This window comes from Rousettus aegyptiacus, unplaced genomic scaffold (genome assembly GCF_014176215.1).
Source record: "Rousettus aegyptiacus isolate mRouAeg1 unplaced genomic scaffold, mRouAeg1.p scaffold_m13_p_5, whole genome shotgun sequence".
Lineage (NCBI taxonomy): Eukaryota > Metazoa > Chordata > Mammalia > Chiroptera > Pteropodidae > Rousettus > Rousettus aegyptiacus.
The window spans coordinates 23,167,572-23,397,562 of record NW_023416308.1 but is presented as its reverse complement, the minus strand read 5'-3'; the positions used below and the strand labels follow the sequence as shown (position 1 = coordinate 23,397,562).

At 42.8% G+C, this 229,991-nt stretch overlaps 9 protein-coding genes across 16 annotated transcripts; 5 read left to right on the top strand and 4 right to left on the bottom strand.

Moving 5' to 3' along the window:
* The first annotated feature begins 22,439 nt into the window (after positions 1-22,439).
* CLDN5 (claudin 5) lies at positions 22,440-25,185 on the top strand. The gene has a single exon (XM_016166913.2). It carries the CDS (start codon positions 23,882-23,884, stop codon positions 24,536-24,538), a length of 657 nt encoding a protein of 218 aa, XP_016022399.1. The 5' UTR covers positions 22,440-23,881; the 3' UTR covers positions 24,539-25,185.
* A 2,367-nt stretch (positions 25,186-27,552) lies between these two features.
* Positions 27,553-61,594, bottom strand: CDC45 (cell division cycle 45). Its single transcript, XM_016166910.2, has 19 exons — positions 61,290-61,594; positions 61,107-61,166; positions 60,241-60,333; positions 58,902-59,039; positions 57,807-57,950; positions 47,994-48,049; positions 46,894-46,942; positions 45,516-45,577; positions 44,205-44,255; positions 42,684-42,803; positions 40,940-41,071; positions 40,564-40,662; positions 39,779-39,940; positions 34,433-34,571; positions 34,268-34,351; positions 32,835-32,953; positions 31,079-31,155; positions 29,235-29,301; positions 27,553-27,683 (listed from the first exon to the last, which is right to left on the bottom strand). The coding sequence occupies exons 1-18, from the start codon at positions 61,338-61,340 to the stop codon at positions 29,237-29,239; spliced, it is 1,701 nt and encodes a 566-aa protein (XP_016022396.2). The 5' UTR covers positions 61,341-61,594; the 3' UTR covers positions 27,553-27,683; positions 29,235-29,236.
* A 484-nt stretch (positions 61,595-62,078) lies between these two features.
* UFD1 (ubiquitin recognition factor in ER associated degradation 1) lies at positions 62,079-82,684 on the top strand. Of its 2 annotated transcripts, XM_016166911.2 has the most exons (12): positions 62,079-62,211; positions 65,228-65,360; positions 65,708-65,740; positions 68,528-68,649; positions 69,584-69,714; positions 71,247-71,319; positions 75,171-75,239; positions 76,072-76,137; positions 76,418-76,465; positions 77,240-77,328; positions 78,192-78,273; positions 81,923-82,684. In XM_016166911.2, the coding sequence occupies exons 1-12, from the start codon at positions 62,209-62,211 to the stop codon at positions 81,995-81,997; spliced, it is 924 nt and encodes a 307-aa protein (XP_016022397.1). In that variant the 5' UTR covers positions 62,079-62,208; the 3' UTR covers positions 81,998-82,684. The 2 variants fall into 2 exon arrangements, with proteins under 2 accessions (XP_016022397.1, XP_016022398.1); XM_016166912.2 differs by lacking the exon at positions 65,228-65,360 and having other exon boundaries at positions 62,087-62,211.
* A 330-nt stretch (positions 82,685-83,014) lies between these two features.
* CUNH22orf39 (chromosome unknown C22orf39 homolog) lies at positions 83,015-89,572 on the top strand. Of its 3 annotated transcripts, XR_004951032.1 has the most exons (4): positions 83,015-84,559; positions 84,706-84,873; positions 85,055-85,772; positions 87,290-87,420. XR_004951032.1 is itself a non-coding variant. In XM_016166917.2 (3 exons), exons 1-3 carry the CDS (start codon positions 84,536-84,538, stop codon positions 87,416-87,418), a joined length of 210 nt encoding a protein of 69 aa, XP_016022403.1. In that variant the 5' UTR covers positions 83,015-84,535; the 3' UTR covers positions 87,419-89,572. The 3 variants fall into 3 exon arrangements, 2 of the variants coding, with proteins under 2 accessions (XP_016022403.1, XP_016022401.2); XM_016166917.2 differs by lacking the exon at positions 85,055-85,772 and having other exon boundaries at positions 87,401-89,572; XM_016166915.2 differs by lacking the exon at positions 85,055-85,772 and having other exon boundaries at positions 84,390-84,559; positions 87,290-89,572.
* Positions 89,573-91,590: 2,018 nt separating this feature from the next.
* MRPL40 (mitochondrial ribosomal protein L40) lies at positions 91,591-94,603 on the bottom strand. The gene is made up of 4 exons (XM_016166914.2): positions 94,435-94,603; positions 93,983-94,066; positions 92,905-93,063; positions 91,591-92,014 (listed from the first exon to the last, which is right to left on the bottom strand). Exons 1-4 carry the CDS (start codon positions 94,485-94,487, stop codon positions 91,690-91,692), a joined length of 621 nt encoding a protein of 206 aa, XP_016022400.2. The 5' UTR covers positions 94,488-94,603; the 3' UTR covers positions 91,591-91,689.
* Positions 94,604-95,353: 750 nt separating this feature from the next.
* On the top strand, positions 95,354-171,039 carry LOC107521844 (protein HIRA). Of its 4 annotated transcripts, none has more exons than XM_016166903.2 (25): positions 95,354-95,633; positions 112,229-112,291; positions 113,985-114,095; positions 115,328-115,418; positions 116,709-116,803; positions 123,435-123,530; positions 124,722-124,882; positions 127,091-127,258; positions 129,087-129,200; positions 131,177-131,247; positions 131,920-132,025; positions 134,061-134,276; positions 135,672-135,757; positions 140,034-140,231; positions 142,127-142,288; positions 149,986-150,193; positions 150,578-150,682; positions 152,370-152,518; positions 153,543-153,704; positions 154,322-154,380; positions 154,800-154,905; positions 156,232-156,354; positions 156,810-156,973; positions 159,009-159,097; positions 170,150-171,039. In XM_016166903.2, the coding sequence occupies exons 1-25, from the start codon at positions 95,597-95,599 to the stop codon at positions 170,264-170,266; spliced, it is 3,057 nt and encodes a 1,018-aa protein (XP_016022389.1). In that variant the 5' UTR covers positions 95,354-95,596; the 3' UTR covers positions 170,267-171,039. The 4 variants fall into 4 exon arrangements, with proteins under 4 accessions (XP_016022389.1, XP_016022392.1, XP_036077385.1 ...); XM_016166906.2 differs by lacking the exons at positions 95,354-95,633; positions 112,229-112,291 and adding exons at positions 114,171-114,304; positions 117,058-117,126 and having other exon boundaries at positions 113,983-114,095; XM_036221492.1 differs by lacking the exons at positions 95,354-95,633; positions 112,229-112,291 and adding an exon at positions 114,171-114,304 and having other exon boundaries at positions 113,983-114,095.
* Positions 171,040-194,832: 23,793 nt separating this feature from the next.
* Positions 194,833-199,605, bottom strand: LOC107521838 (putative olfactory receptor 10D4). Its single transcript, XM_016166899.2, is given in 5 exon segments — positions 194,833-195,227; positions 197,868-198,095; positions 198,098-198,731; positions 198,733-198,817; positions 199,589-199,605. Coding segments are annotated over 5 exon segments (1,359 nt in total).
* Positions 199,606-208,408: 8,803 nt separating this feature from the next.
* LOC107521837 (olfactory receptor 148-like) lies at positions 208,409-209,341 on the bottom strand. Its single transcript, XM_016166898.2, has one exon. It carries the CDS (start codon positions 209,339-209,341, stop codon positions 208,409-208,411), a length of 933 nt encoding a protein of 310 aa, XP_016022384.2.
* Positions 209,342-218,113: 8,772 nt separating this feature from the next.
* Positions 218,114-227,821, top strand: LOC118602852 (von Willebrand factor A domain-containing protein 5A-like). 2 transcript variants are annotated; one of them, XM_036221000.1, is made up of 12 exons: positions 218,160-218,176; positions 219,299-219,346; positions 219,752-219,871; positions 220,581-220,638; positions 220,747-220,949; positions 221,249-221,471; positions 221,590-221,765; positions 222,058-222,172; positions 225,941-226,110; positions 226,360-226,448; positions 226,632-226,776; positions 227,193-227,821. In XM_036221000.1, the coding sequence occupies exons 4-12, from the start codon at positions 220,596-220,598 to the stop codon at positions 227,286-227,288; spliced, it is 1,260 nt and encodes a 419-aa protein (XP_036076893.1). In that variant the 5' UTR covers positions 218,160-218,176; positions 219,299-219,346; positions 219,752-219,871; positions 220,581-220,595; the 3' UTR covers positions 227,289-227,821. The 2 variants fall into 2 exon arrangements, with proteins under 2 accessions (XP_036076892.1, XP_036076893.1); XM_036220999.1 differs by lacking the exon at positions 219,752-219,871 and having other exon boundaries at positions 218,114-218,176.
* The last annotated feature ends 2,170 nt before the right edge of the window (positions 227,822-229,991 follow it).

Here is a 229,991-nt window from a genome sequence, read left to right as displayed (position 1 = left end):
TGTGGGTAGTTTTCATCTGCCTCTCCTACGTGTTGCCTGGCAGTGCTCACTAGAGCCGGACCCGCTGTGTTTGGATTGCAGCTCTGTAGCTCACCAACCCTGACTGAGTGCTCTGGCAGTTACCCCAGTATCTGTGCCTCAGTTTCCTCAGCTGGAAAAAGGGGTTAGTGATCGTACTTTACATAAGTGTTGTGAAAATCAAATCAATTAAAATTAGTAGAGAATGAGGTTTGTGCCTGGCAAGCACTATATAAGGGTTTTGGTGTCGTTATTACTGTTTTTATTAGGGCTGTGTGTAACAGGATGTTTAATGGGCCTTTTCCTGTTACCCTGGAATTTATGAGTCAGGGCACAAAGATGACCCAGAGGCATTTAGTGTCCCACCCGACAGAGAGTCCCTGACATATAAGCACCCAGAGCTTATTAAAGGGCCACAAAACCAGAACTGCCAGAAAGAGTATGGGGGAATTTTGGTTGGGCAATGAGAATATTCCCTATCTTGATTGTGGTGGTAGAACTCTACACCTAAAAAGGGTGAATGTTACTTATGTATTTTATACCTCAATAAACTGGAGGAAAATTAATTTTTAAAAAGACCTCATTAAGAAAATGAAAAATAAGCTACAAACCAGGAGGAAATCAAAACACGTGTGATAAAAGACTCTTATCCCGAATACATAAAGAACTCATTCAATCCTGTAATAAAACTACAAACAGAACAGATACATCATCAAAGAAGATATACAGATGGCAAATAAGTACATGAAGGATGATCGACTGTTATCTGTCAATAGGAAAACACAAAGCCACAATGAGACACTGGTAAACCAATACTCATCTACACAAATGGCCAAAATTAAGAAGCCTGATGAGGATACAGAATTGTCATATCCTGCTGGTAAGAGTGCAAAATTGGTACAACCAATTTGGAAGCATTTTTGGTAGTTTTTTATAAAATTTTCATATACTTATCACTAAACCCAGCAATCCCACTCCTAGTTACTTACCCAACAGAAATGAAAACATGTCCATACTAGATGTATACTAAAATGTTCATAGAGGCATTATTAATAGTCAAAAACTAGAAACGGCCTGAACACCTATCAGTGACTAGGCAAACAAATTGTGATAGATTCATACAATGGAATACTCAAATACAGAAACAAATTACTGATAAATGCAACAACATGGATGAATCTGAAACTGGTTAGGCTAGGTGGAAGAAGTCAGAAAGCAAAGGCTATATATATGCTGTAAAATTCCATTGATAATGAGATTCTAAAAACGCTAAACAATTGTGACAGAAAGCAGATCAGTTGTTAAGGTTTGGGAGTTGGGGGAGAGGGCTGACTGCAAAGGATCATCAAGTGGACTCTGGTGGGGGCGGGAATGTTCGACATCATAATTGTGGTGGTGGTGTTTACAGGGCCAATCATTTGTCAAACACTGAATCGTACACTTAAGATTGGTGAACTTCATTGTAAGCAAAAGTATACCTCAATTTTTTAAAAAGCCAATTAGTGTTGGTCTGAGAGGAAACTACAAGCAGGATCCCTTTAGGTAGAGACATCTTTGCTTTCTTCAGTAATTCATCTTCCATGACTCAAGGTCAGAGAGGCAAGATCCTAAGAAGGCTATGAGGGATTGTAGATCCAGAGGCAGCCACATTCCACCCTTTCTCTTAAGTGCCCTATGCTGTAAACCCAGCTGGTGATAAGAGTGGGCAGAGTTTTACTTTGTATTTGAGATTGAACTGGCTGGACTTTGAATAACTGCTCGGCATTGGAAAGTTATGAGATCTACCCAAAACATGATTAAGGGAAGATGTGGGAAATTTGACAGAAACCAACTGAAGGCAACAATTAAAGAAAGCAATTTATACCTCTTGAAATGAGATAGTCCAATCGTTTGGTTACGTTTGCTGTTAAATTAGTATAATAAACCACCTGCAGAGCATATAATGCATTGCTCATACATAATATTGTATTTTCAACTGTATATAGGTGTTATCACAGTTAATAAAATATAGAATCACTTAAAATATTACCGAACTCATAATATACCTTTGTCATTATGTATTTTCTTGATCAGAAAATACTGAAAGTGTAACTGTTATGTGCATGGCTCCCCCAATTTTTTTTTCTGTAAAACAGAGTCCTTAGTGTTCAAGGGAGCATGCCTGTAGGAGAGTTCTCATAGTCCTTTGGGAATGAGAATGGGAGTGGATCCTGCTGAGGACTAGAGATGTCAAGCAGGAAAGAAGACCCAGGATAGTACCATGTTGTGGACATTACAAATGAATTTTCAATAAATAGGGAATTTGGGAGCCTGGCTCTACTAATTCTGAGCAGAGCCAGACCCACCATCCTACCTGTGGGCCCTAGATGGGCTGACTAATCATTGAAGCAGTCCAACTATATGCTCCGAACCTGGAAAGTGCTCAGTAAATATTTGTAGGGTGAATTACTCCAGTGTTACCAGATGGGTACTGCCATCCCCATTTTGTATATAAGGAAACAAGCTCACTAAGGTAAAGAGAATTGCACTTAGCTAGTTGGAATTAAGGTTATGATGATCTGACCTTAAATGAGAGAGCTGGATGACTTGGGCAGGCGCAATGGAAATCACATGAGCCCTTAGAAACAGCAGCAGGAAGCAGAAGAGTCAGAGGACAAATGGGAGGGAAGAGACAGAGTGGGTTTGAGAGAGCAGAAGTGTAAGAACTCTACCTGCCATTGCGGGCTTTGAGGGCACCACGAGTCACAGAATGTGGCCCCTCTGGGAACTGAGAGTGATGCCTAGTTTAGAGCCAGCAAGGAAACAGGGACCTCAGTCCTGCAACTGCGTGGAACTGAATTTTGCCAACACACTGAAGGAGTATGGAAGTGGATTCATCCCCAAGGCTTCCAGAAAAGAATGTGGCCCTGCCAACACTGATTCCTGCCTTGTGAAACCTGAAGCTCAGAACCAGTAGCACCTTTTAAATGTCCATGCTTTTTTCCAAATGTCTTGTGTCTTCAGACTCCCAAATATTATAATACAAAGGCTGTATTTGGTCATAATGACTCAAGTATTTGTTATTATTTTATTGTGGCTCCTGCAGACATGTTGATGTCTTTCTATTAATTTCATTTATATCCCTGGAGTTATAATAACATTCTATTTTATGTGCTGGAGGTTTATGGGTACTTGTTTTCAGCCTTTGCTTTAGTAGACACTGGGATTAAGTATTTGGTGTGTTGACATAAGAAATGTCCAAACCTGTAGAAAATTTTAATGAGTTTGAGCCAAACTGATAATGATTGCCAGGAAGCAAAGTCTCAGTGGATTAAGAAAATACTCCAGAAAGTGGCAGTTTTGCAGCTTATTTTATACATTAGAATCAAAGGAGGAGGTGTAAGGAGGGTTATATGAAATCCATTGGTGGTAGATTAAGAGGATGGGAGAAAGCGAAGCAGGGGAATCTCTGGGACTGGATAAAAAGTAAAATGGAGGGACACGTACTTCTTTTACATTGGTGAGTACAGGAGAGTTAATAATTCACATTTACAGCACATAGAGATGGTATGCAGGGGACAGGATAAAAATGAGGGGTTCTGTGTCTCGTGCTCTGGTGCATTGGGTTACGCTCTGGAAAACAGGGATTACTCTGACATCCCAAGGGTATGTTATCTTAGATGCAGAAAGACAATAGACGAGTTTACTTAAGGTAAGGGTTGACCTTTGTCAAGAAAGCTACAGGCCTAGGATGTGACTTCATGCCATGACCTGATTTTAGTTAGGAATTTTTGTGTTCGGACCATCCTATGTGGTTAATTATGGTCTGAGTTTGTAGAACCCACCATGTTGGCTTGCTCTGAGTTTGTCAGGCTTAGTATGTGGCCTCTTTTTATTCCATGGGTGCTTTGCTGAAACCTGTGGCTACAAAGATGACCAGTCCCATTCTCCTGGACTAACTGGAAGGACAAATAGCAAGTGGCAGAGAGTGAAGGGCCGGTTAGATCCAGACTGCCACTACCTAGCCCCAAGATGTGTTACAGTGTCCTCCTTTCAACGGTAGGTGTACTGATGGTTGAGCTTGAGGATTACAGTCTGTGATCTTGTGATCGATAATAATAAATATTGGATTGTCCTTCTTGTTCCTGGCACAGAGCTCCTATAACCCTTGTTTAGGAATTTCCTATGTGAGGAGCACACTGGAGATGTCTTTTGTTATGTTAATGAGGTCACTTTTGCATTGTACCTAAGATTGGGTCTAGTTGTCAGAAGAACCAACCATGTGATTAGAAGGTTGAAACTTTCAGTCCCACCCCCCACCTCTGGGGAGGAGAGAGGAGCTAGAGATTGAGTTCACTTGCTAATGGCTAATGATTGAATCAATCATACTTATATAATAAGGCTTCCATAGGAATCTAAAAGGACAGGCTTCAGAGAGCTTCTGGGTTTGTGAACACATGGAGATTTGGGGAGAAGGGCCTATTCAGAGAGCATGGAAGCTCTGCACCTTTTCCCTATAGCTTCCCCTGTGCATCTCTTCCATCTATCTGGCTGTTCTTAAGTTATATTCTTTTATAATAAACTGGTAATCTATTAATAAAAATGTTTCTCTGAGTTCTGTGAGCCGCTCTAGCAAATTAATCCAGTCATGGGAACCTCTGATTTACAGTCAGTCAGTCAGAAGCATAAGTGACAACCTGGACTTGCAATTGGCATCTAAATTGGGGAAAGTCTCAAGGGACTCAATCTATGGAATCTGATGCTATTTCCAGGGAGGTAGTATCAAAATTGAGTTAAATAGGAGGCCATTACCTGGTGTCACAGAACTTCTTGGTGGTGGGGAAAAAAAACACATCAAAATTGGAAGCAGAATCAGAGGGTGGAATATGCCCATCACTTGGAGTAGTGCCTGGCACATGGCAGGTGCTAGGTGAGTATGGTTGCTGTTGCTGTCATCATTACATCACTGACTGGTCAGCTTGGATAGGTTTTGTCACTGTGCTGATGACATCTAGGATATACCTATCTACCCCTTTGGCAGGTAGGTAAAGAAGCTAAAGATGAGAGGTGCCAACTTGCATCTATCTGGTAGAGAACCGAGGAAGAACAGAGCTGGTTCTTACCACTCCCAAAGCCAGATGTGAAACCAGAAGAACTTACACTGACAAAAGTGTGTAATAATTCTTTTTAAAAAGCATAGCAGTTGCTTGTGGACAGGGAGCTGGCAGGGCCCTCCAAGTGGGGTCATATCTGGTTTTGCCTGTGGGGTTCCCCTGCCTCCCAGATCCCATTTAAGAGGCCCAGAGACCAAGAGGCAAGATTGGCCTGAGTGACGAGTATGTCACCACACCTTCCTGCCCATTAGAATAAAGCAGGGATGCCCCTCCCCCTTCTTGCATCCAAAGCTTATGCAGTGCCAGACCCAGCTCACATGCTGTTTCTTCTGGAAGATTTCCTGCTACAGTGGCCATTAATGGCTTGGCGAGAAACCCACAAACGCTAACTCCTAAGTCCTTTGCTCGGCTCATCTGAGAACAGTGTCACACTAATTGAGTGTCAGAGCCCCCTCCTCCCACTGATTCCTCCCTCCTCATCCCTGCCCCCATGTGGATTCTGGGCTCCATGGAGAAAAGGAGCTTTATCGACTTTTCTGTTTCCATGCTGGCACAGGATGTTTGGGAAAGGAGAAACACCTCCACTGTGGAAAGGACAATGAGTATCTGGCATTTGCTTTGGACCAGAAGGCTTTAGGCTGCACATTCCAGATAACCTTCACCCCCAGAACATCCCTGCAAAGCCTGAGGACTGGGTGGGGGACACATCCCTCCACTGTCTCGGGGCATGGCTGTCCTCACCCATCCCTCCCCCAAAAGTAGCCATCCCCTCTTCGCTCCCCAGCACATCCTGTCAGGTGGCCCCCTTCCCAGACCTCTGAAACAGTTGGCTGGTGAATCCAACTGTGAGCTAAGCCAACTGCCCACAGCTGGCTTCCAAGCGAAATTTGAAAAGGGTACACTCCATGCCTTGATTTCTCAACTGTAGACAGTATCTCTTGGCTCCATTCTGTGAAAAATGTGACATGAGCACATTCACGTGACCTCTCTTCCTCTCAACCTCCCAACTTGTTTATTATTTTTAGTTCTTCGAATCCAGTGCTTCCAAAGAGGGCTCCCTGAGCACCTGCCTCAAATGCATATTCCCAGGCCCTTGGCAAAAATTATCAGAATTTGTGGTAGGACCTCAGAAGATGTATTTATAATTATCACCTCCAGTTAATTCTTATGTACACTACAGTTTGAGAACTATTATCCTGATGTCTCCCTTTATAACTAAATAAATCTCTTATCAGTTGGGATGCTTTTGTCTGCTCTATCAGAAACTGAACTAAGGAGTGACATCAGCAAAAATGGAGGAGTAAGGAACTCCATATTCCACCCCTCCAGAAAAGCAATGAAAACATAGGCAGAAATTGTCAGACTCAACTTTTTTTTTTTTTTTGAACTCTGTATTTTAACCAAAGGCTTGTAGCAATCTGGGGAAAATGTATTTTTAAAAAATGGCTGATTCTCTGTAAAAAATAAAGACTGAAATCTTCCAAAATTTGATAGTTTAGTTAGTAATAAAAAATTTCTAACAAAGAAAAGCTCAGGAAATGGTTTTACTGGAGAATTCTACGAAATGTTTAAAGAATTAACACCAATCCTCAAACTATTCCAAAAAATAGAAGAGGAGAGAACACTTTCTAACTCATTCTACCAAGCCAGTTACCCCAATACCAAAGACAGACAAAGAAATCATAAGAAAAATACAGATCAATGTCCTTTGTGAACGGAGATGCAAGAATCCTCAACGAAACACTGGAAAACTGAATTTAGCAGCATAGTAAAAAAGATTATTTGCCAAGACCAAATGGGACTTATCCCAGGAATTCAAGGTTGGTTTAACATACAAAAATCAATCAATATAATATACCATATTAATAGAATAAAGGAGGAAAAACACATGACCATCTCAATAGACACAAAAAACCAATTTGGCAAAGTTAAACACCTTTTCATGATAAAAACACACAACAAACTTGGAAAAGAAGGGAAAATTCTCAATCCAATAAAGGGCATCTATAAAAAGCCCACAGTTAACATTACATTTAATGGTGAAAGACTGAATACTTTCTCCCTAAGATCAAGGATGTCCATTCTCACTGCTTCTATTTAATGTTGTACTTGGTGTTCGAGGCAGGGTAATTAGACAAGAAAAAGAATCAAGGCATCCAGATTGGAAAGGAAGAAGTTAAACCATCTATTTTCAGTTGACACAATCTTGTATATAGAACACCCTAAAGAATGTACAAGTTAAAAAAAAGAAACTATTAGAGCTAATAACAAATTCAGTAAAGTTGTGGGATACAAGATAAATATACAAAATTATATACAAAATATACAAAATTAGTTACACTTCAATACACTAGCAATAAACAATCTGAAAATAAAATTAAGAAAACGAATCCATTTACAGTGCATCAAAAATAATAAAATACTTAGGGATAAATTTAACCAAATAAATGCAAGTCTCATATACTGAAAACTACAAAATGTTATTGAAAGAAAATAGAAAGATTCTGTGTTCATGCGCTGGAAGACTTAATATCAACATGTTGATGCTTCCCAAATTGATATTCAGATTCAATGTATTCCCTATTCAAAGTCTGCCTTCAAAAACATGGACAAGCTGATTCTAAAATTTATATGAGATTGAAAGGAATACAGAAGAACCACAATAGTCTTAAACAAGAAAAATGTTAGAAGAGTCACACTTTCCAGTTTCAAAACTTAATACAAAACAAAGTAATCAAAACTGTGTGGTACTGGCACAAACATAGGCATATAGTCAAATGGAACAGAATTTAAAGTCCAAAAATAAATCCATACATTTACAGTCAATTGATTTTTGACAAGGCTGCCAATACCATACAATGTAGAAAGAATAGTCTTTTCAACAAATGGTACTGGGACATCTGGGTATCCATATACCAGAGAATGAATTTGGGCTCCTATCTCATATTGTATGTCAAAGTTAACTCAAAATGAGCTAACAATGTAAGAACTAAAACTATAGTACTTTTAGAAGAAAACTTAAGTGAAAATCTGCATGATGTTAGATTAGGCAACATTTCCTTACATATGACATCAAAAGCACAAGCAACCAAAGAAAAAAAGATAAATTGGGCTTCACCAAAATTAAAAACTTTTGTGCACCAGAGGACATTAAGAATAAAGCAAAGCCAACTCACAGAATGGGAACCAATTTCAAATCATGGATATGCTAAGGGTTGAGTATCCAAAATATATAAATAATTCTTACAACTCAGCAATAAAAAGACAATTCGGTTTAAAAATGGGTAGCAAAGAATAGATAGTTTTCTAAAGAAGATATACAAATAGCCAATAAATGCATGAAAATATGCTCAACATTCTTAGTCATTAGGGAAATACAAATCAAAACCACAATGAGATATCACTTCACACCAATTAGGATGGGTAGAATTGAAAAAAATGGACAATAATAAGTGTTGTTGACAAGGATGGAGAGAAATTGGAACCCTCATAAATTACTGGTGGGAATATAAAATGATGTGGCTGCCGTGGAAAAGTTTAGCAGTTCCTCAAAAAGTTCCTTAAACATAGAGTTACCATATGACCCATTAACTCCATATCTAGGTAACTCAAGAGAAATGAAAATCTATGTCCACAAAAAAAATTTGCATACAAATGTTCATAGCAGCTTTATTCGTAATAATCAAAAAGTGGATACAACCCAAATGTCTCTCAACTGATGAACAGATAAACAAAATGTGGTATATCCATATAACAGAATGTTATTCATTCTGACACAGGCTTCAATTTGTATGAAGCTAGAAAACATTATGCTAAGTGAAAGAAGCCAGACACAAAAGGCCACATATTATATGTTTCCACTTACATGAAATGTTCAGAACAGTCAAATTCATAGAGACAGAAAGTAGATTAGTGATTGTCAGGGCTTTACTATTATTTCATGTTGTGAAAGTTTCTAATGTCTGCCTTTGTTCTCTCATTAGCTGGCTTCCATCCGAGACTTCTTGATTGGCTGCACGGCCATAATGGTGGCTGATGTGGGGTTTCCCTCATGGTAACGCTGGCCCGCTGCTCTCAGAGGCTTGGGCTCCAAGTGAGAGGGTGGCTGTGGGTTGTGGTGGTCCTGTCTAAGGCTAGATGTTCTATATGATGCATGGTGAGGGCTGCTGGTAGGTGCTGTGCCCCATATCATCTGAGCCCAGAGCACTTTGACCTATATTCTTTTAGTCTTTCTTTTTTAAAAATGCTTTTTTATTGTGAAAGATAATATTAGACATAAATATACAGCTTCACAAATTATTATAAAGCAAACATTCATGTAGTCACTCCCCAGGTATCACCTTAGAAGCTCTATATGCCATCTCTACTTACCTCTCTCTGCAGATAAAGGCTAGCCTCACTCTCGCGGTAATCATTTCTTTGTTCTTTTTTTTGTAGTTTTACCACCTGTATACATATGCATTCCTAAAAAATAGGGGTTAATTTTGCCTGCTTTTGAATTTTAAAGAAATGAAATATATATATTTTTTATCCCTTCATAGCAAATGCCACAAACTTCAGGGGCCTGTCATGAGGTTGGTGGGCACCTTGGGAACTCTCTCCTTCTATTTTAATGCCAGCTATCAGCTGGAACATCCACATGTGGTCTCTTCATCCATCTGAGCTTGCTCACTGCCTGGGCTCTAAGAGGGAGCTGCTAAAGAGGATGCGGAGCAAGCTGGTTGGCCCTTTAGGACCTATCCTGGAACTCATACAGCATAATTCCTGGTATGGTCTTGTCAGGTACCAGGACAGTGACTAGAGACCCCCACATTTTGATGGGGGAAACATCAGAATCCTAATGTAAGAAGAGCATGTGAGTGTACACCCATGTTCATAACAGCATTATTCACAATAGCTAAAATATGTAGACAATCCAAGTGTCCATCCACGGATAAATGGCTAAACAAACTGTGGTTCATCCATACATTGGAATATTATTCAACCCTGAAGAGGAGGAGGTTCTGACACATGCTATAATGTGCATGAACCTTGAGGACATTATACTCAGTGAAATAAGCCAGTCACAAAAGGCCAAATACTGTCGGATTCCACATATACGAGATCACTAGAGCAATCAAATTTATAGAGACAGAAAGTCGAATGGTGGTTCCCAGGGGCCAGGGAAATGGAGAGTTTTTATCTAATGAATATAGAGTTTTCATTTGGGAAGATGAAGAAATTCTAGAGATGGATGGTAGTGATGGTTGCACAACAATGTGAAAATTCTTAATGTTGCTGAAATTTATACCTAAAAGTGGTCAAATAGTAAATTTCATGTTATGCATTTCACCACAATTTAAAAAAATTAAATTTAAAAAAAGAAGAGAATGTGCGATAGGGGATATCTTTGGATATCTCTGCAGTTTGTGACATCTTTGGAAAATACAGTCTGGCACAGAATCATACATACACACAGTTTGGGATCTTGTGTATCTCTCCTTACCGTATCTATAAAATTCACACAAGTTGCGTGTTGTTCCACTCCGTTCATTTTCACAGCTGCATAATATTTCCCCGTGTGAATATATCCTGATATAATTACCCCAGTAGCGAAGATGGACATTTGGGTGCACCTCAGTTTGAGGCTAATAAAAAACCAAAAAACCACTGCGGATATTCCTCCTGTACGCTGTCCTCAGTGCACATGGGCACTTGTTTCTCTGCTTCACGGGACAGACACTCATTTAACTCTTTCAGATAATGGCAAACTATTTTCCGAAGTTGTTGTACTAAACACTCCTATCAGGTATGTAGAGGGCCTATTGCTTCACCTCCACCCTTACAGCTGAGGGGCACCAGGAGGCAGTTAACTCACACCCACTTGGGTTCCCTCCTGTCAGGACCTGCCTCATTCCCCACAGCTGGGTGGAGAGGGTTGGTGTTTGCAAAAGACCATGTCTGCTTCTTCCTGAGACAAAGTGGCTGCCATGGCTCAGCTGGAAGCTGCACCCCTCCTTCTCCCAGGTCCAAGGCTCCTGCCCTCCATCCTGGTTTATGCTTCTGTCTTACCCCATCTCCTTCCTCTCTTCCAAAAACTCTTCAAAGCCTCCCAAAATTTATTGCCCACTAATGACATTCTTTATTATTTTCCACAATGCCATGGGTTTATTAGCTTTCAACATCTGTACTGTTAGATGTAGTGGGACACTCTATAGTGGGAGAGAGGGGAATGCTGTAGGCGAGTTCTGTCTGTTGTTTTGAACCCTGTCCTTGGCCCAGGGTCTCTGACTTGCTCCTGCCTCTCTAGCCCTGAGCTTCATGGGTCCCCCAAGCCCAGTGGGTGGCCGGGGATGGTCCTTTCCCCCCTAGGAATGGGAATCCTCTTGACTGCTGAAAGACTACATTTTATCTTTCCTGGCGGCTAGATGTAGCCACGTGACTGTTGTGGAATAGTGACTTCTGGGAACTCTTAACTTCCCAGGCGACCTAGGCTCGTGACTTTGTTCCTGTGTGCTCTCTTCCAGGCATCACCCAGGTGCTAAAGGTGGGGGTGAGCTTTCATTGTTCTACTGTTGTGTCCCTTCCCTTTTCCTCACCTAGTTGGTGCTGTTACTGCTCTTGCCCAGGATCTCCCCTTGCTAGGAATGCCTGTTCCCACCTTCACCCTTGTGAACTGCTCATTCCTCTAAACCCACATTAGGGGAGGCTCCTCTCTACAACCTCCGAGTTGCCGAGGTAGGTGGAATTTTTCCATCTGCCCAGCCTTTCTTCACTCTGTCACTCAGTCGATGGGATCTAGGATGAGGGGAGGAGAATGCACAGTCTGAGGCAGCATCCTAGGCTTTGTGGATGTTCATTTGGCCAGCATTTGCTGTAGGGGTTGGGCCCAGCCAAGGCCAGTCATGAGACTGGCATCTTGGCTCTGCCTCTTTGGTTAAAGTGTGAAGAGAAGGGGGTGTCTGCAGAGGGTGACCAGGGGCACCTGAGGGGTGAGTTTGCACACTCCAAGCCCTGCCATTCTCCCTGGGCAAGTGAGCGAGCCAGGAGGTGCCACATTCTCCTGATTCTGGGAAGGTCTGCAGGCCAGGACAGTGTCCCCACACCTTTGGCATGGTCAGCCTGGCTTTAGATGTCCTGCTCTGAGTCACTTCTTGTTTGGGCAAAGGCTGGCCTGGGTGCCAGGTCCCTAGGGCTTGACAAAGGCAGGGCAAGCAGAGATAGGATCTGAGGACCTGCTCCTGGGAACAGTGTGGGTACCCAGCTTGTATTTACAGCTGCTTCCTGCTTTTGGCTCTCTGTCTGGCAAGCTGGGTGTGGCCACCATATGAGGAGGAGGAGGTGGGAGAGTTCTCTCCGGTGGACCCTGTGCACCAGTCCTGAGTGTACAAAACAATCACAGGGCACCGGGGACAGTAGCATGGGAACTGACAGCTGGTGACAGGGTTAAAACCTAAGGTTTTGTTGTTACAGGGGAGGAGGGCAAAGATGTTAATGTTAGAGGTTTTTACCCTTAGAAAGTGACCACAGAAGGTGTTATTTCCAAACAGGTAAAAAGGAAAAAAGGAAATAAGACCCCCAAAATTAATCCCCCTCCCAAAAAAAGACAGAAAGGAGGAGTGGGCAGGGGGAGCTTGGACATAAGCTATTACAAATAAATCTACTGTAATCACGAAAAAATGTAAAGAGACCAAATGTTCCAGATACAGGAAAAGATTGTCATACTGTAGGGGAAAAAAAATCTATCTTTCAGCAATTACAAGAGACCCTCTTACAACTTAAAGAAACACCATATTGGCGGTCGAAGGAGAGAACGATACCACGCAAAGACTAACCAGGCGTGAACTTGTGAGCTATGTTACTATCAGATGAAGCACAATTTAAGGCAGCAAAGCCTGAAACTGACTTGTTGGAAATACAAATATAAAGCCGAGATTCTGTAATAATAACGAGAGAGAGAGAGAGAGAGAGAGAGAGAGAGAGAGAGAGAGAGAGAGAGAGAGACAGCACAAATAAAAACACTAGGAAAACAAAGAATAATTAATCATAAATGTGCCAGAGAGTGAAGAGAAATATAAGAGATTATTTGTCAACTTTATGCCAAACAGATAAACTGGGTAGTTTCTTATAAAACACAATTTTCCAGAATGGAATCCAAAAGAATTCAAAAACCTTAATTGTCTTACAGTGAAAGAAATGTAATCAGTAATTTAAAAACAATCCCTCCCCCCATGTCCGAATAGCTCTATAAACAAATTCCACCTTTTGAGAAACGTATTGATCCAATCTTGTACAATTTATTTAAGAGAAGAAAAAAATAGGAAACATACTCACCTCATTTTTACGAGGCTAGTATAACCTTCATAAGCAAACTAAATAAGAACAGGACAAGAAATAAAATTACTGGAAAATCTCACTCATCAACATTGATGCAAACTGAATCCAATAATGTATGAGAAAGATAAATCATCATGGGCAAGTTGGGTTTATCCCAGAATAAAAGGTTGGTGTAACATTATAAAATTATATAATATGAATCACTGTATTAACAGATTAACAGAATAAAGGAGAAAAACCACAGTAATAGTTCAATAGATGGAGAAAAACTATCCAATGAAATTCAATTCATTCATAATACAAAATAAAAAAGAACAAAAATAGGAATAGAAGGTAATAGAGTAAAAGGCATCTTCTAAGAAATTACAGCAGACAACATAATGATGAATGATTGCTGCCAGGTCACTGTTAGGTTAGCCAAAGGAGGAACGCACAAGGCTGAAGAGGTTAAGCTAGGTTTATTGTAGTAGAGTGACCGCCAGGCTGAACCACAGATGGCGTCAGCCCCAAATGCGAGGGGACCTGAAAAATACATGGGACTTGAGATGGCCTTTTTTGGTGGGAATATTTTGGGCGGGTAAATTGGCAGGGAAGGGAGGGAAGTCCCGTGGGAAGGGAGGTAAGCACGTAGCCATTGCCAACATGGACGTTGCAAGGTCGGGTTCCCACACAAAAGGTAAGCGGGGGTCTAGTTCCCACTCTATAGGGGTAAGGGATAGGGCCCTCCTGTGCCTAAGAGTCAAGACTTCTATACAATGTGCTCCACAGGACATCCTAGCCAGTGCAGTGAAACAAGATAAGGAAACAAAAGATACAGGATTCAGAAAGAACACAAAACTCTCTCATTATTTGTAGATGATATGCTTTTCTACGTGGAAAACCCAATGGCACCTACTAAACTGTTAGAGTTAACTAAGGGTGCTGGAATGAAAGAGAAATTCATTTGCATTTCTATACATTAGCAAAAATCAGTTAGAATATTGCAATTTTAAAAAGATACTGTCTAAAATAGCAACGAAAACATAAAGAACCCTGGAATAAATCTAATAAAAGAAGCATAACCCTATCACATAGTAAAAATAATATCTGTGGCATTTCTTATGTACCATTACTACTCTAAGCACTTCCTTTTATTTCCTTTGTTTGCTTATTAGTTATACTTCTTCATTCTGTTTTTTTTTTAGTGATTGCTTTATTGTTTATAGAATAGATTTATTACTTAATGTACCATTAAATTTCTTTTAAATTTGTTGAGGGATTATTTTTTCAATTTAACAAGGGTCCATTTTTATTTATTTTTTATTTTTTTTATTGAAAATTATTGGGATGACATTGGTCAACAAAAGCCAGTAAGTTTCAAGTATATAATTTAACAGTATATCATATATATATATATACTGAGTGTGTTCAACATCCAAAGTTAGATTTTCTTCTGTCGCCAAATATTTGACCCCTTTCACTCCCATTTACCTCCTCCCTTCCCTGCTTCTATCTGGAAACCACTAATCTACTGTCCATGTCCATCAGTCTCTGTCATGTTTGTTTGCTATTTTTAGAGTTATATCCTACATGAGTGATATCATGTAGTTTTCTACCTTTCCTGTCTGACTTATTTCACTTAGCACGATTATCTCAAGATCCATCTATGTTGTCGCAGAAGGCAGTATTTCATCTTTTCTTATAGCTTAGTAATATTCCATGTATGTGTCTTTACACTTTTTGATGCTATCCTGTTAAGCACAGAAGTTTTAAATTTTCATTATATCCAATTAATCTGTTTTTTTTTTTCTTTTGACATTTGTGCTTTTGGTGTTTTATCTAAGAAGGCTTTGCTTAACCCAAGGACACAAATATTTACTCCTATGTTTTCTTCTAAGAATCCGGTATATGATCTATTTGCAGTTAAATTTTCTGAATGGTATCAGTAAGAGATCCAACTTCATTCATCTGCCCTTGCCAAAAATCAATTGACCATAAATATGAGGTTTTTTTTTTTTTTCTTGGACTCCCAATTCTATTAGTACCACGCTGTTTTGATTAGTGTAACTTTGTAGTAAGTTTTGAAATCAGTTTTGAGTATTCTTTTTCAAGATCATTTTGGTTATTTTGGATCCCTTGAATTTCAATATGAATTTTAAGGTCACTTTGTCAATTTCTTCCAAAAGGCCATCTGAGATTTTGATAGGGATTTTGTTGAATCTCTAGCTCAATTTAGGGAGCATTGCCATCTTAACAGTAGTAAGTGTTCTGATCTATCATAATATATCTTTCTATTTATTTAGGTCTTATTTAACTTCTTTCAAAAATGTTTACTGTCTACAATGTACAAGTTTCTCACTTATTATGTTAAATTCCTAAGTATTTTATTTATTCTTTTTAAGTATCTTATTCTTTTCAATATTATTATAAATGTAATTGTTTTCTTAATTTTATTTTTACATTGTTCATTGCTAGTGTATAGAAATAATTGTTTTTGTGTGTTAACCTCATACCCTTGATAAATTTGTTTAATTCTAATAAAATTATAGTAGATTATTGAGGATTTCCTGTATACAATATCATTTCATCTATAAATGGTGATAGTTTCACTTCTTCCTTTACAATCTTGGCCTTCTAATTCTTTTCTTGCCTAATTGCCCTGTTTAAAACCCCCAATGCAATTAAATAAAAGTAGTGAGTACAGACATTCTTGTCTAGTTCCTTATCTTAGGGGGAAAGTGTCCAGTCTTTCATCATTAATATGATGTTAACTGTGAGTTTTTCATAGATGCCCTTTATTAGATGGAAGAAGAGCCCTTCTATTCCTAGTTTTCTGTGTGTTTTTAACAAGAAAGGATGTTGGATTTAAGTGCTTATTCTGTGTCTATTGAGATGATCATATTGTTTTTGTTCTTGATTCTTTTGATATGGTATACTACATTAGTTGATTTTTGGATATTAAAACAATTTTACATTTCTGGAATAAATCGCATTTGGTCATGTATAGTTGTTTTAAATATGTTGTTGGATTCAGTTTGCTAATTTATTGTTGAGTATTTTTACATCTCTATTCATAAGAGTTACTGGTGGTAGTTTTCTTGTGACGTCTTTGTCTGACTTTGGATCAGGGCAATTCTGACCTCAGAGTGAGTTAGGAAGTGTTCCTCCCTCTTCTATTTTTTTGTAAGCATTTAAGACTGATCGGTGTTAGTTCTTCTTTTAACACTTGGTGAAATTTACTAGTGAAGCCATCTGGTCCTGGACTTTGTTGAAAGTTTTTTAAATGACTTACCTAATCTCTTTACTTGTTATGGATTTATTCAGATTTTCTGTTTCTTCTTAACTCGGGTTTGGTAGTTTGTGTTTCTAAGAATTTGTACATATCACCTAGATATCTACTTCGTTGGCACACAATTGTTCATAGCATTCCCTTATAATCACTTTTATTATTAACAAGGTATCATTAGTGATATCTCATCTTTCATTTCTGATTTCAGTAATTTGTCTTCTCCTTTTTAAAAAACATTTATTTAACTAAGTTTTAATTGTGTTGACTTTTCAAAGAATCAACTTTTACTTTCATTGATTTTGAGGTTTGTCGTCCAGGATATGGTCCGTCTTGGCAATAGGATCTCTGGGCACTTGAAAAGGATGTATATTCTGCTGTTGTTTTATACTCCTATCATTGTATATATTGAGGAGTGTTCTATAAATGTTGATTAGACTCTGTCATTTAATGGTGGTGTTGAGTTCTTCTATCTTCTTTCTCATCTTTTGTTTAGTTCTATCAGTTGTTGAGAAAGAAGTGTTGAAACATCAACTATATAATCGTCGGTTTTTGCTCCACTTATTTTCCAGCTCTGTTGTTTGGTGCAGACACATTTAGGACTGCTCTGTCTTTTTGGTGGGTTGACCCTTTCATCACTATGTGATATTTTTTTCTGTCCCTGGTAAATTTCTTAATGAAGTCTACTTTATCTGATATTAATATAGTAACTCCTACATTGATTTGTTTATGTAGTATATCTTTTCCTATCCTTTGGCTTTCAACCTACACATGTCATTGTATTTGAGCGAGTTTCTTTTAAGTAGCATATATTTGGGTCATGTTTTTATGTCTACTCAACCAATCTCTGTTGTTTAATTGTTGTATTTAGAGCACTTACATTTAGTGCAATTATTGATATAGTAAGACATAAGTCTGACACTTTATTTTTGTTTTCTGTTTGTTTGTTCTCTCTTTTCTTGTTTCTCTGTTTGCTTTTTCCTACCTTCCTGTGGTTTAATTGGACATCTTTTAGAATTATATTTGGATCTATAGTACGTTTAAGTGTATCTCTTTGTATAGCTTTTTAGTGATTGCTCTAGGATTACATTATATATAAGCATAACTCATCAAAGTCTACTGATGCCAGCATTTTACCATTTCAAGTGAAGTATGGAAAAGATATCTCCCTTTATGTCCCATTACCCTCCCCTATTTATGTTATAATTATCTTAAATATTTCCTCTATATATACCGAGAGCAACTTTAGGCAGTGTAATAATTTTTGTTTTAACCATCAAACATAATTTAGAAACCTCAAGAGGAGAAGGTAAGTCTATTGTACTTAGCAAGATTTTGCTTATCATGTTCTTTCTTTCTTCTTGCTGTTCAAAGAGTCCTCCTTTTATCATTTCCTTTCTGTTTAAGAAACATCTTTTAGCCATTCTTTAGAGCACATCTGCTGATGACAAATTCTCTTAGTTTGCCTTAGGAGAATATATTTATTTCCCCTTCACTTCTGAAGAATATATTCACTAGATATAGAATTCTAGGTTGACATTTTTTTTCTTCTAGCACTTAAAACAAAGTGCTATTCTTTGGTCTCCGTGGTTTCTGATGAGAAACCTTCAGCTGTTTGACTTGTTTCCCCCCATAGGTGAAATGTCCTTTTTATTCTGGCTCCTTTCAATATTTTCTTTTGTCTTTGGTTGTCAGAACTTTAATTATGATGTATCTTGGTGTGGATTTCTTTGGGTTTATCCTGTTTAGGGTTTGGGCAACGCTTTGAATCTATAGGCTCTTTCTTTTCTTTTTACTAATTTTAGGACATTTCCAGATATTATTTGAGTATTTTTTTTAACCCTATCCACTTTCTCCTCTCCTCCAATGACACGGATGTTAGATCTTTTGTTGAAATCTCATGTTTCCCAAGGTTCTCCTCTTTTTTCAGTCTACATTCTCTCTCTTGTTTATATGTGATAATTGTATTGTTCTATCTTCAAATTTACTGATTATTTCCTCTGCTCCACTCGCCATACTGAGGTTGAGGAAAACTCTAGTGTTAGTCCCATCCATCTTGGTCAGAATCAGAAGCTCTCCTTGCCATGAGGAGAGGCAGAAGAAAACTATAAGAAAATATAACTTAATTTGTATCTTCTGGATATAGGACATTTTGGTGGTTAAAAATAAAGAAAGAAACCACACGAAAACCTTAAGAGATTTACATTTTCAAAAATTTAAACTTCTATAACATCTTGAAAAAATCATTAATAGATTAAGTAGCAAATGGCAAAAAGATGTGATGTTTCTAACATATAAAGTGAGAAAAACATCAATGCTCTATGTGGGTACATAGACAATTCACCAAAGAGGAAATAAAAATGAGCTACATGAATTTGGAAAGAAAATTTAACCTCATTACTGTTCAAAGAAATGCAGATTAAAGTAGGATGCCATTTTCTACCTATCCAATTGGTAAGCTTAAGACTGAATACCCAGTGCTGGTGATAGGCAGTGAAAATTTATACTCACATAAGTGGTCACTGGTACAACCTCCTGGGTGTGAGCCAGAAATTTTACTTTGAGAAATTTGTCCTGAGAAAATCATCCAAAATGCCAAGGCTTATAAATAATGACATTCGTAGCAGCATTATTTATAATAGGAAAATGATCATTTATAAGACTATGTCTTGAGAGATGGTTGCATAACCAGAATAGTCATCATCATTAACGTTAATCCAGTGTCCACCTTGAGCCAAGAAGTGCAGTCCACTAAGCCCCTTGACAGCCCTTTGATGTCAAGCCCATTATCGTCTCCAGATTGCCCTGGTCATGCCCCGCCCCACCCTGGGAGTGACAGAAACTGATGATTCCATCCTGGCTCTGTCCAATTCCCAAGGCCATCTTCTGGGAAGTTAGAAACAACGATAATCAAGAGGATGTTTTTAACAAAGTAGGGACATGTTTACGATATGATGCTACATAAAATATGAGGATCCAGAATTACTCTTTGATTTTAGGTGAAAAGGGCATAAAATTGTTGCAAAATGCAGAGCAGGAAGGAATCTTAGAAGGCAGGAATTGGGAGAAAGGCCATGGAGGCAGTGCAGGCATGAGGGATGGGGACGCAGCAAGGGCACTGTTATTTCACAGAACCATGGCTAGCTTCCCCCAGGCTCCTGGATGGGAGGTTGCACCACACAGAGACCACCATCTGGTGAAGTCCATGAAGGCACAGGGGTCTATAGGATCCTGGGGCTCTGTCAACCAGAGCTCCCTGCCCCCACCTCCCTACTTACTGGGGAAGGTAAAGCCACAGTGCCCTCCAATTCTGACAAACAGCCAGTGGTGCCCACTCTCAGGGACCAGACTGAAGTTAGATGAGCTGCAAAGGTCAAGAAAGCCAGGAAAGATGTCTTGGAAACCTGGAGGGAGCTCAGGAATGGCAGCAGAGGACCCAGGATCAGAGATGGCCTCCCTTCCAAACTTGCAGCCTTCAACATGGAGGGTTTTGCAACCAATGGTGAAACTAAGGCAAGGAGAGACCAAATCACTAGTCTGAATTGTGAATTCACTGGCTGTTTGTCAAAGCCTGTTCTGCATATCAGTGCAGGTGGCGCCCCTCCCACCCAGGGCACCGCATGCCCCCAGAGCAGGGCCAGGTGACACTGAGGACCCGAGCAGCCTCTTGGAGTACTGGCTTGTTCCAAGAAACATTTGCTGCATTGGAGGAAGACATCCTTAACTGTTTCAAAGCTGAAAGAAGAAATATTGTTTTCCACTTCCCCTGAAATAAAATTCCTTAACTAGAAGCTTCCCAAAACCCAATCCCCTGGAATCTGGAGCCTAAATTTAAATTGTCTTTGGAAGGTCACCGGATCACCTTTATGCAAGGTCAGCCAGCAGTTGCTCAAGATAACTGCTTTTCTGCTGACTCAGGCCTTTCTCTCACACAATTAATGAGATCTTGCTGCACTTCCCCTGGGAAAGAGAACAATGGCTGTAGATGAGCAGGTGGCCTTGGCTGGCATGCTGGGCAGTGAGCCCTTCTTCAGAGATCAGGGATTAACATCCCTACCCAGCCCCAGATCCCCTGGTGGGGCTTGCAGGCCCACCATGTGACACTGGTCACATGGGCCTCTGTCTGCCCCTCAGGCACTTTGCCCCTTTCTACCTTTGGGCTCTTGCATGAACTTCTTCTCTCGATCTTGGCTGAACTGTCGGTTTCTCAGAGAGGCCATCACTCTGTGCCACACTACCATCTCTTTCCCCCAGGCTATGGCACACCTGAAATGGCCCTACCCAGTTACTGGTGGAGAGCAGGAGCTCCCTGGGTTGTGCTCCATCAGAGACAGCGGATGGTCAGGAGACCCTTCTGAGTGGAAGGAAGGGTGGGTTGTCTTCATGCTCTTCCTGGGTGTGGGCTGGGCCTTTCTTTGGTAGCTCTGGTTCCACTGTGGGCTGGGACCACAACATATACAGTAATGTCGAGGTAGCAATCAGATTGTCCGAGGTGGAGCTTGACAACCTTCTAGCAGTTCTCCCAGATATGGTGGGATCACTGGGGGCAATATGGGGTAGCAGGCTGGGGTTAGGTCCCAGGCTGCAGGTAGGTCCTGGGCTGGGCCCAAAGTGATGAAGAAAGAGAAGCAGGTAGGCAGGTGAAAGGGGTGATCTTCATGCAGCTGTAGCTCCAAGCTGGCTGGAGGAGCAGCAGGCAGAATTCCACCCGGGACAGATGCATGAAGATGGCTGCTGTGTTGAGGCTTGTTCCTGGATACTGGTGGGGAAAACCAACAAGTGCAGACAGAAGGTTCTAGCTTAGACCTCTAGGAGCAAGGCTGGGGTATGGGGGCAGAAAGGCCTCTGAGAGGAAGTGACTTCAGCAACACAATGCAGCAGATGAGCCGGCTCCAAGCCGAAGCACATGCACTGCAGGTGGAAGAGGGCACGGATGAGAGACAGACCAGCCTGAGGGACCAGAGCTGGGCAAGTCTGGGTGGTTTATGGTGTGCTGCTGGACTGGCCAGGCCCAATGCAGCCAGGAACAAGTAATCCTAGGCCACTCCCAGGTGTCGGCACTTTGTTCATAGGCAGCGAGAGCCATGGAGGGTTTTAGGCAGAATGTGAACCAGGGGAGGAGCTTGCCAGGATGGCCCAGGTGCCCTGAGGAGAACAGCCCAAATGGGCAAAGATGGGGCATAGATGGCCGAGGAAGCCACGGTAGTGATCCTGGGAAGACAGAAGTGTGGTGCTGAGCAAGGTCCCTGGACTCGGGTTGGAGGGAGCAGGATTGAGAGAGTGGCTAGGTGGTATGACTGGGCCCCCTGGAGTGGATGGCGGAGGCAATGTCCAGGAGGGTCTTCAGGGTGGGGGGACGGGGGAGAGGCCCACAGGTCTGCAGCCAGTAAGGTGGTAGCTGGGAGGAGGAAGTGGTCCTTGATGGAGGGAGGTGAGATGGGGGAAAGGAAGGGAGTCGAGCTTCCCTCCACACCCCATCCTCACCCACAGGGCCCAGCAAACTTCTCTCAGGCCTCTCCCCATGCTGAGGCAACAGGGTATTGGCCTTATCTCAGAGCCACCTGAGGAGGAAGGAACCAGGGCTCAGGAGGGTCAGATTTATCGAAGCTTCCAGGCTGTGGCTGGCCTTCTCTGTAGAGGGCCCTGTCTATCACAGCCAAGCACCTTGGACCAGAGGAAAGCATGGGAGTCCCAGTGGCTACAGCCCAGGACAGAGTAGACTTTGCTGAAAACAAAGGAGCCACGGAGTGTAGGGGTGAGGGTACAAGAAAGGAGCTGGTGCCCCCATGGGGTTGTGGGCTGCAGGGACTACCGACCCCACCTGAGCCTCAGGGGGGCCCAGTATCCATCCCAGTGGGCCTTTTGAGAAACGGCTGGGCCATTGTGCAGAAGAATGCCCGGAAATCCCGTGCCTCCCTCCTCCAACAAGGATGGGGGCTCTTCCTCCCAGCCAGGAAACTCCAAGTTGGCTTCCGGAGGGTGGCCTGGGGGCTGGAGTGCCAGGAGGACCACTGCTACTGGTGGGAAGACAGAGTACAGACTCTTCTGTCCCTTACTGTGCCTCTCCTGTCTGAGGGCCAGGTAGGCCTGGAGCCTGGTGCGTCGGGCTGCTCCTTAAAGTACAGCCCGTGTGCTGTGTCATTGGGGAGCAGTAGGGACTTCCTGAAGTGATATCGCCTGAGCAGGATCAACTCTGCCTCTGCCTCCCAGGATGGGGGATGGGCAGCATCTCAGGAAGAGGACTGGCCTTTGGGAAGGTTCGGAGGTCTAGGAAGTCCCTGAGGCAGGGGCAGAGTTGGGGGCTCTCCCAGGGCCGTGGAAAGTTCCCTATGCTGCTTGCTTTGTGCTGGGGCCTTAGGCCCCAGGGAAGCAGTGCTTGGATGCCGGTGGCTCTGGGCAGAGCCTTGGACGAGGCTGGAGGCCAGCCTGACCTGCATAGTCCTGCCTAGACTCTCCTCCGCCTGTGGACTCAGGGCTCAGGGGCACCGCGCAGTAAGGGTGCTGAGTAGGGGTCTGGGTCGGGCTTGGACTACAGGGCGAGCTTCCTGGAGGAATAGACCAAGATATGTTTGGCTAACCCAGGAGAAGGGGCCACGAGAGCAACCCACCCCCACCCTTGCCCCAGGATCCCGCAGACCTTGGCCAGGAAACGGTGGAGCTGGCCCCGGGGTTAGGGACCATCAGGCTTGTTTGGGGAACTTGCAGGGGAAGTTGGGGATCATGCAGCTCCTAAAATGGCGAGGCAGGGACACACAGGGAGGTGGAACGCGCCGGCCGCGACTAGAGCAACGGTGGGTGGGGGGTTTAGGGGCGATGGAGGCGGCGCGGGGAGCTGTACTAGCGGTCTCCGCTAACCCACGCGCAGTTGTTTCCCAAACGCCGGCTGCCAGAGGTTGCCATGATTGGCGGCGAGCCGCTGGCCCGCCCGCGGATTGGCTGCTTGGGGCCGGGGGGCCGGGCCGAGGGGTAGAGTCCGCCCCCCGAACCTTCAAATAAGAAGCCCCCCGGAGGCGCTGGCAGACCCAGGGGTGTGCTGCAGACTGCTGGGCTAGTGGACCGAGGGCGGTGAGCCGGGCGTGCTGGTTCCAGAGTCCGTGCAGGGCATCGACTAGCTCATCCAAGGTATCGCCGCCCCCGACCCCTCACCCCCCGGTCCCCGGGCCTTCGGGCGTGCGTCTCACCTCCAGCCATGGGGTCGGCGGCTCTGGAGATCCTCGGCCTGGTGCTGTGCCTGGTGGGATGGGTGGGCCTGATCCTGGCTTGCGGGCTGCCTATGTGGCAGGTGACCGCCTTCTTGGACCACAACATCGTGACGGCGCAGACCACCTGGAAAGGGCTGTGGATGTCGTGTGTGGTGCAGAGCACGGGGCACATGCAATGCAAGGTGTACGACTCAGTGCTGGCGCTGAGCACCGAGGTGCAGGCGGCGCGGGCGCTCACCGTGGGCGCCGTACTGCTGGCGCTGGTCGCCCTCTTCGTGACCCTGGCCGGAGCGCAGTGCACGACTTGCGTGGCCCCCGGTCCTGGCAAGGCGCGCGTGGCTCTCACGGGCGGCGCACTCTACTCGCTCTGCGGGCTGCTGGCACTCGTGCCGCTCTGTTGGTTCGCCAACATCGTGGTCCGCGAGTTTTACGACCCGACCGTGCCCATGTCGCAGAAATACGAGCTGGGCGCGGCGCTGTACATAGGCTGGGCGGCCTCGGCGCTGCTCATGTGCGGCGGCGGCCTCGTGTGCTGCGGTGCCTGGGTCTGTGCTGGCCGCCCGGACCTCAGCTTCCCCGTCAAGTATTCAGCGCCTCGGCGGCCCGCGGCCGGCGCCGACTATGACAAGAAGAACTACGTCTGAAGGCGCCCGGCACCGCGAGGCCACTTGCGCCAGTTGCGCCCCAGAGCCGGACTGGCCAGGGAGGCCCGCACGGACAGATGCCTGCTTTGGGCCGCGCCACGCACAAGCTCCGTGGAATGCCCAGCTCTGCGCCAGCACGCATGCCACCGACGGGCCCCTGCCGGTGCCTGAAGCCTGTCCACTCCGATTGCCACTCGCCGGGCCCTGCCCTGAACAGGCGACACGCACTTAGGAGGACTCGCTCGGTTCTGTTCTCTGTGCGCAGTGCTGGCTCCGACGTGCGAGGGGCGCGGGTTCCTTGGTTGTGTGGGCACTGGACTAAAGATGACACTTCTCTCGTCCTCGAAGTCTTGGAAGCCGCCATACTTTCCAGCGGCTCCTGCTAAATCCAGAGGGGCAGACGGTGGGCTCGGAACCTTCAGCTGGGTTGCCTGAAGGATGTGTGCAGCTGGCCTTAACCCCATCAGCGAGGTCTGAGCCCAGGGGGACCAAAAGACTTGGCCTGGACCTACCTCCTTTACCCCAGCAGCTCTCCAAGGGAGGCTTAAGGACACACTCGGATCCTGAGTGTGGGGCTGGGGCTCTGCCCTCCTTCATATCTTGGGGGAGGGGTAAAAATTTGCTTAGTAAATGGTTTGAATACCCTCCCATCTGTGTCCTGTTCTCTGTCCAGTCACGCCTATGCCTAGCAGCCCCCATTCATCCACTCGCCAAAGGCCTCCTGTTTGAAAGGCTCCTGTGGGTGCTCTCCCACAGCTGGCTTCTTGGGTCCTCCCTGCCACTTGATCATTTTTCCTGCTAGGTGGGAAACAGCCACAGCTCACAAAATCCCAGGAAAGTGAGCCCTGTAGTCAGAAGAGCCTCTGAGTCATAGGAGGAAAGGGGGAGGGAGACCCCAGCAGAGGATGCAGGTTGGACCCACCCCCTCCCAAGACAGTGTATGGGGGCTTGGAATACAGGAAGTGCTGAGGGTAGGCTGCTAGGCTGCTGGGCTCCACAGGCTAGGTATTTTCCACCTGCCTCCTTGGCTCACCTATCTCTAGGTCTTATCAAACAGCTATAGATCTGTACGTCATGAACTGGGCCCTTTCTGACAGTGAAGTGGGAACAGGGGCGATTCCAGGATGTGTGCTGGATTCCAGCAGAGCTAGGTCCACAAGCATGTTGCCATGGAGAGGCCTCAGAGCCAGTTGTCTGGAGAGTGCCTGGGCTTGGCTCCAGCCTGTCCTGGCTCTTCTGTCAATCTTTGGGGTGACTTGGTGTAGGTCCTGTACCCACTGTACTGGCCTGGCAGCCACCTCAGACTTGTGCTAACCCTTTAGTACCTGTGCTAGCACCTGCGGGGAGCACCCTGTGACCTTCCTCCTGGGTGAGACGCCTGGGAGCTATGTTGTCCCTGGCCAGGCACCTGAGGGAAGGCAGAGCAAATCAGAGCTGTTGCAGCCACCTAAGAGCTTATTACTTCCAACCCTGTTCTAGGTATTTTGAATGCATTTTTACCTTTTTCCCAAAGGCCAGGGCAGAAAGCAGTGGATGGGAGCAGGAGAGATGTAGGGAGGCACTTCAAGCCCAGCTAGCAGAAAGGCTTGGCACTCTCACCAACCTTGGCCTCGGGAGCCCTATCCAGAAATGCCTGGGCCACATCCAGTGGCAAGGAGTCTCCCAGGCTTGGCCAGGTTCCTGGAGGGAGGGGGGTGAGTGTGGGGTAGGGGTTGAGAACCCCAGGACATGGGCTCAGAGGGAATCTGGGGGGTAGTAGCAGAACCAGTTGAATGGGACTTCCAGGGAGGCTGAAACATCTGGTGGCCTGAGAGCCCAACAATGGGATGAGCCTATGGCACAGAGGTTCTCAGTAGCCCCCCATGGCAACCCTGCCTGGCCTGTGCAGAAAGGACTAAGAATAGTCCCTAAGTGCAGGAGTATGTGATCCTGGTTTTTGCATTGCTGCTCCTGGCTGCTGGGGCCAGCTAGTGCTGGATACAGGGCGTTTGGCCAGGAACGCAGGATGCATCCCACATAAGCCCAGAACTCTCTGACTCCTTCAGGCCCCATGGATCAGCTAGGATTCTGAATGGTAGCTGTTTAGCCCTAGCTTTTGTAAACAGATAGGGTGGGCAGCTTGAGGACCCTGGGGAGCCAGGCTGCTGCTGCCTGACCCATGCCAGGAAAAGCAGGGGTAGACTCCACTGCCAGAGATCAAGAGAGAAGAGCTGGCTACCAATATAGCTGACCCCACGGTGCCCACTACCCCTTCCCAAGGACCTGAGACCTGGCCCTACCCACTGTATCCTCTTTCTGGGTTTTACCCCCACCAACTTAAAGCCTGTTAAACCACTATGCTCCCTCCTGCCCACAGCCCCAGGTGGCCATGTTCCTCTGGTCTGTCTGCTTCCCTGGTACCCATGCTCCAGGTGGTGGCCACAGACAGCCTCTGCCACTTGTGAGAATAGCTCCTCCACAAAGGGCAGGAATGGATTGGAACAGGGTGCATTCTTGCCTCTAGATCATGCTCTGGGCCAGCTGACGGCTCGCATGAGAACTCTCACTGCTCTGAAGACTTTGGAGATCATCAAGGTCCCGTCCAGCTCAGACCTTCTGTGATCAAGACACAGGTGAAATTGACCTTGGGGGCACAGTGTCTCCTACCCCGCTCTTCTTGGCTTGGGACCTTGCCCAGTAACCTGGCGGTACCTGCTGTGTGCCTGTGGGGCTGGGGGTGCTTAGACAGGTAGATGCTGAAGGGTGAGATGACAGCTGTGGAGGGCACAGTCTGGTGAGGGCACCGTCTAGAGGGTGATCTTGAGATGCTGCCAGAGCCAGGCAGGTAGGAGGAAGTGGTGGGAGGGCAGACAAAGCCAGGTCCTGGCTGGTATTGCCAGGCAGTAGTCAGTGCAGATGCTATGCATGGGTTCAGGTGCTCAGGGGCCAGGATCAAGTCTGCTCTGGACCCAGAGAAGACTCAGGGTACAACCAAGCACTAACCCTGTAAAAAGAGCAAAGATTGGGGCACCCAATCTAAAATAAGCATTTTATTCCATTAAAAATCACTGTCTCTGAATCTAAAAAACTATGTCTATAACTTACAAACTAAATAAAAGGCGGTTAATATAAATAAGGAGAAGGTCATTTCTGAAGAAATAAAACTCTGTAAAAGAAAAAAAGAAAAAAAAATAAATTTCAAGCAATTCTGATGTCTCCCCAGAGTAAACATACCATCTGGGCCTCTGATATGCTGGGCTTGCTTCTGAGTAGCCTCCACCACTCACAGGGAGAGGGCCATCTCAGAGCCACCAAAGCACCTGCCATCCTCACTGTATCCCACTGGCCAGGTCCAGGCTGTTGTCCACTTAAGAACCCTCTAAGGCTTCATGCTTGCCCAGCCTCAGCTCCATGGTGATGCTCCCCTCGCCTGGAGAATCTCCTCCTAACCTCCCCCCGCCCCCCGGAAACTGCTCCTCTCCCTTCCCAGGTGGCCCACCCTGCACCGTTTTGGTGGCAGGATACACTGCAGTGCTCGCATCATCACTGAACAGGCTGCAGGGGAGGGGCTGCCCAAGAGCTCCACTTGTAACCTTTGATTTGGGTCATAAACTTATACCTCTTCCCCCACCTTAAGGCCCTGTGCTGAGGTTTAGCACTTGTTGTCCAAGGGGTGTCAGTCCCCTTCCAGATGAGGAAATAGGCACAGCCTGCTGAGGTACCCAGAAGACCTCACTGAAGACCCAAGAGTCTAACCCCAGAAGCCCTCCCCAACAGGGGTCAGTGGGCCCCAGCCCAACCTGAGGGTCTGTGGGGGTCCCTGAAGCCCCCTATGCTGTTCTTAGGAGAGCCTACTGGGCTCCAGCGGGGTAAGGGAGCCTGCCCTCACAGCTTCCAGCTCACCATGGATGGTGGAACAGGAGGATCTGGGCTGGCATGAGGGTACCCCCTACACTGGAGCCTTGACAGGCCCATCTGCCACAGAAGTGGCCTCAGACCAGGCTCAGGGAGATGCAGGGCTGGGTGTGGGCATTCCTTGTGTGGAACGCCCTGTGCTGAGAAGTGGTCACTAGACACCGAGCAGGCCCCCTAACCTGGTCAGCTGTTGCCTGTCTATTGAGCAGCCCCTCAAGAGTTGCCATGTTGGACAGTGCAGAGTGGTGTCCAGTGTCAAAGAGGACTGTCAGTTATAGCACGCTGGTGCAGGCCCGGGTAGAGCAGACATTTTATAATTCCCAGCTGAGTAGCTGCCAACAGCTTTGCTTTCTCCAAAGTCAAGCATACTAGAGCCTGGATAGACGTCCCTGTGGGCTCCAGCCCAGGGCCTGACTAGAGGCTATGAGAGGGGACGAGGCTCCAGGTGGCCCCCTAGGGGTGCCCTTGATACCAGCAGTGCCAGGAGGCCTGTGTGTCCCTCACTGATGCCCAGCTCATGGTGTAGCTGGGAAGGAGAGGGCAAGTGCCAGCTGTTTTTGAAGGGGTCCCAGGAGCTTAATGTAATTAAGCTCTCTCAAAAATGCCCCATTGTGGCACTGCCGCCAGCTCAGGGACAGACATCCTTGGGAAAAATGTGTTGGCCCCAAATCTCTTCAGGAGCCTCATTCTGGTCCGAGACCCAAGTAAAAGCCTGGCCTGGGGAGGAAAAAAGCAGGGCACCGGGAGGGATTTCAGCACAGGCTCTGCAGCAGGGCCACCCTTGCCCTGCCCCCACACTAACCCTCAGGACAGGAGGGAAATAAGCCCATCCAAAAACTTGCTCCGATCCTCCGCTTTCAGTTCAATTACTGCAATAATGAAAGAAAAACATCTTGTGAGATGGGAGGAGTAGGGATGGGAGTGAAGAAGTGAGAAAAACAAGTCAGGGCACATTAACTCCCTCTTCCCAACCATCCAAGGCTGGAACCCTCCAGCACATTCCAAAATGGGCTTGGCTACTTGATGGCCTGGAAAATTCTGGGCTAAGAGGTTATACTTCTCCATCTCTCTGTATTTAATTCTCAGAAACTGTCAACTGCCCTACTCGTAAGGCTGGGGCTATGGTCTGTGGAAAGGCCTCTCTAGGCAGCCAGGGGACCAGCAGTGACAGGCAACAGAGGGTACACAGGGGATATGACGACTCAGACCACTGCAGTCCTAGACAGACAGGACTTCCCACCCTGCTGGATACAGAGTGCTACCCCACAGGGGGTTATAGAGGCCCTGAGGTCAGGCAGGAGGCCAGTCTTCAGTCCTGCTCTGGCCAGCCCCTCAGCTTCAGTGTCCTCTTCTGTAGAAGGGGGACGCAAAACAAACTGCCTCATCTCTAGGGGGGCCATCAAGCTCAGACAAGCATATGGGCTCTCATTAGATGGCAAAACTAAGCTAGCCTGGTCCTGTGAGCTGTCTGTGCCAGGGGTCATAGCACCTGGAGCCCTGGGCCTGGCTTGCCTAGGCAGTGTTGGCCACAGCTCCCTCTGCCTCCTGCCCATCTTCTCCACTTGCAGGGGAGGCCTAGCAGCTCCCAGCCCACAAACCCTCCCTGTGTGGAGGAGCTGGGACATCCTGCAGGCCAGCCAGTGCCAACCTCTCCCTGAGAAGGTGACTATTTAGAGATGGGGCTTTTAAAAAGGTGATTAAGTTAAATGAGGCAGTAACGGTAGGCCCTAAACCAATCTGAATGGAAGAGATCTGGACACAGAGGGACAACCATGTGAAGACACAGTGGGAACATGACCATCTACAGGCCAAGGAGAGAGGCCTTAAAAGAAATTGACCCTGTAGACTCCTTGATCTGACTTCTAGCCTCCAGAATGGTGAGAAATAAATTTGTTTAAACCCCCCAGTCTGTGATATGTGTTAATGGCAACTCGAGCAGACCAATACAAGGGTGAAGTCTCAACATGTCTGTTTTACTTTAAATCTGTCAGTAAGAATTAAAAGCAAATATGGCCAAATATAAGCATGTTCCATGCTGGTGGCTGGAGAAACTGTGGGGTGGGGTGGGGGGTGCTGGCTCACCTGCAGGTGTGGTTCCCCCAAAGCCACCACCTGGGCAGGGCTCTTCTATTCTTTGGGCTGGAGACAGTACCTGAGCCGTCATGCAGGACCATGTGGCAGCCTCAGGTGGGACCCCTCACAACAAAACAGACAAGAGCTGCTGGCCTACAGTGGTGGCCAGCATAGCCAGGAAGGTGGTACTCTTGGGTTGTCACAGACCCTGCTGTTTCTACAACCTACAAAAAGGGCAGGTAACCCTGATAGATGAGGCTGGGCCCTTGACGCCCTAGTGGCTAGTCCACTAGGCTCATTGGTGAAGTGGTTCTCAAGGGATGGATTGCAAGGCCAGAGCTAGGCCTATGGCTCCCTGGACAATACCTGTTCCCTCTCTGAGGGACAACTCTGGGAGCCTGTCAGGGCCCAGACAAAAGGTGCAGGGCCCGAGGCATGCCTAGAGCAGCCAGGCCCAGGGCGGGTTCCAGGAAATGATGAGGGTTGCTGGCGGGGTACCTTTGATGATGCCAGCTTCCCTGATTCCAAGGCCAGTGCTGATTTTGAAGGGACCTTAATGCAGCAGACTCTTACCTGAGAGGTCGAAATAATTGTGTAGTGTCCGGGAGTTGGTGCCCTCTGCTGCCTTCTCAAATGCCCGCCCAAAAAAGCTGTGGACATATAACAGGCACACTGGGGGCCCGGCCACTATGACAGACCCGTCCCATGTCCCCAGGACAAACACTGGAGTTGGCTCAGACTCTACCCCAGCTACTGCTTCTACCTGTCAGCACTTACACTCCTCCTGGGCCACTGTCCTCTGAGGCCTCAGCACCACTCACTGGACAGTCACTGCCTCTTATTGCTGCCCCTCACCTGTACCTGGCTGAGCCCTTCTCAGCCCTTGAGGCATGAACGTCCTTCTGTATCCCCAGGGCTTCATGCCCAGAGCCCCGACTGCAGCCTCCCTCAGGCTTGGCACCATGCTGGCAGCTGTGGCAAGTGAGAGGCAGAGGCTCGGTGGGAGCCGCGCTGGGACAGGAGTCTCAGATGAGACCAGGTCACACACAGCAGGATAGGACTGGGAGGAGGCTGCAGGGCCAGGCTGTGGCATGTGACTGGAATTCAGCCCAGCAAGGACAGGAGGCAGGAGCACAGGGTAGTAGAGAGACAAGCTAGAGTAAACCCCCTGCAGGATCAAGGCCACGGCAGGTAAGGGCTAGCAGTGGAAGGGCGTGTGCTTCAAGCCTCCATGGCAACTCTCACATGAGACTGATTAGAGCTAACCAGAATGGTTACGCATATGACAGCTGGGGTGAGGATGCAGGTGACTGTGGTGACCCAAAGGGGAAGTGCTCGCTGGCCACCTTGGAAACCCAGGCCAGAAGTCCATGGCCAGCTCTGACTTGCATGGCCACAAATTGAAGACCCATGGCAGAGTTTTGGAGAGCAGCCTCGTAACACAGAAGCACTTGTCTTAAAAAGGTCCTTGTTTCTCCCAACTTGATAATAAATGGCCTTTGCAGATGCAGAAGGAGGTCAAAGCTCATGACTGCGGAGCTAGCATTGATCTGGATCCAGGACCAGTGTCCTCCATGGCAGAGGCCAACAAAGGCTAATTGGGAAAAATGAGGGGTACAGGGCATTGGATGGTCCTCAGGCCCCCAAGCTGTCCCACCAGAAAGCTGGGTGGCAGTGTCCTGCTGCCTGCTGTAATTCGGCATCTGTTCAAGGTCGCCTTATGGGACCTGATGGGGAGCACTGGACCCAGGGCACTAATTGAACCCTGGAGGCAGGCATCCAAGGATGGTGATAGGCAGCCCCTGGGATTAGTCACCAGATTCTCCAGCTGTGTGGAGCATGGAGGGGCAACAGGGAGCCCCTAGTGCTCTGCCTGCTGGCTGACACCAAGTCTGCATGGAGTGGGCAGGAGGAAAGCCAAACCTGCTGTGCCTGCTGGCTGACACCAAGTCTGCACGGAGTGGGCAGGAGGAAAGCCAAACCTGCTGTAGGAGGAGGGCAAGAATGGAGCATCAAAGATGCAGCGAAGGGCCAGAAAGATGTTTAGAAGATGGTAGGAGAAGCTTCTCAGAAGTGCAAGATGAGCCTGTGCATTCTCCAACCCACTGGCATATTATTAATATCAGAGAGCTGGAAACAGCCCAAAAGTACAAAAGGAAGTGGCTAACCTGCTGCCCGTGGACTAAAGCCCTCACACCCCTGCCTCGCGTTAGAAGAGGCTGTCCTTGGTGTAGCCTTGAGGGCAGATCCCACCCGACTCAGCAGGGCTCATGGGCCAATGATACCAATACACCCCCCAAACTCCCAGGACGCACGGAACCTGGCTCACTTCTTTTTGTCTGAGCTGTCAGTCTCTGGGGGGACGCCCACCACAGTTACTGTGCCCTGCTCCACATTCAGCGGGGCGGCCATCACCAAAGGCAGCAGCTTGCAGCGCCGATTCTTTGTCTGTGGAGGCAAAACACTCCCTCGGTCATGGCCCTGTAGAATGAGTGCAGCCCTCAGCACCCAGGAATGGGATAACACCCACTGTTCACCTCCAAAAGCTCCTGGGGCTCCATTTCATCAGAAGAGAAGCTTAAGCCTGTGCAAGCCCCAACGAGGCCACCCCAACTTCCTTTCATGGCCCCACTGCCCCTTAGCTGGTCCCTCCCTTGCGTCCTTTAGGTTCTGAGGCCCTCCCACCTGAGCCCTTCTCCCTCATCCTGCTTCGTCTTGTCCACAGTGTGTGCCACCACCTGAAAATGTATGTACGCATTCCTTGTCTGTCCCTCTTGCCAGTGTGTGCTTTCTTGACATGGAGACTCGAGTGTTGCCCTCACTGCTATGCCCACAGCACCCACACATCACAACGAAGGTGACCAACTATCCAGGACTAAAGGGATGGTTGGTCACCCTGCAACAGCAGAGCCTGGTGGGTAGTGATGCTTAATACACATTTAATAAATAAATGGACCTATGAAGTAGGTATTCATTCACCTGTTCTACAGATGGGGAAACTGAGGCTCAGAGGTCAAATAATTGACCTTGTCTCACACGGCTGGTAAATGAGGAGGCTGAGATTTAAATCCAGCCTAGGTGACTTCAGAACTCATGTTTTGTCCCTATTATACCTTTTATTATTACTTGACTATCTTCATATAACACTCAGATAATTATTTTATTGGTCAGTTCAGTAGCATGAGATAATGTCAACCCCCTATTCCACATTTTGTCTAAAGTAGCCTCCAGTGTAAACTCTCACTCTGGAAGCAAAGTTAAGACTTTGCTGAAATGTGTGAGATCAGCCTTTCCTCACTAAACTGGAGCTGATGTTATTGGGGTGGGGATCCTGCCCAAATGCCAGCTGAGTTGAGGGGGTGTTCCGGACCAAGGCAAAGAAGGGTGTTAGGCCACAGGAAAGACAGAACCACATGCAGAAAAGGGAGCCAACCCAGGAAACAAACTTTTCTGGGAAGTGAGTCTGCTCCAACCAACATCTTCCCCTGATTTGTGACAGCAAAACATGACTCCCAGGCCCACATACTCTGTCTATGTGGCCCCTCCCTACTCATTCTAGTGACCAGGATGGTGAGTGAGCTTGCAGGAACTGGGAGATTCCTAAGAGTCAGCTGAGGAAAACACAGCTCAGAAAAAGGGAAAGGTTTTCCCAGACTCTGCAGCTGGTGAACAGTCACTGGCATCCCAAGACTAGCTTCTAGTGCCCAGTCTAAGTGCTGTTTTAAGCATCTGCCTTCTGGCACCCACCCACCAGCTCCTCACCGAACACACAAAGGACTTGAGTAGGTGTCTGCTGAGCAGGCTTAGGGATGCTGGCTTAGAGAACAGCATGACGTCTGGAGTGCCCTGTGAGGAGGAGACAGATGGTTAGATGGTGCCACCAGCAGGTGTGGTCCAGTGCCTGCCCATAGTCCTAGGAAGCCTGACCTCCATGAGGGAGCAGTAGAGGAAAGGCCCCTGGGAGATGACGAGGTTGGTGCAGAGGCAGCTGGCGATGGTCTGCTGTGTAGCTCGCAGCTGCTTCTTGGCGAGCTCCAGGCCAAGATACAGCTTGTCCAGGTTACTCCTATAACACAGTAAACACACAGCTTCAGCACAGAGTCAAAGAGAATGCTTGGTTTCTAGGTCAGGAAGGGGTGTGGGGGTGATAGTTTTTTCTCAACCTCCCTTTCATGTGAAAGGAAGGAATAAAAATGTATAAACCCATAACAATGGACATGAGAGGTGGGAAGGGGTGCTGGTGTCATAAGGCGGGGGACTAAAAGCCATCAAAGGGGGAAGATCCTGCCCAGCAGACCCTGGAAGATGCCTGGAGGGTTCTGACAGAGGAGAGGCCTGGGTAAGGGATGGAGGAAGAACAGAAACCCCAGCACCTGACAGATGGATTTTTACCATAACCCTGCAAAAAGGAGGGTTCCTCTCTGAGTCCATTAAAATGAACCCTTGTGGAGAAGTGAGGTCCTCAAGTGAAGCCTCTGCACCTAGAAGTCGATGGTCTCCAAGTGTCACATTAGCTCCCTACCCATCAAGATGAAGCAACGCCTTCTGGCTCGCTGGCTGTACCCAGAGGCCCAAGACTCCATAACCCTCCTCTTGAATATGAAAGACTACCAGACATTTGAGAAACACCTGGGGCCTGGAAAATGATCCTGGAGGACACAGAGGTAACTTGGAGAACACTAGAAAACTTAAAATAAACTCTAGTTAATCTTCAGAGAGAGTTGGGTAACTAATACATTTGTGAATCAAGGACAGGATGAAATGAAAAAGGAACCATCACAAACTAGGAAGTGTTTGTGGAAAGTAAAATGATTGCAAAAAATAAAAAATTCACTTTCAAAGACAACAGTATAAAGTCAATAAAAGCTTCCTTAACATTAATAACAAGGCAAATATATAGAAATATAAAGGAAAAATAAGAGACAGAGCTTTGTTCTAGGAAGTCTGGAAAGAAAATAAAAAAAAAAAAACAACAACAGATGTATATATGTGAGTGGGTGGGGTAGTAAAGAAATAGCACAAAAGCATTCCCAAGCTTAAAGATGCATTAGCCTCGGATTGAAAGGGCTCACCAGAGGACCCATTATAATATATGAAACAAGATTTACCCTGGATATATCACTATAAAAAGCTAGAATGTTGAGAATTAAATAAAAGATTGTGAAACTTCCTCAGGTGGGGTGGGGATGCATTTACAAGGAAACAGACTTCAATGGCTCAGACTTCTCATTTGCACCACTGGCTGCTGGAAGACTGGGGAGCAATGGAATCCACATTCAACAGGAAATTTACTTCAAACTTGAATTCTATACGAGCTAAACCAGCAATTAGACGAGGGTAAAATAGATATTGTTAGATATGCAAGAACTCAGAAAGTTCTGAGTATGTCACACGTGCCCTTTCTTTAAAAGTTACTTGAGAATTGTGTTCTGGCAAACTGAGTTAAAAAAAAAAAAAAAGATGAGAATCCCAAGAAATGCTGGCCCTAAACCAGGGTGCAGTTAAGGTGGTCTATGGTGGCCTAGGGAGCTGCAAGTCCAAGCTGGAGTCAAAAGATAGAGAGCTCCAGGCTCTCATGGAAAAAAGGGACTCAGGGAATACCCGCTGGAAGGAGCTGAGAAAAAACTTCGTGTGATAAAAGGAGGCACTTAAGAGCTCCAGGCAAAGCAAAGAACTATACCAAAATATAACGTAATCACTGCTTATTATTGACTCTGGAATATTTTATTAGCACAATGAAGTTAACACTATTCATTGATTTTCCTCTTTTAGAATCGACCTATAGCCAAAGCTGAGAAGACTCACATTCTCTAATCCACAATTAAGTGTTATCAACCTTGAAAATGTAAAATCAGAGATTTCAGAAACTGGGAGGTATGGGGAAGAAAAGCAGGGATGTTATCATTCTCTTACTAAGTAGGGAGACAGGAGACACTGGTAGTAGAAGACGTAAGTATATTGAAGTTATAAAGGAGCTAAAAATAGTGGCAAACTGTAACACAAAAGTGGCACAAAAGTGGGAAGATGTTTTTTGTCATAGCAGGAAGTCAGTAGACAATGTCTAAAACTGGTGCGTCAACCCTGGGACGAAGGCCGCAGCAGTTGGTAGCACAGTTTTTGACTTTCCCCATATTTCCAGATAAAAATAGAGCAACTTAACTGCAAAACCAAAAACCCAGGATCCACATTTACAACACAACAAGGAAATGAGGGAACACCACAAATCCCCAAATATAAGCAGGTAGGAATAGATGACCAACTGGCCACAAGACTGGTGTACTGTCAGCATCAGTATGGGAGGGAGCAGAGATGCAGGAACACATAAGAATGATGAAAACTCCATGCAAATGGGGAATGCTGGCCAAAACTGAGAGGAGTTTTGCCTTATTCAAGAGCTGGTGAGCGCAAAGTCCAAGGGACCAGAATAAAGTAAAAGGGGCAGTGGTAAAGTGCAAGGGGTGTGGGAAAGACTGGGAGGCCAGGGCAGTCAACCCCTAGGAGGCCCACCCAATGGGCCAGAAATCCTTTCCACACTGAGCCCCTCACTGAGAATGACATAAAAATTGAGCAAGATAGAGACAATATAGCAAAGGAAAGAGAAGGTACTGATGAAAACACTCTGGGATTTAGTGGAGGTTCTAGCCAGGGCAATCAGGCAAGATAATGGAATATAAGGCAGTTAGACTGGGAAGGGAGAAGTAAAACTAGTCTATTTGCAGGTGAAATAATTTCGTATATGAAAAAAACCCTAAAGAATCTACTAAAAAACTACTGGAACTAATAAATCAGGTAAGCAATATTGTAGGATACAAGATCAATATACAAAAATTGTGTTTCTCTGTAGTAGTAATGAGCAAATAAGAAATAAAAAAGTCCATTTATAATTGCATCAAAAAGAATAAAATATATAGGAATAAGTTTAACATGTAAGAAGTACAAAGTTATTCTCTGATAACTACAAAACATTGTTGAAAGAAATTAAAGAGGATCTAAATAAATGAAAAACCATCCACGTTCATAGAATAGAAGACTTAATATTGTTAAAATAGCAATGCTCCTCAAATTGATCTACAGATTCAGTACAATCTGACTTCTTTGCAGAAATGACAAGCTGATCCTAAAATTCACGGAAATCCAAGGAACCCAGAATAGCCACCACTTGCTATAAAGCTATAATAATGAAAACTGTGGTACTGCTGGAAATATAGACATATGGATTTGATAGACTAGAATTGAGAGTCTAGAAATAAATTTCCACATTTACAGTCAACTGATTTTCAATATGTGTGCCAAAATAATTCAATGGGGGAAAGAAGTCTTTTCAACAAATGATGTTAGAACAATTGGATGTCACATGTGAAAAAAGTTGGACCCCTTCCTTTCACCGGACACAAAAATTAGCTTTAAATAAAATTACATACCTAATGTAAAGGCCAAAATTATAAAACTCTTAAAGGAAGCATAGGTGTAAATCTTTATAACCTTGGATTAGGCAATGGTTTCTTTGATATGACACCAAAAGCACAAGAAACAAAAGAAAAATTAGATAATTTGGACTTCATCAAAATTAAAAACTTTTGTGCTTCAAAGAGGAACATCAAGAAATTGAAAAGGCAAACCACAGAATGAGAGAAAATATTTGCAAACCATGTATCTGATAATGAAAGATTTCTTACAATTCAAAGACCAACCAATTTGAAAATGGACAAAAGACTTGAATAGACAATTCTCCAAACAAGATATACAATAGCTAATAAGCATACGAAAAGCTGTTCAACATCATTAGCTATCAAGGAAATGCAGATCAAAGCCACAATGAGATACAACTTCATACCCACTAGGATGGCCGTAATAAAAAAGACAGACAAGAACAAGTGCTGATGAAGATGTTGAGAAATTCAAACTCATATCTCAAACACTGTTGGTAAGAGTGTAAAATGGTGTAGCTGTTTTGGAAAACAGCCTGGCAGTTATTCAAAAGGTTAAACGGAATTACCACGTGACTGAACAATTCCATTTGCAGACATATACCCAGGAGAAATGAAAACATATGTCCACACAACTTATCTGTATATGTTTATGGTAGTGATATTCACAATAGTCAAAAGGCACTTACCCACATGTCCACCAACTGATGAATTAATATCCCTGTAATAGAATATTATTTGCAAAAAAGCAAAGAAATTCTGACATGTGGTACAAAATGGATGAAACTTGAAAACATTATTCTAAGTGAAAAAAGCCAGTACATAAAGAACAACATACTGTCTGATTCCATTGATATGAAATGTCCACAGTAGCAAATCTATGGAGACAGGAAGTAGATTAGTGGTTGCCCAAGGCTGGAAGAGATGGGGGATTTGGCGGGTGATGGCTAAGGGGAGCAGGGTTTCTTTCTGGGACAATGAAAATGTTCTAAAATTAGACAGTGATGATGCTTGCACAACTTTGTATACTAAAAGCCATTAAATTGTACACTTTATGGGTGAATTATGTGATGTATATGATGTATATATTACAGCTCGGTAAAGTTGTTTTTAAAAAGTATATTAGAAACTGGACCAGGAAACCCAAGAAAGCAGACCCCTACATTTTTTAACACTAAACAAAAGCAACAGTGGCAGCTCTCTGAACTTAGAAAAGCTGTCTGAAACATGCCTCCTCCTAAAAAGCTGAGGTAACTAAATACACAAAGAAAAAAATGAGCAACAATGAGTATTTAAGTCAAATCCTCTTAAAGTTACTACTAGAAAAAAGAGAATAAGGAGCAGAATAGCATCCCTATTGACAATGGAAGTACACTAGAAAGACATGTCCCCAAATGATCAAAACTGTAATGTTTTATTTCAAATCGAACTAAAAGGCATTAAAATATAATATAAGACATCTTGGGAAGTGAGATAAGAAAAACTTAGAAATAAGAGAAAAATGAAGCACAAAAAATGGAAATGAAAAATGACTAAACTAAAAGAAATATAAGAATGAATAAACACCACAAATAATGCCTTAAGAGGTGAAAGAGAAGAAAAATTTAAAAATAAAAAAAAAAAACAAACCGAAAAAGATTCGAGAAAGTGACATATAATGAGGATGGGAAGGAAACACGTTGCACGTACCCTCCCACCTGCCTGGCTCTGGTGCACTGTGATTTCAATTCAAACTTGAGCAGTTTCTGCAGGATGCTGTCAGCTCTATACCTTGGAGGTCCCCGAGACCTGCCTCCTTGGGCAGTGTGAAGCTGAGGGCAGTGGAGGCCACAGTTACAACTATTACCTGGAAAGACTGTCCAGAGCCTGGATGAAGTTATTTGTCCCTGAGCTGTCCTTCTCAGGGCTCTCCATCAGTGACATGGTGGCAAAGACGACATCACTGGCCAGGAACTTATGCTTGAAGCCAAAATGAATGCTGAAAGTCTGTACGCGCATGTCCTTCATCCTACAATGGGAGAAAGACACACGGCTGTCACCCTACGTGTGCATGGAAGTGTCAAGTTGTGAGTGAACCAGGCCAGGTGAGCAGATGTGCTGCTGTTCCCCTCTCCCCTGCCAATGTTGCAGTATAGCCATTCTGGCCAGAGGCTGGAGGGGGTCAGAAGGCCTGACATAACAGTCCTGTAGCCTGGGACACTGAGAGCCTTATCCAAAGCTGCTCAGCTGACTGGGAGCAGAGCAAAAACTTTTGGGCCAGGTGGTGGTATGTGGTTGTTTCTCATGCCCCAGGATGCCGGGGTAGCCAGGGACAGGTCCCCCAGTGGGCTTAGAGAACCTGGGTGGGCAGAGTTTGCCTGGACCTGGTGCCAGTAGGCTCTTCCCAGGCCCATTCCGTGCGGCCAGTGAGGGACCTCACCTCAAACATTTGCACCTCAGCCCCAGGATGTAAGGATTCTAGATCTTTTGGGTACTTTAGGAAATCTTATCTTTAACTCAAAGAGAACTCAGAACTTTGGGAAAGGCTCAACAGGTCATGTTCGTTTGTGCATTTTTTTTTTTTTTGCATTACTTTAGAAATGTGGTTAGAGCTAAAGCTTTAACAAATCTTAAATAGGAAAATGTGTTTACCCAAATTTATTCGCAGACTCTTCAATCATCTCCCGCAAATTCTCCTTTAAGGAGATATCCATGGACTGAAACTTCTGCTTCACTTGCTTTAAGGGGAGGCTGGAAAGACAGTAAGCACTAGTCACAGGAGGGATCTGGCTTCAAACTGAGATTGCTGAAACACTAACGGGTTAGAGAGAACTCTTGCAGGGTCCTAGTGTCCCACAAGCGACTTCTCAGTCTAGGCCTTCAGAGAACATTATGGAAACTCAGTGAGTAACTTATGACTGAAATAAGCAGCAGTCGAAATGAAGATGAAGTCAGTCACAATGAAGGGGAAGGGCTTTTCCCTTGGGGATTGCGGGGTGGGAGACTCTGGGCAAAGGCAGTTACTCACCCCATGTCTGCAAGGAACTCCTGGAGCCTCTTCTGCCCATGCACAGACCAGAGTTTGAACCTGGCCGCAGTGTAGCACGTGTTGCACAGGCTGTCATGGAGGGACCAGTGCTGGTAGAGCACCAGGCGGAGGCTAGGGCTGCAGTCAAGGAGGTTGAGGCTGCATGGTGACCTGGGACCCCACCTACCAGTGATTCTCCAGCAGATAGCTTGCTCTACTCACCAAGGCACAACCAGTTACCACATGGGTAAAATGGAGCTCATTGTCCTTCCTAGCTTAACTTGACCCATGTAGATTGTGAGGTGGTGGGCACAGACAGGGAAACTGAGGAAGAAGGAATTATGAGAGTCTAGGGTCATAGAGAGCTCTTGCAGCCACACGGGACTTGGGAGGCCTGACAGGGTATCACCATCCCAGGCTGTGATCCCAACCGCTCCCTGTGTCCTCCACCTGACTGCCCTCCCTCCCACCCGTCTGCCAGGACACCCTCAGCAAAGGCCCCATCCTCAACTCACCCTTTTTCTTGAATACAGCCCTCACTGCTCATGGGGCCAAGAGTGAGGCTGTGTGCAAGGACATTCTGATCTGCACAGGCCTCTGGAGGGTCTCAGGCAGGATGCCAGGAGCTGGCCCTGACAACAAACCTGGCCCCTGGCTGGCCTCCGGGCACATGGCAGCCTGTCTTATCACAGACCCTTTGGACAGTTAAGCTTCAGAGCCACCGTAGTCTTTGTACGCACCCCAAGCAAGCCCTGGTTCCTGGATGTCACATGTCAGGACCTGGCTCCTACACACTGTGGCTCCTCTCCCAGGAGTTTAGCTGCCCTGTGCCCAGCATCTCTTTCAAGATTTGTCGCAGACACCTCTCACACAACCTGTCCAAACTCATGTTTACTTATCTCCAGCCACCCCAGCACAGGGACAGGATGGCACTATCCCTTCCATTGCTCTAGTCAATGCCTAAGCAGCAATCTCAGCCAAGCCTCACATTCATTGCCATGGTATGGCCCAAGCCACTCTGCTGTCTCCTTGCCTCCAATCAGCAGGCTAGAGAGAGACTTTTTAAACACCAAAAACTGAACCAGGTCATCACTCTGGGCTCACAGGACACACTGCTGTGGCTTAACTCCTAAGCCCTGCCCATTTCTCCAGCCCCTTCCTTGAACTTACCTCAGGGCCTTGGCATGGCCATAGCCTCTGCCTAGACTGCTCTCCCTCCCACAGAGCACAGCTGAATGTCAGCTGGAGGTGTGGCCTCTCCAAGGCCTTTCCTAAGCACTGTGGTCCCATGGTTACTACATCAACACCCCACATTCTTCTCTTGAAATGCCACATTCCATAATCACATGCTGGCTCACTATCATGACTTGAAAGGAGTCTGAAAATGTCACTAAACTGCCTGTATCACACAGGCAGTCCCACATGCCCTCACCTGCATGCACCTAGCACCAGGCCTACAATGAGCAAAACATAGATGTGCTTCTAAAAACAGCTGAGGTAACTAGTAGCCGAAGCCGCACAGATGAGGTGGGTCAGCGTCTGCTCTCCAGTACCCAGTGCTTTGTCCTGACCAGAAGCACATTGGGTCCCTCTTCCTAGAGACTCTTGTCCTGTTTGCTGCCTGTACTAGGAACATTGTATGTAGCTGGCAAGCATACCACCCACAGAGGATGTGGGCTGGGACCTGCAGAGGTGACAGCTTGCCACCGAGCAAAGTATCAGAGGGCCTGAGACGCAAGGATACTCATACTCGAAGGAGATGCGCATGCAGTCCACAGAGAGGGCATTCTCCTCGTCCTCATCCCGGTGGTTGTGCCGGGACACGTGGCGTTGCAGGATGCCGACGTCGGTCACATACTTCATCCTGCGAATGAAGCACTGTTGGCCTGGGTGGGCTACCTCCTCTCCTCACATGAAGCCTGCTACGGCTTCCTGCAGGGATCCCTCACAGGTCCGCCATGCGGGCTGTTCCTTCCAAGACTAAGGAAGCTCTGCTGCCTGCGTGTAGAAACCAAGCATGGCGGGGCAGGGAGGCGAAGGGCTGGGAACTGACCTCACTTGCCTTCCCCTGTACTCTCTTCTGGGTGTCAGCTGCCCTGCTGTTACCTTGTTGAGGCCTTCTGAGAGTTGGCTCTGTGGGAGGCCATGGCCCCACCTACAGGCCAAGGTCAAGTGGACAGACTCGGTAGGTGACAGCGATCCACAGCAGAGTGTGTGGACCTGGCACAGTAAGTACTCCCAAGGATAGCAGGAAAGGGTAGACCCCAGTCCAGGTCTACCTACAGGTGACTACTGAGCAGGATGGTGACAGGCAGTGGGGCCTCACCTGAGGGGAGGCCACAGGCCAGGGATAGTGTCTGGTGCTGCACACACCCCATGCTACCCTTAACAGTTAAGGGGAAAGAGGCCCAGTAGGGTGGCAGGCTAGGCTATGGAGACAGATACAGGAAGTACCCTAGGCCTATGTGACTTAGGATCCTCTTGCTCCCTGGGCCATACTGAAGGACTTGGACAGTTAGGTAGGGAAGGCGGGAAATAGGGGAAACGGGGACCTTTGCAAACTGCACAAGGCAGTGCCAGGTGGTAGGCTCAGGTCCCCTGGGAAAGGGTTAGTACTTTGGGGCCCAGGGCCCTGTTAATTCCCTTGGAGTCCCCTCCAAGAGGCCATCAGAGTGGGGATGAGAGAGGGTACTGGCACCCTGTCCCTCCCTGGCAATGGTGCGGTGAATGGGCAGCCCTTAGGATCATCTAACTCCAATGGCAAACACCAAAGCCTGCCCACTGAGGGGCACAAAAGGATTTGCTCCATGGCAATCCTCACTGCAACCCTCTCCAGCCTCCCCCTTACCTTGGAGATAAAAACCACCTTCCCTGGCAGACTCTGGGGGTTGTCACCACTTCCTCCTGTCCCCATGTTTGCTGTGTATGGGACATACCTCTGAACTCGGACCTGCCCACAGCACAGGCAACAAACCGGTACCCAGAGCACGGAGACTGCACTCCCTTCTCTCATCACTGGCTCCACCTGCTGGGCTCCCTGAGGGTGGACAAAATGTCCACACAAGGCCATGCGCTATTCTGCCACTTTCTAATACTAAGCTCTTCCTCAGTGACAAGGACCCAGGCCCAATGCCAGCTCCTCCTCAGGGGATTCTACAGTGACACTGCCACCCATCTCCCTACTGCAAACTCTGGCTGTGGCTGGGCTATGCACATTGTTGCAGCACAGGCCAACCTCAGACAACCCAAGGGAGCACGTCCTTACTGGGTGATCTTGTCTTGCACCCACTGGTCTGTTAGTCCAACGATGGCCCACCTGGAAGGAGAGGAGAGGGCAACAGTGCAGTGAATGGGTGGGTAGGTGGCACTCACAGGAGTGTCTTGTCATTGTGGCTAGACCTTTGGACAGGCAGTCCCCCTTGGGGTGGAGAGGTGACGGGGACAACTTGGGGCTCCTGGTACAATATCACCCCTGCAGGGGCTTTTGTTATACAAGGAAGAAGATCTAGGACAAGAACGGCAGGGCGCTGCTCTCTGAATCCTGGCTGGCCCACCACTCTCTGCTCTTGTCCTGCAGTGCAGGACTGTAGCAGATGCCTGTGCTTAGGCGCTGGGGACCCCTGGTGCCTCATTCTGCCTCTCTGAGCCCTTGGCATCCACCCCCTCTCTGTGATATGCTTGCAGAATAGCAGACTCTTGTCACATTCATCTAATGTAAATTGGTAGGACATAGAGTTAATAGTATTTAGGGCCTTTAATACCATTCAAGGTTCTGTCTCCAAGCTCATATTTTATGGATGCGATAATAGAGATCCAGGCTAGTCTAATGTCCCTCAGGTCATGGCCGACCCATGGCAGAAGGGACCAGGACTCTAGGTGTGTGCCCTCTGCAGGTCCCAGGCAGCATCTTTCAAGATGTCCCTCCAGGCCCACAGCCAAGAACAGCTGGATCCCCAGATGAATGCAGAGTGAGGCCAAGGAGGCCCTGGGGGCAGGAAGCAGGGCACCTGAGTACCCACCGCATCTCCCAGTGTAGCTAGCATGCTCCTACTTCAGAGGGACCACTTCAGAAAATACCACCCAGGGTCTCATCTTTCACTGATTCTACCTCCTTCCGACTTTTCTACAAGTATGCAGAGAACTCCTGATTGAAGTAAACTTAGAGGCAGGCAGGATGATTTTTTCCCTACATCTGATTTCACCATGGGTCAGGGCTGCAAAGATGCCTAGCACGGGCTGTCTTGTTCAAATCTCATGCTTTTTCTGTTACCTGAATTTCTGGGGCAGCAGGGGTGGTAGGGTGGGGGAGGAGCTGTGCACGGGCCTAATCCTCCAACCCTCACACTCACCATGCTCCCTCTCACCTAGGAGTTGCTATCTCAAGAGCCTCACACTTAGGAAGAAAACCAGGGCCATGTACATTCCGAGGAAGGGGCCACATCCAATGTTCCCAGTGGGGACAAGGTAAGTGTGCATGATGATTTTTTCCTTCAGAACTTGTCCTCAATGCACAAGGACAGAGTTGCTAGGAGAAAGAAGACATGTGTGACACTGACTTTGACTGGGGACTACATACCACAGCATGTCGTTTAGATCCTTGGACATCATCCATGCCAAGTCAAATATCACCATGGCCGACTGCAAGAAAAGGAGAAGCCTGAGGCCGGAGGCAGCTATGCTCATGCAATGGGCATACACTAGGGCTGAGCAACACAGACCTGAGCTGCCCAAGGCCTAGTTGAACCACTGTAGATTGAGAGTCTGGCCAGGGTATATGGGTAGATGAGGGAAGAAGACAGAGTAACTCAAACAACTTGAACTGTCTCCTCTACTAACTCAAATCATCACTATACATGCACTTCATCATGCAGCAAAGGAGGGGAACTGGATATAGTGCTGTACTGGGGCCTTTCCACATCTCATTGAGACTCTGGTGATACCCAAGGGAGGCAATGAAGTTGGGAGGAGAGGGATCCCATCATGTGCATGACCCTGCATCCTCATGTTCTTCCTGGAGGCCTTGCACACATTTCTGGGAAGGCTGGTGAGGCAGGGCCTTGGTGCCAGTTACTTGGATGCTAAAAAGGGAGAGGACCTCAGGACCCCTGGTGAGGAAGGTCTTTCTAACAAGACTGCCCAGGGACAGAAGGATCTAGCTCCCTGTGAGCAGAGTCTGGGTTTTGGTAGGAGATGACGAAAAAGGATCAGTGTCTGACCAGAAGATGCTAAAGTCTCTTCAGCTTTCTTCTAGGGAGAGGAGTTCTAAGGCAACCATCTCGTATCCGGAGGGTGCCGGGTATCTGCTGCCTGGCCCATACCTTCTCAGAGCGAGCATTACCCACCTGCCCACTGCTCAGAATTTTCCATTGACCAGGGCAGAGCAGAGAGGGCAAAAGGGTGATCTTTCAAAGGATAAGAGAACCTTGACATAAAAGAGACACTGGAAATATGGTGCTTGGAGTTCAAGGCCCCAGGATCGAATACAGTATGTTTTACCAGAAACTTATTTTCCAGGGGTCCTTTAGGCCCTGAGTTCTAATCACCATTACCAAAGCCAACACAGGTTTTCTATACAAAATTTTGTTCTGTAACACAAACACACTGACGGGCCTTTATAAATCTATAGTTTTAGCTTCTTGAATAGAGACTAATACAGAATTGTTCTGTATTTTTGATGAACAAAAATAACTTTTGCTGTCCTTTGGGCATATATTGGGTGTGAGGGGTCACCTAACTACTGCCTCTGAAATGAAGACTGTTCTCTTCCTTTTACGGAGGAGTTTAAGGCTCAGAAAGGCTGCACCACTTGGCCAAGGTCACACAGAGGGAAGCTCTGGGCTCAGATTCAAAGCAGACTTTCGTGGCTCTAAAACCTATGCTCATGCCTCCTCATGTTTCAGAATACTGACCCCCGAGTTTGAACCTTGTGGTGAATTCCACCTCTCTGTACTTACCGAGGTCCCATGATATTCATATTGCTCATAGTCAAAGAGGATGTCTCTTCTGTAACAACACAAAATGCAGGTCTTCAACAGGAAGCAGCTCATTTGGAAAGCCAAACATTTGGAAATATGCTAAAACTTGACAGTTTGAGCTCACTCAAAAAAATGCAAATGGAGTCATGGTAGTCTTTGTTTTCACTTATCAACTCTCTCTCTGGAGTGTATATGCACAAGGTTGGGAAAGGAGTAATACTGACACAAACTGCTTGTGGCCATGGAAGATAGATAATGGCAGTCCCAGAACCATGCTTCTGAGAAATTATCCCAAGACAATAATGTGAAGAAACAAGCAAGACCAAACTTGCTATATGCACAAGACTGTTCACTGTAGCCTTGTTTGTCATGGCAAAATTCTGAAGTAACCTATAGTTCAAAAAGAAGGGGCATGGCCAATTAAGTACTATGCAGTTATAAAGCCTGTTTAGATCTAAAAGGGCTATATTAAGTAGAATAATGCAACATTGTTTGTGTATTTTAATGATGTTAAATATATGTAAGTATAGATAACCCAGTAATATCAATACAAAGTCAGAATCTCTTCCTATTAGTGCAGCTAGATTATTATATTCATTTTTCTTTCCTTAACAGTTCCTGAAATGGTTTTACATTATCCTTCCACAAGGGGGCAGCCGAGCATACGCCCTCCTGGGAACAGCAGGGGCCAGCAGCAGGATGTTGAAGGACTAGATGCAGCAAGGAATTCCCAACTCAGGGGCCTTGCTGCATGTTCACCTCAAGCTAAAATAACCTTTCCAGTATTTTTATTTTAGAGTACTTCAACTTTTAAATTTGCAATATGAAGAAATATTATGGATAACTTAGTTTCCTTTTTATAATTTTTTCCTATGAGAAACTTTATAGTTATCTCGTTTGGAAGAATTTGTAAATAAAAGTATCTACAACTGGAAAACTATAAAGAATCAAGGACTGTCACCCTTAACAGATGGCGTGTATTTGGGAGATCTTTTGGCCTGGTTCTGTCACTGACGTGACCAGGAACACTACGGAAAAGACCTGGAGTTTTCCAGTGCAGCAACCACGTGCTCACTCACCTCCGGGCCTCCCACTCTCTTCGCTCTCTCCTCTTCATGGTTTGCGCCACTATCTCCTGATTCAGTGACAAAGAAAACAAAAGACTGAACGAATGAGCCAGGAATTTATCCCCATAGCCCGAGAATGTTCTGATTTGGCAGGAGCCACTGGACTCAGACCCCTTAAGGAAAACATGAGTCATTCCCATTCCCCAAGCAGTCTGCTCCTGTAGAAGGGAGGAGATGAGGCAGAGGTGGCTAGGGCCCTTCTGGCCCATTAGCACTGAGGACACTGTGGAAAGGAACAAATGCTTCCCCAGCGCCTGCTCAGGCTGCGCTCTGTCTGCCCCAGCTTTCCATCACTCCTACCACCATGTGATCTGGGATAAGCCCACAGCTACCTCATACTGGCTTCCCACCAGGTTAATAAGAGCTAATGTTTCTTATGTCCTACCATGTGTTAAAGACTATTTTAATTTTACAGACACAATCTCACTTAGCTCTCACAACAAAGGTATGAGATGGTGTAGCAGTTTTAAAAATCCATGGTCCTGAGACTTCTGCATCCAGAAAGATGTGGTAAATGTATTTTTTTCCTATACTATATGTCCACTTCCTATACCTAAAAATGCTGACATTATATATAAAACAAACAAAATAAGACTTCAAAAGGTGGGGAGGAAGGTCAATCAGCTAGGGACCCCAGGACCTGAGGAATGACACAGCGATAAGTTCCCTGGGTTTTATTCTTGGCTCTATATCCGAGACTTGGAGCTGAAGAAGCTGGCAACCTGCTAACACCAATAGATACAGAAAAAAAAATCCCCAGAAGCCAAAGGACCTGTAAGGAGCAGCTTCAAAAGACAAAAAACTTTTAGATAATAACTACTCTACTCTAGCCAACACCATCAAAAACACTGTGGCCTTACCCCAACTCACCCCAGCAAAGGCTGAGGGGGAGCCTAGACACTCACCATTCGAACACCTCCCTCTTACCTGTAACACCTCCTCCACCTGCTACCTATAACATTTCCCAACACCTCCACTGGAGTGTCAGAGGAGGCCAAGGAGGCAGCCTGGACCTTCCTTGCCCAGGGATAACATGGGACCACTCTTCTCAGGGGTTAATGGAAGTCAAGTGGGGAACCTAAACTTTTACTTCCACTTAGCTATAAGGGGCCACGCCACCCACCTCCTTCTTTGCCAGAGTGGCGTCAGAGAAAGTAGGTAAAACAGAAGGTCTAAAAAAAACTCAAAGTCTCATAATGTAATACAAACACATCCAAGTTTCATTTGAAAAATCACTGATCATACGAAGAACCAGGAAATCCCAAATTGAATACAAAAAAGAAAACCCACAGGTGCCAATACTAAGATGATAAAGATGTCTGAATTACCTAACAAAGATTTTAAAGTGGCCATCATAAAAATGGTTCAACAAGCAATTATAAGCGCACTTGAAACAAATGAAAAAAGAAACCTCAGCCAGAAAGAATCAAAAAGAAATTTACAATTGAAAAATACAACAACTGAACAGAGGGACAGAAGAAAGAACCAACAGTTGAACTAGCAGAAATGATAATAGAAATTACCCAGTCTGAGCGACAGAGAGAAATGAGATGGGGGGAAAGCCTCAGGGACATGTGGGACTACAACAAAAAAACCGTTCATGTCACTGGTATCCTGGGTGGAGAGGAAAAAGAGAGTAGGATGAAAATATACTTAAAGACATAATGGCTGAAAATTAATAATGATGGAAAATTTGGCAAGAGACATACACCTGCAGACTCAAGAAGCTGACTGAAATCTAATAGGATCAACCCGAAGAAATCAATACCAATACATATCATAACAAAACTTCTGTACATAAAGCCAAACCCCCCCAAAAAACAAAACTAAAAAACAAACAAATGAACAAAAACCAGAAAATGACATTTTACCTATTGGGAAAAAACAATTTCAATGGCAGCAGATTTGCCAGAAACCATGGAGGCCGGAGAAAGTGGCACAACATTTTAAAAATACTGAATGAAAACAACTATTGACCCTGAATCCTAAACCCAGTGAAAATATCTTTCAGGAATGAAGGGAAAAATCAAGGAATTCTCAGAAAAAGAAAAACTAAGAGAATTTATTATCAGTAGATTCCCTCTTAAAAAATGATTAAAGGATGTTCTGTAAAAAGAGATGACAAAAGAAAATGACAAAAAATAAACTTTGGAACATCAGGAGGGAAGAAAGAACATAATAAGTAAATATTAGGTAGACACACTAGAGTTTCCTTATTCTCTTGAGTTATAATTATGTTTGATAGTTGAAGCAAAAAACATGACTGTATGACTAAATGTATGTGGAGAAAATATTTAAGACAATTATATTGCAAATAGAGGAGAATAAGGGACATAAAGGAAGGTGGAGTTTCTACATTTAGCTCAAACTGGTAAAATGACAATACCAGTAGACTATGATGAGTTATGAATATATAACATATTTCCTGAAGCAACCATTAAAAAAATTGTATAAGCAGATAACACTCACAAATACTACAGGTAAATTGAAACAGAATTCTAAAAAAGAGAAAAGGAAAACAGAAAGGAAAAACATTACAGGAAATAGAAAATAAAATGTCAGACTTAAGTTCTAACATATCAATAATTAAAATAAATATAAATTAAAATAAGATCCAATTCTATGCTGTTTAAAGAAACTAAGTACAAACATAATGATATAGGAAGGTTAAAAGTAAAAGGATGAGAAAAGATATAGTATGCAAACATTAATCAAGAAAAACGGAATATAAATTGCTGCAGCCACTATGGAAAACAGTAGGGAGTTTTCTCAAAAAATTAAAATTAGAATTAGCATTTGATCCAGCAATTCCACTTCTGGGTATTTATCTGAAGGACATGAAAACACTAGCTAGAAAAGATATCTGCACTCCCATGTTCACTGCAGTATTATTTATAATAGCCAAGACATAGAAACAACCTAAATGTTCATCCATGGATGGATGGATAAAGAAAATGTGGTATGTACTACAAACAATAGAAAATTATTCAGCCTAAAAGAAGGAAATCTTGCTATTTGTGACAAAATGGATGAACCTTGAAGGCATTATGCTAAGTGAAATAAGTCAGAGAAAGACAAATACTGTATGATCTTACTTATTATGGAATCTCATTTTTTTAAAAAATTGAACTAATATATAGAGAACAGATTGGTGGTTGTCAGAGGTGGTGGGTAAGCAAAATAGGTAATTGGGGGCGGGGGGTAAGTGAAGGTGGCCAAAAGGTACAAACTTCCAGTTATAAAATAAATAAGTCCTGGGGATGTGATGTACAGCATGGCGACTATAATTAATAATACTGTGTTGTTTATTTGAAAGTTAAGAGAGCATATCTTAAAAGTTCTAATTTTAAGAAAAATATTTATAACTATGTGTGGTGATGGATATTAACTAGTCATTGTGGTAATCATTTTACAATATATACAAATATCAAATTGTTATGTTGTACATCTGAAACTAACATGTTATGTGTCAAGTATACCTAAAAAAAAAAAAAACGGAAAACAGGAGTGGCAATATTATGAGATAAAGCAGACTTTAGGGCAAAGAAAATTACCAAGAGATATAAATAATGAGAAAAAGGTCAATCCACCAAGAGAACACAGTAATCGTGTGTGCACCAAACAATGGAACTATAAAATATGTGAAGCAAAAACTTATAGAACTGAAAGGAGAAAAAAACAAACCTAGAATCATAGTTGAGACATCAACATCCCTATCTTCAGAATTGATAGACTAGCCAGACAGGAAAACAGTGAGGATATAGATGAACTCAACAATATCATCAACCAACAGTAACAAATTGACATTTATTTAACACTCTACCTAATAACAGCAGAACATATTCTTTTCAAGTGCTCACAGAACATATATCAAGATAGATTATATTTCAGTCCATAAAACAAATATCAACAAATTTAAAAGAACTAAAATTACATAGTGTATTCTCTAACCAATGGAGTCAAACTAGAAATTGATAATCAAAAGATAACAGGAAAATCTCCAAACACTTGAAAACTAACCAGCACAGTTTGAAATAACCCATAGATCAAGGAGGAAGTCAAGGGAAATTAAAAAAAAAAAAAAACATTAAAGGGAATAAAAGTGCAAATGAATATATCAATGCATGAGACACAGCTAAAGAAGGGCTTACAGGGAAATTTATAGTATTAAATACACCCAATAGGAAAGAGGAAAAGCCTCAAATCAACAATCTGTGTTCCTACCTCAAGAAGTAGAAGAGCAAAATAAATCTTAGCAAGAAGAAGAAAGGAAATACTACAGAGGAAGGGAACACAGGTATTACCTTGATGGCAAAACCAGGCAGATATTTCAGAAAAGAAAAATAGACCAGTATCCCTCATGAATATAAATGGAAAAATCTTTAACAAAACAGAAGCAATAGAATTTAGCAATTTATAAAAAGAATTATACACCATGACCAAATGAAGTTTATTCCTCAGATGTAAGGCTGATTCAATATTTTAAGGAATCAATCAATATTATGTACCATGTTAATAGGCTAAAGAAGAAAAACCACATTATCCTATCAATTAATTCAGAAAAAGCATTAGAAAAAATTTAATACTCATTAATGATAAAACTCAGGAAAGAAAGAGAGGGGAACTTCCTCAATTTGATAAAGAGAAATCTACAAAACCCCCACAGCCTAACATACTTAATAGTGGATACTTTCCCTCTATGATCAGGAACAAGGCAAAGATGTCCACTCTCACCACTCTAATTCGACATAGTGTCAGGAAGTTCTAGCCAGTGCAGTGTCTAAATCAGGAAATAAAAGGCATTGAGATCAGAAAGGAAGAATTAAACCTCTCATTTGCAGACGACAGAATTGTCCATGTAGCAGATCTCGAGGAATCTACAGAAAAACCCTGAGAGCTAATAACTGAGTTTGGCAAGGTCACAGGATACAAGAAAAACATACATTAAGTCAATTGTGTATCTATATAGTAGCAATGTACACATTGAATCCAAAATTAAAATACAGTATCATTTATAATCACTTCAAAAAAAATAAAACACTTAGGTGACTGGCAAAACAAGTATAGGACTTGAATGCTGAAAAGTGCACAATGTTGATGAAAAAATCAAAGAGGTAAATAAATAGAGAGACACACCCTGTTCATGGATTATAAGACTCAACATAATAAAGACGTTATTTGCCCCAAATTGTGTTATGGTTCATGTAATTCCTATCAAAATCTCAGCACGATATTTTGTAGATGTAGAGAAGATCATGCTAAAAATTATGTAGAAAGGAAAAGGACGTAGACCAGCTAACATAATTTTGAAAAAAATAACTAAAGGCTTACTATATGACTACAACAATTAAGACTATGTGGTATTGGCAGAGGGGTAGATACACAGATCAACAGAATAAAGACTCTATAAATAGATCCACACAAACATGCTATACTGATTTTTGACAAAGGTGCAAAAGCAATTCAATGGAGAAAGGATAGCCTTTCAACAAGTAATCTTGGAGCTATTGGACATCTGGAGGCAAATGAACATTGACCTAAACCTTACACCTTAAACAAAAATTAACTAAAAATGGACAACAGACTCAAATGAAAAACATAAAACTATAAAACTTTTAACATTTGTTCTACATAAGACTCCATTAAGAGTGAGAGAAAATATTTGTAAACCACAGGTCTGACAAAGGACTAGTATCTAGAATACATAAAATTTAACATTAAAAAAAGAAACAAGCCAGTTAGAAACTGAGTGAAATGCACAGAGGCATTTCACCCAAGAGTATATACAGATGGCAAATAAGCACACCATTAGCCATCAGAGAAATGAAAATTAAAATCATAATGAGATATTGCTACTACCTCCCAGAGCAGCTAAAATTAAAAAAGTGACATCATCAAATGCTATACAGATTGTGGAGAAACTGGATCACTCAGATTGTTGGTCAGAATATAAAATGGTACTAGAGAAGTATTTAGCAGTTTTTTAAAAAACTAAACATGCAACTACCATATAACCCAGCAAATGCACTCTTGAGCATTCATCCCAGAGAAATAAAGATATGTGTTTAAAAAAAAAAAAACGAAACAAAAAACAACCCTGTTCACAAATGTTTATAGCAGCTTTATTCATAATAGCCAGAAACTGAAAACAGGCCAGATGCCCTTAAGTGGGTGAATAGCTTAACAAACTGGTCAATCCATACCATGGAATTCTACTCAATAACAGGGAACCAACAAATGATACGCCCAAAAAACCTAAATGAATCTCCAGAATATTAGGCTGAGTGAAAAAAAGCCAATTCTCAAAGGTCACATACTATATTATCCCACTTATATAACATTCTTGAAATGACAAAATTATAGAAATGGAGAAGAGATTGGTGGTTGTGAGGGGCTAAGGAGAGGGTGTGGGCATGGCCATAAAAGGGCCATGGCAGGGATCCTCCTGGTGATAGAAACATCCTGTATTTTGACTATGTCAATGGCAATGATCTGGTTGTGATATTGTATAATTTTGCAGTGGTACCATTGGCAGAAATTGAGCAAAGTACATAAGTGACCTAATTTTTTACGTTAATCTATAATGACCTCAACATAAGTTAAAAAAAAAAAAAAAAAAAGGCATGGTTCCGATGAGGAAACAGGCCAGATGGCGGTGACAAAACTACTACGCTCTCTATTTTTTTTGGGGGGGGGGCAATGTTCTCTATTATGATGTGGTGGTGGTCCCATGACTTTATACGTTTGTCAAATCTCACTGAATTATACATTTGGTGAATTTTATTGTATAGAAATTACACCTCAAAAAGGTTGATTAACAAAACCCCCAAGACCCAAGAATTCTTTGACTTTCCCTGCAGTGCACAGTGGAGTCCTGTCCCCTTTCCTTGTGACTGTGGGATACTGTGGGACTATGAGGCAAGTTAGGAGGGCCATACAGCGGCTGCCTTGTTGGCTGGAATATTTGTGCTGGGAGCCTGAGCACCATGCTGTGAGGAAGCCACTTATAATGGAGGGGCCCCTGCATGCACTTGTGTTGGCAGTACTGGCTTGGGACTATCCAACATGTCTAGGTTCCTGACATGAGAGCCCTCAACCCTTCCCAGTATTATAGCCCAAGAGAAACTAGTCCTTGCAGGGCTCTGCCCAAATTCTTGATCCAGGGAATCCATATGCATAGAAAATGGTTATTTAAGATATAAGTTTTGGGGTCATTTGTTAAACACTAGTAGTAACCACAACAGACAAGTACAATTATATCCTCATTTTACAGAAGCACAGAGAGGTTAAGTCACTTGCCTAAGATTATATAGCTAATAATAGCAGATCCGAATTTTGAACCCAGGTGACTAAGCCAGGATATAACATCACCTGTAGATTAAGTGCAATTATGTTCGTTTGATATAAGAATCTCATCCTTGTGGGGCCCATCTTTAAAAGACAGACAAAAATTTTTCTTGACCCCATGTTTTCTTCTCTGCTCTCTTATATAGTAAAACTCTTTTAAAAAGTTTATAGCCTATCTCCAAACCTTTTGGTGTGCACCCTTAATAAAAACATTTCTGAGAACATACCTCTAATTCATGTATGTTTATTTATAAATCATGCACAGATTTTAATTACGATGTATTCTCAGAAATGCTACATCTTATCAAAGTCAAATCTCTAGGCCTAACTTACAGATTACAAAAACTGCAGGGAAATAGCAAGTAAAATTACTCCATGAAGAGACAAGCAGTAGGAAACTGGAGTGGCCTCTAGTGTTATTCAAAAAACAAAATGGAAAAAAACTGCCAACCTTGATTGGATGATGGTTTAGAAACCAAAATAGCTGTAAAATTTATTTTGGGGACAACTGAAAAAATCTGAATATGAGCCGAATATTAGATGATATTAAGACATTATTAATTTCTTACATATGATAATAGTATTGTGTTGGTGGGGAGAATGTCCTTATTCTTAGCACATGCATTTGAAAGAATTTATGGGGTCATATCATAGTGTCTGCAATTTATCACCAAATGATCTCACACACTAAAAAGCATATATAAAGTAAATGTGGCAAAATGTGAACAATTGTTGAATCTAGATGGAAAGCATATGGGTACTCATTGCACTATCCTTTCAACCATTGTAGATGCTTGAAAATTTCTCAAGTCAGCAGGAAACTTACATACACATATATATAGTATTATATGAAACATTTGCAAACCCAGATTCTAAATAGATGTGGTAAGGTAAGCATGTAAACAGAAGCTCTACCATGATCTGACATCTCTTCAAGAACTCTGCCTTTCTCCTCATTGCCAAACTTGCTGGTTAGTTCTCGTCTGCCCATTTCTCACATGCTGCTGGCTGCGCCCCCTTGAAACCATCCTCTTCCCTCAGACTCCTTGCTCCTGTGGATGCTCTGTTCTAAATGTCTCTCTGGCTCCTTCTCTTCCAATTCAGGTTTCTGGTCAAGTGTCCATAGCCTTTTTCATAAACCAAAAGCTTGCCTGTCTAGCCCCTTACCTTGCTGATTTTTTCCTCATAATATGTATTTCACCCTGAAACCATCCTCTAATCATGCTCATTTACATGTTACTTATCTGTCTCCTCTACTGGAAAGGAAGTTTCAGGAAGGTAAGATTTTGTTCTCCCCCTGGTACTATAGAGCTTGATTAGCACCTGGCACATAGTAAGTGAAAAAGACTTGCTTATTAGAGTAGAGAATTCCAAGACTCTTATCTCCAGAATATAAATGTTTCCAGGGAAAATCTCACCAGATACTGATATTGGGGATCCTGGCAGTTCATCAACTGAAAAGAATGCTATAAAAAAAAGCATTCAGAGAAACCAAAGATTAGAAGATAAAGACCTAAAGTCTTGCAGAAAGTAGAACCAACAGACAAGAGAAAAGAAAATCTCAGCGTGGCTCTGAGAGGTCACCATCAGACCACCTGAAACTCTAGAAAATAAGTGGGCAAAGAGGAAGGCGGCAACGAGAGCAATTCCTAGCTTTGCAAGATATGCCCCCCAGGTGGACAGTGTCCCAAATATGATTCAAAAGGGCCCTGCTAGAACACAGTATTGGGAGATGTCAGGCCAAGGATGAAGGGAAGCACCTGAAACATTCTAGAAGCAAATTCTAGCTTGCACACAAAGGATCGGGAGCCAGAAGGCATCAGCTTCAACACTGAACACTAGAATAAAACACGGCCCTTGTGTTGGAGAACAACTGCCTCCCACCTGGAATTCTACATCTCGCAGAAGGCACCAGCATTGGCCAGGCTCCAGATCTGGTAAATGGCTCAGATCCAAGACTCATAAGGCACAAATCACTCATGTCTTTGCACACAGATGCTTCCTCTGGAGTGACCATCTGGGACTGAGCTTGGCCATGAACCACAGACCCATACTGCTCCTCCATGGTGACTGCACAGAGAGCAACTCTAGAGAGAAGTGGGAAAGGGAATGACTTATGCTAGTTAGTGTTTCTCCATATTGCTTTTTATAAATGTTTGCTACCTGGGCACAGAGCTAAGCCCTCATAAGTTTCATTTCATCTGATGGGGTTCTACTGTAGAGTTAAGGATGTTGTGGCTCAGAGAAGTTCAGTAATCTGCCTGGGTCCACACAGTCAGGAGATAGATAGCAGAGCCCAGGCGCAGCACCCATAACTGCTACCTCTCAGCTATCCCTGAGCCTGGTAGGCTCTGGACTAATCTCTGACCTCTGGGAGTGACAAGTTCCTTACGACTTTGGTGAGAGGCCCAAACTCACCTCTTCTAACCGTGTGCGCTTCTCAGAAGGCTCTGACCCGTCCCCTGTATTTCCTGAATGCTCTTCATCTTCCTCTTCGTCTCTAAATATGTCATCATAGGCAGGAACTTCAAGGTCATCATCTTGTTTAATGAGCAGTTTGATCTAAAATTAAAACAAAGTACAACCAAGTCTCTCCTCTCTTTGACAGATAATTATCCATCACATGTTTTTCTCAAGGATCTTATTCCCTAATTGGTTGACTAATAAGTTTTCTGTACATGAAAATAGCTACCTGTTTGAGAAGATCAGACTTCTCAAGCATTTTAAAATTTTCATTTCAATTCAGTGAGGCACTGAAGTTGCACCACACTGTATGCAGAAATTATAAAATTTGAAAGCTATCTGCAGTTACTTAAGTCTGGGAAAAATCTCCCTCTTATGTCACATACCAAACCAAACAAATGAACACCCCACAACTTGGCCTTTAACAGAGAACATGAAGGTGTGTAACCCTGAAGTGAGTCAAACTCCTGTCTCTGAAAGTAGTTTTGGGCAGGCTGATTTCTCTTGGAGAAGCATTTTACATGATAATTTTGGGGCTGACACTTGTTAACATGGGTGGGAGATCAACTCAGAGAGAGCTTAGGTGGTTGGCTACTCTGCACCAGGCTCCATGCTCACTGCTCAGGGGTTCTAAGGGTAAGCACGACAGAGCAATTTTAGGTGAACAGTGGCTTTTCACACTGCTGTCTTGCTGGTCTTCATGCTACCCCTCAAATGAATGGGGTTCTGAGGACCCTTGATGCTCAGTGGGGCTGGGCTGGGCCTGAGCTCTTGAGGGGACAGTTGGTACAGGGTTCTTGTCCCTACACCTCCCAGGTAAAGCAAATTCCACAAATGCTGTCTAAGCACCTCCAAGGGTTAGCTACCATGTTTCTCTCATCAAAGATGGACAAGATCAGGTTCTTGTCCTCAGGCTGCTCCAACTTCTACAGGGGGGTGGATACATGCCTTGTTAAGGACACCAGTTACAATGTTGTCCCTGGCATAAAAAGGAATAGACAGATCTACAGGAGAACTCAGGGGAGGCATGGACTCTAAAGCCCTAGTTACCTGGGTGTCGTTATACACATTCACGACATTGACTGGTCTATGGGTGTCACACACAAAAAATATGGCATCTTCATCAGGTTGAAGGATATCCAATAGGTCTATGTTAGCTCCACAGTTTATGAGGATAAAATAATGGAACTGAAAAAAGAAGAGAGATATTGTGAAGTGCATCGAGGAGGCTCCTTTACTTTCAGCACACTAAGCCTCTGAGTCCTTCTGAAACAAATCAAACCCCAGACACGTATAAGGCCTTGAGGGCTAGGGGCTCCAACTATGGCCACAGTTGGCCTGTGTTAAGTGCTTTAACATACTCCATATACTATTTCACTTCCAGGTGATGTAGGTCCTATGGCTGTCCCCACCTCACCAAAGAGCATGCAGAAGTTCACTATGCTGGAGTCTCATGTAAAGGGTTAAGAAGCTGATAAGGAGCAGACCAAGATTTCAAATGTGTAATGGGGCCTCTCCAGATCTCAATCGCTCTACTGTGATAAACTACCACTCCATGCTAGTACCATTCCACAGGTTTAAAATATTAGCAAGTCTTGGGGAGCCCATACTTAACGGATATCTAAATATTAGGTCTTTTATTATATCCCAGCACTATAGAAAATCGTTCCTTATAAAAACAAAATGGGCAGAGGTCCTTCCTGTGACAGGAGCTCCAAGTGAGGATTAATCTCTGCCAGACAGTGCTAGATATGACCAAGGACTCCAAGGACCCTCTTCCATACTCCAGACCCTCCCTGTGGGGTCTAAGATGTCTCAGCTGTCATGATGGTCTTAAATTACAAAGGGAGAAAATATTTTTCTGGATTCTAAGTTGGAAACATTTTCTTGTAGAGACAGTGTAAAATAGTAGTCTAAAACAGCAGTCCCTAACCTTTTTGGCATTAGGGATCAGTGTTCTTAAGAGAATCTAATGCCTGATGATCTGAGGTGGAATTGAGGTGGTGATGCTAACACTGGGGAGTGGCTGCAAATACAGATGCAGCTTCACTTGCTCCCCGGCTGCTCACCTCCTGCTGTGCCATCTGGTTTCTAACAGGCCATGGACCAATACCAGTCCACAGCTCAGGGGCTGGGGACCCTGGGTCTAAAATAATTTTAACGATGCCATATCTAAAACTAACTGCCAAATCCCAAGCATCCTACAATGAAATGTCTGCAATACAAGTTCAAAGTTATCTTTTTGTTGTTGTTGTTGTTGACGAGGGTAGGTTTCCTAGACATATTGTAAATTTTTCTCTTCTGTATTGCCTAATACAGTTGATACTTAAATAAGAAATTTCAATTGAATAAAAAAAAGCCTAATTATTCTAAAATACATCTTGCATACCTGCTCTTTATGTTCAAGAAATGCAGTTTCGAGTTCTTGCCACCCAGAAACTGGAACCAGCGTATACTGTACGTGGTCACACTGGAACAGTGCCTAGAGAGAGATTATTTTTAAAGCCTATCATACTTAGAATGTCTTCAGTTTATCTTGAAATGCATTTAAACAACAGGTAATAAAATAAGGTTAGTAAAATGTTAATGGGAGAAACTAGATGATGGGGATATGAGTTGTTTACTGTAATATTCTGTAAACTTTGCTGAACTTTTGAAAATTGCCAAAGGAAAACATTGGGAGAAAAGCTGATCTGATTTCTAGGTCTTCTGAGAAGTAGTTTCTAAACCAAGAAGAGCCTAACCAAAGCTCATGTAAACATCCATTGCACCATATTCAAAACCAAACCAATGATCTTCCATAATAGACTAAGGAACCCTATATTTACTTATTGTTTATGGCACCACTATGCTCTCAGTTGTCACAGATTCCTCTATCTCAAAACCCACATTTGAGAAGCCACTGCAGGTCTACAGGTCTCTCAAAAGCAGCCATTTTTTTGCCTAGTTACTGCAAAAATACTAACTGGTCTCCCTAACTTTTCCCTAATCCTTCTCAAACCCACCCAATACTGTCCTGCCAGGGAGGCGACCTCTCAGAGTCCCCTCTCCCAGCTTTCAATTGTTGTTGCTCTAGTCCCGACCCAGGGTGAGCTTTCACCCAAGAAGGGGTTCCTTGCCTTGCTCTTCACCTCCTGCACTGCTCCCTACCTCACCTTGTTCCCTCCAGACTCAAAGCCCTCACCTTTCGACCGGACCCACTCTGCACCTCCATCTCTCGCCCGGCCTCACCTTCCCTGAATCCTTAGTGCTCACCTGTAGGATCTTGCAGGCGCACAGAGCGTCCACGTCCAAGGCCACCAAGAGAAGGACCCTCTGTCCGGGAAAGAGAGGGAGAGCTGAGAGCAGCGCCTCGAACCCAGGCCCCTCCCACCATCCCGCGGCCGCTCTTTACCCTTTCCCCACCACAAGGACTCGGGGGCCAAGAATTGGGGTCACCTGGTTCTGGACCACCTCGTAGAACTCTTTGCGGAAATCCGACACGAACATGACCACTGCAGCGCGACACCCAGAGCTAGCGCTGACACATCAAGAGCCCCGGCGGCGGTCAAGACTCCCGCCAACTCAGCTCTCTTCCGATTGGTCCACGGGCCAACCAATAGCTACTTAGTTCCCAGCCGTTCCTTCTTTATGATTGGCTAATATTACGGCGTCAGTAGCGCTCCGCTATTGAAGGCTGAAAATTTCTGGCCTGTCCCAGAAGAGCGTCATCAATAGGCAAAACGTTTGCCCACTTCAACTCTGACTTCCATTTAACCAGAAACTCCACGCTCGGTAGACATCTTTACTTTGGGCAGAGAAGTTTATTATGCCCCTCCACTGGAATTACAGGAAAAAGAAATCATCTTACCTTAAATTAAATATACTTATGTATTGAACGAAGGCGTCGGTTTACGATTTCAATAGGTTCTCGGTCTAGTTCGAAGGCCCCTGTGTAGCTTACTTCCGCCCGAGTCTTCCGCCCGCAGTAAAGGTTAGAAAGTCTACGTGCATTCTGGGTAGTGTAGTCAGTAAGAAGAATGGGTCCTATTAAATTCGTCCAGAGGGGGGTTACTATCAAATTATAACTTAAAATAATTTAAAAAATTATTCTAGAGCGAACAACAAGTTCGAAAGGGCATGTTACTGTTTATTCCAGGGAAACTTTAGACCCTGGCGCCTTTGCCTGGCTTTTTCTCTTTTGTAGCTTAGCCCGGCCCAGGGCATCTCCCCCTAGGTCTAAATTCTGGCACTTCCGGTGAGCCTTCCTGGGCATCCGAGCTGAGGCAGCGGCGGCGGCTGTGAGGAGAGCAGCTTTGCGGGCTCCAGTTGTAACATTTGCTGGACGAAGAGGTTTCTGCGAGGCAGAGTTGCCATCATGGTGAGCGCGGCCGGGCAGGGGCTGGGAGCTGGAGCTGGGGCTGGGGCCGGGGGCCGAGGCCGGGACCTGGCGGAGCCGACATGACGGTTGCGGAGATGCCGAGTCACCGGGGCCTGAGTCCCGTCTGCTCGTTTGGGTGCATCCGTCAAGACACAGACCCTTGACTACGAACAGCCTCTGCTCATCTCCTATTTCGGGGCACTGTTCGCATTTTCTCTCAGTTGAACTTGAGCTCCTTACATGTTTGTGTCCACCACGGGTCTCGCGAGTGGTAGACTAGTAACAGGTTTCTGTAGATAACAAATTAATTGAAAGGTTGTTGGGGGTGAGGAGAAGAATCGGGGGCTTCCCAGGAAGAATACATGAGGGACACCCCTGTGGGCGGAACACCCCGCTCTTTCCTCATTTCCTTGAGCTCAGTATCTCCTAGACGTGCCTGGGTGTGATTGAGATCATACCTTCGGCTATTTAAGCTATTCTGTAACGATAACAGTAGTAGCAAATATTTGCTGGCGCTTTCCCCGTTGCACAGTTTTTCTTTAACACCTACAGTCTCTCATTACACCTTATCACATTTAATCCCTACAATACCCTTGGAAGCAAGGATGATTATTACCATTTTAACCATAAGAAAAGGTTTAAAAGAGAGTTTACTCTAGGTCACAAAAGTGGGGAGTGGACATTTAAAACCAAATCTGTCTTTATGCAAAGCTCGGTCTCATTACCACTGTAATCAATGCCTCAATGTCACCTGTTTATTTTAGAAAAAGCAAGGCATAATTACTAGATTTTAATCTGTGTATCAGTGTTGAGTCATATTTCTGTTCTCAAATGTATCTAACAGATAGATCTAGATACCCGATATTTGCTAGGTGATATGCTAGGCATTGGGATTATAAAGGAAAGTAAGATTTGGGGTGAAGAGCATTGTGGAGGGGCAGAAAGGTTCAAGAATGAATTGAAGATAGATTAGTATAAGTGTTAAGTACATTGCACATTTTCCTCTTTCATATTGCAAAAATAAGAAATGGCTTAGATGGGGTAGTGTAGTGAGAGGCACTTAGAGGCGGCTCCCACTCCTCTCCTTTGTCTTCTTTCATCCAGAAACACGGTTTCATTTGTTATGCTTCTGGCCATGATTTTGTTGAAGAGTTCTGCTGGTTAAAAGAAGAGAGGCAAAGGTTTGCAGACTACTGTGTTAGAACACAGAGAGTGAAGAACCATTTGAGATTTTAAGCAGGAGCCTGGTGTGTTTGCGTTTTAGGAAGATGGCTAAATCAGCGTGCTAATATTGGATTTGCTAATTAACTACCTTATCAGTAGATGGGTTTTCCCCTACTTAATGTATATTTGGAATCAAGTCAAGAAATATTTGTCCGTCTTGAGGTTTTAAAACTAGTAAAAAAAAAACAAACAAAAACGCACAACATAAATTTACTGTCCGAACCATTCTTAAGTATACAAAAATGTTCACTATTATGTAATGGGTCTCCAGAACTTTTCCTCTTGCATAACTGAAACTCTATACTCATTAAATATCTCCCCATTTCCCCATCCCCCTAGCCCATAGCAACCAACATTCTGTTTACTTTTTTGTCTCTATGTGTTTGACTACTTTAGGGCCCTCATTAAGTGGAATCATATAGTATTTGTCTTTTTGTGATTGGCTTATTTCATTTAGCATAATGTCCTCTAGCTTTCATCTGTGTTATAGCATGTGTCAGAATTTCCTTCTTTTTTAGGGCCGAACAATATTTTATTGTATGTATATACTACATTTTCCTTTCATCCGTCACTGGACATTAGGTTGTTTCTACCTCTTGGCTATTGTGAATATTACTGCTGTGAACATGGGTGCACAAATATCTCAAGACCCCATTTCAGTTCTTTTGGAATATACCTTGTTGGGTGATTTTATATTCTGATATTTTATATTTGAAACATCAAATAATTGCAATACTTTGAGAGGACCCTAGATTGCTGTGCTAACATGTTTTCTAAGCCTCACGGTAATGCGTAGTTTAAGAGCTGGAATCTTACCTTCTTGATGGCACCATGTCTTGGCTTTCCTAATTAGTGGGAGTCGGGAGTACCATAGTGTAGCACAACATGAGGGCACGTTGCAGGGGAACCAGACCTGACCCTGAGCAGAGCAGGGAAGGTTCCTGGAGAAAGGAAAGTATAGTTATGGAAGCCAGGTGAAGGGGTGCAAATATTGGGTGCCTGCTCTTCCAGTTGTCTAGAATGCTCTTCTGTGTTTTCGCTTGGCTCCCTTTCCTGGCATTCAGATCTCTTGAGAGAGCCCCTTACCCACTCACTTAAAACAAGCATGCCCAGGAGCTCTGTGTCCCTTAACCTCTCTTGCCCTCAGAGCACTTGTCACCTGCTCACATGTAGGTATTTTCTTTTGCTTGTTTCCTTGTCTTGAAAGTCAGCTCTGCCAGGGCAGAATTTGTACCTGCTTTGTTAGTGAATAGATATCACCGGAGTATTGTTTCCCTACTGCTTAGCTCAGGTCCTGGCATTTGGTGGGTGCTCAATAAATAGCTGTTTTTTAATTCATGATAAGAGGAAAAGTGTACCAGGCAGAGGAACCAGCCCAGGGTGCGGGGTGGCAGGTGTAGGAGATTGTGGGGCTATCAGGAACCAGTCCCTGAAGTGTGTGTGAGGTCTGGCCTGGATTGCACTGGGGTGTGTGTGTGTAGGGGAGGGCTAAAAGAGGTTAAGAACAGGCTTGATGTGCTTGTTATTTTAGTAAGATCGCACCATCTAAAAATAGTGGAAACTGGATCAGAGAGACAGACCATGCAAGGCAGAAAGGGTAGAAACAGACTTGAGATTCACTGTGCTACCAGGAAGTACTCCAGGCTGACTGCTCTGGTCCATCAGTATTTCGGTGCATCTTGTTCTTTGAGGAAGTTTAGCAGCATTAACTACCTTGACTGGTTTTGGCTTTTGATGAGAAGAAATGTACCTTTGTTCTGTTCTAACTCTGACATCTCTTTCTTTCTTCTAGTTCTCTTTCAACATGTTCGACCACCCGATTCCCCGGGTCTTCCAGAATCGCTTCTCTACGCAGTATCGCTGCTTCTCCGTGTCCATGCTCGCAGGGCCTAATGACAGGTCAGATGTGGAGAAAGGCGGGAAGAGTATGTGCTTGTTTTTATTTTGAATAGTAACCTTTCCTGCCCTCAGCCTGCAGTGTTTGTAGTCTCCCAACAGTCTTTATTTTACATGTGTAACAGAAGATACTTACAGTGAAACTGTTGCTTGCCCCAGATTTGCTAAGGGGGAGAGGAGTCCAAATTGTGATTAGATTTATGGCTAGTAGCCATTCAGCAAGTAAAGTTCTTTATGAAAGATTATTATTAAATTCTGACTACCCCACAAGTATTATTTAATGCTTTTTAAAGATATAGCAGAAACTGCATTTTGGTTTTTGTTTTGTCCTTTAAATTTTTATTTTCTTAATATTTCTTAAACGTTCTTTCCACAGTTATTATGCCACCCTCAGCCCTCGATCAACTTAGTAAGTATTTTCTACATGACTCGAGAACTGAGGTAATATAAATGTGGATGCCAATCTGGTTGGGAATTGTTCTTGGAGGGTGCCTGCTGTGCTGGGAGAGCTGGGGCCTCAGGTGCCCTGTGGAAAGGTAGCCCCTGGTGGCAGCTGTCCAGGTTGGGGGCCAGTGAGTATTTAGCTCCAGGTCCCTCTTTTGTGAAGAGGATCTCCTCTGCATACACCGCCCTCCCTTCCCCATCTCTGATCCTGTGAGGACTAAAGGAAGGTCCGAGCATCAGTGCTTATCACACTGGCAGGGCAGCTCATGCTGTTGGTCAGGTTCACTAGTTTTTTTCTTGGAGAACAGTGGTAGGCTTCCAAGAGGGTGCTGTACAGCCGGGCGCTCATCTCCTCCCCAAGCCTCTTTCCTCAACCCCAGTCCCTCATTTTTGTCTGCTCTGCTTCAGTGTATCTGCAGCATGTCATAAACTTGAGTCCTCTGCCCCAGAAGCTGTTTCTCTCACCAGCTCCCGCCTCTTACCAGGAGTGAGAAAGGCAATGGTTTGTGAGAGCAGCCACACTTTTCCTCTTTTCCCAATCCCTCATCCCATGAGAGCAACGGGAGACCTCATGCCCTGGCTTTGCTCTACCTGGACACTGAAAACCCTGACCACAGGTGCAGTCATTGCCTTTTCAGTGGTGTTCCTGAATTCCTCCCATCTGAAGCAGGCTACATGGAGGCCACCAGCAGGAGGGTCCACACTTGGTGTTCAGTACACGTGGAGCAGCACAGTGGAGAAGGGGTGCTAGCTTTGGTGTTGCTCTGGCTTGGTTCTAGGCTAGACTGGGCTTCTCTGAACTTCAGTTACCTCATCTTTAAACTGGAACACACAGCACCTGTCCATCAGAGCTGCTGTGTGGCCGGAGTACTTCCTCTGAGGTTTTGCCTTGTGTTTTATAAACAGCCCAAACTCATGTGACACCAGTCAGAAGGGATAAGGTGGCCTTTAGCCAGCAGGGCTTTACTGATGCCAATAGCAGCAGTGGCCACAGCCAGTGGAGGCCTTTAATTCTCGTCTCAGCTCAGCCAGTTGGGGGATAGAGCCATGGGGTTCACTTCCCTCAGGCAGGTTCCTGTCATCACAGTGGTGGGGTCAAGGCCCCCAGAGAGCCTGCCTTTCCATTTGAACTTACCCCAGGAGCTAAGCATTAAGAGTGATCCTTGGCACAATTGTCTGAGAAGAGTCAGAGATTGGGACAGTGGAGTTTAGACCAGTGTTGTTTAAACCTTTTAAGTGGGAAAAACTGCCCAAATGAAATCTTACAGGAGTCCTAATTTATAAAAGGTTCCTGCTCAGGCTGGAGGAGGTGAGGGGATGCAAAGGGCTTGGGAGCCCCAAAGCACTTCTCTAAATCACATAGTGCAGTTTGAAAACCAACAGACTGGGGAACATGAGTTTCTTCTAACCACAAGAATCTCAGACCTCTGGCTGGAGCCTAATCCTGTTCACTCTGACTTCAGTTCCTTTCCACAGGTCTATAGCTGGGAGGCTTCCTGGGGCTGGAAGGCTGGTGTTTGGGCCCTTGGCCACCTACTGCCAGCATTCAAGTCACCTTTATGATGCGAGAATACCTATGCCCACCACTGCCTCTGTGGTGATGAGCCACTTCCAGAGGCTCTCCTGCTCTATTTGTGGCTTCATGCCCAAGCATTCACCAGAATGTTTAGGAAGATTCCAAATGGAGTCTGCCATACCTCCTGCTGCTGAATGGAACTTCTGTTTGCCTAAACCATTAGGCTAAAGTGGACTTCGGTGGTTAAACCCCAGACCTGGGCCAGCAGCCTGGGTTGAATCCCAGCATTGCCACTTATGGGCTTTGCGAGGCTAGTCATGTTGCTGAACCTGTGTGCCTTAGTTTCCCATAGCTAAAAAGGTTTATGACAGTACTTACCTCACTGTTCTGGGAAGACTAAGTGAGGGCCTGGCATGTGACAAACACCATTACTACATCAGTTAGTCCTTATCTGCTTCATGTCACTAGCCTCTCCTTTCTGTGCCCTCTGCACTCCTGGGTTAGCATGCCATCAGTCCTGGTTACTTGTCTGGCTCTCTATGCGGCCTTAACCTTAGAGAGGACGTACTGTGTCATGACCCCGCTGAGAGCCCACACTGTTGACTGATCTCACCCTGTGTAATGTCTGCCCCAGCATCCCCTCCAGACTGCTTCCATATTCTGTCCCTGTGTCCCAGTCTCACCTAATTGCGAGCCATTCCTGAATTGGCTGGTGTCCCCTTCCCTCCATTCCTTTGTTTAGGCTGCTTCCTCTTCCTGGCCTCCCCACCGTGACTCACCTGGAGGAAGTCCTCCAAGAGCCCTGCCTCTTCCTGCCCTGCCCCTCCTACTGTATCACGGCATCTAGGTGCATGTGTTTTCTTTCTTACCTTTCAAACTAGAAATCTGGAAGGTGAGGATGTTGTCCAGCACATGATTGGCACTTAAATATTTGAAAATAATGAGTAAACAAGCCACTTAAAAATGGGAATTTCAGAAAATCATAAGCGTAAGTTGTTGCTGTGTATCTGAGTTGCCAAACATTTCTGAGTTCTGGGCCAAGTGCGGTGCTCTCACAGGGAGTGTGGGGTTCTGGTGGGTAGGCAGACACTAAAGGACTAAGCACCACATTCGGTCCGATTGCCTGCTCGGAGGGTCAAGGCTTTGTGGAGTCATGGTAGGTGCTGGGGAGCACATTGGGGAACAGGGTTTCTCTCCCCTGTAGAATCCCTGCCTCATAGCCTCTCTCAATTTTAGGCCGACTCAACATTACCTACCCCATGCTGTTCAAACTGACCAATAAGAACTCAGACCGCATGACGCATTGTGGCGTTCTGGAATTTGTGGCTGATGAGGGTATCTGCTACCTCCCACACTGGGTGAGTGGGGCCATCCTGGTCCCTGGAGAGTCTGTGGGCCTGTCTTGGGGGCAGTCCTGTCCCCAAGTCAGAGTGAGGGAGGGCATTCGGAACAGTGCATCCTATGCTGAGGGCAGACTTTTCTTTGATGGTTAACCGCTCAACTGGTAGCCTAGACACCACTGCCATGCTATTTACCTGTGATCTCCTGGGTCAAGCTTTTTAAAGATAATGAAGCAGGAATATTTTTGAAATAGTTCAAGTATAGAATTTCAGATTGTTACACATTTTGCTCTCATTTTTCATAGTTTCTCCCCAATTTTGTTGTAATGGGTGTCTGTTTACACACTTGACTATAACTGAGTCTTTCCCTTTAAAGCACTCAACTTTGTTGCTATGGGAATGAAGGCTCTCTAGAGCACTTAGGCTTTCCACAGAGATACCCCCCTCATGGTCTCTCTATGGAGATGAAAGAAAAGGTGGTGATACTGTACATCAAAGATTCTCACTCCAACTGCAGACTTGGAGTTTGGGTGGCCACTTGTCCAGGTTCTCAGACTACTTTGGACCAGAAACTAATTGAATCCCTTTTGCTGAGACGCGTCACATCCCCTGGGATGCTTCTTTGGGTAGTATGGAGCTGCCAGCCCACTTCTTGGTCTTCTAGCTCTTGGCAAGAATAGGTGGTTGCCTAGGGTTCCCTAGCTGCTGCTGCTGAGGTGACCACCAGCGTGTCTGTGAGGACACACATTCTATTAGCTGATTGGCGGGCTCCCTACCACCCGGAGCTCCGAGGCTTCTTCACGGTAAGTCAGCCTAGAATAGGTTGTGGGCCTTTCAGACCAGGGTCTCAAGGAAAAGGCCATCTGAATGTCAGACTTTGGCCTGCTCAGTGGGTCGGTGGCAGTCCTGGCCACTTGATTTCCAAGATCCTCATGTAGCCTTCTTCCTTTAGATGATGCAGAATTTGCTGTTGGAAGAAGGGGGACTTGTTCAGGTGGAGAGTGTCAACCTTCAAGTGGCTACGTACTCCAAATTTCAGCCTCAGAGCCCTGACTTCCTGGATATCACCAACCCCAAAGCAGTGTATCCTTTTGAAATAAGAAAGGTTCTTCTGGACAAAAGAGGGGTATGCTTGCAGATAAACAGGGAGTGCTTTGTTTAACATGTGCCTACGTCAGGGAGCATACATTTATCGTGATTGGGGTTGTGATTTGAGAACAATGGTGTTCAGCCAGCACATCTGCCATGGCTCCTGGACCTGGGCCTGGACAAGTGCACTGGGCACTCAGAGGATTTCTTTTGGATACTCTCTGGACACTTCTTCCTGGGCAAAGTGGAACCCTTCCTTCTGGTGGACTGTGCAAATAGCACAAAGCCCAGTGTATTCTAGTAGAAGGGCCAGCCGGTCTGCTCTTCAGCCCCGACCCTTTGTAGGCCACTGGTGCCCATGAACTTGTCACTCACCCTCCCCTTTTACCCAGGCTGAAATACTTTTCACTCTGAACCAATGGGGAACATTGACTTAGTATGTTGTCTTTCTTTCAACGAGAGGGAAACAAAGGTTTTAGATTCCAGTGATTTTTTTTTTTCATCTCTGAACATAAGCTAGACATGTGTGTTTATAATTTAAGGAGTCACCAGTTTAGGTGAGGGGGTGTGCTGTGTGTGGACTATCAGAGATCTCTAACTTGGAGGCCCCAGTTTAGCTCGTTGAGATTATGCTATGGAATGGTCACTCTTTCACCTATTTTAAAAAATGCATGCTCGAAAAAGAGAGTAAAAGAAGAGCTGCCTCCACCTACCTCACCTGCATACTCTCTCCAGGCAGGAGCCCAGGAGCATGCTGCTGCTGGCCATGTCCTGGATGTGGGTGAGCCATGTTGAGCCCCCCACTCACTGTGTGTGGACGAGTGTGAGTCCTGGACGTGCAGGGGTGTTGGGCTCTCTGCTCATAGCAGTTCATGATGGAGGCTTCCTGTCCTGCAGGCAGGACAGTGTCTTGTGGCAAGATCTGGTTACCTTGTCCTTCAGAGCTTTGCTTGGAGGTGCATGTCTGGCTGTCAGTGCTTAGGAGTGGGGCCTACCTCTGAATGTAGTCCCCTCATGATTTTTCTTGGACCTTTACACGTGTTGCGATACAGACTTATTGGTTGCTTTCACAGGATGTAACTATCTAGTTAACTTGTTAGTATACAGAGAAAGGGCATTACTTTTCATCAGCTAAGAGTCAATCTGATGCTGCTTAGTCTGGCTGACATTGTGGATTAAGGCTGTTTTAGCATAGATGGAGAATGTGTGGGGTGCACAGAGCAGCAATGGGGTGCCATTTCTGCCTTCAGATCAAGTGGGTTGGGTCTGACACTCAGGGATCCCCAGACTATTCAATGGCAGGGCAGCCCTGTAGTATGGCATTTCACATGAGGAATGAAGATAGCATCCCACCTTTTCACAAAGCTGCTGTTATCCTGGAAGGCTGTGTGACCAAGAGAAGCGAACTTGGACAGCCTGGCTCTTTTGTCCAGTTAGACTCTAAGATCTTCTCTGAGATGTGCCATGTCACAGTGGTGGATTCTGGAGCCACAATTTATGTTTGTGCCTTGACAACGTGTCTGCAGATTAGAAAATGCACTGAGAAACTTTGCCTGTCTGACCACTGGGGATGTGATTGCCATCAACTACAATGAGAAGGTGAGTGTCTCAGCCATGGGGCCAGCAGGGCTTGGGAGCCCAGCTCGGTGCAGGTCACACCTAAGGAGGCAGTGCCATTCTGGTGTTTGAATGAGAGTTCTTTTTAAGTAGTGTGTGCCTGGCTTTTGTCAACTAATTGCTGCCTACTGTTTGCTTTTTAGAGCCCTATACTAATCATTTAGCAACTCAATGTTTTGATAACTGATAACTTACAGGTAAATGAGTTGAGCATTGTTGTGGTTATTAATCACACGTCTGTGTACCATGCTGGTGAGTCTGCTGATTGTGTCTTAGTTAGAAAGGTCTTCATTGCACCTATAATCTGAGCTAAGCCCTTTGCTGGGCTATGGGAACACAGAAACGAACCAATCTGGGTCCTTATCCTTGTGAGTCCCTTCCGTGGAAGCAGATAGGCCCTTCTAGAGCTGGCCCTGCGGTGCACTCCCAGTGCTGTGGAGCACCCGAGAGCAGAGCCTGGCTCCTCCTAGTGATAATGCTGCCTGATGTCACCTCTCCTTATGGGAACCCACATCATCTTCCTCCCATTTTCTTTAATTTTGGTTTTTCCTTAATCTTTTTGGCTTGGTTGTCTTGACACATATCTTTCAGGTCTGAACATCACTTAGGTTCATTCATGATTCCATGCTTCTTAAGTGTCTGGGTGTATACAATTTAACTATAAAGTAAAATACCGTATCTTGTCCTTTATTTCTTATTCATTTCATGTATATTGACAGATGAGTTCCCACAAAATTCAGGATAGCATCCACTTCCTCATTATCATGGCAACACATCTGAGGGAATATGTAATAGTTGCCAATCCTATTGATAGGCCATCCTAATACAGGCATGGAGCACAGGGATGTGGGTTTCCCTCGGCCATCCTAATACAGGCATGGAGCACAGGGATGTGGGTTTCCCTCATCCACTGTGATGGTAACCATGATTGACCCTTATGGACCCTCACAGGGTTGACCACCTATTTCCCAGGAGTGACCACAGCCCTGGCTTGCTGAGGCCAGCTCTTAGCTTCTTCACACACTCTTCCATTTCCTCAGGGGGCCCTCATAGCCATGAACAGGAGTCTGTTGGTTCAGCCAATACCCTTCCTCCAGGACCAAGAGGACAGTGATTCCCTCAGTGTCAGTGTAAGGATCCAGTATGTTCTCCAGTAATTTCCCTTTTTTTGAGGCATCCGATATTGAGAATTCTTACTTTTCCATATTTTGGAGTTTGAATCATATTTTTCTATAAAACTAAGAAATAATCTTGTCCCCTTTAGATTTGTGGAGAACATTTTAGGTATTGTTTATCTTAACTGAACACTTTAAGCTTTCATAATTAACTATAGGCAGGCTTAATGTTTTTGTTCTTAATATTAAGGTAATGATGCTACATATAACTCAAATTGATATTTTTGCATGGAAAGGGAAGGTGAGTTACATAGAGTACATAGAATTGAAACATATGTTTGGACTTCTGTTATTTTAAATATGGAAAGACTAGATACTCTACAGGGCCCTTCTGATAAAACGCAATTAAATCAAGTTAAGACCTAGGTTATTAATGCATGGGTGGGCTCACAGGACATATAGGAAGTTTTTCAAGATTTTCTTAGCAGGGTTGTCTTGATGGCAAATAGCCATATCAGTGCTATAGAGATCTGAATCGAAGACTTTCACATTAAACTGGAACTCTTTAAGAGGCCAGAATATACCCTGTTGCCTTCATCCCAGGAGGAAGAACCCAAATTCTATCTGGGAAAAGTACCCCCAGTTTAGTTAAGCCCTTGGGATTGCTATATATTGAATAAGAACTCATAATACAACCACCAGATATGCAAAGCAGAGACAACAAAATCAAATTTAGACCCTTTAGGAAATCCATACTGGGACTTTCAGGTACAAATATAAAATAATTAAGTATAAAATGTTCAAAGAAGTTATAAAGTGAAACCATAAAATTTAGCAAGCAACAAAAGACTATAAAAAAAGCCAGGGCAATTTGAAAAACAGAGTTAAACAACCTCTGACAAAAAATTAATGAAATGAAAGCTAATCAGGAGAAATGATTTGGAATTCTGCACCAAGGCGAGGTGATGGAACATATTAGAGATTGAGGTTTTGGAGGTACGAAGAAAGTCAGATGTGCTCCATGAAAATCCCAGCAGGAGAGAATGGAGGAGTGGCAATATTGTGAAGAGATAATAGGTGAAATTGTTTTACAAATGGCCATCAACCCATAGTTACAGGGAATATAACATATCTCAAGTAGGGTAGGTTACAGATACCAAATACCAGGTATAAAGAGGTGAGCAGAGAGAAAATACAATACTTTCAGAAGAATAGCTAACTGAGGGCCTTTGAATAGCAACCATTATAGCCCAAAATAGCAGAATGTCTTTACAGGATGAGAAAAAGTAACTGTCATCAAACCTTTGAATAATGAGGACAAAATAAAAATATTTTTAAATAAACAAAATCTGAGACTTTATTTACTAGTAGAACTTTAAAAGCATGTACTTTAGGAATAGGCATCATCCTAGAAAGATTAGGGTACCAGAAGAAATGGAAAACAAGTAAACAGGCAAATATGAAGTAAATTATGATAAATATTTTCATATAAAGCAGTTTTATTTAATATGTGAGGCTTCAAAGATGTCATCTGAAATACTGGAAAAGAATAAGTCTAGAGAGCTATTTAGAATTAAAGTATTCTCTGTAATTCAATAAAGTTAAGTCAATAAAAATAACTGAAAACTCTGCATGCATGTTTCAAAACAGTTGAAAATTACTGTTTTAGATACAGCATTACAATACATAAAGCTAAAAAAAAGTCACAAAAGTATTTATCCTAACTACATGCAACATATTCTAGTATTTCTGTTGTGCTATCTTCCAGTGTTTTTCTTTTCTAGTTCTGGTTGCAACATATTGGTTTTATGACACACTAAGTAGTTGTGACCTGCAGTTTGAAAACACTACTGTAGAGGAACGTGAACATGTGCCTTCAGAGACAGAGCCGAATGTTCATGGCAGCATTGTTAGTGATAGCGAAACCATTAGAGACAGCTCAGATGTTGGTTGGAGAAATCATGGCACATCCACACAGTGACATATATATTCATTTTTATTTATCTTCTATTAGATAATGGAGAAACTTTAAAAAAATAGACTAGGCACATTGAGCCTGCTCACTTTACTTTGGTGACCTTCCTCCTAATGTTTAGGTTTTTTAAATGGTGGGAGACTATCTGGACTGTTCATGATAAAAACAAGACATGCTAGGTAAAAAGAAAGAATACAAAGTGACGTTGAAAAAAGTAGATTGAGTCACTTAGTTCCTATCTGAGCATTGTTAATGTATGTTTTTACATACATGAGATCATCTTAGACATATAGCAATGTAACTGGTTTTTTAACTTCTTTTTCTCTTCCCGACATTGTATTCCACAGTGACTGTAATTCATATATGAATATTCATTTACTAATTTATTGAAAGGCATTTGGGGTATATACTATTATTAGCAATGCTGGAGTGAGCATACTTGGAATAAACTCCTAGAAGTATAGTTTCTGGGGTAAAGGCTATGTGTGTCTTTTGCAGTTTGATCCACAACTGCCTTGTCTGATTTGAACCACTTCTGGGGAACAGCCCCTGTTGAAGGATAGGCAAGTGTCAAGGAAGTTCATCCCCATAGCCTCATTGTCAGCAAGACGTTTGGCTGTGGAGGGTGTTGTGGAGGTGAACGATGTGTCTGTAGGAGCAGGGTAGGGAGCCGTAGTAATATAACAGTGATAGCCTGCAGTGCTGCTATAAAACCATCCAACTGATCTGTGTTCTTCCCACAGATCTATGAACTGCGGGTGATGGAAACCAAACCTGACAAGGCTGTGTCCATCATCGAGTGTGACATGAACGTGAGTGACTTTGCTGCTTACAATACATTTGGGCCTGGGAAAGATGGCCATTTGGTAGTCCCTGTAGGCCATTGCCTCAGGAGGATGTCACTTCACACAGCCCCTGGGACTGTGTGAGGGAGAGAGGAGGAAAATGCTGCTAGAACATCATGAGGAGGCCCATGACCTTGTGATCCATCTCTGGGCCAGTGCGGGTGGCAGAGTTGCTGCCAGTTCTGAGATGTTTAAATCCATCAGCATCTCAGACCTGCCAAGGAGAGAAACTTCTTAAAAGTTAAGAAGCCTCAATTAAAAAAAAAAAAAATAAGCTAAGGCAGTTTTTTCAACTCCTGGGTAGAAGGGAACTATTGGGTTAAACACCATTGGGTTCCATTTTTATAACATTCTTGAAATGACAAAACTTAAGAAGGGGAGGACAGAATAGTGGTTGCCAGGGGCTGTGGGTAGTGGAGCAAGTCACTGGCAGAGAGGTGAGTGTGGATGTAGAAGGACAATGTGAGGAATCTTGTGGTGTTGGAGCTGTTTGGTATCTCAACTGGGCATGGATCCACAGACCTACACTAGTGATAGAGTTTTGAGAACTTAAACACACAAATGAGTTTGTGTGAACTGAGGAATTCTGAACAGTAAAAATGTCAGTGTCCTGGTGGTGATACTATACGATAATTTCATAAAATGTTACCATTGGGAAAACTGGGCAAAGTGTACTGGGCATCTTTCTATGTTACTTCTTACAACTGCATAGGACTCTATGGTTATCTCAAAAACAAAAGCTAAGGAAGCCTAAGTGCTGCTGTATCTCACAATTTTACTTTTCATCTTGGAAACACAGGTGGACTTTGATGCCCCACTGGGCTACAAAGAACCTGAAAGACAAGTTCAGCATGAGGAGTCAACTGTAAGTTGTTTCCCCAGTGTCCCTCACCTGATCCACTAGATGCCCTCTGTGGTAACAGTCTTTAAGAGTGTGTCCTGGGCCTGTCCTGACAACTTGCCCATGTTTGGCCTCTCTGCTGGTACCAGTGCAGCCACATTCCCTGCTCTTCTAGCCCTGCTCTTGGAGGTCAGTGTATCCCAGCTATTTGGGTGCAGGGATAGGAATAGAAATGAGGGGCCCAAAGGAAAAGTTGCGGTGTCCCTGCTGAAAAGCTCATCTCCTGTTTTTCTGTTCCTGTCAGGAAGGTGAAACTGACCACAGTGGCTACGCTGGAGAGCTGGGCTTCCGTGTGAGTACCAGGCCATATGTTTTACTTCTGTGCTCCTGCCATGCCATCTGCTCCCTCCAGCCACTCTGTAACACTCCATGGACCTCAGCAATGGGCCTCTGGGAATCTGTGCACACACTTATCTGCCACTTTGTTAGTTCCAGAGCACTTAATATCCACTTTTTCTTTGAATCCTAACAGTTCTGTAAGACAGCCACAACTTTTTTTTTTTCTTTTTAAAATTCTAATCTACCAAAAAGTTAAAATAGTACAATGGACACACAAATAATCTTCACTAGAGTCACCAAATGTGATCATGTTTGCTTTATCTCTGAGAACATGTCCCCTCTTTTTTTTGGCCTGCACTGTTTGACCCTTCAGCGCTGCCATCAGCCAGGCTTCCTGGTAAAAAGGTGGAGGCGGCTAGTGTGAGGGCACTGGGGTGCTGGGGGACAGTGGAGGTGGCAGGACTGGAAAGCTAAGCTGTGGAACAGTAGTGACAGAGGCCTTAGCCTACACACAGGGCCCCAAACTTGGTGGCCCTGCATAGGCCAGGGGTAGACTTTTCAACCTGTCATTGGCTACTGGCTGCCCTTGGGCTAGGAGGCTCGCTTCAGCTCATAGCAGCCCTGAGGGGCTGGGTGGAAAAATCTCGGCTGCCCACACTTTAGCAGCTGGGTGGACTGGGTAACACCTCCCAGCACATATCTGTACAGCAGTCAGCAAAGGGCATGCATGTGCTCGCTTTGGCTCTTGGGACTCAGTGCACATACACTCTCTTTTTTGCGTATCTAGGCCTTCTCTGGCTCCGGGAATAGACTGGATGGGAAGAAGAAAGGTGTAGAGCCAAGTCCCTCCCCAATCAAGCCTGGAGATATTAAAAGGTGGGTCTGACCTGGCTCTCCTCCAGCCGGATGCTTTATCATTGTCCAAAGAGTGTCTGTAGTAGGTAGGCAGGCTCACTCCAGCTCTGGAGACAATACCTGGATCAAGGGAGCTTGTGGGATGGATGAATGCTCCCACTGCCTGCTCTCCTCGGGGGACTGGAGTGTGGTGAGGGGGTCAGTGTTTCCCAGCAGAAGTGTTTTCAGTGTCTTCCACACATCCAGGACTACTGCAGTCTAGCTTCTACCTGACCCTGAGTGGCACCTGATCAGACCTAGCTCTTATTTAAAACCTTTCTGGTTACCATCTAGTAATCTATTTTCCTGTTTTGTGACTTCATCAAGTCACAGTGTCTCAACTTCCCTCAAACAGGATGCAGGAGCTGATCACTGGTCCAGGAACTCAGAGCAGATTCACTGCTGTGGTGGCTGTCACAGTGGTGGCAGGGATGAGATATGCCACCTGTCTAAGTGTTAGAGTGGAAAAAGAATGCCGAAAACAGGGCATCTACCTACTCTGAAGGGGTGAAATAGATTTAGTGCAAGTGTACCTCTTCCAGGGTAATCTGTGAGGCTGGACAATAGAGATGGTGAGGGCCTCCCAAGCCTCCAGGTGACCCCTCATCGCAGCCCAGGCCTCCAGTCTGCAGGCCTCTGTCCCAGTTGCCTGGTTCCCTCCTGGAGGGATGCTGGGGAGCACCAAAGGGCTGGCCCAAAGCCAGGGTGGGCTGTAGCTGCATACCTCAAAATGAGAGTCACCAAGTAGATACTTATCTCTTTGGCTTGCCTTTCTCTTGATTGTCAAAAGTGAATTTTAGTCACTTTCTCCTGGAACGAGCATCTCTCCTCTTCTGTCTTTACAGAGGAATTCCCAATTACGAATTTAAACTTGGTAAGATCACTTTCATCAGAAATTCACGTCCACTGGTCAAAAAGGTTGAAGAGGTAAGTATATTTCATGTATAATTAGAAATTTTATTTTCTTGTGTGACTGAGGGAATTCTTTCCATTCTGAATCAGGGTGTTTCTGTCATGTTTTTCTGCATTCCTGGGGCCCTCCTCCCCCTGGTGGTCCAATTGTCTTATTGAAGCTCTGTGCAGGCTGTTGAAGGGGTGTGTGCAGGCTGCAGCTCTGGCATCATGTGGTGGTGATCAACATAATACCAGCTCACAGAGCCCTTGCCAGGTGTCAGGCCCCATGCTGAGTGCCTTATACTTAATTATTTAATTCCCAGGACAGTCCCGTTAGGTGGCTGCTGTGAGCATGAAGGTCTGTGAAGGTCAGAGTACCAAGGGCCCAGAGGCAGAGCCCCTGACAGCTGCATGGTCACCTCAGTGCCACCACACTCCAGAAATGGCATCCACTGAGACCTGAGGAGAACGGCTTCCCTTGGCCCTGGAGTTCTCATGTGACAGGAAGGGAAGGGAAGGGTGGGAGGTGTTGACAAAGAAGTTCTACCTCCTGGGCACTTCTTCCAGGTGCTAGAAACTGGCTCTGAAAACCTAGCACGCCCTTCTGCAGATTGCTTATCCCAGCCAGCAGCTGTGGTTGTGTGTGCTGTGTATTTCTAGAACACCAACACTTTAGACCGACCACTTTCCTAGTTCCTTTTTTCACAGATTCGGTCTCTTAGGGGTAGCAGAGGGCAGATGTGCCCTGAGCCCATTCTGGGTAGGCTGCCAGATAGGACCAGTTACTGGCCAGTTTCTGGCTGTGGGGCCTTCACAGGCCTCTTCTGACCACTGAACTCCTCCTCTGTAGCTTTTGGGTGGTTGGGAATAGATACCATTATGCTATCTGCACACCCTGGCCTCACTCACAGCCTCTCCTAGCCTTAATGTTCTAAACACAGTGTTGGGGACCTTCTAGGCTCTGAGGAACAAATGTGGTCCTTGATCAGACCTCACCCTTTGAGTCCTCCCTGAGGTCCCCTTTCCAGGCACTTGGCAGTTGCAGGCTGGTCTTGCTGACCCAGGCCTAGAGGCCTCAGCAGGGGCTCCCCTCTGGGCTGACTTGTGACCCTACTGTTGGAGATATAGGAAAGGGAAGGTGAGGCTGGCAGGCACAGCTGGAGCTGTTTTATCTGTGAATATTTAAGAAGAAATGTATGATTGAAGATGGGTTGAAGGCACATACTTAGCTCTACTTGATCCTGAAACCCCACTAAAGCTGTAGTACAAGGTGATAAGGTAATAAAGGTGGTGAAGAGGAAAGGTGGCAACTGCAACAAAACTTTGGCAGCCCCGGAGCAGGAGGACAAGTGGTAACTAACCTAATAGACTAGGAAAAGCTGCATCCTGAGTGGGCCATGGGGAAGCCCAGAGGCAGCTTGGTTTAGGTGGTTGAGCTCTCAAAGGGCACTTCTGGAAATGGGCTAAAGAGAGTATGTGTCACAAAGCAGTTAGAACTGCAGCACCACCTTCCCCTCATCCTACTGGGGCTGTGCCTCCCTTACCCCAGGAAAAGGCATCATGGAACGTCCTGAGTTTGGGGTCATTAGCACAGTGGATAGCAGGACCAAAGTGCAAGATGGAATGAGTGACAGTTGGCATCCTGCTTGGCTCTTAGACACTGGTAGCTGGGCTTGCTTGTTGCAGTTGGAGGAACTTTCTCTGGATATTCTGACGAGCCCAGGGAAGATCCCAGCCAGCTTAGCCCAGAGTGAAGATCATGGTCAGAAAGTTTCCATTGCCAACATCGAAATCATCAGAGTTCTGAAAAGAGCTTAGAGAAAGCAGAGAGGCAGAAACCATCAGGGAAATGATTGTTCCAGATCAAACACGAATTTGCAGGTTGGAAGGCCCACTGAGTGTCCAGCATGGTGAATGAAAATAGTCCCACATTGAGGCAAAGAAAATATCCTAAAGCCTCTAGAACGAGGAAAGAGGTTCTATTACAGATCAAGAATGGCACAAGAAACTAGGAAATAGTGGAGCCAGGTCTTCAAAATTCTGAGAGGAAACTCTTTCAAAAATTTCATACCCAACTCTTAGGGGATTAACTGTGCCCTTGTCTCCTCCACCCCCCAACTCCTTTGTTGAAGCCCTAATTTCCAGTACCTCAAAAAGTGACTGTATTTAGAGATAAGGCCTTTACAGAGGTGACTTAAGTGAAAACAAGGCCGTTAGGGTTGGGCCTCTGATCCAATCTGACTTGTTCCCTGGTAAAAGAAGAGGAAGTTGGATGTACAGAGGAAAGACCATGTGAGGGCACAGCAAGAAGGCAACCATCTACAAGCCAAGGAAAAAGGCTTCAAGAGAAACTAAACCTGTCAACACCTTGATCTAAGACATAGAGCTTACAGAACAGTGAGAAAACATACCTTGTTTAAGTCCACCAGTCTGTGGTACTTTGTTATGGCAGCCTGAGAGTAACTTAACACCAACCACCCTGTCAGTGAAACATGAAAGTAGAAACAAGGTACTTTTGGATATGTGAGATCTCACAAAAACATAGCCCTCATCCTCCTTTTATCAAGAAGCTACTGGAGGATGTACCCTACTAAAATGAAAGAATAAGGTAGAAATAAAGCCTTAGATCCAGGAAGTGGCTGTCCCCATGGCCATGTTCAGCACCAAGAGAATGGCCAGTCCAGGAAGGGCAGCTTGAAAGCCCCAGAGACACCTTCCTCAAGCAGACAATAGTTGGCAATGTGATTAATGTGGATTGCCCGCTGTGATTAAATTTATGTGGAAGAGAGAAGGCAGACAGATAGCCGGACAAACAAGGCTCTGCAGGAAAGGAAGACTGGATGGCTCAGCTGTGACTCACACTTACATGGTTGCCACCACGTAAACCCTGTACAGGCTCCACCAAGAGGTACAGCAACTACATCAGGTGAGGGCCAGGTATAGGGGTGTATGTGTGTATGGGAGGTCAGAATCCTCTTCTATAGATAAACCTTGGACTGACTTAGCAACATAAGCACATGAAAGATACCTGCTGTTTTTGAGGGTTCAGAAAAAATAATCATCTTTCTTCTGGTGGGAGAATAGTTCTTGGAATGTTTCTGAGAGTTGGTGAGAGCCTTGAAAATATGTGCATCCTTTTACTGATGAATTCAACTTCTAGGAAAAATCAGAGCCATATGCAAACACAGTAAGTTGATCACCACAGCAATTTAAAATACTGCAAACCTGGAAGTAACATCTGATGGTAGAAGACTGCCTCTCCCATGTGATGGAAGTATATGTAGCCTTTAGAATGTACTAGATGAGAAATTCATTGAGAATTAAGTATGAAAATAGTTTATATGAGCATATACAAAAAGTGATTGGAAATGTTATTTTGGGGCAGTGGAGTTATAGGTAATTTTTTTGAGGGGGTGTTTTTATATTTTTTATATTGAAAATGTGATACTTCTCCAAAAGGATATACATTTAACCTGAGAATAAAGGCTATGGTAGACACATGGTTGTGATTGGTTGTTTTCAATTAATTGATTATGATTTGTATTTATATTTTAAACACATTTCTTATTATGAATAATGTGGAAGTAAGGAAATGGGTGTATAGTACATAAATTAACAGAATAAGCCTTTTTTATAAACCTCCAAGAAATTTCTGAAAATAGTATTTTATCTTCACACCTAGGATGAAGCTGGAGGAAGATTCATCGCTTTCTCTGGAGAAGGACAGTCATTGCGTAAAAAGGGAAGAAAGCCATAAGTTGGGACATTTTGCTGATTGAAAAATAAAATGATCCATTGCAACACATGGCTTTTAGTTACTGGCATTGATGGGGGTGAGACTATTGCAGATGCTCTGTTACTTTAGGTTTATATAGAGTTAGTTACCTAAGAATTACCAAATTTGACTTGGAGGTGGAACAGCAGGACTTTATGGTTGTGTACTTGATTTGGGTAAAGAGAAAGCTGTCACCGAGGTCCTTTAGGTAGCCTTTTTGCCATTTTTGGCTTTCAGTCCTTGGGGACACTCCCACTCTCTTAGTGGAAGCAAATTGCCTCAGTTCCTGATAAAAACCAATGGAGGGGACTGAACTGTTCTAACTTGTGTTCTTTCTTTTTTCAATTACCTTTTCTTTTTGTGGGTCTATAGCTTAGATATTGCCTTTGGCCTAGAAAAAGTTGTTTAAATAGATATGTGCTCTATAAAGAGTGGTTATTCCATTACTCTGGCAGCAATTTAAGTATTTGAAGATGGACGTTTCTATTTTTGCATGTTGATTTTTTTCAAGAGAATCATTCCTTAGAAGGAAAACCTGATCTGAATGCATTTCCACTTTTATTTTGATTTCATTTGGAAATAACTGGCTCTTTAATCTGTTCTTTGGTAAAATAACTTCATGGTGAAGCACAAATGTGAATATTAGAATAAATAAAAGCTAAAGATTCAGTACTTTTTTCCTTCCCTTCTCTGTACTCTCAGTTTAATGTATTAAATAATCCAAGGCTCTGCTGGCCTGTCTTTATTTTTTATTGGTCTCAGGTCTTCACTTTCTATAAAGTGAGATCTTTTGATATGTTAATCCGATTTTAATCTCTTTTCCTCCTTGAAAATAATTCTAAATCAAGAATTTCAAATAAAAACAGGGACTGACTAAAACCTGGATTGCGTCTAAATGTTTGATTAGATGCCAACATGGATTGATGGTTGGGGAACTGACCAGGAATTGGAGGAAAGCCTGTTTGCCCCTCATCCCATCCTGCTGTTATAAAAAAGCTCCTCTTGGGGAGCTTCTGGAGAATGTTGAAAGAAACGAGGCTTCCTGATCCCTTGGGTGGGGACGGTCAGGCTCAGCAGGGTCTCTCCTGTATCAGGTCTCCTACTTGTAGGCAGAGGGGTCCTTCTCTGGACAGGGTTTCTCCCAACATTCCGAAAAGGAGAGGATGCACCCCTCGAGACAAATAGCCCCAGCATCTACCCATGTGTCCTCAGAGAATGGTCACTGAAGATTGTCATGATGACTGGGGCTGGGCCCTGTGACCCAAAACAACACCACTGCCAGTATGGTTTCAGAATATATGAAGCACTGTTGTGACCTATCTGACCCTCCACTTAAGAAGTTTTGGTTTCACGAGTAGAGGTGGAAGCCCTTGGTGGGTAGGCCGTCTCCACTGGCAGAATCACATCAGCTGACACTCATTTTATTCATAATGAATGTTACAGTAAGAAGCTGGCCCTGAGTTTTTGTCTTTCCTAAGCAACACCTACTGTATATGAAATGAAACCACTCCTGGTCCTTTGCTGGAGGCACACTCCTCTGCTTACGCAAGAGGTGGTCTCTGTTGGTGGGTCTTCTGGTGACACAGTTGGGTCACCTGGAGCAAAAGTCCTGGTCCTTACTGCAGTAGCCTGGCCTACAGATTTGCTGCTTGCTACACAGTGTCTTCTCCAAGCTTGGTCAGCCAACTTGGCAGGACCCCTAATAAAACTGCAGCTTTCTGGCCCACCTGTAGGGAGTCTGACCCAGTCTCATTCTTACAGAAGTCCCAGCAACCCCTTGTAAGGGGGCTCCCCAGCGTATGATTAGGTTAGAAGTTGGAGACCGTTGCATTGGTATTGCAGGGCTTTCTGCCTCAAAACGTCCACTTCTGATCAGACATACGAGCGGCCCATGGACATGTAACTCATTCCACTTATAGCCTCCATGCCTTTGACCAGTCTGCTACTGTGCTCAAAATGCCCTTTTAGCCTCCACTTCCAGCCTGGGTTCCCTCAGGATGCCATCCCGCGTCCTAGACACCCCACTGCCAACACACGTAACGCCCAGCCAACCCCAGTTATTTTGTAAGATCACTTCCGCCCCCGAGTGCACTGTAGTGCTTCGCTGCACAGTTACTGCTCAATATGTGCTTAAAATGAACCCAATCTTTGAGATGAAAATAACAGCTACTGGGAAGAACTGGCCTGAACCAGTTTCAGAACAGCCAACTTAATGTGGCCCTGCAGCCTGGGATGCCCGCCGCACACCGGGGAGTCACGCTTGCTGTCAGCACTGTAGCGGAACTGGCTCTGCGCAGAGCTTTCCTACCTTCCCCGCACGTCCTCAGCCTTGCTGGACTCCGCCGCTTCGCGCGAGCCCCACCCCCAGCTGTTATTGGCTGCCCCACCCGGACGTCCTGTTTGTTGGTGGGTCCCAAGGAGGTGGGCGAGTATTTAAGTCGTCAGATGCCGAAATGACGATTTCTTTACGTAGTCTTCATTGGCCAGCGGGCTGAGGAGGGGTTCGGCAGTCTCTCTGATATGGCTGACGGCAGCGGCTGGAGGGTAAGTGTATTGAAAGTCAGGGACCTGTGGGGGCCTCTTCGGACTGGGTGACGGGCTTAACTTAGCCCATTTCCGGGGAGGGGGTAGATGGGGCTCCGGGGCGGGCAGCGCAGCGGCCTCCGGCTTAGGTGCGCCTTTCGCCGCAGCCGCCGCGCCCCTGCGAGGCCTACCGTGCGGAGTGGAAGCTCTGCCGCAGTGCCGGACACTTTCTGCACCACTACTACGTCCACGGTGAGCGGCCGGCCTGCGAGCAGTGGCGGCGCGACCTGGACAGCTGTCGTGAGTGGGAAGAGCACCGGAGCGCCGAGGCCCAGGTGTGCTTGGGAAGCCGGGGTGGCGCTGTGCCTGCCGCGGTGCATTGCTGGGGCGTCCAAGTGCACAGGCCTCCCTTCCCCACATTCCAGGCCCCGGGACTCTAGAGTTGCACTGCCGGCGCCCTACCTCTTTTTGTGCTTCCTTTCTTTCGAGAAATACCTAAAATTATTATATTAACAGGGCTTTCAGACACTGAAAGACAAAGCAAGGAGGGGAGTGGAGTGGTTTGGAAAGAGGAGAGGCCCCCTAACAGTGTTAGGGTCGTCAGCTGGCCTACACAGGTGATATTGCTGAGTCCTGAAAAACCAGGAGCCAGCCTTAGCAGATTTCACCCAGCCTCGGGATTACGACTGAAGAACGAGGGCCAGGTGCTGGAGCAGAAGAGTGGGGCAATAGAGGGGTAGGAGATGAGGCTGGAAGAGGTACAGGGACCTGGTGGGCCTTTAGAAAGGGTTTAGATTCTAGCCTAAATGTGTGCTGGGAAGCAAGATTTAATTTATGACTATAAAAGGTCTGTCTGGCTGCTAGGATGAGAGAATACATTATGGAGGGACCCAGAGACCAGTAGTAGGGAGGTGGTTCTGGTTGTCGATTTATTCAGCACTCTTGGGGATACAGGAATGATGAGAACAGAGCCCCTGTTCTAGCATCTACATTCTAGAGTATAGTGGTGCCTTTGAGCTGTAGTGGGTCATGAGTTGGAGAGAAGCTGTGAGGGTGCTGTGCTCATAGGGAGTGAATGGGGAAGAGGAGCCTGCAGGACTGATAGGTGGCTGTGTCAGTGTTGTTATTATTGAAACAGACAAACTGATGTGGAAACCAAGCTTCTGTATAAAAAAAAGTGATGCCAAGTCCATAAAAAGTGGAATTCCAAAAAAGTGGGCTTGTAGCCTATACGGTAAGAGATTAATAACCTTAATGTATGTATGAGCTTATATATATCAATAAGAAAAACGGGGTTAATTTCAGAATAGAAAAGTTGGCAAAGGGCTTGAAGAAGGTATTAATTCAAAATAAAACCAAATGACAATAAGAGGTTTCTGCCTAGCTGAATGTCAGGAGTGTTGATAGGGGTTTGGAGAGTCAGAGGTCCTTGTGAAGTGTTAGTGGAGTGTCAGGTATACTTTTTGTCTAAATATCACATGCATCCCTTTTGACCCCAAGTTTTACTTCTGGAAGTTTATCCTAGGTAAGTAATTGGGAACACAGCACAGTTAAAAGTTCAAAATGTCCATTTTTTTGTGTCACTGGTATAGGGCAAAAACTGAAAGTGTTCTAAATTCCGTTGGTAGACATTTGACCAAATAACTCAGTCCGCAAAGTGGAGTACTACACTAAAAACAATAGATAGTAATGTATTCTAGGATGGAAAGGTACCTACAGTATATTGCTCTATGATAAAAGCAGGAAGTATACATTAACCAGTAGATTATTCCATCTTTAGGGAAATGTGATAGCTCTAAAATTTGGGCCTAAAATTGTGTTGGGAAGCTATTAACTTTGCCTCAGGGAGAGGTCTGGGAGTCTCATTTTCTACTTTGCATTTCTGATCACTTTTTAAATAAGAACAAAATCATCTGAGGCAATAGAGTTTAAGCAAAGACAAATAGACGGATAAGGTGAAATTAATAGGTCCAAAGTGGCCAGCGTAGTGTCTGGCATTTATCAAGCACCCATCATCGTTGTGATATACTGCCCTGTATTTGTTTTGAGGGGAGAGTGGCAGAAGCCTGTGGGTTGAGTGGCACCTGTTGTCTGGACTCCTCCTCACCTGTCCAGGGCTCCCTGGGCATGTGTCTCTTGCCTTTTTTCTCTCACTCTGGCCACTCTCTCAGACTCTTGTCTCTCCTTCCAGCTCAGCCTGCAGCTGGTCTCAGCAGGTAATCTGATTAGGTCAGCCAAAGGTATCAAGCTCTGAGGCCCAAGAGTTACTGGGACAAATCCACAATAAGTGGGCCCATTTTTCAAATTTTCTCAAATTATGGTGATTTACACAATAGAGTTGACCCTTGAACAATATAGGTTTGAATTGCATGGGCCCACTTATTGTGGATTTTTAAGTGGAGCTGAGCAGTTCAAATCTGTGCTGTTCACAGGTCAACTGTATTTTCAATCTGCAGTTGGGAATCTATGCAGAGGGCCGGCTCTAGTTATTTGTAATTTTCAACTGCACAACTGGTTGGGGCCCCTAATCCCCATGTTGTTCAAGGGTCAATTGTAGTTTTTACCAGTAGCTTGGGAGAAAGAATGATCTAGATCTGCGTGTACTAATATGGGACAATCGCCAAAGTGTATTAGGTGGAAGCAGAGTTTTGGAGCGGTATGTATCATACACTGTATTTGGGAGTATGCTGAGTGGGAGAGAGGTATAAGAGCCATATGAGGTGGGAAGTGACCAGGGTCTCCTTTACACAGCGGTCCCTCTGTGAGAGCGAGCGTGCGAGAGTCCAGGCTTCACGAAAGCACTCCCTGGTGTGGACTCTAAGGCAGAGCGCCCCTGCAGACTGGCATCTCCCTCTGCCACAGGAGGAGAAAGACGAGTGACAAGTGCCCCCGCATGGCTTCTTCTGGTCTGTTTCAAGTGAGGCTGTTGCATGACCCTAAGGACTGTGACTGGCCCACACATTCTAGGAGCTTCTGCTGCCTGGCTTGGAACATGGAGCCCGACATATCGACCTCTACTTGCACACCCCTCACCTGCATTCAGGGTGCCCCACTGCTTCTGTGCTCTGGAAGACAATTTCACCCACTGCACAGCTTCCTGGAAGCCAAGCACCATTGCACAGTGCTATGAGCAGCAAAGTCATGCTCCTCACTGGGGACAACAGCACAGGAAATGGCCGTCCTGAGGTCTGGAATTCCCAGGTAAACTCTCGGGTGGTAACCCTGACTGGTGTGGACATGTAGAGGGGTCAGAATGAAGTAGTTAAATGGTTTGCTGCTATGAACATCTGTCTGGCTCTGGCGTAGTGATTGATGACCATGCATTACCAGCCACTGGTGCTCACACGTGGCTGTGGCCCACTTGCTCAGTCCCTCTGCAGATATAGGCAAGGCGGACCTCTGGACCAGCACGCTGCACTTACTAGGCTCACAGTAGGCGAGATTCCGGTCTTTAAGAAATGCACACAGCTACAGAACACACCACCTTGTATAAAAAGGGTTCATGGACACTTAAGAAACCCAAGCCCATGACTCATGGAATTTTGATCTCCTTTTCTTAAAATTTATCCTGATCATTTTCAGAAAATGTGGAATATGTCAAAGCCATTTTACATTTTAGATTCCAAATAGAAGCTGAAAATTAAATCCACAGTTTAATTGTTGAAATTGTTAGATATTGCATCTGACATCTGTTGTGCTTAAGAGTGTTAGAATTTTGTATGCTTATACTGGTGTAGCTGTTTTAAAAATATATGTATATAAACCAACAAAAACTCGTTCTCGAAGAGGTCTTATTATTACTCAAAATGATTTAGCATCTTGTGGCTTCATAGCAGGCCCCATTGTATGGTGCTATATAAACCAACAAGAACTCTAGTTCTCGAAGAGGTCTTATTATTACTCAAAATGATTTAGCATCATGTGGCTTCCTAGCAGGCCCCATTGTATGGTGCTAAGGGCCAGACTGGCTACGTGCCCAGCACCCTCCCCACTCTGTTCCTGGGTAGCAGGACCCATTGGGTCTTAGTACGTCTCTTATGACTGGGCCCCAACCTGGTTACAGGCAGTGGGTCAGACATCTTTTAACTTATTTTGGGCAGCAAAATAATGCATCACTTCAGGAAGGCATACATTAAAGAATAAAATGTCCCCTCATATGCATTTTCTCCTGTGTGCCCCAAGAGTCCCTGTGATTGCGGGTATATCTATGAGTTGTGGGGGGAACACACAGGACCCCCCGACCCTTTCCCAGTGTATATCTGAGTGGTGGTGGGGGTGCAGAGGACCCTGGGAGTAGAAGCAAGTATAAAGAAGAACCAGGGTACCCGTATCCCAGCAGGTAGCCTTGATGTGTCTGGCTGTATGCTTTCACGAGCATTTCTGGCCAAGGAAGAAAGAGGGAAGAATTCTACAAGCCTCTTCTTCATTCTGAAACATGGAAGGGATATTTGAATTTTGTGATTTGCAGGTGATGCCTGAAATTGCAGTAGCTTCCTTGACTTCCTAGGGTGGGCAGGAAAAGCCTGGGAGCAGCAACCAACACTGCACTCCTGAGGGGCTCACTGCATGGGAGCCACACTCCCCGTCATCAGCAGGGCTGAGGGCTGCCTGAGCTGAATGCTGTGTTAGGAGGTTCTATTCCTTCGTGGCTACTCAATGAGTCCCAAATTGACAGATAACCATTGCTCAGGACAGAATGTTCCTGCATCTGCTCCTGTGTTCACCCCTTCACAACATCTGAGCACCTGCTACATGCTGGGCAGAGTGTGAGAGTTTGGGATCACAGCCTTGAAATGGACAAGTTACCTTCAAACAGTTGCAGTTGTAGTTTAGGGGACTGACAAGTATTCTATGTTATGATCTAGTACATACAGAACACATTGTGGAGTTTTTGTTTTAAATCTAAGCAGTCACTCTATCTTAACTGGGTACAAAAGGGTCAATAACTTGGATTTAAAAAATAAAAATGACAAGAACATGACTTTGGTTATTTCAAAAGCAAAAGACTATAATAAAACAAGCTTCATAAAACAATCCTTGTCTATAGTGTATGTGATACACTGACATGTTCAGTGCCATTGAAAATAAACTTGTACAGTCAGCAAATTGGATGAAACTTGAGGAAATTATACTGAGTTAAAATTTTTAAAGGCTATATGTGGAATGGTTCCATTGATGTAACAATGGGGAACTGATGTAATTATAGAAATGGAGACTGGTTACAGGTGCCAGGGTTATGCATGGGAGGAGTAGGTGTGGTTATTAAGGGGTGGTGATAGTATCTTGCCTGTGGTGATTCCAGAGGGCTATGTGTATGATAAAATTGTGTAGCGCACACATAGATGAGTGCAGACAAAACAGGACATCTGAATATGCATGATAAAATTGTGTAGCGCACACATAGATGAGTGCAGACAAAACAGGACATCTGAATATGCTGTGGGCTGTACCGGTATCAGTCTCTGGGTACTGACACAACTATGGTGTGTAAGATGTTAACACTGGGAGATGCGCACAGCACCTCCCTGCACATTTTTTTGCAACCTTCTTCGAATCTATAATTCAAAATAAAAAGTTAAAACTGCTGGTCCTGACCCACTGAATTGATTATAAAACCTACTATTTCAAATGCACTACCACCAAGCACCTGCAATGGGCAGGGAGGTGGGGAAGGCCTCAGTCTGAGGCTGGGCCTGGAGGAGGAACCTCAAACTATGCAAGGCAGAGGAGTGTGTGTGTGTTTGGGGGTGGGGAGGGGATTGTGCACACAGGCCATGAGCAACAACTGCCATGTGTTGATGAGGGCTGTAAGCTATGATCAAGGGTCTGGACATGATTTTTGGGTGGTGGGTAGCCAAACTTGCATCCTACAGAGACCTCTGGCTGCTGACAAGAAGGATCTGGGGTGAGAGTGCCCAATGTAGACAGAGAAGTTGGCTGCTACATGGAATGGGCACAAGACAACAAAGGTTTGGACCTTTGCACTGAGTTCATAAAAAGCAGCTGGATTCAGCATTTATTTCTAAGTACAGCCAAAGGACTGAGATTTCTTAGGAAATGCTTTTATGCAGTAATAATAAATTTGTTTTTAAACCATAAGTGAACTACATATTAAGACAATTTAACTTCTTATTCAAAAGAAATGTTTCCCTCATCTGTACTAACGTAGTGAAGAACCCAAAACTTTTCTGGGGTGATGATGTAAGTCACGAGGAGCAATGGGTTTATTCAATTACACTGGACCTTCACTGTCATAGGTTGAATTATTTCCCCACATTCCTGTGTTGAAGCTATAACCCCTGTATCTGTGACTATATTTGGAGATAGGGTCCTTAGAGAAGTTAAAGTGAGGTCATTGGGGTGTCCTTATAAAAAGAGATCAGGACAGAGGCACAGAGGGATAATATGTGAGGACACAGTGAAAGGGTGGTCATCTGTAGGCTGAGAGGCCTTCAGAGAAACCAACTCTGCTTTTACCTTGATCTTGGGAATTCTAGCTTCCAGAACTGTGAGAAATAAATGTCTTTCAACTATGCAGTCTGTGGCATTTTGTTCTGGCAGCCCAGCACATTAATACAGTCACCATTCCAGAGTAACAACACTTGAATAAAAGAGTTCTTATCCCCAGGTGTCACCCTCCTCCTAGGCAACATAGCAACTTTGCTAATTAGTGTGTCTCTGGCTTGCTCCACTCTCTTCAGCCTCCCTCCCCAGCTTAAAACAAAGTTGGCCCTGCCCAAAATGTGAGGAAGTGCATGTTCTCCATCTGCCTCACCCAGGAAGGGCCTGCCTCTTCTCTGCCCACTTGTGCAGACAACACACAACACACAGCCTGCACCATCCTTCACCTCTACTCCTTGGGGTCACTTTTTGCCTCCTGCTGGTGGCATCTGCCCCACACAACTGGAATCTCCCTTTTTACTGGTGGTGGGGGGAAGAATGGGAAACATCTTGGTAATCTTCCCAGGACCTGACAAGGAAGGACAGCATCTCTCTCCCACATCCATCCTCAGGTGAATTAATTTGGACTCTAACATAAGATAGAGAGACACTTGATTAAACTTAACATTTATTTACAGCGTGCTTAATTCTGTGACAAGAAGGCTTGAGCCCTGGTTGTTCTGGATCTCAAAGGCAGTGTGTTTAGACATCTACCTCTTGAACTCCACCTGTGTGTACACCTTGGTGATGTCGTGGTACCTGCCTTCAGGGGGCTGGTAGCTGGAGATTGGTGGCGTGTAATCTGGCCCTTCTCTCTCAAAGGGGAACAGACTTGGGTCCCGCTTGATGGCCTCTGCATGGAGCTCCGGGGATATGAGTTGCAGCTCCTGAAGAGCTTCCTGCTGGGCCTCAAGCATGGACTTGATAGCATCCCTTTCCATCTTATGCTCTTGCTGCTTGTACAGGGACCACTTCTTCAGAAGCAAAGCTCTCCGCTCACTCTCTTCAAAGGAGAGCTCTACCTGAGGCCGCTGTCTGGGAACACAAATTCAGGTGTGAAGCTGGGGAGCACTGACATTGCTGACTAGGGAGTCTGGGTGACTGCATATGGCCCAAGCATCCTTACTGCTAGACACAGATGGAACTCAGGAAAGCAAGTCAAAGTTTGGGACAAATTAAGGAATGGAATGTTAAATGTGGTGGCAGCTGCAATTGATGCTGGAAACCGGTGCTATCTGTTTTACATGGAGACAAGAGAGTGACACTGAGGAGACCATGGTGGCACTTCCTCTCCCCCAGGTAGACACTGCCTTTGGTGAGAGATGATTGTGGAGAAAAGTGAAATGGTATAATGAATGGACACCAAAATCCCAGGGAGTCAAGCTTATATGAGCCCTGGAGTACCAAAAAAGCATCTATTGTGTACCACTTGTATGGCGAGGTGCTACTTTATAAATGGCACACACTTTTTATAAGAAGACAAAAACCCTGCCAACCCTGCACACAACACATCTCAACTATGAGCATCTTCATTATAAAGCAAGAGGCTTAGGGTTTTCTATTACCAGGATGGGTAAGGAATGCAGACCCAAGGCCCAAATCATCAGTCACAGCTAAGACTTCTCATGAAAAAGAACAACAGTGTGAACTTTTGAGCAATGCTGCTACAAACTCAGTCAAGCTTCTGCCCTGGCTTATCAAACAATTCAGAGTTTCTTTCCCACATTAAGCCATTCAAGAGCATCACCCAGGACTTCTTTCTCCAATTCCCATGAGACATGATCAAGGAGAAAAGGACTCAAACCAAGGCCAAGTCAGTCCAAGGCTATTGACCCCTTCTAATCACTGGCATGAACTGCAGGGAAAATACCTGATGGTGATGAAACTCTTTTGCCCTGAGGATCTTAACCCTAGAGGACTCTTACCTCACTTTATCCAAGAATTTCACAGGTGTAATAAAATCTTCAATAGGAATTAGCTCCTGGCTAGCCTTTTCCAGTCGCCGGATCCTCTTTTTCAAACGGTCCTTTGCTGCTTGGTCTTTTTTAGGATCTATCTTCTTTTTCTTTCGCAGAGGTTCTGCTCTATAGGATAAAACAAACATTAAACATTTTCTTCTTCAGTCTCACAAACATGCTGAGAGACATGGCACTGAAGTGCCCCAAACTTGTAGTGAGCTCTTCACTGTGGAAAGAACTGTGCATGGTCCTGACCTTATAGGCAGAGTGTGGCAGGGAGATGGCCTCTACCCCAGGATCCCTGTGAGAACTGTGTGGGTACTGTCAATACGGGAAGGGGTGGAAAAGCTTCATGGGGCATAAATTAAGGGGAAGTGCTCATTGTTAGTGCTGGAATTCAGGTGTGCCTTGGGACTGCACTGAAAAGTGAAAATACCAAACTGATGAATTAGCTCATTGCATCTTAAATAGATTCGTGATTTATAAAAATGATTTGAGTAAGACTAAGAGAGACAACATAATAAAAGTGACATGCCCCTACTTTTTGGGATTTCTTAACAAATTTCCCTATGCTAGAGCATTAATGAAAGTCTGATTTACTCTCAGGACATCTGTGGTGATAATTAACTATTAAGAATAATCAAATCCTCTAGCATTAAGACCAAGTTTCGTGAATAAAGTCCTGAGAAAGCAGAGTTCTGGTTCTCACACCTCCTCTCACCTCTCCAGGGTGTCAGAAATGGAAGGCCCATGGATAAACAGAAGTTCATGCTTTGTCTTTTAAAAAACACAGGAATCCATTCAAGGTTAATTAAGTTTTACTTAAATTTCTTTTACATTTAATTTTTTGTCTTGTTATATACAACAGTATTCCATACAGAGAATATTTGAAAAGTCAGAAAAACATCTGCCTAAATTTTACTGAGAAACTTTGTAGGCTATTAATTTTGCAAACCAAATAGCGAAGTCTTGCTTTGTTCTGTTCATGTCCACATCTATCTCCCACGACACCCCCCCATAGAAGCAGACGCACATATGAGTTTACCTCATAGGAATGAGTTCCCAGAAAGAGAACAATGAAGCTCGCTGGTGGGTGTCTCTAATTTGTGTCTGCCAAGTTCCCAGAAGCCTGAAAGAGATAAGAGTATGCATAAATATCTGATTCTCCCCCATTAAACAGGAAAAGAAAACAATTTTACAATGCCCTCAAAACCTGCGAGGCAGTGCTAGATGTAACTCCTAGATGTGACAGCAAGGTCAATGTGGGAGGCTTTTCAAAATCCCCCATCAAGCCAGAGAGCACTTGGGCATGGTTCCTGTTCGACAAAGTCTTTGGGTTCTCATCCACAGGAAAAGACGAGATCAGCGGCTTATTCCTTAGATATCTTTGAACCCGGGCGACCGAAGTGGGAGCGCAGGCGAGGCCCGGGCCTGCTGGCACGGAGTCCCCCGCGCGCTCGCCCGGCACCCCGAGACGCGTCCGAAGACCGCACTCACCAGCACTGCGAGCGCACAGCGCGCGCGGTAGCTCCCAGCACCGCGGCGGCCATGGGCTGTAAGGCTCTCGACCGCGGTTTCCAAGGGCACGGCTCTGCGGTTCGGCCCGCGGTGCCTCGCGCCGCGGTCCGGCAGTCTCGTCGCTCCGCACGCCCGCGTTCCGGCCACGGAGGGGCTGGCGCACGTGTGGCCCCGCCCCTACGTAGTCCCGCCCCACACTTCCCGACAGCGCGCCGGCACGCCCAGAGCGCAGTTGTAGATTCTCCTTTCTGTCTTCGCCCGGCTTCGAAAGCTCTTCAATGCAGCCCGCATGTTCCCGCCAGTCGCTCCCCTAGCTTGTGGGCCTTGTGCTTCTGCAAGGGCTAAAGACCCCGCAGTGCAGCCAGAGTGGCCGAGGGGGCGTCCCTATATTCCTCCAGGTCTAAGTGTTCAAGTCTGAAAACGGCCCCGATCTTTCAATAAACGCGTCCACTTCGGCCTCCCCCACGACTCTCCCCGAGGCTGGCTCATCCGCCTGCAGTCCTTCAAGCCCAGAAACGAGGTCACCCTCAGGTGACTGCACTCGGGCGCCAGCACGTGGCCTGGCGCTCACGCGATGCCCAGTAAACGTGTGTCGATGAATGACAGATGCTAGTTAATTAGTTGGACTCGAAACCGGCGAGGTAGAGCTGGAGAGAGGCCTTCCATTCTACCTCGACCCTGTCTGCCAACACCGGCCTGGGCTACAACTCGAGGACCTGCTCGCCCGCCGTGGTCCCAGCTGGACCTCTTTCATCTGCGGCTTCCTCGCGGCCGGACCCGAGGCAAAGCCGCCCTTCCCTGCCCCTGCTCAGGAGGGGCCCGGGCGGCCCCGTCCGCGCGGGGAGAGGTTTCCCGCCGGGGCGATTTGGCAGGTGCGCGCCGTGACTTCCGGCGTTGCCCGGGAGCCGCCGGAGGAGGAGCAGCGCAGGGGATGCGGCTGTGGCGGTGGCGGTGGCGGCCGAGCTCGGAGGGCGGCTGTGGCAGCGGCCTGGGGCGCGGGCCTGCGATGGCGTGGCGGCACTGAGGGCGCGGGGCGGGCGGCGGCCGGAGGGCGGGCGGCGCGGGAGGAAGCGGCGGCGGTGGCTCCATGGCCCGGGCGCGCTGAGGGACTCGGCTCTCGGCTCAGCCCGGCGGCCGAACAATGAAGCTCCTGAAGCCGACCTGGGTCAACCACAATGGTGAGTGAGCGCAGGGATCAGGGGGAGGCTCAGTAGGAAGCCAGGTCGGGGTCTGGAGTTGGGTCGGAACCGCGCGCAGGCCCTGCCCGCCTCGCTCTCGACGCTCGGTGCCCAGTGCCAGAGCCGCGGGACCGGAGGGAACGGACTTTGTCCTCGGCGCGGGGAGACCGGCGAACCTGGGCACGTGCTCTTCCTGTCCGTAGCGAGGTACGCCTCCACCCTCAGTACTTGGGCAGAGCCCTTGGCCACCCACCCGTGGTTCGTGGAAGCGCCGCGGCCTGCCTCCGGGGAGCGGCCCTTGGGCACCAGCCAGCTCCTGCCACTCGTCTGCATCAGCCAGGATGTGCTCAGATGGTCCAGTGTGTAACCGGGGTGCCATCCCCCTTGTGGCCTTTCAGTGGCGGGGTGAAGACCTGAAATTTTCACGTTTCTGCTGTGCTGTAGTGGCAGTTACTGCCACTGTTGAGACCATGACCTGGTGACAATGCCCTCACTTGGGGGACTGTGACTCGGGGCTGAGTGAGGTCCCGCAGCCGAAAGAACCACGTTTATGCTGAGCTGGGACATCAGGATGACTTGGGTTGGTGCGCATAAGGCACAGATGTGTTCTAGGAAGAGGGGCTTCCTTAGCTCCGTGGCAGTGGCCCCAAAGCACACCCTGGGTGAAGACTCTTCCAGTCCTCAGGTTAAGAACAGACTGGTATATAGAAGTCTGTGGCCACCAGCAGTTTTGTCATAGTTCTACCTTGTTGGCACAACTGCTGCAGGAATTAGTGCTAGCTTCCCAGAGGTGGGAGAGAGAGCGCCCATTTTCTTCCTGACAGCAGTGAAGCCCAGGGAACGCTCCTCCGGCATAAGTCCTGTAGCTCTTATTCCAGCCAGCCTGTCTACTGATAGGCAAACGGTCACCCTGCTTCTGTCATGTTCCTCATTTCTACTTTGCAGTGGAACTAGAAGGAGCTATAGTTTTCTTTTAGAGGGAGTACATGATTTTGCCTTTTTTATACGTGTAACTTTTCAGTTTGAACCTGATCCCAGGTTGCTCTTTACTACTACAGCTGAACCGAACTGAATGTCTGTCTATGTTCTTCGGGTCAGAAATGCTCTCCCTTTCCATCTTCTTGTGTGACATCTTTCTAATTTTTCCGGGCCCAGGTGAGGTCACCTTTTCCTTTTTTTTACCATTCCTCCTGAGTTACTCCACTAGATGTGCTCTGTCCCTGCGGGTGTACTTTCTGTATGCCCCTAGGGCAGAGGCTGCCTCATGTACCTCGACACTCAGTAGTGCCTTTGACATAAAGGGTGTATGATAAATGTTGACTAAAACAGATAAGAAAGCTGAGGTTTCTGTAATTTATGAAGACACCATTGGGTTTACTGTGCCCGAAAGCAAAAGCTGTGAACTTTAGTTTCATTTCTCCTGTGTTGATCTCCAAGAGCATTTCCTGATATGCAGATCTTTCCCTGGAGAACTGGGCAATTATTCAGTAATTATAAATTATGGTGCTTATGAATCAGGAAAGGAAAATTTTCATTATAAATTAGTTTGCTGTGTAAGTGAAGATCTAAAAGAATTTTTATTTTAAAATAAAAATTTTGCTTAGATTAGTTTGTATAGTCAGTCTGTCCTTCTCTAGTCTCTGATCTACTTTCTGGCATATGATTTCTAACTTTGTGATAAGTTCCTTTGTAGGGCTGAAGTTTTGTTCTGTGTTAAGGATAAGAGACTTAAGCAATTTATCTAGGTACAAAACAAGTGAGAGTCTACAACCAGGCCGGCAGCCAGATGTCCTAGCCTGGCAGAGTGGACAGAGAAGTAGGCCCTAGCCTTTTGTAGCTGCATCCTCTCCACAGTTCTAGGATGGAATGTGATGAGGTCTGCTCTGCCTTCTTCACAGTACAATTGTGATGTTTATTTGGGAAGGTGGACACAAAAGTGCTCCCAAGACTATCAAGTGCTTTAGAAATCTAAGAGATAATAATAAGAAGAATCGATACTTTGGCCAAATTTAGCTTATTTTAAACTTCTTCTCTGATAAATTTCCTTTTTTAAAAAAAATCTTCTGAAAACATCTTATCAAGTGTTCAGAAGAACTGTCAGGGTAAATTACCACCAACCTGAAGGACGTGAAAATGGTCTGGATCACTGTTGAGCTGTCCTTGAAAAACTGATGAATAGTGAGAGCTGCCAGGGGTGGAGGATGCTTAGCCATAGGCTAGAGTGGTGGGTAGTGGCCAGTAGTATACTTCTTACTTGGGATTAAAACCCAAAAAGACCATGGTGCTTTGGGGAGTGCATCATTGCACTTTCTGGCTTCCTGATTCTGTCTGCATTCATGTCTCCTGACTTGTTATGTGGCTTGAACAAACTTTTTCTGGTAGTTGAGAATCCAGAGAGGGAAGGAGCAGAGAGACCAGCAATTTCCTCATGGTGTTGGGATCTTTTCAGGCAGTGTGGAAAGGGCAGCTAGAAAAGGACTGGTGTAAGGCAAAGTGAGAAGTATATGTTGGGGTGTAGGCATACTTTCAGTCTTTATTATCCTGGCCTATAATAATGATAAGACCTTTCCCCTAAGATAAGGTTTCTCAGCCTCAGCGCTGTTGATATTTTGGGCCATATAATTGTGTGTGGTGGGACCATCTTGTGTGTGGTGGGATATTAGCATCCTCGGCCTCTATCCGTCAGGTATTAGTGGCCCCCTACCACGCCTCCTCTCCACACAAACAGTTGTGACAACTAAAAATGTCTCCAGACATTGCCCATGTCTCCTGGATGCCAGAATCACCCTTGGTTGAGAGCACTGCTCTATGGTGATCAGTAAGTTAATAAATCTTGACATTGTCCTAGCAGAGTGAAATGAGCCTTGAGCATGGAATCAGACTGGAATCAAGATGCCATCATTTATTAGCTGTAAATTCTTGGGCTTGTGACTGCTGGGCCTTGGCAAAGTTGAATAAATATAAAGATTCACCTCTATCATTTCACCTTGTACCCAGATATAAAAGATTGTCTTAAAATAAGGTATATAGTAAAAGCTAATAATATTTATAATTTATATAGAAGTTATGTGCCAGGCACTGTTCACACTTGTGTTTTACTCTGTATTCTTAGATACAGCATTCTTTATGTATTTAATTTTATTTTAAGCTTGGCCAAAATAAGTTTCATTTCTGAGTTAGATTATGACCATGTATTGGTCAGAAAGTGAAAGGGATAGGATTTTTGATTGTAGAAAAATGTAGTTTGTATTTGTATCTTTGGAAAATTTCATTAAGATTCATGGTTCTTTTAGCCCCTGGGCCTTTGTTCCTAAGAGTTTTTTCTGGAGTTCTCATGCCTGGGCAGACAGTGTTCATCCTCAGCTCTTCAGTGAAGCCCATTCTAACCAGAAGAAACAGAATGGAAAGAACTCTCATCTGCCTTTGGCTTCTGGCTCACATTTTGACAACAGTGTTGAAAAGGTGTTTGGAAAATTTTTAATACTGGGATAGTTTGTCAGTTAATCACATTGCTTTATGAGGTATATTTTCTCTCCTGTCCTGTGATTGCATTACTTTTTCCCCCAACCTGTCTCATTCCAGAAAGGACTTTAAGATATCCTACTGAGACATATACTACCTCTGGATAAAAATAAATAAGTCTGCTTGAAGGGAAAATGCAAGCAGGATGGTACAATAGTGAAGTCAGGACTGAATGTGGAAAAGCCCTGCACAGCTGCTGGAGGGGCACTTGCAGACCTGTCTCTGAGAATAGTCTGGGAGGGATCCTAATGGTGACATTTTATGATTGCAGTGGTTGTTAAGGTAAATTTTGCAGTTGGCTCTAGATTAGGCATTCTCAAACAGGCCAATGTCTGGAGTTGGTTTTTACAACTGAGGGGTGTGGGCACTATTGGTGTCTACTGGGGAGAGGACAGGACTGCTGCCGGACACCCTACGGCACATAGGACATTCCCCCACAACAAAGAGTTGTTTGATCCAAAATGTCAGTAGTGCTGAGGTTGAGAAATCCTGCTGTAGATAAGAACAGCTTTATTGTTATTTGTCTCATCATTCTAACTAGATTGTAAGTTTCTTGGAGGACAAGAATTTTGCATTTTATTATGGAGTCAGTCCTTTTCTTGAGTCTCTGTGCTCTCTGCTTTACCAAATATGTGTCATGGAAGTTTCATCTCTTTTCTTGATCTGTCAAATGAAGCCAACAACACCTGCCTGACCTGCTACCTGTTAAAGGTCAGGGAATGTGAGCTCTTCACATTATCTCTCACTGACTTATGCCTGAAGACAGTAACCAAGGTACATCTAAAGAGGATTCAGAAGAAAATTGGGTGGGATTTTTGCCTTGGATAATATACATGTGCATATATGCACCAAACATTGAATGCTTTTAGAGAAAAGCTCTGGGGGTACATAAAGCTATCCCTGTGTATGGAATGCTGTGCAGTAGGTAGGAGAGAGGGACCTACAGACCACATTTTAGAGTGCAGGGCAGAAGGAAACCAGAGCTACATGAGTGAGCTCCTATGGCCCCAAGGTTGAGCATCTGGTTTGTGGTGTGCCCTTGGGTTGAGCCATGACCACAGGAGGATTATGATAGTGGAAAAGGCCTAACTACTGTAGGTGCATCAGGAGCAAAGGCCCAGGGAGGATTGAGAGCATTTAAGAGAAAACAGAGCATTTTAGGGCATGACTGAGCAGGTTAAGGGGGAGAATGGGAATGGGAGACTGAGCCTGAGCGCCTTGTTAGAAGCTTTGACTTCCTTTTAGGATTTTGGGGGAGGGTCACATTGAGGTTTCTGAGGAGGCTGGGTATAACATCCAACCTGTGTCTCCAGAATGTCCCTGGGGTGTTAAGAGGCAGTTTCCCTGGGTCTTGGTAAGAGATGATGAGTGAGACAGGGAGGTCAGTGGCGGGGTGGGGGGGGGGCGGGGAAGGTAAGAAGAAGTGGGGTAGGCACTGGAAACAGGGCGGAGGTGGGTTACTGTGTGTAGATTTGGGTCACTCTCTGAGTTTCTTTAGTATGCTAGAGAAAGAGTAAAGATGAGGGCTAGGAAATGAGGTTTTCTTAAACATTTGTTTTTATCTAAGAAGTGCTTGAAAAGATGTTTGTTTTCACTTTATGAGCAGAATCGTAGTTTATTGCTGGGCAGCATCTGATTTTGACCACTAAGGAGACCTGCTGCCATTGCAGTGATCTTGGGTCCTTTTGGTGACCTGGAAGAAGGGTCTCTGCCTTGACCCCTCCTTTTCCCCAGAGGTTGCTAGGCTATATCCTTCAAGGGCTTACTTTTGGTGACCAAAAATTGATGCAAGCACATTTTATCATCATGCCAAGATGAGCAAGCATCAATACCTAGAGAGGTGAGTGGGGCCATTGGCAATGTCCACATTATTAAACAGCAGAAAGGGAGCATCACAGATACTGTGGGTTGCCTGCTTCCTATTTCTTTCTAGCAGAATCCCTTTTTCCCCCTCCCCAGGTCTACCCTCCTCTGCAGGCCAAGCTACAAGGGTTGAGTCTTGATAGCCCAGCCCTAAGCTGGTATCTGAGTGAGTGCCAGGGATTTATTGGGGAACAGCCATTTGATGCTATTCTAGCCAATAAATCTGGGAGACCATGTCTGCTGGGGGCTTCTAGGGAATTGGGTAAGAAGGGATGCATTAGAGACCTTTTTCTCTTCTGCAAGACTTCACTAGGTCTGCATATGGCAGCCAGCCTGTGGCCATGAGGATGAGGCGTATACCGAGGATGACTGGAGGGGAAGATGGAAGGATGTGGCTCCTGAAGCTGCTAAATTATTGCAGCCTAAAGCTGACCCATGTCAGGACTTGTTACCATTGCCTGCTGACTTACACAGGGGAGGGGTAGATACCTGACTAAAATTGGGGTTCTGCTAGAGACCTCCTCACTGAAAGTAAGCTCTCAAAGGACAGAGGGTCTGTCTTTGCTCATGCTCTACTCCCAAAGCCTTTGACACACACTGCATTAGGCACTTAGTACATGTCAAATGAGCATTGAATGTTGGAGGAAGGTTGATTGAAGGTGGCTGGTGGATTGGCAGCCCACAGTGTCTGCTACTCTTGGCTGGTAGAGTTGATTTGCTTCAACAAACTTCCTATTCATCCTGGTTAGCTTTTCTAATAGATGAGACTTTCTAGTGGAATCCGCTGGGGATTCCAATGATGAGGGGAAGCATTCTGCCCAAGTGCTTACCCAAGAAGCCTATTTATATAATTGTGTCTTAGAGCTTTCCATTTTAGATAGGGAAGTAGATGAAATAAAACAGATAGCAAATGGTTTAGAACACCCCTGGAAAAAAGAAACCTTTTAGGTCAAAACTTATTGCTCTTAAAGCAATACCTGCCTTGATGCATTAACTAGCCTAGGACAGGCCAAGTCATAGGGAAGCTGCCTATGGTGAGGGACAGATGGAAGAGGCAGCAAGCCTCATTTGAGGGACAGAAATAGACCTTTGTAGGTGCAGGCTCCTGGACTGCTGTATATTCCAGCAGAAGGGCCCCACACCTAGAGGCACTCAATAAATTTATCCATTCAACCAGTAATGAGTGCCAGTTGCATCCTGGGAGTCAGCAGCTTGCTGGGATCTGTTTAGGAGCAAGCAATATGTGATGTATTCTAGGCAGTGAGGCTGGGAGGGGTATCTGCTAGGCGTCCTGTATAAGCAGAAAAGGAGACATAGGAGGGGAGTTTACTGGGGAGACATACAGCAGACATCATACACATGAGCAGTTACCTAGAGCACTAGGCCCGTGAGTGTGGGGAGAAACAGAGATGAAGGGTCCTGGAGAAGGGGTGTGTGTGTGGGGGGGGCGGTGTGTGTGTGTGAGGTGGGTGGGAGAATTTTAAATAGGTGCTTTGGGAAAGCCTGAATGAGAAGGTTAAGTGTGAGCAGAGACTCTGTCACAGGAAGACTCTGAGTTGGAGAATTTTGCATGCAGGAGAATTATTGGGGAGTGCTCTTGGGATCCCCAGCTGCAGGGGAGTGACGGAAACCAGACTGGACAGGAAGAAGTTAAGCTATATGCAAGTGGAATAAAAGCTGCAGCCAACTCTGTGGGGGTCTCTGGAAATGGGATAGCCCTTCAGAGCTGTCCCGAATTGGGGTGAGGGACCCAGGCCTTTATTGTGCCATGTCCACAGTAATTAGGTGTAGGCTGTCCTGGGAAGGGGGCCTGACCTTGGTTGAAACAGTTCTCCCCCTGAGGGCAGGTCCCATCTGGAGAAGAATTCAGCTGGGAGCTCCCACAGCTGGGGGATTGTGCTTCATTCCTGGAGGGAGGGGACCTGGACAGGTTACCCGTGGCATCTACCCATAGCAGACCTGATGGAGGTGAGGAGGACAGCCACCTGAGGGAAGAACATTCCAAGCAGAAAGAACAGCGAGGACTTGTCTGGTGGATGTGAGGAATAGCAAGGATGTCTTATGATAGGAGTGAGACTGGAGCAACACAAGGGCAAGAGAACCAAATGGTGAGGCCAGAGAGAGAACAGTGGACTGACTGGGAGGACCTGATAGGCTGCTAGGAGTCTTTGAGTCTCAGTGCGATGGGAACAGAGGAGTAACGTGGTCTGACTTGGGTCTTAGAGAGCTTCTTGGCTCTGCCTGGGGACTAGGCTGGGCGTTGGGGCAAGGGAGACCCATTAAAAGGCTGTCACAATGATCTAGGCAAGAAATGACCATGATTTGGACCAGGTTGGTGATGAAGGTGATGGTGCTGGTGAGAAATGGTTGGATTCTGAGTGTGTGTGTGTGTGTGTGTGTGTGTGTGTGTGTGTGTGTGTAGTATACACATTCATTACTTTTTAAGTATAACTTGCATAGAAAGTGCACACACTTTAAGTGTACACTTTGATGAATTTTGACAAATACACTCTGTAACCTATTTCTCATTCAAGATATGGAACATTGCGCCTCCCTGGAAAGTTTGAATTACAGATATATTGTGAAGGTAGAGTTGCCAGGGTAGAATGTGAGATACGAGATAAAAGAGGGCTGAAGGGTGACTCCCATGCAAAGGGCAGAGTTGCTGTCCACTGTGATCAGAAAGAAGCAGATGGAGAAAGAGCCTGAATTCTATTCGACAGGTGGGCCAAGTGAGGCCACTACACAGGGCCTTCTCCAAGCACCTGTTTGATGAGAAGCCTCTCTGCCTTTTCTCTTTTGAGAACACTAGTACTCCATTCTAGAGCTATTATTAAGGAAAAGAACAAATACCTTTTATTTTTGGCTGGTGATAATTGCCATATATAATTATACTAGGATACTTCTTATGGTGTATGTGTGGATATGGATAATTAAGTATATTGTGATTTGATATTTTTAATTTGTAAAATTAAAATTATTTTTTACTATTTGAATAGTAATACCTATTCAATTTAGGAAAAATTAGAAAATGTTAAAAAGAAAACACATTGTTAAAACTTGTCTTTCAGAGCATTTGGAAAAAAAATAACTGAGTGACTTGGTGCTTTTTAAAAAGACGTGTTATTTAGCATACATAATACATAAAAGTATCTGAATTTTTTAAGCCCCTAGCCCAATCTCTGATACCATAGCAATTCCAGTGTTTTTATTTTGTAGCTTCCTTTCAGACCTTGGATTGCACCTATAACTGGAATAGTTAAGATGTTGCTGTGCATTTTCCATTTAATATTGTAGGGTTTTGTTTTGTTTTTTAAATTGAGGTGTAATTGACATATAATAATAGTTATGTTAGTTTCAGGTATATAACACAATGATTCAATATTTGTATGTATTGTGAAATGATCACCACAGTGTCTAGTTCACATCTGTCACCAAACATAGTTACAGAATTTTTTTTTTCTGGTGATGAGAATGTTTAAGATTTACTCTCTAAGCAACTTGCAACATGCAACATAGTATTAACTATAGTATTATTTTCTTAACTGTGGTTATTGTTAAGATTCTCCCCACACTCCACCCCATGAGAATATTATTCTTAATTGCTCTTAATTTTCTAATGGAACTGTTTGGAACAGATGATTATATTTATAGAAATCCATTTTTGCAGATAACGTCTAAGGAAGGTCTCTGTTCTGCAAAATTAGAGGCAAAAAAAGTATGAAGAAACAGACTGTTACCAAACTTTCTTGATTGTATGTTGGCAAATGCTGCAGGAGAAGTGATTAAGGTCTATAAATGATATACTCTCACTTTCTTCTGCTTTAGTTTGTGGAGGGAAAAACAGTTGCATGATTGCTACAGTTTCCTGTACTATGTTTTGAACCTCTCAAGACATCTAACACCTTTTAGATGTCATTGTGGTCTTGCTTACTTAAGACTGGAGAAGTTTTTGTGGTTGAAAGGAGTAGTGATAATAGCAGCAGATGGCTCTGTGAGGTGATTGATGACATCTGTGTCCCTACCTCAGGAGATGAGCCTACCTTTCAAAGAATGGGATGTTAGTGACACTGTGAAGGTATATTTGAATTTCAGGCCTCTGCCATGGGCTTTCTCAAACCATTAACAACAGTAACAAATCCCCAGATCACCCAACCCCCAGTCCCTGGCAACTACCATTCTACTTTGTCTCTATGAATTTGACTACTTTAGAGATCCCATATAAGTAGAATCATACCATATTTGTGCTTTTGTGACTGCCTTATGTCAATTAGCATAATGTCTTAAAGAATCATCCATATTAGGGCATATGTCAGAATTTATTTTACTTTTTAAGGCTGATTAATATGCCATTGTATGGATATAACACAAGTTTCTTTTTCATTTATCCATGAATGGACACTTGGGTTGCTCCCACACCTTAGTTATTCTGAATAATGCTGCTATGAATGTGGGTGTACAAATATCTTTTTGAGACCCTCCTTTCAATTCTTTTGGATACATACATGGAAGTGGAATTGCTAGGTCATAGGTAATTCTATTTTTGATTTTTTGAGGAACCACCGTACTGTTTTCCACAGTGGCTGTGCTATTTTATGTACCTACTAGCAATAGATTAGTGTTCCAGTTTCTCTGCATCCCACCAGTACTTATTATTTATTTATTTTGATTATACCTATCCTAATGGGTGTGAGGTGATATCTCAATCTGGTTTTGACTTGCATTTCCTTGCTAGTTAATGATTTCGAGCATGTTTTCATATGTTTATTGGACATTTGTGTATTTTCTTTGGAGAAATATCTATTCAAGTCCTTTGCAGATTTTTTAAATTGAATTTTTTTTTTGTCATTGAGTTTCAGGAGTTCTCTATATATTCGGGACATTAATCCTGTATCAGATATGTGATCTGCTAATATTTTCTCCTGTTCTTTGGTTTGCCTTTTTATTCTGTTTTAGTATCCTTCGAAGGACAGAAGTTCTTAATTTTTAAGAAGTCTGGTTCATCCATTTTTTCTCTTAATGCCTCTGCCTTTGGTATCATATCTAAGGAATCTTTGCAAAATCCAATATTGCGAAGCATTTTGCTGTGTTTTCTTCTACAAGTTTTATAGTGTTAGGTTTTACATTGATCCATTTTGAGTTAATTTTTATATATGGTGTTAGGTAAGGTCCAGCTCTATTCCTCTGCATGTGGATATTGTTTTCCCAGCACCTTTGTTGAAGTAACTATCCTGATGGTCTTGTTAACTTTTGTGAAAATCACATGACCACATATGCAAGGGTTTATTTCTGGGCTTTGTGTTCTACTGAATTGGTCTGTATGACTGTCTTCATGTTAGGAACACACTAATTACTCTAGCTGTGTAGGAAGTTTTGAAATCAGGAAGTGTAAGACCTCCAGTTTTATTTTTTTTTTCAAGATTCTTTTGGCTCTCTGGGGTCCCTTGAGATTCTATATGAATTTTAGGACAGGTTTTTCAATTTCTGCAATCAGTATCATTGTAGTTTTGATAGGGATTATATTAAATCTGTAGAGCTTTGGGTATTACTAACATCTTAACTATATTCAATCTTCCATTTCATGAACACAGGATGTCTTTTCTAAGTAATTTTTCTTATTGATTCTATTTTAAGTGGAATTGTTTTTTTAATTTCTTTTATGGATTTTTCACTGTTAATGTGTAGGCTTCCATTCCAGTGGGACTTGTTCACAGATGTTCCAGTCCGATCTGCCCAGAGAGCTATCGAGTATAAAGGCTCGGAGATAAGAGCCCAAACCAAAGGTCCTCAGGTCATTGAGATGGTCTGCTACTCTCGTTTGCCCTTTCGCTTCTTCTCTCTAGCCAGTACTCTCTACTCAGAGTTTAACTTCTACACTTGGGCCTCCTCTGGGAATCTTACCCCTAATGTAAGGGAGGATTACACCTGACCATGCCCCATCAAAACCCAGCTTCAGTAACTTTCTCTTTATTCTTGCCAGATGGAGAGCATTTATACTGTAGTCATCAGATTGGAAACCCCCGTACAGGAGACAGTGGCCAAGTGTAATGGCTCTGTGGAGAGAGTCACAGTGGAGTACTATGTGTGAACTAAGGTGGGGTCCAGGAGGGTATCTGGGAGGGGTGACCTGGAGACAGAGGCCCAAGGGAAATGGGCTGTCATGGGTGTGCAGGGAGAGTGCACTGGCCATGGTCATTCAGAGGATATATGAGACTGCCTGGTGGCTCTAGGGGACAGGGAGTGTGTTAGTTTATCTTTTGTGTCTGTCTTTCTACAAAGAAAGGTCAAATGCTGGAGGAAGTTGGGAGCTTATCTTTGTATTATGCCATGCCACAGGAAAAGTTCTCTAATTGGTCAAGCCATAAGGTCCTTTTCCTCAGCTCTACCTCAAAGATCCCTTTAGAAAAAGAGTTCTGTTCCTGCTGAGGGGATGTGGGCCACTGTTTTCCTTAGGATCGAAAGGTATAGTGCTGTAAGAAGGTAAGGAGCCAGCCACCATGCCGGTAGCTTTGTGTAGGTCCACTACTATATTTCATTTAATCTATGGCACATCACTAGGAAAGTTACATTGTGGCGGTTATACACCAGTTACATCTTCCACCAAGGTGTATCCTGATCTCAGAAATGTTTACATGTGAAATGCATGCATCTTAGAAGCAATGTGACACAGTATCTTAATCTGTTTGATAAGGTGCTCCTCAGGGTGAATTTTGCAGATAAAGAACCTGGCGTTTAGAGAGATTAATACTTTACTCAAGGCTGCATAGCAGGGCTGAGGATTCAACAGCCCAGGGGCATTTAATGCTAAAACTCAGGCCTGTTCCCAGTCCTCATCTCTGCCTTTCCCTGGAGCCTGGAGCCTCACACTCACTTCAGTTTAAAAATTCCCTTCCAGCCTTAACAGCTAAACATGTCCCATGTAGCTGTGTGGAACCAAAATGTAAATCTAACCTTGGCATCCCTTTGCTTTGGAGGTAGCCATAGAGAAAGGGCTGCACTCCTTAGTGGTGCCTTGTCCCTTGCCCTGGCCTTCCTGTCTGTCCAGCCTCCTCTCTCCCATTTGTGACCTGAGCTCTACTCTAAAGCTGCATGCCAGGCTCATTCTTGAGTCCATCTCTGTCCCTTCTGCCTGAAATTTTCCTCCCCCATCCTTCTGGCTGACTCCTCCTCCTCTGTAGAAAGCTCCATCCCAGGTTGAGTTACGTGGCTTTTTTTTTTTTTTTTTTTTTACCTGTGCAGACAGTTGTCCTTCTGCCAGTGAGGTTCATATTACTGTCTGCATTCTGGAGCTTCCTGAGGGCAGGGCTAAGCTTTCTATCTTTATTTTCTCATTAGCCCAATATCAGGCTCACAGTAGATATCCACAAAGGTGGATGATTGAGAAAATGTCTTGTTGATGCTGTGAGTGGCAAGGACTTGGGCTGTAATTGGTGCTTGTGCAGCTAACTAAGCTTTTCCTCCCAGCCCGACTCAAATGTATGTGCTTTTGGGGAGTCAGGCTGGCATCTGACTTGCAGGTGAGTGATTTTAATTTGCTTCTCGAGGGGACATATAATACATTGTCTCACAGACTTAAGGAATCAGGGCCAGGTAGATGGTCCTTCCTGATGTTTTACTCTACTAATGCTGAGTCAGCTAGAACTTTTTTGGTTAAATTGACAAATGCCCAGCTCAGGTTGGCTTAAACAGAAAAGTGAATTAATTGGCATTTTGGGTTATCTCTTGTTTAACAAACTACCCCCAAAACTTGCTAAAAACAATAACCGTTTTATTATTTGTTTGTAATTCTTCAACTTGGCAGGGCTCAGCAGGGATAGCTCATTTCAGCTCCACTGGAATCTGCTGGAAGGGCTCAAGCAGCTTAGGGCTAGAACAGCCCACCTTGGGTCCTGTTTTGGGTCCTTGATTCTCACTGTTATCTGGATTCTTTGATTTTCTCCATGTGGCCAGCTTGGACCTCTTTTCAGCATGGTGGTCTCAGGATAGTTGGACTTTTTATATGGAAACTGGCTTTCTCCAGAGGGCCAATGTTGAACTGCTGGACCTTTTTTAGGCTTAAGCCTGGAATTGGAACAGTATTGCTTCAGTCAAAATGGGTCTGTTAAAATGGGTCACAGGGCTAGCCTAAGTTCAAGAGAAGGGAAGCACATGGTTTCATGGGACTGAGGTGTCCAGGGTGATGCTTAGCATAGCAAGTCCAGGGGCCCAGACCAGGTTATCAGGACCCAGTGCATGTGTGTGCATGCTCTCTTATTCTGTCTCTTGCTTCCTTATATGCTTTCCATCTGTGGGCTTTGCATCAGTTTCCTCTAGGCAGTATGATCCTGACATAGCAGCTCCAGGCATACCTCCTCCTAGCTTCACCTGGAAGGGCAGCACACCACAGTATTTAATGCCTTGGACTCTGGAACCAGATACCTGGGCTCTACCAAGCAGCTGTGTGGCCTCAGGCAACTTTTCTTAACCTCTCTGTGTGCTTCAGTTTTCCCCTCATGGTAAAATGAGAACTTCAGAAGTGTTTATCTCAGAGGGCCACATGAGATTTAGAGAGTGTTCTGGGCTTCCTGTAGGGTTTGAGAGCCATGTTAGATGCTCAAGAGCATGTCATGGGCTGGGAAGGAGAGGGTCTGGCCACGGAAAGGGAGAGCTCCAAAGCACATACCTCAGCATGTCTCTGGCTCTCCTGGATGGTATGACTGGCTAGCTCCTCCATGGGCTCGCCTGCTGTAGCTGGCCCAGGAGGCCTCAAGTGGAGACAGCAATGCTGATGGGGTCAAGGCTCCCCCACGGCTGTCCTCATTATACTTGTAGATATCTGCTTTGTTGAATTTCGCGGTGTTCTTAGTGGTGCTAATTGGTCACTGTCCTCTGGTATCTGGCAGGACTCCAAGGCTCAGTCTTAGCAGTAGGTGCCATGGTCTCGCCGTTCCTTACAGCCTTTGGAGCAATGCTGTCTATATAGCTTGAGGCTGGGCCCACAGCCCCAGTTGTCCTTTCTTGTTTCTTGAGGCTGTCCTTATGGCTAGATGGGCAAGAAACCTACCTTTTCCCAACTGTGTCCTTCCCAGACCCCCAGCCTGTGGGAAAGTGTGGCACATTCTCAGTGGCAGCATGTGGGACTATACCTTATCACATATGGAGCCACCAGGCCCAGGAAGAGCTTGGGCATGCCAGCATGGGCCTGAACGCACAGGCAAGGGAGCACTACTTGGAGCATTTCCAGTTCTCACCTATGTTCTCAGGACCTACCTTCTTTTAGACCACTGTATAGTTTTCTGGAGTTTTTTTTCTGAAAGATTAAGGTACCAGTGATTAGAGTCTGCCCTGTCCATGCTATGGGAGAAGAATAACTTGAAGGCTCTTTCCTCAGGCCTCTGTGAGAGCACTCCACTGCTGCGTCTGGTTCCTTCAGAGCTATATAGGGTGCTGAGCTGTGTTGAGGCTTGTCCTGTGAACACTTGGAATGAAAGCTCAGAGTGGATGAGGGCTGAATTTCCTATGTCTGTGACACCTTTGAGCACACTGCAGCACCCCAGGAAGGCAGTCAGCCACTGCTTGGTTGAGCTTGACCTGTCACTAAAGAACTCTGGCTCTTGGGTGTGGACTTGGAAGTGACTGAGGGGCTTGGAGACCAGGCTGGAGTTGCCAGCAAGGCAGGGGCCTCTTGGGGTAGCCTTTGTTGTTTTGGAATTCAGTGAGTACTGGAGATGAAATAACATATGGTATGATTTTCAAGCTTTCCTAGATTTCTGCTTGCTCCCTGAGACAAAATAGAGTGTTTGCATTTGGCTCACCTGCTTGCTAATGGTCTTGCACAGCAGTTTCCCTGACCACCATGTAATGACCAATAAAAAGGGGAGTGCATTTCTCCTTGTCTTATGGAAGCTCATGCTTGATTTGATTGTAAGAGTGTGGCTCTCCAGAAGAAGTCGAGGGGAGCTCGGTGCCATCTTGGTCTCATAGTGGCCATTGCCTTTTGAGTACCAGCATTTGATTTTCCACATTTAGATGGGAGCCCTGGGAAGACTTTCAGCTCTTAAGCAGCCACTGCTCACCCCATACCCTGCCCGCATATGCTACAATGCGGTTTTGGAGCTGTTAACTCTCAGAGTGTCCATGCTACCTCTTCTTGAGTGACAGAGATAGAACATCCTTGACTAAGAAACTCCTTAGCAACAGCCCCTTGTCTGTATCAGGAATTGCTGATGCTCAGTTTATTGTCCATGCATCTAATTTGTCACTAAACAAATATTACTGAGCTACCATTCACCAGGCCCATGTTAGAAGCTGAGGATGTGGTGATGAATGTGATAGTGATTGATGTGCCACTCCGAGCCTGGAAGCAGACCAGGGAGCTGGACAAATTCTCTCTGGGCACAGGCCCCAGGATTACTTCCACAGTCTGATGGATTTCGGTACCTTCACTAGTCTGGTCCATCCAGCTAGCCATCTAGCTTCATGGGCTCCTGGTATGGGCTGGGGCCTTTACTGAGTGAGCCTTGTGGAGATTCTCAAGAGCTAGTAGCCACAGCCTTTTCTTCTGGAAGGACTGAACATCCAGTTAAACATAGGACACATATTGTGGAGGATGGTCAGCAAAAGGAGATGCCGAGAAGGCTGACTCTTCATGGACTTTGATGCAGCATAAATGTATGGGGCACTTTTTGGAAGCAGAAGTGTGACGAGGGAAGCACTGTGTTGCAGCCAGCCAATGGCCCTACCTAGCTCTCAGATAGCCAGGCAGAAACGCCAGGGCATGCTCCCTGTGCCTGGGCTGCCAGCCAAGTACAGATCTGTGGGATAGGGAGATGGCTAGAGGTGTAGCCCCTGTGACTCAGACTGTTGTCATGAATAGCTTGTAGACTTTACAAATATACATCCCCAGGAGGTCTTAGGTTCTTGTCCAGCGGACTTCTGTATGAATGCTCAGGTGACCTGTGGGCTCAGTCATTTTAGTGACAATGCTTTGTCTCACTTTTAGACTTTCCGCTATTTAATGTCACTTGGAGAGTCTTCCAGAAGTTTAGACTTTAAAAGTTAGATTACTCCACCCTTACAGGTAATTTATTGGTAGCATATTGTTTTTTCCTGGGATCAATAATTAGAGATATTACTTGAATAACCAATATTTTAAAAGTTTGAATCTGTTGCTATTCTTTAATTATAAAACCCAAGACATGTTGTGTATTTTTTGTTGTTGTTGTTTCTAGGCAAGCCAATTTTTTCAGTTGATATTCACCCTGACGGGACCAAGTTCGCAACTGGAGGACAAGGTATGTTCATGGAGTAACAGAAGGAAATACTCACAGCCCTGCCACCTTGCTCTGCTTCTGTTGGTTGCCCATTGAACTGTAGAGAGAATATTTGCTCGTTTTCAGTATGAATATGGCTCAGTTTAAGCCTAAACAGGCTACATCATAATTTTTTTTGGCTCAAGTAGGCTCTCAATAGATAATTTTCTAATTTTTATTTATTGAGTTAATATTAAAATCAATTTACATGCCCAAACTCAAGCTTATTGAGCATGGGGAGTGCCAGGCAGTCCCGTGGACAGAGCCTCAACCCTAGAGGCCAGGGGGTCTGGGTCCTTGTCTCTGGCAGCATTTTCTCATCTGAAAAGGGAGAGAAGATGGTTAACCCATGGAGTAAGTTGTGTAGTTTTTAGATCCATGTTCTAGGTTCAAAGGAATTAGCTGAGTTAGAGGGCAAGTAGAGATATGCATACTTATTTGAAAATATGGTCCATGGTATCATCACTGTGCTTCATCCAGTGCCTGCTGCAGTATTACAGTAACATACCTCTGTTTGGAAAGACAAAATCATATTTGAGGCGAGGACACCAAGATGTATATATAATCACACAAGGTAGCATTCCTCCAGAGCCCAGTTCCTCGCAGCTTCACCCCAGATCAGGGTCTCCCTGTTGCTGAAGTCTTCCTGGGCAGCACCTGGAGAGTACCACTTTGAGTTCTGGATTCTTAGGCCAGATGCTGCAGGACAGGTTATCTGTGGACTTCCTGCTGCAGGGGCATGTAGGGAAACCTTGATCTTCCAGCGTGCTTCAGGCCACACCCGAGAGGTGCCTATAGGCATCACCTTGGACTGCTGGATTTAACTGGGAGACAGGATTTTCTCCTCATCCACAAGAAGACTCTAAGTAGACTTTAAGAAAGCTAATTAGGAAATATTTTTACATATTGGCCAAAAGGCAATTGCAAGTGTACCCTATGGTAATTTTTTACATGTCCATTTCCAGGCGTTTATTAGTTTTTGCCCCTCTATAACAGGAAGTTAAATGAGGGGCTGGACTTTTGTTAGTTATCAGTAATGGAAATATTAGAAAGAGAAATCATTACTAAAATGCGTAGATAAATTTTTTAGCCCAGTACTACATCAGTTTATGACCACAGGAACCCTAAATACCCTTTTTCGGCTATCTCCCATCTGTATATGATGGCAAAGGGCAGGTAAAAAAGTAATGAACCTTTGGGTCTCAAAGCATTCATTCACTTGTGGGAGTAGTCGTGGACTCTAGGCAGCACCAGGAAAGGGAAGGAGGGACTATGCTATTCTTGTTTGCTAGTGTGCCCATGCATAGATAGGAAAGGGTGCTGGGAAAGCTTTTCTAGCCTCTTCATTTCCAGATGAGGAGTCTGGGTCCTTGGCAGGAATAAGGACCTTCTAGGGGCCCCTGGTGGATTTGTGTTAGAGGCCAGACCAGAATTTGATTTCCTCCTGATTCTAGTCCAGTGTTCTTTTCATGAAGTCATGTTGGCCTCAGCATACTACTAAATCAACACTCTTTTTCGTCCTCATCAGCAGTTGTTTTTCTTTATCTTTTTTGTAACATATTAGTAATTCAAATTCAGCCTCGTCCAGTGATATATGAAAGCTAAAATAGGACTGTGTCTCATAGTTAATAGTCTACTCCTTGCACATTGAGTTATTTTTGCTCCTTCATTCCAGGACAGGATTCTGGGAAGGTTGTGATCTGGAATATGTCTCCAGTCCTCCAGGAGGATGACGAGAAGGATGAAAATATTCCCAAGATGCTTTGCCAGATGGACAATCACTTAGGTATTACAGAGTGGCCCTTTGCAGGCTTTGCGTGTTGGCAGAGTGCCCAAGGTTAGCACATGTGTTTGTAATTAGAAAGATAAGGCCCCGTGCGGCGGTAACTCCCCTCGGCCTGCTGTCTGAAGGCACAGATGTTGGCTGCACACCTGGGTGAGTTATTCAGCAGAAGACTCGGCCCGCCCACAGAACCATCTTTGGACAGTCTGCAGGTACCTCTGGTGATTTCCTGCTCATGAGTCGTTACTGCCTGATTCCATGGGGCTTTGGGGCCAGCGACCTGGAAGCAGTAGGGTTCTGGGGAAGGGTGCGTAAAAGACAACTCACCAAATATCTTAGATTACCATTATGTCACTCTAAAGCCCTCTTCCAGGACCCTTTTGGCCACTGGACAGTGTTGTGATTTCCTTTCCTGCATTAGTGCCTTAGTTTCTTGCCCCTGAGCATTAGAGTGACTGTACCTGGCTCTGGTTTCCAACCTAGCTGCCTTCCCTCAGATGCTCCATTAACAGTTAATGTCCCCTTCCTTTGCCCTGTGTTCTTATTCTCCCAACATGCTCCTCAGCATCCTCCAACCTGGAGCGCAAGTCACTCACAGGCTTTGTGTGTGCCACAACTTGGATAGTGTCCCTCATATTGCAGGGTTCCCAATGGCCCAGCTATGAGTGTTCCTAGAGGCTCTAGCCTATCGGGCCAGCGAGAATTTCTTTTGGTTTCAGTTATGAGTGCAGGATCGATCAACTTGCAGTACAACTAGTTTGGAAAATCCTAATTTAAAAGGGCTGACAGATATTGAGGAAGTCAGAGTTTCATGCTCTAACAAGCTGTCTCCTGAAAGTTTTGGAAAAGGCATCTTGGCCGTTTAGCACATATCTTCATTTCAAGTATTATCCCTACTCAGAAAGAAATCTCATTATTAGACAGCCCTTTTGAAATAAGGAGATTTAGGTATTTATCAGTTTTCATGGAAATAAGCCTCTTCCTACTGACAATTTCATACAGCATTAACACTTCTCAACTTATATAGCTTTTCCCCTTCCATATTCTGTTCTGATAAATTGTTACTACAGCACAAGTAGGTTAGTACCTGAACTGAATCGTTCTTCTGGGGCTCTCACACAGTAGATGCCTTGAATAGATTAGATAGATTTTATAAACCCTTTACATCTTGCCAGACTCTGCATAAAGCAAATGGACTATTGGATTTTCATCATCCTATTTTTTTTTCTTCCCAGCATGTGTGAACTGTGTGCGGTGGTCAAACAGTGGGATGTATTTAGCTTCTGGGGGAGATGACAAACTGATTATGGTGTGGAAGCGGGCTACGTAAGCATCATTTTCCTTTCTTCACATTTATTTTTAGAAGCTTTTTTGCTGGTGTTTATCATAGTCACTTTCCCTACTCTGGCACTGAAGTCCCCAGAGTCCTGACTTCATAAGGAGCAGGAAGCACATGTAGGCCATGAGCAGCTGGGGCCTGACCAGGGAGTTAGCAGGCCACTCACCTGCCTGGTAACCTGCTCAGCTGCCCCTACCAGCACTGCAGGGTTTCCACTTGAAAAGGAAGGGCAGATAGATCCCTTCCAATGCTGACATTGGGAGCTTCGTTTGTTTTATTCTTCAAATGAAATTTTCCAGCGTACTAAGTGGTTAAAAGTCAAGGCGCTTTGATGGAATCTGGGGCAGGGGATTCAGAGGCCTCCCTTGAAAGCCTGTATTCTGTACCAACAATGCACTAATCATCTCCTGGAAACTTTTTCTTTACTCCTAGGCAGTCTCTCAGCATAGGTTATGGGACTCTTCCATAATCAGCTTCCCAGCTGACTCTGGGGCCAGTCAAACTGGGGTCTCAGACCTACCCCACTGCTCAGCCAGAGTGGCCCTATGGCCATGGCTTTAGGAGTAGAGACAAGCTCTCTCTGTGGGTTTGTGAAGAGTTCTTCTGGAGTGAAGGCTGTTAACAAAGGCTCTGCACATCATTGGTGTCAGCGCTACCTCCATAGGAGCCCATGTGATGGCTTGAGTGGCAGTAGTAGTACCCATGGTTGGAGTGCTTTCTCAGGTGTTAAGGCAGGGGCATTTAATTCATTATAAGAGGGCTTAACAAATACTATTGATTTTGCTGCTTTAGCAAAACAAATAACTTATTTAGTATGTTATATGGAAAACTGAAAAAATACGAAAGAAAAAAAGTCACAATTCCACCACCTAAAGAAAGCCATGGTTAATATTTTGGTATTTTTCACGTGTGTCCTTCTGATCCACTTTTCATGCATTGTTAATATCTGTGTTACTTGTAATTTTTTCATCACATAGTGGTATCTTATTGTATATGCTATCCGGTGGTCTGCTTCTTTCACTTAATTATAGATTGTGAACATTTTCCCATGCAGTAGATAGTCTTTTACCATAATCATTATGATGGCTATATAGTATTTCATCAAGCGTATGGATTGTAATTTACTTAGTCAACTCTTGTTCAACAATTTGTTGCTTTCTAGCCATTGTCTGTTTTTGCTTTGTTTTGTCTGCCATGATAAGCTGTGCCGCAGTGAGCATATCTGTGCAGTGCCCAGAACATTCCTGGAGTGCCTTTCTGATTGCATTTTCACACAGGTACATCGGCCCCAGCACCGTGTTCGGCTCCAGTGGTAAGCTTGCCAATGTGGAGCAGTGGCGATGTGTCTCCATCCTCCGGAGTCACTCAGGCGGTGAGTGGGACTGCCTGTTGGGGTGGGTGGCCCCAGCAGCTGTCTGAGACCAGCAGCAGCACTTCCATGGCCCCTGTGGACCTTTTGGTCCTTATAGTAGCCCTGTGTCTGGGTCATCCCTCCCCATCACCATCAGTCACACCCTACCTGTCCCTTAAGGTCTGTGCAGTTACCATCCCCACTGCCTGCCTCCAGCTGCATTCAGTGTCCCCACTCCTGCCCTCATGGGGTATATGTTTATATCTTTAATGTAGAACTCCCCACGTTCTGCTGTTTATCCTGGTGAACTGAATCACTACCTTCATCAGTGGATCACTAAGTCCGTAAGCACACTTTATTTATTCCACAGAAACCAGCACACAGGGGCCCAGTGAAAAGTTTTTACTTGACCTTGGGTATATTTTCAAAGTGTTGTAAATAGAATCGGAATGGAAGAAGACACATTTTACAGATTTGGACTGCAGAGGAGGAAGGTCAGTCAGCTGATAGTCTAAAGCCTTGTGCTGTATGTTTGATTTGGTGCCAGGGGTAACAGAGAAAAGCCTGTGGTCTAGCCCGGGAATGGCCTGAAGGGTTTCCCAGAGAGGGAGACAGCAGAAGTGAGAAAGGCTTGGTGTGAATGGTGAGTTGGTAGCATTTCACCATTATTGGATCTTCACATACAAGGCAGGGAGCAGCATGTAGTTGGACTGTGTGTACAGGGACTAGGTCATAGAATGCTCATGCTTCCTGCTAATGAGGCTTCCCTTTATCATAGAAGAGACAGGGCACCATTAAAAGCTTTGAAGCACAAGAGGGAGATCATTCTGACAGCTATGGGGAAAAGAAATTTGTTTCAGTGATTCAGATGCAAACTTCAAAGGCCTGAACTAGGCCTGTGATAATTGTCATAGAGAGAAGGAGACTGATTTGGGGAATTTCTTTGGGTAGAGCAAGGAGAAAGATGAGGGAGATTTTTGGCTGGATGCCTGGATAGCTGGTAGTGTCCTCTACTGAGACAATAAGGGCAGTAGGCTTATGGGGATGGGCTCTGATTCAGTGTAGGATATTTGAAGGGGTTGGCGAGAGGCTGTCAAGATGCTTGGAATTGAGCCTCGAGCTCTAGGAAAAGATGGGGGAGGACTGAGCAGTTTGGAAGGCATCAGCTGTAATCCATTGGCAGTATACTCAGCAAATACTCTGCAGAGACCGAGGTGAACAAACCCACGTCTTGGTGACCAGATTGATTCCACTCTTGTGAAGGCTGACAGAGCAGCATTGTGTTAATGTTGATAATAGTAAAAATGTGTAATGCACTCTTGCTTATTTACAGCTGTGATTCTAGTTGGGCTTCTGGAACTTTGGTGTGGTGTTTGTGAGGGTGTTCAAGCATGGGTAGAGCCTCAATTGAGACTTTTATGGGACGCGTCACATGAGGTTCAGTCTGAGCCACAATCTTGACTTCTCTCCTGGCTCACCACCCCAGGGCTCTCCTTTACTAGGAAGGTAGATTTGCCCACCTTCAACTGGGGTACCTGCTACTTCTTATTCAATGGTCCTAGCAGCAGGTATGGGTGGAAACTTTAAGAAGAAAAAATTAGTGAAAAAAGCAGAAATAAATGAATAGAAAGTACTGGGTCTTTGAAAACAAACTTCAAAAAATATATGCTTGGCATATTTAATCAGGGAGTAGAAAAGAAAACCTAGATGAAATTAGAAGTGAAAGGTCTAGAAAAACATTTAACGAGAGGAAGAATATCCTCAAAGAATACAAAATGTAATGTCTACAGTATTAAACTAAAAACAATGAAATATTAGAAGAAATACAATTTTAGGGAAAACTGAACAGAGTAGTAACCGTTGAAGAAGATGGAAACTACCTTCAGAAATGGTTCCTGATCCTAAATTATTTTTTTATGTATTGTTTTGAACTTTTAAGAAACATTATTCTGGAACATAGAAATATTTATTCTTTAAAGGAAGCTATAATGCTGTTTCCAAACCTAATAAAAAGAACAACGAAATGAAAGCATAGAAAAATATGAATAGAGAAGTCAGAAACAAAATACTAACGAAATTGATATCATTTGAAAACAGTAATTCATTTTGACTAAATATGCTTTATGATGGAAGAATTTTGTATAAAGGAAATCTGATTTATAGATTAAGTTATAATGAGTCATTTTAGGAATTATGAAAGGAGTATGAGATAATTTAGCATCAATTCCTATTAAAAATGCTTTCTAAAAAATGGCCATAGAAAGTTATTTCCTTAAAATGATAGAGTCCCTTTGTCTTTTTCAAACCAATGGCAAATATTACAGTTCAGAGTTGAGTCGTTTCGTTGAGCAAAGATAGGATGGGTGCCAACATTTAATTTGTTACTTTGGAATTTCTGTAGGACAATTGAACAGAAATCAGAAGAAGGTAGACATACTGGAAAATAAAACAAAAATGAAATAATATGAGAATAGCATTGTTACATATCAAGAAAACCCAAAAGAATAAAACTCTTAGAACTTATAAATCATTGAAAAAACACTTATGACTAATAAAAATGAGTCATTGAATTTGCCACATATAAGAAAATTGTAAATTATTTATTTTTCCCTAGTAATGGCCTGTTAGAATATCTAATGGTAATAGGAGGGCTCTTTTATAATAGTATCAAAAATTGTAAATACTCAGGAATAATCTTACCAAGAAATGTATGAGATTGCTGACTTAAACCACAAACCTTTCTTGAGAGATAAAAAAGGACCACTCCATAGATGGAAAAACTAAGGACATTTTTTCCCCAAAGTAACATTTATTTTTCATTTAAAAAATATTGAGCACCTGTGTGTTTCAGGTGCCGGTCTACCTTCAGAGTTTACATTGTTATAAGTAAGAGACAGATAATAAACTAGTCATGTAAGAAAGTAGAAGATAAGTGTCAGGGAGCAAAATGAGATGGGGTGCCATTTCACCTAGAGTTCTCAAGGAGGACTTCACTGAGAAGGTGACATCCAAGGGGAGAGACCAGTGGAGGTGAAGGACAATTGTGCGGTTCTTCCAAAGAGCTTTCCAGCAGGGGGAATAGCCCTGGAATGTAGACGTGTGCTTGGTGTTTTTAGGGAAACACAAGCAAGAACTAGGGCAGAGGGAGTGAAAGGTGAAGGGACCAGAGGTTATGGTTAGGGCTGTTCTCTGAGATGGGAAGATTTGGCAGGGTTTTGAACAGAGGAGTAGAAAGGCCTATGACAGCTGTATGGAGTCCTTATTTTAGGAGACTAAAAGGCATTACTGGGGAGACCAGTGAGAAGGCTGCTGATACTCTAGGTAAGAGACATGGCAGTTTGGACCTGGGTAGTAATGGTGGAAGTCAGGAGAAGGTTAGGTGCAGATTTCCTGGTAGATGGGATGTGGGGTGTGAGATACACAGAGGAATTAAGATGGACTGGGATGTAGCCTGAATAATGGAAAAGATGCAGTTGCCATCACTGGAGATGGGGGGTGTGTGGGTGGGACAGAAATGTTTGCTAGGGAAAATGTTTAGGAGTTGGTTTTTGGGTGTATTAAGTTTGCTCAGTGTAAGTGGACCTGCTGCATTGGCATCTTGATATGTGCATCTTGAGTACAGGGGAGAAGTGTAGGTGGAAACAGAGGCAAAGTATAGAGCCTGGGGTTTGGGGAGATGAAAGAACCAGCAAAAGAGGCTGAGATGGAGAGGCCAGTTAAGATAGTGGAGAGAGCCTTTGAAGGAGAAGGGAGTGAGCAGTGTATCACATGTTGCCTAAGACCAGGTAAGGACTGAGGATTGACCATTGGACTTGACAGCATGGAGGCCCCTGGAGGGCTTGGCAAGTGTAGTTCATGTTGATGTAGCTAGGTGAAAGCCTAATTTGAGGGTGCTCAAGAAAGACCAGGGGGCGAATAGAACTAGATTGAACTCGGCTGTGTTTTGTCATGCACCTGTGAAGACACAGGAGAAGAGCAGAGGGGATGGTGGACTCTAAGCGAGATATGGAGTCAGACAGTGGAAGGCCTGTAGCATCAGTGGATTATAGCAACTAAAAGAACCATAGGAGTTGAGAGTGAGCTGGAAGTACCAAGTTGATGGTAAGAGAGGGTTGGAATTGAGACCAGGGAGGATCTCTGGACATGACTGTGGGAATGAATGGCTGAGGTAGTGGTGGGGGCCAAGATCATTAAAAGAAGAGGAGGAATTTAAGATTCTAAGAGCCTTAGGTGTTAGAAAAATCATCCTCTTGGAATCACCAAGAATGATGATGGGAATGTTGTTGATAGGAACAATAATGACTAGAAACTTAAATCTTCAGATGCAGGGAAGGTCTTACATTTGTGAAGATCTGCAGTGAGAGAAAGGGGATGATATAGTTTGAAGCAGAAGCTGCAAAACTGGGGTTTTGGGAGAAAATTAAGTCATGTGTGGATTTACTGCAGAACTCAGCAGTTACTCAAAAGGGCATCTGGAAGGATAAGTAAGGTTATGGAAGAAATCATTCAAAGCTACAGTGTTCGTCACGTCACAAGCTTCTGGCCAAAACTAATGATATTGAAGTAGGCTACAGTGTACGTAGGAGCTTGATATATCATGAGGGTGGCATTGCTTATCAATAATGGAGAGAGAGAATTATTCTCCATTGTAATAGAGTAACCATTAGCAGTTTATGGGTGAGGGGAAAGTAATTTAGAGCCTCACTAAATATAGCATACACCAAAATAAATTCCAGATATTAAAGAGAGGAGCATTCTAAATAATTAAAGCAGGAGAAAACAGAATTGAATATCAAACCTTTAGCAGAAGGAATATTTTTCAAGGTTAACAGGCAATAGATGTCATGAAGGAGAATAACAGACTACTACATAAACCTTCTACAATAGGAAGGTAAACTGATGGAATTTGCAGCTAATGCCTATAGTATCAGTACCCCATGGAAATTGCTATGAAAATCATGTCTCCTTTCTGGATTCCAAGCTGACTACTTCTCTGTTCTAGGACTTAGGTACCACAGTGAAATCATGAGGTTTCTATCCTCCTGGACTCTAAGCTCCTAGAGGAGGTCCTCAGTCTTTGTATTTGTTAGATCCACTGCACAGAGTAGAGTAGAGTCATTCAAGGATAAGACAACTCTAGAAAAACAAATGCAGAAAATCTTCACTTTCACTGCTAATCAAAGTAAAATTTAAAATATAACAATATACTTAATAGATTTAAAGGGAAAGATCATAATCCTCAAGCTAATATGGGAGTTTGGAAATGGACATTCTGTGTGTAGAAGTGTGAAGTTAGAGGTTTTTAAAAAGCCATCTGCAGTGTTAAGAGACTCCACACTTTAGGAACATGTTCAGGTCTCCTGCCCAGAATCCCATTTGGGGATATCAGTCTCAAAAAAAAAAAAAAAAACACACAAAAAAAACCCCAAAAAACAATTCAGGATGTCGGGAATGACATATACAGATGTGCTCATTAGCATGGAAAACTGGAACCCAGTTAGAGTTCTGTTTATTAGGTCTGTAGCAAATGTTCTCAGTGACATAGAATACAGAACAATCGCAAGAAGCCCTGAAAATCACATAGACTGTTAGAATACTAAATGCAGCATACCAGTTCATATACAGTGTGAAATGCAAAGTCCAGTCAATGTGGAAAAAATTTTTCAAGCTGTCACCGAAGATTTTTTAAAAACTAGAAAAAAAGTGCAACTGAAATTTTGACTATTTTACTTATGCCTCTTTTTAAAAGTCCTACAAGGGAAGGACTAGATAGCTGTTAACTTGCTGCTGTGTTTCTGATTCTTCATCTCGCCAGCCATTCTTCTGTACATGTAGCACTACATCAGGCAGTGAGGTTAGAAAAATGAGTAAGACCGTGCCCGCCACACCTCCATGGCAAGATGGGCATCGTCACCATCATGGTTGACCCTTATTGATGCCTTGGCGTGTGCCTGGCACTGTTCTATGGTAATTTCTCACTAAATCCTCACAGTAACCGTCTGAGGATAGGTAGTTTTTTTAATCTTCATTTTACAGATGTGAAAACTGAGTTACAAAGAAATGAGCATGATTAATTTTGTTTGGTGGCTATGCAGGGAAGGCACGCTCCTGTCAGCATCTTGGAAGTGAGATCCAGTTTATGAAGAAAAGAATCTGAAGAGACTTTGCATTCATTCAGTTAGTCAGTAGCTGTCGAGCTCTGACTGTGTGACAGGCATTCTGTGAAGTGCTAGACCCACAGTGCCCAAAGGGCTGTATGAGGAAGGCCCAGTTAGGGAGAAATAAGCTTAGCAGGGTTGAGGAACGAGCCCCAGGCCGTAGGCTCAGTAGGTGTCAGAGCTAGGCTTCTAATACATGAGTGTAATGCCACAGGTGCCAGTCTCTCAGCTGTGCCCTTAGTTGCTTGTCTGTAAAAGGAGTGGGGCGGGATCAGTTTGATGCTTCAAATTTTATGACCAATTGAAAAACCTTAGTGGGGAAGTTTTTCAGATTGGCTTTAAAAAACAGTCTAGTTATGATGGTCCCAGGTCAGGTATCCTCAGACACCAGGGACTGCTGGCCCAGCTGGCAGACAAGTGTGGTGCTGAGTGTGCCCCCCTTACTAAATCTGCATGCCAGGTAAGAGACTCACTGCCAGCCCTCTGTCTTCCAGATGTAATGGATGTAGCGTGGTCTCCCCATGACGCCTGGCTGGCCTCGTGCAGCGTGGATAATACTGTCGTCATCTGGAATGCAGTCAAGTTTCCAGGTCTGAGCCTCTGACTGGGTGGCAGCAGAAATGGGCCACTCATCAGTGGGGTGGGCTCTGTCTCCTTCAGCTAGTGGCAGGCTATGTCTCACAGAGGACAGGGATTCATGTGTGTTATCAGTAACTCAGTTCTTTTTTCTTCATCAATTACATTTGTTTGAGTTTTTGAAAGAGGTTTATATTAAAGAAAAATAGTAACTGAGTGCTAACATGAATGTGCCACAGATTCTGTAGGTGGTACATTGACAACTGGCATTGGAGACCATGCCCAGCTTGTGCTCAGCTCACCTGGTTACCCCCACCTGTGCCATACCTTCAGTGCACCTGGGTGCCCTCACACATGTGCCCTCAAGGGCAGCCCTCCCACTGCTGGGCTCTGGCTTCAGCTCAGTTGCCATTTCCTCTGTGACGCCCTTGAGCAGATGTAAGCTGAAAAATCCAGTTTTGTAAAAGATTAATTTTTCTTAGTAATGTGTTTAAAGTCATGACAGATGGCATAACCTGGCATAGCATTGCAATTTATAACTAGTGAGATGCTGTCATGTTCCTGTTCGATATCTGGAGTATGTTTTCCTCATGCACTAAAAAGGATCATCCATGGACTTGATCGAAGTCATTTTCTCTAAGCTACTAGCATTTGTGGGGATACTCAGCCTGGCCACGGAGAAGTAAATTTGGAGGTTGGGGTGACATTTAGATTGCAGATCTCTAGGAGATACTGTCTCATACACCTTTGTCCTCAGTGATGATTTAACAGAGAACTCACTCAGTGCAGTGCCCAGTCCCCTGAACTGCCAGGGAGGTTTACATCAAAAATGCCAGTGTCACAGCCCAGGTGGAGTAGGCTTCTGTCCAGAAAGAAAAACCATGGGCAAGACTACTGGCTATAGATAAGATAATGGGATAGAATTTGGCTCCTTCCAGGGTACAAGCAGCCTCAACCCACAAGTGCTGTCTATGAATGAAGGGAAATCCTGGGTGTAGTCATTTCTTCAGGTCGCTTTTGCCTTGGTGATGACCAGATTTGGGAGTTCTGCTTGTGCCAGGGGTGGTGGCTGGCCAAGATGGACTCCTGAAATCCCTACTCTTGGCTAGTCATTCTATAGCCCATAGATCGTGGCCCATGTTTCCATGTAGAGTCATCATTTTCCCCTAGGTTACACCTTTCCAATCTCCTGTTTTTCTTCGCAGAAATTCTAGCTACTCTGAGAGGTCATTCTGGTTTGGTAAAGGGATTGACTTGGGACCCTGTTGGTAAATATATTGCGTCTCAAGCTGATGACCGCAGCCTGAAGGTGTGGAGGACTCTGGACTGGCAGTTGGAGACCAGCATCACCAAACCTTTTGATGAGGTATGGGGACAGCCCAGAGAGCTCGATGCAGCAGCCTTCCTCACTTCTGTGCATAGAAGAGGAACTGGCTAGGGTCTGGACCTTGTGGGTGAATGCAGAGTCCAGGGACCAGAGCAGACTACTCAGGGTTCTCTAGGGTGAGCACTCTAGTCTGAAGAGTCAATTGATGAAAATCTTATATCTGTCAGATGCTATCAAACGTCCAACTTTGAAGTGAAAAGGATTTATAAGTTTTAAAGCTTAAGAGAACCTTAGGGATGTCCCCATAACATTGTGCCACATAGCTGGCTGCCATAGACATGATGAAACTTTTTCTCACATGTGACATTCACATTGCATTGCTATCTTGTATTTTTCCTGACTGTGCTGTGGCTTTGCTTACTGAATTCTTCTCTGCAGGATAGATGACTTTTTTGGTTACAGTTAACAAGTATGGTTTGCAAAATATCTGGAGGTGAGACTGTAGTGGCTTGTGCAGTATTTTACTATCTCTTTTTTAATTTAAGTTCTCATTTTATATGGAATCAGAGCTTAAGCTCGCCATTGTTCATTAGACAGTTTTTAAGTGCCTACTACCTGTAAGGCATTACTGGGTACAGGAAATAAAAGTGGATGGAGGTGGAGTTCTCTCCCTTGAAGCTTAGAGCCTGGTGGGAAAGACAGACATTCGAGTTTGTCATGAGCATGGTAATGGTGGTGTTCAGAGTGTGCAGAAACAGCCTAGGGCATGGGGCATGATCTCATCAGGGAAGGCTTCTCAGAGGAAAGGACACGAGCATAGTTTTACAGGGAGAATAGATGTTGGCCCACGGGACAGGGCTAACTGTGGGAGAAAAGTGGAAATATGTATTCAATTCTCCCTAAACCAGCAACAGCTCCTGGATTGGGCACATTAATACCAGTATTTACCTTACTTAGTTCTGCCCTCCTTGGCGACAGCCTTGTATAAGGGATATGGGCCTCCACACCTACTGGAGCTCTGCAGAGCTCCAGCTGCAGGCAGCAGGTAGGGTCCTGGGAGTGGCTGTGGGAGATGGAACAGGAGTGTTTGAAGTCCCAGTGGGAACTGACAGCACTCTTCAACCTCTGGGTTGGGCCTGCCCTGCCTGGGTCTGTGGCCTGGCAGAAGTTGAACCAGGGGTGTCACTACCCCCTGCCTTGTCCTGCCCTCCTCTGAGACTGTAAGGCCAAGGTCTTAATCCCTAAGTCTTTAGGGCTGCCCTGGACTGACCTTGAGCTTCCAGGTCAGGGAACCTCTTCTCTGCTTCACCAGGCTTGAGAGAACAGGTGGTGGTTTGTGGTCACTGGCTGCATCACAGAGACAGGCTCCTATGGGTCAATAAAGCTCTTTCTCCACTGCAGTGAGTGCTCTACAGACCTCATATATTCAGGTTAACAGGTGCTGGGCAGAAGAAAGGGGTCAGTGGTCAGAAATGGCCCACACAGAGTTGACAGTTAAAAGAGGTATCCATCCTACAGATCCCTTCAGGGCCCACACTGCTGTGCTGTGCTCAGCTCCTGTGGGATGTTGTAGCTCTCAATCTCATCTGAAAGAGCCTTTTTTATTGGATCATCTGGAGAGACTGGAGTTAGAGCTGTCGATGTAGCCAGAAGCTTGGATACACGCTCCACCATCATACTTTAATTGTAATTCAGAGTTCAACTTTATTCTTTTTATTTTTGAAATATAAAGCTCTTTTTAAAGTTTAACTGACATAAAATATTTTGATTTACAACATAGTGATTTGACACTTATATACCTTAAGTGATCACCATGAGAAGTCTAGTAACTATCAGTCACTATACAAAGTTATTGTGATATCAGCTGTATTCTCTATGTTGTACATTACATTTCTGTGACATATATAAATTTGTACCTCTTAATCCCCTTTACCTTTTTTGCCCATCCCCCCACTGTCTACCCTCTGGCAACTGTCAGTTTGTTCTTTGTATCTATGAGTCTCCTTTGTTTTGTTTGTTCATTTGTCTAGTATTTTTAGATTCTACATATAAGTGAGATCACACAATATTTGTCTTGCTTTTTCTGACTTATTTCACTTAGTGTAATACCCTCTAGGTTTATCTATGTTGTCAAAAATGGCAAGATTTTTATATTCTCTTATGGCTGAATCAGCTTTATTCTTGAGGCCAGAATTTTGGTCACAAGATTGGTCTTGAACCCCTTTCAAGTACAGATGCTTCTTTCAGTGTGGAGGGACAACCCATGTGTTACGGCTCAGCTGGTCACCTGATGGGCATTACCTGGTATCTGCCCATGCCATGAACAACTCCGGCCCCACTGCCCAGATCATTGAACGAGAGGGCTGGAAGACCAACATGGACTTCGTTGGGCACCGAAAAGCTGTAACTGTTGTGGTGAGTGTACTCAGCCTCAGGCTGGCTGACTGTGGGCCTGGCCCCGAGTAGTATCTTCAGGGCCTGGGCAGTGCTGTGCTCCCTAAGGCTGGGTCATGCGTGTGACTGAGGTGGTTGGTTCTGAGATCCAACACATGTCACCTTCTTTTTTCATTTTAAATACTTATGTTTCAGTGTTTAAACAACTAAATTTATAAAATAGAATTACATACTCATGTGTTTTATTGGCAAACTTTAACATGATATGAACATCACCAAAATTAGTCTTTGGTTAGGAACACTGTGGCTTTGCTCTATTTACGCATTCAGGTCTGCTCATGGGTGCTCAGGCATGGTGGTCCTCACAAGTGCCCCACTCACCGAGTTCTGTGGGACACAGTGCAGTTTGTGCGGCTACTGAGCACAGGTGCTTGTTGTGGCGCCCTGGCAGTGGCCAGCTATAGCTACGAGGCTGTGCTAGGGATGGATCACTTGCCTGAGTCTGGAGCTGCCTTTACATGGCAGGGAGAAGAGTACCAGAAGATGTGAGTTTCTATTTCTCAGTCTTGAGAGAGTATTGGCCACTCCTTTTATGCTTCTGAATGACTTAAATTGAAGAGTATCTTGAAGAGTACCCAAGGCAAGCAGCATGTGAGAACCTAGATTTCCTCTGCACTGGGTAACCACAACAAAGTCAGTAGACTGATGGGCTGAGGCTGGTAAAAGTGCAGGATCTGGCCCCTGATCTCAGTTTTTTTATTTATCAAAATGGGCTCATCCTTCCTATTGTTTAAATTGATAATAAATACTGTATACTGTGGTTTAAATTTATATAAATAAAATATTGTTTCTTTAATTTTTCTTGTATTGGAGTCCATGTAAGATTTTGTTTGAAATCAAGACCATTTTGCTAAAATGTTTGAAAGTCACGCTCTGTAGTTAGCAGTGCTTCCACATGACTCTCTCAAGTGATCCTAACAGCTACTGTAAGAGTGGCCCTATGAGATGGTGGTGCTGAGGCATAAAGTATATTCACTTGCAGCCAACCCAGTTGTGGAGACTCAAGCCCAGGGTACATGCTTTTGGTTCCATGTTCTCCAGTCTCTGTGCACCCTTGGCCATTCCTGTCTGCCCTCTGGGATTAGAACCCCTCTGGGCCACCTGACACCCTTCCTCCTCAGTTCTCCTGGCCTGGGGATTTCAACTCTGAGTCTAGAACTCCAATCCTTTTCAATCCAGGAAGGCAGCAGGGAGCTCAGCATGTGTTTCCAGCCTTTCCAGCAGTGAAGCTCAGGTTACCCTGGGGTAGTCCCCAGGCTGACTTTAATCTGATGTAGTTATTTTCCCTGTTCGTGAGATCACGCAGGAATGATCAGTCTCTACAAGATGGTTTCGACTGTGAGCAAGAAAATACAGGGGGAGGAAAGGGATACTAGAGCGCCCTCTCTCAAGACCTTGTCCCTAAAACCCAAGTCCTAGATCTGGCCCTGCCCAGGTCAGTAGGGCTTCAGAGTACCAGTTCTTGTAGCTCCCCTGCCATCAACCTGGCCATAGGCTCAGAATTGGAGAGTTGGTAGAGCCAGTTTTAAATCTTCATCTCACCACTTACTCATTTGTTGACTCAGTGCAGGTTTGTGTCCTCTGAGCCTCCATTTAATCCTCAGCAAAATGCCTCCTGGGTAGGTGTGAAGATGAAATTAAACTTGCTGAGTGCCTGGAGCTGGGAGGATAGGATGTCTGTATGGGGCTCCCACCTGTAGTCTAGGATTGTGGTATGTTTATAATCCTTGGCACGGGGTATATGCTTGATACTTGATCAATTATTTTAGCATTTGTTATTTGGCTTTAGAAATTCAACCCCAAAATCTTCAAAAAGAAGCAGAAGAATGGGAGTTCTGCGAAGCCCAGCTGCCCATACTGCTGCTGTGCTGTTGGTAGCAAGGACCGTTCTCTCTCTGTCTGGGTGAGCCCCCCATCATGAGCTTTGCTGCTCCTGCAGGAGAATAGGAGATGGGTCTGGTGAAGGAGGCGGAGCGTGGAGACCTGGAAGATGAGGGAACCCTGCTTTTGGCATGCCTAGCGTGTGCCTCCACCCTGCACCTGGAGTCAGGCCCTCCCATCACCCTGGAAGGAAGCACTGAAGCCTGGGCTTGGGCCCAGCTAGGAGAGACTGCACTGACTTCCAGCCAGAGCAGCTCTTGTGTCCAACTCTTGTGTACCCTTGGTGGTCAGTGCCATAGTTGGCATGTTATGTTTGCTTCGTTTAAAAAAACCCTGTATCGACATAAAGCCTACATAAAGTATATTCACTTGAAAGCGTACAACTCAATGCACTGTTGTACAAGTTTACATGTGTAACCACTGCCCCAGAATGTTCCCTGTCCCTGCCCATTCAAGACCCCACCCTCAAACCCCCTAGCCAAGGCAGCCACTCTAATGATGTCTGTCACAATGAGTTTTGCCCGTCCTTAAACTTCATATAAATGGAGTTGTACAGTGCTTACTTTTTTGTCTTGCATTGCTTTCACTCAGCATAATGTTGATATCTGTGTATCTTATTATGTTCGTTGTTTATTCCTTATTAATTTCCTCATAAACAGTGGATTTAAAATTGTAGGTTTGAAAGTTATCCTCTGGCTGCATTTATTATGGTCGTTTGTCACAGAGAAATCAACTACTGTGCACACTGTGATTTTTTTCAGGCCTAGTATTCATGTACCATTTATTCCAGAACCTGAACCCTACTGCCACCATAGGCAGTTCCAGGAATGTTCTTCCTGGGCTCCTCTTGGCCTGGGGCTCCATTCATGGTACTTTGATTAAAACATCACAAGGTCTAAATTGCTGAGGGGTCTATAAACACATTTTGGGGAGGAGGGGCAAGGCTGTTTTGTTTTGTTTTCTGGAAGTGGAATTATGGTAGGGGCAAGATTCTTCTCATGAATTCCAGGTAGCTCAGATTCTAGATCTTTCTTCCCAACTAGGATGGTCACAGCAACTCCTTCTCTGCAAGAGCAGTCCTAGCCGCCCAGAAGCTTCTGCGGCACCTGGTGGGAGCCCTGCAGAAGGGTATTCCCACCCAGCCGGATGCCCTGTGGCCCCAGGACCTGTCAGCAGGGAGGTCAGACACTAGTGTATGAGAGACGGCTCTTGCAAACTGTGGGAATGTGGAGATAGTACATGGCCCAACATTAGAGTGACTAGATAATGAATATGCACATGGTGAATGTTATGCAGTCATCAAATACAGGTGTTTAGAAGATGTTTAATGACATGCTTGTTTATTAAATGAGAAAGCAGGCAGAACTATGTGTCTTAAAGAATGAAGTATTTGTGTAAGGCCAGAAGACAACTCATTAAAATGTTAATAGTGGTTAGCTTTGGGTGGGGATTAGGGCAATGTAAATTGTTTTAATGTGTTTCTAGACTATCTGCACACACTGTAGAATGAGCCTGTGTGGCATATGTAGCCGCTTATACCTAGTCTTATGTAAATGTGTACCAGACTTTCTTAGGCCCAGAGAAGATGTGCCGGGTTCTCTTTGCATCTGTTTTCCTGTCCTAGGAGTTGCCTTTGCTGCCTCATCCCCTGCCCAGGCCTTGGCATGCCATTCCCCCTGTTCATTAGACCTCCTTTGTTCAGGTCATGGCCTTTCCAGAAGCCCCTCTTCCATTATTGGTTGTCTCTATAAAGCCATCTCCCCTGCCAGACCACAATGAAACTTTCTGAGGGGCCCACTCTAATTTGCTTATTTTGGGAAGGCTTTGGTTTCCACAGTTTGGGATCTTGGTGGTTGCTGTTTGAATAGAGTTAAATATACCCTGTGTGTCAGCAAAATTCCGATCAAGTCTTTTATGACTGGTAGTGTTAACTGAGCTAAGTGAACAAAAAGTAGTTTTCATTCATTTCATTAACCTTTGCTGCTTCTTTCCTTCTAGCTCACGTGTCTGAAAAGGCCTTTGGTTGTCATCCATGAGCTGTTTGACAAATCTATCATGGATATTTCTTGGTAAGATGGATTCTTGTAATGATGCACAGGCTAGGAAAAAGAGGCTACATGTTGGAAAATGAGGTCCCTGGATGTGATTAGGGTCATGTAGCCAGGGACCAGCCCCCCATGAGGTGTCGCCACTGGAGCAGATCCCCAGGGTGCCGTTTGCACTTGATTCAGGAAAGGGCAGCTTGGTCCTGCTGTTGGGAGAATGTCTGCTGCTGTGCTCCTTGCTCCATTGGGATTTGGCCCTGCAAAATGCCTTCTCAGACAAACTGGTATTTAGGAAAAGGAGAGAGCTGTGATCCTGGTTCCACTTCACTCTCTGTCATTTCATGAACCAGGTAAGCATAGGTATGGAGACACATTCTGCCTCTCAGTGACCTCATTTAGATGTGTACTCCTTTACATGAAAAAAAAAATGGTTTCAAAAATAAGATAAATAAAAATGAAATTCTTAAAAAACATATGATAAGAGATACTGTGTACATGTGCTTAGAACTAAAGGGTGCTGGAACCTTCTGGGACACAGTTGTCTCCCCCATCCCCTCCCCTTCCAGGCCACAGAAGGGAACCAGGAGTTCTAGGCCTCTACCTAGAGCCTTCCCCTGCCATCCTCCTGGGTTCACTGAGGCATGGGTGAGCACTGCAGGCACTTGCTCCCAGGCTGCTGATGGCCATTTCTTTCAGGACTCTGAATGGGCTGGGCATCCTGGTGTGCTCCATGGATGGATCTGTGGCATTCCTAGATTTCTCCCAGGATGAGCTTGGAGACCCCCTGAGCGAGGAGGAGAAGGTAGGAGACAATATACTGCCAGCTAGCAGCCCGTGTGCTGTGTGCGCATTGTCTAGAGCTACAGAAATGGCCATGATACCTCTGAGAGGTTGTCCCTTCAACTGGACCCTCTTCTTATGACATTTACAGATACATTGTTTCTTAATGTATTATTGGGTATTTGTCCTTTATAGATTGCAATCCTTGTCTTTACAAAATATTTAAAAATGAGTCTCTGTTCATAGCAGAAATCAGTTCTGGAATTAATAAAACAACTCTGGGCATCTTCTGAGCTGATAATTAGCCACACACTAGGAGGTTTCTGGGAGACAACAGGAGTACTCCCAAGGGTCCCTGCTTACATCACTTTCCCCTTTGTCTTGTACTGATGGTTGCCACGGAGTAGCAACTTAATAGTAACATTGGTTGTTTTTCAGCACATACTGTATGCCAGACTCTGGGCTGTGTGTTTGCATATATTATTTCAATTACACAAAATCTTTCATCGCAAGGCTTACCTGTTTCACCAATGGGGTAACTAAGCCTCGGAAAATAATATGGCCTTTTGCCAGGATCCTGTATGATCTTTAAGAACAAGAATAGAAGCCTGACCCAGGGCCTGCTGCCTTTAGGCCAGACTTCTATTTTTTGCCCAGGATAGTGTGGTCTATGTGCCCTTCCTCAAGAGCTTCAGGAAAGGCTCTGCTTTACCTACCATAGACTTAGGACCAGTGTTTCTACAAATGGGCCTTTGCCAGCACTTAGTGGAATATGTTCATTTGTCTGAAAGGAGCCCTTTGAAAGCTCAGAACAGGTGGGCAGCTCACCATTTAGCGATTCAATTGCTGGTAGAGGCTCCCTCTTAAGCTACTGTGTGGACCTCCTACTATGATATAAACCCCTCGGGGTTAGGGGTCTGCTTTCTCCTTAGCACCTAGAGCAGGGCCTGGCACCCTGGCGGTTTCTTGTCAATGAAAGGATGAATGTCTCAGTGGCCTTAGGTCTTTTTCCACCTTGTCACCGTCATCAGGTTACCTGACATCACTGTGTACTCCCCTCCCCCTTGAAGAGCCACAATGGTAGCTTATGTAATAACCTATCTAGCTTACCATTTCCCAGATGACAGGCAGGGACCCCATGTTCAAGGATCACTAGCTAGACATCAGCCAAACTCTGAATTCTACCTAGAGATTTCAGGGGAGATGGGACAGGAGCCAAGGTGGTAGGGGAGGGAAGTTTCTGGCCACATACAGGCTCTGCAGGAGCGGGTCCCAAAGTGCCGCCTCCCCTCTCAGCATCCTTTATTTGAGGCAGATGTCCTACTGACCTCCCTGTTGGTCATAGTACATCCTTATGTGAATCTTTTCCTCATCATAGCAGTCATTCCGCTGCGCTGGGGACACCATCCCATCCCTCTTGAGGTCCTGTTCGGTGTGTTGTAGCATGAGACTAATGAGACTGGGGAGAATGAAGGGAGGCTCTACTCACAAGGATCATGACATATTGGGAGACAGTGAGGGTAGAGAGGGATTTCCCCAGGTCTGCTATGACAGGCCTTCCCTTGTTCTCAGACACTGTTAGCAGCCCCATGCTGACCTCCAACCACATGCCGATGGCTGTAGACAAGATCTGCAGCCTCTGGTTTTAGTATCTGATTCTCAAAGAGTGTGTGGGATCTTTAGAGTGATCTAGAGCTTTATGTTAGTAATTTGAGTGTCTTCTTCAATTCAACAAACGTTTTCCATTTGTTCTGCATCAGAAATGGAGTAGGTGTTTTCTTGTTGACTATTCATTCACTTTCATCCCCAGCTATAGGTACACTGGAGGCTATAAACATCTAGGGAAGGTACAAGACTGCTCCAGAGTCATCTAATCAGCTTATAGGCAGAATAGGGTGAAAGGCAATGCAGAGATAGATCTGGTGCTCTGGGTCCCCTGCCCAGGGCCCTTTTTGCTTTCAGAACCAGAACCAACCCACAGCTCACCCACTGGTGGGCAGTATTTACCACCTGTCTGTTCATAGCTGTTTTATTATACTTTTCTCTGTTTCCTCTAGAGCCGCATTCACCAGTCCACTTATGGCAAGAGCTTGGCTATCATGACTGAGGCCCAGCTCTCCACAGCTGTCATCGAGAACCCTGAAATGCTCAAGTACCAGCGAAGGCAGCAACAGCAACAGCTGGACCAGAAGAGTGCCACGCCCAGAGAGACAGGATCAGCAGCCTCAGTTGCTGGTGTTGTCAATGGGGAGAGTCTGGAAGACATCAGGAAGGTGAGGGCTTGGCCAGATTTCGTGGGCACAGGAGATCAGGCAATCTGGATGGGGCACAGGCATGAGTAGTGTGGAGATGGGTGTGTGCTAGGCCTAGCTCAGGGCCCAGAGGTAAGCCAGCTTGGGCCCACTTGGCCCATTACCTTCAGCTGCATGAGGGGGTAATGGGGCCTAAGGCACCTTTATCAAAGGCCTTCATGACCCACGGTGCTGTAGAAGAGGTCATCTCTTATGGGAACTTGACCTTTCTTGGAAATTCTATATACAACAGGTCCTCGAATAGTGTCATTTGGTTCAACGTGTTTTGTTACAACACTGATGAGAAAAAAATTTCGATTCCTGGCTGGGGTCGCTGTGTAGACTCTACACTTCCTCCCCATGTCTGTATGGGTTTTCTCTGACTACTCCACTTTCCTCCTACATCCCAAAGATGCCCATGTTAGGTTTCCAGTCTGAGGTGGGTGTACTGTGAGCTGCCAGAAAGGCTCTAGCCACCTGTGACCCTGAACTGGGATAAATGGGTTAGGAAATAATCATCTTATTTGTTTTTATTAATCTGTTTAAAATGTATGTATAGCTCACATTTATTTCAATGTTTAATATTAGAAGCATTTGGGGTCTTTATTTAGAAGTTTGGTGGTGTTTTTGTGACCAGAAATATGCCATTGGCACTTAACTTTTATTTATACCAATTAGCCTATGGTAAAATTGGTTTCCTTATACGTTGTTTCCCTTAAAGTTGCAGTTTCCAAGAACCTATCAGTGACATTAAGTGAGGATTTATTGTACTGAAAACATTGGGTTTCAGGCACTACCCTTAGGAGACATCTGTGGGCTCCCCCTTCTTCTTCTGGAAGTTCATGTCTCACTTGTGGGTAGGAGGTGGAGATGGCGTAGGAACAAAGCAGGAAATGTTATAATTACCCAGGGAGCTTAAACCATCTCCAGGAGTTTGTGCAGGGTGATGAACCTCCCAAAGATACTCAGACATAATGTGTAATTGGGAACCCTTGGTTATAAACCTTCTGTGGAAGAGTTTGCAAACCACAGCATAGAGACAAGGGTGTAGGCTGAAGGGTACAGGTATCATCCATTAGTTCCCTTGTTGAGCACCATGGTTGCTCATTGCTTTGGGAACCTGGCCCAGGCCTGCAGTGCTGGTGGTAGAGAAGGTACCAGAGCTGGTTCAGCTGGGAGCTTTCAGTCTTTTCTGCTTTACTGTGCAGGAAGTGGAGCACGCATCCTGATAAAACTATTTGTTCTTTGATTAGGTGGCTTAGTTTAGTTTGATTAGAAAGCCTGTTAGAAGGGGAAGTTAGAATACATTTCCTTTTTTTATATTTGGAGGTAGTTGGCAGGAACTTTTCCATTCATTTGTGTCACTTACTTTGCCAGAATCTTCTGAAGAAACAAGTTGAGACTCGGACAGCAGACGGTCGGAGAAGAATTACACCTCTCTGCATAGCACAGCTGGACACCGGGTACTCGTTCATTCACCGAGCTCTCTGTGGCCTTATCTGGGAGGTCTTTCTCTCGCCTTTTGCCAGTTAGCATTTTCATTATCAGGGTCTTCACAGCCTCTTGGGCTAATCGGACCCTTAGACTCTGGAAGTAAAGGAGTTGAGCCCAGCTTACCACCAACCTCAAAGCTTAGTGCTACCCACAGAGCCCTTATGCACACTTGATTTGTTCCTCTTTTAACCCTTTTGTAGCCTTTTTCTGGTTGTGAAAGGAATATGTATACACCTTGTTGAAAATAATAGAAGCCCAAAGGAAGACATAAACATTACCCATAATCTAGCCTCTCAGATATAATCACTGTTAACATTCTGGTATCTGTATCTCCATTCTTTTTTTCCCACTTGTTCCTGTATCTTGACCTTGCACCCATTTTAATAAATAGTCCTCTGAAGCTTTGGCTTGCTGATTGTCCAGGTTCCCAGCCTGTGAATGTACCATGATTTACTTAGCCATCCCCTTAACTGTGGCCTTGTAGTTTGTGTCCAATGTTTTATGGTTATAAATGAATCTCTGAGCATGCCTGTTGACTGTTTCCTCAGTCTACTTCTTAGAAGTAGAATTTCTGAGTGGAGAGTGGGGCTCTGAGGCATATTTCCCTGAGGGGGCAGAGACGAGGGAAATGGACTGAGTCACCATTTGCTATTGTCTTAGTGTCTGTAGTCAAGTTTGCTTTTGTGTGGGTCATTCTCCCCAAAACAGTGTATATTTAGTCAAAGGATGATAAGGCCCTGTGTGAATGAAATAGATGCATGCTGTTGAAGTGATTCATTCACTCTGGGTTATACATTCGTTCAGCCAATCTGTTCAGGCACCACACGCAGTAGTCCTCTGCACTTGCAATTGCTCATCCATGAGCTATTTCAAATCTTCCTAGAAGTCTGAATAAACCTTCATTCATGATATGCTGATTGACCTCTTCTTGGTAGGTGTTCAGATGCTGAGGCCCTGGAGGGCAGAAACCTGACTGGGTAGAACCAGAACCAGTTTCCTGACTTTTCCCAGAGACTGATTTTCCTTTGATCAATCATTTTTCCCACTGTGAACCTATAGGGGGTAATGCCACCTGCCTACCTTTTATTAAGACCAAGTGAGATCAAGTATGTGACTGTGCTTTGAACATTGCTGGGCTTGTGGGAGTAGAGTTGTAGAAGGTGGTGGAGGTGGTGATAGTGGCACTTTTGTGCTGTAGATCCCTCCAGGCCTCACCTGGTAAGGAGGCAGGTAGTAGATGGCTTCCTGCCTGGACTTGATCCAACTTTTTGCCATAGGGCACATATTTCTGGCACTAGAACTTGATTCTTTTGGTCTTAAAGGCTTTTTTGCCCTCCTGATACAGTCATGTTGAAATAAGTAGCGATGGAATAGGTGATTATTAGCTTAGCTAATCAAGAAAGCAAAGAAAAAGCACAAATACTTAAAGTAGAAATAAGTGGGAAATAATCATAGATAAAGAATAAATCAAAAGGATGAAAGACTGCTTTGTTGAACTCTATACAAATAAAATGGAAAGTGGATGATTTTTGAGGAAAATAAAATTACCAAAATGAAGAAAATCCATACAGATGAATTATTATAGAAGAAATAGAGGACATTGTCACAGTTAATTTGCCAAAACCTATCAGACTAAAAAGGCTTCATGGCAAAATTCTAACAGACTTTTAAGGAATAGGTCATTCTAATACTATTGAAAATATTCTAGTGTGAAAGCTTACAAAACCTTTTTTTTAAACACAAGATTTAGATCAAAACGTGACCGAGGTTGAACATAATAAATTCCCGACGACTCTCATTTCCAAATGTCAGTGCGGAATCAAAAATAAAATAGTAACAAGCAACCATACAGTGTGTTAAAATGCCAATGCATATAATCAGGTAAGGTTTATTTCAGGAAAGCAAGGGGGTTCCAATTTTGGAAACTTAGTTTACTTCTACATGCCAATAGATCAAAAAAAAATTATATGATCATCTCATCTGTATAGATACTTGAAAGGCATTTTTATTCAACATCATTCTGATTTAAAGCGTATTTAAGCGGGAATAGATAGGTGCTTTACTTGATAAACTATCTTATTTCAAATTACATTAAAAAACTAAATAAATGTCTATTCTTGTCACTATAATTTGACATTATTCTAGGATCCCTAGCTCATAAAGTTAGTCTAGGGAAAGAATAAAACTTCAGAAAGAATAAAACTGGAAAGGAGTTGGTAAAATGTATTATCATTTAAAGATGATATGATCTAAAAGAGAACGAACTGGATAAACTGTCATAGACAATCAAAGAAGACAATAAAGTGACTGGATACAACCAATGTAATGAGATCAAATAGCACCAACTTCTTTTAGAAGATTATAAAGGAAGAAATCACTTTTACAAATGCAATACCTAGAATGTAACAAGAAATGTAGATCTTTATGAAGAAAAGAATTTCAATCCTATGAGAGACCTAAAAGGAAATTCGAAGAAATTACAGGAAGTGCATACCATTTATTAGCTAGGATGATGCAACATCATGGAGATGACAGATCTCTCCCAACCTGTAAACGTTACATGAGCCAATACAAATAACTATAGGAGTTTTCAGAATCAAACAAGCTGATTCTGAAGTTTTATGGAAAAATAAATAGAAATAGTTGAAATATTTCTGAAAAAGAAGATTCATCAGGGAAGACTAGCCCCACTATAAATTAAAACTTATAAGGTAAAAGAATTAAAACAGGTGCTCACACATGAATAGAACATTGGGATACAATTGAAAACCCCCAAATAGGCTAACTATGGGAATTTTAAAGGTAATATTTTACATCCATGATGAATCATTACCTAATTCAATAAGTGACAGTCAAGACTATTTGTTGATACTCTAGAAACAAAATTGGAGCCCTACCTCAAAACTTAAAATTCTTAACAGTTCAGAGGTTTTTCAGAGAACAATCTAAACAGCTCAGAGATCTCTTTTTAATTTTAATTTTTTTGTTTAAAGTTTTAAAATATTCTATAGAAGAATATTTTCATAATCTCAGAGGTTAAGAAGTCTTTTCTACAAATGACACAAAATTTAGACCACATAAAAATAACACTTTTTTGTGTCTGTGAGGAAAATTACATGATAAAGAGTCAAAACACTACATCCTGGGGAAAATGTTTCCTGTTCATATAAGAAATTCTTTTAATATGTAAATAGTCTTAAAATCAATAACAAAGACCAATAACCAAATAGAACAGCAGATGAAGGATATGAATAAACAGTTAATTAAAAAAAAGGAAATCAGATGTTTCTATATGAAAAAAGATCAAGCTTACATCAAAAAACTGCAAATTAAAAATGTAGTAAGTCCAATTTTCATCTATTATATTGTCAAATAACATGAAATTTGGTAAAATTAATGACATGTGATGTAATAGACTCATACACAGGTTGTAATTTAAACCTTTAAGGGGGACAATTTAGAACTATTTATCAAAAATCATCAATGAGCATTTCATTTGCTGCTACAATTCCACTTCTACGAATTTATCCCAGATAATATATGCATTTACCCATGTAATATCCCATGTAACAGGTTTAATGACAATTATAATAATAGGCAGCTATTATGTGTTCCAAGTGTTTGCTACACTAACAACTTTCGACCTGACAGCGACCTCATGGGGAAGGTCCTCTCTGTTTTGCAGATAGGAACCTACAGCATAGTGGTTGAATCACCCAAGGTCTCAGAGCTTGTACTTGGCCGAGGAGTGAGACTTGGCTGGTTTGGGGCCCCTAGGCCCTCAGCCTTAACACTGAAGTATCTTGCCTCCTGTTGCATCAGTGTCTGTGACTAAAAAGGTTGATTGTTCCTCAATAGAGTCTGGTTAGGTAAATTATGGTACATCCATACAGCCTTTAATGAAAGGGGGGCCTACTCTGTCTTGCATTTCATTAGGTCTGAGACACATATTTATACATTTTAACACCTTTAAGATCAGGGTGCATCTTATAACCAGTGGCATCTGACAATTATATTTGGTAACGATTTTTTCTTAGTGGTACATAAAGTACCAGTTTACTTTAGATTCAATTAAACATGGTATATGAAGTGATTTTAATTTTCTTTTTACTTTTCTGTAAGTTTATAAATTTTCTTCCATGAAAATACATTACCTTTGGACCCAGAGAAGTGTTACCTAGAATGTATAAAGCACTTGATGTGGTATCTGATTTCCGCGGCTGACTTTGTTCTTCTTGACAACAGGGACTTCTCCACGGCGTTCTTTAACAGCATCCCACTCTCAGGCTCCCTGGCAGGCACCATGCTCTCCTCCCATAGCAGTCCACAGCTACTTCCCTTGGACTCCAGTACCCACAATTCCTTTGGCGTCTTGAAGCCTTCCACAGAGCCCGTGGGAGCCGCTGGCCCCAGGCCTGCGGGTGATTCTGTCAGTAAGGACAGGTGAGTAGGCACCAAGGCTTGCTTCTGTCCCTGGGAAGTTCAGGTTTGCACATAGTTCCAGGGACACTTCATGGCCTCTTCTATTAAAAAGAAAAGAGAAGTTGCAGAAGAGGATTTGCTTAGAAGGGAGTCCTTGTTCAAGAGAGTCTCTGTTGCACAGGACTGTGAGGACATGTCCTGGAGGAAGATGCAACCTAGGGATTGGGCTGCTAAGGGTGAGAACCATCCAAGGACACATCACTTGCCTCAGGGTCAGCCCCCACCTTCCAGCAGGTCTACACTAGAGGTGACTTAGGCTTCCACTGTACTGTTGGGAGCATCGCCACACCAGTCATCTCAGGCAGGGTGCTTATGTGCTGGGGCAGACTCCCCTCACACTCTCAGAATTAATTGCTCAGGGAGCCCATGTCTTCCCCAACTATTATCTAGAAATCGACTTAGAAGTTAGAAAGAACCAGAGGAGCATGAATAAGAGCCAGAAGCCATTTACTCAGCAAACACTTGCCCAGCACATGTTCTGGGGGCCCAGAAGTCTGTAAGGGGTTGATTGGTGGGGTCCTTGTCCCACTGGTGGAGAAAGAGGCAGACATAGCATTGCAGGGATGGCTCTTGGAGTCCCCTGGGTAGAAATGGCTAGCCATTCAAAGGGGGTTGGTGGGCAGGTCTAAGGACATCTTCTCAGAGGATGCTCTACTCAGGGCCCATATAGGCCAACCAGGGGAAGGGAATAGAGACAGCAGCAAAAGCAGAACCCCAAGCCCCTGTGGAGCGTCAGTAAAGGGGAAGAAAGCTGGGCTTCTGTGCTGAGCCAGGTACCCTGGGCTTCTCCCTAGAGTAGAGACACAGAAGGTTCTGAACTTTAGATCATTCCAGCAGGCATAATGCCCAAATGTGGCTGCCACCCTAGCACACACAACTGTTATTGTTAGAGTGATTTTCCTTGATGGGGACCAAGTCGCATGTTATTGCAGTATCTTACTTCTGGGCTCTGGTGTCATGACTATAAAGGCATGCACCAAGCATCAGGTGTCACACATCCGATGGAAATGTGATAATGGATGGGAAGAGGCAGAGGTAGAGCAGCTAGACCAGTTAGGAAGCAAAGCATCCGGGGAGGAAGGATGTCTAGGGAAGGACAAGAAGCTCCAGATCTGTGAAATGTTTCAACAATTGGCCCTGCCATATCCCTGGAGAAGAGGAGAGGGTTATCCAGGTTGCTTGCCAGGAGTCTGGTGTGGGGTCCATGCAGGCGGATATGATCAGTAAAAGGCTTAGTGGCTTCAGGACCCAGCATGCGGGAGGCACTTGGACACTAGGGGAAGCTATTAGGCTTATTCCTGGGTTCTCCTTTCTCTGTGCAGTAGAAGGCAAAGGCTATGGGGTGAGTACTTGAAGTAAGGTGTAAAGAATTCTTGAAGGAGAATGTCACAGTGAGGTGGGAGGGGCCATCTGAGCGGGGGGACGAAGACCAGAAATAGTGGCTTTGAGACCCCAGGTGAGGCTTTTTTTTTTTTTTTTTTGTCAGACCCACTGTTGAAGTGGGAAAAGCTGGTTGGAGTGGTTTGGGGTGCTATATTCAAGTTGTAGAGATAGGGCCACATGGTGAGAAAAAAGGGTTGTAAGAACCACTTTCTAGGCCCCATGCTACCCCTGGAAGTTCTTAGAATATGAGTGCAATTTACTTATGAACTTCTTAGATAGTCAAACTTTAAGAATCTTAACACATGAAAAAATATTAAAGAAATAGGAATAGTAGATTATATCTTGAAATTATTTTTATAGAAGTTTGATATTTGTGCCTCTTTCACTTGGCTCCAAGTAATGCAAATCCCGGACTCCCAAATCCTCAATGAGTTGTGCTTAACATGCTTTGTCATCTTCTTCCCCCACCCCAGCGTGAACGCTACCTCGATTCCTGCTGCATCATCCCCCTCTGTGTTAACAACCCCATCCAAGATCGAACCCATGAAAGCGTTTGACTCCCGGTTCACAGAGCGGTCCAAAGCCACACCAGGTGCTTCTACCTTGACCAGTGCGACTCCGACAGCTGTAGAAAGGTATGTGGTAGTGTGTAGGGCTCAGAGAGACTGGGAAGGATGAAGTCTCGGGCCAGCAGTGTAGCATCTATTCTTCCACCGATCAGCTTGCCCTCCCAGGGGGAGCAGACTCTAGTCTCTCTGTACTGGGAGCTCCTGGCTCCAAGGAGAAAGAAGCCGCTGATTCAAGTGGGAAAGTGCCTAGAAGGAGCCATAGGAGAGGACAGAGCAGACACAAGGACAACAAGGGCAACAGCATGATGGCTGGTCAGTGTGGAAGATGCGTTGAGAATAATGTTGTTTGGTTGGAGCCCAGAGTTTTCCCAGAAAAGGAGCAGGGGATTGGTTGGAGAGATGGAAGGCTCTGATACTGTTGCACCATGGCTGAATTCTTGCAAGCCCTCTGCTACTTGTCCATTCTCTGCACCTCCTTTAGCATACAGTGGCCAAGTCATGTGGGGTGTAGTTCTTTATATCTTAGAGTTGCAGAAGTCCTCCCAAGGTGGCCAGAGCTAGTGTATTATTAGTCTCTGCCACTTGCACTAAGCTTCTCTGCCTCCTGGGGGAGTGTGCTACAGAATGGAGGTCACTGCATAGCCCAGTGAGGTGGGGGCTGGGAGAGTCAGAGGTGGATTGGGCCACCTTCCTCCACAAGGGCCTATGGCTTAACTGCTGTCCTCAGTGTTGCATCCCACCTTGAGGTGACTAGTGCTCAGCAGCCCTGGGCAGACACACCCTGGCCTGTGCCACCATCAGCCCAATGTAGGGACGTTGGTCACAGACTTTTGCAATAGCCATACAGCTAAGCCGGTGGCCAGTGAAGGGAGCATTTGTGTTGAGACCTCTCCTAGCAGTAGATGGTGTCTTGGCACTAAAGCCGAAGTATGCCGTCCCCAAGGTTTCACTAATGATCTTGAAACTACTTGTCTGTTTAGGATTTGTTCTCTTTGGAGAACAGGCCTTGGAAACTAGCACAGGAGGACTGTCCCTTTAAGTCAGCTGCTATAGCTGTGACTTTGGTGTGAGACCTTGTATTCTACTCTATAGTATGATTATGCTTATTTCAGTATACAGATATTCTGTGTGATCTCTTTAGCAGTTTCTGTGTCCAGCAATAGGGAAGATCTGAAAACCTTACTGTTGCTAAACACTTTGAAATGCTGGATGAACTGTAACACACATCCTTAAAACACATGAGTAGTTTACAAGAAAATAAAGGAAGTCCCCAGGAGCCCAAATCTGAGAGTGAACAAATCAACCAGAGCAATGGGCAGATAGATCCACACTATGCATTGGGCTGGGTGGGCTGACATGATGACTAAAGACCTTGAGTTATAATGGTACACGGATTGAACAGAGGGCATTGGGCCTGAGCCATGTAGGGCAGTGGTCCTTTGGCACCAGAGACCAGTACTTCAGTGAGAATCCAGTGCTTGATCTGAGGTGGAGCTGAGGCGACGATGCTAGTCCTGGGGAGTGGCTGTAAATACAGATGAAGCTTTACTTGCTCGCCCACCGCTCACCTCCTATTGTGTGGCCTGGTTCCTAACAGGCCACAGACTGGTACCATTCCACAGCCCGTAGGTTGGGGTCCCCTGATATAAGAGGTTGAGACTAAGACATTAGCGTTAAGCCAAACTGCTTGAAAAGTTCACCTCCAGTAAAAGGGGGAACTAGAAAAAACCTGACTGGCAGCATGATACCATTGCTAAGACATGTCTTAGCCTGTCCTTGGTTAGGAAAACAGTCTTCCCCTGAGACTATATAGCCACAAGCCTGCCCTCTTGTGGACTGGGGATCAGTTTAAGACAGCCTGTGTCCTATAGAAATCACCAAGCCATGAAATGAACATCTAATTAACATCTAGAGGGATTTGGCAAAGTAAATGCAAATCAGCCTGCCAGGGACATTTCCCTGACTCCAGGGGCTACAGCTTTCTCACGGAGAAGCACAGCCCGAGATGGACTCAATCCAAAGTAACAAAACATGTGAAGAAATAGTGGGTTATGCACAAATGTCAGGAGACATTAGGAACAGGAGGTTTAGACCTCTATAAACGTCTGATCGTAGAATTGTCAGATGAAATGAATATGTTTAAAGTTAACGACATGAAAGATATAGCAGAAGATGTGAGGAAAGATTAATATACTTTCTTCTATACAAAAATTAACTCAAAATGGGTCAAAGAACTAAATGTAACCTAAATTTTAAAAACTCTTAGAATAAAACATAGATATAAATTGATGTGACTATGGATTTGGCAACTGTTTCTTTAATTTGATATCTAAAGCACAAGCAACTAAAGAAAAAATAGATTAGCCTTCATCAAAATTTAAGACTTTTGCTCTTTAAAGAGCTTTATTAACAGTGAGCAGACCACCTACGAAATGCAAGAAAATATTTGCAGGTCACATCTGATAAAGACCTAGGATCCAATTGTAAAGAACTCTTACAACTCAACAGTAAAAAGACTAATAACCCAATTTAAAAATGAGCAAAGGATTTGCATAGAAATTTCTCCAAAGAAGATATGCAGCGACCGATAAGCACTCAACATCGTTAGCTGTCAGAGAAATGCAAATCAAAACCTCAATGAGATACCCACTAGGATGGCTAAATTTAAATAGGCAGATAATAAGTGTTGATGAGGATGGAACAGTATCAGAAACCCTCACAGAAAGCTGGTGGGATTTTAAAATGGTTTAGCTTCTTTATAAGACAATCTGGAAGTTCCTCAACTTGTTAAATAGAGTTACCATATGACCCAGCAACTCCACACGTAGGTATGTACCCAAGAGAATTGAAAACATGTTCATGAAAAAAAATCGTATACAAATGTTCATATCAATATTACTTGTAATAGCCAAAAAGTGGGGACAATCTAAATGTTTATTAAGTGACGAATGGATTTTTAAAAGGTGGTATATCCATTCAGTATATTATTTGGCAATAAGAAGAAATGGAGTACTTATATGTGCTACAAAAGGGACAAACCATGAAAACATTATGCTAAGTCAAAGAAGCCAGTCACAAAGAGCCACATATTGTATGATTCCATTTATAGTGTTTAAAATAGGCAAATCCATAGAGATGGAGAGTAGATTAGTTGTTGTGGGGGGCTGGGGGGAAGGGAGGATGGCTACAATTTCTTTTTGGGAATATGAAAAATGCTGTGGCATTAGATAGTCATAATTGCATAACCTTATGAACACACAAAAAACTTCTGAGTTCTGTACTTTAAAATGGTGACTTTTATGGTACCAGCATTCCTTGTCTTTTTGCATTTCGCAGATAGTGCATTTTTTAAAATTTTTTTATTTTTACAAATTGAAGGTAAACCCTCATTCACTAGCAAAAAGATTATGTATGACTCACTGAAAGCTCTCAGATGATGGTTAGCAGTTTTGAGAAATAAGGTTATTTTTTAATTAAGTTGTATACATTGTTTTTTTCAGACATAATGCTATTACATACTTAATCGACTACAGTGTAGTGTAAACATAACTTATATGCACCAAGAAACCAAACATTCCAGTGACTCACTTTATCATGATATTTACTACGGTGGTCTGAAACTGAGCCCACAATATCTCCAATGTATGCTTGTATGTGAATTATAACTCAAAATATATATATATATATATATATATATATATATATATATGTATGTATGTATGTATTTGGAATAAAACGCTGTCAGAAAAGACCAGATAGATTTGGAAATTAACCAAAAAATACTTTTAGAAAAGAAAAATAATAATCATTTTAGTTAGAAAGTCAGTGGAAATATCTGACAGCAGATGAGATCCAGATGAAGAGAACATTTGATCTGAGGAACTGCCCTCAATTTCTCAGAACTGCAGAGGTGAACAGGTGGAGCCTAAGGAGAAGAGGCTAGAGATAGGAGGGCAGAGGCAGGAGTCCGCACGCACCTGGCAGGAGTTCCCCAAAGAGTATATGTTGTGGGGCAGTTGTCAAGAGGGAGTGCTGATGTTTTACAGACCTAACCCATATTGAAACCTCAGTCTTGGAAATGGAGTGAGTTCTAAACAGAATAAATAAAACTAAATCTCCATCTTAGAGAAACCATAGAGTGCTATAGACAGAAATTCCTTCTGTTCATTGAGGAAGCCTCCTGTTTGCCTTGTGGGTTTCCATGGCCCTTGTTGCATCATATCCTATCACTCAGGGAGGGCAAACCCTAATTTGAGAAGTGCAGAGGATATCCCTTGAATTGGCTATGAGAAGACAGAGTTTTAACTACGTGACCTGGGCCCTGATGCTGCCAGGGTTTGTCCCTCAGTAGCTCTGTCTTCAAGGTTTTACAAGACCTTTCAGCCACACATACAACTCTAGTAAGGAGACCATCAAGTTTTGCCATTTTTGGATTACTTGAAAGTGGCAATAAGTGAGCAATGACTTAGGGCTGAGCTTTCTGCTTCCAAGGCAGCAGGATGTTTGGTGAGATTCCAAGAGCCTGGTGCTAAATTCTAAGAGGAAGTTATGGTTGGATCCTCATATGAGGAAAATGGAATAAAGTAAACTGCAGCATCTTTAATAAAGTCTTTTTATAGAAACTACATCTTTTTTGATATGGCTGTTTCTTGCATTGATTCTCAGTAAAAGCCATGAGGAACCCTTTGAAACACCTATCAATGGAGGTTTTCCATTGGGGCAGTGTCACGTGGTTAGGAGCAGTGCTTAGAGCCATATACACTGCATTTGAGTACCAGCGCCCTGCTTTGTGGTAGAGTGATTTTGAGCAAGACATAGTCTTTCTGAGTCCATCTCCTCCCAGGCTGAATGGCTCTCCCAGGAGCCCTTTACTCTTAGGAGATGTGTCTTGAGAACTGAAGATAGGCCGCCATGTCCTGGTTCTGTTTTCATAGTGAGCATCACATGTCGGCTCCTGTTATTATTCCTTTGCTGTACCTTAGGTTTCATTTTTGGTTTTGTGTATTTATGGGCTTGGACAAATGTAATAAGCTATGATCATCCAATACATTGTTGTTGTTTCATTGACCTAAAAATCCTCTGTTCTCTACCTGTTCATCCTTCCCTCTCCTTGATTCCTGGTAGCTGCTGATCTTTTTACTGTTTCCATATTTTTTTCTTTTTCAGAATATCATATAGTTGGAACCATCTCTTTTAATTTATCTGTGTCTTTAAACTGAGTTTTTTATAGACAACATATAATTGGGTCTTCTTTTTCATCCTTTTTGTCAGTTTCTGTTTTTTAACTCTGTGATCCCCAACCTTTTTGGCACCAGGGTCAAGTGCTCCTATGAGAATCTAATGCCTGATGATCTGAGGTAGAGCTGAGGGGTTGACGCTGGCGCTGGGGAGTGGTTGCAAATACAGATGAAGCTTTGCTTGCTTGCCTGCCGCTCATCTCCTGTTGTGTGGCCTAGTTCCAGCAGGCCACGGACCAGTACTGGTCCACAGCCCAGAAGTTGAGGACCCTTGTTTTAACGGGTATATTTAGAACATTCACATTGAAAATGATTATTGATATAGTTAGATTAATATCTACCATATTTTTTTAACTGTTTCTAGTCATTGAACTTGTTCTGTTTCTTTTTTTAAATCTCTTATTCTTCTGCTGTTTCTGATTAATTTATACATGATTCCATTTCCTCTTCTCTCCCACATTATCTCTTAACATTATCTAAGAATATCTTGCAATAAGCATTTATAACTAAATACACTTTGAAATAACATTTACCACTTAAGGGACCTTACAACGGAGTATTTCCAATTTTTCCTTTCTATGGCTCAACATTGCTATCATTTACATATTTCACTTATTAATAAGCTATGATCATCCAATACATTGTTGTTGTTTCTAGTTTGAACAAAAGTTATCTCTTATTTAAGAATTTTAATTACGAATAATAAAAAGTTGTATGTTCATTTATTCCTTCTCTGATATTCTTCTTTCCTTCATGCAGATCTGAGTTTCTAACCTGTATCATTTTACTTCTCTCTGAAGGACTTCTTTTAACATTTTTTGCAAAGTGGATCTGCTGGCAAAAAACTCCCTCTAGCATTTTTTTGTTTGGTTTGTCTGAGAAAGACTTCATTTCTTTTTTTTTACTTTTGGAGTACAGTTTCAGTGGATAGTGAATTCAAGGTTATTGTTTTCTTTTTAAACTTTTTAAATATTTCACTTGTTTTTTTACTTGAATGCTTTCTGAAAAGAAACCCGATGTTATTCTTTTTCTTGACCTTTGTAGGTAAGGTGTTCATTTTCCTCTGGCTTCTTTCAAGATTTTCTTTTGTCTTTGGTTTTTTGCAGTTGGAGTATATATGTATATGTATAGAGTTGGGGGTAGTTATACTGTTTGGTGTTCTTTGAGCAGCTCAGATCTGTGGCTTGATATCTTTCATTAATTTGAAAAAGTCTCAACTATTATCATTATATTGTTATCCTCAGCTATTATCAATATTATTAAATTTTTATGCTTATATTACTTATCTGTTTTTGTATGTTGTCCAGCTTTTTCTATAGATACCCTTAGCACTATAACATAGTTATTTAAAATCTTAGCTTAATAATTCCAAAATCTCTGCCATGTCCAATTGTTTCTGATGCTTGCTTCCTTTCTTAAGACTGTGTTTCATTTGTTTTCTGTTTGATTTTGTTTTTCCTTTTATCATGCCTTATAATTTTCTGTTTAAAATTGGACATGATATACTGAGTAATAGGAACTAAGGTAAAAAAGGCTTTTAGTATGATGTTTTGTTTATCTGCGTAAGAGTTAGGCTGTGTTTACTGCTTCCTGTAGCCGTAGGGGTCAGAGGCTTCAATTTCCTCCAGTGTCCTTGTTTTTGTTCCTCTGTCGTCTTTGGGTTTCCCTTGAAACTCCTTGTTAAGTAGAGACTGTATCTTGCAACTCTTTTATTTGTAATCTGCTATTATACTGGAGCCCTGTCAATTTGGGAGTGAAGTATTGGAGAGGAGAAGCAGTCTGTTTTCTCATGATTAAAATTCTTATTTTTTTTGGACTAGAGTCCCTGGGCAATAACCTTCAGAAGAGTTTCTTAGTGTATATGCCTGTGTAAGACTAGGTTAGAGTTGGTTAATTGCCCTTCACCCAGGTCACGTAATCTAGTAAAGTAGTGTCCTTGAGGGGCAGGCTTTTGTTAAGGAGAACGAAACTCTGGTTGTGTTTCAAAATAGTTAATTTCCCCCATCCCGCAGTCCAAAGCACACAAGGGGTGCACTCCATCCCTGATCGTCACCCATGAGAACTTGGTGGAACTCCAGGAGGTAAAACTTAACAAACCCCAGGAGTTTTAACTTACAAGCCAGCCCAAATTTGGCCTCCAACAATGTACCAGTTACCATAATTTTTAAATCTTCCTGCTGGTTAGGACTCCAGGGGCCTCTGTTTCAGGTGAGCTGTGGTGTTTTGTTTTGTTTTGTTTTGTTTTGGTCTTCTGTTTCTCCAGTTTTTTTCAGGGTGGCAGTTTACCCTATAATTTCATTTCTCTGATAGATCTACAAAGAGTTGTTGATTTTCAGTTTTTCAGTTTTCCTCTTATTTTGAGGATGAGATTGATGAGTTCTAAGCTCTTTGGATGTTAGAGCAGAAACCAGAAGTCCTCTCCTACTTTTTTAATGTATCGACTTTTGGAAATGAGTATAGATTTTACTGATTATTATAAATTAATAGTCATATGGAAAAAAGCCATGGATGTCTGTGTTTGTGCAGGTTGAAAGAACAAAACCTTGTTGTGAAAGAGCTGAGGCCCCGGGACCTTCTAGAGAGCAGCAGTGACAGTGATGAGAAGCTCCCTGTGGCCAAGCCCTCCTCATTCTCCAAGCGAAAACTGGAGCTCGAGGTAGAGACAGTGGAGAAGAAGAAGAAAGGGCGGCCCCGGAAGGACTCCCGGCTCTTGCCCATGTCTCTTTCTGTCCAGGTAAGGCCTCTCCCAACCTACCTGTTGAGCTCTGTGCTGGAGTGTGTTTGTGTCCAACTGGGAGAAGGGAGGCCCTGCATGCCGCAGTGTCCTTCATCAGTGTAGAGACAGCTGGCTTAGACATACATTCCCTTGAGTTAGCATGGAGGCCACGATCTTCCTCAGATCTGCCCTTGATCCACCCCGAGTCCCTGAGCAGCTTTTTGGTATCAGCTGCCTCATCTGTAAAGTGGGATCACTAGAGCGTTCGTCTGCACAGTTGGCCTTGAAGAGTGGGTGGAAATGCTTAGGGAATAGGTCCACCTCACTTCTAGGTGACTCACCTTTACCTGACACTGCCCTACAGTGCTGGGGAGGGGCTCAGGGACATTTCTGCTTTTGTAGTCCCCAGCTGCTCTGACTGCAGAGAAGGACACCGTGTGTTTGTCTATACCAGCGCCTGCACTGAAGCTGCCCATGCCGGGCCCCCAGAGAGCATTCACCCTCCAGGTGAGCAGGCCTCCTGCCTCTCCCTCACAGCTATGGACCTTCGTGCATGCTCTTTCTCTCTCCATTTCCCCCCTCCCAGTGTAAACCCTGAATTGTCCTTGATAAGGCTGCTTTCCAATAGCTCTCTTTTACCTTCTAGGGGAAGTTGTAGTTGATCAGGGCAACCATCAGTAGTATTAGCTAGATAGCTTGCCTCTTCTCAAGGAGCCCCCTTGTGCCTACCATGCCCCGTCCCCGCCATGCCTCTTTTCTCCTCTGTGGGTTTGTTCTCACAGTCCTTGCTGCCATCTTCTGGATGCCCAGCTCCTTCACGACTTGTCTCAGGTGTCCCTTCTCATGGAAGCCTCTTTGGGCTTCATACTTGGCCCTGGACAGTCTTGGGCTCAGTGCCCATTGGACTCTGTGGTATTTTGACCAGCCCTCTAGCCCTGTTCACTTCTCAGGATCCGGCAGGAAGCCGTCATCAGGGCTGTCTGAGCTCTCAGAGTGGAAGCTTGTAACCAAGTGCTTGTTCAAAACACAGTTTTATTATTCTAGAACAAAAAACCCGTTATAACCAGAGCTCCAATAGTCACTCAATGCAGCACCCATGCCAGACCTTTGCACATGCCATCACCTCACGCCCTTTGTACCTCAACTCAGGTGCATATTGTTGGGAAGCCTTTTAGGACCCCAAATTAGGTCACTTCAAACTGGCTGCATACTCCCGCAACCCAGGCTTGTCTTTATGGAATGCCTGAGAGCAGGTGTCAGTCTTTCCTGCTACAGGTGCTTCTGGGTCTGAGGGAGGAACCCACATGATTTGTTCTTGTTGCTGATGTGAGTGGAGGCAGGGTGCACAACCCCTGCTTCCAAACTTCTTCAGCTTCCCCTGAGGGCTTCACTGCTGAGTGCTGCATGGGGCCTTTATTGTTTTCTGAAAGCTTGGCTCCTGGCTGTATATGGCTCTCTGCCCTGGCTCACCCACTCACGTGGCCACATAAATGCAAACTTTAGCCATTCTGCCTAGTTTTCCATACAGAAAATCTGTCAGTCATCTCCCTGGACACAAGAGGTAAGGCTGAGCCCAAGTAGAGCCAAGCACTAAACTAGGCACATGTTCTTCTGGGAACTCTCCCATGAGGTTGGTCTCAGATAAGCAGACTGAGGCTCACTACCAAGGGAACTAAAGAGGACTTTGGGTTTTCTAGACTTTTCTTCCAGGTACCAGCATAGACTCTGTTATTGCTAAGCACTTTGAAGACCATCAGCTAGGAGGCAGGAGACCCAGTGTCTTACTTCTAGCTCTGTCCCCAGCTGGCTGTGGTTCTCCTTTGCAGTGTGCTCTTAGACAAGTTAGTCACATGCTTTCTCTCCACGCTCCCTTGTGAGAGGCGGGGTGAGGTTAGGAGTCTTTATCTCTAACACCAATTTTCTGCTCTGCTGCATGGATGACAAAGCACAAACCAGCTCCCAGCATTCTCCCTGTCCTGGCAGGCTGTACATCCAGCCCCCTTGTCTCCCACCCTGTTACTATACCTACTGCCACCCTTTTTTTGGCCAGCCTGCTCTGACTATCTCTTGTGTCTTCTTCCTGCCTCAGAGCCCAGGGCCTCAGGCCACTAAGCATCTCCCCTGTCCCATGATCCAAGTCTGTTGGGCCTGCTATTGTCTGAAAAGAACGTTGTGTTTGCTTTCCTCCATGCAGGTGAGCTCTGACCCCTCCATGTACATTGAGGTGGAGAATGAAGTGACAACCGTAGGGGGAGTGAAGCTGAGCCGCTTGAAATGTAACAGGGAAGGGAAGGAGTGGGAGACGGTGCTCACCAGCCGGATCCTCACTGCCGCTGGTAGCTGGTAAGGGTGAGGGTCTTTGCCTGGCTCAGCTATTCATGTAAAGCAGGCACCGTGTGCTGAACTGTGTGGCCCTGTTGCTGTCTGAGGAGATGTACTACTCCCACGTGCTAGCTCCCATAGAGGCCTGCACCAGGCCTTGCTTCATGCTGAGGATATGCATTTGCCATCTCAGTCCCTGCAGTACCCAGTGAAGTTGGTGTCATCGCGTGGTACAGGTGGGGAAACAGAGTCCTAGAGACTCACCTAAGCCAAGATTTCTACCTAGGTGTTCTGATTTCCTTGTCTGGACAGATTCCTGAAGTCTCAGGTTCCAAGCTAATCTCTGCCTGGCTCTGATTTGGGCTAGTTCTTTCACTGGACCCCAGATTATAATCCAAGGAGGTCAGGATAGATTTTTGACAGTCCTGAGTCCTCAGCCCAGTCTTTTTGAGATTCAGCACTTTGAGAGGATACCTTAATTCAGTGTTAGTCATCCAATGTCTTCCGAATGGCTTCTTGGCTACGATCCTTTGATGCTGTCTGTGTATGCACCTCTTCCTCCCTAGCTGGAAAGGCCTTCTGAACACACAGCTGGTGTACTCTATTAGAGACACACTCCATCATTCTCACACCTCTCCTGGCCTATCTTGCGAGAGGCCTTTTCAGGACTAGTCTGGCTAGTTGTAGCCAAGAAACTATTGAGTGGGCACTGTATGGTCTCATATGACGAGTGAGGTGTGCTTCCTGGGTCACTGTGAGTGTAGTGATCCTCTGAAGCACCCACCCCCTCAGCATTAGGGTTAGCTCACAAAAGCTTGGGCAGCCCTAGTTGGGGAGGAGAACATAGTCTCTAATGAGAGGTCTCAGGTTCCATCACCCCTCCTGCCCTGCTCTAGTCCTCATGGCAGGCCCTCCCCCGGCCTCTCCCTCTACTGTACCTGCTCTGACTCAGGCCTAGGCAGAGGAAAGGCTTTGCATCTTGGGGCTGCTGCCTCCGCCACAGCACCTGATCATCATGACACCTACCTCTTCTCTGCCTTCTCAGTGATGTGGTGTGTGTCGCCTGTGAAAAGAGGATGCTGTCAGTGTTTTCTACCTGTGGTCGCCGCCTCCTCCCTCCTATCCTCCTGCCGTCCCCAATCTCCACATTGCACTGTACAGGCTCATACGTCATGGCGCTCACTGCTGCAGCTACACTATCTGTCTGGTAAGAGACAGACTTGGGATGAGGTAGGCTCCAGGCAGGGCAGGATGGGGCTGTGCAGGTTCCCCTTCACTGCAAGGACAAGGAAGGCAGTATAGGAAGCCACCGGAAGACCCCTTGGAACCTTGACACGGGGGTCTTAACAGTAGAAGAGACCCTGAGCAGTCAGACACTGCTTATGATGGTCACCCTGTGTATGTGTATGGTAGTGGAGGTGTTGGGGGGTAGCAACGGAAGTGGGACCGGCCGCCTACCCCTGCTGCCATCCTTATAGGAGCAAACCACATGACAGATCACAATGCCTAATTGCATGTGCCAGGGTCCTTATATAGAGTTCATCAGAAATGGGCTATCAGCTGCTATAATATTGCCACACTTCTCCCAAAGTTGGTGTGGCATTGGTACGAGCCCCACAGCTCTGTTGCTTGAACTCTCTGTTATAGACTTATGTGGGGGAGTAAAGTGGCACATGGGGAGCAGAAGCCGCTTGTAGCCCAGAGCCCCTCTCAGGGGAGGCTAGGGGTGGTAGTATACCAGGAATCATGGAGCAGAGGTCTGAGTGCCAAGGCACATTCTGATGCTCAGACTGGAGAGTAAACCATTCCCTATCTCCCTCCTAGGGATGTTCACAGACAGGTGGTTGTGGTAAAAGAAGAGTCTCTACACTCCATCTTGGCAGGTAACTGGCAGTGGGCTGCCCCTGGTCCCCTGGTGGGGGGTAGGGGGGTGGGAGGAGTAGGGCAGCTCGAGTCCCAGGTCTGACATGGAAGGGCCCCTCTCAGCCTAGACAGAGAGCCAAAGCCAGGCTTTGGGCCTAGAGCAATGTATTCAGTGTGGCAGAGTTGAAGTTATGTTGCAAGGATATACCCTCTCTGGGGCTTATTTGAATGGGTTCTTGAGAGGTGACAAAGAACTCGATGAGTGGCAGTGAGAATAGCATGTGCAGAGCAGAGCAGCAACTCCCTGGTTGCTGAGTCAGCCTTAAGGTGCCTGTTGCTGGGACTGTGGGAGCCATGGTTCACATTTCTCCTTTGGTGCATGCTGAAGCACTTGCTGATCAAAATACATATGGAACCCATTTTCTTGGTGTCTCCCCAGGAAGTGATATGACAGTGTCGCAGATCTTGCTGACACAGCATGGAATCCCAGTGATGAACCTGTCCAATGGGAAGGCCTACTGCTTTAATCCGTCACTTTCTACATGGTAAGCAAGCCACCCCCTGGCCCAGGCCCCCTGAGAGAGTATCCCTCTAAGCTGGAGCCCAGAGCAGCGAACAAAGGCTCCTGGTCCTAGTGGTCAGGCCTGCCTGGCATAGCTTCCCCTGAGAGCTGGGCCTTGGAATAGACGCCACAGTAACAGCCTTGGTAGGCTCTGTCTGCTGGAGGAGATGGAGCTCAAATACACCCGCACAGATTCCACTGTCCTTGTGAGAAGCTGGTGGCCCACAGCCTCTCTCCCCTCAGAGCTTGTGCACAGGGGTGCTTTCCTTTGTCTGCATTGTTCTCTGTGGTCATTTTATTGGGAATAGGCATTTGAAATTTTTTATGGTTGTAAATATATATTGCCAGCCTGACCTCCTTAACTGTCATTAGTGTAAAGTGAGCCAACTCCACAGTGGCTTTGCCAGAACTTGTTAAGTTTGCAGCTTAAGAGCAGTCAAGTAGCACTTCCAGCTGACTTTGTAAATTAGGTTGAATGGTTACCAAGTATGCCCATTTTGGAACTTGGAGCCCTTTTCTGTAAAATCTCTTTATCCATCAGAAACCCTAACCCAGACAGGTAAACTGAGTACATTTTGTACCAGCCTCTCCAAGATTCTTCTGCCTGCACCTTTGGTCCTTTAGACCCAAGCTAGCAACCTCTAGCACTTTCATTCAGAGTTGCCAGGCACAAATTTATCCCACACTGAGATCTTGTTCTTGAGTTCAAGAAATTTTTTTAAACTCAAAAACTCCCAACTGCCTGCTTTTCCACATTGCAAAATGTGTATTATGTGATTACTGTAATAATGGAAATAGGCCAGCTATTTAAGAAGGGAAATGTTGACCCTTTGTATTTTGAACACATTCACAAAGGCAGCTGGCTGTTTTAAACGTGTATGAAGAATGTTTTCTTCACAAAGATGTGAAGGGTCTGGAGAAGATGAGCTGACTGCCTACAATGTTGTGGAAACACAGGAAGGCTAGAGCCCTGGCATTCCTGGTAGCTTCCAAGGACTAGGCCATGTGGGTCCTCGGGCAGGCGAGCATTTTGAGCACACTTCACAAATAGGCCCCATGGCCCCAGGCACCAAGACCACAGGGCAGAAGTATTCATGGTGAGAGCCCTGCCAGTGACCTTCACTGTCGTTAATGTTCCCTTGTTATGAAACCTGTCCATGAGGGGCCTGTGGTGAGAAGGCAGTGACACTCAGTCTTTGCTGGTATTCTCACAACAGGTTACATGGCACTTGCTCTTCACCTTGCCGCCAGCCTCCTCTGGTGGACCTCCTGGTTTACCTGAGCTCAGCTCCTGCCTTTGCCTCCCCAGGAACCTGGTTTCTGACAAGCAGGACTCGCTGGCCCAGTGTGCGGACTTCAGGAGCAGCCTGCCTCCCCAGGATGCCATGCTGTGCTCGGGACCCTTAGCCATAATCCAGGGCCGTGCCTCCACGTAGGTGACCCAAGTGCTGGGAGAGGTGGCTGGGTTGTGCAAGTACAGTCCCACCCAGGCCAGCTCTCTGATTGCTATCCCTTGTGCACAGGCAAGCTGTGGGTTCCAAGAGTTGAAGGTCCACATTAGATAGCAAGCCCTGTTACTTCAGGGCCCAGATGGCAGTCTGAGGTGCATTGGGTCATGGACACTCATGTTGGGCAGTATTCTGGTGGCCTTCTGGGCCTCTGGTCTGTAACCTCAGGGGCCTAAATGGCAGGTGCAGGATGGGGTATACTTGGGGTGCCAGAGTGTCCAGGAGTCCACAGCTGGGACCTGGGGATGGGTGGCCCAGTGTGGAGTCTGGCATCTGTCCCCCTACTGACTCCTTGCTGATGCCCTGGGGTGCATGGTGGGAGCCTCCTGCACGATGCAGTGCCTGCTGCCTCATAATTGTACGCTGCTGGTCTCTGCAGTTCAGGGAGACAGGCAGCCCGGCTTTTCTCCGTGCCTCATGTGGTGCAGCAGGAAACCACCTTGGCCTACCTAGAGAACCAGGTCGCGGCAGCACTCACCCTGCAGTCCAGCCATGAGTACCGCCATTGGCTCCTCCTCTATGCACGGTACCTCGTGAATGAAGGTAAGGTTCCTGGTGGTCTCTTCATCCTCCTGGGCCCAGCTCCATCCCTATCCCAATACATCTGTCCTGAAGCCAGTGAGTCAGGGCAGAAGTACAGTGGCATAAATCTCTGTACTCTTTCCTCTCAGTCTCTCATGGTTACCCTGGAGGCCCTGGTCTTTGGCTTCCCTTTCAGCATGGTGGACCCTCAGCCCCCCATCTCCAAGCCTGAGCTGTGACCTGGGCAGCTCAACAGGCATCCAGCTCCACTACAGGCTCTGAATCCCTGAATGGAGTATTTCTTTAAGAGCCAGAAGGATTGGCAGTGGGAGGATGTGGGGTCAGGGGATTCATGAAAAGACATTCAAATGGGATACTCAGACTTCTGCCCTCCCTCACACCCTAAGAGTATCAGTGGTCAGCAAGCTGGGCACCCCAGGGGAGGGTGTCTTCTTGTAGCATCCAGCGTACCTGCATTTCTCTTCCTTTTCTGTAGTCCCTCCTGCCCTGGAAGAGCTAGCCTGTTTTTCAGCACCTCCCCATGTCCTTTCAGCCCAGCTTTTCCTGCCAAGGCTCTTAGCACCCATGTCTTCTCCCCAGTATAACCCCCGTTGGTCAGCAGAAAGCAAAATGTGTTGCAAGAGGTGACTGTCCTATTCTCAGGGTCGCCTCTAAAGCCTCTCATCTCTCTGCTAGGCAAGCATGGAGTCTGACTTACCAGCCTTCCTCCAGCTTGAGCTTGACCTCCAGGACTGTGGCCTGGGGTCTGGTCCTCCAAGTGTTCTCCCTGTCACTACACATGTTACAGAGCAGCCTACCCCACAGCCTCTTCTGGCCTGCTTTGCTTTTGACATTTTTGTTTATGATTTAGAGAAGAAAATTTTAGAAAAGAGAGAAAAAAGCATGCCAAACCCCTACAAATATGTTGACTCTGATGCAGCTGCATGTACACACCTCTGATGGGTGACCAGTTCAAAGCCCTCCCCCTTCCCATCTGACTCCAATAATGAGTTTGATGTTTACTTTTCCCACCCAGTCTATGTGGTCACCCAGAATGTGTTGTCACTGGGATTTCTGAACACTCAGTTTTCCCAAGCCCTCACCCCTTTTCCAGGATGCTCCAGTAACTTCTGTGCCTCACACCCCATTCCGCTAAGGAACCCTTTTCTCTGGCTTCTCTCTGGTATGCTTCATTCTGGCTTTTGATCAGGACTCACCCTGATGCCCTGCATAAAATTGCTGCCTCCTGGAGCCTGCACCGTTTGTGGGACTGCTTCTGCCGCTTGCTTCTCTTTCTCTTCTCTTCCACGTCTGTTCCCATGTCCATGTACAAGTCACCTCCTCTTTCTAGCCCCTGCTTCCTCAACCATTAAAAGAAAACTTAAGTTTTAAAGGGAGACCCCACCTGTTTCTTAAATTCCTTAGATTCCAGCTTCATCCTTATTTTCTACCCTCATCTTTAGCTTCAGCTGCCCGCAGTGCCAACAGACCTCTAGACTTGCCCCGACATTTCTGGCACTCCACCTGGCTGCGCCCATAACCCTTGAAGTTGACAGTTGCTTCTCCTGTCTGCTCAGTCACCACCTCCTCAGTCTAAACTCATATCTTTGCCATCTCTTACCTCCAAAGGCTGCCTCCTGACCCTGCTGATTTCTCATACTGGCTGCTAAGACGTCTTCTCTCAAACAAATCTGACTAGTGCTCTCCCCTCCTTCTATAGTTTCCCATGTTTTCCCATCACCTCGGGGTGTTCATCCCAGAACTGGCCATGTCTCATTTTTCCCATGAGCCTTATACATAAAGGGGCCACTACATACGTTGTCAAGGGAGTGGGTCAATGAGTGAGAATCTGTCGTTATGGATCTCAGTGCCCCAAACTGAGAGACATGCAGGAAGCATTTTGCCCATCATAGGCAACAAAATAAGCATTTGTTCATTCTGTTTTGATATACACAACTTAGCATATCCTTGATTTTTTTATTTCTTTTTGTAATGTGTTCCTATTTCTGTTTTGTTTTGTTTTTGTTCTTTTTTTTTTTTTTTTTCCTGTAATTAGGGTTTGAATACCGACTCCGAGAAATATGCAAGGACTTACTGGGTCCAGTTCACTACTCCACTGGAAGCCAGTGGGAGTCAACAGTAGTGGTAGGTGCTTCTTTCATTCTTGCTGCAAGAATTCTCTCTTGAAAAGTAAAGGTGGAAATTTAAAAAGTAAGCAAAAGTCCTTTGAAATTCTTCCCCATTATACATCTCCAGCTTACCACCTTGGGTTCCAGCATCAGCAAGTGGGTTAGATTCCAGCACTGCATGATCTAGCAGGGGCTGGGCCCTTGGCATCAAGCCTAGGGAGCATACACCCACATGCCTATGCTGAGGAAAGCTGCATGCCCGGGACTGTGGATTTGGTCAGTAGTAAAGACAAAAGGTCCTTCCCCGTTCTCCTGGAGCTCACAGTCTGGTAGGGAGGCAGACTTAAGCAAGTAAGCAATTTAGTCAACAAGATGGGTTTAGACTGTGGATTGTAATAAGAAGGAAATAAGCAGAGCGATAAGACAAGTGTGCCTGGCAAAGTGTGGCCACAGAAGACCTCAGAAGGGGACTTTGAGGATAAAACCCAAGGTTAAGAATAAGCCAGTTCTGCAGAACCCTGGGGACAGTTTTTTCGGTAGAGGTGGTAGTAGGGCATGGCACATTGAGGCTGCTGTGGCTGGAATATAGTAGGTAGAAGAGACAGTGGTGTGAGAGGTGGCAAAATAGGTGAGCAGAAAGTAGATCATGGAGCTGGAATTTTAGTCTAGGCAGGGGGAGCTGTTGAAGGAGTTTGCACAGAGCTGATGTGAACTGATGTAGAAAACCAGCTGGCAGAGGTGACATGCGCTGACATAGAAAACCAGTTGGGGTTTGTTTTTTGCAACAGTCCCAGCAATAGATGAAGGCGCCTCGGATCAGCGTGATGGCTCTGAAGAGGGGAAAGGAGACAGATTCAGGATGTGTTTTGGAGGCAGAACCAAAAAGACTTGGTGTGTGGGTGGTTGAATATGAAGTAGGTAAGGAAAAGAGAATAATGTACGTGCCTTATCTCCAGATACTTTTGGCTTGCCCAGGTGGATGCTAGTACATTGAGTGAACTGGAAAAGGAGCAGATTGGTGAGAGATGGGAGAAGTTGTGTATCCAAAAGTTTTACTGCTTCATTCAATCACTGAGAAAATATTCATGTAGCAACTTCCCTGGCCAGGCACAGGACAGGCAGCAGTGGCTAAAGCAAACAGGGGCCCTTTCTTCATGGATCTTCACTCTTGTGGAGAGAGGCATATTCGAAACAAATGATCAAGTACATATAATGTGTTGGGTGAGGATAGGTGCCATAAAAAAGAATAGAAAGGAGGGGGATACTGGCAGGATGCTATTTTATATTGGATGATCAAGAAAGACCTAATTGACTGAACAGAGACCAGAAAAGGTAAGGGATGAAGCCCCACAGATGTTTGAGGGAAGAGGGAAAAGCAAGTACAAAGGTCCTGAGGTGTGTGTGTGGAGGGGTGTCTTGCAGCATAAGAGGAATAGCTGAGCAGAATGGCGATGGAAGGGTGAAAGATTGGAGGATCAGTCTCACCAGGTTCTGACGGCCTTGGTGTGTATTTGGCCTCCTCTGTTTTTTATCATAATAGATCTTAATTTGGTTGGCTAATAACATCTTAGGTTCGAAATCAGTTCCCTTAGTGCTTTAAATGTGTTGTGCCACAGACTTTTAGCATCCACTGTTGTTGCTAAAAACTTTGCCACAAATCTGATTTTCATTGCTTTGCAAGCTCTTTTGAGATCCTCTCTTGGTGTTTTGAAGTTTCATGAAGCTCTGAGTCTGTGTCTTTCATTCATTCTGTGGCTTTTCCTAGGTTCTTTTTGATTATATTCTCTTCCATTTTCCCCATCATTGAGATATAATATACTCTCTCTTTTTGGAATCTGCTGTATTATTTTTTATAGTTTCAATTCTTCCCTAAATTTTCAATTTAGTCTTTCATTTGCATGAGCATAGTTTTAATATCAGAAGCCCTTGTGGATCTGTTTTCTAGAAATGATTCTGCTGGTTCTCATTCATATTGTTTTATCTCCTCAAAGCCTGGTTATTTTCGACTGTCTACTGGACCTAGTATTGAAAAATTATTTGTAGAAATGGTTTGAGGCCTCAGTGATGTTATCTTCTTCAACATAGCACTTTTATTTGCTGCTGCTAGCTCTTTGCCCCAGCCCTGCAAGGCCTCCTCAACCCAGTTCAGGGATTGAGGTCTCCTGGGCTGCCTGAGAACTTAAATCTGGGTACTAGTTGGTATGGGGACTGGTGTACTACCTTATAATAGAGTGCTTGTCTTTTGGGTGCCAGAACAAAGGAGAGGTGATTTACTGGGGATTCCACTTTTCATGGGCCCCATGCCCCTGCTTTGGTCCCTCTATGCCCTCAAGTCTGGTAGAAGCTTCGCTCAGCCTCTCCCTCATCAGTAAATATTCCCCAGGCAAAGGTGTCTCTCACTGGATTTCTGCCTTTCCCACACCCCAGCTCAGTCCTTCATCACTAGCTGTTGGAGGTATATTTCTATTTGTCCGACTGGTCCCCATTCTCAGTGGAAAGGGTTTTCTGAATTACCTATAAGAGTAGAGCTGTTTCCCCAGTACACTTAACCTCTGGGGCAGCCTGATGGGCCATCTGCTCGGGTAGGAGACAGGGAGGCATGTGTCCAACTAACCCCTTCACCTGGCCAGGTTATGTGTGGGGCTTCACTCTGTAACCCATCTGCCACATTGGGAGCTATAGCTTGAGACATCAGCAAGAGCTCTACCTAGCAAATCTCCGTCTCAGTCTAAAGTAAGCACTCTAGGCCAGGATGGTGTAAAGGGGGAAGAGGGCACAGACAGGCCACCAGTTAGTGACCATGTACTCTCCTTTCCCACTCCTTCCTGTTGGTTGTTTTGCCATCTCTAAGCAGGACACTTCATTGGGGATTTGCTCAGGAGAGTCTGTGGCTACCTTCCCAGGGGCACCATCACTGTGGTTCCACCTGCTTTCCACCTTCTGTAGATCATCTAAAATAGCTGGTCTGCTCATGGTCCATGAGCAAACCCATGACAAAATTCGTGCAAATTGGTTTGTAGGAATTCTTTATATATTGAGGAAGTTTCTCTTTGTGATAGGAGCTGCCAGTGCACCTCAGGGGACCCGAAGATTCAAGCTTCTTTTCCTTAAATATCATGGCTCAGTGTGTGCAGGAGGGAGACAGGAAGCAGAGGGTTGGGGCACTAAGCAGCCATCCTTCAGGTGCCTGAGCTCTGTGCTTGCCACTGTCTCCCCAGCCAGGGCCTGCTCTTGGAGAAGCCTTCCTCTGCTGAGGTCCTCACTGTAGGACCTGTGACATTGACCAGAGTAGGTGATGGACTATGTTCCAGAATAGTGCCTGGATACAGTGGGAAACAATCATCTATTAATGAGTGTGCAGGGTAGGAGGGGGCACTTGGTGGCTGTTGATGTTGATACCAGTCTTCAGGCGAGAGGGCAGTTTCTCTTGCAGCTTGCCCCTGGTGCCACAGGCAGACAGAATTTTTTGCTTTGTTTATAGCAGTTTACTTCATTCTCTTTCATTTTTTAAATGAAGTTTTTCAATTTTTAATTTTAAAATTTATTTCAAATGGTAATATAGTACCATAGTTCAAAAATTAAAAAGTACGGTAATTTTGAAATAAATTTTGAAGTCAGGGAGTATGAGACCTCCACCTTTCATCTTTTTTTTTTTTAAATTCTTGTGGCTATTCAAAATCCCTTGAAATTTCATATGAATTTTAGGATGGATTTTTCTATTTCTGTGAAAAATGCCAGTAGGATTTTGATAAGGAAGTGCATGAATACTATAAATCACTTTTGATATTATTGACACCTTAACAATATTAAGTCTTCCAATCCGTGAACGTGAGATGTCTTTCCATTTATTTACGTTTTCTTAATTTCTTTCAGCAATGTTTTGTAGTTTTCGGTGTACTAGTCTTTCACCTCTTTGGCGAAGTTTATTTATAAGTATTTTATTCTTTTGGAGGCTGTAGTAAGAATTATTTTCTTAATTTACTTTTTATATTGTTCATTATTAGTTTTGGATGTTGGTTTCATATTCTGTAAACATGTTGAATTTATTAGTTCTAACAGTTTTTTGTGTGTGCATGTGGAATCTTTAGGGTTTTCTATATATAAGATCCTGTTGTTTGCAAACAGATAAGCTTACTTATTCCTTTCCCATTTAAAAGCTTTTTATTTCTTTTTCTTGCCTTATTGTTCTGGCTAGCATTTCTAGCACTATGTTGAATAAAAGTTGTGAAAGTGGTTTTTTCTGACCTTAGAGCAAAAGCTTTCAGTCTTTTAACATTGAGTATGTTAACTTTGGCCTTTATTATATTGAGATGATTTTCTTCTGTTGCTAGTTTGTTGAGTGCTTTTATAATAAAACTGTTAAATTTTGTCAAAGGCTTTTCTGAATCAACTGAGATGATCTTATGGGATTTTTTCCCCTTCATTCTGTTAATGTGGTATGTGGTTTTCTTTTCTTGTAGTGTCTTTGTCTGGCTTTGATGCCAGGGTAATGCTGGCCTCATAGAATGGATTTGGAAGTGTTTGCTTCTCTTCAAGTTTTTGAAAGAGTGTGTGGTAAATGTTTCTTTATGTAAATATTTAATAAAATTCACCAGCGAAGCAATTTGATGGGTCCTAGACTTTTCTGTGTTGGGAGGCTTTTGATTACTGATTCCATCTCCTTGATAATTATAGGTCTATTTGGATTTTCTGTTTCTTCATGATTCAGTCTTGGCATGTTGTGTGTTTCTAGGAACTTGTCCATTTTATCTAGGTTATCCAATTTGTTGACATACAATTGTTCATAGTATTCTCTAATTTATAATCCTTTTTATTTTAATGGCGTCAGTTGTAATGTCCCTGATTAATTTCTGATTGTTGTTATTTAGTCTTCTCTTTTTTTCTTAGTCCATTAGACTAAAAGTTTGTTAACTGATGATTTTTTCAGAGTTCATTTCTGGTTTTGTTTTCTCTTTTTTTTCATTCTCCATTTATTTATTTTGGCTCTAATATCTATTTCTTGCTTCTGCTTGCTTTGGGCTTAGTTTTATTTTATTTTTCTAGTTTCTTAACACAGAAGGTTGTATTTGAGATTTTTCTGTGTAGATTCTTACAGCTAGAAATTTCTTTCTAACCAGTACTTTTGCTATATTCCATAATTTTTGGTATGTTGTATTTTTATTTTCATTTGTCTCAGGATATTTTCTAATTTTCCTTGTGATTTCTTCTTTGAATCACTGGTTGTTTAACAGTGTATTGTTTAATTTCCACATATTCGTGGATTTTCCAGTTTTTCTTCTGCTATTGATTTCTAGTTTCATTCTATTTGATTGGAAAAGATGCTTTTATGATTTCAGTTTTTTAAAACTTATCGAGACTTGCTTTGTGTCCTTAAATATGGTCTGCCCTAGAAAATGTTCCATATGCACTTGAGAAAAATGTGCATTCTGCTGTTGTTGGGTGGAGTGTCTGTTAGGTCAGCTGGTTTATACAGTTTTTCAGGTCCTCTGTTTCCTTATTGATCTTTTGTCTGGTTGTTGTAAAGCCATCTATTTCTTCTTCAATTCAGACAGTGTTTGCTTCATATATTTAGGAATGCTGATGTTTAATGTATATATGTTTACATCTTGGTTAATGGACCCCTTTATCATTATGCAGTGATCCTGGTCTCTTCTAACAATTTTTGATGTAAATTAAATTTTATCTATTGTTAGTATAGTTATCTTTTCTCTAGTTTGGTTACTGTTTACCAGAGCTATCTTTTTCTATCCTTTTACTTTCAACCTATGTGTATCCTTACATCTAAATTGAGTTCTTTGTAGACAACATATAGTTGGAGTCTTTTTTCAATCCATTTTTTAATTAGGGAGTATAATCCATTTACATTTAATTTCTGATAGATAAAGACTTAATATTTCCATTTGTGTGTGTGTGTTTTATGGCTTTTTTGACCCTCATTTCCACTCTTACTATATTCCTTTATATTTTCTTTTGCATATATTCTAGATATTTTCTTTTGGTAACCATGGGGATAACAAAAACATTTTTAAGTTACAACAATTTATGTATTTTAACAATTTATTTCAAACTGATGACAATTTCATTTGCTTACACAGACGTATTATCCTTCATATCTCTATTCTGCCGTTTTGTTATTGATGTCACATATTATATCTTTACATATTGTGTAACCTTTAACATGGATGTCTTATTTCTATACTTTTGTTTTTAAATTCTGTAAAATAATTAAAAATGGTGTTACCGAACAAAATTTCATAATATGGGTTTTTGTTTTTATCTATATATTTATCTTTACCAGAGAGCTTTGTATTTTATTGCCTAGTGTGCTTTTATTTCAACTTGAAGGACCCCCTTAGCAGTTCTTGTAGGGCAGGTATAATGGTAATAAACTCCATTAGTTTTTATTTATCTGGGAATGTCTTAATTTTTCTCTCATTTTTGAAGGACAGTGTTGCTACATAACAGATGTCAGTTTTTCTCTCAGTACTTTAAATGCGTCATCTCACTGCCTTCTGGTCTTCAGTGTTTCTACTGAGAAATCCTCTTACCTTATTGCGGATCCCTTTTACATAACTAGTTACTTTTCTGCTTTCAACATTCTATTTGTCTTTAACTTTCTATAGTTTGGTTATGGTGTGTCATAGAATGGGTTCCTTTGTGTCTTTCCTACATGATGTGTTCCTTGATCTTCTTGGATTCATAGATCCACGTCTTTCCTCACATGTGAGAAGTTTGCAGTCATTATTTCTCCAAATAAACTCTCTTCTCTTTTCTTTCTCTCTCATTCTTTTTGGTCTTCTTGATGGTATCCTATAAGTCCCTTAGCCTGTTTTCATTTCATGCTATTTTTGGATTGTTTTTCAGACCCAATAATTTCAATTAACCTGACTTTATTAACTGATCCTTGCTTTCGTCTCTTCGTTGAACCCTTCTAGTGAATTTTCCTATTCAGTTTTTGTATTTTTAAGCTCTATAATGTCACTTTGGTTTGCTTTTTATAATATCTGTCTTTTTGTTGATAATCTCACCTTCTTTACATATTGCTTTCCTGATTTCATTTAGGGTGTCTATCTATATTCTCTTTTAGCATATTTAAGACAGCTGTTTTAAAATCTTTGTCACACAAGTTCCAGGCCTATGTTTATTTAGGGTCAATTACTGGAGATTTATTTCGTTCCTTTTAATGGACCATATTTTTCTGTTTCTTTGTATGCCTTGTGACCTTTTGTTGAATATTGGACATTTGGGGAAAAAAAACAGCCATCTTTCCCAGTCTTTGCAAACTATCTGTACTACTCAGCCCATTATGAAAGCTTATGGTCCTCTCAAGCCTTTTCTGGGGATGTTTCTTTCCAGGCCTTTGCATGTGCTCCCCACCCCCCCCATACATGGCTGATTTTAACGTTTTTATTTCCCTAAAAAGTCTCACTCCTGCTTCTTTCTACAACCTTAAATGTTTTCTTGTATTCTACCCATAATCTCTGTCCCCAGGCACCCCTGGGTCTGCAATTCCCCTGCAGCTCTCAACATACCACAGTACCCACCACTGCCTTTTGCAGCCTCTATCCTGAAAATTAGTTCATTTTCTCTTCTTGCCACTGTTCTCATCAGCACTCTTCATTCTTTAGGTTTTCTTAATACCTTTCAGTAAAGTTTTATGCCTTTTAGTACATAGGCCATGCACATCTTTTGTTAGATTTATTCTTAGAAATTTTATAATTGTGGCTATTCTAAATGATATATTGTTTTATTTATGTTTTCTAATTATTCACAGCTGTTGTGTGTAAATTCATTTGACTTTGGTTTTTTATTTGTCAATAGTCCTGTGTTTTCTATGTGGAGTAAACAAGTCATCTCAAATAATCATTTTATTTCTTATTTTCCAAGGCTCATGCCTTTTTGTGCATAATATTAAAATTATTAGTATTGCAAATTATATTTATGAGTTTTTTATATTAAGTTCTTCTTGCTTTATTTCAGTTGGATAAAATTGGTCAAAGTTATTTTTTTAATGCTCTGTTAGAATTGATTGCTAATGACTTATAGAGGATTTGTACACCTGATTTCATGGGTGAAATTGGCCTGGGATCTTCCATTCTCATCCTATCCTTGTCAGGTTTTAGAATTAAGGTTTCTTTGCCTCATAGAATATGTGGGGGTAATTCCTCTTTTTTGTGAGTTTGTATAAGATTGGAAAAATCTGTTTCTTGGAAGTTTCTTAAACATAAGTTTAAAAATGTAGTATACCTGATGGTTTCTTTGAGGTGAGATTTAACTCCTATTTTCTACTTCTTTCTGAGGCAGTTTAAAGAAATTATATTTTTCTAGGAATTAGTCTGTATTCTATAAATGTTCAAATTCATTGGTTGTTGGTAGTACTGACTGTATCTTTTTATCTCTTCTATATCTGCAGTTATCTCTCTTGTGTGGTCCTAACATTGATTTCTTTGACCTTCTTTTCTGTTCCTTGATTAATCTTGCTAGAGATTTGTCTTTTTTAGTGTTTTCCAAAAACTGATTTTTTTCTTTATTCATCTGTTCTATTGAATGTTTGTTTTCAATTTTTTATTATCATTTTCCTTCTGCTTTTTAAAAATGTTTTTTCTGATATCTTCCCCCTCTTCCCTACCCCAGTACCTTAGATCAGACTCTTGGGTCATTGGCGTCACTCTTTCGTATTCTCTAATATAAGCTGTTTTGTGTTTGAACGTGTTCCTATTATAAGCCCTCTGTTTGCCGCAACCCTCCAGTTTTGCAGTATTCGATGTTTTATTTCCATTCACTTGTAAATCATTTTTAATTTTCAATATACTAATAATTAACTTAATTATTTTATCCATGAGTTTTATTCAGTTGTGTTTTAGTCAGAGAACATGATCTATATCAGGTGCAGGGGCAGGTCCTGTCCCACCTCAGCGGTTGGCACATTTTTTCTATAAGGTACCAGAGAGTAAACACTTAGGGTTTTGCAAACTGACATGACCTCTGTTGCAACTACTCAACTCTGCTGTTGTAGCATACTATATAAATAATAGGCAAGTGTGGCTGCATTTGGATAAAGTTATTTATAAAAAGAGGAGGTAGGATGGATTTAGCCCCTGCCAAGCCACAATCTACACAACACCTATTATTTTGTTGAGGTTTGCTTTTAGAGCAGTTTTTCATATTACCATGTGTGCCAAAGAAGAATGTGTTTTCTAGTTGTGGGAGCCTCATTCTGAATATGTCCATTAGGTCATGTTTACTAAATGTTCGGTTAGAATTACCTGAATCTGCAGATTTTTGCCTTTCTGACTCATCACTAATTGAATGTATATTAAAATCTCCCTGTGATGGTGGTTTTGTCCCTCTCTCTTGACTTTCTCTAATGATGTTTTTGTCTGAAAGTCTTACTTTGTCTGATAATTATAAATCGCAAGCTTTCTTTTTAAAAATTTACTAATATATTGTTCTCCATCGTTAACTTTCACTATTTCTGTATCTATTATGTTTGTGTATTTCTTGTGAACATCATGGGGCTGGCTTTTTGAAATCTGATAAGCTGCTTTTTCATCACAAGTTCAAACCATTTACATTTTTTGTTTCCTTGTTTGTTTGTTTTTTTAAGACCAACATAAAGTTTAGCAAGAGGGTTGATCACATTACTTTCCATATTTCTTATAGCATCATCTCTGTGTATTTCTTCTTACTTTGAGTTTTTCCTCCAGAAAATTTTCAGGGTGAATCCTACCTGTGGCAAACCTGAGGCCTTGCAAGCCTAACAATATTTTTTTATTATACCTTCTTATATGAATGGCTATTTGGTTGAATAAAAAAGTAGATTATGAGGGTTTTTTCCCCCATTATATTAAAAATACTGCTTTATTGTGAATCTTGGTGTCTCTTTCTTTGTAGGTGATATGTTCTTGTTATTTAGAAATTTTCATAATTTTTCTCTCTTTGATATCCACAAGTTCTGTATATTTCATTCTAATGTATCTTAATATGTTTTCCCATATCTTACTTCATCAGCACTTGATGGAGGCCATTCAACTAAGGTGATTCATTTTTCTTTAATTATGAGAAATCTGTCCATATTATTTCTTCAGATATTTCCTTCTCTCCTGTGAGACTCATTATATAGATGTTGGACCCATTTGCCACCCTCCATCTGCCTTTACTTATCCTATACAGTTTCTCCTCTTAGAATTTCCTCTCTGTGTGCCTCCCTGCTCGAGCATGAGCTGCTCCTCCACCTGACCTCACTCTGACTTGGTCTTAGTAGTGTTCATTCTCCTGCTAATTCTATCTCTTTCAACCACTGTGTTGCTCAAACTTGATATCTATACTTTGTTCTTTTATGTAATTCCTTATCTTGTTGCCATACTTATTTTAACATCTTCAGCCTTCTCTTCCATTGGTCAGTATTGTTGGTTTTTGGCTTTCCCTTTGTAGCAACTGTGCTTCTCAGGGTTCTGTGCAGTGGAGACCCCGCCTGTCAGTGCATGTTACAGAAGGGCCCAGGCCAACCTTGGTGCCAGTGCATCCATGCATGGAGGAGGCATGGGCAAGAGCCAAGGGCAGAGAGCCCAAGACTGTAAAAGCAAAGTCAATCATTGTCTCCAGGTGCCTCCTCACCCTGGGCTTGACCTCAAGCCCCTGGAGAGCATTTGCATGAGGGAGCAGCCCTTCCTGGTAGCCATCCATCTGACCCTCTGCCCTGATATCCTACTTTCATCCTGCCCTGGACGGCCAAGCTACTGTGGCCACTAATCAGTGCAGTAGAAGGCCAGTGGTGACTTTTCCAGCAGACCTAGGGAACACAGAGGAGCAGAACCTACCCTCAATTTTCTCCTATATCCTTATACTGTGTCCCTTCCCCATCCTCTGCCACTCCACCCCTCACACCCCAGCTCAGCCTTTCAGCCCTCCCAGCATGCAGAGAAATTTTTCTCATCCATCGTTTCTCCAAGGGGTGCCTGGGGGTCAGATGGGTAGACACAAGGGTCTCTTTCAGGCCAGGAAAGCCCCCCACAGTCAGGGTCTCCTCACTGACACTTGTACTCAGCTGTCACTCCTGTGTCCACAGGGTCTGCGGAAGAGGGAGCTGCTGAAGGAGCTGCTGCCAGTCATCGGGCAGAACCTCCGCTTCCAGCGCCTCTTCACCGAGTGTCAGGAACAGCTCGACATCCTGAGGGACAAGTAGCCTGCTCACACCTGCCCTGGCTACAGCTAGGGCAGGGGCACACTCTCGCTGCTGATGGTGCGCAGGGCCGCCTCTCACCTCGTCAGGCTACAGTAGGACGAGGAGACACTGGCATGATGTGGGCTGTCCTGTACCAGTGCCAGCCCAGCTTCCTGGGTAGACTTCCCCTGTGTCCTGGGCTTGTCGCTGCTCCCTTGGAAGGGGGCAGCTCTGCCCACAACTCATCCCTCCCTCCAGGACTCCCGTGCGGAGCAGGGGCTGGGGCTCTGCACTGCTGCCATGGGGTCAGTGAGGCACTCCCAGGCCTGTCGTCTCCAGCACGGTCCCGAGGTGGACACTAGCCCCTGCCACTGCAGGCACTGTGCTGCTTCAGCTATGACGAATGAGCCATTTGTGAAAGAGAGAACCCTGAAACTTTAGTGTATTATGCAGTCAGTAGACTGACTCGAGACCTATGTAAAAGGAAAGGCTATTCCAATACACGGACTATTTTTGTACTAGAATTTGCTAACTTGTAATATGGAATTTTCCTTTTGGCCAATAATCAGGATTTACCTATAAGTCACTGGGACATTGGTTACTTGTAGGAAATTTAAACTCTAATTATGACAGCTACATTGAAAAATAATTGTACTGAAATTAACTTGTCTATCTTCATTTGGTTTTAATTTTTAAATGTTTGTAAAAAGAGACTTTTTTGGGGGATGGGGCAGAGGGTGGGCAATTTCTTTTGTAAGTGTAAAATAAATGAACACGCATTGGATACCAAATCATCCTGGCTTCTCCTGCCTTTTTCCTTCTAACTTCCACCTTCCTCCCCCTACTGCGGATCCCTCTCCTGAAATGGGTGATGATGGAACATTGGAGCCAGAATATGTCTTTGATGTTATCTAATTCTGCTCTGGGCCCTCCATGCAGAAATTCATTTTACTACCCCTGTCATGTAGCACCTCAGGCAGAACTTGGGGTAGCAGACAGGCTACCTTGCATGTGTCTTCTGCCAGGCCAAGTGCTGAGGTCTTTGGTTCTGGCTGTGCTGTGCCCAGGTCCCTAATCATGCTTGGGCACCAAGGGCTGTAGCTAACTTGCCAATTTAATGAAATGAAATCAGTATGTACGGACTAATGTTTTCTGAAGAATTATCTGGAAGCTAGAGTTTCTTTTTTAAGAAAACTGTTTTGGCATCTGAGTACCTTTACCCCAGGATCCTGGACCTCTTCGTCATCTCTCTGCCAGCTGTGTCAGGGAAGGGAGGCCTGGAATTGCAATCAGAAGGCTTAGATGACTCTGGCTACTGACATCTCCTCTCTGGCTACTTCTCTGCCTAGTGGCCATTCCACTGCCTGTGTCACTCAGAAGTCCGGTGGCCGGATGAGACCCAGGCACATATGGCATGCCACACACAGCCTGCATGTGGGCACGGACACCTCAAAAGCCAGGCTGCATCATGAGCTTTTCTTAAAGGAGTGAGGAGTCAGAGATGCTCTGTGGGTAAGGCAGCTCCCCTAGCAGTGAGGCATTGAGAACTTTGGAGCCACCAGATGTACAAAGCTGCAGGACTGACAGGCCTGTCTGTGGTCCAAACCAGCAAAAATCTGGCTCTCGCTTTTCAGCTGTCAAATGGAGATGAGGTTAAGAAAACTTGCATGGTTGTGAGAACTACCTGGGACCATGTAGGCAAAACCTGGTGCTTAGCAAATTCTCTGTTGAAGAAAACTTTGTCAATCAGTGTTTTTATACTATTTGGAGAGGAAAGGAAGACAAGAAACAGAAAGTTGGAGACTTCTGCTTCCAGCCTAGATGAGTAATGGACCAAATTGACCCTCTTGCCTGAAACAACCAAAGGAGCCAGTCAAAATACATGAAACAATGGTCTCAAGACACTAGGTATCAGAACACAAAGCATGGTGATCCTTGAGAGATGGAAAACAAACAAGACAAGCCCTACAACTGCACCAGCTTACTACCTGGAGAGAGTTTCCAAAGGTGGTGGGGGACCTAAGGTAAAGCCCAGCCAACTACTTGAGTTGAACAAATGAAGCTGAGAACCCAGGGAGATCAAGCTAGAATTCACAGGACAGAATACCAGAGTGGAGAAAGCTCCACGGGGAGAGAACCCTGAAGCTTGGTGGAGGGAACACCTTTGTGTATTTGTCTGAGTACTGATCAGTGTATGCGCGTGAAGAAACGACCAAGACCAGGCAAAGAACCAACTGAAAGGATTAGAGTGAAAATTGCCTAGTTATCACCCAGGGCTGGGAATAGTGTCTGTTCCTACCCAACCAGACTGGGAAAACTAATGACTCAGAGGCTTGGGGTAGAGTACTCAGGAAGTCTTGCCTCAGTATTGGAAAATAATTAGAGCACTACTCCAGATCTATTTAACGAAGAATAAAACCAAGGCCCAAAAAAATCAACTGTTCCAAGTAATTAATTACATTGCAAAGTTCAAGAGGATTTATAAGAATTCAAAAGCATGCAACATCCAACAAGAAAAAGTTCAAAATCTCTGGCCTCCAAACAAAGATTACCAGGCATACAAAGAAGTAGGAACACAATCCAAAATAAGAATAATAAATCTGACCGACTGATTGAAATTGACCCAGAATTTACAGATATCAGAATTAGCAGAGGACATTTATATGGTTATTATAACACTATTTCTTATATTCAAAAGTTAACAAGACATAGAAGACCATAATAAAAAAGTCATAATCAAACTTCTAGAAATGAAAACTATAACATGGAGATGAAAAAACTGCATGGGATAGGATTAATGGCAGATTAGACACTGCAGGAGAAAAAATTAATGAATAGCATAGCAATAAAAATACTGTAAAAACAGAACCAATCCAGAAAAAGGGAAAGAAAAGAAAATAGCACTAGTAAACCATGGAACAATATAAAGTAGCTTAATATACAAGCAACTGAAGTACTCAGGAGAGAGAAGGGGTTGACAGAAAAAAATACTTGAAGAAATGATGGCACCAAATGCCCTACCCTCTTCCAACTATCCCTGGTGCCACAGTCTGTTTTTTCCTCACCCCTACCCCTAATGCCTGCTTTCCTCTCTATCGCTGTCCACTGATGCTCCACACCTTCCCAGTACCTGTGTCTGCTAACTTCATTTGCAAGTAGACTATTGGGAATCCCAGCCCATATCTTCCTGAGCTGAGACTCCCTGCCTCTCAAAGCTCTGACCCAATCACCTTGGGTATCTGCCAGCGTCAGCCTCCAGAACATATGTGAGGAGTCAGAGCCCTAAAAATTAGGTTGGTACAGTGGGAGGTTGTATATACATGCAGCAGGTACACTCAAGAGAAAGCAAAATCCATCATCTCTTCCCATCATCTCTTCTCACATATATGGCAAATACTTTCTCCAGATTGTTCTTCATCCTTAAATTTTATTTGTGTGTTGATTTAAGTTTCTAATTTTTGTGAAATTTAATTTTTGTTCTTTTATAATTTATTTTAAGCTTAGGACATGTCACGAAAGGTAAATGGATGGCAAATAAAATACATGAAAAGATGTTCATTATCGTTAGTTATTTAGAAAATGCAAATTAAAACCACAATGATATAATAACACATATTTATTAGAATGGCTGAAATTTTTTTAAAAATATGTATGTGCACATTAAAATATATATACACAATACTGAGTTTTGGGGAAAATGTGGAGCAACTGGAACTTTTATACATTGCTACCAAGAACACAAAATATCACAGTCACTGATTAACATTTTGGTAGTCCCTTGTAAAGTTAAACACTGTAGGACCCAGGCATTCTACAACTAGGTTTTTGTTGTTGTTTTGTTTTTAAAGATACAGAACATTTCACCACTACAAGGATGTCTTATATTGCCCTTTAAAAAAAGAAAAACAGCTTTGCTGAGCTCAGTATTTCACTTTCTTGGTTAAATTTATTTTTTTGGAAGATATTATAAATTGAACAGTTTTCATTATTTCTTTTTCAGATATTTTGTTGTTAGTGTATAGAAACACAACTGACTTATATATGTCAATTTTGTATACCAAAACTTTACTTAATTTGTAGATTAGTTATAACAGCCGTTTGATGGTCTTTAGGAGTTTCTATATACAAGATTATATCACCAATGACTCTGGCTAGGACTTTCAGTACTATGTTGAATAGGAGTGGTGGATCTTGTTCCTGATCATAATGGAAAAGCTTTCAACCTTTCATCATTGAGTATGATATCATTGAGCTGTGGGCTTGTAACATATGGCATTTATTAGGGTGAGGTGTGTTCCTTCTATACCCAATCAGGGTTTTTATCATAAAGTAATGTTATATTTTGTCAAATGATTTTCTACATCTATCAAAATGATCATGAGTTTTATTATTATTCCATTAATGTGGTATAACACAATTATTGATTTGTGTATGTTGAACCATCTTTGCATCCCAGGGATAAATTCCACTTGATCATGATGGATGATCCTTTTAATACACTGTCAAATTCAGTTTGCTAATATTTTGTTAATTTTTACATTTCGTTCACCAGGGTTAATAATTTGTAATTTTCTTTTCTTGTAGTGTCCTTATCTGGCTTGGTATCAGGGTAATTCTGGCCTTGTAAAATGAATGTGAGAATGTTTTCACCTCTTCAACTCTTTGGAAGAGGTTGAGGATAGTATTAATTCTCATTTAAATGTTTGGCAGAATTCATCAGGGAATTCATCCGGTCCTGGGTTTTTCTTTGTCGAGAGATTTTTAAATTATTGACTCAATCTCCTTACCCATTATTGATCTGTTCATATTTTCTCTTTCTTCATGGTTTAGTCTTATCAGATTGTATGTTTGTAGGAATTAATCATTTCTTATAGGTTATTCAATATTTTTTGGTGTATAATTATTTATAGTAGTCTTTTATGAATCTTTGTATTTCTATGGTATCTGCTGTAATGTCTATTTTATTCGATTTTATTTGAGACTTCTCTTTCCTTACTTTAGCTAAAAGTTTGCCAATTTTATCCTTTCAAAAATCCAGCTCTTAGTTTTAGTGATTTTTCCCCCCTATTTTTAGGTCTATATTTCGTTTATTGCTGTTCCGATCTTTATTATTTCCTTACTTCTGATAATTTTGGGTTTGGTTTGTACTTCTTTATCTAGTTCCTTGAGTTATAAAGTTATGTTGTTTATTTGAGATTTTGTTTTTCTTAATGCATGCATTAATCTTTATAAACTTTCCTCTTAGAACTACTTTTGCTGCATTGCATGGTTTTGGTATGTCGTGTTTCCATTTTCATTTGTCATTTTTTAAATTTCCTTTTTGATTTATTCTCTAACCCAGTGGTTGTTAAGGAGTATGTTGTTTAATTTCCACATATTTGTGAATTTTCTAGCTTTCCTACTACTGATTTCTAGTTTCATACCATTGTGATCAGGAAAGATTCTTGTTATGATTTTAGTCAGTCTTCTTAAATTTGGTAAGACTTGTTTTGTGATCTGTTATGTGATCTAAGCTAGAGAATGTTGTGTATGTACTTGAGAAAAATGTGAGTTCTACTGCTAGTCTTCTACCTGTCTCTCCACCTAGGTGAAAATTATACTGGCAGAAACTGTCTCTTATAAGCATTTTGGAACTCTAGAATCTATTCGAATGGTTGCAGCTTCCCAAGGAAAGCTTGGTCAGTAAATTACAGCTAATTTTGATCAATTTCAGTTTTTTAGCACAGTTTTAAACTTTGCCAGCTGAAAAGACTTCCATAGGATTTAAAAATAGCCCCTTGGGTACTTTTTTCTTTTTTCTTTTCCCCCTTTTGAGAGTCTGAAATTTAAGGATTAGGATATACAAAGTCAAACGTGTACATAGGGGAATTTAGAAAGCCACCATGCATGCCCAGGGAAACATAAAGACTCAGAAAAGAGCTGAGGAGATCTCAAGTTTTCATCTCAGGCTAGTCTCCAGTATAGAGATGCCCTTTAACAATTAAAAAAGAAACCCAGTTCTGGAGAGTGGGAATAACCTAATATCCAGAGTTACCACATTATGAAATTCAAATGTCCAGTTTTCAACAACAAAGTCACAAGCATAAAAAGAAAGAGGAAAGTTTGGCCATTAAAGGAACAAAATTAATTGTTATAAACCGTCTGTGAGGAACCTCAGACATCAGACTTACCGGACAAAACTTTACAAACAACTTTATTAAGGATGCTCAAAAAGCTAAAGGAAGACACAGAAAAGGAGAGGAAAATGATTTGTAAGCAAAATAAGAATACAAATAAAGAGGTAAAAATATAAAAAAGAACCAAAAGGAATTCCAAACTAAAAAGTGAAATGAAAAATTCACTAGAAGGATTCAAAAGCAGATTTGAGCAGGCAGAAGAATCAGCGAACTTTAAAATAAGACCATTGAAATTATTGAGTCTGAGGAACAGAAAGAAATCAGGATAGAGAAAAATGAACAAATCCTAAGTGACCTGTGGGACACTGTCAAGCAATCCAACATGTGCATTTTGGGAATCACACAAGGAGAAGGGTGACAAAGGAGGAGAAAATACATGAGAAAATAACGACAGAGAGCTTACCAAATTTGGTGTACAACAAGAATCTACGAATCCAAAAAAGCTCAACAAATTCCAACTAAAATAAACACACGTGCACACACACACGAACACACCAACACACATTATAGTCAAACTATAAAAATCCAAAGATAAAGAATTTTGAAAGCATAAAGAGGGAAGCGGCTCATCACAAGAAGTGATCCTGCTTGTTGGGGGATTACCAGTCAAGATAGTCGAGTAGGATAACTCTGTGCCCACCTCCTGCCATGATCACAACAAAGTTACAACTAAATTATAGAACAGCCATCATTGAGAAACGTCTGAAAACTAGCTAAACAGAATTCCTATAACTAAGAATATAAAGAAGCCACGTTGAGGCTGCAGGTAGACCCAAACCTGGCATAAGTGGCAGCTAGTCTTGGCCCGAAATACAGTTCCAGCTAAGCAGCCAAGAGCCTAGCATAAGCGGCAGCTGGCCTCACTCACATCGTAGTGCCCTCCAAAGGATCCCAAGTGCAGTACAAGTGAAATATCTCATTTTGCAACACACCTTCTCCCAAGCACTTCCAAACCCAGCACAAGCAGCAAGCAACCACAGATCACTTTGTAGCTCCTACCAAGTGACTGCAAAGCCTGGCACAAGCAGTAGTTGACTTAGGCCTGCACTGGAACACCTCCCAAGGAGCTTCAAGCCCAACACAACCAGTGGCTAGTTTCAGACCGCACCAGAGCATGACCCAATCAGCTCCACGTAAGACACACTCAAAGGGTTGACTCAGCTGGCACCACAGCCCTGCTAAAGTGACTCCTGCTCCATAAGGTCAGCTCTTGCGCAGCAGCTTGTCTATTGTAGTCATGGCCAGCCCTCACAGCCAGTCAGCCTGAGGACCAACACCACCCGCTAACATGCCAGCAGCAATTGAGACCCAACTACAACAGGAGGGCACATACTATAGAGGGGATACCCCTAGAATACCCAGCTCAGGTGACCAGGGAGACTGCACTAACAGGCCCCACAAGACACCTTCTATATAAGACCACTCTGTCCAGACTGGAAGGCATAGAAGATTTACATAAACATAGAAACAAACACAGGTAGTCAGCCTTAATGGGGAGACAAAGAAACATATCCCAAATGAAAGAACAGGACAAATTCCAGAAGAAAACTAAACAAAATGGAAACAACCAATCTCCTAGATACAAAGTTCAAAGCACTGGTTATAAGGATGCTCAATGAATTTAAGAAAAAAGATGAACTCAGTGAGAACTTCAACAAAGACATGGGAAATTTTTAAAAAGGAGATAGAAAACAAAACAAAGAATCAGTCAGAAATGCAGACTACCATAACTTGCTTAAATATGGGACACTGAAGAATTATTCTTGAATTAATTTAGTGAGCATTATTTCCACAGTATTTACATCTCTCTTGTTGATAAAATGTACCATGTTTTATGGTGAGAAGCGGACTCTTTGAGCCTACTTCTCTCTTCTCCTCAGATGACCATGAGGACCTTACTGTCATCTTATATCATCCTCTTCCTTACAGCAGCCTGGGAAATGCATTACAATACAGAGAACTGTAGGCATCTTTCTGGCAGAAGACCTCAGGGAAATTAGGAATGATTTATTCACAGCTGCCCAGAAGACCCTCCTGAAGCCAAGTTAGACTTAGGAAGACCGTGCAGTTTGATGTGCACGTAAAACACATGAGACAAATTTTAAGGGTGAATCCCTTGATTTAGTCGAGACATTATAGAAACACAGCAAAGGACAGTGACTGCATCCCGTGGCCTAGATTCCAATCCCATTTAGAAGCTGCTTTGTTGTGATGTTATCTCCCTGATTCTTAACTTCTTTGGGACAGAGGCTGAGGAGTGACCCCAGCACTGACATATGTTGACCTGTGTTACTTGGAACCTCAACCTTGTAGAATCTTAGAGCTAATCAGAAGCTTCTAGACTCTACATGTGCCTTTCACACCAATGATTATGCCAAAGTCAGCTGCTAGATCCAACTCTAGCTGTCCTAGGCTGCGTGACCACTGGGGCTACCCTATCATGTTGGGCTGTGTGTGGGAGCTGATTAGACACTAGCACTACCAGGTATGGCCACAGATTCTGGAACTCCCTTGCTCTGTGACTAATAACCCTGCGGCTGAGTAATAAGTACAGGTCTGTGGTCCAGAGCATCAACCTAGGGATCCATGTAGGAGGCCAGAAGATTGGGCCATTCATCTCTGCACGACTTTCATCTGACAAGAGGAAATAGAAACAAACCTCCAGATACAACCACGGAGAGGAAAGAATGAGTTGATTTTGACATATGGAGTGGTAAAAAAAAATGTCTTTAGAAGGTAGACATGTGTATTATATTGTGTGAGTGGGTACATCTCCTGAGAAAACATACATACTCACACAGACTCACATTCACAGTCACAGTATACAGGCACATAAATATCTGCATATCAAAAACACACAAACCTCACCACCTAAGTATTGCCCAGGCCTTCTGTTCTCTTGACGTCTTTAGGACACAGATGGGAAACAGTGCCTGAGTCGATGACCCCAAGAGAAAATGTACAGAACAACTGCAGGAAAGGCTTGAGCTCATAATTAAGGGTCTCTTAAGTCCTGAAAATCCCAAGTTACAATGACATAGATGATAGAGGCTTTGCTCATCCCTCTTACGACCATATCAAAGTTGTGACAGAAACACAGAGCAAGCAGCAAGCAGGGTCACCTTGGGTCTAGATGAGCAAACTCTACAACTAGGGAGAGAAATAAGAAGTCACTTTGCAACAGGAGAAGGTAGGACGGGGTGAGGACACAAGGCTATTAGGTCCAGAGCAACTGAGAGGGCTAGAGGCTATGGCAGTGGCAGTCGACAGCTGTGGACGTTCTTCTTAAAGGGGCCATGTCTGCAACCGGAGTTGCGTGGTGACAGACTTTCTCGCTCTGAGCACCAGCGCTGGGTCTGCTGCTTGGGGGGCACCGGGAACTTACAAGGGGACACTTAGTTGTTGGAATGAGGGCTGGAGGCGAGGCTTTCTCCCAAGCAGAAGTGCTGGCGGTATCCCTCGTTCCTTTGTTGAGCTCTCCACACCTCCAGTGTGCAGATGGAGTGCCGCCACAGCTGAGATGTCATCAAACAGGATAACGGAGGTCGCTCCTCCCAGAGGATCCCTTGAAACTTCACCTCTCCAAACTCATGGCTCCACCTAAGCCACATTCAGTGTCCCTCGCTTGATGCTGGGACTACAGGCTTGCAGAGCTGAGCATGAGGGGGAGCCCCAGGGCACTTCCATCCTGCTCCCCACTTCCCAGGAAGCCTGAGGTCAGGTAGGTCAGGTCACCCCTGCTATCTCATCATACCCAAGGATAAGGCATCCAGTGCTAAACCTCCAGCTAAGCGATGCTCCCTTGTTGACCTGAGGAGGTGGGTAGGGCACAACTGTGTCCTGGAGGCCTCTTCACAGAGATTACAACATGAACTTCATGCCCTAAAGTTACTCCCACCGCAGCCTTTCAGGAACCGACAGCCCTCTCCTAAGATTAAGGAGGCCGTGGAGTGATGGGTCCAGCAACCTTAGAAACTCCCACAGCCTGTGTATACTCTCTAGGAAGGATGTTCTCAGGACATCCTTCATTTGCCTGCACTGATTTTTCCATCTTCTTGATCCCTTGCATGGTCATGCAATGAAGGCCACCCTACATCTCTCAGTTTGATTGCTTTTAATAAAATGTTCCCTCCCCCCACACACACACACACAAAAAAGGTAGGAAGCAATGAAGAACATGGACATTTGTTGCCTTAATCTTTCCATCCCAAGCATTCCAAGTCACTGTGTTTCTTTGGATCCTTCTTTTTTCTGAATTGCTTTCTCTGTTCCTTCTCCTGAAGCACCTCCTAGGGAATTTCTAGAAAGCAGAGGGGAAGGGAACAAATGTGCATATCCAGAGTATGTGAGGGATGCTCAGGGCAGAACCAGACCTCACAGGGCCTCTCCCTCAGGGTGGGCCTAGCCCTTCTGACTCCCAACCCAGCTCCCTGCCCAGGCCAATCAGCGGTGCTTGAGATGATGCAGTGGTGCAGGAGGGGGTCAGGAGCCAGGGTGATGCTTGCAGAGAGGATGTGGAGAACTGGAGGGAGATGTTATAGACACGTACAGTTCAAGACTTCAAGCACCTGGATGAGACCAGGCCTCTTAGGATGAGAATCATAAAAAGAGAAAAGGAATTGCTGGGGAAGAGTCATAAAGAAGAGCTAAAAAGAGCTAACAGATAAGAAGAAAAAAAATGAAAAAGACAGAAAGAGGAAATAAATCACATGGAGATGTTGCTCTCTCTGGTGGAGTCTTCAAAATCCGCACAGGATCTTTGAGTTACAAGGGCTGTCATGATGTTGGGTGGCTGTGGGAACAGAAAGTGGAGAATGATGAGTCGAGGTGAGAACTCTGGGCCCTGCTGCTCTCAGCTGGATAAATAAAGCCTGATCTTAAGACACACTCTTTCCTCCCTTCTAAGCTCCTCTCCAGGACCTCGATTGCTTCACCTCTGCAATGAAGAGTGGCTCTCAGGCCTGTCTACAGGGCCCGTCAGCCCTTGACTTCTGTAAGTGAGACCAGGAAATCATGCCTGTGTCACCTTGTTCCTCTAAGAAGGCAGGCGCAGTTTCTATGATGGACTGTGCTAATAATCTTTCACCATAGTAGACTTGAAAAATTGTGTAGTATAATGTAAAGCGAATAGGAAAAAACTAAGGCTACTAGATGGGAGGGGGTCAGGGGCTAGCATAAAAAGGCAAAGAGATTAAAAGGTACAAATGGACATGGAGATGTTGAGTGTAACATGGGGAAGATGGTTAATAATGTAATAAGTATATAAGGGGGAAAGAGGTACTAGATTTAGTGGGGTGATCACTTTGCTAGCTATGTGGATTTCTGATCACTATGCTGTACATCGGAAACTAATACATTATTGTATGCCAACTATAATTGAAAAAACAACTCATTGAACTGTACAATGTAAGTATGAGCAAATAATTTTCTAGTACATTTCAATAAAGCTGGAAAAAATTATTGTAGAAATGAATGATACTGAATAGTAAAAATCAACAATGAAAATCAATATAAAGCAAAAGCTTAAAAAAACATAAAGGATAGATAAACCTCCAGTCAGGCTACCAAGGGTAAAAAAAAAAAAAAAAAAAAACAGAGAGATGAACCTATTACTAATGTCTTAGATCACAGAGGGGTGATCTAAGGACTGCATGGACATTTAGAGGCTATTTTGGGCAACTTATGCCTTCAAATTCCATAGCTTAGATGAAATGAATCAATTCCTTGAAAGGCAGAAACTACTAAACTCAACTAAGATGGAATAAATAACCCTTGCTCATATGTATAGTAATTAAATGAACAGAATCAAGAACTAATAACCTTCCAAATAACCAAGTGGCAGACACAGATGGTTTCACTAGTGCATTCTGCCACATTCTTACAAAGCAAAACAGTTTACAGCACAACCTTGCAACTGTGTGTGCCTACGTGTTTATCCACGTGAGTTGAAGAATTATGTACCTGCAAACCCATGCACAGGAAAGTTGATGATAGATCTATTCACAATAGCACAAAACTGGAAACATCCAAGCTATCTTTTGACACATGAATGAGTAAACAAATTTCGATGAATTTATTCAATGGAATATTTTCCACAGGTTAAAAAAAATTGAAGAATATCTATGATAAATATGAAGAAATCTTGAATGTACATTACTACGTAAAAGAAGTCTGTGAGAGCTACACATTCTTCTATTTCAACAAGATAATATTCTGGGGAAAGTCAAATGATAGAGACAGTGAAAAGGTGAGTGATTTCCAGGAGCTCAGGAGAAAAGGGAGAGGGATTAACAGGAGCTTTTAAGGTCACTTAAAAATCTAATATTATAATGTAATGGTGATATATGATATTACCTATTATTGAAACGCATGACTTATATAACACCCGGGATGAACATTAATGTAAACAAAGGAATAACAATAATGTGCCAGTATTGGTTCATTAATTGTAACAAATATACCATAGTAACTTCAGATGTTAACTATAGAAGAATACTGGGGGAATATGGGAAGAGTCTCTATTTTCTGTCCAATTTGTACGTTAATCTAAAACAGCTCTAAAGCACAGTGTCTATTAAATAAACAAGTGATCTGTAAAATCTGTTTCAAGGAGAAACTATTTCAGCTAAAACGTAGCAATCGGCTAGTGCAGAAACAGCGCGAGTCACCGCTGACCATTAAATGTATATGAAATTTGATTGTAAATGCATCTTTACTACTGTAGTTGTAGTTGTTCTGACTGACTTAGGAAATTAAATGTTCCTTCTTGATACTAAAAGAAGACTACTAAAAGAAGAAGGCTTTGCATTTTTCTAGCTTTTCCTTAAATGTGGAACGAACCGAAGTGTTCATTCTTGCATCGTCTCTGTGACTGAGTTTCTACACCGCCTCCCGGGGAGGTAGGGACAGTACGCCTGGGCGAAGGGCCAGATGCTCATTTCCTACCGACTTCCTGGAACAGGCAGTAGATTTTCTAAGGACGGATCAGCCTCTGTGTTTGTCACCCTGAGACAAGCTCATGGGAAACCCATTACAATGGAGAGAGCTTTTGACTTCTCGTTGGCAGTAGATCACAGGGAAATCGATCGTTTGTTCGCATTTTAAAATTCCAGTCTCCTCTTCACCAGTAGCCTAGCAGAGCAGCAGAATCAGAGTTCCGCTTTAGGAAGCGTGTGTGTTTTGATGTGCCCTTGTAGCATGTGAAGACACTCTGTGTGGGCAGATACCCAGCTTCCTTTATTTGGATGAGAGAACACAGAAAGGCAGCACAACACAGTGACTGAGCGCATGGAGTCTGGTGCCTGGTGGCCTGGGTTCGAATCCCAGCAGAAGCCTGGGAACATCACGTAACCCTACGGAGCTCACTGCTCTGCATGGTCATAAGAAAAAACTTTAAGACCTATATACCGGTATTATGTTAAGACGCTGAGAATCAGTGAGCTCAACCTGGAGCACTCTGTGAGGTTGACACAAGGTCCCTCTTCTGTCCCTACTCCCTTTCTCCTCACTAGAGCGTCATAGAGGAGGGCTGGAACAGCTCCACCTTTAGTGGGGACCGGTACATACTTTGTGGGGTCCATGCAACATGATGATGCGGGACCCCTTATGTAAAATGTGGAGAAAACAGGGCCTTTAAAGGTAATAGAGAGCTTTTCCCTTGAAAATATTTTATTAATTAAAAAGCGTAACAGTGAGGATAAATATACATAAGTAAAAACATAAACTTGCACATCACAATCCATATGCATAGTATCATATTCTAGGTAACAAAATAAATATAATACTTTATTAATGTTATATCTGATTGATTATACAATGTTTAGAAATTAACATTCTGTAAATACATTTATTATATTATGAAAATGTATAATGTTATCAAATTAATATATAATTACTATCTGTAAAGGCAATGCCAGTCAATCTGGCAAATATAAGATCTCAAATAATTTTTAATTTTGCAGAGGATATTTCTGATGATACAACCATTATTAGCGCTTATAGAGTATGTTGTAGGCTGTGACAATATTGGGATAAATTTCTGATAATTCTTTGAAATGTACATTGTAGTATAGTAGAGATGCTAGTTCTTGGAGAACAATTTTTCTAAAACAATTTGACACTTCAGACCCATGGATTGCATGCAGAGTTTGAATCTAATTTTAAATATAAACTTAAATATTACACTTTATTCTTTCTCTGACATTTCTTGTAACTTATGGAGTTCATACCATAACCAAAGTTGGCATCTGGATTTGTGTATAATTCAAAATGCCTGCTTATTCATTCTATCACCGTATCTGTAATTATGAAGAAAACTTGATTTATAAACTGTTTCTCATGAATAATTGTCCTTCTGAATCTTCATATTAAAATGGATATTTTTGTTTGCTTATTGCAATCATCCTTATATTAGTTTTACTATTTCTGAGTCTGTGGATACTTGCTTGCTAATGCTGTAACAGTTTGCAAAACCAAAAATTCTAAAACCTCTGTACAATTCTAATAACTTCCTGATAGACTGGATTACAAAGTCTACCTGTCCACTTTTATTTTGTAAGAATTTATCTGACCAAGTTTCCTATACGAGCCCCCAGGTCCTGCCCTGGCACTCAGGCTGGACAGTTGGTATTTGTGTAGACAACACATTGACTAGGTCTAGGGACAGGCAGGCCGGCAGCCTCCCACTGCGGGTCACCACACTCCCCCATGCAGTATTCCTCCTCACACCTGAGGCTGCGGCTGCTGCTGCTGCTGCTGCTTCTGCCGCTGTCATCACCACGAACAATCTCGATTTGGGTCCCAGCCCTGCACACTTGCTTGGGACTTGTGGTCCCTGAAGTGCCCAGAGGTGCACAGACACACCAGGTAGCCAGGGCAAACCCTCCCCTGCTTGATGCCCTCTGTCTGCTGTGCCTCATGCCTCAGCCCGCAGGAACACAGACTGCTTGCTACCTCCTCTGTATCTTTTATGCTCACACACGAGACCCATTAGCCCATCACATCTGAATACAAAGCAAAAGTTCAAAGATAAAGATTAACATACAAATGAACAATTTGCACATTCATGAAGACGGCCCCACTCACCTGGCTTTCTTTCCCGGCAGCAGCAGAATGACCCTGATTTCACACACACTATCCTGCACATTCATAAGGGAGGGTGTGCCACATTCTGTTCTCATTGCACTAGTCCAGACTCAGTCTGTGTGGATGAGGGGCTGGTGGGAATCTCTCCCATCGCTGTCCCCCACAGCAGACAGCACCTGGTTCTTGGCTCCAACTCTTCTGTGTATTGTGTTCAGGGATTTCACACTGAGCAAGGGAAAACGCATGACCACAAGGTGGCAGTAACACACAACAGTCTTTATTTGAGGACCAATTTGACAGGTTTGCATGTAGGAGAATCCTTACCAGTATGAGTGAGGCCTTCCAGAAACGATAGGATGGGGTTCCCATGCAGAAGGGGAAGAGGGCAGGGAGCTCCTAAGGGAGCCGGGAATCAGTCAGGGGCTGAGGGGGCTTCTGATTTTGCATGGGGTGGGGTCTCTGGGTCAGAGGACAGAAGGGCAGCAGTGGGTTGAATGTGTTCACAGAGCCAGGGTCTGTCTCATCCAAGTCCAGGAGATGGCAGTGTAGGTTACACAGGAAGCAGAGCAGACAGGCTTTACACGGCTAGAATGTGCTTACTTCTCCTATGATACAAACATTTGGATGTGTAAGAATTTGAGTTTGATGCTGGTGATTTTTGAGCAAATGGTTCAGCCTGCTGTGTAGTAAATGACACAGGGCCAGTATTCAGGGCATCTTTGGTTCATTTACATGAACGCATTGCTCACATCTAGTCTCATAAGCACAGGGACTTAGAGCATGGGTGCTGATGAGTAACGACCTGGGTTCAAATCCCACTTAGTAGCTACAAGGGCCAGGGAAAGTCATATAGACCCTTGTCCTCAATTCTCTTCACTGTCATTCAAATGTTAATAAAGCCAACTGACAGTATTTTGTTATGAGGCTAAAAATGATCAAATGTAGGTGAATACTTAGTATAGAGGACTAGTCTCTCCTAAGTGACCATAAGTATTTAATTATGTAACATCTGGAAGAAGAAGCTACACACTGGTGGTGGTTGAATGCAGAGAGGTGCTTAGATGACTTCGGTGCAGTGGAGGATGGAAGTTTTCTCTTCATCCTTTATATGGCTGTGATGCTCTGAAGTTCATGGACACTGTCTGGTATCATCTGCTGTGTTCCCACCTCAACCACATGGGGTGGGCAGAGTAGGGACTGCATCCCATACATTATGCTTGAGAGTATTGACCTTTAGGGAGGTTAAGTGAGTTTCCCAGAATCACACCACTTGTGAGTGACATTCCCGGGGCAGGAAATGTTGACAGAGATGCCTGAACAACTGAGACTTCTAGATCATGTGCTGGACTCAAGATTCAAGAGTTACCCTCACTCGTTTTCTCAAATTCTCCCATTCCGAGGTTATAGGAAGACACAGCTGATGCTCCAGAGGATAAGAGCAGCTACCACATCATAACCTGTGTTTTTGCCTCTACCTCCAATCTCTGGTCTAAAATATGACACATTATGATTGAAATAAAGCCCCTCTGATGGTCTTTGGAAGTCTAAACATGAGATTAGCCTCACTGCCTTCAACCTCAGGTGCCCTGTGCTGAGTATTTCTGATGATCAAGTAAGCAATCCCAGTGACCACTTTTCTCCATTTTTCCCAAGGTGACTCAGACCCCAGAACATTTCAAACTAACTGCGGCATGAAGGTTCTGGGAAGAATAAGCTTCACCCTCACGTGACCTTTCCTGGATAAATAAATAGTCAATGTGAAATAACATGAAGAGGAGCCACCTGGGCCGGTGCTTTGGTAGTTCAGTGAACATAGTCTCACCCCTCCTCTCCAATGTCTCCTAACGATAGATTTGAGCAACTGTCTGTGCAACCAAACTGAGGCCTGGCACTTACTGGGCAGCGGCTGCACCAACACTGAGTGTGCACCTTCCCTACTCATTCTGTCCTCATCGAAGTTCAGTTTCTGCTCTGCTCATCCATCCTCAGACCCTGCAGGGACAGCAGACAGAGTTGCATAAACATAGCATGTCACCCCACACCCAAGACGGTCCCCGAGGGTCATGAAGGCCATCCATTCCTCCATTACCAAATATTTGTTTCATGGCTTATGATCGCAATGCTCTTAAGTGGCAAAGCCGGAACTGGATCTTAGTCTGACTCCAGAATCTGCATTCTTCAGCACTGTGCTATGTACGAACCTAATATTTTATAAAAAGTAGGGACTTCATATGAGTGTGCACTGTATATTTACACACTTCAAATAGATTCAGGAATTATGGCTGACTGCAACTAAAATTGAGATAAAGTTTTGTTGTTGAATAAAAAAAGATTCATTTGCTACCCTAGTGAAATCAACATTCATATTTCTCACTCTGACAGGGAAAATGTTTTCCAATTTTTACTTACCTGTTTGTTGCCAACTATAGGATGGCTGGCAGTATAGCCACAATGACTACAGGTCCCAGGAATTCTGAGATAGAATTTGTTAATCTGATTTGTTGACAATTCACATACATTTTATCAGAACCTACATGATGGTCAGTATTTTTAAGAGGATGGTAAATGATCTGGGAGGATAACAAAGTGATTTAAATAATTAAATACATTAGATGCTCCATTATAGTTATTTAATTAATTCCCATGGTCATTCTTTGGTGTTTCCAAACAAAGTCAGTCCTTTGGCCTCACATGAACCCATGCCATGCTTAGTGATGGTCAGTTAATAAAATGTCAATAAATTAGTTGTTTCTAATAAATATTGTAATATCTCATTGATGTGTTAGTTCTTTCTTAATAAATATAATCCTAATGTAAGCCATTTATTACTTAATTGATATATATTAATTGGAAATTAATTTCACAATATTTCTACTAATGTATAATTACTTGTATCATAAAGAAGCAGTCCTCAATCATTATATTTATTTCAGTTTGCTTGCATTAGTATTAAAAGAGCCTCTAACAAAAACATTGAAATCCTTGACAGAAAATACTCATTTTTACATTTAATAACTTGAGTATTCTGGCTGCTAGAAAAAAATTGTTAAAATATTGTTTGAAAACATTAGAGGTTTTAAGTTTCCAGGGAAATGACTGATTCACCTTTCTAATCTCACCGTACTCTGTGCTATATTGTACAAATATTTTTAATAGCTTAGTATCCCCTGTTCAAGAACATTCTAAATAAAGTATTGTAGGGAGATGACAGTTGTAAAAGGTTGATATTTCACAAGGCTTCTAAATGGAAAAAAGCACATTCAGCTACCAAGAACACAAAGCTCCCACAAGCGTATCCCATTTTCATGGTACCTGACACTGAATTTGATAATGGAACTGAACCATGGTAAAATCAAATGAAAGTTCTTTTGAAGTTTCTAAGTAAAAAGTCGAGCCTACTTTCAGATCACAGTAACCATATGACTTAATAAAATACAGACAATTTCAAAAGTTGACAAAGATTTGGAGAAATACTGGTAAGGAAACCTGAATTGGTACAATCATTTTTGGAAAACCTTAAGGCCTATAAATGAAAATGAAAGAGATGCACACTACAAGCAAATCACTCAACAGCGATCGGGGCACATGAACCAAGAAATGGAGCTGTAATTGCTCGAGGCATCACCATCTGTGACAGCCTACAAAATCCAGATGTCCACCAATATCAGAACATAGGACTTGAGATGTAGGATGGGTGGAACATCCTACAGAAAATAAAAGTAACTGAAATACTGCCCCACTCAAGAAGACAAATAAATTTTACAAAAAAATATTAGCAGGATTAACGAGACCAAGGAGTACATATTGAGTTATTTGATTGATAACAGTCCAAACTCGGAGAACACTGGACTGCAGCCATAGTAGTCACAGTGCTTACTCTTAGAAAGAAGAGGATTGGAGAGCAGCTTCTAGCTGTGGGAGATTTCATTTTATTGACCAGATTAGTGGTTACGTGGTGCTTATTTGTGGATAAATTAGTGAGCTATACATTTATATTTTACAAGTCTTCTGTAGATGTATTTTAGTTTAATAATTAAATGCTTTATTAATTGATATAACATAGAATCTGTTGGAAAATAACGAATGAGAAGAATGAGAAAATGCACTACGTCTTCTACGCCTTTTACTTCACTGTCCCCAGGTTCCCAGGCTGCTCAGAGTCTCCCGGCCAGATATAACTATCCAAGTAGACTCTGGGAATGGGTCCATTCTGGTCCATTTTGGTCCAATTGGTCCATTTTCTTTCTCATGTGGTTAAAGCATTATTAATGAATACAGTCGATAAACTTTGCATAATGTATGGATGGCTTAATCTGATATTTCTTTCAGGTGATATGGGAGGAAACTTTATGAGGCAAAGCATTATCCCATCAGAGAAAGAGCAAATGTTACACCCCATAAGCACACTGATAGACTGTCATCGAGAGACCCCTGATCTAACAAGAGTAGTCTGAGTGTCTTCTCTGTGTCTATTCTTGGGGAGTTTGTACAGAATTGGCACTATGAAATAGTGTAATTTTCCAAATGGCGAGAACATTCAAGTACAACTTGATAGAAAAACCAAACATATAAATTGACAAATAACACAAAGCTATAAAAACAGATTTATAGTTCTGTATGACAGACTGGGGAGTGGAAAAATGGAAGAGACAATACAGATATTTTGAGTCAAAAAATGATTACCCATTTGTAGTGACAGTGTTCAGAATATTGATATACATATATCGCAATAGCAACAATTTACATTCCCAACTTATAGGACTCCAAGTATGAAGCCGAGGATTTTTACCTTCTATCATATTTAAACTGTTACTCTTGGCTCACATCATGGCAGTTATGATGAGAGGCCAGACGTCCACTTCTACTGTCACTGGTCACTAGAGTATTTTCAAAATAGGATCTCATGGGGTCCAATATGTTATTACCTAAAAATTGTGTTTTTATATGTATAGGTTTATAAATTAAAAGGAGTTTTGTTTCAAAAGTGGAATACAAGTTCATTATTCTGTTTTGGAAGACAAGTTATGAGAGAGAAAATGACCTGTCCCCCTTCAGTGTGGTTGATAATAACAACTTCACAGTAAATAGGGCTAAAGCTGATGTGCCGAGAATAAATAGAAATACCAATTCTTACTGGAAATATCATTCCCACCCATTTCTACTATTCCTGAGTCACCAGACATTTCTAGAACAATCTAAAGTTTGCTTTGGATAAAATAAAAGAAACATTATTAAAAACTCAACTTTGAAAAAATCTCTCTCTTTAAATTAAAGACTAATTATATAAAATCTCTCATCATCTCTACATATGATCCTATTTTCTCTGTACATGATTTACTTACCTATCAGTTTCTATTAATTCACTAAGCAATTTCTCTGTGTGTGTCATTGCGTGGGTGATGGACAATGACAGTGCATTTATGTGGGGGTAAATGCGACAGAAGTTAGGAATGGCTTAATTTTACAAATGACATTCAAAGTACAATTTGTAAAAGAAAAAGTTCATAATTTAAAACTTACGAATAGTAAACATTTTTATTTTATGAAAGACTCTCAGGAGAACAAAGACATAAAAATAATATAGCTATAATTTCATTGGTCTGAGGCTCTTATACAAGTTGCAGATTTAAAAACAAAAAACTATTTTAATTATGTTCATAAATTTAATATTTATTACTCACATGTATATTGGGAATGAGTTTGGTCATTAGGAAAATCCCAAGGATGATCATCGGGGCAACAAAAAAGAAAATGATGGCAAAGAAGAGACGGTGTTCCCCACAGAATGTCTTCACACAGTCATTAGGAGAGAAGCCATTTTCTGCTGCATCAGCAAACTGTGATCACAGGACCTCAAGTCCAGTGATCAGTCCCCAGAAGGCCGCCTGCTAACGAAACAAGAACAAAATCAGAAATTTTGGCAAAAAATGTAAAGGTGTTTGATTATCCCTCTGCCTACTTTCTCGAACTAGATCATCAATGGTAAATGGTCACCAGAGGATTACTGAGGCAAGGGAACCTGCAGGTACATGGGGGCATAGGAGTGAGTGGCTGCCGTGCATGGTCCTCAAATGCCAATGTTTTCTTGATTCTCTAAATGGGGGGAGACAAATACACCCTCATCCAAGATGCATGAGTGTCCCTGTCTTTTAATTATACTTGTATTTACAATATCAATCACTTTGTAGAATAAACAGAACTGAGTTATATTACGTAATTTATAAAGCTGATATTAGGTATTTTTTGCAGTCCCTTTATTTTTTTGATAGTTCAAGACATTTTTCTTTTTCTCAGAAGCTGGTGAGGGTGAAGGCTTGTGTACCAGTTTTCTTGCTCAAGATATCATATTTAAGGAAAAGAGTACTGGTTAGAGGTGAGGAGTATGAGCTTCAATTGGAGGCGTACCTGGGTCTGAACCCCATGGTGACACTAAAATATTGCCTGGTTATTCATGTGCTAAAACTAGGGCCTGTGGAGCTGCCCTTTTTCACTTGAAATAAAGAAAATGAACCTTTCCCAGGTTTCATCTTAATCAGAGACTGGGGACCATCCCAGCAGGTAGATCGTCCTCCACAGAATGGACTCTGCTCTTCCCAAGTTCAGAGTAGAGACCTTCCCGCTCCTCCCAGTCTCCTGAGCTCAGGGCTGGCTGAGGAACCCAGGGATGAGGCACTGCAATGTGAGATGCTGGGTGAGGATGCAGGCCTGGGGAGAATTCCAGGCACAGAGTTGGCCTGGTACCCACACTGGGGACCTGAGCCTTTAGTTGTAAAGTCAGGGAGAGGGAGCCGGTGAAAGGGGAAATTAGGGGCCTGAGGCCAGGAAACCTCTTTATGGGTCACGAGAGGGTGGGGATGCTCCACAGCTGCTGGGAAAACCCTGAGTCTGCTGCACGGAAGGGGTGAGTGGAGAAGTTCTTACAGATGACACCACGCAGGACCATGGGGACTCCCATGTGTGAGTTTTTCTGAGCCCACAGGCACTGTGTCCGCCTCTTTCTCATACCCATCAGGGTGTGGGGTGGGCTGTGGAACATCAGGAGCAGGAACTCCCCAACATGTGCCTGTGTCACAGGGTTTCTCAACCTCGGCACTACAAACAATGGGGGTGGGGTCATTTATTGTGGAGGGGACTATTCTATGTATGTGGGACTTTTAGAAGCAGCCTTTGAGCTCCACACATCACATGCCAGGACCACCTTACTCTCTAAGTCATTACACACAAAAAACACCTCCAGACATTTGCAAATATCCCCTGGGCGAGGGGGAAATCAGCCCCGGTTTGAGACTCACTCCGTCAAAAGGATAAGTTCTGAGCTATTAGGAGGCCTTTGGCTGTGAGTCCAGTTTATGCCATTCAGCCGGATGAAGACTAGATGTGACACCTCTCTGTGCTTCTGTATTCCACCTGTCAGAAAAAACACTTACAAAAACTCACATGAGGTCAGAGAGCCTGTGACCCAGTCACATGGAATCTCCTCAACCAGAGAGTGGAGTACAATTTTGGCCAGACTACGTGTGCAGTTAATATTTAAAATTTTTACACAATCCACATGAAAATACAGTAAATCTATCTTCATGTATTTTTTAAGGAATATGTTCTAATCATGTGGCACAGAGAGGAATAAAACAGGCAAGATCTTATGCTCTTGGAGTTTACATTTTAGTGGATTTGAGACACCAGAGTGTCTGGGTGTCTTGTCCCTGCCTCTATTTGTGTCCTTGAACCTGCACTGTCCTGTAGTACAGTCCCCTCTAGCCACATGTTGGTAGGTATTTAAATTATTATTTTAAATTAAATTAAATAGTATTTAAAAAGTGTACTTCCAGTGTTACTGGCTGAACTTCAACTGCTTAATGGCCTCAGGTGCCTCATGGCCACCACAATGAGGGTGCAGATGTAGGACATGACCCTCACAGCAGGAAACTCTACAGGATCCGGCTTAGTTGGCCAATTTTGAAAACGTTGGTGCTCTACAATCTGCAAGACCCCTGTCTGTGGCAGTTTTATATGGTACCTCTCCACTCTACTGAACTCAGGTTGGTCACGTGACTTTGGCCAATGAAAGGAGCAGAGGTGCCCATACTTCCTGAGCAGGAGATGTAAGACTAGAACGTGCTTTGTCAAGTCCTCTTGTCTCTCAGCTATGAGATCAGCAGTGTTTCCAAAAGAATTTTCTCTACCAGCTTTATCCTGGGATGAAAATGAAGTGGATCAGAATCATAGCCTGTTAGGGTTGAAAATGGTATATAAATGAGAAATACACCTTTGTTATCGTAAGCCACCTAGATTTTTATGTAATTTGCTACTGCAGCCTAGCCTAGCCTAGCCTATCCTAGCCTAACTGCTATAAAAGTTAGAATTGAAAATAGAAAAACCACAGTAACACAAATAATACATATAAAATATTGTTTGATTTCAGACAGTGGACATCCAGTAGACTATTCGTGGAGGTTGCAACATGGTTTTCCATTTGATTCGCTGGTAAATACTCACTAAGTTATCACCTGTGAAACATGGCAGAGGAAAAGTAATTCTAACGAGCTTCTGACTGTAGATTATGAGATTATGAGGTGAGAAACTGACTAAGAGAGTGGATTAATTGTCACTGGGGCATCTTACAACTCACTTGTTTTAAAATATGACCTTAGAAATATATATCTTTTCACAAGCAGAAGGAAAGGCAAGAAAGAGAGTCCAGAAAGGTCAGGGACTCAGACAGCCAGACCTTAGGACCATCTGTCTACCAGGGACTTTTCTCTTGTCAGCTTGTCATCACATAAGGGCGACTCAGAAATCCCACACCTCAGTTTATTCCCTTTCCAGCTCTCTTGAGTGTACAGGAGAACAGAAACCACCCTAAACTCAGTCTTGAAATTCGGTAATTTCCACCCCATCTAGAGAGGACCACAGTCTTTTCTGCCTGTTTCCCTCCTTCTCCATCCTCCCTTCCCAAGCAAGAGTCGGGACTTCATGTCACACCAGGTCCCCTCCTGTTCTAGACCCATTCTCCGCCACGCACCTCAGGGCTGCAGTTCTCGGCTTCACCAGAAAGGGCGCTGGAGGCCCCTCGGGAACCGTGGGAGACATACTCACCTGGAAGAGTGACCTTACCTTGTCAGTAAGGAGACTTCCCTTTGCATGCCTTCCGGGTGTGCGGTGTTCTTGAAACCCCTCTCTATGAAGAATTAACGGGGGAAACACATAGAGTCGGAACTGAGGCTCGTCCTGACAATGGGTTATAGGAGCAAAGGGAGAGCGAGGCGGAGGCTCAGGCCTCTGCATCTAACAGACCAGTCTCGTCTGTTTCCTCCCTGTGTCCTTCTTCTATGCTATATGAGGGACAAATGTCTTTTCAGGACAGGTTCTAAGGTCCCATCCCACAGTTCCATCAACAGATGGAGGTACTCTGGATGTTTCCATGGTGATGTAATGCCGCTTTGAACTATGAGCTGAGGTGTGGAAATGAGGATGTGGCATAGAAACGAGGGCCTTGGTTTTTGCTCTTTGTTGCATGAGGTCCTCGGGCAAGGTGTGAGGAAGGCTGATTTCTTCCTGAGGGCTCCTGGCATCTCCTCTCCCACGAAGAGGAATCCCTGCTCTGGGACAGCAGGGGGCGCTGCAAGTCGGCTCCAGAGAGGGTGTGCAGGGTGTGCCCTCTGCTGGAAAACCAGCCTTCTGTTTGCGGTATCGTTCCCTCTGGCAAGTGCTCCCTGGGATCCCTAGGGAGTCACAGACGAGGTCAGTCCCAGCCCCTCACAGGACCAACACCAAGCAGAAGGACCAGACTCGGAGTACAAGGCAGATCTGGGACAGTCTCTCCATCCTCCCTTCCCAAGCAAGAGTCGGGACTCCACGTCACACCACGTCCCTTCCTGTTCCTGCATGAAGGAACCTCCCTCCCAGGTGGTGCAGGGAGGAATAAAAGACATCAGAGGTGCTCTGTCTGAGCTGAGAGACCCAGGAGGCAGAGCCCAGGAGCGTCTGCACCACCGCCTGGACCCCTCTCTTCCTCATCCTCCTCACTCACTACATAGGTGACTGGATCCTCTGTCTGGGAACATGGCCCCAGAAGGACACAGGGCTCTGCTCTTTCCCCCTGGAGCCCAGGCCATGTTGTTGGAACCCCAGACTCACCATTTCTGTGTCTTTCTTTTCTTTATTCCACAAAGTAAAGGAGTACCAATACAGTTCCTAGCACCACGTCTGGCCTTAAAGAATAGTAGTGACTATTGTGTTTCCCAGTTAATAGAACACTTAGAATGATAACAACCTTGTTATAATGAAAGTTATTAATTTTGGTGATGTTTATTGTAAAAAATCGAGCATTCTTTACATTTTATCCTTTAACATTCACCATGTTGAATATTTCAATTCAATTGTTGCTTATCTGGAGTAACCTTTAGTTTAATTAAGCTTGCTTGAAATTGAATTAGTGTCCGTAAGATTTCTAGCCAGAGTGACTATCTAATTAATTGTAAGGTGCAATTATAGTATCTTAAATTAGAAATTCTTATATGGCAAACAGCAGAGCACTGATGATAGGTGTCTCCTGTCACCGGAGCCCATTTAATATTTTCTAATAACTCACTCCACACTCAATGTGGTGATTACTGATTCTACTTGGAGAATTTATTTTTAACCAACTGCGTTGATAGACAGTAACTGAAAGCAAGAAAAGGAAGATAATAATCATTTTATTATGAAAAATGCAGTTTTACTTATAAAACAGCTTTTTTTTTTTGGTTTTGTTTTACTGTATTACTTAGTCTCTGCTTCTTTCTTACAAGAAAAACTAAGCAGCTGGTAGGTAAAATATAAACAGAAAGGGAAAAAGTTAGGAAAAAAGGAGGATACATTAATTATAAAAGTTTCTGTCAATACCATTTATCTATTATTATCCTTAGCATTATGGAACAGAGATTCAAGGACTCAAAATAAGTTATGTAAATTTTATTATGAGAAAATAAATATTTTTTTTCTATGAAGAGGTAAATTTATTATTGTTATCTGAATTTAAATGAAAATTCTCACATGGGCTTTCGATAATACACAGAGCTAAATCAATGTTCCATGTTTTGAAAAAAACACATGTAGAGACATACTTAAAGTTGATTTGTTATTCGTTTGTTTTTTACTATCTTTTACAAAACTAAAGTTGATTCTTTTAGGAGCTAATGAGAAATGATTCATGTTCATAGCCTTCCAGGGGTCTATTAATGCATGAAGAATATCTGGGTCCTCAAGAAATCCGTATACTTGAAAAATCTCAGAACCATACTAGACTGAACAGTTGAAAGGTATTACTTTAAATGTTACCTGTTTACTGACAGAAAATTAGAAGTTATACTCTGCAAAAAGAAAGGACATTGACTTCTGGTATTCTGTATTAAGCTGTGCTTTTCTTAATTTTTTTTCCCATTTTTCCTTCTCTCTAGATATACCTAAATGTACTTCTAACAGAGATTATAAGAAACAAAATATGTTATTTTAACTCCTTCAAAGATTTAAAGAACTGATGCAGGACAGGGCAAGTTTCCCTAAGTGACAGGGAGACCAAGCCCTGCACTGAGAGAAGAGGGTCCTTTGCCAGAGAGTGTAGAAAGAATTCAACGCACATGCCAAAGTTAGACTCAAAAGGAAAGTTTCTTAGAAAACAGGTAACAGACAGAATGTGGTCCTCTCTCAGAGGCAGAGGGTGAGAGGGATCAAGAGAAGCTTGGAAAGACAGTGAGTAGAGGAAGGCTGAGTGTTCAGGGAATTCACTTTATATATCATTCTTTAGTTCCTGCGAGTTTGTTAATCCATTTCCTTTGATATAGACATACAATGATGAAGGGAAAGGGTGTGTAACATGAAAAGGTAAAAATAAGCAGAGTGAAAGGTCTGCTGGCAGTTCCCAGCCTTTAATCCATAGGTTCTCCATGGTTTTAGCCATGGAGAAAGACTCTCCTTCACAGGTGTAGAGAATGGGCTGTTAGCAATCTCCGTAGAAATCTTTTGTTCTAAAGGTGTCCTCCTGGCCTGACTGCAGGGCTGATCAGCACAGTGCAGTCTCTGAATGTGGCTTAATTAACATTTTTAATTCTCTCACCTCTTCCTTAAATTAGGACTAAGTAGTGTTTTGTAGAATATGGTGGTCCTGGAAGAGAATCTGTGCAGCATAAGAATCAGTTCGAGTTCTGCTAAGAGATTCTGTTAATTACATTTCATTTTAAAACATAGAGAAATATGAAAACAAATACATATTTTAAAACTTACCTAGGCTCAGAGTACACTTAATTTCAACATACCTTGGAAGTTGCAGGTCCGAATTTGTCCTAAGAAATGGAGATTCAAATTTTATCCAGCTTCTCATTTACTCCCCAGAGCGAATCCTCTCTTGGGAAATACATTCCTCAGGGCTGACTTCACATCCTTATTCTTCAGGCTATAGATCAGTGGGTTCGGCATAGGGGTGACAAGATTATTCAATATCTGAATTAAAGCTCCAAGCAAGGCGCTGGGATTGGGCTGTAGGTAGATGATGATTATTGGCCCATAAGCACAAAGAATTGCAGTGATGTGTGCGCTGCAGGTAGAGAATGCTCTTTGCCCTCTGCTGAGCGAATTTTTCATATGGAGATCCCAATGCTAGTGTAGGAAACAATGATGAACAAAAAGCAAATGAGAGACCAAAGACCAACATTTGTAAAACCTACCTTCTGGGGTAGGGACGTATCTCCACAGGCTAAAGGTAAGACTGCAGGTATGTCACAGCAGTAATAGTCCACCTCGTTAGAGCCACAGTAAGGTAACTGGAAGGTGAGGGAAGTTAGGATAATTGCGTGGACACAGCCACACGTCCAGGTCCCTGTGGCCAAGATGGAGCAGACCCCATAGCTCATGATTACCGTATATCTCAAAGAATGGCATATGGCAACAAAGTGGTCATAGGCCATCGCCGTGTACAGCAAACACTCAGTGCAGCCAAGGAAATGGCAGAAGAAGAGCTGAGCAGCACAGCACTGAAAAGAGATACTATAACTGTGCCCTGAAAGATAGAACAGCATCTTGGGAACAGTTGTTGAAGAGAAACCCATGTCAAACATGGAGAGGTTTCCCAAGAAAAAATATGTAGGAGCGTGAAGTCTGGAGGAGATGATAGCTATAACGATGAGCACATTTCCCAGTCGAGCACATACATATAGTGACAAGAACAGGAAAAACAGGATGGTCTCTAGGCCTTTCTGTCTCAGGGATTCCCAGCAGAATGGATTCAGTCGCTATTGTGTGATTTCTCGTTTTTATGGATGAATCAACTCTTGGGTGTCTGTGAAGAGAAATTCACGGTTAAATTTAATATATATTGCCCCTATTTACAGTCTCACCAAGAAGACTTATATGACCAGGCTCTTATCTTCCATTCTTCAGATATACTATTAAGCTGCACTAATTCTTAATTCTATTTAGTGATTCTAAAGGGACAAATAGAGACTCAATGTCTTTCTAATGAACAAGGTATTATATTATTGTATTATATAGCAAACAAGTTTTTTTATATTCATCTAAGACAATTTGGTTACATCAACTCTCTAAAAATAATTTATGATAATATTAATAATTTATGATAATATTAGCCATACATACAAAAGATACAGAATCTTTTCTATATTGTCTCTCTAGGTATGAGGGTCAACAATGAGAAATTAGCCAAAATTAGATAGTTCTTAATAAATACGTGAATAGGACCCATATTCTCCAGGTTTTAGTACAATGAGTAACTGGTAGCCTCCACTTGAGTCTCCAAAATCTGTAATTGTCTAAAGAGATCCAAGTTAAGCAATAGCTTAATTTTATGACAGTAGAAGGCACAGAATTAGGTATTGTAGAGACTACTTTTCAATTTCTGTATTTTGAAAAATTTAATATCCTTTTCAACTTGTTTTAACCTTTCCAACACAGTAAGATCTTAAATTATAGATCAACCCATTAATCTTATTGCCTAACACACTATCTATTGCTGTATTTTGGTATGTGTGTGTGATCGTGAGAGGAGGGAGAGAGTGAGAGCCAAAATAAAGGACAAAATTTGGGCACTTACATACGAACAGGGAACATAACTGGCCGATGCTATTGAACGTTATTTCCTTTCTTTCTCCAGGAGGTAGAAGAAGCCCCCACCCCTGTACTAACTCCCCATCAGCTTGCAGTCTGCTGGTAGATATCCTGAATTCTCTTTTTCAATGATTTTCAAATAGAATGTCTCAAATCTGAATGTATTTTAATTCCCTTACAGTAATTTCCTCACCGATCCCAGTTTGCAATAATTTCCAAACATAGGATACTTTTAAATAATGTTGGTCTTCCTTGGGGTATTAATTCCCAAAGTCAGGGACCTTATTGAGCAAGGGACCAATTAACTACTTCATATAATTGGACTTTAGGAAATAGATAGAGAGAAGGAGAGAGAAAGGAGGAAACTGGTTAAAGTTCAAATCTTTTATAATTTCCTTTGTAAAATATACTTTAGTGGAATAATAAAAAATTCACTTGGCACAGATATCATACATATATGTACGTTTTTATATTTATTGCATTTTTATGTAAATGTGTTGTTTTAATAAACAAATTATGCTATTTTACTTCACTGTAGCAATAGGATTGACTTATTGCAAACACTACTAATTGGAGTAGCTCAGAGAATTAAATAAACAGATTAAAAAACCAGGTTTATGGAAGAGCAGGAACTAGGGCAGCTTCAGGGGCCTCAGCAGTAAGAATTTATGGAGCAGCCTCAGGGCGCTGCTCTAAGATGACTCAGCCTCAGCTGCCTTTGCTTCTGTGTACCTCAGCTCCGGATTCGAATCTGATTTTTTTGGCTGGGTCACAAGCCTACCTCTGTGATCAGGGTACAGGATGCGGTGGAGTGGAGATGGGCAGTTCTCCAAAGGGTAGGACAAGGGCCTGTTGCCAGAAGGACGGGGAGAGAAACAGGCTGAGAGACTAAAAATAATTTTAAGCTATCATTTGAAGTGTCTGTCTTATACTACTTGGCCTCTGTTAAAGCTTTTTAAGTGAAATGCCTTGCATGCTAAATAAATATTTTGGGTGATTACCAAATTTCTCATTGAATGAATTTATTCATTTCTTATTTAAACATACATGGATGCATTTATCCCAATGAATACCGAGTACCAATTATGACAGGCAGGACATTAATTATTTGCCAGGAGAGCAAGAAAAGTTGGGAAGTGAGTAGTTAGGCCTAGTTCCTCTGCTCAAAAAACTTAGTCCATCTAGAAGGGAAAGAGTGTTTTTCAGTCTTATTTAAACCTTATAAATCTTTGATGAAGTCTTCGACAGACAAGGAAAGTTAGGATCACAAGAACTTAAATAATATAGCCCTAATCATGAAGCTCACTCTGAATGGAACTGAAATTTGGCCCCTTCTTTAGGATTTTCAGCCAGTGTTTTAGGAGTATTTAGGTAGTTATACTATTTCAAATTTTATCTGGAATTTTTCTTTAAAAAGTAAACTTAATGTTTTTGTTGCACATCTATTATAAAAGGATGTAAAAGTTAATAATTCTACCATCCTATTTCTCCTTGATTATCTTTAATATTTTTTGAAGCATAGCTAACTTGAAAAAATAGTCCGTACGTGTAGAAAAGATCATGAATATGCTTCTGACCAGGAAGTAAAATACCATTAAATTTACCTATCTGGTAAAAATTTATTCAAGGAAGACATATGTCATAGATGCTCTTAGATGTCCAATCCGAACCTTTCAGAATCAAGACGTCATGTACTAAATTAATATCACGATCACAGTGAAAACACAAATGTCTTACATTCCCAAAAGGACAACAGTTGTCACTAATGATATCTATCACAGAACAAATAGTGATCAGATCTCAATGGGGAATACTTTAATGAGATAACTCAGGAAGTTTTCTGATTTTTGTTTATAATTTCCTCCAGAAAATGTAAAGATGTTCCAGAATCATCATATGCGACAAAAGTATAGTTGCAAGTTGTATTTTATCTACATTTTTAAAGCAAGTTTTAATTTGATTTTTTTTTTAATAATAGTAAGTTGTTATTTTAAGCCACTAAGTTTCGTGGTCATATTTTGTGTAGCAGTAGATAACTAAAACATTAATTCTTGGCCTTGAAGCTGAACCTGTAAAGGCAGCTTTCTTTCATCTTTTTTTTTTTTAAACAGCTTTTTTGAGGTATGATTGACAAATAAAAATTATATTTAAATTGTACAAGTGGATGTTTGATATACATGTACATTGTAAAATGATCACCACAATCAAGCTAACTAACATATCCATTTCCTCACGAAGCAGCTGTTTTCTTTTATTTTTCTTTCTTTCTTTCTTTCTTTTCTTTCTTTCTTTCTTTCTTTCTTTCTTTCTTTCTTTCTTTCTTTCTTTCTTTCTTTCTTCTTTCTTTTTGTGGTGGGAACATTTAAGACCCACATTTTAACAAATTTCAAGTATTCAATACACTGCTATTGACTATAGCCACTGTGCTGCAGTCAGGCAGCTTCTGTCCTACAGATACATTAAGTAGCTAGACCTTCACCTCGCATAACTAAAACTTTGCGCTCCAAGTTATGTATTAAATGTAGATTGTGTCTCAAATGTAGCGAATATTTATACTTAATGAAATATAAATTTCGAAAATGGTGATTATTTACATTTTACTCAACAAAACCATGCGCTCAGGTCTTTTATTTTCTTCAACAGGTGAGCACATGAGCGGCCAAAAATAATTTTAAGCTATTATTTGATGTATTTGTCTTATACTATTTGGCACCCGCTAAAGCTTTTTAAGTTAAATGCCTTGCATACTCAGTAAATATTTTTTTGTGATCATCCAAAAAAAGCATTTCACCTTTTAGGAAATTTAATTTATTAAAGACTAACATTTTTTTTTTCCAAAAAGGCTTGCAATGCATATACACAGTGCATATGGTCATACAGAAAACAAAATGATAAAATAGTGTACCTGATCTAGGTTCTCGATATGAGACAGAGAAAGGGTGAGAAGTTAGGAGCACCAGTGGGAGAAGAAAGCCATTCTCCCTTTCTCTTCTCATTTCAGCTTCTCTCCTGTGGCTGGGTGGGTAAATCTGGGAGCCTCTGTCCTACAGATCCTGCTGTCTCTAATTCAGCCAAAGAAGAGGAAGAGTCAACACTTGGACTCAGTTTAAGCCACATTTGCCAGTCAGCTTATAAGAGAGCCCCGTGATGGGAATCGCTGAAATTCTGGTGATCTTTTAGTTTTCAGTTTGCTGGTAAGTCCTGTTTTTACTCTTTGCGAATAGAACCCAGGAGTTGAGTAGAAGTCTAAGGTCCCAACCCCATATCCACAGTCACCCCAATGGGGCATGAAAGCAACCTCAATAAAGCAAAGTACTAGGATTGCTAGCAAACATTTGAGGTGGGTAATCATGAATTTATAGTTTTTCTAAACTGTTCAGTTTGTGATTTGTCTCTAAGAAAGATAAATAAAATAGAAGCAGGAATGGAGCAGGCAGGTGGTTTCACTGAAGACTGGGACATGACAGAGGACAGGATGTGAATAACTTGAAACTAGTTATAAAAATAGTAAAATAATCTAATCTAGTAAAGAAGCTAAGTAAAGACAAGAAAGAGTTGACAAGAGAAGAGAAAGCAATATGAACAAATTAGAGGTTTCAGTGAAATCATTTATTCATTGTACAAAAATTTGTCAGCAGTGCCGTTGATATGCCAAAATTGCTATGTTCTGGTGAGCAGGAATTCACCTTTATCTGTACCCTCGAAGAGCTTACGGTCTAGTAAAAGAAGAAAGCATTAATCAAATAATCATGCACATAAATAATAAATGTTCCATATAGTATGTACTAGAAAGAAAAGTTCAAAGAATTGAAAAGTTATAATGGGAGAATATTTGTGTCCTAAGTAGTTCACTTGCGTCTTTGTTCATGTCATTAAGGATGAACACACATCATGATATATATGGACAGATAGTATTCCTTGAAGGGTGTGAAGGACTTCTCTGAGAAAGCATTGTCCAAGTTGAGATGGGAAGAGTGAGCAAACATGCAGGCAAGAGGGCAGCAAACACTACTCCAGGCAGGAGTGAGAACACATGTAAAGGCTCTGGGAAGAAGCACTGCGCATTTAAAGAACTCAAGGAAAGAAAGGAAAATACTGTGAGATAACGCTTGAGAGACAGAAAAGTAAAAGATTACTCAGAGCTTGATTGATCACTTTAAAGATTATGTTTTATATTAGGAGTTTAAGAAACTTTAAGAAGGTTTTAAAACAGTGTTGTATTTGAATGTATGTGGGAGAGATAAAATGAGATCATTTTATCTATTGGAGGGAACAGAACACATTCAGGTAGCAAATAAAGGAGAATCTAGGACTCGAATTTGAAAACTTGGTCAGGAAAAATGGATAGAGAAAAGATAGTGACTAAGTCAGATAAATCCTCCCAGGCATGTATGTGGACTAATGCCCTACTTTAGCCAACTCTGATAACATCAGCTTAGAACTTCACTTTTCGCTTTTTAATTTTCTATACTTGAACATACGCTGAGAATCAGACTTCGATTCTAGTAATCAAGTAAGGCATCCACAGAGATATCTTCTGGAAACGCCCAGATGATTAGACCCAACAAAGGATAGTAATAATTGAGGTTGAGAATAATAGAACTCCACTCTATGGGATTAGAAGATTTTATTACATATTAGTTAAGGCATAATTTATAAACAACATAATACATACTATGTCATTGGATTTAGAAACAAATGTATAGTTTTTACTCCAAAGTAATCGCTCTGAACTTTTTTTCCCTTAAAACTTCCTGATTCAAATAATCAGCCTCACTTGATCCTATATTTGGGCATCCTATTTTTTTTTTCCTCAAAAATACCTTTTTTAAAAAAGGTATTTCAAAATCATGAAAGTAACAAATAAAAATATAAAGTAAAAATCACCCAAAATTGGATTGCTCATTTTTAAATATTTAGGTAAACACACTTTCAATCATTTTTTTAAAAAGGTATTTCAAAATCATGAAAGTAACAAATAAAAATATAAAGTAAAAATCACCCAAAATTGGATTGCTCATTTTTAAATATTTAGGTAAACACACTTTCAATCATTCATTAATACATAGATATGTTTATATGAAGACTAAAAAGGAAGATATAAAATGCTTACAATCTTTTTACTGTTTCCACCTGCTATGGGAATTCTGCTTTTGACTTTCATATTCCCTGAGCATTTGTTTTATGGAATTAGTGTATTTGGTAACGAGAGAACTGGAAAAGCTAGGATGAAAGATTATTGGTAAGGAGAAGCTAGGATGAAAGATTAATGAACAATAGAAAAGGCAGAGTGTAACGTGAAAATAAAGAGTTACAGTTGGCTAAGGGAAAAGAGGGCTTGAGCACAAGAATAAGAAATAACGTGGGATTACTCTCATACATCAGAGATACTGAAAGGAAAAAAACCTGGGGTAAGATTTTTTTAGGGTCTGTGTATAAAAGAATAAACATTTACTTTCAAAGTTTCAGCAAAATTGCTATATTGTGTATAGCTGCATGAGGATCTGAGGTGAATCCTAATTCTATACACAAACAAATTGTGTGCCTTAGGGAAAATCACCTAACATCTCTAAACCTTGTTTCACCTTCTGTAACATAATCTCAGTGTTTTTGTGTAGATAAATTTAACAAAATATAAAGCAATTGCACAGTGCTTGGTAAGAAGTAAAGACTCGATAAAAGGTAACTGTAGGCAGATGCCTTGAAGGCTACCTAGGCTACATTCTCTCTTTCCTGCCCACACCAAACTGAGGTATTCGACAATTAAACAGTGATTTGAAAGGCTTCAACAATAGTTCTAAGAAAAAGGAGAGAACTAGCAAAGTCAAAATCCACAAGGACATGTGACAACTAATAAGTAGATCTATTTTTAAATTGTAGTAAAATATACATAGTATAAAATTTACTATCAACTATTTTTAAGTGTACAGTTCAGTACTGTTAAGTATATTTCTACTGTTGTGTAACCAATCTCCAGAACTTTTTCATCTTACAAACTGAAACTCTGTATCTGTGCAACAACTACACATTTTCTGCTCCCTGGCCCCTGGCAACCACATTTTTTTTTTTTCTATTGATTTTACTCCTCCAAATACCTCATATAACTGGAATTATACAGCATTTTTGTGTGACTGGCTTATTTCACTTAACATAACGTCTTTAAGTTTCATTCATGTTATAGCTTGTGTCAGAAGTTCCTTCCTTTTTAAATCTGAATGATATTCCATGTATGTATATACCACATTTTGTTTCTTCATTCATACATTTGGATTGTTTTTACCTCCTGGCTCTTGTGAATAATGCTGCTGTTAACATGCTATGAATATGAATATATCTTCAAGACACTGCTTTCGATTCTTTTGTATACATACTCAGACGTAGAGTTGCCGGATCATGTGGTAATTGTATTTTAAATATTGGGGGGAAGCACCATACTGTTATCCATAGTGGCTGCACCATTTTACATTCCCGCCAACAGTGTATGGCGTTTCAATTTCTCCACATCCTGGCCAACACTTAGTAGTTTTTTTTTTTAAGTAATAACAATTTGAATGGGTGTGAGGTGATAACCTATTGTGAGTCTAACTTGCGTTTCCCTAATTGCGATAATAAGCATCTTTTTATATGTTTGGCCATTTGTATGTTTTCTTTGGAGTGATGTGTGCATGTGTGTGTGCACACACGTGTCTTTTAAATAAAATTCTATGTTAGGTGTTTTACTAAAGTTTTAGATGTAAGAAAGATTTAAATTGTTTTAAAGTTTTTTTTTTCTTTTCAATGCCAAGCAGTTATTACAACACTGATTTAGAAGTGGCCAAAAAAGTGGTCAGAATTCATTCTGATTTCAGCTTTCATATATCTTTAATTTTACTTGTATGTAGATACATATTTAAATTAGAGCATGTTGCTATTCTACATCCTAGTTATTTCATTCATGTTTCTCTTTGTTTGTGAATAAATATGCAATTATATCATAATTTGATCTAATTAAGTAGTATCCATCCATTCATTCATTCATTCAGTAAACTTACCCCGGTTGTTTACCATGCCACTGGGTTATGTCTTGTGAAGCAACAGTGAATAAGAAAAACAGATTGCTACTTTTATGGAACTTTTCATTGTATAGAAAATAAATCTATTGAACAATATGAGTACCAGTGTGATGAGTATCTGTTCATTAGTGTTATCCAGGCTTTACCAAAGAGATATCATAGAATGTGGGTTCTTCCACCAACATCCAGCAGTAATAGGACAATGAACTAATATTAGAGTTGCTTGGATCTGGCATGTCATCTAGGATAGGCATTCCTAAAGTGTGAGAATACAATTCTATGTGATCTTAGATTTTGCTAGTCAGGCTATGAGGGGCCATGGAAACCTCATATTGCGCTTCAAACTCTTTATCCTTGAATGCGTTTCATTTTGTCCTTTTTGCCTTGTGCCTTTTATAAGAGTAGCAATTTATTATATTTGAGATTTTTTGGTGTGTGTTTATTGGTTTCAAGTAGGACAAAGACTTATGAGTAAAAATGGAATAGAAAAAGTACAAGTTACTAAAATGTCATGAAAACTAAGGACTAGTTTGTCTGTGAGATCTCTAGTAAATGGGTACCTGTTCTTTCTACCTGGATTCTGGAGAAAATTGAGAAATGATTATCAACTCAGTATTGCTAAAAGCCAAGTTGTAAAATGAAACTTGGTAAGAGATTCAAATGGGCATAGAGATTAAACCCCACAATCCAGCCATCTTCTCTTCAAACAATCCTAGACAGAAAGGGTTTCTCGGTTCTTTTATACTAAAGAGTAATGTGGGAGATTGGTAGCTAGCTGGCACAGTAGGAAAATCATGATAGTAGGAGTTAAGAGTGCTTGGGTCTAGGCCTGGCTTTATCATAACTAGATGTGTCATAGAAGGCAATATACTTATTGTTATAGCACAGTCGCCCCATCTACAGATGGGTACAATGAACGGTGGTACACAATAAATGAAGATAATAATAAAGTCAATATGTGAACATGACTTCTGTCAGTACATATTTTGCCAGTTATTTATTAAATACTTTATATGTATTATGAGCTCTAGAAAAAGGTGATGACAATGAGTACCTTGCCAAGTAAGTCTTTTAGGGCAGTCACATCGTAGAGGGATAAAGATTAGGAACTTTGTAGTTAATTAGATCTGTTCAAGGTCTGGTTTGCTGCTTAATGTGCAAACTGGGCCCATTGCTTGAAGTCTCTAATCCTCAAAGCTCATTTTTATTTTTTGAAAATGGAAACTCTGTGGGGATGATGTAAAGATTAAATAAGGTGCTATCTGTGAAATGTTCATCATAGTGCCTGAAGTTCATACTCACTAATGTTGGTTACAACTATTCTTAACAACATGGGGAAACTGAAAGTCTATAGGCAGAAGTGGAAATAATTACATTCAAAATGGAGAAAGAAAAATGAAATAAGGGGTGATTTCACACAGAGATGGACTACTGAAGGTTGGCTCTTGGACTGACAGAGATCCTTACCATCCCCAAGCAGGCTAAACTGGCTTCCCAGTGTAGGGGTAAGATATCTGTCTAGCTGATGCTGTGCCCCTTGGATTCCTTACCCAGAATTAAGGCACTGAGAATAATATTAGTTATAGAGTTATTTATGGGGTCCCAAGAATTATAGAGAAACAAACATATAGGAAATTTTATTAGGCAAACAAAATATCATGCTTTAGAGCAAGCATTTTCTATTTAATGAGAAGATACAGGAAGATAATATTAAGAGACCATAAATTTCCAAAATCCATTACAACACTCACAATTTAGTCTAGAAAAGTAAGTACTACATTGTGGAACACTCTTTTCAGGGATTGTTTTACTTCTCTGTTTCTTAAAGAATAGATCAATGAGTTCAGCATGGGTGAGATGATATTATTTAATATTTGCATCACAGCACCAAGTAAGGTATTGGGTGTGGGTTGCACATAGATCATGATTATGGGTCCATAGGCACAGAGGATTGCAATGAGGTGGGCACTGCACATAGAGAAAGCTTTCTGCCTTCCTTTTGCTGAATGGATTCTCAAAATGGCAATCCCAATGCATATGTAAGAGACACAAACACTGAACAAAAGAATTAAAGCCAGAAAGCTAACATATGTGGAACTCACTTTCTGGGCCAGGGAGCTGTCACCACAAGCCAGGGGTAAGACAGCAGGAATGTCACAGAAGAAGTAGTTCACTTGATTGGGACCACAGTAGGTTAACTGAAAGGTGAAAGATGTCAAGATGGTGGCTTCAAGACAACCCATCAACCAGGCTGCCATGAGCAAACTGACACAGACGTTAGGGCTGATGATGAGCATGTACCTCAGTGGGTGACAGATAGCAACAAAGCGATCGAAAGCCATCACAGAATAGAGGCAGCCTTCTGTAGAACCTAGGAAATGAAAAAAGAAGAGCTGTGCAGCACACCCCTTGTAAGAAATGGCATGGCTATGGCCAGAGAGATAGAATAACATCTTGGGACAGGTTACAGATGGCAACAATATGTCAAAAATAGATAGGAGTCCCAAGAAAATATACATGGGAGTACGAAGACTAGAGGAAGAAACAACTGCTGTAAGGATGAGTAAATTGCCAAGCAGGGTGAAGATGTAAATGAATGAGAAGGTGACAAAAAGTACAGTCTCCAGTCCCTGCGTCTGAGGTATTCCCAGTAGAATAAACTCATTCAGCTCTGTGTGATTCATCATGTTCCCAGAGGGGAGGTCTGGATAGAGACAAAAGACAAGAAGGCATGAATGTGGAGAGTGATTTGTGACATACAATTACCAATACATTCATTGTCAACAATCTTTGTTTAAACATAATGATGATAAAATTAAAAATTAGAAATTCTTTCAAAGACATTTAGGGGCTACTTAAGCAAATCTATGCCTTCATATCTAGAGATATCATATTTCTTCATGAATATGGATACAAAGCAAAATGAAGCATTAACACGGTGAAATACTGGATGTGCTGAGAACAAAGATCTCAGCACTGAACAGAAGACCATAATTTAATTAATGTCTACAACCAATTATATAACAATAAATGCCCTAAAATAGACCAACCTGGAAGCCTGATCTTCTGATTCCTTTCCAGAGCATATTTATAGTTACTCAGAGATGTAATCGAATGCCCTAAATATTCACCTAAGGTCAATTTGAGCATCCACATCTCTGTTGAGAACAACGGATTGCGTACAGTTCAATAAGCATGAAGATTTGGTTTATATTAAATAGCCATATAAAGTATAGCAAAAGGAATATAGTTAATAATATTGTAATAGCCATGTATGATGTCAGACGGGTACTAGATTTATCGAGGTGATCACTTCATAAGTTCTAAACTTCTAATCTTCATGTTGTACATCTGAAACTAACATTATATTCTAATCATAATTGAAAAATAAAAATATATATATTTAAAATATTTGGATTGTATTAATGTCATACTAATAGGATATATTCCTTAGTTTATTTTCTTATTTGTCTATTTTCATTTGACTGAAAAGAAAGTGACAAATATGGACATTATCATGGGATTTTAAGTTGTTTAAATGTTAGCAGCTAAGTTGTATTATGTAGATGGTAGTTTTTAATGAAATTGTGTCATGCAGGATATTTAATCTTTGCAAACAATTGGAATTTTTGAATCTCAGTACAATGAAAATATTTCAGTTCTACAAATGTTGTTGTGTGTTTTCTGTTTTAATGTTATTTTTTATTTCATTTTAGTAAAAAATTTAATTTGAGATCTACCCTGTTAACAGATTTTTAAATTTATAATATAATATTGTTAACTTCAAGCACAGTGTTATAAGGCAGATCTCTAGAATTTATTCATCTGGCCTTGCTGACAACTTCATAGCCTTTGATGAGCAACTTTCTATTCCCCCTCATCTGCCCCTAGCAGCCACCATTCTACACTCTGCTTCTATGAGTTTGACTATTGGTTTTATTTTAAAGGAAAAAGTCGTTAACTAAACATGTTGAGAATGTGAAACTGCTGCTAGTGTGTGTTGTGGTCAGCTGTCTCTTACAATGCTTGAGTAAAAGTGTCTGTAAATTGTCCAAAAAGAAACGATATTTTCAATCCCAGTTTTTACTGATCTGTTTTACTGCAATCCAAAATAAATGAAAATTTTCCATTTCTTATAATTCCTATTTAGCTTCTCTGATCTTCTCTTATAATTAATAATTACTGATTGATAATTTTATCTTCTAAAATAATTAATACTATCTACATACATTAAAGAAATTCCAAGGAAAATGAATTTAGGTTCTATTAGACTGTAAGTTCCCTGAGAGTAAATACTATTAGTTTGTCATTGAATCAGCAGTATTTATCACAATACCTGTGAATAGTTGACATTTAAATATTTGTTAGATAAATAAAAAGTTGAAAATTAGTTTATGGATATATTTTTGACTTAAGTTCCATAAAGAGACCATGTCCATTTTTGTTTACCGCTGTTTTTATCGGTTTCCAGAAATGGTAGTACCCAATAAATGTGTTTATTTGAATAGAATTTTAGAATGTTCTGCTATGATTCCTTTTGTCTTTAAACTATTTTAAGCTTTCGTTTTTTCTACTAACCCTGGAAAGCAATGATTGTAGATTCCTTGTCTAACAAAAGAAATTTAGATATGAATCAAAATGCAGAGTAATTAGGTTAATTCTTAAACTAGGAAAGATGGAAGGAGCCTTGAACGTCTTCATAATTACTGGTAACTCATAATTGCCTCTTGCTGAGTTGGTGTGGGGAATATAAATGATAGGTAGAAGTAGAGAATTAAGAAAGGAGAATGGACCTTCTTGAAGAGAAGGAAAAGGAGAAAGTCATAATTAGTAGAAAGTTTTGGAGCAAAAATAAAAAGATGTAAAAAGGAATTAGTGTGAAAATACTTGAAATAGAAGAAAATTATTCACACAACTAAAGTTCTAGATTTAGATCATGCGTCTTAATGCATATGATAATTAAAACTAAAATAGCATTATTACAAAACATTAATACAACTTATTTACTTTGTTATTATTGTCTTACGAGATCAAGCCTCAATTAGAGATTCTATTTGTGGAGGAAAGCCAATATTCTTCATTTTTTCCCAGACTCTTCTTGTCAACTTCCATGAGGAATCCTCTGGATTTGAAGTCAGTCAGTTAGTTCTTTGTGCTGAAGTTGTTGAAGAGAGAGTTCATGGCCACTGGGTGGCCCCATACTCTGGAGTATCGACCTCTTTATGTAAGCATCCTTGTAGGTTCTGCACAATTTCAGTCAGGTTCCATCAATGGAGAGAGCTAATAAAATTCTCTCATAACTGTTATGAGGGAATTTGGATAAGGAAAGATGAGATTTTCGTACCAAGAAGATTTGTTTTAAATCTAGATTCTCGCTTACTAATTCTGAGATCGCGGTGTTTCAGTTTACTTATGCCTCTAAAATAGACATTGCATTACAGTCTAAGAATTGTTGGATAGATTAAACGGAATAATGCAGTATGAGGCATCTAATGTGATGTCTGTTATATTGCAGATGCTCAGCTACAGCTATTAACTCCCATACTCAGTGCAAGCCTAAAAACACTCTTGTAATGTACTAATTTAATACTAACAAGAGCATGGCTAATGCTAAATAACTCCTAGTTTGGGGGGAGTGTTCAGAAAACTGAGCACCCATGGTGGTCTCCTCTGAATTATGTTAAGGTACAATAATAAAACATGTGATGGAGAAGATTGAGAAGCATACCTCAGTGTCTACGTCATCCCTCACACACTACCTGTAAGCACTTGCACCTCTAAACCATTCAAAACACAGTAAAATGTGAATCATGCTAATTCATGATATTAGTGATATGCAAGGTGAAACAAGAACCATTTCTGTTAGATCCAAGGCAGTGTAAACGTTATTTTCTGTAAGATAAAAACCAAAAACAAAAAAAAAATGTATGAGAAATATCTCATAAAAATATCACCATTTCAGACTGAGAACTTATTTATCATGTTTTTTTAAAAAAATTATCCTCCTACAGTCATGCCACCCTGAAGAAGCCCAATACCGTCTGATCTCAGAAGCTAAGCAGAGTTGGGTCTAGTTAGTACTTGGATGGGAGACTGCCTAAGAAGACAAGGTGCTGTAGGTGTAAAAAATAAAAAATAAGGAGTTGTAAGTTGACAAGGTCCTTGCAATCTGTGAGGTCAACCAAGGGTTGCCTCCCTCTCACAAATAAATAATCCTTATAAGTTAAAACATTCAAGCTCCTTTCTATTTCAAGACCCACAGCCAGGTAGGTTTGTACGTATCACAGACACACATGGGACTGATAATAATAATTCAAATGGTATTTTAGGGTTGCATCCATATTAGAAATGAATACAACTCTCTTAGAAGATTCAACTAAAATTCAACTATTTGTCTAGGAAAGAGGCAACATGGCATACTAAAAAGAACTTGGATTAATGGTCCGAAGACCCATGTTCAAGTTCTGAATTTTGATGTGACTACGGGCAAGTAACTTAATATCTCTGAACCTTAGCTTCTCATCTTTAAAGAAGCAGAAAGTATACCTGCACCAGTAACCTCAACCTTAACTAATGAGTTAAAATTTAGCGTTACAACTGGAATACTTTTGAGAGTGAAACATGGCATTATTAATAATTAAGACAGGACAATAAAGGTAAAATAAGAATATTTCTGCCAAGCTTCCGAATAATTTTCTTGGTATCATGCCTCTCGTTCGTGTCCCACAAATCTGTATTTTGACATGCACCAGCATACTTTTACTCCTTGAAAATTTGTGCTGTTCCTATAATTGTACTACGTATATAGTGGGTACCCACCAAATGTTTGTTTTTGATGAATTGAGATAACTTTATCTCACAGAATTGTTGTAAAAATTAAATGTGATGATGTTCATGAAATATTTTGATACATAATAATGTGCTTTATAATGGCTCATTATTATACTTGCTATAGAAAGTCTCATGCTAAAGAATTTGGGAGGTAGTTACCTGTCTTAAGCCTGAATGAGGAAAGAAAGGGTAAAGTGAGAACAAAACAGTACTGAAGGCCAAACCTTGAGAAATACATTTTAGGAAAAGGAGAAGAAAAAGGAGCCACATAAGAAGAAATATATACATTTCAAAAGATATTTGGGAAAGAACCAGGAGAATGTCTTTTACATATCTTTGGATCACACAGATTATTATTTTCTCTATGCCATAGAAATATATTTTCTCCATGTCAGGGAATATATCCAACTAATTTTTTTAAATCCTAAAAAACTGTGGAGTGCTGGAACATGAATTAATGATTAATGAACAAAAAAGAACGAATAAATGCATTCCTACATGATGACTGATAGAGCGAATGGAGGAAAGGGCTCTCATGTCGCTGCATAGAGTGAGAAGGAATCCCTTAACTGTAATTCCTTTCAACAATCTCTGCTACCCAGGACTCCAGAGTGAGGTTAAAAGTAAAAATTGAGAAAGCAGAGGAGATACTCTGAGCACTTACATGAGAAAAAGTATGGAAAACAAAAATTTTTCCCCTCCTTTCATCTTCAATTTCTTCTATAGAGTTATGGGTTCCCCATTTCAAATGTCTCTCTGTTCCCAGTGCCTTGAAAGTGGACTTGGATTCTCTAACTGCTGACCCTAAATGGCCTTTTCATTCAGAATCACACAGAGCGAGGATGCTATGTGTCTGATGGCTGCCTCTTACCTAGAGTGATTTCCTCAGCGTTAGCAGAAATAAAAAGATCTCTTACCTTTGTAGGATTTTAAATGATCTCGCAGTCCCTCTGGAGACTTATCAATAATATATCCCAAGACTCAGAAGACCTCTGGGCATAGGGGACAATTAAATGCTGGATGTCGAGAAAGTTTAGGAGTGAGAAAATAACACACAGTAATCGAGATAACCTTTAAAGGAATAGAGACTCCAGCTTGTGGATCCCCCCTGGTCACTCTATTTTTCCGTTCCGGGTTGACATTCCATGGAACCCTTTTATTCTCTACAGATCTCAGGGATCTGGCCTACTTATCTGTCCTTTTCTCCCCAGTTTCTACCTATTCCCTTACCTTGTATGGTTGTGGAAGAAATTGTAACATAATGAAAAGAAAACATACCTTGGAGCCAGAAGGTTCTGGTGAAGAACAAGTCTACTTTTCATTAGATATAAGTTCTTGAGTAGGTAAATGGTTCTCTTTGAATCTTAATATTGTCATTTATAAAATGGAGTTATAATAGTATTTTATAGAGTGACCATGAAGATTAAATGAGATAATACTTACACATTTCCTGAAACATACTACAATTTTTTTTTTTTTAAATTAAGGTTCCAGGACAGTTAGAACAAAAATGAAGTCTTTCCTCATGTCTCAACCTTCATGATGTTAATAATTTTAGTAGCTTGGTTAAAGTGACTCCGTTTTATATATTCTCTATTCTCACGCTTTCCTTGGTGAGGACAGCCATTGTTCCTGTCTGAAATTAAAGCTGTTTGTCTTACATGAATAATACTTAGCACTGGTTTCTAATAAGAACTCAGTATATAGCAGCTAGATACATTTGTTCAGTCCATCTTATCTAGTATCTGTTCATCTGTGGTAAGTTCTGTTGGGCTTAGTTTTCATGTGATCACTCCAAACATAAAATTTGTAAGTTACCAGTGATCATGTGAAAATAACTGCTATTATTTCTAATTGCTATTACCAGTATGTCAAGTAAAAAAAGCTTACGAGACTTGTGTACATTTCTGACACTTGTTGTTTTTGAAATTTCTCTTACAATATTTACAGTGAATAGCAATCACAAGGCATAAGAGTATATACAACTGTCATCATTTATATGCATTTATTCATTAATCAAATCATTTAATGCATTTGGGTATTTATTTACTTTAAGGTTTACGAGTTTTAAGAATACATAAAGGGCTGAAGGATGATAGGAGCAATAGGAAATCTTAGACAAATTGCTATGGAAATATCAGAGGAGAAATGAGAAACAGAACATAGGACTTTAATGAAACTCCATGATGATAAAGAGAGAGAGAGAATAGCATCATACTAGAGAATAAGCAAAGGAACTTACTGAAAGCCTGTTCCAAACCAGTGTTAACTATTCCATGTAGCACAAATAGCTCTTATTTCAGGAAGGGAAATAACTCTCGGAAGAACAGGATGAAAATAAGCAGCATTCCATGATTAACACACACTGGCATAATTCAGGGTATATGTGTGACATTGGTGGGTGCTGATATGAGTTGAATACTGTTCTCATAACGTACAAATCTTTTTCCATTTTATGCAGATATGCTTTTCATATTCAAAAAGGAGAGAGTTTCCTTAAAAGTTTATTTTTTTTATTGATCATAATCAGGTATTGGTAGGATATAGATTGTGTGGCACAAAACCTATGTGACTATTATAAATCTTATCGAAATTCATTACTCTCTTACGTAAAAGTCTGTGCTAATGCAGCGGTCCTACTCCATGAAAGTCTCAGGGACTTAGGATCCTTCTATATTGTTGCTTCTTCATTCTTTGTGGTTGTCACTGTAGTCCTCATGGTTCGAAATGGCTCAGAATATATCTGGATTCCTACCAGTAAGTAGGAAGAGGGGAAAGTGGAGGGGAGGCCATGCTCTTTTCTTTGGAAGAGTGTGTCGTGGTGCTGCAAACATCATTTCTCATATCCCATGCACCAGAATTTAGTCATAAGGTTGCACCTAGCTCTAAGGGAGGCTGGGAAATGTCTTTATTCTGAATGACCACAAAGTTGGCTAAACTTGGGCTGAACTTGAGAATCAATATTGGAGGATACTTAGCAATGTTAAGCCGCAAGAACAGATTTTTGAGTGGAGATACCTAACCTAAAATAGCCTCTATCTATTCTCCATTATACTATGTGTTTTATTTTCTTTAAGCACTTTGGCTACTGGATATTTTCTTATTTATTTATTTGCTTATTTGTTTATTAAATATTTCCTCCTTTTGCAAGGTACGTTCCAGATGAGTAAACTCTTTTGTGTCTCGTTATTGCCATGATGCAATGTCTAGAACAATGCCTTGCATATAGCAGAAGCCCAATAAATAGGTGCTGACTAAAAGAATGAATTATGTGTTTCTCTTTCAAAAGTTTGACCATTGGCTTAATCAAACAGTTTATATGAAAAGAGTGAAGTTATTCATTGTATATAAACAAAATATTAATAAACAGATAAATAAAATACATTTGCATTTTTAATACTATAAAGTTTTGTTTAATTGTATATACTGTGCCAGGTTCAGAGACTTTTCATATAATTGCCCTTGTAATAACCAGCATCACGCATATGTTTCCTGATTCAATTCTTTCCAACCAAGCTGCCATGTCTGGGTTGTGGCAGGCTTCTAGTTCTCGCCTCTTTAGTCCAGGTGGGTCAAACGATGAACTCTGCCCACTTTTCCACCTTCTCCCTGTTATTGCCTAGATACTTCAGCCAACAGAAAAAAGTTGCAACCACAAGAAACAATACCAGACGTGATTTCTACGAAGATAAAAGGATTATTCCTTTTCACAGTTAGTTTGGTACATGTAAAAAACGTGGTCTTAGGGCCTAATACTGATAAAACAGAATTTGTGCTTAAGCTGCACTTTATTATATATGAATATGTGTGTATGTGTGTGGGTGTGATGATAAATATATGTCATCAAACCCACATCTATTAATAGCCACTGGATTTTTAAAAACAACCCAGGGAGATAGTCATTATCCCTATTTTAGAGATAAGAGAACAAATTCAAAGAGAATAAATGTGCCACAATAAATATACTGCAGAGACCAAAATCAAGCTGAGTCTTCAATACATATATTCCTTCTCCTATACAGATTCTCAACAGCAATACGGCTCTTTCTTTAAGCCTCAGATTTGATAGGTCATTTTAAAATAGAAAAGACATAGGGAACTTCATCACTTCCAGTGTCCCTTAGCCAGGAAAATGAGCACAGAGATTCTCAGTTACTAACATGTTACCCGCCAAGACTTGATTTAAGATCCTGATGAAAAACTCATAAATGACCCAGGACTGGAAGACTTGAGCCCAGTGTGCATTTTCCTGGCTCCTAATCCCCCCCTCTCCCTCCTCCCATGCAGTAAGGAGGATACAATCTTGGGACAAAAGACTCTGCTTAGAGATGAGAAGTCCCTGATATAAAGCCCATAAAGTTCAGGTCCTAGCCCACAGAATTATTAACAAGGCCTTGGTAAGTAAGTCTATTATAGAAATATATAGTTTTTGATATCGTCGTTGATGTTACTATTACAGCATTTTCACTCAAAAAAAAAAAAAAAAAAAAGAAACACAAAAAACAAAACCCTTCCCTTTGACCCAGAGAAAAGCGAATGTTAGAATATTTACTTAGGAATTTCCCGTCGATCCCTTACTATGTAGTCGCTACTTTATAACCGGTCCCTAGAAGGGGCGGGTCTTCCAGGAAATTTTGACTGCAGTTGTTTTCTCCTGGCTGTGCCTCAGAAGCTCTGGACTGCAGGAGGAGGTAGGTGACCACGCAGCCCGCGCGCTGGGGCTGGATCCCCGAGGGCTAAGACCCGCCCTTTCTAATTCCCTTTCTCCGTCTCTAAATCTGTTGGGGCTTTTTTCTTTCTTTCTTTCTTTTCTTTCCTTTTCTTTCTTTTTCTTTTTCTTTTTCTTTTTCTTTTCTTTTCTTTTCTTTTCTTTTTTTTTTTACCGCATGGGCGGAGAATTTAGTTGTGGTGTGTGATCCCCAGGGAGTTTCGGCAGGTTTGGCAGTTCAGGGGAATTTATGAGGGCTGGAAGGGGGACTCAGCCATCTCCTAATAATCTCGAAGACCCTCTTCCTACTTCCCTTCTCTTTTACTTTCCTTCTCCCTCCACCCCTACTCACTCTCTTTCTCTCCCTGGTTCCCTCTCTCCCCCTCCTTTCCTCTCCCTCTCCCATTCCCTGACTCCCTCTCCTCTTTCCCCTCCTCCTCCCCCTCCCCACCTCTGGCGTACGGACAATGGGTGTTTCCTCCATTTTATGTAGTTTTGTGCTGTGGAAATGGAACTTAAATCCTCCCTTCCCACCCCCCAACCCAAATCGGATTGCACCCTTAAGTCCTTCTTCTACACAGAAATTCAACGGACTGACTCCGATCCCTTCTGTTAATACTTGGACACTGAAAATCTAGGAAAAATTAAAGATTAAATCACTCTCCGTTTCTATCCAAGGCCCACTCGTTGCCCCCGTGGCTGGATCCCGGGTTCTCCACTTCTCCCCTGCAACAGGCTTGCGGGGTGTGGCTGCTGCGCCATCCCGCGCCGGCCCGCTCCTCTCTCTCTCTGCGGGAGAGGGAACCGCACAAGCCCAGACTCCTGGGACCTGTGGGTCCAGAAACATGCAAACCCCTGGCCCCATGATCCGCCCTCTGTTCTTCCAGCTGCCTCAGATTCAAGGCCTTGATCTTGGTCAGCCGTAGTGGCCAGTCTGCCTACCTGTTGCTAGGAGCATTTCTGAAATATGCCATCCTGAGGGAGGGAGAATTTATGCTGACCCAGCATAATTTGTACTGGGGAGGGTGGGGAAGAGGGTGCAAATTTCCCTCAATAGGGATTTGTTCTCCGGTTAGAATCGGGAAAGCAGCCTGTTTCTTTGTAGGAGACGCTCACCCTCTGCTTCTGTCTCTTCACTTGAAAGCCAGCCTTGGTGAGTACTGCGGACCTTGAAGATTTGGTTCCCTGACACAGTTTCTTCAGCTGTTGTATTCCCGTGTCCTTTGTCCTCCTCCTGCTTTAAGCTCCCTGCTGCCCTTGCCCAACTCCAACCTGCTTTACCATCAAGTGCCTGCGTGGAAACCCTTTTCCTGCGCAGCCACTCCTCTCCCTATTACCACGACTGCCCCCTATGTTTCTGCTCAATGTGAGCCATTTTGCCACAATCCGTTTTATCCATTTCCTCGAAAGAAAAACAGACATGGAACAAAAAACCAGACCCATCTGTTGATTCTCTGTATAAAAGAATCATAATGTAAATCATAATCTAGGTACATAAGTGTATCCCTTTGTTGCCGTACCACATGAAATGGTTGTCTAAGATAATGAAATTTGGAAGATATGTTTAGGATGGCCCGATTTAAAATAGAAGACATGTTGCATATGTGAAATATGAATATTTTGGACAGAGAAACAAACAGTGGTTTCAACTGACATTCCCCAAAGGAAACGTCACAAGGTAAGTGATCTAATTTGCAGGGGTCCATTTTGGATCAGGGAGCTTCTTATGTGCAGGTCTCTGAAGAGCGTGAGCCAAAGTAACAGCCAAGCTCTACTTAACAATAACAGCACTATCAAGAACAATACTAATGTCTGTCGTCATTGAATAAATGCTTTCTGTAGGCCAGGCACCATTCCAGGGACTATATATTTATTAATTCATGTATACATATATGATGTACAGGTATGATTTTTATTTTAGAAAGAATACTGAGATTCAGAGGGTTTAAATTAATTATACTTATTGACCATACCTAAGGAATGGTATATTAAATACACTTTTGAAGAAGTAGAACTCGTGTTTTAACCAGCCTTAGGGTGTTTCAGACATTTCCTGTTTAGTGGGTACTTAGGTCTGGTATTTAGAAGGAGCCTAACTATTGGCACCTTTGTCTCTTTTCAGCTTCTTTCTCCTTCCTAGCTCCATCATTAACCCTCTGAATATATATATATATATATATATATATATATATAATGTGTGTGTATATATATGTGTGTGTGTATATATATATACACACATATATATATACACACACACACATACATATAATGTGTGTGTGTACATGTGTGTGTGTGTGTATAAATATATGAGAGAGAAGCACATAAAGTACTGATATTTGAATAGCTAATGCCAAACATTTCACTCTGTTTATGTGTCTTTTCCACAGTACCTCTGTGTCACCATGGTGCGCCCCTATGGTCTACTGAATCGCCAAGAGGAGCCAGGTAAGCTTGATTTGTGACTCTCACTTGCCATTGTATCTTTGGCACTTAGCACAATGCCTGGCCTGCAGGAGACATTCTACTAGTTAATCTCGAACACTCTATCTGCAGTGCCACTGAAGAGCATCTCTGTGACCTTGTCCATTTGTGAGTTTGTGGCTGGCGTGTCTGCTACCTTAAACTATGAAAATGAGGAGAAAGTTCCTTTGGAGGCCTTCTTTGTATTCCCCATGGATGAAGACTCAGCTGTCTATAGCTTTGAGGCCATGGTGGATGGGAAGAAAATTATGGCAGAATTACAGGACAAGATGAAGGTACTAGGGATGCGTACATTATCTCTCTCTCTCTCTTTTTTTTTCCTCTTTAGGATCTCTAGCAGATACAACTTTACAAAAATATGCTGACGTTGAATGCTTTTCTTCTACTCCCCTCTAGCTGCTATTTTCCTAAAAGCATTCAGAGGGAAGAATCAAGCAGAAGCATTTAAAATATAGCTGTGAACTTGGGAAGAACAGTCACAGTCCCTCCTTACCAGTCTTTGTTTTCTGTGCCACTTGTTTCTTTATCAGCCATGTCACCTTTGATATCACCTTTATCTCCCTCTTCTCCCTAGGCCCACACCAACTACGAGAATGCCATCAGCCAGGGCCAACAAGCCTTCCTGTTGGAGGAGGATAAATGCTCCAGGGATGTCTTCTGCTGTAATGTGGGGAACCTCCGCCCTGGCTCGAAGGCAGCACTCACCCTGAAGTATGTGCAGGAGCTGCCCCTGGAAGCAGATGGGGCCTTGCGCTATGTGCTCCCAGCCATCTTGAATCCTCGGTACCAGCTCTCTGGTGAGTATCTGCTCTCTTTGAGTACTGGAGGTTAGGGACACAATTGGGGAAGTCTCAAGGTTGTAAGGGTGCTAAAAAGTATGGCAAGGGAAAACACAACTCGGGCAACTTTTTGTAGGATGGCCTGAAGACAGTTGCCTTAAAATGAAGACGCCTGTCGTCCCTTTGGAGGACCTGCCCTACACACTCAGCATGGTTGCCACCATTAGTTCCCAGCATGGCATTCAGAGGATCCAATGCAACTGTCCCTTGAGTCCCATTGAGTACCTTGGAAATGATAAGACTTCTGCTCAGGTAATTAATAAGAGAACCCTGTTGTGGCCAGCACCCCTATTCTTAGGTCCTGATTTTGTTCCTCACTCGGTCTTCCCTAAATGTTCCTTACTTTTCCCTGTTAACCCAGAATGAGTCATACCGTGCTCCTTTTTTATCCCCATGCAATCTCTAGAGCCTCCTCTCCATTCTCACCCTTGCCCCTGTATTATGCCCACTCGTGGAAGAAGCTGTAGCCCTCAACTCTGACCTCAGCCCCAGACGGCAAGCAGTATGAGTGCTAACATGGCTTCTTTGCCTATGTCTAACTCAGATTTCCTTGGCTGATGGACACAAATTTGATTGCGATGTGGAACTCCTGATTTACTACAATGAAGTGCATACCCCCAGTGTAGCTGTGGAGATGGGGAAATCTACAACAGACGCAGGTATTTTCTTTCTTCCTTTGTACTTACCTCCTACAGAGTAACCCCTATCTTGGAGTTACCCTCAAATTACTCTCACTTTTCTTTCTATCCAGTAGTAGGTAAATAGCTTACACTATGGCATGCAAAAATGGTTTGGGTCAAGGAATATCATGTGACTATCTGTATTATAGGCAAATTTAAGTGAATCAGTAGATAACTGGACAAAGGACATGAACAAATAATTCATAAGATGAAGCACAGCTAATTTAAAAACATATGACAAATCAGTCTCTATGAGAGCAAATAAAAGTACAATAAAAATAATGATGTGACATTTTCACTTTTAAAATGATCAGTTTTCTAAATCTGATAATGCCTCATGCTTTAAAAAGTGAAATGAATTTGGCACTTTCATAGATTGCTAGAAGCAAAATAATTTGGTATTAAACTTTGGAGAAGAAATGTGGTCATAATATGTCAAAATAAATGTTCATTTTGGTAATTCCAATTTTGACAATCTTCCTAAGGAAATAAATCTAAATACAGGTAAAATTATGCATTTTAGCAATATCAAAGATTAATAAGCAATCAAAATGTCTTGCAGTAGCTAAATTAACTACTAAATACAGGTAAAATTATGCATTTTAGCAATATCAAAGATTAATAAGCAATCAAAATGTCTTGCAGTAGCTAAATTAACTATTCAAGGTATGCTTGATGAGTCATTATATAGCTACTAGAATGATGTATATTGACAGATTAAAATAATATGGAAAAAAAGGCTTCCAAAGAATGTTAAGTAAAAGAAAAGTAGGTTATAAAGACAGGTTATTATTAGAAAATAACCTATACATTAAGAAAAACATTTAAAACCACAGGAAGTATGCAAGTAGTAATTGTGATTAGAGTAAGACTAACTTTACTAATTTATTTTTTACCTAATAACTTTTTTTGGTTGATTCATCACATCAACATGTAATCTTACCTAGAGTTCTTTTTTTTGATCTTTTTTATAACTATATTGTTCTTTTGGTTTAAGTATTTTCACCTTGTTGTATAACCATTGCCACCATCCATCTCCAGCGCTTTTTTATCTTACCCTAGTTTCTTAATTTTTAAGACTTAGTTTCTTAATTTTTAAAATCTCTTTACTTTCTCTTATTTTCTAAAATTTCCTTAATATGTGTGTACTTTTTCTTGTAATTATAGCTGGTGTAATCCATGTCAGTCTGTTGCTCTCTTAGGCCTTCCTGGGCTGCCGTGCCCCTGGACTGTAGGGACCGTGATGCATAATTGGAGAGAAACTGTCACTTCTGAAGCATTTGCCCTGTTGGTGGAGTGGAAACATCCTTGTGAATAGTCATAGTCAAACACCATGTCCTGGGTTAGGCTCTTATTTCTCTAACTGCAACTACTATAAAGAGAGTTCTTTAGCTGGTCTTCAGTAGGCCATCTTTCTCTTTCATTGTTAATGTTTGGCCAGGATAGTGTCATATTCAAGGTCACGAATTGGAACTTTTTGCCCTTACTTGTTCAACCATTTTTTCCCCCTCAGGGCAAACTGCCCATGCTAAATCTATGAGAGAGAGTCTCCCAACTTCAGCCAGGTTTGCTCCAGCCCCTCTTCCATGAAGCTCTGTGCTCTGTCTTTGTACCTTATTTACCTGGTTCCATCCTTTCCTTTTGGTGAGTTTCCCCTTGGATGCCCGTGAAATACTCCCACAACAGCAACCTGATTTTCCATCAGGATTGTCTTAATCCATCAGAGGAAGTTTTAAAACGTTGGCTTTTAAAAGGTAAAGATTGAGGTCTTAGTCCCTTTCCTTCCAAGACGTTCTGCTGGCCCCTGTGCAGATTTCCTCATCTGTTCCCCAGGACCAGCTCTGCAGGCCGTCATGGGACAGTGGGGGCAGCCTTTATGAGTCTCATGAATACGCCCCAGCAGGTCTGCTCACATCTTGCTTTCCAGATCATACATTTGGTGAAGGTGACTTGCTGTTTTCATTTATACAAAGAAGTAAATGACAACTGGCAGCTTGGCTCACTAAAACCATTTAGAGTTCTGCCAGATGAAATATACCACTACATGCAGAAAAATGCAAAATAGAGTTTTCTCAATCTTAGAATATTTGGGTGGTGAACACACAATGCAATATACATGTGACATAGTATTGAAGTGTATACTTGAAACCTATGTAATTTTATCAGCCATGTCACCCCAATAAATTTAATAAAAAAATAAAATAAAACTTAGACTGTACTTACCATATTAAGAAAATGACTTTAAAAAATATATATTTTTTAATTTAATACAAATAATTGTATAAAAACAATTTATAAATAAGTTTACAAAATTATTAAGAACTTTATCCAAGCTGAGCCCTAAGTTGAGTTTCTTAAGTGTATTATGTCACTATCCTTACAATAATCTTGAGATAGTTATTAATTACCTTGATTTTTTAGATGAGGAACCTACAGCTAGCGAGCAGAAGAGCCAGGGCTCGAAATGCCTCATTTAAAAATGAGGGAGAAACTTGTGGAGGTGAAAATAATTGGAGCCAAGCCAAAAGAATTACAGTAAATAACACATTTGTGGTGCTTACCGTATGTCTGGCATTGTTCTAAGCAGTTTAGATATGTCAGCTCATTTCATGCTCATGGTGACCTTTCTGACATATCAGTACAGTGACAGTCCCACTACACCCAGCTGTCTCTTAGGATGGAAAGAAGTCTACCTTACGCATTAAGAAAAGCTGCTCCTCTACCGTCTATCCAGAGATCTGGGTTATTTAAAAGTTATTTTTGAACCAATGTGCTATCAATTATTTCTTGAGCCTCACCCATTTTATTTGAAAGCAGTTTCATTGTTGAGGTTTCCCATGGGTAAGAGTAAGCTGAGCCAGGTCCTGTAGCCCCACTGAATCTCAGGGCTACTGAGAATTTAAACTTGCAATCCTGAGTCACTATAAAAATAGAATATTAGGATTAAATTCTATGTCTTCTTATGGTCTCTGAACTGTGGATCTAGAGTTAATATGAACCAGCCATTTTCATTACATCTCTATGTTAATACTCACATTTCGTTTCCTGCATCAGTTTTCATTGCTCCTTGAAACAAAATCACAGCTATGCCTTTGACAACATGGTGACATAGGACGGCTCCCGTTGTCTCCTGAAAGCTGCTGTTTGCGTGAGGCTATTAGAGTTTCAACACACATCCCAGTGCTTCTCTTTCTTTGTTCTGGAGAGTATTGGTGGGTGCTTCATAACAAAAGCAGATGACTTTCCTTGGTGTGTGTGACACACTTTCAGCTCTTGTAAACTGTCAACATGAGAATTGTCCATATGAGCATCATTTTTTTTTCAAAGCTGTAATTAAAGATTTAAACAAGGACCCATGTGATAAATTTCCCATTGATTTGATTTGAAAAGAATGTGTCTGCAAATAGCTTGATTCTTCTGACAATTGCTGGAACATTTTAACTTAATGTATTTCACTATCCGCATAGCTGCTAGAAAACTAGCATCCAATTTTAGTATTTTAATTATTGCTTTTGCCTGATAACCTCTACTCTATTCTTTTTTATCTGTTCTGCTTCTGTACCTTTTTATATGTTTATAACTCACCTCAAACCTGTTGCCAGCAGATAGGATATAAAAATCAAACAGGGTTTTAGATTTGAGTTTTCTCAGCTTCCTGTGTAACTCAGGACGGCTGATTCTTGGCGTCTTTAGTATGCTTTCTTGAGTTCCCTTTCATTGTACAGTGTCCTTATCCTTTCCGAGTAGATTGTTTGATGGCAGATCCATCTGCAATGGTGAGTTTCTACCCGGACATCCCAGAAGCTCAGCCACCCATTACTTGTGGAGAATTTGTATTCCTCATGGACCGCTCAGGAAGTATGCAAGGCCCCATGAGTAAACAAGATAAATCTCAGCTGCGCATAGAGGCGGCCAAGGTAAAAACTAGCTCATTTCTTCTTTTCTGTCGTATCTTCAAGAAGGGATGAATCTCAGGGGTTAAAGTAGGGTCCATCTGGAAATTTGGGTCTGTTTCCACCTGAGCTACCTTTGACATGACCACTCCAAGGCTAACATTGGCATATAAGAGCCTGGAAGCATGAAAAGGGTAAAGGCCGCTCCCTCAGGAGTCAGATTGGCATGGTCTGTGTGTCCTCTCACCATCTCCTCGTACTCTCTTCCTCCAGGAAACACTGATTTTGCTGCTGAAGAGTTTGCCTATAGGCTGTTATTTCAACGTATATGGATTTGGATCTTGCTATGAGCCATTTTTTCAGTAAGTTTCTAGAACAGCCATACAGAGTCCAAACAGATACTCTAAAAAAAGGACTAGATGGTTAAAGGGGTTACTGTAGCGTTGACTTTGGCATTGGGAATTTCATGCGAGAATGTTTATAGGGGACCCAGGACTGGGCAGTGTCGAGTAGCTGTGTCACTTGGGTGTGTTCATTTTTCTCAGTCGTAGTGTGAAGTACACTCAGCGTACCATGGACGAGGCACTGAGGAGAGTTAAGCTTATGCGCGCTGACTTAGGGGGCACGGAAATCTTGACACCACTCAGGAACATTTACAGTGGACCTTCCATCCCAGGCCACCCTCTACAGGTAAAAACTGAAACTGAGCTAACAGAAGGGGACAGAGAGAATGAAATCTCTGTCCAAGAATCCACAGTCCTGGGCTTCACTATAGGGTTGATGAAATATGACTTGTCTATCACGTAGTAAAGAGGAAAGATAAGAGGCATTTGATAGAATTCTTCTCCTTAGCTTCATGCTGTGGTGCATGGATGACGGAGATTCTCTTGTGGAGCGCCAGTTAGTAGGGGGAGGGGATGAAAATTCCCAGGATTCTGAACAAACCGTGTGAGAACATGCAAGTGACAGTGGATCCTTCAGAATCTCATGCCTGTCTGAAGAGGCTTCAGAGTCTCTGGAATGAAATAGTTGGGTTTTTCAAGGGCAAATTCTGGTATTTTAAAAATGAACTTCATAGAGACTTGATAAATGTCTTCTTTCTTTAGCTTTTTGTCTTCACAGATGGAGAAGTTACTGACACATTTAGTGTAATTAAAGAAGTTCAGATCAACTGTCTGAGGCACAGGTATGACGAAAATTGATTTCTGGGTGACTGGCCCAAGCAGTATCACTTGTGATCTAATGCCACATGCATGATTCCAGTGTTGACATTCCTTTCAGGGACAGAATGATTCAAGAATTTTAGTTTATCCCCTAACAATGTTTTTCTACATCATTTTTCCCTCTTTACTAAAAGATAAGAGTGATTTTTCTAAATAACATCAATAACATAATAAGAGATATCATTGCCCTTTATTCTCTCTAAAACAATGGAAACAAGTATTGAATAGTAAGACTTTTTTTTAGTGTAAACATTTTTGTCAAAGTAAAACAGAAAGCAACACGAATCGTAAGTATATAGCTGGATGTATTATCAGAGTGATCATGCATTGTAATAACCACACATGTCAAGAACTAGAATATTACCAGTAACTGTCCATCTCTACCCCTTTCCATCACGTCCCAAATTTAATTACTACTCATTTTTTCCTCTCCAAAGGAAATAGCTTCCCTGAGTTGCAACACCATGGATTATACGTGTTTGTTTTTGAATAAAATTAAATGTTATCCAGTATGTTTTAGTTTCTGTGTATCTTGCTTCTTTCCCTCAGCAATATATTGAGATTCACACATGTTTTGCATGGAACCATAGTTAATTTTCATTGGTATATAGTATTCCATAGGATGCTTAAACCATAATTTATTGATTGATTCTATTGCTGATGGACTTTGGTTTAGCTGTTAAAAATAATGCTTTTATGAGTATCCTTGCATTCTCGAACATGTATTTTTTCACACACACTTGTGTATACACATATATATGCATGTATACATGTTTTATTTTCACATATGTATACACACACATTTCTTTGAGTTGACGTGGTTGAATTTATGGGAATGCCAGTTTTCTAAGTTATTGTACTGATTTCATTCATACCAGCATTGTACAAAGATTCCAAGTGCCCCATTCCCTATCTAAAATTTAGCTTTCTTTCCCTAAATTTTAACTAGTTTTTGGGTATGTAGTGTTATCTCATTAAGGTTTTAATTTGCATTTTCTCGGTGACTAATTAAGTTGTAAGTTATTACCACTTGGATGTCCTCTATTGTGATATAACTTCAAGTCTCCCATTTTTTTCTATTAGTTTTTTTTTTTTTAATTGATCTGTAGTTCATTCCATGTCTAGATATAAGCACTTTGTTAATTTGTCCCAGAAATATATTTTTCTACTCTGTAGCTTTCCTTTTCACTCTCAAAATGTTATTTTTTGATTAATAGTTCTTAATTTTAATATAGTTTAATTTTTTTAGTCTTTTTCTTTACAGTTGGTATTTTTTGTGTGTCCTGTTAAAAAGATTTTTTCTACCCAACATCGTGAAGCTATTTTCCTTTGTTATTTTCTAGAATTTTTGTTATTTTTTCCTTTACAGTTAGGCCTGCAGTTCACCTGGAATTAATTTTTGTGCATTGTGTGAAGTAGGGGCCAAGTTTCATTTTTTGTGTAGGTGTCTGTGGTTAGGAAATTAACCTTGTACCATTTATTGAAAAGCTTTTCTTTACTGATGTGCAATGCCATTTTTGTCATGAATAAGTATTACACGTGTGTGGATTGTTTCTGGATCTTCTCTTCCATCTCATTGGTCTATGTATCTAGGCATGTGCTAGTAGTATTCCGTATTAATTAATGAGCTTTCTGATAAATCTTAATTTCTAATAGAGTAAGTCCTCAACTATGTTATTTTTCAAGATTGTCTTATCTATTCTTGACACTTTGTGTTTGTATTTTAGAATTAGCTTGTCAATTTTTACCAAAAAGGAAAACCATTGGGATATTGATTAGAATTGCATTGCTTTAATCGATCACTTTTGGGAGAATTTAGTATTTAGTATTGCATATTCCAGTCTATTTAAATGGTATATTCTTCTATTTATTAGGCTTTTCTTGATTCTTTAAATGTTTGTTTCCAATATTTTATTTCAAAAATTTAAACCTATAGATTATTTGTAAGACTAGAGTAATAGACACACATACCTTTCACCCAGGTCTGCCAGTTATTAACATTTTACCACACTTGCTTCACCTATTTTTTGTCTGAAATATTTGAGCCACAGATATCATAACCCTTTGTATACAAATAATTACGCACTCGTCTTCTTAGAAGAAGACATCCTGATAACCACGATATTTATTTAATGTGGAGAATAACACCATTATCTAAATACAAGTTATATTTGCCAATTTTTCTAATAATATTATTTATATATTTTTGTTTGTTTTGATTTTGTTCCAGGAACAAATCCAAGAACAAGCCTTTTATTTTATTATTATGTGTCTTTAGTTTTTTCTTCTCTGGGTTAATTTCTCAGCATTTCATTACCTTACATGAGACTGACGTTTTGAAAGAAGACTAGCTAGTTATTTTTTGGAATCTCAATTTATGTTTTACTATTTAAATTCATATTTAGATTAATATTAAACATTTTTGGGAAAATATTCCAAAAGCAACTGGGCCTGGTGATAAGTTTGACCACTTAGTTAAAGGTGGCATCTGATCTGACAGATAACATTGAAATTTTGTAAGCATCGTATTCTTAATAAACATTTACTCAGTAGTTTTAGCATTCACTGATGATTATCACACAAGTGCTATTAATATCAGTGGTTATAAAATAGTGATTTTTAAATTCTGTTAACTTTTCTATATTTATTAGTTGTCATCATACTATAAAAAAGAGCTTTCCT

Bases quoted from the DNA above. Each gene is read 5' to 3' on its own strand.
- CUNH22orf39 (XM_016166915.2), top strand. From the start codon at position 84,536: ATGGCTGACGGCAGCGGCTGGAGG. The intron at 84,560-84,705 runs GTAAGTGTATTG...CTTTCGCCGCAG, and splicing joins CTGACGGCAGCGGCTGGAGG to CCGCCGCGCCCCTGCGAGGC. The intron at 84,874-87,289 runs GTGTGCTTGGGA...TCCTTTACACAG, and splicing joins ACCGGAGCGCCGAGGCCCAG to CGGTCCCTCTGTGAGAGCGA.
- LOC118602852 (XM_036220999.1), top strand. From the start codon at position 220,596: ATGGTGCGCCCCTATGGTCTACTGAATCGCCAAGAGGAGCCAG. The intron at 221,472-221,589 runs GTGAGTATCTGC...AACTTTTTGTAG, and splicing joins TCCTCGGTACCAGCTCTCTG to GATGGCCTGAAGACAGTTGC. The intron at 221,766-222,057 runs GTAATTAATAAG...TGTCTAACTCAG, and splicing joins ATGATAAGACTTCTGCTCAG to ATTTCCTTGGCTGATGGACA.
- LOC107521837 (XM_016166898.2), bottom strand. From the start codon at position 209,341: ATGATGAATCACACAGAGCTGAATGAGTTTATTCTACTGGGAATACCT.
- MRPL40 (XM_016166914.2), bottom strand. From the start codon at position 94,487: ATGGCCGCCGCGGTGCTGGGAGCTACCGCGCGCGCTGTGCGCTCGCAG. The intron at 94,067-94,434 runs GTGAGTGCGGTC...TATCTCTTTCAG, and splicing joins GCTGTGCGCTCGCAGTGCTG to GCTTCTGGGAACTTGGCAGA. The intron at 92,015-92,904 runs GTAAGAGTCCTC...TTGTGTTCCCAG, and splicing joins AAATTCTTGGATAAAGTGAG to ACAGCGGCCTCAGGTAGAGC.
- CDC45 (XM_016166910.2), bottom strand. From the start codon at position 61,340: ATGTTCGTGTCGGATTTCCGCAAAGAGTTCTACGAGGTGGTCCAGAAC. The intron at 61,167-61,289 runs GTGACCCCAATT...TTTCCCGGACAG, and splicing joins ACGAGGTGGTCCAGAACCAG to AGGGTCCTTCTCTTGGTGGC. The intron at 31,156-32,834 runs GTGAGCCAGGTT...ATATGTCCACAG, and splicing joins GACAGCTCAGACAAAAAGAA to CTTTTTTGGGCGGGCATTTG.
- UFD1 (XM_016166911.2), top strand. The intron at 65,361-65,707 runs GTATGTGCTTGT...TTCTTTCCACAG, and splicing joins TGTGGAGAAAGGCGGGAAGA to TTATTATGCCACCCTCAGCC. The intron at 71,320-75,170 runs GTGAGTGTCTCA...TTCTTCCCACAG, and splicing joins CCATCAACTACAATGAGAAG to ATCTATGAACTGCGGGTGAT.
- CLDN5 (XM_016166913.2), top strand. From the start codon at position 23,882: ATGGGGTCGGCGGCTCTGGAGATCCTCGGCCTGGTGCTGTGCCTGGTG.
- LOC107521844 (XM_016166903.2), top strand. From the start codon at position 95,597: ATGAAGCTCCTGAAGCCGACCTGGGTCAACCACAATG. The intron at 114,096-115,327 runs GTATTACAGAGT...TTTTCTTCCCAG, and splicing joins CCAGATGGACAATCACTTAG to CATGTGTGAACTGTGTGCGG. The intron at 154,381-154,799 runs GTAACTGGCAGT...GTGTCTCCCCAG, and splicing joins TCTACACTCCATCTTGGCAG to GAAGTGATATGACAGTGTCG.